Source organism: Styela clava, chromosome 1 (genome assembly GCF_964204865.1).
Source record: "Styela clava chromosome 1, kaStyClav1.hap1.2, whole genome shotgun sequence".
NCBI lineage: Eukaryota > Metazoa > Chordata > Ascidiacea > Stolidobranchia > Styelidae > Styela > Styela clava.
The window spans coordinates 3,593,842-3,842,054 of NC_135250.1; the positions used below are offsets into that span (position 1 = coordinate 3,593,842).

The 248,213-nt window shown below is 36.2% G+C and overlaps 20 protein-coding genes and 1 long non-coding RNA gene across 29 annotated transcripts in view; 12 read left to right on the plus strand and 9 right to left on the minus strand.

Moving 5' to 3' along the window:
• LOC144425072 (uncharacterized) overlaps positions 1-4,557 on the minus strand; it is a 7,199-nt gene extending 2,642 nt beyond the window's left edge. The window contains exon 1 of the mRNA XM_078114337.1: positions 4,506-4,557. Coding sequence (XP_077970463.1) covers positions 4,506-4,557 — 52 coding nt within the window. The remainder of the gene's footprint in view (positions 1-4,505) is intronic.
• An 11,928-nt stretch (positions 4,558-16,485) lies between these two features.
• Positions 16,486-22,433, plus strand: LOC120347758 (uncharacterized). The gene is made up of 4 exons (XM_039417843.2): positions 16,486-16,540; positions 19,553-19,693; positions 21,174-21,275; positions 21,674-22,433. The coding sequence occupies exons 1-4, from the start codon at positions 16,486-16,488 to the stop codon at positions 21,757-21,759; spliced, it is 384 nt and encodes a 127-aa protein (XP_039273777.2). The 3' UTR covers positions 21,760-22,433.
• Positions 22,434-28,134: 5,701 nt separating this feature from the next.
• On the plus strand, positions 28,135-33,646 carry LOC120347753 (uncharacterized). Its single transcript, XM_039417831.2, has 4 exons — positions 28,135-28,243; positions 31,385-31,525; positions 32,185-32,292; positions 32,932-33,646. Exons 1-4 carry the CDS (start codon positions 28,192-28,194, stop codon positions 33,036-33,038), a joined length of 408 nt encoding a protein of 135 aa, XP_039273765.2. The 5' UTR covers positions 28,135-28,191; the 3' UTR covers positions 33,039-33,646.
• An 8,672-nt stretch (positions 33,647-42,318) lies between these two features.
• LOC120344324 (uncharacterized) lies at positions 42,319-47,926 on the plus strand. 2 transcript variants are annotated; one of them, XM_039413476.2, is made up of 5 exons: positions 42,319-42,468; positions 43,944-44,080; positions 45,209-45,337; positions 45,723-45,907; positions 46,630-47,926. In XM_039413476.2, the coding sequence occupies exons 2-4, from the start codon at positions 43,965-43,967 to the stop codon at positions 45,856-45,858; spliced, it is 381 nt and encodes a 126-aa protein (XP_039269410.1). In that variant the 5' UTR covers positions 42,319-42,468; positions 43,944-43,964; the 3' UTR covers positions 45,859-45,907; positions 46,630-47,926. The 2 variants fall into 2 exon arrangements, with proteins under 2 accessions (XP_039269410.1, XP_039269421.1); XM_039413487.2 differs by having other exon boundaries at positions 45,723-45,886.
• A 51-nt stretch (positions 47,927-47,977) lies between these two features.
• Positions 47,978-51,360, minus strand: LOC120341536 (uncharacterized). Its single transcript, XM_039410069.2, has 4 exons — positions 51,226-51,360; positions 50,128-50,259; positions 49,067-49,168; positions 47,978-48,427 (listed from the first exon to the last, which is right to left on the minus strand). Exons 1-4 carry the CDS (start codon positions 51,278-51,280, stop codon positions 48,300-48,302), a joined length of 417 nt encoding a protein of 138 aa, XP_039266003.2. The 5' UTR covers positions 51,281-51,360; the 3' UTR covers positions 47,978-48,299.
• Positions 51,361-55,238: 3,878 nt separating this feature from the next.
• Positions 55,239-56,125, minus strand: LOC120325400 (uncharacterized). Its single transcript, XR_013476729.1, has 2 exons — positions 56,010-56,125; positions 55,239-55,368 (listed from the first exon to the last, which is right to left on the minus strand). It is a non-coding gene; the product is annotated as an uncharacterized LOC120325400 (long non-coding RNA).
• Positions 56,126-59,677: 3,552 nt separating this feature from the next.
• LOC120348331 (uncharacterized) lies at positions 59,678-63,998 on the minus strand. The gene is made up of 4 exons (XM_039418449.2): positions 63,878-63,998; positions 63,181-63,324; positions 62,093-62,206; positions 59,678-60,706 (listed from the first exon to the last, which is right to left on the minus strand). Exons 1-4 carry the CDS (start codon positions 63,927-63,929, stop codon positions 60,618-60,620), a joined length of 399 nt encoding a protein of 132 aa, XP_039274383.2. The 5' UTR covers positions 63,930-63,998; the 3' UTR covers positions 59,678-60,617.
• Positions 63,999-68,182: 4,184 nt separating this feature from the next.
• On the minus strand, positions 68,183-73,306 carry LOC120325380 (uncharacterized). The gene is made up of 4 exons (XM_039391487.2): positions 73,178-73,306; positions 72,685-72,831; positions 70,313-70,426; positions 68,183-69,620 (listed from the first exon to the last, which is right to left on the minus strand). Exons 1-4 carry the CDS (start codon positions 73,227-73,229, stop codon positions 69,532-69,534), a joined length of 402 nt encoding a protein of 133 aa, XP_039247421.1. The 5' UTR covers positions 73,230-73,306; the 3' UTR covers positions 68,183-69,531.
• Positions 73,307-79,902: 6,596 nt separating this feature from the next.
• On the plus strand, positions 79,903-84,206 carry LOC120348224 (uncharacterized). The gene is made up of 5 exons (XM_039418340.2): positions 79,903-79,921; positions 80,157-80,235; positions 81,456-81,593; positions 82,179-82,283; positions 83,229-84,206. The coding sequence occupies exons 2-5, from the start codon at positions 80,178-80,180 to the stop codon at positions 83,318-83,320; spliced, it is 393 nt and encodes a 130-aa protein (XP_039274274.1). The 5' UTR covers positions 79,903-79,921; positions 80,157-80,177; the 3' UTR covers positions 83,321-84,206.
• Positions 84,207-85,256: 1,050 nt separating this feature from the next.
• LOC120348399 (uncharacterized) lies at positions 85,257-200,632 on the minus strand. Its single transcript, XM_039418509.2, has 5 exons — positions 200,622-200,632; positions 90,426-90,521; positions 87,497-87,631; positions 86,578-86,688; positions 85,257-85,787 (listed from the first exon to the last, which is right to left on the minus strand). The coding sequence occupies exons 2-5, from the start codon at positions 90,475-90,477 to the stop codon at positions 85,702-85,704; spliced, it is 384 nt and encodes a 127-aa protein (XP_039274443.2). The 5' UTR covers positions 90,478-90,521; positions 200,622-200,632; the 3' UTR covers positions 85,257-85,701.
• LOC120348427 (uncharacterized) lies at positions 94,338-100,758 on the minus strand. The gene is made up of 4 exons (XM_039418542.2): positions 100,661-100,758; positions 97,656-97,778; positions 96,751-96,870; positions 94,338-95,316 (listed from the first exon to the last, which is right to left on the minus strand). The coding sequence occupies exons 1-4, from the start codon at positions 100,710-100,712 to the stop codon at positions 95,231-95,233; spliced, it is 381 nt and encodes a 126-aa protein (XP_039274476.2). The 5' UTR covers positions 100,713-100,758; the 3' UTR covers positions 94,338-95,230.
• Positions 103,840-111,768, minus strand: LOC120348582 (uncharacterized). The gene is made up of 5 exons (XM_039418739.2): positions 111,631-111,768; positions 110,905-111,014; positions 106,097-106,219; positions 105,507-105,608; positions 103,840-104,328 (listed from the first exon to the last, which is right to left on the minus strand). Exons 2-5 carry the CDS (start codon positions 110,954-110,956, stop codon positions 104,243-104,245), a joined length of 363 nt encoding a protein of 120 aa, XP_039274673.2. The 5' UTR covers positions 110,957-111,014; positions 111,631-111,768; the 3' UTR covers positions 103,840-104,242.
• On the plus strand, positions 121,445-125,619 carry LOC120348401 (uncharacterized). Its single transcript, XM_039418512.2, has 4 exons — positions 121,445-121,556; positions 123,473-123,595; positions 124,449-124,550; positions 125,103-125,619. Exons 1-4 carry the CDS (start codon positions 121,505-121,507, stop codon positions 125,204-125,206), a joined length of 381 nt encoding a protein of 126 aa, XP_039274446.2. The 5' UTR covers positions 121,445-121,504; the 3' UTR covers positions 125,207-125,619.
• Positions 128,508-131,436, plus strand: LOC120348371 (uncharacterized). The gene is made up of 4 exons (XM_039418487.2): positions 128,508-128,616; positions 129,970-130,095; positions 130,285-130,386; positions 131,002-131,436. Exons 1-4 carry the CDS (start codon positions 128,565-128,567, stop codon positions 131,145-131,147), a joined length of 426 nt encoding a protein of 141 aa, XP_039274421.1. The 5' UTR covers positions 128,508-128,564; the 3' UTR covers positions 131,148-131,436.
• LOC120348372 (uncharacterized) lies at positions 132,675-138,944 on the plus strand. Its single transcript, XM_039418488.2, has 5 exons — positions 132,675-132,884; positions 133,778-133,886; positions 136,851-136,973; positions 137,440-137,541; positions 138,757-138,944. The coding sequence occupies exons 1-5, from the start codon at positions 132,792-132,794 to the stop codon at positions 138,840-138,842; spliced, it is 513 nt and encodes a 170-aa protein (XP_039274422.2). The 5' UTR covers positions 132,675-132,791; the 3' UTR covers positions 138,843-138,944.
• Positions 142,235-147,085, plus strand: LOC120348563 (uncharacterized). Its single transcript, XM_078114589.1, has 5 exons — positions 142,235-142,404; positions 143,650-143,705; positions 144,176-144,191; positions 145,373-145,420; positions 145,889-147,085. The coding sequence occupies exons 1-5, from the start codon at positions 142,314-142,316 to the stop codon at positions 146,170-146,172; spliced, it is 495 nt and encodes a 164-aa protein (XP_077970715.1). The 5' UTR covers positions 142,235-142,313; the 3' UTR covers positions 146,173-147,085.
• Positions 150,217-153,402, plus strand: LOC120348628 (uncharacterized). The gene is made up of 4 exons (XM_039418797.2): positions 150,217-150,330; positions 150,750-150,872; positions 152,272-152,373; positions 153,179-153,402. The coding sequence occupies exons 1-4, from the start codon at positions 150,279-150,281 to the stop codon at positions 153,262-153,264; spliced, it is 363 nt and encodes a 120-aa protein (XP_039274731.2). The 5' UTR covers positions 150,217-150,278; the 3' UTR covers positions 153,265-153,402.
• Positions 162,128-203,968, plus strand: LOC120346747 (uncharacterized). Of its 8 annotated transcripts, XM_078116625.1 has the most exons (27): positions 162,128-162,287; positions 163,897-164,025; positions 165,123-165,266; positions 166,466-166,630; positions 167,534-167,622; positions 169,517-169,676; positions 177,965-178,027; positions 179,310-179,378; positions 182,969-183,068; positions 184,033-184,162; positions 185,010-185,190; positions 186,013-186,167; positions 187,418-187,531; positions 188,434-188,517; positions 189,238-189,408; positions 190,253-190,356; positions 191,615-191,635; positions 193,605-193,716; positions 194,145-194,298; positions 194,809-194,875; positions 195,780-195,849; positions 196,145-196,245; positions 197,180-197,348; positions 198,206-198,328; positions 198,963-198,989; positions 199,824-199,868; positions 201,486-201,624. In XM_078116625.1, the coding sequence occupies exons 1-26, from the start codon at positions 162,218-162,220 to the stop codon at positions 199,857-199,859; spliced, it is 2,808 nt and encodes a 935-aa protein (XP_077972751.1). In that variant the 5' UTR covers positions 162,128-162,217; the 3' UTR covers positions 199,860-199,868; positions 201,486-201,624. The 8 variants fall into 8 exon arrangements, with proteins under 8 accessions (XP_077972751.1, XP_077972752.1, XP_039272498.2 ...); XM_078116626.1 differs by lacking the exon at positions 198,963-198,989; XM_078116620.1 differs by lacking the exon at positions 199,824-199,868 and having other exon boundaries at positions 162,129-162,287; positions 201,486-203,968.
• A 7,518-nt stretch (positions 203,969-211,486) lies between these two features.
• On the plus strand, positions 211,487-218,873 carry LOC120342153 (mucolipin-3-like). Its single transcript, XM_039410863.2, has one exon. The coding sequence runs from the start codon at positions 211,588-211,590 to the stop codon at positions 213,451-213,453; it is 1,866 nt and encodes a 621-aa protein (XP_039266797.2). The 5' UTR covers positions 211,487-211,587; the 3' UTR covers positions 213,454-218,873.
• Positions 218,874-218,892: 19 nt separating this feature from the next.
• Positions 218,893-224,513, plus strand: LOC120343970 (uncharacterized). Its single transcript, XM_039413030.2, has 5 exons — positions 218,893-219,310; positions 220,490-220,629; positions 222,364-222,389; positions 223,405-223,548; positions 224,081-224,513. Exons 1-5 carry the CDS (start codon positions 218,907-218,909, stop codon positions 224,192-224,194), a joined length of 828 nt encoding a protein of 275 aa, XP_039268964.2. The 5' UTR covers positions 218,893-218,906; the 3' UTR covers positions 224,195-224,513.
• Positions 224,514-226,434: 1,921 nt separating this feature from the next.
• Positions 226,435-233,994, minus strand: LOC120347439 (uncharacterized). The gene is made up of 4 exons (XM_039417419.2): positions 233,805-233,994; positions 232,395-232,538; positions 231,760-231,879; positions 226,435-227,299 (listed from the first exon to the last, which is right to left on the minus strand). The coding sequence occupies exons 1-4, from the start codon at positions 233,851-233,853 to the stop codon at positions 227,205-227,207; spliced, it is 408 nt and encodes a 135-aa protein (XP_039273353.2). The 5' UTR covers positions 233,854-233,994; the 3' UTR covers positions 226,435-227,204.
• Positions 233,995-248,213: the final 14,219 nt, after the last annotated feature.

The window sequence follows — 248,213 nt, forward strand, 5'->3', positions numbered from 1 at the left end:
CCCTAACCTGGTACACATACTACGTTCCGGTTTCCGCCATTTTGGTCCGCATACTTTAGGAGCGCTGAATTTATAGGTCAAGTCTAAAATACTTTATTTATCATTGTACAATTTAAAGAAAAAAAAATATTAAGATCGACTCCATTGCATTATGCTTTTCGTTGAACGAAGCTATAAAATTACTGTCGTATACAGCAGGAGTGACCAACAGGTCGATCTTCACGTTTCGAGTAGTCGATCACGTCTGATGTTGAGTGAAGTACTTGCCTTGAACGGGTTTTAGGCAGCTCTTGTTGTGTGTTTCAAAACAGTACGAATACAGTACTGTACATGCGCAAAATACAATATACACATACAGTATTTGAGTATGGGCACAAAGCAAAACTTTTATTGATTTGTTATCAAATATTCGCGCTGCTTGGGAATTCGAGTCGCCCAGAAATAAGTATAGAATCTCGAAGCTATAAAAATTACTGTGGCAACGACTGTGCATCGAAGAGCTAAATACACAGACAAATGTTTGCGTTAATAGTAAAATTCCAGGTCCTCACTGAATAATATATTCAAACATCTTTATCGCCAAATAAATAACAGAACGATTAATACGTAAACCCAAGTCGTTATTATACACCCTTAAAATGAAATAAAGACCAAACAAAAAGGGCTATTTGGGCGTTTTATTATACATGGAAGTTTTTTCTTTTATGGATGATATCGACGCATTAACCAAATTACTGTTAAAAAAACATAAGAACCTGAAAGTGGGTGAAATATTTTCATTTTTCTCATTTTTAGGCTTTCAAAATCACGGTGTAATGGGGCTCACGTGCGCCGTTTCACAAAAACCTAAAATTGGTTGCCATACCAATACAATATATGAACTTATTCTAATTTTCAGGATCGAACCAGTTCAATATTGTGTTTTATGTTTATGAATGACTGTACAATATCAATTTTAATTTATTCATATTTAGAATTATGTTTTCTCATTGTAACTTTTTCTGAGGAAAATATTTCTCGAGAATTCAGATACAACTGAAATAGGCAGACAGTAGGCCTACTTGTGTCCTGTATTGTTGTTTAGACATATACTTAGATAATAAAAAAGTGTAAAAAAAAAGAGCAATGTTGAAATATATGGACGCTAATGTCGAATGACTAATTTGTAGTACTGGGCATTTCGAATCGAATATTCGAATCGAGTTGTAAATTATTCGAATCGGTTCAGACGAGAATTTCGAATCGCCGCCCACTTTTTTTGTCCGCCCGCAGATCGAAACGAACACTTATTACTTATCGATCTTTAGTAGGTTGATAGGTATTTGTCTGTTTGTCTGTTAGATGCCGCGATATCTCACGAAGGCGTGGTTGAATCTGCTACAAATTTTGCATGTGCATTCATCATAGCTAGAACCAGAAGCCTATTGATTTTAAATGAATTATGTCGTATAATTAGCGAGGTATTAATTAATTAGTGATGGAACACGCGGTGTCACTATAGAGTCATGGATCGAAACCGCAGTTTCGATCGATAAGTCTTCGGTCTCCGACCGATATTCTCGTTTTTGTATTGATGTCAAATTTTTAAAATGCAATTCAGGCATGTGACTCTGATACAGTTATTGATGAAACATGTTACTCGCTATATGTTAGGACTCAGCAAACTGAGTGGTATATTTCACTAATGTATGCGTCTGAAGGACCCATTTCAAATATTTGATTCGATTTTGAAATTATCAGATATTCGAAAATGCCCAGCACTATTTAAATGGCAACCCCAATGCCATATGAGATTTTATAAGAGTTGTACCGCATGTCATATTTAAATGTGCCCTTGAATTACGAAAAACAGCAGAAGTAGGCGTGAAATATCAAGCCACAAAAAGAAATAAAGCCTAATGGCCACTCCCATCTCAAGTTTCAAAAAATTCGATTTCTCACAACAACAGCAACAAGAATACTAACAACAACGGCAATTTAATAAAACAATGCCTGAGGTACACTTCACGAGCAAGAAATGTGGGTACAATTTTTTAATTTCGTTTAAAAAATAACATTTTAAATATCCAGAATGGCAACGTTTCACTTTTTTATAGCTTCAAGTGTCTTTGCAAGCTGACGTTTTAATATTACACTGTGCGATTTAATGTTCTATGCAGGGGTGTGCAACCTTCGGATACAGAATGGCCGGATTCAATTGACTAGGTGAAACCGCGGGCCACAACTTTATTTAACATAGGCTTTCTAGTAAAATTTTGGTAATTCATCTTATGACATACGTTGTTCGCTGCGCACAAGCTCAGGTATAGGCTTTATAACGCAAAGTGAGTGGAATTACTCGCACGTACTAGATTAAACTGAATCAAAGACTCGTTTTGTGGGCGGCATACTATTCAAAATCGGCACTTCTCCGCGTCCGCACAAATTTTCTCTGTGGGCCGCAATTGTCCCCCCTGTTATCCATAGAAATTAGCCACCAAACTGAAATTGTTGGTATTAATATAAAATTGCTTAGCTTAGTTTTGGAGCTACTTTAGTTTTAAGTTGAAAATTAAGCAGGTTCGTGATTGCAATAGTGATTCCGCATGCTATTCTCCAAATTTTTATTAGTTAGAGTTTAATTAATAGCCTACTGCTTCAAAAATTACGATTTTGTAGCAAGAATCGTATTAGTCTTACACTTATGACATATAATTTGTTGATGAGTAAGCTATTGTATGCGGTGTTTTCCATACACGCGTGCGGCTTATCGGTGGCCAGAGGAGATATCTTATATGGGGGTATGAGTTCCGGTAAATCATTAATTTTACTTTAATTAAAATCTTCTCTCACTTGTTTCGAAACTTTTATCTCGGTATTGTGCAAACAAAATAAAACCGTTACAACCTCTGAATTGGCAATTGTCAAGGTCATATGTAGTAAAATTATGTGTTAGGCCGGGAACGCCCTCCGTAAGGTGCTTCATATAACAGCTGCTGGTCGGTTCTTTTACCATCAAGTCTATGCTGCTGAAACACATGGCTGATTAACGATTCCCATACCCAGGGGCGGATTAAGCCCCTTTGGTGCCCTAAGCACTGAAGACTTTGGTGCCCCCTCATGTGTAATTTAATTATAAAAACTAAAACCACATGTTTGTATTATCCATTACAAATAATCACAACTAACAGTAAATAAAACAACTTTTACAAACATTTTTAGGTTTTTTAACTGTTATACAAAGCCGATATATATATCGGCCGTTTACTGCCGATATGATATATCGGCTAACACGCAATATCGATTGAGCTCTAATCCTGAAAGAGTGTGACAATAAAGATTCATACTTCCAGTCTCAACGTGAATCGAAATACCAAAGGATACAAGTCACAACTCAGAGTGAGGTAGCTAGAGGTTGCTAGATTGAAGGACCGCAAAAACTTTTAAGGAAGTCTCGCGGGCCGCAAGTCGGAGAAAACCCAAAAGTGATCGAATTATCGCGAGTTTACTTTATTTTAAATTTAATAAACTACGAAAGTTTACCGTTCTAATCAGACTATTATTATGTTGCATGGGTGGCGTGGCGTAAAAAAGATATATAAAGCCTTCAGTTATTTTAAAGTTAGTTCCCGAGAATTACCGTTGTATTTTGCGCATCTCGCATTTAATGTCGCTTCAAATTATATTCTTTCGTGACAGATATTACTGGAAATCAAACCAGACACTGTGTGATGTGCAAGGAAATACGTTTCCGCCGTGTTTCCTTATGTCACCTTTCTTGCGACACTCATTTTATCTCGGGATCTCGGGATCCCAAACCCAGTTGGATTAGCTAAAAAAAAACTTTAAAAACGTTCCTTTATTAGATACAAATATACGCTAAAATTGTTCTGTGAACCGCACGGAATGTATCAGCATGACAGGGTTTGGACCACCCTGGCCTACCGTATCAAAAAACTCCCGACTTCGCTGACCACGAGATCGTTGAAATGCGATCGTGGAACCGCCACATAGTGTAAATAGTTCATTGGTCCAATTGTTCGAGAGGAAAGATTTTTTTTATAACAAAAATGCAGCAACAAGGTGAATACTAGAAATTAAAAACAACAATAATTTAAGAAAACGACTCATAGGCCCATTTTGCGTCCAATAAATAAGTTTTAGTGTTTATTTTTAATAAAGAAGGTTAATATGATACTTGAAGACAAAAAATAAGCAATTTGAAGTTGGAGTCGTCTGGTGAACTCGTAATATTTTAATAAACACCGATAAACTATATAAAATTCTGCTTTAAAATTTCTCTGGTGCCCCTCTTTGCTTGGTGCCCTAAGCACGTGCTTATATTGTTTAATGGTTAATCCGGCGCTGCCCATACCCGACTTGTACTGGCAACTGGCCGAGTTTCGCCATATTATTAGGCTTTTTTTCTTTACATTAACTACTATCCTGAAAATCAAAACCCATCTTAACATAAAAAAGAATGGGAGCTTTCACTCTATTTAAACATTCAAAAGCTCTTTTCTTACCTGTGGTGAACACTGCGGCCAGAATAGCACAAACGATAACAAAGTTTCTCATCTTTGCATGTAAAACGTTCGAGATGTACAAAAAATATCTCAGAAATATTATAACTGTATAAGAAAACAAATAATTTTACGAAATTTATACTAAATTGCATGACTCTAACTAGGTGTTTTATCTGGGCATGACTCTGACAAGCTCTTTTTATTTTACGATCTTTTTATTACGTCTCAACCGTCTACAAAAAATGTGGTCTTAAGTTTTTAACTTTATGGGATGGGCATTCATATACGCACTAGAATACAATCGTAATTTTTGTAAAGTATCTTTGCTCAAAAATAAATTTGCCCGTTGAGCGTTTAGAAACTGAGAAATATAATTTAATGGACGACTAGAAAAGTTCTTTTCAGACTTTACGGTTTAAATAACAAGTCAAGATATAATGAAGAAAGGAGATAAAAAGTGTTTTCAAACTTAGTGTAAGTGACTAATTTTCTAGAATCTGACTCAAAATCAGCCAACTTTCTACTTTATCTATATGTCCCACTGTTCGCCTATTATTCAAAACCTAATCCTTTACAACCACGTTATTTTCTGCAAAACAATCCGAGCCTCTTTATGGACTTTTATCTCAATTAAAAAAAAAGGACCGAATAGAATTTTCAGGCGCCCCAACGTTAGGCCGGGAATCACATGTTGGGAAACACTGAAATAAATAACCTCTTCGCCCGGTTGCCCCCGACTTCTGAAATGCTTTACGCCAATGCTTTTCTTTTAGATACCTTGAACGTCACTGAATACACATAAATTGCTACTGCGACTGACACCCAAGGTCACTTCTCCTAATCGGCACTTTGCAAATGAACATTATTCGTGTGCACACGTAATCAAATATTACCGAGACTTTCGACCACGCTCTCACCAAAGCTGTGGAGTTGCAGGAAATTTACAAGTGACTCCGATTAAGAAAAATTTTGACTGGGACTCCGAGCTCTATGGTGGCACATCGTTGTCACTAGTAAACTTTGAAAAATAAAATAAAAAACTGAAAATAAAAAATTTGTTGTAAAAAAAATAAATAAAAACAAAAATAAAATGAAAACGGAATAAAAAAATAAAAATGCATTTTCATTTTTCATTTCGTTTTTATTTTCTTTATTATTTTTTAATTTATTTCTTTAATTTTCAGTTTTTTATTTTACAGTTTTAATTTTTAAAAATTTTTCCTAGTGACAACGATGAGCCACCATGGAGTTTCAAAAAAAAAAATCGAATCTTGTGAACGAGAACTCTGCCGAACGCAAGTCTTTTTCAATAAACCGCTTAGTGAAATTAATGATTTTCAAACGGCTAGGTTCTGTCTACATTAAAATCTCCGTTTTTGTTTTGTCACACAGTGAATGCTAAACTTGCTTGCACAATAGTAAATAACCTTAATGATTCCAAATAAATGCTAAATATATACAAAAAACATTTTCAGATGAACAGTTTGGTTAAATGAGGGCGTCACTGAATACACAAAGTATGGTCGTCACTGGTTTTCACTGACGTAAACCCCCGTCACATGATCAGCGTGAAACCCATCATGGATCTTCAAACTTGGGTCAATAGGGCTCGTGATAAAACCTTTTTGACACTTACTTATATTGAAGCAAAATATCGATCAAATTTGAAATATTTGTACTGCTGAGACCTAGATCAGCGAAATAGAGCCAAGATTCGATCTGTTTTACAAGAATATTATTTATTGGGGGTCGCGAATAAAATTAGCCGTGCGAAATCGATCGCGATGAAAAAAGTTTGAAAGACACTGATAAATGATAAAGGGGTAATTCCGTGAACGGATTATTATATACGAAACACACTGTTAAGTTGTAAAATGGTCAACGTGACTTGATAGGTTAGGCGCAGATACCTGATGGTACAGGTTATCGAAAACGAAGTGTACATATGGATCCAGGAATGTATAGAAGAAGGAAAATTTTTGCGGACTCTTCTGTGAATTCGTTTTTTTTGTGTGTACGATGACGTCATCAAAATTAAAAATTGCGCACCACGAAGAATATGGATACTAGTGGGCAGCCTAGATCTTATGTAAATATTTCTATATTTTATTGAAAAGTATATAAATTTCTTGAAAGGGTACTAAATATTGAAGTCCCGAGTTGAGGTTATTCCATTTACAAAACTCCGCTGTTGGAACATTTTCATCGATTGTTAATATTTTGGATTTTTGTGTTGATCGCTCAAGGAAATTTAAAGCTTTTCCTATGCTTCTTATTTTTCAATATTTCGTGACTCTCTGGATGAGTCCAACTTGAAACCGTGGTGGGACAAAGTGCGCTGCTACTGCATAACGGTTAATATCGATGTAGCTTTGGCGGTTTTGAACAATGTGTTTTCCAGGTCGGAGCTACATTGCTTGCCATCGTATGACGAGTTTCACGAAGAATTGGAACCCATCGATTTCACCGAAGAACAAGTTCAATTTGTAAATAGCTTATGCTCTGGAACAATAAATGTTGTTTTAGGTTGGTGCACTCTGGGAATGTTTGTCTTGGCTAGTTCAGCATTTCAATTGATTCAGATGCTCCAATGCTTTGGTCCGGAAATGCTCATGGCGCGCGTTAATAAAAGCAGAAAATATTATAAAAAAATTATATTTGCCAATAAACAAAGTTACTTCTGGACAGCGGCTCACATGGTACTAGCAAGACTGAGTCTTCGCATCAAGAGGATGAAAGTAACAAAATTGATATGAAAAAGATAAAGGAAGCAAAGCAAATTCTGAAATTCATATGCAAAATATACTGTATAACATGGCGGCAAAAACTATTGTTTGTTTGATCGCTTTTAGTTTTCATTATTTTTATTGTTTCGGGGTCTTTGGCAGCAGATAATAAAGTATTGCTTTGTTCATTCGAATACTCCACTTTCACTAATCAGAATATTTCGGCTTCCGTTCGGTGCTCGTATGACTTTGGACATTTTTCAATCGTTCAAATGGCCGTTATCCATCTCGTTTTGACTATTTTTCATATTGCTTGCGTTGGCATAGGAGCTTGTAAAAGTAAACCTAAAAATGGCACTTGCTCTGCAATATTGATAACGTTACTGGAGAATTCCCGCCCTAGCAGTGCGCACAATTTTTCTGATTTTATTTCGCATGTGTTAGAAGGAAAATAAAAATTGAAGACGAGTTTTATGAGCTGTAAATTTTTCGAAGTCAAATGTGATGGGGAAGCTGCTTTCTCAGTTGTACATAAACTTGAATATTTGTTTAACCCTTGTAACTGCATTATTTTTCACAATTTGTTCCTTTGTACTATATATATCAGGATTTAACTTGTATAATAGAATAGTTGTTTAATATGTTAGTATAAGATTTTTAATTCAAATTGATGAATGACACAAAAGACTACTGATGTTATAAGCGCTATAAAACATAAAACAAACAAACTTGTGTTTTTATTTGGTACAATCATTTTTATCTAAATGTATTGGGCTTGTAATATAAAAAATTTTCAATACTGCGTAACCATTGTTTTTTATTTATTCATTCTGTTTGAATTATATTTGAAAAATTATGTAACCTATCCAAGCGATTGTGCAATAACATTTCCGAATCACTTATTATTGTATTTTACGTGAATGAGTTTATGATTAATCGGATTTATCTATACTTCACAATATTCTTTTTATCTAGATATTAGCTTTAATAATGACAGGCATCGGAAAGGAGAATGGAGTTGATGGTTAAGTACAAAGATTTAAAAATCTGCGACCCTTGCAAGAAAGATTGTTTCATATTTGATTGATCGTCAACACATCAATTGTATTTATTATATTTCTCTTGATATTTCCGCTTTCAATTCCACCTTGACTAAACCCCAAGCTGAATTCATCAACAACATGTGTAGCGGGCGACCCCCTTACATCATCTTACAAAATTCTTTTACAGCTATGGGCGTCATAGGAACTTTTTTGTGGATTTTTTTGAAGGCTGGACTTACCATCCCAAAATCGTTGCTTCGCTAGTAACTTATATGGAAATGGATAATATTATTGGCAAACTAACTCTAAAACCTGAAGAACTGGAGAATATATTATCTCGCGCAACAGAGACTGCGGCCCCACAAAACACGGAAGAAAGAAAGGTGGATATGATAAGGCATTTGTTCCTGGATTATACGAGTTCCATTAATATAGCGTATTGGTATCTCGTTCGAATTGTCTGCATGTCCATGGCTACCGGGATACTTATGAGTATATCACTTTATCTGGCTTTTATTTTCATTCGGGATTATCCAGACAGAGTCAAATGCCCAATTTATGATAAAAACGTTATATTTCGTATCCTCATGTGGAAAAATGTGACGATATGTTGTAACCTTTCTACCATAGTCCAAATCTCGTTATGTAGCGACTATTTGCCTATTGGCCTGACTTGGCAATTTACTATACATATTCATTTACTTGGTAAGCTCAAAAAAGTCTTTTTATCTTTATCGGGAAAGCAACAAATCCAACAAAAGTTTGCTATTTTTATGTTTTCATTGTGGGAATCCTCTGTTTGCATGACTAATGAAAAAAAAGCTTTGCTTGAAGTTTTTAACCGATTTTTGGAAAGATCGACCTTGAAATCACATGAAGTTAATTTACTTACTTCAGCTCGGACACCGGAAGGTAGTATGTGTACCAGGTTAGGCCATAATTTTATTCCAATTGTCCTCATTTTAGTTTTATTACGAGTTCAGGGACTAGCCAAGTGTACCCGAATTTGTACCCGAAATTGTGGCCTAACCCTAACACATAATAAGTTCCGGTGTCCGCCATCTTGGATCACATACTTCGGGAGTACCTTTTTATGTATTCAATGTAGAAATCTTCTGTGTGCATGACTGAAGAAAAAAGATTTGCTCAGTTTTTCACCAGGTTTTGAAAACTTTAATCTTGAATTCACTTCAAGTAAATTTAGTTATTCGAACCCAATAGGTATCAGCGGCAATTAACAGATTTACGATAAAAAAACTGAATATTCTGAATAAAACAATCTTATATGTGAACATTGAATGTACTGAATTCACTGTATCCAAGCAATATCTGAATGAAGGATCTCAAATTTTGATTTTTGTCATTTTTAATACATAATACTTTTATTCACTTCAATTTTTTCTTTATTTGTTTCAAGTTTTTGCTCATTTAAATAGTATATAAAGTTGTGACGTAATTACGCTCGCAATAAAATACTCATGGCATTGTATTTTGTGTCGTATATTTTGCGCTCTAGCCATTTTATAAATTAACAGTGTGTTTAGTATATAATATTCCGTTCACGAATTTACCCCTTTATAATACATCAGTGTGTTTCAAACTTTTTTCACCGCGATCGACTTGGCACGGCTAATTTTATTCGCGACCCCCAATAAATAATATTGTTGTAAAACAGATCGAATCTTGGCCCTATGTCGCTGATGCTAGGTCTCAGCAGTACAAATATTTCAAATTTGATCGATATTTTGCTTCAATATAAGTAAGTGTCAAAAAGGTTTTATCACGAGCCCTATTGACCCCAGTTTGAAGATCCATGATGGGTTTCACGCAGATCATGTGACGGGGGTTTACGTCAGTGAAAACCAGTGACGACCATACTTTGTGTATTCAGTGACGCCCTAATTTAACCAAACTGTTCATCTGAAAACGTTGTTGGTATATATCTAACATTTATTCGGAATCATTAAGGTTATCTACTATTGTGCTTGCAAGTTTAGTATTTACTATGTGACAAAACAAAAACGGAGATTTTAAGGTAGACAGAAACTTAGCCGTTTAAAAATCATTAATTTATTAAGCGTTTTTAACAGTTTATTGAAACAGACTTGCGTTCGGCAGAGTTCTCGTTCACGAGATTCGATTTTTTATGGAACCGTATGGTGGCTCATCGTTGTCATTAGAAAAATTTCATAAAAATTAAAAGAGTGAAATAAAAAATTGAATATTAAGTAATATTAAGTAACATAACAAGTTTTTTTATTTTACTTTTCGAATTTTACTAGTGACAACGATGGGCTACCATAGAGCTCGGAGTCACAGTCAAAAGTTGGATCGCCTAAAAATCCTCTTTGTCGCTTTTTTTGGTGCAATAAATGCTGTGTAAAAAGGATTGTTTTGTATTAGTAATTTAATTTTGCGAACATAAAATCAGTACATGTCGCTTTGAATTTGTGCATGTTTCTGGGTCGTGAGATTTCACAAAGTTTATTTTTTAAATTTTGGTTGCTTGGAAAAAGGTTAGAAACCACTGAATTAGATTGCTTCAGGTACATTTATGTATTTAGTAAAATCGTGTATGAAAAATTAGAGAAGATAGCGTGTCATTTTAAAGAAAGAGTTATTGGGTGATTTTATACGAGATTTTTCCGTCCAAGGTTTCAAATTGAGATAGAACTTTAGAAATAGGTTTAGTTTGTTTTGCAGAGAATAACGTGTGTACAAAAATTATAAATTTGAAAATATAGGCGAACAATGGGACATATATAAGGTACCTCCGTAGTGTGTGTGCCAGGTTAAGCCATAATTTTATTCCGACCTTGATAATTGCCGACCCAGAGGTTGAACCGGTTTATTCTGTTTGCACAGTACCGAGACAAAAGTTGCAGAATAAGCGAGATAAGAGTTCCATTAATAATAAATTAATGATTTATACTTCTACCTCGAGCATTTCTCCGCTAGTTGCCAATAGTTACCGGTCTGTGCGCTGGTGCGGAAAGTACCGCATGAATGGTTTATTCTCTAACAAATTATTTTGATATCATCTATTTAAAAAATTTCGCAACAAGATCGTAGTTTCAAAATCATTGAATAATTTTGTCGCTATGGAATAATCATGTGAAATCATAATTATATTTTCAAACCTGCGTGATTTTTTCTTAGGGCTCGATGTGGGACCGGAATAATCTAGGCAATTTAATAGCATACCGTCTGTAATTGAAGAACATAAAATAGGGAATAAAAAATCCTGAAATCTCTATATATATAATCTTCTGGAAGCGTCAATGGACATTTCTTGGTGCGTAGTGCACTGCCTTAATCGCCAATATATTCTCCCGCGACTTTGCTTGGAGACGAGTCTCCTTTACCTTTAAGTGAGCGGTGGTGAGCTTGCTTGGTTAAAAGTTACGAAGTTATGACGGATAATTATTCCATGTTTATAGATGGCGGTGGTCCCTATGGCAATATCTCATGTCTATTTTGTTATTTGTTTTGTGATAAAGAAAATATTGGTGGGGTAGCATTGTTAACGCAAATATTTGTCTGCATAGTTTGAAATCGTGTATGCTAGGCCATCTCGCAAAATTGCTAAGCAAGTTTACTTAGAGTGCGATCGCAAACAACCAATTAAACTTCGAGTACTGATAAAGGGAGCTATGACAACGAAAGTGCCATAGCTTTGCACCTACGAACATTTAAACCTGCGGGCATTTCCACCCATGGACATTCGCATCTGTGAACTTTGCACACACGGACATTTCCACCCATGGACATTTGCCCCCATGAAATATCGACCCATGAACTTTTGCACCCTCGGACATTTGCACCAAAGGACGATGGTCACAACAGATATTTGCACCCACGGGTTTTAGTACCTTCATACAAATTACACCCAAAAACATTCGCCCCCACGGACATTTGCACCCGTGGACTTTTTCACACACGTACATATTTACCCGCATGTTTAGCACCCCCATGCAGATTGCACCCATGAGCATTTCCACCCACAAATTTTTACACCTCATACAGATTTCACCCATAGAAATTCTGCACCATGAGCATTTGCTTCCATGAGCTCTTGCACCCATGGACATTTTCACCCGCATGTCTTTGCCACCCTTTAAGCAGTACTACTACTAACAGAAGTTGTAAATTATTATTACCTTTCAGGAAACGCCAACATTAAATGGTATTATTGCATTGGCTGGGACACTGTGGACAGCGATACGTCAGTTTTATCTTGTAATCCTCCTTCCCCTGACGATGTTGGAAAGAAGTCTGCTTGCTACAAAGGAACTGGAGTTGTGAACGGTGAGCAAAATGTTTCTTCGTAAATTTAAAAAAAAACAGGACCTATTTGTAATTTGCACAAATCTACTAAAAATCAATTGTTCATTCATTGTTATCTGGTTGTTGAATTAGTTGGATGATTAACATAATTGGCGATGTCAACATAATCGAGTCCAGCGCTTGAACCCACCAGGCTAGGCCATCGTGTGGTATATATACAGTGACCTAACTTCAAAAAATAATTTGAGGAATAAACAATTTATGTATGTTGTTATACATGAGAATAAATGAATAAAGGTCACATAACAATGAAATGTTTGTAATATTTTTATTTAAAACATTATAACCAACAAACTCACCCATACAACGTATTGCCCGGGGCGGCTGCCCCTATGCCCCACAGACACGCCCCTGCATATATTATATAGCAAATGTTATTTTCACAGGCGTTAAAACTACGAATAGAGGATGCGCGTGGTCTACAACAGAATTCTGCCAGCATGAAACACCTGCTATCATGTTGGACGGGGAATATTGCTATTGCAACAAAGGTGATTGGAGTATTTTTTATTATTTATTTTCTTTATTCATTCTGTCGAGAGTAAAGTTGATAAGACGGCTCAATTATATGGTGAAACACTGGTCGAGTATTGAAATCATTACCAATATATTTACATCTTGGAGGGAAATCGGTGCAACTGTTAAATCAACCAGACGGCTAGCAGCAATCGTATTGCACATAATTCCCACCGCATTCGCACCTTCGAATATTGTTCGAGCGTCAAAAATGTAACGAGATATGAGCATTCCCATTACAGGTAATACAACTTCAACTTTCTTTGTTACCACGTTTCCCCGAAAATAAGACCTAGCCTGAATTTTTTCAGCACTGACCTGGTTAAGATGAAATACCAGAAACTTAACCAAAAATATTGACCTCTAATATTAGTATAAAACAACCGCAATTTTTGTTATTATCTCAAACTCCTATAATATGCAGGAGTTGGAACCTATAACCCAGAGTTGGAAATAATTTTTATTCGATTCGCACAACAGCCTGGTTGATAGAATTCAAGATAAAATACCAGAAATCTTGGTCAAAAATATTTACCTCGCCATAAGAGCCAACACGTTCCACTAATGAGTGTCATTCATTACAGATCTCTGCAACGCAGCTTCCATCGTGAAATTGAACGTCGTTCTGATGATATTTGTATCGGGAATTCTTGCAAAAATCTTCGCTTGAAAGCAAACGTACTGTCAACTTGGATAATTAATTTCAATAATTCAGTTTTGTAATAATTTTTGCCCAAGTCTTAGTTCTATTTCATCACACATGAATGAAAGTTTTGCGCACATGAAGGTGCAACAACGTAACTGACTCTTGACTGACAATAAAAACGGACATTATGTTTATATCTCGACAATTCATTCTTCTTTTATGTTTTCAGTCTAAAGTTATTTAATTTAAATTTTAAAGTATCTTCTAAAGTAGCAGACTTATAACTTTAATTGAGTAAAAATTTTGTATACCCAAATTTTGCATATTTTAAATTTAAATAACTTGATTGAAGTAATCAACAATTTAAATTTAATTTATTTAATTATTTAATTAAATTTAAATAACTTGATTGAAATAATCAACAAATGCTAAGTCTAAGTCTCCACGCTGCGGTAAATACACCGTTAGGCGAGGCGGTGTGGTGAATTTTCCTCTTTTGATCCAAATTTTGTTTTTTAATTCAAATTTGGTATATAATTGAAGTTGGTTTTGAAATCAGTGATTTCAAATTTGATGATTTGCAATTGTTTTTTATTCTACATGTTTTTCAAAAATTTTGTATTAGTATAATAGAAGTTAGTTTTGATATTAGTACGATCATGTATTTGGTGATTTTCAATTGTTTTCAATCCACATTTTTTTGAAATTTTGTATTGTTATAATATAGGTTAGTTTTGAAATTGGTGCGATCACGCATTTGGTGATTTGCAATTGTTTTCAATCTACATTTTTTTTTGAAATTTCGAAAAATGAAGACGTTTTGGATAATGGTACGATCATATATTTGGTAAATTAAAATTTTTTTATTCTACATTTTTCGAAATTTTGTATTAATATAATTGAATTTTGTTTTGATACCAGTGCGATCATTACACTTCTAAGTCAAAACAGAATCTGTTAAATATCGTTGTCGCTAGATGGCGTATGTTACCTTCCAAATGCAAAAGTAATAAAATGATATTAGCGATAGTAGTGTGTCTCTGTCGATCTTCTTTAGTAGAGTTTGGTGTTATGAGCAGTTTTATATGTCGTGAGTGAGGGAATCCGCAAATGTTTTGGATAAGGACATGGGTGGGTGATTTCAAGGAAGATTGGCGCGATGAACATTTGGAATCGGAGTCATATATTCCAAGCGAATAATGTCATTTTATCTGAACATTAATTCAATTGTTAAATAAACAATAATCAATGTTAAATAGCAAAGCAAGATATGAGAAAAAGTATTTCAAATTAACTTAATGACTTCCTGAGTCTAAGTGGCTGATTCAATACCGCCTTGTTTGTAATGTGAACATCTTACAAAAACGACGGTGAAACGACTACAATTCTTATCATAAGTGCGCAACCCCGACAGCTATGACCTTACTTCTTTTTTTTGTGAACATTTGACACGTAATAAAATGATAGAAAAAATGCAGCGGTATATACATTGCTCATTTGGCGTTTAGGGTACCACACACGCGATGGAGACCGAGCAGAGAAAACAGATTTTTGCTCAGATAAAGAAGAACTTTTGCAATTTTGAATAAATTTAGTTAACAGTTGATGCCGAAGTAAATGATAGAAATGCGAGAATATCTCGTATATGTAGGTAACCCATTTGACGTTCAAGTCATGACTCCGAGAAGGCTGTAACATATAGAACAGATAATAAGAGTTTTTCTCAGATAAATTTGTTAAATGTCGATGCCGAATTGAATGATAACAAGGCGAGGAGATATATGGATAACCCATTTGACTGTTTAAATCATGACACTGCGAATACTGGAACATAGAGAACATATATTAAATCAACAGTTTCGCTCAGATCATGCAGGCCTAAACAATTTTGTCAACGGGCGATGCACAATAAAATGATACAAAAAGATATATAGATTGCACAATTGAAGTTTAGCGCATGGCACTGTGGATACCGAGCAGAGCAGACAACTATTGAATCAAGCTTACCTTAGATTGTACAGAACTTACGCAATTTTAAACAAATGTACTCATAAGTAGGAGACATTTGAATAACGAATTTACCTCCTATAGAATAGCATCACGCTTCTCAGAGTTGAGCTCAGATCGAACACCTAGTTATACAAGGTGGTCGCTAGAAAAGTAGAAAATTTGAAGGTCAGACGAGATCATGAATAAAATGCGTGCTTACTTATTGGACACGTAGTGGACATAACGATCGTTTCAATATTATGTTGTTGTTGTTGTTGTTCTTTGACACGTTTTTAAAAAGTCGCTTTTCTCTTCGAATACTGGACCAATTGCTTTGAAATTTTCAGTGGTTAAAGATAAAAATTTTCTCCAGAAGGCTATTACTTTTTTTTTCGCTATGACGTCATTAAAAAATTATGTGACTCCACGTGTCCATATATTTGAGCATAGCTCTCTTGTTACTTTTTCGGAACGTTTTAATTTTTTTTAGGTTTTTGCTTGAAACCTTTTAGGTTCTATTTGATTTCTGAAACATTATGTGTAATATAACACATGCCTTCAAAAAACTTTGTTCAAGTTATTCTTTGTAAAAATAAATAGCTTTGACAAATTTTCTGTTTTCCGTGAAATTTTTTTTTTTTTCTTATATGAGGTTACATTATATTTCTAAGATAAATACAATTTGTTGTTTCTTCGAAGTTTTGCTTGTAACAATGAGAAACTTTGGCATCGTTTGCGCCATTCTGGCCGTAGTGTTTACTACTACAGGTAAGAAACCAGCATTTGAATTATATTTAAAGCACGATGAAGGGCTTTGTTCTTCTTTACTACGATGTTCAGTTTTGATTTTCAGAATAAGATTTCCATATTCATCTCAGAAGAGAGTAAGTCGATAAGACGGCTTATCTATATGACGAATCTCGTGGAGTTATCAATCCAAGTCGGGTTTGGGAGTAGTTGACCTGCTATTTGTTTCAGTTACATATACTTGGTGGTTGAGGAAGCCGTAACCAGTCACAGCGGTCATGTGAATCACCCTACGGAGGGCGTGTAGTCTAGTAATTCTCTGGCACATAGCCGTCCCCCATGCGATGCGACCCGCAAAGAGTAATTCAACCGTATGACTAGAGCTTAGAACGATGCGAGAACCGCCAAGCTGACATACTTGATATCAACTTAAAAGCACCAGGAACTGCGGGACCCAATTAGAAATCCCAGCGGCCCCTACTTTTCATAGTAAAATTGATGGGTCTTTATATTTCATAAAAAAACATAAATACAAACCAAAAAAAGACATTTAATACTTTCTATAAAACAAATTTAAGGCACAGTCGATGTTGTTATTGTTTTACTGTTAACATTAAGAAAGGCAAAATAGGCAATTACATTATACTCTTTCAGAAAAAGACTTTTCTAGCCTTTTTATTAGCAAAAGCATTCAAAATGTTTTCAGTCAAAGTCTTTTTTAGAAGACAGTACAAAAACGTTAATCTGGATTTCTGAAATAACGCAGAACAGAAGAATTTAATTGCTAATGGTGACATAACGATAATTTACCACGCATAAGAAATTAATATTATGGGAGAAATTATTTCATTTTACGTTTTCAGTAGTATTTTGAACCTCACAATACAGCGCGCGGCCCCTTCAAGGTGAGGGGCCCAATTTGATAAAATCGGTCAAATCGGCCTTGCTTAAAGGTTGTACGGGGTTAATCATGTTTGCACAATACCGAAACAAAAGTTTCAAAATTAGCGAGAGGAGAGTTTCATTAAAGTAAAATTATTGATTTACTCATACCCCGAGGTAAGATATCTCCATTGGCCCCCGATGGGCCGCACGCATGTGCGGAAAACACCGAATACAATCGCTTACTCATCAACAAAATATGTGTCTTTAGTGTGGGACTAATACAATCAAGTCTCGCGCCACAACTCAAAAATAACTATCTAAAAAAGAGCTAAACATAACAGATAGTAAGGCGATAGTATATTTTATTCAAAAAAAGAAGTTGAAAATACGTGGATGGAACGTAAATGTCCAAAATAAAGAAATGAAATATCCAAAATAAGGCGGGCAAAATCAAATCTAAAAAAGATTTATGTTTTTAATTAGTTCCACACCCCTCAAAAAAATATGTTTACACCCCAATTGTGGAGCGCGCCCCACCGGTTGAGAACCACTGACCTGAACTGTAATATTAATATTTGAATGAAAAGAATGAAACATGTTTTATACACATCCTTATGTTTTATTTCGTTAACGACAGCTTGCTTGCGTCGATATCACCCATAAAAAAAATTTCATGAATTAGTAAAAACGCCTAGATGACCCTCTTTGTTTGGTCTTTATTTCATTTGAGGGATGTATAATGCCGACTAGATCGTTTTGGTATTTATTTTATGATGGAAATGTTTAAATATATTCAGCGAGTACCTGGAATTTTTACCATTAACGCAAACATTTGTCTATGTATTTCGCTCTTCGATGCCCAGCCGTTGCCACAGTATTTTTTATAGCTTCAAGATTTTATACTTTATTACTGGGCGACTCGAATTCCTAAGCAACGCAAATATTTGATAACAAATCGATAAAAGTTTTGCTTTGTGCCCATACTCAAATACTGTATGTGTATATCGTATTTGGTGTATGTACAGTACTGTATTCGTACTGTTTTAAAACACACAACAAGCGCTGCATAAAACCCGTTCAAGGTAAGTAATTCACTCAACATCAGACGTGATCGACTACTCGAGACGTGAAGATCGACTTGTTGGTCACTCCTGCTGTATACGACAGTAATTTTATAGCTTCGTTCAACAAAAAGCATAATACAATGGAGTCGATCTTAATATATTTTGTTCTTCAGATTATACAATGCTAAATAAAGTATTTTAGACTTTATTGAGGAACTCGAATTTCTTGAGAACGTAAATATTTGACCCATAAATTGCGCTCCCGAAGTATGCGTACCAAAATAGCGGACACCGGAACGTAATATGAATTATGCTAACCCGGTCAGCATCGCGCTTATTATCAGCTAACAAAGTTTTATTTATACATAATCGACTCTCGAAAAGCGCGAACCGTTGGTCCGTGTATAAATACCGTTCTTATGGTGGTTCCATGTTGATTTGACACGCGAGATTTTATTACTGGGCAACTCGAATTACCAAGCAACGCAAATATTTGATAACAAATCAATAAAAGTTTTGCTTTGTGCCCATACTCAAATACTGTATGTGTATATCGTATTTGGTGTATGTACAGTACTGTAGTCGTACTGTTTTAAAACACACAACAGGCGCTGCATAAAACCCACATTTTTGGGGGTATGTTGTTAAACTCACTCAACATCAGACGTGATCGACTACTCAAGACTACACCCCTGGTGTATACAAAAAGCATAATACAATGGAGTCGGTCTTAATATTTATTTTTCTCTTTAAATTGTACAATGATAAATAAAGTATTTCAGACGTTACTGAGGAACTCTAATTCCTTGAGAACGTAAATAGTTGAACTATAAATTCAGCGCTCCTGAAGTATGCGTACCAAAATGGCGGACACCGGAACGTAACTGAAGTAGGCACAGATTGCATATCCTCAATATAAAGTAACGTATAATGACTTTGATTTCTTTTCAGAAATACCCCTCAATAGTGTTAACTAGCCCGTCCCAGAAAGCATGCGAGTATGCGTGAAGACGCAACACTCTCATTACCCCTTCCCCCAAAAAGCCATCACTGCCAGAAGTTGTAAATTCTGATTATTTTCTAGGAAACGGCATTAAATGTTACAGCTGCTTTGACTGCGACACCGTGGACAGCAGTACCCCAATCACAACTTGTGCTGAACCTCCTCAAACTGCCCCCAGTAATGCGAAGGGTGCTTGCTCCAAAGGAACGGGAAAAGTGAACGGTGAGGCAAATGCATTTTATAACTTGAAAAAAATAAAATAATCGCCGCACCCGTAGTATGTGAATCAAGATGGCGGACACCGGAACGTAGTATGTGTACCAGGTTAGGACATAATTTTACTCCAATTTTTCTTCTTTTAGTTCTATTAAAAGTTCGGGGACTAGCCAAGTGACTCCCGTAGTATTTGTACCTGAAGTAATGGCCCAACCCTACCCTGGTAAACATACTACGTTCCGGTGTCCGCCATCTTGGTTCACAATTTACATGAGTACCAAATAATCTCAGAGCTGTCGAATCGGGGAAAATTAACAATCGACTCTCGGGTTCAGGAAATTTTGACTCGTACTCAAGTTTCAAACTCGTCAACAAAAACTTTGACGTATGTGCGCTGGATGTTTTGTACAAAGCCCCTGCCGCAGATGAAGAAATGCGAGATTTAAAAAAAAAACGCCACGTTTTAAAATAAGGAATCAGTTATTTTCCAGCTAGGCTTCCGGGTTAGGAATGATTTGAAACTTACATTTCCAAGGAATGTCTGCATTCCCAACCCCAGATACAACCCAACTTGATAATTACTTATCGATTTTAATCGGTAATTATGTTGATAGGTATTTGTCTGTCTGTCTGATGCACGCGATACGCAAGGTGTCACTATGGAGTGAGAGCGCTGTTTTGGACAATTCCCTAACTTGCGATCGATAAGTCTTCGGTCTCTGACCGATATTCTCAATACCAATTTTATTATTTTGAGTGTTGCCGGGGCTTGGTACATAGGATCATGTGCGCCTGCTAAAATAGACTTTAAAAACGCGCTATAGACTAAAGATTCTTATTTAATTTGTGTGCAAAATTCGGATTTTTTTCCTCAATCAAAACAACTCAAACTCCGACACGTTTCAGACAAGGCTCTGTACAACCGGCAATTTTTAGGGGGGAAGGGGCTATGCCAACCCCCAAAAAATCCAACATTTTTTTTAAATGGAATTTTGCGACATTTGCAGTGAGACATGAATTCTTACGTTTTACCCAATACCATTTTACTCTATTGTTTAACGATTTATTGAAAACTGACTTTTCCTGGCTTGCTATCAACAATCCTTTCACAAAATGAACCAACCGAGACAGATGAAACAATTCTCGATTGTATACCTGATAAGTTCGACAGCGAAGTGATTCTGTAGAGAGATTCTTGTTATATATCAGATGTTGTTAGATATCAGCGACTGCTTTTATCTATCCTTGTTCGAAGCAAAAGGCACGATTAAGCGTCATATTACGTCATTATACAAGCAGTCACTTCTAGGTGAGGGGTTTTGGAAAAACCACAATCTCGGTTATCTACCCAATCATTACTTATTGAGTGAGGCGGTGGTCATGGAAATTGAGCACAGATATTTTACCTGTGATAGCAACCCAACCCAAATAATAAGCTATCGTGTCCACTTTTGCTGGTCTAATTAGAAAATATTAACTCTTACAGGCGTTCAAACTATAGCTCGAGGGTGTGGTTGGTCTACAGCTGAATTCTGTCAGCAAGAAACTCATGTCTTTTTGAGCGGAGAATATTGTTATTGCAACAAAGGTAATCAACTTTTTCTTTTGTTTGAAACTTTAATTTAGGATTTTTTGTTTTCTAGTAAACGCCTGTATGTTCCGCTAATACAGTGGTTTTCAAGTTTTTTCTGTCAAGGCCCACTTTTGTTGCACAAAAAAAATTGTTGCCCGTCAACGTTTGCAGCAGAGAAAAACTACAAGAAAAACACACTTCCACTTTAATAATTGAAATGAGAATTACCACGCAGTATCAAGAACCAGGCATCATCATTCATTGCTTTACCATAATCAAACTATAAATCTAAATAACTTATCAATCACTCTAGCAATTTATAATAGGTTTAGAATCCACAGAAAACTTTTGTGTGGCCCAGAAGTGGCCCACTAGTTTAGACCCGGTGCCGTAATACCTGTCATTCATTACAGATCTCTGCAACGAAGCTTCTATCGTGAAATTGAACGTCGTTCTGATGATATTTCTGACGGGAATTCTTGCAAAAATCTACGCTTGAAAGCAACAAACTGTCAACCAACTTATTAATTTTTCTATTAATTCAGTTTTATGGTAATTTTTTACCCGGTCTTATTGCTGTCACATATGAAAACTTTTCACGCATGATTATGCACATTATGTTTAGGTTTTGATATATTGATAATTTCTCATATTGCTTGTATTTTGAACCTGTATTTGTACGCACATGATGGCTGTGTTTGATAACAAGTAAGAAATGCTCAAATTTTTGAACACGAAAATCAAATGACCAAAATTGGATGTCTGGAAATTTCTTCTAATTGTTGAGGTCAGTGGTTCTCAAACTTTCAAAGTTGCGCCCCTTTTTAAAATCTGTCAACTCGAGCCTCGGGCCACCTCAAAAACAACTAGCTAACAATAAGCTACAAATAACAGATAGTATGGCGAAAGTGGAAAACACGTTGAAAATACGTGGATGGAACGTAAATATCCAAAATAAAATAAAAACAAAATATCCAAAATTAGGAGGGCACGACCAAACAAATAATATTTTTCTGTTTAATTAGCTTCGCGTCCCCTAAAAAAGTTATCTAAACCGTAGCCTCTCCTCATCTAGTGGGGCGCGCCCCATCGTTTGAGAACCACTGGTTTAGGTAATTGTACCGAGTGTTAAAGTCCACAAAATTTGGAATACAATATCGGTATTTTTCGAGAATCCAGAAAAAAAAATTGAAAAACAAAAAATAATAGCTTTCTTCTTTATCTTCGAGCGATGAAAATTCGAGATCTATTTTCATTAGATTTATTATACCAACCATATAATGTCTGCAGTTTCGATTCTCCGGATTCGTAATTTTGACTCTTACGAGTTTGAAAATACGACTCCGGCTATCCGATCTGAAAATACGACCCTAGTAAACTTTGACTCCAAAGCTCCGCGGTTACATTGATAATAAATCTAAACTGAATCTGTCGAATATGGTTGTCGCTAGATGGCATACGTTAGCTTGCTAAAATGAAAGCAACAAGAAAGCTATGCTCAAATATATGGACACTTAGAATAAAACAAAATATATATTATTAGCACTTCACCGAAAACCATAGGTTACCCTACGCTTCCAGTACGATATCCTGCACGAATCTGAACAGTGAAACAGCTACATGGCTATGGTAACTGACTTACTAGTACTTGGGTACAAATACCGGTACAGGGGCTGTCATAGCTCTTCCATGTCCTGTGGTAATGATTTATGTTGTTTACATCAGAACTGTAACGAAAAGGTGAGAGCGTAATAATTCACAGAGGTACCGTACCTTACCAGTACCTGTTGCTGTACTGTAGGCCTGCTATTCGATCGTGGAACGGTTTTTCTCTGGCATATAAAAACTCAATTCAATTTGGTCTCATCAAATTTAACATATTAAACACATCAAATTCAACTAAAAAACCTACATTTGACATTACTGCAGTAGCAAGATCGCGAAAGGAATAAGCCAATTTTACTGTGGTACTGTAACTGAGCAGTACCGTACCTGCAGGTTCGATCACGCAACCGCGTGAAATAAGTTTAAAACAGTGTTTCCATAAGTAAATTTTAGAACAGCGAAATTTTAAATAAAATATCAAATCTAATAGGATTCATAGGAAATTTAGGAATAAATAGAAGTAATAGCCTTCTGGAAAAAAATCAAACTTTAACCACTGAAAATTTCAAAACAATTGGTCCAGTATTCGAAGAGAAAAGCGATTTTATAACGAGAGAGCTACGCACAAATATATGGACACGTTAGACCAGAGCGAATCAGTCCCTACCGGTACCTTTGACGCTACCGGTACCCTCAAAAAAGTTCTGAATTTCCAGTAGCAAGAATTTTGCAGAATCAAAACGTACAGCCAGTCATGACACTCACTAAAATCCGTGTTCCCATGGATAAAAAATAATACAGCAAAATTTTAGACGAAATATCAAATTTCATAGAATTCACGCAAAATTTGGAAATAAATAAAAGTAATAGCCTTCTAGCGAAAAAATTAATCTTTAACCACTGAAAATTTCAAAGCAATTGGTCCAGTATTCGAAGAGAAAAGCGACTTTTAAAAAACGTGTCAAAGAACAAGAACAACAACAACATAATATTGAAACGATCGTTATGTCCACTTCGTGTCCAATAATGATGGTGACAAGTAAAATAAAAACAATAACAACAACATAATTTGAAACGTTCGTTATGTCCCTCAAAGTGTCCAATAAAATGATAGTAGAAATAAGGTGTGTGTCTCAATCTGTGTTTATGCTTACTGAGAACTTTATATTATGGGCAGTTTTATATATCTTGGAAGGGGAATTCGCAAATTACGTAGATAAACACGGGGGTGGGTTATTTCAATGAAACAGGTTGAGAGTTTGAAAACTGTGACATATAATTCAATGGAACGCTAGGAATGTTACAATGCCCCTAACTTTAATTGAATAACATGTTAAATAGCTAAGCGAAATATGAAGAAAATATATTAGAGTTTTTAAGTTAAGTTCGAAATTGACTGGAAGACTACTACGTCTAAGTTGATGCTTTACTAGAGTCTTGTTTGGAGTTGGGACATCTTACAGCAACTACAACGCTACATCTCTAATGGCAATGCGTATTATAAGTGCTCAACCACGGGAGTTTTATACCTTACGTCATCTTTTTATAGAAGGCTGAGACGTAATAAAATGATAGAAAAAAGAGGCAGCGGAGAGAATATAGAAGGCACGATTGGGGTTTAGGGCATAACATTTTGGATACCGAAGTTGGATGAAGAGTTAGCTCAGATCGTACAGGCTTAAACAAGAAGGCGGTATTCAGAAAACACGTTTGACGTATGACACTGCGGAAACACAGGAAGACTGAAACATATGAAAGAAATAATGAATCAAGAGTTTTGCTCATATCAAACAAGACTTTACTATTTTGTATGGATTGATGCACAATGAAATTATAGAGAAAAAGAGGAGATTTATAGATCTCATCTCGTTTTCAGTGCCAGGCACGCTTGTCAGAGTCGCGATCAGATCGAACACCTAGTTATAAATATATTAGAACGTATGCAATTTTATATAATTTCGTAAAATTAAATATTTAATTATAAAGTTAATTATATTCCCAAGATAATCACAATTTCGTTAAACTTCAAATTTCGCTTGCAAAAATATGGGAAACTTTGTTATCGTTTGTGCTATTCTGGCCGCAGTGTTCACCACAGGTAAGAAACCATCTTTTGAATTACGTATATTTGAAATGAGATAAAAAATTTACCATTCTTTTTTAACGCCATGTTAGATTAGAAAAAATATATAAATGGAATAATATGGGGTAACTATATCACATTGAATTTGTTTTTGAAATCGTTTTTCGTAATCGTCAATTTGTGACCAGGGACGGGCATTTCGAGTCGGTTCATGCAATAATTTTTAATTTTTTGTCAGTCGAAGGACGAGGTCAATTTTTTTATCGAAGCCATATTTATATAACTGAATTCGGACAGGTGACTCTTTTTTTCGGTACTCCTGTAGTATGTGAAGCAAGATGAAGGACACCGGAACGTAGTATTTGTACCAGGATAGGCCATAATTTCAGCAGCAAATAATACGAGAGTCACTTGGCTAGTCGCCAAACTCGTATTAAGCTAAAATAAGGAAAATTGGAATAAAATTATGGCCTTACCTTTGATATATTGACGTCGTTCTGATGATATTTCTGGCGGGAATTCTTGCAAAAATGTTCGCTTGAAAGCAAAAAACTGTCAACCAACTTGATAATTTTTCTATTAATTCAGTTTTATGGTAATTTTTTACCGAGTCATACGTTATCGCTGTCACACATGAAAACTTTTCACGCATGATTATGCACATTATGTTTACGTTTTGATATATTGATAATTTTTCATATTGCTTGTATTTTGAACCTGTATTTGTACGCAAATGATGACTGTGTTTGATAGCAAGTAAGTAATACTCAAATTTTTGGAAACGGAAAGTCGAATGACCAAAAATATATGTCTGGAAATTCCTTCTCATTGTTGAGGTCAGTGGTTCCAAACTTTAAAAGTTGCGCCTCTTTTTAAAATCTGTCAAGTCTCGGGCCCCACTTCAAAAACAACTAGCTAACAATAAGCTACAAATAACAGATAGTATGGCGAAAGTGAAAAACACGTTGAAAATACGTGGATGGAACGTAAATATCCAAAATAAAAAACAAAATATCCAAAATTAGGAGGGCACGATCAAACAAATAATATTTTTCTGTTTAATTAGCTTCGCGTCCCCTCAAAAAGTTATCTAGACCGTAGCCTCTCCTCATCTAGTGGGGCGCGCCCCATCGTTTGAGAACCACTGGTTTAGGTAATTGTACCGAGTGTTAAAATCCACAAAATTTGGAATACAATATCGGTAATTTTCGAGAATCCAGAAAAAAAAATTGAAAAAAGAAATAATAGCTTTCTTCTTTATCTTCGAGCGATGAAAATTAGAGATACATTTCCATTAGATTTATTATACCAACCATATAATGTCTGCAGTGTCGACTCTCCGGATTCGTAATTTTGACTCTTACGAGTTTGAAAACACGACTCCGGCTATCCGATCTGAAAATACGACCCTAGTAGACTTTGACTCCAAAGCTCCGCGGTTACATGGATAATAAATCTAAACTGAATCTGTCGAGTATGGTTGTAGCTAGATGGCATACGTTAGCTTGCTAAAATGAAAGCAACAAGAAAGCTATGCTCAAATATATGGACACTTAGAATAAAACGAAATATATTATCATCACTTCACCGAAAACCATAGGTTACCCTACGCTTTCGGTACGATATCCTGCACGAATCTGAACAGTGAAACAGCTACATGGCTATGGTAACTGACTTACTAGTACTTGGGTACAAATACCGGTACAGGGGCTGTCATAGCTCTTCCATGTCCTGTGGTAATGATTTATTTTGTTTACATTAGAACTGTAACGAAAAGATGAGAGCGTAATAATTCACAGATGTACAGTAGCCTACGGTACCTTAACAGTACCTGTTGCTGTACTGTAGGCCTGCTATTCGATCGTGGAACGGTTCTTCTCTGGCATATAAAAACTCAATTCAATTTGGTCTCATCAAATTTAACATATTAAACACATCAAATTTAACTGAAAAACCTACATTTGACATTACTGCAGTAGCAAGATCGCGAAAGGAATAAGCCAATTTTACTGTGGTACTGTAACTGAGCGGCACCGTACCTGCAGGCTCTATCACGCAACCGCTTGAAATAAGTTTAAAACAGTGTTTCCATAAGTAAATTTTAGAACAGCGAAATTTTGAATAAAATATCAGATCTCATAGGATTCATAGGAAATTTAGGAATAAATAGAAGTAATAGCCTTCTGGAAAAAAATCAAACTTTAACCACTGAAAATTTCAAAACAATTGGTCCAGTATTCGAAGAGAAAAGCGATTTTATAATAATGATGGTGACGAAGTAAAATAAGAACAATAACAACAACATAATTTGAAACGATCGTTATGTTCCTTAAAGTGTCCAATAAAATGATAGTGGAAATAAGGTGTGTGTCTCAATCTGTGTTTATGCTTACTGAGAACTTTATATTATGGGCAGTTTTATATATCTTGGATGGGGAATTCGCAAATTACGTGTATAAACACGGGGGTGGGCTATTTCAATGAAACAGGTTGAGAGTTTGAAAACTGTGACATATAATTCAATGGAATGCTAGGAATGTTACAATGCCCCTAACTTTAATTCAATCTCATAGCTAAGCAAAATATAGAGAAAATATATTAGAGTTTTTAAGTTAAGTTCGAAATTGACTGGAAGACTACTATGTCCAAGTTGATGTTTACTAGAGTCTTGTTTGGAGTTGGGACATCTTACAGCAACTACAACGCTACATCTCTAATGGCAATGCGTATTATAAGTGCTCAACCACGGGAGTTTTATACCTTACGTCATCTTTTTATAGAAGGCTGAGACGTAATAAAATGATAGAAAAAAGAGTCAGCGGAGAGAATATAGAAGGCACGTTTGGCGTTTAGGGCATAACATTTTGGATACCGAAGTTGGATGAAGAGTTAGCTCAAATCATACAGGCTTACCAAGAAGGAGGTATTCAGATAACTCATTTGACGTTTAAGTCATGACACTGAGGAAAATAGGAAAGAGATAATGAATCAAGAGTTTTGCTCATATCAAACAAGACTTTACTATTTTGTATGGATTGATTTATAGAGATTTATAGATCTCATCTCGTTTTTAGAGCCAGGCACGCTTGTCAGAGTCGTGATCAGATCAAACACCTAGTTATAATTAAATTAGAACTTATGCAATTTTATATAATTTCGTGAAAATATATGTTTTCCTATAGGGTTTTTTATATTCCTAAGATAACCATAATTTCGCTCAACTGCAAATTTTACTTGCAAAATATGGGGAACTTTGGCATCGTTTGCGCTATTCTGGCCGCAGTGTTCACCACAGGTAAGGATCCATCTTTTGAATTGCGTATATTTAGAATGAGTTAAACCTTATCTTTTTTAATGCTATGTTAGATTTCTAATGCTATGTTTGAATTAAGAAAAATATATAAATGGAATAATATGGGGTAAATATACTGCATTGAATTTGGTTTTAAAAGTGTTTTGAGTAATCGTCAATTTGTGACCAGGGCTGGGCATTTCGAGTCGGTTCATGCAATCATTTCTAATCGCCGCCATCTTGTTTAATATTTTGTCAGTCGAAGGACGAGGTCAATTTTTATCGAAGCCATATTTTTATATTTAAATTCGGACAGATGTCTCATTTTTCGGTACTCCCGTAGTATGTAAACTAAGATGGCGGACACCGGAACTCAGTATGTGTACCAGGCTAGGCCATAATTTCAGATAAAAATACTACGAGAATTACTTGGCTAGTCGCCAAACTCTGAATAGAACTAAAATTGGAATGAAATTATGGCCTAATCCTAACCTGGCACAAATACTACTTTCCGATGTCCGCCATCTTGGATCACGTACTACGAGAGCGCCCTTTTTTCTAGTGAGCTATTGATGATAAATTAATTCTGTGTTTTAAGATTATTACAATGAGGTCGCATACAATTACGTTCTTGTAATATTTTAAATATCTTGCAAATGTTCAAGATTTGATTGAAAAATATTCGATTTTGAAATCATCAAGTATTCTAAATACACAGGCCTATTAGTTTAAGGTGAATTTATGTTTGGAAAATGGATAATTTCTACTAGTTAGACGCTGTATGACCAAAAAGACATGGAATATATCCGTAGTCTAGATATATACATACTAAGGGCTGGGTTTTACACCGACACAACATTAGCCTATGCCATAGGTTCTCAAAGTACTCAATACTAGGCCATGGCTTCGTTAGAAAAACTTAAGCGAGCTATTGGTTTACTTATTAAAATACCGACCTGGCTAATTTTTTAAATGCCCAAAGAAGCAATAGCGACATTAATAAAATTTTCCAACGGTAAAAACATCCGAGACATCAAATAATGTAATTTTAATTTACTCAGGAATATTAATCGGCAAGTAACAACGTGTTTTTGTTTTCAAATATTGTGAGGCTAGGTGATGTTATGGAAACAACAACGTTTACCGAAATAATCTGTAGATCAATTATCATTTATTGCTCTGGATTTATTTCAATCACGCTTTAAAGATGCAAAATCGTTTGATGTATAGAACAGTAATTTTTAAAGTTCCGTTTGAAGAAAACTCTTGAAAATCTTAACAAAATGGAGCCAATTGTGAAACTTTTTTTATTGTTTATGACATCATACTTATATATAAAAAAATTTGCATTTCAATGGAAATGTCTAGCAAATATTTGACTTTCAAATCAGCGCACTTAAAAATAAAACTGTTTTGTTCGTCAAAGAATTTACCCCCCGTTAAGAAATTTGCTCATAGCGAGGCCACGCCCACTTGGCTACCGAGACTATAAAGAATCATAGCATAGATTCACAACATTTGTAAATAACAATTGACGTGATACTTTCATGGGCAATTCATGACATGTTTCCCTAAATTTGCTTTTAGGTTTAGGCTCGAATTTTTACGGTGGTTCTAATGGATTTTCGACACACAAACTTTTATATTTTATTGAGTGATCGGTGGAATTCTCGAAGAACAAAAATATTTGACTAATAAAGCTGTGTCTTTGTCTAAAGAATTGACTTAATATTTTGAACCATGGCGAACTAAACTCATAAATTCTTTTGTTCTAAGGGCGATTGTTCCTGCCTAAAAAAAGGCCTTTCCCTGTAACCAATTGACCAAACACTTTCGAATGTTAACACCTGAAGATGGAAAAAGTTCCTAGAAAGCCATTTTTTATTTATTTACTTATTAAAATACTGGGTGCTCCCGAAGTATGCGAACCAAGATGGCGGACATCGGAACGTAACATGGGTAACAGGTTAGGGTTAGGCGATAATTTTTTTCCAGTTTTCCTTATTTTAGTCCTATTATCAGTTCGAAGACTAGCCAAGAGCCTCGCGTAGTATTTATACCTAAAATTATGGCCTAACCCTAACCTAGTACACATATTACATTCCGATGTCCGCCATCTTGGTTCGCATACTTCGGGAGCCCCAAATACTGACCTGGCTAATTTTTTAATTAAATGCCCAAAGAAGCAATAGCGACATTAATAAAATTTCCCAACGGTAAAAACATCCGAGTCATTAAATAATGTAATTTTAATTTACTCAGGAATATTAATTGGCAAGTAACAACGTGTTTTTTGTTTTCAAATATTATGAGGCTAGGTGATGTTATGGAAACAAAAACGTTTTCTAAAATTATCTGTAGAGCAATTATCATTTATTGAATGGGATTTTGTTTCAATCACGCTTTAAAGATGCAAAATCGTTTGATGTATAGGACAGTAATTTTTATAGTTCCGTTTGAAGAAAACTCTTGAAAATCATAACGAAATGGAGCCAATTGTGAAACTTTTTTTTATTGTTTATGACATCATACTAATATATAAAAAAAATTTGCATTTCAATGGACAATTCTAGCACATATTTGACTTTTTAAAGCTGCGAACTTGGAGAATAAAACTGTTGTGTTCGTCAAAGAATTTATCCCTCTTTAAGAAATTTGCTCATAGCGAGGCCACGCCCACTTGGTCACCGAGACGATAAAGAAGCATAGCATAGATTTACTACATTTGTAAATAACGATTGACGTGATACTTTCATGGGCAATTCATGACATGTTTTCTTATATTTGCTTTTAGGTTTAGGCTCGAACTTTTTACGGTGGTTCTAATGGATTTTGGACACTCAAACTTTTATATTTTATTGAGGGATCGGTGGAATTCTCGAACAACAAAAATATTTGACTAATAAAGCTGTGTCTTTGTCCAAAGAATCGACTTAATATTTTGAACTATGGCGAACTAAACTCATAAACTCTTTTGTTCTAAGGGCGATTGTTCTTGCTTAAAAAAGGCCTTCCCCTGTAACCAATAGACCAAACAATTTCAAATGTTAACACCTGAAGATGGAAAAAGTTCCTAGAAAGCCTTTTTTTATTTATTTTCAATGGTACCCGATAATTTACGCAGCATTATTCTTTTTATTCTAGGAGTTATCAGCATTAAATGTTATGACTGCTTTGACTGCAACATCGTGAACCACCGTACTCCAACTACAACTTGTGATGTTCCTCCAGATGCCTCTAATGACACAAGGGCTGCTTGCTACACGGGAACTGGATTTGTGAACGGTGAGGCAAATGTTCCTTCATAAACATACAAAATATGGAATCGATATATTGTTCAAAACGGTAATCGATCCGGATTGAATTCAAGTCTTATCTGTATCGGTATTTCTGTATTCTTCAGTAAACTATTCTGGGGGCGTTTTACACCAGGGGTGTGCAACCTGCGGTCCGCGGGCCAAATGAAGCCCGCGAAGAAAACTTGTGCGGCCCACGGAGAAGCGCCATTTCGAATGGTGTGCGGCATGCGAAACGAGTTTTTAGTTTAATCTGCAAGCAAATCCAATTTCTTTGCATTGCAATGCCTATATCTGAGCTTGTGCAAAGCAAACAACGCATGTCACAAGACCAATAACCAAAATATTTGTGTCTGTAACTACTAGAAAGCCTATGTGGGATAAAGTCGCGGCTCGCGGTTTCAGTCAGTTATTTGTTTCTGGCCCTCGTGTAGTAAAGGTTTCACACAATCTATTCATTCAGCGCTCGCTCTGCCTGCGAGCTTAGATGACCCATATTCGTATGCATCGGCTACAAGAATATTGTGACAGGAACCAAAACGGATATATTGAGCAGATCAAATACCTTTCATAATAATACTACATTATCCTAATACGAGCAGTTCACAACATTTTTGCATGAACAACTTAATACATATACTCTTACAGGCGATGAAGAAGCTACTATAATTCGTGGATGTAGATGGTCTACAAGTTTTCGCTGCTTTCAAGAAAATCATCCCGCATTAAAAGGGGAATATTGCTACTGTAGCAGAGGTAAATGATTCAAGCGTTGCTACTTTGGTATGCGATATTAGTGATTTCAGTATTAATCCTAACCCAACGATGACAGGGTTAGGAACTGATTTCTATGAGAATGTCCTCGTGCGATTGGGATCACGTTAAGCAAGTGGGATCACGTACAACGTAGTTTTGTAATACTGAGATCGCATACCAAAGTGGCAACATTCAAGTTTTCTTTGTTTCAAAGTTGTTATTTATGATCCCTTAAATTGGTGGCTCTCAACCTTTTTCATCAAATTCCTCTCTTCGCCTTTTTACTATTCCCTATGATAAAAACATACACGAAGACCAAAACGAAGTAGTACGGGTATGCAACCTATCACTACCGGTACAGCAATGTTCACGACTGCCGCGATTGCACAACCGTCACATAGTGTGCAATTTTTGGTGACGCAATCGGACAAAATAAACGAATCCCATAGAACCCACAGACATTTTGAAAATAAATAAAAGAAAAAGCCTTCTTCTAGATAAATCTTAAGCCACTAAAAATTTCAAAGAAATTAGTCCCGTAGTTGGTGAGAAAAGCGACTCACACATAACGATGAGAAGAAATACCAACGAGAACAACAATATAATGCTGAGACAGCAAATGCTTATCTTCAATTTCAGATCTCTGCAACGGCGACGGCAGCGGCAACGGCGCATCTTCCATCGTGAAACTGAACGTCGTTCTGATGATGTTTGTGACGGGAATTTTTGTGAAAATTTTTGCTTGAAAGAAACAAACTGCTAATCCTATCATTTATACCGATAATCTAGTTTTATGACAATTTTAATTCTTAGTTTTAGTTCAGTTAGGCTAAGGCATGTTTATATGGCCTTGTTCAGCATTTAAATTGCCCCCACCGTGATGGGCATATAATACTGTCTTATTTTTTTACCGCTCATTTTATTTCACACAATACGAGTACTTTTTTATTTCTTTTTATTCAAAGCGTAATTTTCACCAAATATTTTGCTGTTTTATTCGGTACTCCCGAAGTATGCGAACCATGATGGCGGACACCGGGACGTAGTATGTGTACCAGGTTAGGCCGTAATTTTAGGTACAAGAATATGGGAGTTACTTGGCTAGTCCCCGAACTCGTAATGGAACTAAAATAAGGAAAATTAAGGTCTAACCCCAACCTGGTACACATACCAAGTTCCGGTGTCCGCCATCTTGGCACCTTTTATTCTAATTAAAAAGGAACTATTTTAGCTCGTACGTTCAAATTATCGATGCGCGACCTTCGTGATTCGACCTTGCTCTCTTGTTTAAAAAAATTAATCCTAATTCTTTTATTTCTATCATTAATCAATAGCTTTTATGCTGAATACGAAATCGAAATAAACTTACTTACCAGTGAACAGTATTGTTTCCTCACTTTGTTGCATATGTAGAGTTGCAGCGGCATGGTTTCTTGCTCGCGTAGTCTGCAGACACTCTGGCGGCTCCGTGCGTTGAGATTCCACACATTAGTTCGATGACGCAAATTGAGAACTTTATTTTCCACTAGAAATGCATGAATTGGACAGATAAAACGGAGAGCAACGAACACGCGACCAGACTTAAATGGCAGTCATACAAAAAAGGATGATGCAATCCTCAAACGGCGTTACGTGGACATGTGTGCTCGGAGTCGACGAAGAATAGGTATATCTACTCCGGTGGAAAGCACATGAGTCGAAACCATAGCTCCGACTCCGCATACTTCTGTACACGGCTACACGATAGTAATAAAAAATACAACATCAAAAAGGGAAAAAAAGCAAGTCCCATCACACAATGGGTGTTTCCCGACCCTTGATTTCAGAAAAATTCTCCATATACTTTACTATTTCAAAATTCCTGATGCTTATTTTGAGTGTGTTTAAAAACTGTTATCTCTCATAAACTTATTTATGTGTTCAAAATCATCATTCCAAGAAATATATCAGTACCTATTACAAATTCTGATCCCTGATTTTAGATTACTTTTTGAATATTGCAACTAAACTAAAGCCCCTCGAATGCCATAAAGATAAATATGTTATCCGATTTCCTTTTAATTTTTGAAAACACAACTGAAAACTGACTAATAGCAAGAGAGCTGTGCTCAAATATATGGACACCTTAACCAGAGCGAAGCAGTATTTACCTTTGACGCCACCGGTACCCACAAAAAATTCCGAGTTTCGCGTAGAAATAATTTACAGAATCAAACCGGACAGCCAGTGTCCCCATGGATAAAATAATACAGCGAAATTTTAGACGAAATATCAGATTTTATGCGAAATTTAGAAATAAATAAAAGTAATAGCCTTCTAGCAAAAAAAACATCTGTCTGAGGGAAAGATGTTAAGCGGAACTCATTGCAATTGTTACGTCATTGTTACTTTGTTATTGCTTATTTTTCATTGTTACGAAAATAAACGAGGAAATCGACGCTAGGTTGTCACTGCACTGAGGGGCATCGTCTCTTCGCCTTTCACCGTATTGCTTGTGGCTCACAATTCGAATGTCTAATTGCAAGCAGAATTCACAGCAGCACATAGAGCTCGGTAATGGAAACCACCCTCAACACACCTCCAGACATTTTATAGTCCAATTATAAAAGCAATTGGGTAATCTTAAAGGTAGCGCGTCTTGCTTTGTCTGATTGTCGCTATTCAGGTTTCAAGTTATATTTCTTCAATGAGAAGGCAGTTTTCTATCATAGTCTAATGCTAATCAATTGGTTTCACTTCAAAAGTGAGGTCTTAGTTAGACCTTCTGTTAGTCCAACTGACAAAATAGAGTTAAATTATTTCGGGAGGCTACGCAGAATCGCACATGTAAGTAATGGTTATTTGATAGTATTTTAAGTCTCATTGGTTGCTCCCCTATAGTCTTGAACATAGTGAAGGTGAGAAACGCATCAAATGGTGGTTAGAAAATTTAAAAATTATTAGCATTCTTTGTCAACAACAAGTAGCTCCCTTTAAATGTTTGATTTGGTCTGATGATTCCAACGCAAATATAATAAAGAAAAGGAAAAGACGTCTCTCACTCGTCGTGACAAAAATATCGTACAATAATAGAGATCAAAACAACAGATTGATCTAAACGCGTTATATTTTGAGTCTACGCTTGCGGCAATGTCTGCAAAAAGGGCGGGCACCAGTCTCAGTTATGGATGTATCGCTATTCCCAATGGTTCGCATGGTCCGAATCACCTCACGAATAACTTTGTGTATAGACGATCAACAGGTTAGGAATAGGTATATTTATATGGTCCTAATCGTCGCCATTCGAATGAACTTGCATAGAGGGTTATTAGGCTGCCATATAGACAGCAGGTTGAGAATATGGATGGGTATACAGTTAGTACAATCGTCATTTAAATGACCTCGCGCGGAAGCCAATTGGTGTGCCATATAGACAGCGAGTTAGAAGAAATAAAGATGGATATATGGCCCATATCGCCATATCAATAATTTTCTGTGTATGGCTATAGGGCGGTGATATATACATCAGGTTCGATTTTTTGGGCACGCATCCACAAGGCGTGTGCTGTCGACCAAGCGCAGTCTTTTTTTTATGAAGATTATTCTTTGAATAATTGATGCCATATAGGCAGCAGGTTGAATATGCTATCATTAGACAAATAACTAAGCAAAAGCTGGTCGCCACTCCACGGTCTTATCGTAACCAAAATGTATCAGTTTTATTAGTTTAGTTCAAATGGTTTCGTGGATGGCAATAGCTCAAGTCTCGTTTTGCTTGTATATTCGTTTTACCGGACAAGCAAACGCTAGTGTTGAGTTAAGAACTTTACTAGCAGCAGACAGCAGTCAATTTTGACCATCGATCTATCTCAGATCGATATAATTTACCTAGAACATGTTATTAATTCGCTGGATCAATATTGGTTTGATGTAAAATTGATTGGATCTTATTTGCTCCGATGGGGACTTTTGGGTCTAGTATAGTTTAGTACCACAAGCACTTCCGCTGGGCGTAGCATAATGTTATACCTAGCATATGTTATTCCTAACCCCTACCTGACTATGTCCTCCAAAAATTACGTCACTACGACGTCACAAACACGTCATAGAGCTTGCCAAAATATAGCTACGATCGCCCGAAACGGCATATGCGCCGACGATAACGAACTCACTACCGCCAGCGGTCTCTCTCATATCGCGATCGTTGCGACGAGAAGACAAGAGAAATAGCTTGCTTGATTTCGGGTGATCATCTGCGCATTTTGGACGACCATTCGGGGGTCATGAGTGCTCAAAGCCTCCGGGAAGGTCACACGAGTCATAAAAGGTTGGGGACCACTGTTATAAAGTAAACACAAAAAAACATTATATTACGCCTATGTTAACTTAAACTCAAACTTTACCGCCTCTTTTGTCGAATCTCTAAATTTGCAATTCGAAAAAACACCACACATTATTATGTGTAGGATTAGAACATTGGATTACTGCAAGACGCGGTAAACAACAAGATGCGTAAAGTTCTAGGAGTGAAAATGAAATTGTATCATGAGTGCTCAAAGCTTCTGGGAAGGGCACACGAGTCATAAAAGGTTGGGGACCACTGTTATAAAGTAAACACACAAAAAACATTATATTACGCCTATGTTAACTTAAACTCAAATTTTACCGCCTCTTTTGTCGAATTTCTAAATTTGCAATTCGAAAAAACACCACACATTTTTATGAGTAGGATTAGTACATTGGATTATTGCAAGACGCGGTAAACAACAAGATGCGTAAATTTCTAGGAGTGAAAATGAAATTGTATCCTAATCAACAACGGCCGTGCGATTAGCTGCGCCAAATTAACATCCTGCGATTGTTCCTGCGATCCTGCGATTACAAATTAAAATATTTTGTCGCGAATTGGCTATGAATCATTCATTTACGATTAATTTTATTAATTAAACCAACAATATATTTAGTAGCTGTTTGAACATTGCTATCAATGGGGAGTACAGTTTGGTGATACTGTTAGCATAAGCCTTTTCCATTTACAAATAAAATCGTCATCAGTCAACTTATTTATATATGAAAATATCTATTGCCAAGTAGTACGGTTGCAACTATCGTAATCTATATAGCGTTATTTCTCTGGTTTAGTTAGCTGCGAGAACCTTTCTTTTATATTCAAAATTACTATAAATACAATAACACGGCGTGCAAAATTGTTGAAGGGTGGAAATTTTGCCATGGTCATATTTATTGACGTTCCCGTCCCCATAGTCCTGGTATGGACACTTAGCATTGTGCGTCAAATATTCACACCTGCCTATTTTAGAAGCTATAAATATATATCTAATAAAAAAGAGGCGGAAATACCACTTAACTTGCGCAAACGTCGCTGGCCCATACTTGGCCGCACGAAGCAGCGAATTTTTTTGAGCTAAAAATATAGGGTTGCCGAGAAGTGCTCATTTTCGGATTACATCTTTTATGGCGCCGTTATTTTGTGGCTTAAAAGACGCCAATTGTACCTTGCCGAGATTGCTTTGTTCGTGCTTTTGAACTCGAACATTGTTTGCAAAGATATGAGCTATCATATTATGAAGTCTTTGATAGACTTTAATTCTGGATTTCAAATATTTACTTACCGTATGTCATGCCCAGTCATGTCTAAATAGAAATTCCGGCTCCGGAAATGGCGCACAACCTGATCCCTAACCTTGTACACATACTATGTTCAGGTTGTGCGCCGTCTTGCTGCACATACATCGGGAGCACCGAAATTTCATCATCAAATTCTATGGGAGTTTTGAATGAAAATCGAAAAGTTATATCCTGCAAGATGCTTCATATTCGGTTTTGAATATTTTGTACAAATACCCCACCAAAACATAACCCGCTAACGCTCGCAATAAACAAATTATCGGGTTAGGTTTATGAATGCAGATGCGCTGTAAATTCAATTTTTCTTATTTTATCATTTATTTTATTATCTTATTTTAAAGATGGCAGGGTATTTTTCTCAAATCTCACTTTTTTGTGGTGGGGTCTCGGTTCAAAAGATCATCGTGATTTTACAGTTAACAGTTACAGCGATTTTTCAAGCTCTGGGTCGATTTTACATGAAAAAGTTAAAATGTGGTTAAGAGTACTATTTATCTCTGTTTAAAACTCGTGGGATGCAATGCCATATTTCAGTAACAGTACAAATGATATATGCCTCTGGACTTCTTTGACTTTGAAGTACTTCTATTTTAACGATACCTTCACTAGGAAGCTCCCACACACGTCAAGTCTTGTTGAATTCAAATTTGAGTTACGTTTATGGTAGTCTGAAAGATTTACAATATGACCGTGTTGTCCGCCGATGGTATTTACAACTTGCTTTAGGCTCACGTTTGACTTACAGCCTTATTTACATGTCGTAAATTTATATCGGTCTGTAATGATTTATATATCTTACCGTTCATTTGCGGGACTGCGCTAATTTTCCTAATGGATACTACTTAAGTGCCATAAGAAGGTGTAATAAAGCACTGGACCCATTTGAACCGCGTATTATAAAATGCACGAAGCCGCTGAGGGCTTCATTTCGATCAATCAGCTTTGGAGCAAGTCAGTGGACGTTCCTGCTTAAAGTAAAAATACGTTTAGTGTGAGTGGCCAGGATAAGACCTTTTGTATCTTCTGTACAAAGTTCCCGCCAACGCTCAGAATAAGAAAATTAGTATTTATTCAGTGGTTTAGAAATGCAAATTGCGATGGAAATACAAATTTTCAAATCATTCCTCGCCCTAAGCCTAACCGGAACTGAATAATTACTATTTTTTTCCCGGGTTTTCTTATCATTCCGTTGAGCGGGAGTCTGAAAGCTTATTGATGTAGTGAACAGGTACAGCTGCTCGATAATCCGAATTTTATATTCCGCGTCTCTCATCGCCGCGAAATGTCAGTTTTTTACATTCTATATGTCCAATGTTTATTTTTAGTCTGGTGGAAAAATAAACTACTGATGGCAGCCTTTTAACAGGTTACCATCGCAGTTGGGGTATAAGATTAAGAATATTTAATTTACTAATTAGTTGTTCCAGATGTATGGACTGTTCTATAATTTCGAATTTTTTCCGTGTTCTATTGGATTGTTGTTTTTGAGGTGCGGCTACTTCACAGCATCAGAACGATGTTCCGCCCTTATCAATAGTAATCCCACATCCGATCGATTTATCTGCCATATATGTATTATTTATTTATTTAATTATGTGTTCCCTATACTTGCGTGTTGTCCGTATATTTTGAATCCCACCGCCCTCCAACCAAGGAGAGAGAATCGCAAAACGAGAGAATTGATCATTGGACCCGATTGAACCGTCACAATCGATGATAATAATAATGGCTCCGTTGACGACGACATCGATCGTTTGTTTTGTCGCGTTCACTTAAGGTTGTGTCGAGCGTTTCGTAGGTTATTTTTATATGTCAGCCATTATTTCGATTATAACAGAAGCTCATTGCTCTCGACTGGAGATTTACTTACGATGCAGCCTATTTAAGACAATTTGTGAATATAGTCTACGGCTCTATCTTGTTATTCCTTGCCACTTATTATGATCCGATGCGAGCAGAATCGAATAAAACAGATCAGAAAGTTAATTGCATGGTAATGGCGCGATACTGTACTAGCTATTCTATTGATGTGGTCGGATTCAGAAAACTCCAAAACTTGGCTAAGTCATTGCTCTTCCTTACCAGATCTAAGGTAAACTGAAATAATGAAAGAAATGATTAGAATATTAGCGAAGCAATAAAAAAAAAATGAGGATATTTTGTACAAAGCTAAGGTTCGACTTGAAAATGATAATCACTCATTTATTTTTTTTTAAACGATAGAGGGGTGTTTTGTACAATAGATCCAAAAATGGTAACGCTTTGTGCTATTTTGTGTCACTCGTGCGTGCAATTTAAGTGTTTAACGTTGAAATTACGAATCGAAATATCCCGTCTTATTGAATGCTGTTATGTACTATAATTGCCCAGTATTTCCCTTTTTTGGAGCCGTTATGTACGTATAACCAATATTTCTGGAATTTATCGTTTAGTTATTTGGTGGGTTTAGCCTTTTTTGTATTGTTTGGTATAAATGATGAATTATTTCAGTCTATTCGATAGCTGTGGGTTCGTTGTTGTTCTCGTTACGCACGAGTGGTTAGTGCAAATTGCCTTCTTCGTAAATCTCACATTCTCTCTTTTTCAATACGTTCAATCAAGTTGAATCGATTTCTCTCTAATGTGAAATGTCGTGGAAATTACACCCTCTTCGCAAGTGAATGTCAAGCGCAAAGGTCGAGGATATTTTAACATTTTCAGGCAGTCTGGTTCGTTGATTAACATTCGAAGGGCAGCGCTGATAAATTCATGCAAACGGTAAGGCACAGTGTAACGACGGCGTATATTTAATTAGCATAGATTGCGTAAACTCGCTTTGGGTACGATTTAACCTCGACCCGAATACTGATCAATAGCAGCATTTGTACTTAGCGAGTAAGACGGGACCTTAGAATCATTTGAAGATCCTCATATGATCAACCTGACCTTTCTAACTATTAGGATGTGAGTATGTAATAGTTCTCAAGCAGCCAATTGCAGCGAGGCAAATTAGGTATCCTCCTTACTATTACCGCGAATTTGCGACTAATTAGTGTAATCAATTATAAGATATTAGGATTAATATTATATTGAAAACACGTTCAATTCGATCTAGCCTTAATTACTGTGCACAAGTATCGGTACTCCCCGGTAGTGTGTGTACCAGGTTTGGGTTAGGCCCTAATTTTATTCCTATTTTTCTTATTTTAGTTCTATTGCGAGTTCAGGGACTGTCTATGTTAGCCAATTGAATATATCCCCTGCCTATTGGCTTCCGTCCCTTTACACAATTTAATGTAGAGAAGGCGAACTAAATTAGTTACCTCCATATTGGTACGCACACTTCTGGAGCGCCCAATTATACATACATTTCATACATACAGTAACAGTGACGCGGCGTCACGTAACGCGTAAAGTTATGTAAAAGTTTGACTATGATTCACTGATGTGTGTTTTCTATTTATAATGCAACTTCCGCCTGGCAATACACGCATTTTGTGACCAACAGTGTGAATCTGTCTGCATAAGCGACGATAAAATTTGCAGGTCTAGTTATTATGCAACGGCTTTGAGAAAATTTATTCGCGAAATCTATTTCACCTAATTTGCGTGTAAAATTGGAGCGAACCAACTAAGTATGATTTTCGTTTAGTGTAGGAAGCAAAGGTAGAACGTTTATGTAAATACAAGGTCACCAACTGGTGAATTTATGCGCCTAAAAAGAACCCGTAATTCGAGATAAGACGTGCGACGCGCTTAAATGAACCCGGAAACACGGAAGCATAAAACTAAACTTGCTGCACATTCAAGCGTTTTCCCCGTGAGTCAGGGTACACATTTTTATGCGATAATGAAATCGTTTCACCTCATAATACTTCTGAACGCAATTATAACCTCTTGTTTTCTCTCATCCGGTCATGCTGCGTCATTTCATTGTTCAAATCAGATATTATGCGGTAAAGACTGTAGATTATTGATTGACATCTGGCAGATATGACGTCACCAATAACAGACAGGTGTTAAAATTATGCAAACATTTACAGACAGGTGCCAGGGGAATTACAGCGGGGAAGTGATTTATGCTTATATAAACGAACCTCCGATACATTATGTATTGTCTATTCGTTTTTGAGTGACACTCATACTTATATTGATGTTCGTGTAGTAAGTGCTAATAGAGCTATGACAAGTAGATACTATTTTTCATCGTTGTATAGAGAGAGCGTCTTGCAAACAACTTCAAATGTATATCTGTTGTTGTGTTTCTAGTTTTCTATTGTATTCATTGAGTGTTGGAAATCATTGCTCGCGATCGTTCTCACCGTAAGGGGTAATTAAAGTAGCATTCAACGGTAAGAGAGTTTCAGATGTCAAACTATATTCTACTGGGCCGATAGTAACTTTCGCTATTAACCTTAATCTAACCAATAATTTTTCTTTTTTTCATATACTCTAATTACCGTATGTATGATAACTTTAACATTTGTTGCTTTGTAATGTACTACAATTGTGATATCAGACGATACAACCTTCGTAAAGACAAGTTATTGTTTCACAAACCCTCAACAGGTATATATATTTAATACTTATTGCTCTGATAAAAGCAATTCAGAGTATATAGCAGGATTTTTGATAGATCGAATATTTAAAGTGTTTTATTAGCTGCTATTTGTAGACATATTTCGTTAAGGGGATGAATCTACGTTAGCTTTTTATCCCGTTAGCGGTGCCTTGCTCACTCTCAATTAAGCTGAAGACCCTAACCACACGCGCAAAATGGTATGAAGAATTCTGAATCAAACTAGGCAATGTGGTTTACCGGGAACAATACGCGCTAAATGCTAACTCTCGAGTGAATAGTATGCTGAAGCCCTTTCAGATCAATTACTTGAGTACGGGGTGGAAAATGTAATTAAATGATTGTCATAATGTACAATAATATTCATTTGGTTCAATTAGGCCATTTACTGGCGGTGTTTTTGAAATTTCCAGCTTCGAACGGCGGGAAATCATACTCTCTTGCTGGGGATGAACCGCGAAACGTATACGCTTGTTTAACGTTTGATCTTTACCGTTTTGCAACCATCCCAGCGCAGTGCAATACTTTACTGTAATAGCATTCTTCGATTTTTCAACATAAATAATAAGTAGGATAGGACTGATTATAACCTCTTCATAATCACCGAGTAACGCTGAGATCTATTTAAATTATTTATGACTTTGAAAGACATTTGGATGTCGCGATATTTTGTAAATTGTTCTTCCCGAATACATATACAATATAATAATCCCTTTGAAATAGAATATTATGTAATTTAGTGGTTGCGTATTTCACACATCCGGCTCAGACACGATCAATAAAAAGTTCTCTCTTTCTTCGTGTAAAAATAAATCTGTTATGTGACGTAATGAATCTCCCAATGATTTCACTCTCGCTAGGTCTGGCGTGCTATTGACTTGAAGGTTTACTTAGGACACACACACACATTGCGTTCCCGGTGAGGCTATAAAAGATTGTGCTGGTTTGTTTGAATAGAAATAAAGTTTTCTTCAATTGATCTTCTTGGTATCTGTCTTAATGTCCTCTGGGTAGTTTTATGACGTCACGTCTGATGACGTAATTTGTGAATCAAACTTTCAAAAGTTAGTTGTGGTAGTTTGAACTCCAGTATGTGTAGGTTTGATATTTCACAGATTCAATCGTCCCTCGGAATATGAAATAATAGAAAGTTGATTGGTTGATTTTGTCCTCTGCGGTCTACACACATGCAGTGTTTATTTGTGCCCTGTATTTAATATGCTCCCGGTGAACATTTGAACCCACGTACATTTGAACCCACGACAATTGCACCTGCATACTATTGCACCTATTGTTTTTTTTTGTTTTTGTTTTACGGATATTTGAACCCATACTAACCCTAACCTATGGGTTTTAGCACCCGCATATAGATTGAACCCGCGAATATACACATGTGTTCAAATGTACGGTCACCGCCCCCGGTAACGATACTATCCTTTAAAAATCAATGTATTTCATATTCAAGGTATCCACATAGAACATAAACATGTCCGACTCATCGACACCATCTTCCCCTGACAACATCGGAGAACAAATCGGTTTTCCCGATGTGACCTCACCATCTTCATCCAGATCAGAAAGCCCAAGCACAGTCAATCCGAAGTAAGTATTAGTTCATGTGTTGGCGTTTTGATCGTTGCGCCGTGCTCCACCAGTTGGAGTGTAATTAATCTTATTGTATTTAATTTTTATTGGATAATGCCTTGCTCCCGTGTCGAACACGCATTCAATGACTAGCACCACGCTATTGGCATTGAAAAGCCAATTGCAAACCAAATGGCCACCTGTTTACTACTCCCATTACCAATGCGTAAAGTCAATTTTCATTCATTATTCATTTATGAATGGATCTCTCTCTGTACCAAATAAGTGAAACCAAACCATATACTGAGCTACCGGGTTTCAAACAAACACCGCACGCATGGAGCGAATATTATGGAAATGACCTTTTGTGAAACGAAGATTAGCGCGGCAATTTACGAGTGATGACTAGTGGAGAGCCGAGGTTCACTCTATAGAACCTGTTAGTGTTGGCGAGACAAAAGCCAATTGATGCATTAAAAGTGTTTGATAGATAGCTTGTGATTACGCGAGACTAATCACCTTTTTTACCTTATGCCTTTGCACAAGTAGATGCGTATAACGCAAGGATGCTGGCTGTAGCAGGAATAAACATGCCTATTCTATATACCTGGGGCGCCCAAGCCTTGGGAGAATTCAGTGTCTTGAATATATATATATATGCGTAACTGACTCTATATTCTTCCTCTAAGAATTCGCACGAGATCCATATGCATATAATGCAAGGAGGATGTAGCAAGAATAAAGACGAGAATATCGGTCAGAGACCGAAGACTTGTCGATCGAAAGTTAGGCAATCACCTAAAACAGCGCTCTTACTCCATAGTGACACCTTGTGTCCCATCACTAATTAATTAATAACTCGCTAATTATACAACATATTTCATCCAAAATCAATAGGCTTCTGGTCCGACATGTGATGAATGCACATGCAAAATCTGGAGCAGATTCAATCTCGCTTTCGTGAGATATCGCGTGCATCTAACAGACAGACAGACAAATACCTATCAACATACTTACCGATTAAAATCGATAAGTAATGACTATCCTATATACCTGGGGTGTTCGAAGTCTTGGGGATAATTCTGTGTCATAAATATATATCCACATTTGTTTGAACCTGATTTTCAGTATATTCTGTATTTCCAGAATTCAACGAGGAGAGAGTGCAACTGACGACGCGATCCGGTACTTTGAATCCACCTACTACGATGAATACGATTATTATAATCTCACCCCAGATAACAAATTGTTCAAGCATGCTAGCGGAAAAGGAAGGTTTGGTGATTCGGATACTTTCCGACTTTTATTTATAATTGACGATGTTCTCTTCCGAATACGTGTATGGTTCGTTTTGATTTAGATATCCTTATTAAATAATCAATTCAATTTTATTGAATTTCTCACGTGGGTTATGCTGTCATCCTGGTATTGTGCGTTTCTCCTGAAGTCCGAATTGATATTTGTTTCCGTGGCAGATGCGAAAAAACATCTCGATCGTTTTTTATTTTCTCATAATGTTTGAAATTCCGATAATGTCACCCTCCGCGGAAGAAAATACTCTTTCGAACAATATTCCCCTGCATTGGCGGAGATACATACTGGGACCTACCAGGTTGTTGTAGTATTTGAGATACTCATAATAACTCTTCTCTACTTTTAGAACTAAGCGCGAAGCCAGTCAACACACGTCTCGTCCAAGTCAATGGGGAATGCTTGCAAAATTTGAGAACGAAGCTAATAACAGAAAACGACACACTTTTGTAAAGTCTGGACGGACAAGATCAGTCAGCAAGTAATCACATCAGACTGCAGAGGGCGTAAGGAGTGAGTTTGTTGGGTCTTCGGGTCAGTATTTTAGTAATGCCTTACGATAGTACAGGGGTGCACAACCTCTTTGCTATTGGCGGCCTGATTGGCCCTATTTTTAATCAATACGGCCTCCAGGTGGTCGATGAGCGCGTCTTCGCGCGAAATTTATTTTTCTGTCCCGTTTATGACGTCACAACCGCGTATTTGATCCATGCGAAGTGCAGTCTGACCAATTATGAAGTATGTATGACTACTTGGAAGTAAAATATTCGCATTTTAAACGGATTTTTCTTTCCGTTGGACCTATTCTTGGTTTATAGGATTTTGTATGTGGACGGCCCCATTATTTTTTCACGACGGCCGCATGTTGTGCACCGCTGCGCTAGTACAACCGCAAATTACCGGTACTTTGTTTTCAATATTAAACACCAAGTGGACATAAAATCGTTTGGTTAAATTGTTGTTGATGTTCTAGTTGTTGCAAAAACTCAACTTTTCTTCGCAAATGATGGATTAATCGATTTCAAAATTTTTTAACTTTCATTTTTACCACATTACCATTTCCACAGGCCCGATTTTATTAAAACTAGGTTTAGGGCGAATGGGAACACTGTTCATGGCAGACGGGAACACTTTTTTATGACTTCCGACATCTGTATTTGTAGATTTGAGTACTGGATCCTAATCTAGTGATCTGACTGAAAACATTTTCGAGCAACGATTGTAGATTTATTAACAATTTTTATTTACTTTTTCAGATGTCTGATCCGTATACCCTTGAGTCATCTCTCGCGTCCTCTGCCGGAGTGATTTTATGACGACAATTTGAATATTGAAAACAACATTGAAACTATCCATCGCCTCTCTATTTCTTCGATACCGAACTTTTATGCTTTTGCATTTATTATTTGATTTCTTACTTGACTACTGAAAGATGTGGAAGATTATGCTTTTTTCCACAGGATGGCTTGGCATTGTTACTTTCACTGGGGAATAGCCTATGTTCTGATTAACGGAACTTGGGTCAAAATATAGGGTGTCCATAAAATCTTGAATATTTTAAAATTGAAAAGAGGGAATTTATCGACACCATATATTGGTTTGGACCTTACAGATGTATTAAATGAAGTAAAAATACTTGAACAATTACTGATTATAAAAACAACAAACCTGGTTAGGATATGTTGAGGACTCGCTTCATAACAAAATTTAAATAGTAAATGGACTTTATGGACACTTTGTACTTACCCTGCTGTAGATTTCCAGCCGGGACTCGGTCGCACATTTTTTCTTATTCGACGAACAGGAAAAAAAACGACTATAAAAAAAACAGCTACGGCCCATATTGCAATACTATGGTTCATCAAATTAATATGAAAAGCGCCGTCTGCTCGTGTATATTCTTATTCTTATACACAAGCTGCTGAGATCCATTTGGCGGAAATTTTAATGGTTTTGGCGAAATTAACAATATCTTTCGCCTCTGTGAGTTTGTTTCAGTTATTGGTTCTCGCCATTTATTACGCTTTATTTTTTATCTATTTGCTCGCTAATGTTTCGTAGTGTAGAGGAGCCCAATAGAGAAATTTGGTAGGTTATATCTCTTAACAACTCCCGGCTCGAATTTAACCAGCTTATGGGTTTTAGTTTCTCTACATACCCTCCTATCAAAGATTCCCATACATGTTTGTGTTGCTGTCGCTTACTCTGAAGTCACAGAACTTATTTAAAAAGGTCAAAATTTGGCAGAGAGCTTTTTTTTTGCAAATAAGTATGGCATAAGTACAATCTAAGTGCAGCGAGTTTGAATAGTTGCGACATTTATGCCGTTAACCTCTTGTTTTTCTCTGTAATCCTAAGAGTTTGATGGGAGAAAAGCAAAAATTAAAAGAAGCACTCGTTTTGGGTTCACTTATTCGGAAAGTTGATAAAGTTAGTAGTAGTTTAACGTAGTTGCGCTTTCTGTTTCTTTACTACTGATTTAGTTCTCATTATCGATTTATGACTTATCTTTAATTAACAGTTCTGTTGGTGCAATAAAATCTTTACACCGCAGATTTGTGTTCACTTGTCGGTTAAGAAATTTGAATTTTTGAAAATTTAGCTTTTGTTCGAAAACTGTTTTCAGACGAAGACTTAGTTGTTGGTTGGCTCGTCTCTTGATTGAAACGTTCTATTTACTCCGTGTATATTGCCGCTGTCTACCAATAAAGCATACGTTTTAGTAGGTTATATCAGTCCCGAAAAAGATCGTATCTACCCACATACCAGTGAATGGTTGTTCATAGACTTTCTCGCAGCGGACGCATATACTAGAGTCCGTAATAATTACCCCTCTTTGATTTACTTTGGCCTTATGACGGCCGCTGCTTCTAACACTATAGTGCCGTAACGATAACGGGTATCACTGTTGTAAATAGTTTGTTTTTTATTTCAAAGCATGTAGAACAAACATTATTGCAAATGCAACCAGATTTCTTCTTTTCTTCACAATAAAGCCACTTGCGCCGTTACCAGCAGTTGATGCTCTCGCCTCTGTGTGTCGATTACAAAGATCTAAAACGAAATAGTTAAAGTAGTATTATTCACAATGGACTTCCGTTTTCGAGTTGGAAAAATTTCGACTTTGACTGGGGTTTGAAAAATTTAGAATTTGACTCGTGTTTCAAGGTTGCTGGAAATATCGACTCTATCGTTTGTGCGTCTTGGACAAAGGTCGCAGACTTTGGCGGGCTTTATTACGTCACGGTGAGATCACAGACGTAATTTTTGGATGTCGTAGTCAGGTGGGGATCATGAGTACCATATTAAAAAACCGTTGGGCCACACCCGCTAGAAGTACCTGTAGTGTTAAACTATATCACCCTCAGAAAGAAAGCAGGAAGTTCAAAATTTTGGCTCAGACTCTGAGAATCTGAACATATAATTCCAATGATAACAGCACTGTCAAAAATCGGCGCTCCGGAATTGTGTGTACCAATATGGAGGTAACTAGTTTAGGTCTCCTACTTTATATCAAGTTTCAAGTTGTATAAAGGGAATGAAACCCATGGGCAGCGGGTACATTCACTTGGCTAATACAGACAATCCCCAAACTAGTAATATACCTAAAACAAAGAAAATCAGAATAAAATTAAGGCCTAAACCTAACCTGGTACACACACTACGGCGGTATCCAAAAATAGTTAGTCTAACCTGCATCGCAATGGCAAATCTTCAGTTTCATTTCAAGCAAAGTCATCTCATTGCAGGAATTGGAGGGATAGTGCGAACATCCTCGTTTGACTGTTTTTTCCCCTGTTGGGAAAATTAGAAATATTTTAGAAAGGTTTTAATGCCTTTTTATTTAGAAAATAAATTGGTGCAATCTGATTTGGAGAAATTTTGCACACAATTTCGTTGCCTAGTAGTTGATGCGTTTGATTTAACTAAGATGATATCATAGGTTAATCAGAGGTGGGCAAAGTTTTTGGACCAGGGGCCAAAAAATGTGCCCTTTTATACTGGTGGGCCATGTGAGTGTGACGTAAAAAATGATATTTTATTAACAGTATTATTGACTGAAGTGGAAACAGTGGGCTCTGTGCCAAAACTAAATTCAATTGCAATCTCAACAAATTCCTCACGCTATTTTTTAGCTTAAACATCAAAATTTGGTTTTAATTCGGTTGTGTCCGCATCGGGCGGGCCAAATTGAAGTCCCCAATGGGCCGGATTTGCTCATGTCAGAGTTGAATTCTATGGTTGAGATCCCATTTTAACTCAGGGTGTAATAAGTAGGGTAGGTAATGCATTTTGGGTTCTACTGAAATTAAAATGGAGGTCTTCATATATCAGTGATTGCTCATGCAGAAACTTATTTAGAGCAAAAGACTTATAACTGCCGCGTAGGAATACAAATACCGACTCAAAACCCTTGTTTCGACTCTAGGTTGCGGAAATTTTGAGTCCGAACTCCGAGGATACCAAACATCGGGCCACAACGCCGAGCCGCCAAGCTATTTAGTGTGGCTCTTGTCAACACTCAGATTTTTCCCCGTGAAGCATAAAATTCTAACTCGACAGTTTATGTTTAAAAAGGCGCTCACAAATCTATGTTTGGGGTGTGATAACTAAGCAGACCTCGAACATTATTTTTGTGACCATTTTTTGCTACGTCACATCGACAAACAGGCCATTGGGAAAACGAGCAAAATCGCTGCATTTAGACGACATACGGCGCTCACGCTATAGGAGCCTACGTTTTTGACGTTCACCTGATATTGTCAATGTCTCCTCCGTTGTGTAACATCTTGTCGTAGTTCCGGGGATCATGGTGCAATTACGAACGTCGTTCCCGCTCAAACCGGTTTCGCAATCTTTGCACACGTAGCACTTAAGAGCTATTCCTGCAAAAATGATCATTTCTTCGTTTTATATACACAAAGTTCCCTACGAACAATGCTGTGTACAAGTAGCTAAGGGCGCAGCCAGAAAGGGTGGGGTTCTAAAATTTCTAATTGCTAAATAATCCCGTATCAGTTAGCGAGTCCGGCCGGAGGCTGGAAACGCGCGCTCCAGAAGTATGTGTACCAATATGGAGGTAACTAATTTTTTTTGCCTACTTTACATCAAGTTGTGTAAAGGAACTGAAACCTATGGGCAGGGGATATATTTACTTGGCTAACACAGGCAGTCCCTGAACTCGTAATAGAAGTAAATAGAAAAGATTGGAATAAAATTATGGCCTAACCCTAACCTGGCGGGTCTAAAAAGCGTTTCAAAGTACGACAAATTGCTGTGTATGTTACAGAAAATGCGTTTTCACCAATTCAAAAGGGAAGTGGGGTTCCGACCCTCAAGCTGAAGCTAGCGGTTACCATAAAGCACAATAAAGTAATAGTAAAGTTTTAATAACAGTACATACTTCGAGTATTTGTAATCAAATAAAATAGCAAATTTTTTTTCGGGCTACTTCGGAGCTTTAGATGAGTCAGAGAAACTCCTAAATCCCTTAGAACGGGGGTGTGCAACCTGTTGCCCGCGGAGAAGTGCCAATTCTTAATGATGTGCACGCACGCGAAACTTCTTAATTTTGTAATTCCAATCTCTATTCTTGAGTCAAATGTGTTATTTCTGCCAATGACTTTACAATGCCCTAACAGCAGCTTGTGCGAAACAAACAACGCATTTAATAAGATCAATAACCAAAATTTTTGTGCTGCAACTACTAGAAAGTTTATGTTAAATAAAGATGCGGCCCGCGGTATCACTTAGTTATTTCTATCTGGCCCTCCAGTATGAAACGTTGCACATCCCTGACTTAGAATATATACATAAACATGCCCTATTTTCTATCAACACTACCGACTTACCTGTTGTGAATAGCAATGCAAAAGTGATTAAAGTAATTCCGACGGAACTTCTCATTTTGTTGAGGATAAATTAATACTTTAATTAAGATTTCAAACGAAATATATTACTATATCCTATCCTGTAAAAACTAAACTGATAAAGTAAAATCAAATCTAGTTGAACGAATTCTATTAGATCGGGGGTGGCAACATTTTTTGTCGGTGGGCCATATAGCCTTGCAACTTCAGCTGGCTGGGTCACGCAGAAAAATTAGTTTTTTTATGTACACAACGAATCAAAAAACATCACAATGCAAGATTTAACGCAGCGACAAGAGCAAAAAACATGTATTTCTACCCATGTGAGCTCCTTCTTAAACATAAACTGTCGGATTAGGTTTTTATGCAATTTTGCATATTGAACTCCAAATGTAGACAAAAATTGTTAAAGTTAAAAGAGACCTACAACTAGCGATTTACAAATACATTTTATTTTCAAATATATTTGCTTTTCACGGTCCTTATTCGTATTTAGCGATTCCTGCTTATGGGACTATTTAAAACGTTTACAGAGTTGGTATTTCTCACATGAATATTTAAATAAGATGCTCAAACTAAACTCAAATTCACTCAGAGCCACATTGTACAACCACTGTACTGCCTGCCATTCAGCATAGTCACCCGCGGTCTCAAAATATACAATCCTTCTTATTTCTAATTTTCTTATTTTGACCGTTGGTGGTATATTTGGTGGGGACTTTGTACAAAACATCATCCAAACCCTAGTTGGGCCTATACCTTTACTTCGCTTCTATATTCACTGTCGCCTAGTCGTAGAAACGCTCTGTGCCCCTGTAACAGTACAAGCTTATGAATTAAGAATCGTATCAAAACAAAAGAATATTAAATTACATTCTTTATTGTTAGAGCGGGGTATTTCACTTTTGTTAACAATAGCGACGCAGTTCGAAAATATTGGTAAAATTAGCAAGAATTTAAATGCATTCGTACTCTGATAGGGCCTTTAGGTGGCACATTGTTCTAAGCGTTAGGAATACGCTTGCCACCGCATCTCTGATTGATTACCCTTCGTGGGTTCAAATCCCATGTAGGGTTAGTTATGTGCGAGGGGATTGCTGGTCTCCTCGCCGCCGTAGGGTGGATCACGTGACCGTTTGTCGGTTATGGCTTCCACTATCATCAAGACCATGCGTAAACAAATAACTGGCTAACTAATCACACACCCGACATGGAATGATAACCGGACAAGAGGCCGTGGTGTGCCATATGATTAAGTCGTCTTATCGGCTTGCTTCTCCCCCGGGATAAATATGTAAATCCTATCCTCTCGTTTGGTGTAGTAACCTCACGGTGTTGTGACGACTGTACTTTTCTTTTTGTATTGGAGATCGGTTCCTACTAAACCCAAAATACAAACTGCAAGCTCTAGTCAGAAACATGTTTTGAATATGAATTTCGCTTGTTTATTCAAATCTACCAACCACGGGCTTGTCCTGTTTTCGTTTTCTTACATTAATCAGGGTGACACCTTGATATTGGGTTGCTTAAATGCATCTCGAAGTCCGACATTTGTTAGTATTTTATGTTTGCCCTTTTTCTCAGTATGATTTAATATTGTACTTTCTCATAGGTAACACTGCTAAACAACCATTATTGGTATATCGCATTGATTCACACTGAAATGCATGTATTTTTTTCATCTTTCTTAATTGTGTTTGTTCATTGTGTACTTTCGGCATGTGATAAAATAAACTACTTCTGACGGACTGACCGAAATCGTCTCGAAGAGCTCGGTTCGGCTTTTCAAAATGTCACCCCTGATATACCATCTCGATAACACTGTAGTAAGTTTTGTCGAAGAGAAAAGATTCTAGGCTTTTCGTAGTTAGAACATCTTATTGAAGACTGCTCATATATAGCAGTTGTAAATGGATTCTGTTTTCACGTTACTCCCGCGTCTTTTTTAGTATTAGTGCAATTTTCTGTCAACGATCAAGAAAGAGAAAATTAGTAATTATTCAGTTCGGGTTGGGTTTAAAAATACAGATTGCTCTGAAAACTCAACTGGATGATTGCTAATTTGTTTTGGGGGTTGTTCTGAAAAATCGCTATTCGCACAACCATTGAACCACTTCATTTTCAGTACTCAAGATAGAGAAGTCTACTCCTCAAGTCTTTAGAAGACTATTACTTGTATTTTGTATTTATTCAAATTTCTTCCGAGTCTTGTGGAATCCGATATTTCATTTAAAATTTTGCTGTTTTTTTTAAATTCATTGAAGAACTTTTTATGGCGTATAGGAACACCTTATTATGGCGTATGGGAAGATTTTTCACGCTTAACCTTAAATCTTTAGGCAAACTCAGAAGCCGCTAGAATGCTGTTGCTTTTATTTTTCTTCAACTATTGTACATGGTTGAATAATTGTAAATTTGGTGTTTCTTTAGTATATTAATCACCATATTGCATCACGCACGTCTGTCTGCTCGTATCTGTGCCAACCGACGACGCTCTTGTTCTGCTCGGTATTCTTTTTCAAGCATATAGACCACTGAGAAAATGGAATGTTGTCAACAAATTCGTCTGTACAATATATTTTTCCATGGATAATTGGTCTTGCTATAAATCAAGCTTGATAAGGCTCAGTCGTCATAAAACATAGTATATAAGTCAATTGACTTATATTTAAAGTCTTGCTTCGGGAAACGTATAAAGGTCTTAGAATATTGTATCATGCACGCCCGCTGAATCTGCGACTTTGCTGTTGTCTTCGATATTCTTTCTCAAGCATAGCGACGACTGAAAAAAACGAAATGCTGGTAACAAAAGGTCAGCGTCGTTTGTAGAGTCCCTTTTTATGAAATATCGAAAATTATTAGTATATTGTATTAACTTCACTGCTAACTATTGGTGCCTCACCTCTTTGCAATCGCGTTTGATCACTTCTCAAATCTTCAATTTCATTTTCTTGTGTTCCGTATCTACGCCGGATGTCACTTAACTCTGTCAGAAAACAAGAGAGAAATCTCCAAATAAAAAGTCGGGCACTCCCGTAGTATGTGTACCAGGTTGGGTTAGGTTATAATTTCATTTCAATTTTCCTTATTTTGGTTCTATTACGAGTTCGCGGACTGTCTGTGTTATCGAAGTGCATATACCCCTGCCCATAGGTTTCAGTCCTATTACACAATATAGGCGAACAAAATTAGTTACTTCTATATTGGTACACATACTTCTGGAGCGTCAAAAGTCGCGCCGGCGAGGCCTTAATTATGCACCAAATTTGCTGAAAAGATCGTCAGATAAACGTGAATGAATTCACGAGGTGAGGCTATAGATTAAAATCTAAATAAATTTGGAACTGAATAAATTTAAAATGAAATAAAATTATTAGACTTCTACAATCTGAAAGTAGTGAAAGTTTGAAATCGACTGGTCAAGAAGTAGCAGAAAAAAAGTGATTTTTACCATGAGAATCTAACCCCCCCCCCCCCCAAAAAAAATTTTTACAACTACATAATATTAAACATATTGTAGGCAACTTGAAAGTGGTAGAGCGTCAATTGTGTTGGTATAGTATGGTATGTTGGTTAAATATTCCGGAACGTTTTGCCAAAGTCATACTTCCTCAGAAATACATAATTCAACTAGTCTGATAATTCAACTAGTGTGATTCCATTCGTTTCTGTGTGAAACAATATTCGTGAATTGGAAATAACTTTTGGAATATATCAGCTTTATCATTTCTTTTTAATTTTCATTTATTTTTCATCCCCGTTATAGTCGTTGTCAATTTCTAAAATACAGTTGAAAGTTTTTCACAAAACAGGGGATTTCACGGATTGTAATTTATAACTAGCAATTTAAAATAAGTATTTTTCACCGTGTCCGGAACATTCGCGCAGGGAATTTGGCCGCATAGGAAAAATCGCAAGAGCATTTTGCTGTAAAACAAGTATTTGTGATTAAAACAGTTAGGTTTATAGGGTTAGGGTATGCTCTTAAAAAATGCGAATTTTCCTATGCGGCGAAATTTTCTAGAACCAGTTTTCTCACACCATTTTGTAAATTCGACTGGGTCTCTGTCATGTCAGCGAGTTCGTCTGCCTGTTTCTTGTTTATCTCCAGTACTTCATCCAATTCTGTTAAATGAATTAACGAAATAAATATATATACAATGGACTACGTTCTCTCGATGATTTATAGCAGATATCAGACTTCGATCGTAAGACTCAAGAATGCGATACTCGGAACAGCGGTTTTCAGAAAATTTAAATATTGGAAGGGTTCGCAAGCTTAAAAGTTTGGGATATCTGCATATACAGCACATATACATGGCTTCCTCCACCATTCTGAGAACAAATAACTAACTAATCTCATATCCGACCTGGAGTGGTAACCGGACGAAAGGCCGTTGTTCGTCATATAATCAAACCATCTTATCAATTTTCCTCTACCCCTGGATAAATATGTGAATCATATCCTATATATATATATATACAGGGTAATAAAAAAGTTGGGCAAAATTAAGGTAACATTTTTCGTCATGGCAACGTTAAAAAGTAACTGTTAAAGAGCGTCAGTCGTGAAATGTTCTAATGGCATTTCATCGTAAGCGTATACTGTTCGAAGGTGTCAGTCGTTAAATGTTTAAAGTAGAATTTCATCTTAGCTTCTGTTAATTATGCGTTATCTTTTAACACCCTGTATAACAGCAATTTCGAAACAATATAAAACAAGGATGAGGAATATTAGAAACAATATCACAGGAGTACGTACGTACGTTTTGATAAAGACTCAGATACTGTATCGCTTGTGTTGTTATTCTTCAATTCTTTATTGAGCTCATCAGCTTGTTGTTTGTTCATTTTCAGAATGCCTGTGATTTGTAAAACAAAAATAGATGCCACAAAGTCTACTTAGCAGTAGAGCGTAGGGCATTCCGAATCGAATAGTAAATTATTCGTATCAGTTCAAAGCAAAATTTTGAATCGCCGCCATCTTGTTTTTTTCTTTCCGCCAATGGTCGAGGTGAATTATCCATATGTTTCTTCTTTGAAGCCATATTTTTTCAACGCAAATTCTGACATATAACTTTTTTCTGTAGTCAGTTATTGATAAATACGTGTTTTTTATTGTATGTGAACGCTCAGCAATTTGTCTGAGTGATGTACTCTATGATTTCAATAATTCATGTGTTGACAGGACCACTTATAATAATAAAAAAAAGTTGCATACAATTATACATCTCCCAAGTATTCGAGATTCGATTCGAAAAAAATATTCGATTCGATTCTGAAATCATCAGGTATTCGAAAATGCTCAGCCGTGCGTTAGAAGTGGCCGCTTGTGTTCCTGATCATAAATTATAGCGTTGAACTTAAATGAAATTTTCGGCACTCCAGAAGTATGTGAAGTTGTGAACCAAGAGGGCGGACACTCAAACGTAGTATGTGTACCAGGTTAGGGTTAGGTCATAATTTTATTACATTTTCCTTATTTAAACTCTATTACGAGTTCGGGGACTAGCTAAGTGACTCCCGTAGTATTTTTACCTGAAATTACGGCCTAACCCTAACTTGGTACACATACTATACGTTCCCGTGTCCGCCATCTTGGTTCACATTCTACAGGGGTACCCTTCAATATATGTTACGATTTTCCTTTAATATACAATTTTTTTGCGTCTTTAAAAATTTTAACCCTCACCACACAATTAAAACTTAATTAAAATTGTCATAAGACGGACTTCTGATCAACTTTCGAATTAAAAATAAAATTCCCCCAAACCTTTTTGCAAAGTTGACTGAGTCGCCTTCATATCAACAAGCTCTTTTGCTTGTTTCTTGTTTATCTCGAGGACGTCATCCAATCCTGTTTAATGAGTTTAGTAGAATAACTGGCGCTCCCGTAGTGTGTGCACCAAGATGGCGCACAACCTAATAACCCTAACCTGGTACACATACTATGATCAGAATGTGCGCAATTTTGGTGCACATACTACGGGAGAACCGAATAACTTTATATAAATTTTTACCAGACTTATCATTCATAGTTATACGTGGGTCCTTTTAAAAACTACGAGCCTTCCATAATAGTAGGTCCTTGCATTATGTTGGCTGCTTGAACGGCGCCCCCGTAGTATGTGAATCAAGATGGCGAACACCGGAACGTAGTATCTGTACCAGGTTAGGGATAGGCCGTAATTTTATTCCCATTTACCTTATTTTAGTTCTATTACGACAGGCCTGCCCGACCTTTTTCGTCTCGCGGGCCATTTTCACGTGACGAATTCGGTCGCGGGCCGCAAACGTTTGTACCAAACATTAATACCAGATAAGTCCTGATTTTGGTGTAGGTTTTTACATAATACATAAAAGGCGAGTTTATTAACATGAAATCAATCAAGATAATAATTGATCTCTGGTTACTGGGTAGGGCTGGCAAATTATTCGAATATTAGAATAGCGGTTTACTAGACGAATATCTAGTAAACGGGACGTGGACATAACGGGGACCGAATCAAGAATCAATCATTACACAACACACTTGCGTTTTTTTGGCGACCACGCAAGAAACACACACATCACGTCAAAGTTGAGTGTTATATATGCGTTATAGTGTTTTTATTCATTCATTTTAGTAGCTACGATACTGCTTTAATGTTTAAATGAGCATAATGTGCGTCAATGTTTCAGCAATATCAAGTTTTAGTGGACCATTTCGTAAAATTTGAAACACCAATACAAGTATTCAATGAAGTAACATAACGAAGATTCCTGAACGAATAGTCCATATATACTGATTTGTGACTAATTAGTAGCATTGCCATTACGTCAATTTCATCAGAAATATTGACGAATACGCAGTGACGACATTTCCAAAATCTTATTTAACGCGAACATAACATGAACAAAAGTACAAACCTAAAAAGACAACGAGTTCGAGGACCAGTACCCAAGATATTGTTGACTTTTTATTTCACGTTGGCGATGAAGACGATCAAAGCCGACACGAAAGAAAGCAATCAGAATGAAATTAATTTGCAAACTTAGGCTCCAAGTTCATTCCTATATTTGCGCTCAGCGTTTGTCCTCAATGATTGCACAATATCTTTATAGTTCGTCGAACAGATTGCACAGTTTTGCGAGAAATAAAAATAAATGACATTTATAACCCTAACCTGGCGCCCAACCTGATAACCCTAACCTGGTACACATACTATGATCAGGTTGCCCGCCATCTTGATTCACATACTACGGGAGTAGCCCGCTTGAACAGAACCTTGTTTTGAGTGAATTCGTGAAAAACTCATATATTCATACTTCTTTCTAGTTCTTCAATATCTTGACGATTATCAGCATTTGCTCCATAAAGTTTCAAAATATCTGTAGATGGGGTTCCTTTGCATGTTATAGGGAATTCCTTCCTTTGCAAATATTCATAAATGTTGAACCCTTGATGGTTCAAGGGTGAAGGGTCGCATTGATTGACATTACATCCGGGTTTGAAGCGACAATTTAAATTATCAGCTTGACATGGCACGAAAACCATGCAGTACATTGATACTATAACATTTAGTAATCGATACATAATCAATAATCTTGTGAAAAGTTAAAATAATATTGAAGTCTAACTGTGAGAACGCAGAAAATATTATTTCATAATTTTAGGGCATTTGGACCCTAATTCCATATTTACTATTTACGATGTTCTAAAGGCAACACGGGGAGTTGAGGCAGTGGCGTAGCCATGGGGGGTGGTCGTGTGGGTCGACCCCCCCCCCCCCCTTTGAAATTTCGATCGGACCCGCTAGCTGTTTCGATATAACTTGGCAAAATAAAATTTTCAGAACTCCTCCCCCCCTTTCAAAATTTCTGACTACGCCTCTGAGTTGAGGGTTGTTCAGCTTATTTTATAGATATGCAAGTAACGGATCTTATTTCTCTGACCTTCCTGCCTTTCTTTCCCTCAAAAGAATTTATATATATATATATGTATTGCATGTTGATATGTTTGCTTGCCAGCAAAATTTTCACATTGAATTTCTTCCTCGAAACTTAATTTTCCTAGTGTTATCCGTGCAGTTTCATGTTTAGTATCAACCTATATCGACTCGCATTTTTCTCCCGAGGATTACCTTATTACCTTAGAAGTATACACTTTTAGACTAATATATACTTCGATGAGCCGCATTTTTAACTCTGACGAAATTTCATGTATTGTGAGTTTTTTCTGATGCGAGATTATTAAAACAAACTAACTTTTTGTAAAGTTTAGCTGCAATCAAACATTCACAAGTACTAAAACAAGCTGCAAACTGTTATCTAAATTTCATTACATTGTCACCATACCAGACAATAACAATCTCGGCCTTCCTAATCAATACAATATTTGCTATCTAATATGAACTGTGAACTGTCATACTTATAACTTATCAATAACAAACACTTGAAATTTCCGGATACGGCATTCATTTCTAAGCAGTGCGGCTCGTATTTTTACTAAGTTACGTTTTGCGGAAAAAATATCATAGTTTGTAGTACATCGCCTCGGCAAAAGACTTTACTATTAAAAAGCATTTATTTTTATATATTGCACACAAATTTGGGCGCTCCAAAAGTGTGTGTACCAATAAAGAGGGAACTACTTTTGGTTGCCTACTTTACATCAAGTTGTGTAAAGGGAATGAAACCTATGGGTATATATTCACTTGGCTAACACATATTTGAGCATCACTCTCTTGTTTACTTTTAATAATAAACTTCTGCTTAACTTGTCACTGATTGATTATGATTTCATGCTTGGTGGGGAGAATCTGAGTGTTATTAAGGGCCACCCTAAATGGCTTGGCGTTCGAAGGGTAGACGGCGGTGATATGGTGCGCATCACCATTAAGGGGCACTATTGGTGCATGGTAACAGACTATCAACGACATTTTAACGAATATAATTTTAAAAATTATAGATTACATTTTTTATGAAGTGCTTTCACACTCTAAACGAGGCGCTGTACAAGCAGCCATTCATGCGTTGCGATGTACTATCGGTTGAACAAGAAGCATAATTAATATGAATTTTTCTTGGAGGCAAATGAGACTATGGAAAATAATAAAAGCCACAGTTACAAAGTTGGAAAATAGGCTAATGAAGCAATGTTTTTGTCTGGTAATAAACTTTGTCTTGAAATTGTAGTAAGCAAAATGTACATTATTCAGCAAAAGCGTCTATTAGTAAGCAATAATTGTTCATTGATAGGCAAAAATCTCCGATTAGTAAGCAAAAACTGTCCATTTGTGAGCAAAAAGTGACCATGAGTAGCAAAAACTGTTCATTAGTAAGCAAAATGTACATTCAGCGAAAACTGTCCGTTAGTAAGCAAAAACTGTCCATCAGTAAGCAAAAACTGCTACTAATGTTGAAGTAATCGCAGCCGTTAGAAGGAAGTTGAAACTGAAGGATTCTGCTCCGTTGCACAAATCTTGAAACACAAGAAAATACAAACGTAATAAAAACTATTTGCATCAATAGCGCCACTAGTGGAAGAGGAGTGTGTTTTTGACCATTTTAAATATTTACACATATATCTCCACCAATTAATTGCAAGTTGTTGCGACCCGGTTTGGCTCCGGATTACAAAAAATGTTGTCTCTGACTCACGAATCCGGTTAAAAAATTGACTCCGGTTTTTCATTAACAAACTGAAGATTTGTTGTGTTTAGTAAACAAAATGACAACAGATCTATGCAACTAAAACAAATGGAGGTTAAATATTCTCCATACCCAACATGGACTGGCAACTGGACATTATTCCTTGTTTCACCATATGTTTAACCCGCCTTATCGGCTTTCCTCTCCCTTGAATAAATATAATATTTTTACCATATCCTAAAGAAGATGACAGCATAGTATGAAATGTTACTTCATTTCAAAAATAATGCGCGGGTGGAGAGAGGTGTGTGAATCCCAAATATGACCCATTAGTTTCTAGAACAGAGGTGTGCAACAGGCGGCCCGCGGGCCATAACCCGACTGCCGAGTCATTTAATGTGGCCCTCGTTTTTTTTCCTATCAAGCATGATATCCTAATCCGACAGTTGATATTTAAAAAGGCGCTTGCATGGCTGAAAATACATAACGTTAAATCTTTCGTCGTTTTGCCCAGTGTCTTTATTTTAGAGCTAAGCAAGTCTTTACTGTAAGGCTAAGCAATAGCCGCATTTTTTTTCTTGCCTTTTACACATAGAAAAACTTATGATGTAGCCCAGCTAGATGTATCAAATTGTTTATATGACACACTGACAAAAATGCTGCACACCTCTGTTTTGAAGCGATAGAAACAGACAGCTTGAGGACATCATATATTGTCTATACAGGAGCAGTCTGAAGCTTACTGTGTTATGCCATGAATCGTCAAATTAAATGCATAGAAAAGCTGTTTCCATCCGGGGGCGCGTGGCCCCCAAAGAGGCTACAGAGCATTTGGGGATGGGGTGCCACAGCGCTAGGCGCAGAACTTATTTTGCATTTCTCATTTCAAGGTAACTCTCCGTTCCTCCTAGTTTCATTGTTTGATAAGGTTATTTCACAGAATGTTTTCACTTTGTTTATCATGACTGAACATAATGAGCATTTGGAATCTATCAATCAAAATAACACTCTAAAAATACCACTGGAATGATAAACAAAGGGCAATGAGTTCTAAAAGTCTACGGCAGGAGCATATAGGTTGGGAACCATTGGCATAGAAATCAGTGATATCTATTAGGTATAAACATGCAGCGTTAAACCTTATGATGTAGCATTGGCTTGAAACAACACGCTATATTTAAATTCTGAAATGTGGCAAAGCATGAATGAAGCCTACCTGAACGACAATAGCAAGACTCCCCAGTCAGGTTGGTTTCTGGCGAAGCAATATATTGTTCGATGCAGGTTTCTTTTAAAGCAAAAGAACACGCTCTGCCGACCCAATAGTCTCCTGAAAATATATGGATGGTCAAGATTAAAGGATGAGATAGGAGTTTTACACTGACAAGAATAATCTCAATGATGCATAGTTGAAAATTCTGCTGTTTACTGTGTCCTTCATAAACTAACACTTTTTGGACACGTGAGTGGACCTATGGATCGTTTTAATATTTTTGGGAATCTTGTTCATGTTCGTTTTCTTTATCGTATCGTTTTTAAAAAATCGTCGATTACTGGACCAATTGCTTTGAAATTTTCAGTGAGTGAAGATTATATTTTTCGCTAAAAGGCTATTACTTCTATTTATCGTCTTTTGTGTGCTATGACGCCATCAAAATTTGCCATTATGTGGCGCCACGTGTCTATATATTTGAGCATAGCTCTTTTGTTTTACAAGAGGTCTAGTTTCTCGGCGTGGTGGCTAAATAGTTAAAGCATTAGACAGCGCAGGGTAAAACGTCGGTTTCAACCCCCCGCCTCCGAGACAAGAACAAACCCTGGTTGTGATAAATTGGGTAGACAATTCCAAACCGAAAAAGTTTTGGTAAAGCGCCTCGTTTGGGGCGAAAGTCTGGTAGAAAAATATGGTCGGAGAATCCAATTAAACTGTTGCTAAAATCTACAACAGGCAAAGTAGGGCCCGCGCGCCAAATCCGACCCCTTGTGTAATTCAATCTGACCCGCCTGATGCTGCCACATCTAAACTAAAATCAAATTTTTATGTTAGGTAAAAATAGCTCAAGGAATTTGTTGAGATTGCGGTTAAATTTAGTTTTGGTACGAGGCGTATTGTTTCCCACCTATGCTTTGTAACACTGTAGATATTGTTATCGAAATGTACATTTTTACGTCACAATTACATGGCCCGCCAGACTAGGTGGGAACAATTTTGGCCCCTGGTTCAAAAACCTTGCCCACCACTGATCTACAATCTTACATAACTCGAAACCATATATCACATGAAAACAACTACATTAAACTCACCATTCAAGGCTCCCTCGAATTTTTCACAAGCCGCTGACCATTCTGGTGCCTGGATCGGCGGGACTTCATCACAGGTTACGATGTCTGTGTCGTTAGCGTTAACTGCCGTGCAGTTAAAGCAGTCATAGCATTGGAGACACCAACCTGAAAACCGGGTTTATACAATAATGAGAAACCTGGCTGTGTTAGAATTTTGGGTCGTACATTGAAGATATTTCAGAGGATGGATTTTGTATTCCTGGATAAGAGCAAAATATCACAGGTTTCGGATTAGTTAGGAATCTGACTGTTTCTTCCAGGGAGTCAAAATGCCGATTCCGGTTTTCAATAAATTCAAAAATATGACTTCGGATCAGAGTCCAGACAATATCGACCGACATTTAATATCAAGTTGATTTTCTCAAGATTTCAATCCATGATTCAATATAACTGTGTATACTTCAATGGATACTCCCGTAGTATGTGAACCAAGATGGCGGGCACCGGAACGTAGTATGTGTACCAGGTTAATTTTATACCATCATTTTATGTACAAATACTACGGGAGTCAGTTGGCCAGTCCCTGAACTCGTAATAGAACTAAAATAAAGAAAATTGGAATAAAATTATGGCCTACTCCTAGCCGGATACACGTACTACGTTCCGGTGTCCGCTATATTGGTTCACATATTACGGAGTATCCTTCAATGTAATTTACCTCGCATGAGCAAAGGAGCCAGAAATGCACAAACAATCAAAATCTTTTCCATTGTACGTTTTTATTGCTGATTGTTTTTATCGCAAGTTTGAATGTTTTTTGATATACAAGCTAAATGTAGGTAGACTAGAACAAAAATGTATGAAAGTTTTAGTGTAATTGAATAAAGATTTTATGCCAAATATAAAACTTTTAAAGCTTTCAGCCACTCATTTAAACACAGAACGCTACAATCAACTGTTATAAAGCACTTGATATATGAATTGCCACAGGAGTTCATTTGGCCTGTGAGATCTCACTTTCGGTTTATATATTTTTCATTTTTTGAATGAGTTTTTAATAATAAAGTAGAAATAGGCTAAAATGACCCCAATGAGCTAGCTAATGACTAATCCGACTAAACTTTCCGCATATTCATGTACAACTGCCTATATGCAATGGCGGATTCAACAAACTTTTATAGCGTGTTCCCTTTGTATCGCACTCACTAACAGCCGGTCTCTCATTTCAAAAAACATATGTATGTCATTTCGTAAGCATGATACCCTTTGCCTAAATCAGATACATACTTTTGGAACGCAAATATAGCGCTAATCTAACGTATGAACAAAAAAAAACTGGTTCGTTAGCAGTGTCGTATCTAGGATATGGCAACCATGGCTCGTGGCGCCGTTTAAATTGGGGCACCAAAATCGTGAATTTTTTCAATAAAATAATTTCAAGTTGTAAACAACTGAAATTCATATTTTTTCTTAAATAATAACGTACAAATATCTCAATTCAACAACAGTCGTTAAAATTGTGAGTCAACGATCAGACTTTAATATAGGACATTCATTACGACATTCGGCGAAATTTTCTATAGCAAATTTTTCTAGAACTTGTATGTATACTATTCGAATACTAATCTTAAAATTGTTCTATGGTATGAGATAAGATTATAGTTCAACTTTATCAAATCTTATTTAGGCTTTTAAATGAAACGAGGTGAAAATTCAAATATTTAAGTAGGGTAACTTTTAACAACGCAGCGCTCGACGCAGCAAACTGGTTGGCTATTCTCATCTGAACTAGAAAGCGGATGATTCGTACGTCATGTGATAATCATTAACAACTAACAAAACATCTTATTGTCTTGTCTTCCCACCGAAATAAATTCCAATTCATTATTTGCTAATAATTGTATTAGAAATTATCATCAAATTTGTTTCATGCAATCTCGTTTTAACCTGCTCTAACGAACAATGTAATTTATACAATTAAACACTACACTTTCTAAATGGGGAAAAATTAAATATTCCAATTACGAACTAACAGTACTCGGCACACTATTTTATTACGCCATAAAATGTATTTTTGCCGATTTCACTAGTCTCAACGCATGTCATGATGCTGACAAAAATGTTGATTAAACAGGTATTTGTGAAACAGATAGGTTTATAGGGTTAGGCTATGCTCTTGAATAACAAATCTTTTTTGAATAATAAGGTACTTCAAAGTTTTTATCACAAATACTTGTTTTCGTATGCGCCGAAATGTCGTCATACGGTGAATCCTAAAACTGTTCTATGGCATTAAATAAGGATATAGTTCAATTTAATTAAATCTTATTTTATGAGGTACGAAACGAGATAAAAGTTCAAATATTCAAGTAAGATAAATTTTAACAACGCAGCGCTTGACGCAGCAAACTGGTTAGCTATTCTCATCTAAACTAGAAAGCGGATGATTCGTACGTCATATGATAATCATTGACATCTAACACAGGGGTGCACAATCTCTTCTGTTTAGGCGGCCGCATTACGTTTTTGTAAAAGACCAACGGCCGCCAGTGGGATCGAGATCTTTTATGAGCTATATTTATTTATTATAGAAATGGTATTTATTGATATATGTTATCGACTTGCGTTTATTACTTTGCAGGCATTGGGTGAACATCTTCCCCCAGATTCTCCCTATCTCATGAGCAGTGTTCCCTCTAAGATGTTCGCGTGTGCGCGCGCACGCAGCTGTCAGAGGCTGCGCACACGCATAGATTTACTGCGCACAGACGTATTTCGATGTAATGTAACAATATTTTTTTGTTCTTTTTTCACCCTTTATTTGAGTTCAAATAAAACCATCTGTTACAATCAATTTCATTTACTATTTTCCATGTATGTTCATTGTTATCTACTGATAACATATAGCCTTCACTAAAGCATTTACAATCTATAGAAAAACTTATTGAATAACCAAAATTTTCTTAATAAGCCCACTTATTACCCGGTTAGAACGCCAAAATTTCTTCATTGGTTTTTGCACAAATATTATTCATTTCCAAAAAAGTGCGCACACACCAAACTTTCTGCGCACACATACTACAAACAAAAATTAGAGGGAACATTGCTCATGAGTATGAGTGATCTATTCGCCGCGGCGGACATAGGATTTAAATTTTTTATTTCTTGCGAAACTGTGCGTTTGATCAGACAAACGCGAAAGTTCATAAGCGATCATCGACAACGGGCCTTTTCAGATTAATTGAAGAATTTAGATAATAATAGAGTGAATTTTCCAAAGAGAACTAAATTTTCGACTGAAAATACGAGAGTAAATAAAAAAAAAATGAAAACGGTGTTCGATAATCGCAAAAATTTAACAATTGAATTGAGGTATTGAAAGCCATATCACAATAACCGATGTTGAAATAATTAGTTATGTCCATGCTGTACCTTCTCACCAATTCTTGAAATACTGTCGGGGTCGAATTCGTCTTTTTTATCGGATTATGATGATCGAACAAGTTCACCACGTATTTTAATTTCCGCAGATATTTTACAGTGAAGATGATGCTTTTATTTTATCGTAGGTCGACGCAATCGCGAGTTACGCCCATCACAATTAAATCAATATAGAGAGACATTTTAAATTCTCGTATCGGTCACAAATTAAATATTTTGAGCAACATAAAAAATCTTTAAAGCTTGCTTTTTCCACGAGTGGCGTCATCGCGATCAGGTTTCGAACAATAGTAACTTTTTTACATAAAAGTTTAAAATAATCTAATTTTATCTGGAATTAAAAAAAAAAATTCTCCTCTGCTGATATTCTGCTTTTGATTTACGAAGAATATTCACAACTGTTACCTCATTATGATACTGATATATTATTTCCATTACACACACAAGTTCTGATATGATTTTCCGTAACAGTCAAGCGCCAACATAAATTAATTTGCAGTAACGCACTCAAACACCAGCACGGTCGCACATTTCACCTTCGAAGGCCGCATGCGGCCGTACGGCTGCAGATGTGCACCCCTGATGTAACATAACATCTTATTGTCTTTTTTTTTCGCCGGAATAAATTCCAATTCATCATTTGCTAACATGTGCATTAGAAATTATCATCAAATTCGTTTCATGCAATCTCTTTTTAACCTGCCCTAACGAACAATGTAATTTATACAATTAAACACTTTACACTATCAATTATTCCAATTTCGAACCAACACCGAAACAACGAACGAAAAATACGGTGCGCGACTCAATGGGTGTGGGCTCGCACTAATCACTATTACATCATACAGTACCCGACACACTATTTTATGACGCCATAAAATGCATCTGTGTCGATTCCACAGGTTCAACGCGTATCATAATACTAAGAAAAATAGTAAAATTTAACTTGTTTCATGTATCATTCCAATAATTCAGAAATATTCACAGTCAGAACTAAATTTAGAATTCAGATTTTTAACTTATCTTAATATAACCTATTATATTTATCTATTATAATCATTTGTTTGTCAACACGATATCAACCCATTATGAAAAAGTAAAAATAAAAAAAACTAATTTTAATAGTGTGACAGGAGTCTTCAAGTCTTTAAGTTGCGGCACCTACAACGGGTGGTATGAGGGGGGTATGAGGGGTCTGAAATTCCTAATTGCCGAGTTGGACCATATCCCAGGAATTAAAAAAGTTTCCATAATGCTGAATGTTGGTTATTTAACATTTTAGTGGGATAATTGAAATTTTAAGTTCTTGCATAGTTTGTTAATTAATATAGGCTGTTAACATGAACTGTCTGTCGGATTAGGATTTTATGCTTGTTAGGGAAAAATCTGAGTGTTAATGGGGGCCACAATAAATGACTTAGTGGGCCGGGTCGTGGCCCACGGGCTGCCTGTTGCACACCCCTCGTCTACAATTAGTACAAAATACCCAAAATTCATAAATTATCTATATTTTCACAGAATTACAACGATACACTATTGAAATGATGAATCAATAAAAGACGACAATCAATTTTGAGAAATTTGTGTGTAGACCTTGCTTTTCAACTTTAGAATTTCGAGTTTAAACACTATTTAAATCGTGTATTTTTGTAATATAACAAATAATAATGAGATAGAGTTGAAACTATTTTGGCGTTCCAGAAGTATGCGTACCAATATAGAGATAACGAATTTTGTTCGCCTACTTTACATCAAGTTGTGTAAAGGAACTGAAAGCTATGGGCAGGGAGTATATTCACTTGGCTAACACAGACAGAATCCCCGAACTCGTAATAGAACTAAAAAAAGAAAATCGAAATAAAATTACAGCCTAACCATAACCAGGTCAACACACTACGGGAGTGCCCTTAATTTCTACTCGGTGTGTTACAAAATAAATCTTCGAAGTTTTCGAAAATTTCGAGTAGACGGCGATGATATGGTACGCATCACCGCTAGGAGGCACTATTGGTGCATGGTAACAGACTATCAACTATATTTCAACGAATAATAATTTTTTATCAAGTGCTTTCACACTCCAAACAAGGCGCTGTACAAGAGCTACTGATGGGTTGAGATCTACTATTGGTTGATAGAGAAATACACTCAATGATAATTATTCTTTGAGACAATTGAAATCAGGGGCGTAAGCTACGAGGGGTTGAGAGTCAGAACCCTTCTTTTGAAATGTAAAAAACAACAACTTTTTTTTGCATTTTAAATAGCAATTTTTCGTAGCTTGAAATGCTTTTTAGACCCTCAAGATTTTTCAAAAGCCTCGTTTTCATACCCGTCCGCCCACACCCTCTTGAAAAATTCCTGGTTCATCCCCTAATTAATTAAAACGAGAATTTCGGTCAGAGACCGAAGACTTATCGATCGAAAGTTAGGGGATCCCTAAAACAGCGCTGTTACTCCATAGTGACACCTTGTGTCCCATCACTGATTAATTAATAACTCGCTATTTATACGACATGATTTATCCAGAATCAATAGGCATATGATGAATGCACATGCAAAATCTCGCTTTCGTGAGATATCGCGTGCATCTAACAGACAGACAGACAGACAGACATACAAACAGACAGACAAATACCCATCAACTTACTTACCGATTAAAGTCGATAAGTAATGATTGAGATTAATAAAGGCCACATTTATCAAGAATCATAACTTCTAATAAATTTTGCGGTTGGAAAATCAACTCATAAAGCATCATTTTTGCCTGGTAATTCAGTCTGTCTTAAAATTAACGATTAGTCAGAAAGGAATGTCCCCTTAATAAGCAAACATTGTCTATTAGTAAATAAATATTGTTCATGAATAAGCAAATAATGTCCATGAATAAGCAAGTAATATCTATGAAAAGGCAAAAAGAACAATAACATTCCGTCAGTAAGCAAAAATTGCCACTAATGCTGCAGTAATCACAGCCGTTAAGAGGAAGTTGAAATTGAAGGATTTCGCTCCGTTGCACAAATCTAAAAACATAGATAAATACAATTGCATTATTTGTGTTAGTGTGCAGCAAGACTCTTGAGTCCCATAGAATAGTTATCTCGCTATTGCATCCTTGTATAATATGTATATGAATCTACCGACACAAAGGCGCATAAGTTGTTAGTCCCGCAGAAAACAAGTTATTAGCATTAAAAACTATTCTATAAATAAAGCAACTAGTGGCTAAAGCGAGAGTTGTTTTAACTATTTCGAAGCTTACTATGCAATTTGAGAGTCCTGCTGGGGATCTAAAAAGCCTCTCGAGCTACGAAAAATCGCTAAGAATAATAAAGATTTTTTTTACATTTTGATGGGGCGAAGAGGGCTACGCCTCTGTGTGCATTTGCCAGAACCTTCCCATTTCAGCATTGTTTACTCAATATATTAAACCATGGATAATCTGATTGACATAAGATTTCATCCATTGACGTGTATCCTGCAACGCCTTGCGAATCTCGAAACATTTGTCATACAACTTTTTCAAATTCTTGCAGATAGATGCGTTAAACCCTGACATGGGTAAAATACGACCCGCGGGTGATGATTCAATCTGACCCGCCTGATGCTGCCTCAAACAAAGTAAAACCAAATTTTGATGTTTGAGCTAAAAAATAACTCAAGAAATTACAAGCTCCAGGTCCAAAACCTTGGCCCATCCTTGGTTAAACCTCACCTGAGTGGCAATAACAAGATTCTCCAGTCACGTTGTATTGTTCCGTAACAATCACTTGCTCGATACAGGTGTCACCGTTGCCAAAACCACATTGTCTTACGACATACGGACCACCTAAAAGGATACGGATGGTCAAGCTTAGAAGGCTAGAATATAATTTTCACATTTATAAGTCCATACGACTACTTAATCATATGACGATCACTCGTCCGGTTACCAGTTCATATCAGGTATAAGATTAGATAAACGATATAAAGGGTGTCCATAAACTCTCCTTACAATTTCAATTTTGTTATGAAGTCAGTTCTCAGCATATCTTAACCAGGTTTGTTGTTTTTTAATCAGTAATCGTACAAGTATTTTTACGTCATTTAATACATCTGTGAGGGCCAATACAATAAATTGTATCGATAAATGCCCTTTGCAATGTTAAAAACCTCTTCATTGACAACCTGTACATGGGCGTAATGCTTTATCAATCATCAAGCTTAGTCAACAATTCAAGTAGATTGGAATCATTTTGCTGTCATTGTTTTTTCGGTTGTTGTTGTGAGAAAATCTCTTTTCTCTGCAACAAACGGATTAATTGATTCCAGATGTTCATTACTCAAAAATGGTAAATTTGCTAAAAACCAGGTACTTCAAATTTCCTTTAATTTTTAGGGGGCAATTTCAATCCAAATTTCGATACTTTTATAATTAATAAGCACACCTTCATATGACATTCGGCACAAATATATTAACATTAGATTTGAATTTTTTGCTAGAAACCTATTACTTTACCATGCAATTCAAGAGTCCAACTGTACACTAACACAGATGTAGCAAGGCTTTTGAATTGCGTAGTATGGTCATGCTTATTTCTGCTACAGCATCCTTGCATTATACGCATACTGATCCACTAGCGACAAGGCATTGCAGAATAATTGGGAGTTAGTCTTGCGCAACCTCTACTGATATCCCATACATTGATTTAATTTTTCAAATTTTTTTCGACTCTTACGAGTCAATTTCAATTCAAATTTTATTAGCTTTAATAATCAATGGGTGCACTTTCATATGACATTCGGTACACTCTTTTATTATTGGGTTGGATTTTTTTCCCAAATTACGGTAGTCATGTTACCCATTTGACTTTGGTGTCCATATAGTTGTGAATTGATTTCCTGATTATTTATCAGGTGGCGATACTTATCGAAACAAAAACAGAACATTTTATTCAAAGTAAAAAGAAGTGATGCAAAGTGCTCTTGGTTAATCATCACTGTAGGCGATCACGCGTTTTTGACCATTGCTAGCTGATAAATCATACAAATTCTGCTGTTTTACACGCCAAGTGATTTTCAACCAACTGCCAGGCCACAGAATCATTTTTAGGTTGACTACAAACACATTAAGTATTAATTAAATTTTAATCTTTTTCTGGCTATACGGTGGCGATTTTCATTCTAATTATAGTTATTGAACTGGAAGTATCTGTTTTTGCGAAAAGTTTCTTGTACTTTTCCCTGACATGAAAATGTGAATTAGCCACCAGATTTTTATGCAACAAAAATGGGCTACGAACGAAAAGAATTGAAAACGACTGGTATAAAGCTTCAGACTTCAAATCCTATCATCACGCCACCCAGGGTGTGATAATATGGGCGGTCAGTACAGAACTGGAAGAATTTCTGTTCTTCTAACTAAGCTATAGAAACTCCCTATACTTAGCAGTGGCCTTGTTTTCATCGTAAGACTATAAATATACATTATATATATATATAATAAAAACAATCTCCTAATAATCTAATTCAGGGTTGTGCAACATTTTTGTCGGCGGGTCATATAACCAACTTCAGAAATCGAGCTTGGTCACACAAAAAATTTGGAGCGAAAAGCAAGAAAAGAGAATGCACCTGGTCAAAACGGCGAAAGATTTAACGCAGCGACAAAAGGAAATTTTTCATCCACGTGAGCGCCTTTTCAAACATGCGCCTTTTCAAACTGTCGAAGTAGGATTTTATGCTCGGTGAGAAAAAATCTGAGTGTTGACAAGGGCTGCACTAAACGGCTTCGTGAGCCGGGTTGTTGCCCGCGTCTATTGCACACCCCTGATCTAATTGAACTGTTCCTAGATCACCTTCACATATCACATGAAAACAACGGAATTTCAGAAGTGTGTGTACCAATATGGAGGTAACTAATTTTGTTTGCCTACTTTACATAAAGAGACTGAAACCTATTTGCATGGGGTACCTTCACTTGGCTAACACAGACAGTCCCGCTTTCGTAAAAAAAACTGAAAAATGCGGAAAATCGGAATAAAATTATGGCCTAACCCTAACCTGGTATACACACTACGAACGTACCAAAACAACCAATGAACTTACCGTTAATTGTTCCAACGATTTTCACGCAAGCCGCTGAAATTCCCGGTGCCGTGATTGGCGGGACTTCATCGCAGGTCACGACCTTATCTGTGTCGTTAGCGTTAATTGTGGTGCAGTTCAAGCACTCGTAACATTGGATACACCAACCTGAAAACCAAGTTTATACAATAATACTTGACTATGTTCACGTCGTATGGGAAAATTTCATGCTTTTACAATTTATCGAGAGTGATTACTAATGAATTGGGTAAGCCAGCAGTTCCCAGAGGTAAAAAGCTTAAAAATAATTCCGATTCATGACTTCTGGATACAAAATGGGAAAAACTGAAAATCCGACTTCAATCTCAGGGAGTTCGAAATACCAACTCCGGTTCACGGTAAGTTTGAAAATGATACTTCGAATCTGACTCCAATCAATACCGACAAAATGACAGACCCAGTCTTTTAATCGAGCGCCATAATTGCTAGTTGAGTGCAATTTCATAATATTTACCTTGCATGACCATTGGAGCTAGGAAAACACAAAGAATCAAAATCTTTTCCATTATGTGCTTATTGTTGATCGCTTTCGTCAAAATTTTTTATGAATATATATATCTAAGCTACAAATTATATGTACACTGGAATAAATGAGTAAGTTTTACTGTAAAAGCTATAACTTCTTCATGTCGAATGTAAAAATTTCAAAGCCCTTTTACCACTCAATAAAATACATTCAACTTGACTGTTATAAAGCTTTTTTTTCCAAAATTACCTCGTTAGAGCAATTGAATTATTTGGCGTATGAGGCGTATTTCCAATTTAGGTAAGTCCATTTTACCGCTGAGTGAGTTATTTGTTGGGCATAAACACTAAACGCAAAAAAATGACGTTAACATCCTACTAATAACTACCCTAACTAACTCATAACACCTGACTATAAGCTGATGCATCATATACGCATACTAATCAGGTTCTAATATTCTCAAAATTAGATCATTAGGCAATACAATGGTTAACTTTTATCAAGCCTTATTCTAGTTTTAGTTTGAAACGAGCCTAAAATCCAAATAGGGCAATTCTCCCATATTTTCGCTATCAAGTCCCCACACGCAAAAATCTTCTAGGATTTGAATATTAGGAAAATGTAAACCTCTAACAACGCAGCGCTCTTCGCATCGCAAACTGGCTAACTATTCTCATATCTGAACTAGTAACCAGATGAGAAATCGGTGTTCGTCATATAATTGAATTTTCCCATTGTCTTTTTTCTCCACTGGAATAAATTTCACTCTCTTTTTTGCTAATCTTTATAGCTTATTTCTTCAGAAATAATTATTATAAATTTCGTTATAATGAAAATTCAATTTGTATGCTTAAACACCATATTTCCCAAACGGAAAATTTTTTTTTCAAATTTCGAACCAAAACCACCGTATTGCCACCCCCCAAGAAGTTCCTTCAAACGTTCGACGCGGTTGAGTGGGTGTAAGCTCGCAATGATAACTATTATATCATACGGTACCGGCGCACACTATTTTATGACGCCATAAAATGCATTTTTGTCGATCACAATGGTCGCAATAGATGGTGGGATACTAAGAAATATAGTAAAATTTAACTTGTTTTTATGTATCATTTCAATTATTTCAGAAATACTTATACAGTAAAAAAATTATATATAATGTTGTATTTATAAAACTTTTTGTGCATCACTGGTCACTGCCCATATTTGAAATTTATTGGATGCCAACTCAAAAATGCTCGGCGTCCCACGATTGGTCAGTGGCCCACCGGCCACTGGACTTAACAGTACCAAGATTAAACGAAATCGAATAAAGCAGGCTAAAACAGGTTGTGGCTGGACATTGAAAGGATAGCAAGTAGTAACCGAAATTGGATATCAGATTGTGAAATTTTTTGCGAGTTTTTTTGTTCAGGACACCATTTAACTATATATTTCTTTACAGGGACTTGTCAAACTTTTCTGCTGCCCGGGACGAATTTCCAGGATTTATTTATCATAAATAATTATAACAATATTGCTCTAATATTGTTTTATGACGTCAGATAGTGTACAATTATTCGCAATATATATCTAGTTATACATTAAATACGCTGAGAGTCTTGTAATAATAATCGAGGGTAGGTTGGATCATGGGTTCATGACCGATTGGTTGCGCAAAATGCGTTTCTGCTATAAAAGCAGTTTATATTATTTTTCGATTTAAAACCTCTGCCTGTTTGTTGAACAATTCCAGATGGCAGGATTTATCTGAAAAAATGCATGAAATATTACCGCTTTTTTAATTGCTTTTTTTATTGGCAAATTTCGTCATTTTTCTGTGACAATACAACAGAAATGTACCATTGCATACCTGCCTATAAAATTCACGTGTTCGGTACTCCATTCCACAATTTTTTACGTCACAATGAGAAATCAAAAATTTATTGTTCAATAAAATCCTGGTGTTACTCAATAATACAGATATCACCTTATGCCATCCGTTATCAAATACTACAAAAAATATTCAGAAAATTTGATGGCTTTTATGGGTATTTTAATTCGCTTCTAGCATAGGTTCCCAACTTTTTTCGATTTTTCCCTTTTTTGCAAAATTTAAAGCTTTCCATACCTCCTTACTATACATTAACGCTCTGATGCCGTTTCTTGGTAAATTTTAGTTGGTACGCACTGCGCACTGTGCAGTACGCACTGCGTGTACTTTGGCTTTTGGGGGCTCCCGAAGTATGCGAACCAAGATGGCGGACATCGGAATGTAATATGTGTACTAGGTTAGGGTTAGGCCATAATTTTAGGTATAAATACTACGGGAGGCCCTTGGCTAGTCTTCGAACTGATAATAGGACTGAAATAAGGAAAATTGGAAAAAAATTATCGCCTAACCCTAACCTGTTACCCATGTTACGTTCCGATGTCCGCCATCTTGGTTCGCATACTTCGGGAGCACCGGCTTTTGTACAGTTAGAACGGTTTTTTCCAATGCCATACAGCAAATGTTTTTTATATATAATATCAATAGACCAAAGCTTAATTATACGGACATGAATGTCAAAAATCTAAGATAAATTTTCAATGGATTTTATCAACTACCATAAGTAGGTAAGTGTGAATGAAGTTATTTGAATTACTAATTTCACACAATTTGAATGTCGATACCTTTATGACTCAATTGGTGATCAAAGTTTGTATTTTCACCATATTTAAAAATCATTTTACATACAGAATAGGAGTAAATGTGAAAAAATAAATGCATTTCAAGGTGGAAGCGGACGCGATAAACCTGTATTGGTTATCGAGCAGCGACACCTATACCCAGGAAAAAATAAATGAAAATACCCATCCTTATAGACTTTTTCCATGTGTACGATTCGTTTCAAAAATTTGTACGAAATTGAGTTGGTAAAACAGTAAAATGAATGATATCATAGAGCAGGGGTGGGCAACCCCTAGCACGCGTGCCCATTTATTTGGCACGCGAGGGATTCCTCTGAAACGAAATTATTCGACTTCAGATGAAAAGTTTCTAGACTCTGAATTATCTGATGAAACTCGGTGTTCATTTATTCATTATCGTTTGTTAGCAATTCGATATTTATTTATTAACTCGTTTTGTCTTTTCGTGGCATATGGCTGCAAAGATATACATTATGACGTAACAATTGAGTGAGCTCTTGTGCAATTTTGCCGAGAAAAGCGCAGCATCTCTTTGCCTACATTCTTATGTAATATAGTTTGTCCGTACCACCCTTTTTGTTCATTTCTGCTCCATTTATGAGGTTGTAGACTGTAGAGCATGATGGTTAGAGTTACTTGCTAACTTACTGTTATAATTTGATTTCGAAGAAAATATAAGCGATTAGGGAACGGGAAGCGATACAAGAGAGAAGTGCAGAAAACAAACTATTGCGCGATTGGTATGCCATTCCCGAAATTTTCCGTGTCTTAAAAATTTGCAACTGCATTACTCTCCGTGTTTCCATCTACGTATGCTTGAGAATCTTCGTTCTCAGTTATGATCTTTATTAGGTTATGTAATAGTAGTAGCCTGAAATATAAAACTTATAGTTCGTGTATTTTCTTTCCCAATGTAAAATCTCTATCAGCAGCAGCAGAAGTGATATAGAATAAGAGAGTTAATCAAATTTAGTTGTCGACTGATTTTTCCACGAATAGTGAATCTGTCTGTACATGTTTAAACGGTTTATTATTGTGTATTTTTGCGATGAAAGTAGCAAACAATTTTTTTAAGTTTGGTCGGCACGCACAAGAGTTTTGTTGTTAAATTTAGCCGATGCTGGCACGCGAGCCGAAAAAGGTTGCCCACCCCTGTCATAGAGTGAATTTGTAGCGCCAACTCACGGTTAAACAAGATAAACGTGACAATATAAACGTGACTCGGGGCTCAATCACGAAGCTTAGATCAGCGAAACTGTTGTCTTGTATGTTATTAATGGAAACGTGCAGCATTGAAAATATGATTTATATACTATATCGATTTGTTGATAGACGGTCTATCTTGATATGACCAGAGTAAGAGCGATGATGGCCAGTACTGCTGTAATACATAATACAGGTTAGTCGCTAGAAAAACAGAAAATTTGTCAAACAGCAATTTAATTTTACAAAAGAATACCTTTTATAAAGTTTTTGAAGGCGCATGTTATATTACACTCATAGATGCTCAAAATATCGGCTGTGCACTTTAGAGCAATTGCTTAAAATAGAGGTCGAAGCTCTTTTAGCGTTTGAGGTTAACTTGCGGGATATCGTTCCAATTCCACCCATACCTATACGACACATCTTATTCGTGATCTCATCTTACCATCAAATTTTCCGTTTTTTTAGCGACTACCCTGTATTCATGCATAGGTTGATGATTTCAGATGGGATATAAGTAAACCTAAATGAAAAAGAACACTGTAAACCACATTAAGAAAAGCGATTATTGAGAAGTAGTTAAACGGTTGTGGACTGAGCATCAATACCAGTAGTACCTTTGCTATTATATAAAGTATCCATAAAATCTTAACATTTTTAAAATTGCAAAAGAAATTTATCGTTACCATGTATTGTTTTGGCTATCCCACATGTCTTAGATGAAGTAAAACATACCGAAACAATTACTGATTAAAAAACAACAATCTTGTTTAAAATATATTGAGAAGTGACTCCATAACATAAAAGAAATTGTAAAGGAACTTCATGGACACCCTGGCCTATATGATATTTGATAGGATGTTTGAATCTTGATCCAAGTAAAATTAAATGAACAAGATTCTTGTAGGTATAGTTAGAAAAGTGAATAGAAGTATCCACCGTTTGTACGGCTTTCGGAACTAGTACCAGTACTGTTACTATTATATATATATATATATATATATATATGGAACCTTGCTATAAATAGTTCAAATAAACAATAATATTATAGATCACAATTAGAAAGGTGGATATATGAAAATTAGTTGAAACGACATTTGCCGTAGATGTCGATTAGACAGATGTATAGACAGAAATAAGAATTTAGGACAAGGCATTTATTGATTATTATTAAGAAAGAATGGGTAACAAAAACTGTTAAAACACACGACCATAATCTATTTTGTATTATTAAAAAAAATTACCTTTCCCGCTCCTTATTGGTTATATCCAGGGCTGCCAACGATATGAATCCAAAAATAAGGACATCAGGGAAACTTAATAATAGAATAACAAAGAACGAAATGTAATAAACAAAATGTATTCATGCCAGTGCGACCCGTGTCTAATTATACTTTGCACTAGAAAGGATTTGCTCAAGCAGTTCTTTATTCTTAGAAACTATCTGTTTCATCTCACTTAAAAGTTGTGTTTTGATTCAAGTTACACAAACTGATCTTTGTCGGTAGGCTATTGTTTTGTCATTGTGGCAATTAATTTTCTGTTATTACGTCATTAGTACGCGTAGCAATCAATGAGGTTCTAATATCATTTTTAGCAAATCAATCATTCGAATTTACCATTTTAAATCACGGGTAAAAGAACCCCTACCCCTAAAATAAAACAAAAATGAGGACACATGATAAAATAAGGACAAATCTTAGATATAAGGACGTTATAGCGGCCCTGGTTATATCATATGCGATAGCTTTTTGCTCTTTGAATAAAATGTTCAATGTTTTTGATATACAGCAGGGGTGTGCCAAACGCGGCCCACATGAAAAATCCGTGCGACACGCGGAGAAGTGTCAGTTTTGAATGGTGTGCGGCCAGCGAAACGAGTTTTTGATTTAGTTAGTACCTGCAAGTAATTTCAATCACTTTGCGATGTAAAGCCTTTAGCTGAGTCCAATTTATTATCTATTACTATGGCGTTACAATGCCCTAACAGTTAGCTTGTGCAAAGCGAACAACGCCTGTCATAAGATCAATAACCAATGATCTTATGCTGCAACTATTAGAAAGCCTATGCCAAATAAAAATGCAGTCCGCGGTTCACTCAGTTACTTGTATCTGGCGCTCCTGTATTAAATATTACACACCTATAATAAACCGTATAAAGCATGGTGGTAAAAAAGTTACGCAAAATTAAGGTAGAATTTTTCGTCGTGGCAACGTTAAAAACGTAACTGTTAAAAAGAGTCAGTCGTGGAATGTTTGAATGGCATTTCACTGTGATTCAATACTGTCAAAAGTGTTAGTCGTTAAATTTTAAGTACCATTTCATCTTAGCTTTGGGTAATTTTGGTTACTAACACCCTGTATATTTGAATCGAGTTTTCATTTATTTAGGAAAATATCACCGATAAGCTGTCGGTCTAAGGTTTTTATCGATTGCATTGAAACTTCACGTTTTTGAAAGACAATTATAGCACAGTCAATTTAAAAACAAGCAATCTTACTTTTAAAGAAATCTTTTTTTTTTATGAATTTCATATTAATTGCAATATCGATCAATTTACACATCTTACATCTAAGATTAAAGGCGTCATGCCCAATAAATATGATCAATACAAATATCATTGAGTCATGTATAATAAAATAGTCTGTAGTGTCATTGTAAAGTTCAAACGTTTTCTTATGAATTCACTTTCGAATGTGTTTTATCACTACCGATTGAGTGCTTTGACATTACTAATAGCAAAGATATATATAAGTGGAGAAGAGCGTGTCAGTGTATAGCTCAATGGACATGAATCGAACTTCATTTGCAACTCAGTCGTGTGCAGCCTTAGTATGACACCCGTTATCAGCACGGTACGTCAATCAATTTAGCCATTTTTGGGAAGCCAAGAGATTATTTCTGTTGATTTTGCTTGCAAAATTTACCCCAAGGCGGGTCATATTTACCCCCGGTGGTTCTCAATTACTTAGAACTGACTGCTAATGTTTGTTTACTTACCTTATTACTTACTTATGCTTACTGCATCCTGACGTATAACGAACTGTAGCAAAGCAGGTACTTGTTTCATAAAATGATATTTCGTTTCAGTTTTTTGACTCACATTAAGTTATGGAATTATTAAAATTGTCGATCATTGGATTCGTGGTTTTCATATTTGCAAAAGAAGGTATGCTATATATACATGGAAGATTATTAAATTTTTTGAATTATTTTGTTCACATTTCCGAATACTTTAATCTCAGAATTGTATCGAAAATTCGAATATTTTCATGAACTTTTAAAATCCTGAATGTTGAAATAATTGGAAATTGAAATAACTTTTTTACTTGTAATAGAATAAATTTCGATGCATGCGTTAAATAGTGAATAATAAAGAAGTTTGATTCGTTAAAACGACACCTACGCTTATTCAAATGGCGATTGGAAGTTGGATTCATTTTCACTTTTTAAAAAAAGTATTTTTCTGTATAATACATAACAATAGTTCGTAGCAAGAAACGACTTTCAGACTCACAAGACTCGTTGGACACGCCAGCTGATACCGTCTAACTGGGCAATCATAAATTCCCGAAAAGCCCTTTTGAAAATTCATGGCTTCGCCCCTGTGGCAGACAAAGGAGGGCTATTCCAAGTGACACTACAGGACAATTCCAGAAATTTTGCATGTTGTTGGATTCAATATATTTTCACATTTTCAGTTACATGATTTGTTTCATTGTCCAATCAGTTGCTTTATTGAATATGTAAAAAATTGCACAAAAGTTACACCCAACCTTACTTAGTAGATGAAAAAAAATATAGTAGCGTGACACTACAGGACGGCAAATCCACTATGCACTATGCTACTATGCACAATAATGTGCATATTGTATGTGACACTACAGGACGTGACACCACAGAACATTTTCCATTTCGGAATAGCGGCCTCTATCATCTCTTAAAATTCTGGTAATAAATCGTTAAATGGGTGAAGAAATGTCTTACAGCACTGCAAACATTTAAACTTTATTAACCTAAATCCAGTGCGTCAATTTCATATGAAATAACTGTACCACACAATCAAACACTTTGTGTCAGGAATCATCACAAAATATGTTAATTATACCAAAATTTCTACATTTCAGGCCATTTTTTATAAACCATCTAAAACCTTGGTGAAGTTTTTTTATTGTTCGATGGAAAGAATGCAGTCCAATAAATTTCCAATGTCTTTTGATATCAAAAATAAAAATAAAATTACTTTCACTACACTTTATAAAATATTGATGGAATTCAACTTTTGCTTGGAATGGCGCAGGATCCAAGAGGCCATGGCAGTGGGGATTGGGACCACATAACCACAATGATAAATTTACCTTTTTATGATTTATTTACAATTCCCTTTAGGTTTCGGTTTAATGTGTTACTCGTGTACTTACTGCGACCATCCAGAGTTCTGGCATATTCGTACCTGCTCTAGAGACCCTCTCCCAGCTGGTCGTAACTGGACATGCGAAAAAGATGTGAAGATAGGACCAAACCGGGGTATGTAATTTTTTTTTGTCGATTCGGGTGAAAAATCAATGCATATACCAGTATTAAATAGGACCTAGAAAAGTCTTTATTGCTTGAAAGGCTTCAGCTGTTGTACTGGATTGGATGCCTGGGTACTCCTGTAGTATGTGTACCAGGACAAATACCCTCGTATATTTTATTTGTTGAGTCGTACGATTTATTTTACGTCAAAACATAAGTGATGTTCAGTCATGAGTCATTGGTATTAGCAAGCTGTTATTAACCTTTTATTATATTCCCCTTTCCTTAGTTTAGTAATTTCCTAAGTATCGGTTTTTTACATAATTTAACATATTGTACATGCGCTTCTGCAGCACCGCTGCTTGTTCTCATTACTACTGATTCCCGCCATTCGAGAATGCTCTTTGCTGAGAAAAAAACCCACTTTGTAAAATTCTTTCACACATAGATGTATCCTGTCAGTATTGACTGGAATTGGTTCAAATCTCGTAGTAACTATTTGCATATCTGTCAAGGAATGAAGCAAGTGGTTGAGCAAATTTACAGAAAAAGCAATGCTACTTCTACAAAATAATTTTCTTGCTGTGTTTTTAGGCGTCAGAATTGATCGATCGTGCGGAATAAATTACCATGATCAGCCCTGCCCTCCCGGCGTACATTGGAAAGATAGGAGCATTGACGAATGTTACTGCAATACAGGTATCAAATACTTTAAAACAGTATTGTGCAACCTTTAGCCACATTCAAATAACTGGGGGAAACCATGGGCCGCACCTTCATTTAACATAGGCTTGCAAGTAGTTCCACGCACTAAAAATTTGGTTATTGATTTTATGACATGCGTTGTTCGCTTCACACGAGCTAGCTGTTAGAGCATTGTGACGTCATAAAAATTGGACTTCGGATAGGCTTTGCAGCCCAGAGTGATTGGGATTACACGCAGGTACCGATTAATTTAAATTAAAACTCGTTTTGCGGGTCGCACAGAATTCTAAATTGGCACATTTCCGCGGGCCGCACATTTTTTTCTTGTGGGCTGCACTCGGCCCGCGGGCCCTAGGTTGCACATCCCTGCTTTATAAATTTTTAAACGTTAAACGATTTATAAACGAATGGTTTCTCAAACTGATACTTCGGCCTATTAGTAAGCCACGAAGTGGAGGCCACGTGCTAAGGTCTTCACTGGGTACCATTTGCGATGACTGCATTAATTTAAAGTTAATTAGCTGTGATTTTAACGCAGCGCATAAAATATCAAGTGAATGAAATGAACAAAAGTTAGGCCACTAATGTTGATTTTATGGTGCTCCTGAAGTATGCGCACCAAGTTGTCGCACAACCTGAACCCTAACCTGGTACACAACCTGAGTTCAGATTGTGCACCGTCTTGGTGCGCATACTTCAGGAGGTCCATTTTTATTTAGAAGGATGTCATGGATCATGAAAGTTCGAGAAAATCTGCACTGCTTAATTTTATCGTGAAATGTTAGCCTAGTCAACTTCTATCCGGATTTTTTCTCATTTTTCACTATTCAGCAAGCTTTACAAATGAAAACTTTTCAATATTAACATTGATTCAGACAGTTAATTTTGTTGATATTCAAGAAAAAAAAATTATAATTACTACAAGACTTTTATTTACAGATTTATGCAACAAAGGATTACAGAATACAGCAAATATATTCTTAACGTTGGCGGTTATCATAGTCCTGTATTTGAATTTTCTGTTTTACTGAATCTCGTTGTATTTCATTGCTTTCCCATTCACACCACAAGTAGAAATGGTTCAGAACAGTCCCAAGAACGGCGAATATGGAATACTTTTTTCAAATTACCCTTTTCACTCAACGGCTAAGAGCAGGGGCGTGTCAAACTTTTCTGCTGCCCATGGCGAGTTTCTGATAATGATCCCCGGAGGCTCCCGAAGTATGCGAACCAAGATGGCGGACATCGGAATGTAATATGTGTACTAGGTTAGGGTTAGGCCATAATTTTAGGTATAAATACTACGGGAGGCTCTTGGCTAGTCTTTGAACTGATAATAGGACTAAAATAAGGTAAATTGGAAAAAAATTATCGCCTAACCCTAACCTGTTACCCATGTTACGTTCCGATGTCCGCCATCTTGGTTCGCATACTTCGGGAGCACCGATTCCCGTCATACCTAACTTTTTTTCAGCATTTTAGATCCATTACGACTTCGGGACTGTCTGTGTTAGCCAAGTGAATATACCCCCTGCCCATATGGTTCCGTCCCTTTACACAACTTGATGTAAAGTAGACGAACAAAATTAGTTATCCCCATATTGGTACACACAATCTGGCCCTCCTCTGGACACACCCCTGGCTAAGAAGTAAACATATGATAGATATGTTATGCGCGCAATTGTTGATGTGCTACTGACTGATAAATCGTCAAGAATATACATTTATTGCCGTAAACACATAAATACCTTTTGCAAGTCCTGTTACAATTTCAATTTTGTTACATAGTCAGTTCTCAATATATCTGAACCATGATTTGTTTATTTCAATCCTTGTTCATTTAAGTTCGATTCTTCATTCGATGCAAGTTTATATATGCCATTATTTGTATTATTCACCTCATGTATAGAAATACAATATTTTGCACAACGTATGACACGCTCTAAAAGGTTTTGATGGTTTAAAAAGCGTTTCAAGTAACGAAAATTTGCCACGTATTATACAGAAAAGTGTTTTTTGGTTTACATTCAAAAAGAGAAGGGGGGGGGGGGGGGGGGGGCGATTTAAAAAAAAAGGGTTCCCCCCTGTCAGTCACTGCTAGGCAATGAGCTACTGAATCTCCGAGGAACGGGAATCTTTCTTTCTGTTTCATCATTGCCTACCCAATTGCTTATAGCTTGGGTGAGGTGGTGGCCATGGGATCTGAATCGGAGAATTTAATCTGCGACGCTATCATAGTTAGGTATAAAGCGCTTTATTATCTATTTTCCATCATGCCACCTCGGCCACAAAACCAAATTTCCAACAATTTCAAGGTTTCGCGCAAATAATCCTTTCGCAAATGAGCTTTGTAACAATTTTGTTGTTTCGCACAAATAGTCTTCTCGCAAATGCGCTTTGTAACAATTTCGATGTTTCGTGCAAATAGTTTTCTCGCAAATTTGCTTTGTAACAATTTTGTTGTTTCGCGCAAATAGTCTTCTCGCAAGTGGGTTTTGTAACAATTTCGTTGTTTAGCGCAAATAGTCTTCTCGCAAATGAGCTTCGTATTAATTTTGATGTTTGGCGCAAATAGTGTTCTTGCAAATGAGCATTGTAACAATTTCGATGTTTCGTGCAAATAGTTTTCTCGCAAATGGGCTTTGGAACAATTTCGATGTTTCGTGCAAATAGTTTTCTCGCGAATAGGCTGTGTAACCAATTCGTTGTTTAGCGCAAATAATTTCTCGCAAATGGGCTTTGTAACAATTTCAATGTTTCGTGCATATAGTTTTCTCGCGAATGGGCTGTGTAACAATTTCGTTGTATTGTGCAACTAGTTTTCTCGCAAATTGTCTTTGTAACGATTTAGATGTTTCGCGCAAATAGTTTTCTCGCAAATGAACTGTGTAACAATTTCGATGTCTCGCACAAATTTTCTTCTCGCTAATGAGCTACGACTGCAACAACCCGACAAAAATATTTACAATGAATTTCATTTTACACACTTTATTTATTTAAATTACATGTAAAGTTACTTTCAACTCTATAATAAGTAGGGTTCGGCATTACAAATCGAATAGTAAATTATTCAATTCGTTTCGAACGAAAATTTCGAATCAAAATATAACAGAGCGGTCACATACAATTACTATTCAAAAACCATTCGATTCAATCATCGAAAATGCCCAGCCCTGAAAATAAGCGCATAACGGGCGTTAAATAGACTGCTAAAACGAAAACATACATTGATTACAAAATCAGAATTTTTGATTTGCATCGCAATACTTTTTTGTAAATGTCAACTAATTATGCTACTAATAAAAAGCGATAAATTTTAGTGTAGAAAAATATACATTTTCGAATACGAAAAACTATAGCAAGCATACTTTATTTTTGTTGAAATTACTGTAAATACAAAGCGATCCATATTTTAAGCAAAAAATCTTGCTACAATTCCGGTTAGCATGACCATAAGAACAATGTTGAATTTGAGAGCATCGGAACCATTGCAGAGATCTGAATAAAAATAAAAATTTGAATAAAAAGGTTTCAAGCGAAATATTCAGGGCTGATGCGTTAGTACTCCAGAAGTATGTGAACCAAGATGGCGGACACCGAAACGTAATACGTGTACCAGGTTAGGGTTAGGTCATAATTGTAATTCAATTTCCCTTATTTAAGTTTTATTACAAGTTTGGGGACTAGCCATGTGACCCCCGTAGTATTTGTACCTGGAATTAGGGCGTAACCCTAACCTGGTACGCATACTACGTTCTGATATTCGCCATCTTGGTTCTCCTTCTACAGGAGTACCGATACGTTTACCTCTAGAAATACAGGGTGGTCGCTAGGAAAGCAGAAAATTTGACGGTCAGGTGAGACCACAAATAAAATGCGTGCTTATTCATTTCTTTTGCGATGCGATTTTTTTTTAGGTTCTATGTTGTTTTAGGTTGATACCTTTTAGGTTGTATTTGTAGACAGATCTATGTATAATTTCCCGTACACTCTCAACATATTTTGAGCATCTATGAGCGTAATAGAACATATGCCTTCAAAAAACGTTGTAAATGTTATTATTTGTAAAAATAAATAGCTGTTTGACAGATCTTCTGTTTTTATTAGCTCTGCGTTGGTTACCACTTTTTTCATCATCAAGTTCATGCATCTGAAACAAATAATTGACTTACCAATCCCACACCAAACATAAGCTGGTAACCGGATTAAAGGCCTTGGTGTGCCATATAGTTTGACCGTCGTAACGGCGTTCTTCTCTTCTGGAATATAGATAAAAATCAGATCGTACCTGTATCACAATAACATGCTGTGCCTGTGCCCGAACCTTGAGTTGCTGCAGCGCATACGTTCGGTACACTCGAATCTACGAATTGACATGCTCGTGAAGTTGTAGTTGCACCTAAACATGAAATTGTCGTTAAAAAATAACAAGAGAGCAATGCTCAAATATATCAACACATTCTAGCGGAAAAAACAATCTTCAACCATTGAAATATTCAAAGCAATTGGTCTAGTAGTTAAAAATTAAGGCGCTGTTCTATGGGAGAACAAAAACAGCAAGAACAACAATACCACATATATATATACATTTTGTGTCCAATGAGTGAGCAATTATCAAATATATGGGACGAAAGCCAGACGAAGAAATATCAACTAATTTAACAGAAACGATAGTCTAACTACCATTTTGCTGAAATGCTATCAGCAACGATTTTTAATTTTGTTGACGTCATTAAAAAAAACTTCAAAGTGAAAAACGAATCCCACAAAGCCGATAGAAGTTTTTAAAACATATATTAGTAGTAACCTTCTAGAGTTGACATGGGAAAACTACGACCCGCGGGTCAAATTCGGCCCGTTGGGTAATCCAATCTGGCCCGCCTGGAGCTGCCACAACCAAACTAAAACCAAATTGTGATGTTTTAATTATACAATAGCTGAAGAAGTTTGTTGAGATTGCGATTACATATAGTTTTGGCACGAGGCTTATTGTTCTCCACTTTTGGTTTGTAATACTGCAAATATTATTCATGAAATGTACCTGTTTACGTCACACTTACATGGCCCGCCATTCTAGGTGGGCAACATGTTTGACCTCTGGTCCAAAAACTAGAGATAACAACAATCTTCAACTACTGATAGTTTAGTTAGTTAGAGAAAATTATTTTAGACGACTGTTATTCGAAAATGGAAAAAATATTTTTTACCATTAGCTGTCAAAGTTGTTTTCAAGCACTTGTCCACAAAATTTGCGGTTGCACCGGAACCTTCCGCAGAAGTACAGTTTTGCGAGTTAGATGGCGTGTCACAGTCAGTACACACATAGCATTGTAAAGATAAACCTGAAATAAAATAAAATGTTTTATATATTGATAAGAAATATTGTCACTATAGATTGCATACATAAATGGAAAATTTAAAGATGTATGCACAATAATTTATTATCTTTTATGATGAATTAAGATTGTGTATTTTCTATGATTAGTGATTAATAATGTTGTAGATGTACCGATCAACTGTGTTTTATATATAAATAAAAATAAATAAATAAAAAGATAAACCTAAAATATACAAAAACAGAAGTAAATTTTAACTTTGCTTGTGTTTTCTGATGTATAATATATTAGGTACTCCCGAAGTATGTGTACCAAGATGGCGCACAATCTGAACATAGTATGTGTATGCAACAGGTTAGGGTTTAGGTTGTGCGTCATTTTGGTACGAATACTCCCGGAGTGCCCTATATTAACCCAAATCAGGACTTCCCAACGTGGTCCAGGTGTATGCCGAGGGACCACAGTCCGATTACATGGGATCCACAGATACACTGCTAATTATATTAAACGAGGACATATCATTAAAACTGGTGCTTTTTTCTACGTTGTTGGATGAATTGAAATAAACGGAAGAGCACCTGTTAGATTAGTGCTTGAATTTGTACGGAACATGCATTTGGACTAGTGGTTTTCAACCTGCGGTACGCGTACCACTAGTGGTACGCGAAAGCTTTTCAAGTAGTACGCGAGCAGTTTAAAATATTGCAACAATTACTTTTGAGTTAGTTAAAATATGACGACAACGGGTTCATAGCGTTACCAGTTCTTGTCTTGAGATCGCCCTCGCCCGCTATACTACCCACCTCAAACGAAACGAGACGATGGATAAAGCCTTTCAGCCTTGACTGCAGTCAATGCAAATTATCTCGTGATTTTGCACGCAAATGATACGTTGAAACTTTGCACGAAGAGCTAAAATGGATGTAGTGCCACATAAAATACTATCATAGCGCGTTTCGTGTGTCATTGTTCTCCACCACAAAAAAGGGTTTCGTCGGTATTACGAGGCCAGAGTAAAAATAAAAAAAAGGTGGTACTCGGCCAGCAAAAGGTCGAGAACCGCTGATTTGGAAGGTAATGCAGAAATGAGCTCTATATCAATGACGTGATCCCACGGATCTCGATGCTTGCGAATAACAAGCAACCACAAGGTTCTCACTGAAATATTTCTTAGTCCTTTTACCAATAAATTTTGTTGAAGAATTAAAAAGTTGAATGAAGCTGGAAAGCCCTGCACCAAATCTATTTTAGTAGTCTTGGCGTTCCAGCAATTGACCGTGTCTTTGCTCCAAAATCAATCCTTTACTTAACCTTGCTTTGGGCAAATTCTCTTAAAAATGTTAATGACGTAGAAAAACCCAACGACAAACAACCGGCTCAACTAAGTGTGTTTCATCCGGACCCACTTGTGTCTGTTGAAATTACGATTACGATTACAAACATAAATTTATCGTGAAAATAACGTTATAATGACTCCCGATTGTTACATTATATAAACGGTAGTCTATAGCTGTTGTAAATAAACCTATTTATATTCATTTTTTTCATATCAAGTTTTGTGCCGCCGGCCCAGTGACCAAGTCTATTGTCTGTATGTAATTTCCCACAACTGTTGTGGTAACTATGACACTTTTTTAAATAACAAAGGGCACATTCATCGTTTTTGAGCAAACACATATTATATTATATGTACAAAGGAGGCAAGGTAACTGAAAATTTTCAAACTCAGTTTTAGAAGAAGCACAACACGACGTGACTCATTATTCAATATTATAAATAATATTTGGTTAAACGATTTTTTTTGTTCTTCTATGAATGGTCCAAGACTAGTCGCCACACATTACATTTTTGTCCCAAATTCAGATTGTTTACTCAATTTGTTACATCCCGTTGGTTACCATGGAAACCAAAACAAACTAAGTTGATCTAACAATAGCGTGAATATCGTCTCATCTGCCTGAAATTATAAATATTATAAAATTGTCAAATTATATTATAAATATTGTCAAACTAAGAGCGTTTGCCGAGCGATTTAGCAACCAAAACCGACATGCTATTGTATCGTTCGTTTTTCCATTGCGTCACTGAGGACGATGCTCGGAAGGCAGGTCGTACAGATTGACCCCAAAAAACAGAACCTGGCCTGACTTGACCTGGAAATAGTACATACTAGTGTAAAGGATTTAGATCCTAAACTTGCAATTCTAACTTGGTCAACGCTCTGAAACTCCGTCCATAAGTCTACCCCCCCCCCCCCCCCCCCAAAAAAAAAGACTCCCTCTGCCAATAGGTTTCAGTCCCTTCACACAACTTGATGTAAAGTAGGCGAACAAAATTAGTTACCTCCATATTGGTACATACACTCCTGGAGAGTCAAAAAAATACCAAAAGCCACTTTATTGGGAACATATTCTAGAGCTAACATAATTTTTGGGCAAAGTATCCTAGATTACTGAAACTCCTCATTACCATCATAAACAAGCAGAAATTTAATTAGAGCGGTAAATAAATATTCTTCATTTTTGTACAAGTTACTACCAAATTTATGGGTTATGTTGTTCGGTGAGTCACCCTGTGCCATGGAACTGGTAAAAACACGAATTTTCTGGTTTATTCTTGTTTTAAAATTTGTATCCTCACTAAAGTACATTAAAACGTAGCTTTATTATGAAGTTATGAGAAATATTGGTTTAAATATGGACAATATGTCAAATATGGATATACCTTTAGTTAAATACTTTAACTAAATAAAACTCTAAATAAACTAAAAAAATAACTAAATAAACAAAAAATCAATTACCTTTTGCAAAAACGGCAGCAAGAAATACCCAGATGATAAGTTGTTTATTCATATTGATGTGTGATTTAAATAAAGGTTATAAAGTAACAATACAATCTGAAAATTGGAAAGAAAAAGTCTGGGCCAAAAAAAGTCCAGATAGTTACCCCCCAAATATAGTTATATTTAAGTTTGTAAAGTTTAAAGTGCTACACTGAATTAATTCATTCTGGGTCGGATGGCATACAATTTGGCGCTCCCGAAGTATGTGCACCAAGATTGCGCACAGCCTGAACCCTAACCTGGCACCGTCTTCTTGGTGCACATACTTCTGGAGGTCTTACAATTTGCCAATTTGAATACAAATTTTTTTTATTCTGAAATGCCAGCATACTGAGGCCAACGCGATTGCAAACCTGGCCATAATCACTATTTCAATTGATGTAATAAATATTCCAATTGGTCAACTCTAAACCAATGGTTTCCAAAGATGTTTGACCGTGGGCCAAAATAAGAAGAGGAATGATATTCGCGGACCGGAGGGGACGAACGCCCGCAAGCGGCGACCCGTGTGTAATCCGAATACCGGTATGTAATTAAGATACCCAATGCTGAATAGAATTGAACTGTTGCGAATATACATATATGTCATATAATATACATACAATAATAATATACAATATATTATTACGTGCTTACACTGTGATAATGACGTAACAATTAGCGCTGTCTATAACGCAAAAAAATCATTAAGTGATAAACTACTGCACTTAAGTTTGACGGGCCATGTTAAATAGTTACGCGGGCCGTGGTTGGCCTTCGCCCGCAGTTTGGGAACCACGGGTCTAAACTGAGCAATCAATCAGCACCGCTGAAACAACCCATCTTTTGATAAAATAAATTAATTACAGGGTTAATTTTTCTTATTCTTCTTTGTGTATCATACGCAAGGTAACAAACACACTAGAGTGAGATGACACCATGTGCTATATTCTGAAATAACTAGGGTTATCAGGCATACAATTTTTTTTTTTTGAACTGAACAGAAACTATGGACAACAGAACTCTTCATATATATTTTGTAGTTTGTACAAGTTATGATTCCAACAGGTTTTCACCCTCCACCCAATTTCATTTCTGTTTAAGTTACCTCAAAACCCCGCCCTGTGTGAGATGGGGTCTTATTCAAAATTTATCAATGGCCAGGGTTCTTCATACTTGTGATGCGAATATCAGGCTTATAATAGTATTTTATTATACAAAACGAACTTCAGACTCCAGAATTCTTCATATATACTGTCCAAATCAAAATTTATTATCCATATAATAAGTTGTAGTTCCAAAAATATTGTACTGCCCCTACCCTTTTTATAATATCCACTACCAATCCCCCTAACACCCCGACCCCATCCCCATTTAAAACAAAAATTATAACCAGAAGCGAAATTTCACTTCTATCTTAAGATACCTCAAAAGGTGAAATAAAACTAAAAAGGTTAAAACATTATTATATATAGGGAGCCATGAATGTATCAGGGATTAAATACGTGACAAAGTTGGAAACCGGACAATACAATTAAGCGTGGCGTAATGAGTACTTAATAGGCGTTGGTTGGTTGGACTTTTTGTACAATATGTGTCGCAACTTTTCTCCGAAATATTACTCTACAAACAGTCACCATTGCGATGCTTTCGGGCTCAATGCTATAACAAAGAACATCTCATCGATTTTTTCACTTATATTGCAAGTCACAAGAAGAGATTGTCCGAGTAAGACAGGGATCGGCAACCGTTTTGACGCTTGCGGGCCAAAATTGAGCGGTGCAGAACGTTGCGGGCCGCATATATTTTTCGAAAAAGTAAAAACCGAAGTGATTGCCAATGAATCCGAATTATTTTTTTTACACTAATCAGAAGCTGAAATTTTAAATTTTAAAAAAGCGCGCAAAAACTATGACAACTCGTGAACTCAGCTCAGTCGTCTCACGAAAGAAAAATTTTAAATGACATTTAATGTGACACTTGTTGTTGCATCACTCTTAATAGCTTTTTGACATCAAGCGGCCCACTGGATGGGCATCACTAGTCTGTGTTCTCAGCAACAAATTTCAACAAAACAATTCAGATCTTATATTTTTTTAATATATTTTAGGGAAGTACAAAAAGGTTCGTTTTTACTCGAGCAAAATGTTTAATATCACATACTCGCTTGCTTTCAAGAACCAGGAACAGAACCCTTTGAGATACTTTGACGCAAACTTTTTTAATATCTATTGTTTGACTTTTCTGACTCTTTTATACTAATTATTTTTAGGCTTAATCACAAACTTAGCTTCTCGATAACCAGTATAGGTTTTTCTCGCTTTCCCTTACCCCGAAACGCCGTTTTAACCTCATTTAATACTCGTACAAAGTGAATTTTCAATATGGTGAAAAAAGAAACGAAACTATTGATTACTGAAGTCTGAATTTTTTATATTGCCTAATATTTACGTTTAATGACGTACTATTTAATTATAGACGACTTTCGTTTTCCTTAAATTTATCTTTTCTCTCAAAGACAGGTAAATATTAAAATCTTAAATAAGTTATTGTCCCTATCCCTGAGATATTATTTGAGTATAAATGGGAAATTTCTCATCAAATAGCAACCTTGCATTTTAGCACGTAAAGCGATAAACTATTCGTTCTGAAGGCTGTACTTCATTCATAAAATCCATAAAATGTATTTATATTCGTTAATACTGTATATTATAAAAGTCGATTGTCAGTTTACATCTATCTACCTTTCCTCTAGAAAATTTTTATGGTACCTAGTCCAATTCATTTATCCGGATTTGACTACCCACCATATTGAATAATTCTAAACCTATTTTTATATTTCTTCTCACCCCCTCAACGAAATGCTACTGTCTTCAAATATTTATACAAACCCTATTTCGGGTCCGAACAAGGTCCTACACAAGCACTGATATCTAACGAGCTATTATTAATTGGGAGGACAGAATTTCCCCGTTTCGCCATTACCCAATTTATTACACCTTGGATGAGATGGTGGGCATGGGATCTGAACCAGATATGTATCTGCGATGCTAACACAGATAAGTTTAAGGCTTGGGCAAACTGGCATGGGCCAAACTACGGCCCGCGGGCCAAATCAGGCCCGTTGAGTAATTCGATCTGGTCCGCCTGATGCTTCCACAATCAAACTAAAACCAAATTTTGATGTTTTAGCTAAAAAAAATAACACTCAATGAATTTGTTGAGTTTGAGTTTAGTTTTGGCACGAAGTTTATTGTTTTCCAATTTCGCTTTGTAACGCTGAAAATATTGTTCATAAAATGTAAATTTTCAAGTCACAATTACACGGCCCTTGGTCTATGTGGGCAAAATTATGGCCCTCCGCCTAAAAATCCTGCCAATCTTTGCCTAACCGCTACGCCATTGCGCGGCCCAAATGTTGCAGCTACTCAAACATCCAGAATCGTCCTCTGGTTCCCATCTTATAAACGCCAACCATTTTCACCCCGAATACTACCCCATTGTGTTTAAAGAACCAAACACATTCTTTTCTTTCGAAATTTTATTGCAAGTGTTTATATGTAAATCATAGTGAAAAGTCATTCCGCCCAAATGTTGCGAGTACAACCCACACATCTTAATTTCTTCTCTGGCTCCCAACTTAAAAATTTAACCCTGTTTATACCAAATGCTAACCCTCTGTGTTTAAAGAACCAAACACACTTTCTTTCTAATAAAATTTTGTTGCTAAAGTGTTCAAATGTTACTCATAATCAGAAATTGTGCCGTCCAATGTTGCGAGTCACAATCCACACAGCTTATTTTTTTCTCTGGTTCCCAGCCTAAAACTTTAACACTGTTTCTACCAAATACCATCTCTCTGTCTTTAAATACCCAAACACACAATTTTCTTTAAAAACTTTATTGCAAAAGTGTTCATATGAATCATAATCAGAAATTATTTGTTTAATTAACAATACTCAAGCTTTGGTTAAAGATGGAGCCCACTGCTCTTCAAATTCGTTGGTCAAACTCAACAAAATAATCATCAGTTCAAATATCAACGCCAGGTTGTGCGACCTTTAACAGAGTAGGGTGGGTGAAACCGAGGGTCGCGCTTTTATTTAACACAGGCTTTCTAGTAGGTGCAAGAACAGAAATTTTGGCCATTGATCTTATGACATTGGATTCAGGTATAACCTTTGCAACGCAAAGGGAACGGAATTACTCATACCTACCGGATCACACCATTAAAATTGGCACAGTGAAGCACAAAGTAAATAAAAATTCATTTGCAAAGCTTCGCCCATTGGTTAATCGACAAAATAATTTCTAAATATGATCCTCGCACTTTTTAACAACAGATTCAAAAATTCACAATTGACCAGGAAACGGCCAAGCACAAATTAACGAATAAACAGGTATAAATGGTCTATAAACGTGAAAATTGCAGTCCCAGACTTATGCGAAGTAACACGCACAGGAGAGTTATTTTAAAATAAGCGGGAATCCGCCATAACTATTACAAATTTGCTCAATTTGCTTTTCCTATAACGTATCAGAAGGATATAAACTATAAATTGGCGTTAAAACAAGTATAATTTGACAACAGTTAATACTGTTAAATGCCAGTAATTTACTGAATTTTATATTAGTGCTGTCGTTCAAAAATTCCTTTGTCATCATTCCATATCAGATTACGTTACCTCGAATTACGAGTTTAAGTGGGTCAAGGGTTTGATATGGTGTAAAAAAATATCAATATAAACGGATTCAAAATTAAATCATTAATTTTATTATATCATTCAAGCGAGAAGTTTTGCAACAACTCCGACAATCAAGGCAGTCAGGGCGATGCTGAATTTCACGGTCCTGGATCCATTGCAGAGATCTGAATACAAAATATAATATGGTCAGTTAAGGGTACTCCCGTATTGTGCGTACCAGGTTAGGGTTGGGGCATATTCTGATTTTCCATATTTTAGTCCTATTACGAGTTCTGAGACTGTGTCTGTGTTAGCCAAGTGAATATACACCCAGCCCATAGGCTTCAGTCCCTTTACACAACTTGATGTAAAAAGAGCGAACGAAATTAGTTACCTTCATTTTGGTACACAAACGTCTGGAGCGCCGAAAAATGTGACTTGAATGTATAAGGCTACAGTATTCGGAAATTTGTCAGTGTTATTGGATACCGAAAAAGTTGACGAAACGTATACAGTTTGGTCAACCCCCTACAAATTATACATGCCAATGCAATAGACATTTCTGGTTTTGTTTTCATACAAAAATGAAATACAAGGAAAGCAAATTAACTTAAATTATAACTGTATAACATATTTGCGTAACACAAGTTCACTGTTTTAACATAAGTTTCCACTTTTTATCATGTAAAGCTAATTCGACGCGGTCAATTGTCTATTTTCGCTTCCTCTTACACTTTTAATGAGGTTAACAATTAGGATCTTACTTTGCAGTTTACATCAATACATAAAAAGCGAGTGTGAGTTTGAACAGGACCTCCGTTATAAGTCACAGAGCGGTTATGAGCCGCTAGCAAAGGCCCAAATCTGGCCCGTCGGGTGATTCTGCAAGAGGCTTGTTAGATTGTGATCGTCGTCTGCGTAAGTTGTATTTTAGGTGCCATAGATGGTAACAAAACTTAACGTTTTCTCGCTCTCTCGATTCGGCGTGCTTTTCGCACTCGTACTCTACTCGTACTACGCACCTCGTAAGCTTGTCGAGTGCGTTAATATGTAACTTTTTACATCACACTTCCTTGGTCCACGGTCTAGCTGGCCCTTGGTCTAAAAACCTTTCCCACCGCTGGGTTACATAGTTAATGCACCGCAGATGACGACTAACGTTATGCTTGTATTTTGAAAGTTATTTACTGTATTTACTTAAAGGGTACTCCCGTAGTATGCGAGCCGAGATGGCGGATACCGGAACGTAGAATGTGTAGTATTGAAAAGTTTGGGTTAGGCCATAATTTCAGGTACAAATGTTACGGGAGTCACTTGGCTAGTCCCCGAACTCGCAATAGAACTAAAATAAAAAAATTTGGAAATAAAATTATGGCCTAATCTTAACCTGATACACATACTACGTTCCGGTGTCCGCCATCTTGGTCATCATACTACGAGAGCGCCACCTAAAGGATGTCATGGTAATGTGGCTTACGTAATAAGATACAACTCGTGAAATAAGAAAACTATAGTGGATTTGATACAAAAGAGAACTTGTTTTTAAACGTCTTAATTCCATTACTGGTTGGCAACGCACTGCCATGGTATATAAAATATATATATAATAGTCCACCCACCGGTGTCACAGTAACAAACTTCCGTCGATATGCCAGACACAGTCGCTGATGTGCATCCATTTGCTGTCGTTGAGAGCGACGAGCTTGTGAAAATACAGCTTCTACCGATTACTGATATTCCTGAAATGAAACAAATCAAGTTTATTTTTTTAGCCATTAAAATTTATCGTATACAAATCATCAAAAAAAAAGAACACTGTTTTACTGGAAAAACTGAGAAAACTAAAACTGGTTATTCAGCAGCAATTCTGTTGAGGTTATAGGATAGGACCAGTGGAATTCAGCCGGTTCGCACCGGTTCTATAGAACCGTCTCACGGAATTTTATGAGATCAGCGAACCGGTTAGCATTACTGAAAAAACATGACTTTTTGTAACAGAACCGGCTGAAAAATATGACTTTTGTGATGGAATCGGCTGATAAAAAAATTGAATTCCACCACTGAATAGGATTTACATATTTATCCCATGGAAGGGAATACCGATACCGGTACCGATACCGATACAGAATAACGGCTTAATCATATGACAAACATCGGCCTCTCGCCCGGTAATCAGTCCATGTCCGGGTATGGGATCAGCTAGCCAGTTATTTGTTTCAGACGCATGGACTTCATGGCGGAGAACAGGAACGTAGCCAAAAAGCTACGGAGGATGGTTTCTGAACGTTATAATTTTTAAGCTAGATTGTATCAACCAGGGTCCTGTTCGGTAACGGCTTCCATGTGTCTTGAGAGTCTAAAAAGCGTTTAAATGTTCGAAGAAAATGCTTTGTATGACATGGAAACATGTTATTTTTTTACATCTCAAGAGGAAGGATTCGAAATTTAACCCTCCTGACTACACCTTGGTATGGAGGAAGCCGTAATAAACCAGCGGTTAATACAAGAACAAGAAAAATCTCACCTGCTGTAGTTGTAGTTGTCTTCACACATTTGTCGACGAATCCTGTAGTGTTGCCAGAATTACAGGTGAATTCGTTGGTCGGTGTGTTGCAAGCACCACACACGTAGCAGTTCAATGCCAAGCCTGAGAAAAAAAGTAGTTTGAGAATCTGACGAAAATCATTGAATTATGTTGAATTTACAAATAATTTTTGTCATCTACAACTACATGTTTTTGTGTGGGAGAGGGGGAAGGCGTGGTTGTTAAAGTAAGATAATATTTCATGAGCAAGGCATGATGAGGTCATTGATGAATATCAATTAGCGAAATTTAATTTTCGGAAGGGATGGGGGGGGGGGGGGGGTGTAATACTAAAAGGATGATGTCACATTTCTGTTAACAAGTTTAACTACCTACTACATGTTATGATTTGGATCTTTCAATTTTTTACAGCGCTTATAAACAACGTTCCCTCTAAGCTGCGAGAGAATTCCTGCGCAGTACTTTCGTTCTGTCGCACACTTCATTTGTATTGGCAATTCTGTGTTCGTTTAAAATGTTATGTTCTTTTCTATTTGTTATAATTTATATTTTGGAAGGCGGGGGGATTTCATAGGTAATCCTATACCCGACGACGTCACATTCTGTTTCGCAATTTAATGAATACAATCTATTCTCATAATAATTTTTAAAGTCTATTAGTTATAGAATTCATGTAATTTATTTTTGTGCGATGGACAATGGGTAGTTTTGGGTAGTTTTGTGAACTATGACGTCACACATGAGTCATTGAATTAAATTAATTCAATCAGATAAATATAATTTGAATTCAAATAAAATAGTTACTTTTTTGTATTTATTTATATGTAATAGTTTGACGGAATCGCATCTGACAACTTGAAAAAATTCAATTTTCCAAAAAGTAGTAGACCTTAATAATGGACGTGTCTATAACCTTGTTTAGGGTACTCACGTAGTGTGTGTACCATGTTAGGGTTAGGCCATAATTTTATTCCGATTTTCTTTATTTTAGTTGTATTACAAGTTCTGGGACTGTCTGTGTTAGCCAAGTGAACATATCCCTTGCGCATAGGTTCCAATCCCTTTATACAAATTGGTGTGAAATAGGCGAACAGAATTAGTTACCTCCATATTGGTACACATACTTCTGGAGCGCCTGCCGAATTGCTTGCTTTGTATTGCAGCATCATAGATTGCCGAATCGTCTCACATTTAGTCATGTTCGTTTAAATTTAGCCCTAAAGGTTTACTTTTTATTTTCATTTCGGGTTTCCATAGCGACACACGAGTTTAAATAGCCCAGTTATTTATTCAATTCACCTTAATGATTGAACGGAATCGGGACTCACCGTTGGTCAATAATCGAACAATTGCTAAATAATGAATCCAGACAAACTCATTTTTTGTTCACCATTATTTGCCCAATATCGTCAGTTTCGCGATTACGAGAAAGCCACGCGTCAATTTTCTTTACGAGTGAAAATTTTAGACACGTTAGGCGTCTTATTGTTAGCAACCATTGTAAAAACGTTTCCAAATATTTGTAGTTTTATGTTTGGCAATCAAAAACGAAATCGTGTCGAATGTGATCTATACTTAAATGTTTGTTTTTTATTCAGAAAATACTCTTCTCTTATTTATCATTGAGAATAATAGATAAATTGAAAATGAATTACGTAGAAAAACCTGGTAAATTGCTGGATATAACTAAAACCACTTTGACTGATGGAAACTAAAAGTTGTATAATCTACTCAAATGTTTGTTTTTTAGATCCGGAATAAAATATTCGTTTTTATGTTTATTCCCATGTATATTAAATTAGATTAATCATTTGAAAAAAAAAGGATGATAGTTAGAAATGCCTAAAACCACTTTAATTGACGGACAATTAAAGGTTATATTACCGATTTGTCACTAAACTGACTTCATCTTTCTCACCATTATGATTTGTTTGCTGTGATTGGAAACAAACAAACGTCGGAAACACAATTTGCTCGATTTCTTAATTTGTTTACGGCACTTCGCGATTTGTTTGTTTTGTCCTTGTTTTATATTAGTTTGTAATCAAGCGAGTATAAGTTAGCATATGATAGTATAAAAGCTCATAATATACTTATATTATATATTGTACTATGGCACTTTTAGAAATTTTCGAGTTGTCTATTTTCGTTCTTACGAAACTTCTAGGGACACGAAATCTCAATTTTTTTTAAATCGCGATAAAGGAGTTTTTGTCATTACTTATCGATTTTAATCGTTACTTATCGATTTTAATCGGTAAGTATGTTGATAGGTATTTGTCTGTCTGTCTGTATGTATGTATGTTAGATGCACGCGATATCTCCCGAAAGCGAGATTAAATCTGCTCCAGATTTTGCATGTGCATTCATCATATGTCGGACCAGAAGCCTATTGATTTTGGATGAATTATGTCGTATAATTAGCGAGTCATTATTCAATTAGTAATGGGACACAAGGTGTCACTATGGAGTAAGAGCGCTGTTTTGGGGGATCCCCTAACTTTCGATCGATAAGTCTTCGGTCTCTGACCAATATTCTCGTTTTATATTTTTTCGATTAGACTGCAAAAACTAATCGATTCAAATTGTATTTCTAACTTAAAATGTCAGGGGTGAGTAACCTGCGGCCCGCGGGTTAAATGCGACCCACAAGAAAATATTGTGCGCGAAACTAGTTTTTGATTTAGTTTAATCTTCTACGTGCAAGCAATTCCAATCTCTCACAATCACCTAACAGCTAGCTTGTGCTAATCGAACAACGCATGTCATGAGATCAATAACCAAGATGTTTGAGCCTGCAACTACTAGCAAGCCAATATTAAATAAATGTGCAGGCCCGCGGTTTCACCCAGTTATTTGTATCTGGCCTTCCTGTATGAAAGGTCGCACACTCCAGTGCTAAGTTGTTATTTATTATATCGTTGTTAGCATGATTCAATATTTCTTCGTAACGAAACATTGAAAAAATCAAAAAAAAAAATTACCTTCTGCAAACACTGCAGCAAGAACAACGGATGCGATCAATAACTTGTTCATCTTGTAGTTTTGAGATATTTATATATAACTTTATTTGAAAGATTCTGTAAATTGAAAGTTATTCTTTATATTGTTAAGTTATGTTTGATTTCTAATTTGAATATAGATACACTCAAGTAAATAGACAACTATAGTTTTTGTACTTCACTGAAGGTTGCAACATTCAATACAATCTCCAATCTAATTATGCCTACTACCTTTTTGCTGAAAATTTGCTATCTTCCAGATATTAAAAGATGAACAATGTTTATTAACAAAAAATTTAGGAGTAATCAAGTTGAGGCGTTCTAATATTCTCAGACTGAAAAATGTCACTTTTATATTCGTTTGGACTTCATTATTGCGGGACTAACTACTCATCCATATTCTGTGTGTTTGCGCCTATAAATACGTATGTTTATAATGCCAAAATGATGGAGCAAGAGTTAAGATGACTATTCTTGTCTCGAATCACTTATACTATTCACATATACTAAGCCTAACTAATTAGTCTAGTACAAGAGTAACAAATTCAACAGTCTAGTAACAAATTCAACAGTTTGCAATCAAAAATGATTGCGATAGTAGAATACTTATATGAATGCTGCTTCAAAATATAACTAGATAACAGCTAAAAGCATATTTTATTTTCAGAATTTTGAAGTTAGATCCTTTTTCTGAAACCCTGAAATACATTCAAACTAAAAAAATGTATCACACAATTGCTGACCTGGCAAGAAGGAATACACACTTTGAGAGGGTACGTGGTTTAAATACGACCCGTTAAGTCTAATTAAAACATTTTCATTTTTTCTTCCAAGCGCCGATTCTTTTATTTTATTTTTTATGGGATGCGAATGTCGCGTAATAAAAAGGATTTTTATATGACAACCTGTTTTTGTCGGATCAAGAAATAACGCATAATAGATTTTCGTCAGGTGAGAAAATAATCGGTGAACAATCGTACTTTTTACGTTTATTTACAAAAGGAAAAAAAATTACACGAAATAAGTTAAAAGGGTTTTTCAATATCACGTCACAAAGAACAAAATGAGTTGTTCAAATAATACACGCCTAAATATCATCAATCATTTTTACTTAAAGCTGCATAAAGTAAGATCAAGCGGCTCTATATGAAATTGGAAACTTTTTCGCAATTTTTATTTTATTTGCAGGCAATAGATCTTGGTTTAACCTGAATGCCCAATATGCTACTCATGATGCCCACACAACCAGTGCGAATCTGAAGCTGACATTAGCAAACTACGAGCCGCGAGCCAAATCCGGTCCGTTGGGTAATTCAATCTGGCCCGCCTGATGCTGCCACAACCAAACTAAAACTAAATTTTATTATTGAGAGGGTCCGTGATACGAACAGTTATATCATAATTAAAAAATTTCCATTTCTTTTTCAAAGCGCCGATTTTTTTTTATTTTCTATATTATGGAATGCGTAGGCCACGTAATAAAAAATAACGCATAATAGGTTTTCGTCAGGTAAAAAAAATAATCGTTTAATAATCGTACTTTTTACGTTTATTTACAAAATAAAATAAAATTACGTGGGACGAGAAAAAGAGCTTTATCACGTCACGAAAAACAAAAAGAGTCGTTGACATAATACACGCCCAAACATCATCAATCATACTAAGGCTTCATTAACAGGATCGGGCGGCTCCCATCTAAAACTAAAAAACTTTTTCGCAATTTTTATTTTATTTGCAGGCTATATATCTTGATTTAACCTGAAGTTCACTCATGATGCCAACACAATTGCTACAAATCTGACTCTACAGCTGACATTAGAAAACTACAGCCCGCTGGCCAAATCCAGCCCGTTGAGGTATTCAATCTGGCCCGTATGATGCTGCCACAATCAAACTAAAACCAAATTTCGATGTTTTAGCTGAAAACAGCTCACTGAATTTGTTGAGATTGCGATTAAATTTATTTCGGCACGAGGCTTATTGTTTCCACTTTTGCTTTTGTAACACTGCAAATATTAGCCATTGAATCCTTTTATGAAATTGAAATCAACTCGAGTAATCGCGGAGACAAATATTGGAATCGCAATGCCTCAAAATGATATCAACGTCGCAATACAAATGACCAAATCGCAATTTTTTTCCTATTGACGGGATGTAACCTCGTTATATTTATTTTGCAGGAATTATAACCTCAAAAGCCTACGAACTTATTTCTGTAACGTTTCGTCTTACCGGAGTCAGGCTTCTTCATACGTCATAGTTCAACTGCAAGACTTTTGAATCACACCCCGTAGTGTGGTTCACGTAACCGATGGTCGGTTACGGCGTCCTCCACCGTCAAGTCCATGCATCTGAAAGCAAATAACTGACCAATTAACTAATGCCATACCCGACCCGACTGGTAACCAGATGAGAGGCCGTGGTTCGCCATATTATTATGTCGTCCTATTGATATTCCTCTCCCCTGGGATAAATATGCAAATCCTATCTTATCTACACGGAATACTTATCTTCACTCTTGCTGAATACTTGCAACCGGTACAAAAGCGTAAAAGAAGTTATAGTTAGTCCCGCAGAAACTCAGTCGATATTATAACAGGCTATGCTTTTTACCTTTTGTAACTTGTCTCTACGAGAAAAAAAAACATTCCTGGCTTTGCATCGGTTGTTTGTCAGCCCTTCTCAATTCAATGTCAATGAACCCTCCAAAATGTTTATATATCAGAAGGAATTTATTTCCTAAATTTCCGTTATGTGGAAATCTCGGGTGTGTTTTCCTGACTGTATTGACTTGACTGTTTGCTCCTCCTCTCACATCCTTGGACCGGTAATGCCGTAGTATGTGAACCAAGATGGTAGACGCCGGAACGTAATATGTGTACCAGGTTAGTGTTAGACCATAATTTCAAGTACAAATACTACGGAAGTCACTTGGCTAGTCTCCGAAATCGTAAAAACGGGAAAACCCTTCGACCACCGTGCCCCCACACACCACGCTGTAAGCCTAGCTTAGTCCGCCAACGACAAAAGTAACAAACCTTTTAATTTTTAGTCGGTATTTCTCTGATCTTTCTTCTTTCCATGTATTACATAATAATCAAATTCTTCAAATTTTTTGTTGCGGGTTTAAACCATTGTTTATAATTTATACAAATACTAGGTCTTAGTTTTGTAAAGACTTAGCATTTGGAACCCCTAATAAGTTTTGGGAGTCTAATTAGTTATTTCGATTTGGTGGTGCGCAAATACTTTGTATATGAAATACGCAACTGTAGACACTAGGAGAGCTACAACCAAAAAACTAATACTTCTATTAAAATACTGTATTGTAGACTCAATTAATCTATAGGCGGTCGAAGTTACTAAATTAAAATGCTTCATTGAAAAACTACTTCGCAATTAAAATTTGAGCATAATTATTTTTTTTCAATATTTAGTAAATGCAATCAAATTGCATGTGCATTATATACTGATATTCAGAAAAGTATAACTGGAACCAAAAGCTGTACAAAACTGTTAGAACTAAGAAAAAAAATGAAAATTGATTTAACGAAATCTTCTGAGTTACATCAATATTCTTGCCAAGATTCCAGCAATGAGAGTCCCCATCATGACGCTGATATTGACGGCTTCAGCCCCGTTGCAGAGATCTGAGGAAAAGCATTACAAGAACATATAAAAATTGAGATTTTAGCTAAAAAGACATTGTATTGGACACAAATATCATTAATTTGGCGAGTAAATATAAAAATATTTCACGGCTCTGACGTTGGCGCATTGTGCTGAACGTTAGGATACACGGTTTCTATTGTACCCCTGATTACCCTGCGTGGGTTGCAGGTTCACATCACATCCTATGAAAATAATTTGGTACTCACGAAGTATGTGAACCAAGATGACGGACACCAAAACGTAGTATGTGTACTGAATTATGATTGGGCCATAATTTTATTCCAATTTTTCTCATTTCAATTCCATTAGGAGTTCGGGGGACATGCCAAGTGACTTCCGTAGTATGTGTAGCTGAAATTATGGCCTAACCTTAACCTGGTACACATACTACGTTGCGGTGTCCGCCATCTTGGTTCACATCCTATGGAGATAATTATGTGCAAGAGTAATGCTGGACTTCTTGTTGTCATGGCGAGGTTTACGTAATAGTAGTATGGTATGCTATTATTGATGTAATTTAACACGGAGTGGACCTATGGATCGTTTTGCTATTATGTTGTTTTTCTTGTTGGTTTTTTTCTTCTTGTTGTTATGAAAAAATCGTTTTTCTTATTCACTAATGGACCTATTGCTTTGAAACATTTAGTGCTAAAAGATTGAATTTTTCGCTAGAAGGCTATTACTTTCATTTATGCCTGATTTTCCATGATTTCTTTCAGATCTGATATTTCATTCAAAATTACCCCCCTGGTTTTTTTATTTTTCCTGAAAATACTGTTTTTATTTTGGCAGGCGTGACGGCTGTTTCCGATTTGACGCGACACTACGCGGAAATATGAGATTAATTGATACCGGTATTTACAGTACGAAAAGTAGTTTGTTTTGGATTTCGTGTCCATATATTTGAGCATCGCTCCCTTATTAAATATTTGATTCATTTTGAATATATATTGTACATAAGCCACTTTGATAAAGTCCACCTGTGAGGGTTATTAGACCCCGTCGTAGGGTGGTTTAGGACTTAGGTAACGGCTGGTCGGTTACGGCTTCCACTATGATCGAGTCCATGCTTCTGAATGACTGGATAACTATTCCCACACCGACCATGGACTAATTCCCGGACAAAAGACCTTGGTAAGCCATATAATTGACACACCTGTGTCACAGTAGCAAACGGTTCCAGTAATCCCGAGAAGAGTGGACGAGCTGCAGTTTGTTGATGTTCCGTATCCACACGCCCTCGATATAGTAGTAATGCCTGTGAATGTAAATAATGAATAAAATGGACGCACTGCCATAAAAAAACGTAAAATTAATTAGCTTTTACTATGGGATCAATCATTCTTTACAAGCAGTGGTGTGCAACCTGCGGCCCGCGGGCCAAATGCGACAAGAAAAAATTGAGCAGCTTGCAAAAAGAGTTTATAATTCAGTTTAATCTGGTACGTGCGAGTAATTCCAATCTTTATTTGTTGCAAAGCCTATTCTTAGTCCAATTTATTATCTATGCCTATGACGTCACAATGCCTTAACAGCTAGCTTGGGGGAAGCGAAACCCATGTCATAAGATAAATACCAAAATTCTTATGCCTGTAACTACTAGGGAGCCTATGTTAAATAAAGATACGGCCCGCGGTTTCACCCGTTTATTTTTATTGTTTGGAATCCAAATTTTCTATATCCGAAACCGGAACCAAAATACAATTCATATTTCTCCCTGATTATTCTTTCTTTAAAAACACTTACCCGCCACACTTCCCTCGGATTTGATGCACATTGTGGTGAGTCCAGTGGTGTCAGTGCAAGTCTTCTCGTGACAAGAACTAACTGAGTTGCAGTTGGTACATTCATAACAATTTAAGGCCAGTCCTATAGTGAAAAAGGTAATAAGATATATCTTTATATTACTATCGTTCAAGCATCCGTGTGGCAACAGCAATGGCTAATTATGAAGTTAGACCGCAACAGCTAACGGTTCCGTCTTTCGTCCATGCTCTATTAGTTTTCGCAAAGCGTTTATTAGGTCCAGTTTGTGTCCAATTGACAACAATCTAATTCTTTGGTAATTTAGCTATAATGAATTGTGTTATTGGAAACGAAGTGGGCCTATGTCAGTAGTGGAATTCAGCCGGTTCGCACCGGTTCTATAGAATCGTCTCGCGAAATTTTATGAGATCAGCGAACCGGTTAGCATTACTAAAAAACATATAACAGAACCGGCCGAAAAATATGAATTCTATGATGGAACCGGCTGACAAAAAATTTGTATCCACCGTCCCGGCCTATGGTTCATTTTGTTGTTGTTCATCACCATGTTAATATTTCTTTTCTCCTTATTGTTGTGAGATAATAGTTTTTTTCGTTAACTACTGGTCTAATTGCTTTTCAAATTTCGACTAGAAGGCTATTACTTTTATTTATTTCGAAAAATTTCTGCGGCCTATATCTACACGGAATTCGTTTTTTTGTGCGCGATGACGTCATCAAAATTAAAAATTGCGCTCCTTGTGACGGATCCTCTTTCGCATAAGTTAAAATTTGCGGCTCAGCTGCGATATGGTACCGGTGCTATGATAGATTGCATACCATTTCGTGTCCATATATTTCAGCTTAATTTTCATAGCTTTCTTGGTATTTATATATATGGCCCAGAGAAAGAAAAAGATCAAGCAATACGTTTCGGGCTCGAATATAGATGGCATAAAATACAGTTTGGACGTGAATGAGGGCGTATTTTATTTTATTTTTTCATAAGCTAAAGGACTGAAAAGCGTTTCAAGCTCATTTCAAAGGGGTGGTCCGATACACAGATCCTCTTCCATGGCTACGCCCCTGACTTGTAACCACCGGGCGATATCACAATATAACATTAGAAGCTTATACGTTCAAATTTCTAGTCACGCGCTCTCGCGACTCAATAATATTGATGATATCATAATATTGACTATTACCGATATTCTTTAAATATTCGCATGAACTGAACACAAAAGCCGCATTATATGATCACTATGTGAACACTAACAAATCTTTTTGTGTTGTCGCTACGCAAATATTTATTCATGGGTTTTAATAATTAGAATAGGCAAGTACGTGACATGACAGTTATATAGTCTGGTAACTTTTTTTGAAAAATAAAGTGAGATCGATATAGTAACAGCCTTTAATCATTATAAAGTGATTAAAAACGCAATTGCAACAAAGTAAATTCAATGGACGTACATTTTTGAACTTACGTCTTATATTATTACTTATAATAGTTTATAATGCCCGTGTTATTTTTCTGCGTGGGAACAATTTATAGTACTATGGAACTTCTGCGAACGCAAATTTATGGTGAATTTAAACATATTCTTAAACAGATCAAATACAAATTCGTTTTTGTATTGCTTGTACATAAGTAAATCATGATAAGAGATAGACATTTCAAAGGGAATTTCGAATTGAAGCAGAAACCAAGGGAAGAAATTGTTGAAATTAAAGAAACATTGGCTTTGTGCTAATACATAGAATTGTTCACTGTGCACACGTTATTTTTCTGCGTTGGAATACTTCATAGTCCTATAATATTTTTGTGGCCACAGATATTGAGATAGGTACATGTTATCACATGAATTTCTAATTTTTTTCTTGTATAACTTTTGCATAATGAAATAAACTTTATAAATCTTTGAATATATTTTAATAGAATGTCCTTGTTGAGCTCAATTAAAAAAGACTAAACTAACTAAACTATTTATTTACAGGTATAACGTAACATGAATGATAGTTATATACGAAGTTGGCCAAATCATGTTACAATTTTTTACATTCTGACAATTTTCGAAATGAAGACATTTGTTTGGCCCAACACGTATTAGGAAACACTAATACAATGTATTCAAAACCTCAAGCTTGGTAAGAATGCATTTCTTCAACGCCCGAAACGCCATTTTAATGGGCTTGAAGTAAAACTATCGATATTTCGATTAATTGTTGTTGTTGAGAACAAAAGTTTTTTTTACTTTAACTAATGGACCAATCAAAAAATTAAAATGGATAGTAATATTACGAACGAAAACAATTCAAAAATGTATTACCAAACTTATTGATTTGGGAAAAACATAAACTCCGCTAAACAAAAGTAAGAAAGTATTTGAACTGTGGATTCTCCCGTCATTCGTTGATCTTATGGCTCTTTATTACATTATAATTTCTAGTGATAATCTATCTGTAATAATCGATGTTAGTTGGGTAATTCAACTTCAAGTACATAATGATGAGGTGTTTCCTGAAAGGTTGTTGTGACCTTATTTATTTCAAAAACTCTCTGTGCTCTCGGATATATACTTTTACCCCGAAGTATGCTGCTCTTGGAAGAATTGGGTCCCGATATTTAATTGGCGGTCGGGTGATTACCAAAACGAAGGCATAAATGGCGGATGTTACTGGAGTTACCAAATGATCTATTGTCAAATATTTCCCAGTTTTCGAGGTATATTCCTCACCCTGAATTTTGCAACTGTAGAAACATTGAATCAAGCCAAGCATATTTACCAAGCACTCACAAATCCGACGTATAATTACAACCGCCGTGTCCATATATATTTAAACATATATTTCCATATATATTTATTGTTATCTTGTTTTCATTAGCGCAGACCGCGCGAAGATTAAAAAAAAACGTCATTGTCCAAAATCTGGAGCAAATAATAGTTGTTAATAGGACGCTTTAATTAAATACTGAAAGAAAAATGAATTTAAAAGTTTTCATCGTGCTTTTCATGACAACTATAGCAACGAATTTCCAGTTGACTAATTCAACTTTCAACACCTGAATATGAGGTGTTTCCTGAAAGGCTGTTGGTAACTTATTTATTTTCAAAAACTTGCTGTGCACTTGGGTATATACTTTTACTCCAGTATACTGCTTTTGAAACATTGGGTATTTGGTTGACGGGCGAGTGATTATCAAAAGACATATGGCGGCTGTTATTGGAATTTCCAAAATATTTTATTGTCAAATATTTTTCGATTTTTCGAGGCCTATCCTTTTACACCAAATTATCAAAATTATTTATTGTCAAATATTTTTCGAGTTTCCGAGGTCTATCCTTTTACCCATAATTTTGCAACTGCAAAATCATTGGATCAAGCATATTCAGCGAGCAAGCTCTCACAAAGCCGTATGGCGTATAATTACAACCGCCGTGTCCATACATTTAAACTTAGATATCTTGTTTTCATTAGCGCAGACCGCCGCAAAGATTAAAAAAAAACGCCATTGTCCATAATCTAGATCAAATAATAGTTGTAAATACGACGCTTTAAATACTGAAAAAACAATGAATTCATAGTTTTATCGTGCTTTTCATGACAACTGTAGCAACGAATCTCCAGTTGACTAATTCAAATTACAACATCTAAAGATGAGGTGTTTCCTAAAAGACTGTTGTTAACTTATTGATTTTCATAAACTTTCTGTGCACTTGGGTATATACTTTTACTCCAGTATACTGCTATTGAAACATTAGATATTTGGTTGACGGGCGAGTGATTATCAAATGACATATGGTGGCTGCTATTGCAATTTTCAAGGAAATTTATTGTCAAATATTTTTTCCGAGTTTCCGAGGTCTATCGTTTTACCCATAATTTTGTAATTGTAGAAACATTAGATCAAGGCAAGCTTATTTAGCTAGCAAGCCCTCACAAAGCCGACGCATAATTACAACCGCCGTGTCCATACATTCAAACATTGTTTTCTTGTTTTCATTAGCGCAGACCGCCGCAAAGATTAAAAAAACGCCATTGTCCGAAATCCAGAGCAAATAATAGTTGTTAATACGACGCTTTAAATACTGAAAGAACAATGAATTTTAACAAAAGTTTTCCTCGTGTCTTTCATGACATCTATAGCATCGAATCTTCAGAAAAATACATAAATTTTATTTTTTTAATTTGATTCGTGAGGCAGGGAAACTTATCATAGATTTCAATTCCGATTACAATGAGCAATGTAATATTTAAGAAAGTATTGCGTTTCTATTCAAACAAAATAGATTAAAATTCACATCGATAATTTTATTGTTAAATTGATGTACTTTTTTCATATAATTCAACGTTTTACAGCTGGAAAGGAATTCCTTCCCCGCCGTTTTGGAGAGAGAATTTTTCTTTGTATTTGCTGTGATCTTAGTAATATTCTCCAGTTTTTTTTAAATTAAAGTGTACAAAAACGGAGAACTAGCTAAAGATTTATTTAAAAATTGAGTTAAAAATTGAATAAATTAAAGTATATGCCTATACAAGGTTCTACAATAAACAAAGCAAGGAACTCAACAACAACAAAAAAACATTGATATAATGAATTCACTGTTATCATAAACATTCCATGGATATTCGATTTGATTCGGAAATCATCAGGTATTCAAAAATGCCCAACTCTAACCTTATTAACGGAAGACGCGAACATGTAAAGCGAACACAAACAAACTGAAAAAGTTGGAAAATCACATCAATTTATTTCAGTCTGTTCATTTTAGAACGTTGCATAAAAATGAAACATTTACACTCACCTTGGTGCCATATTGCTGCTACAATGAGAGAAAACAAAAACAATTTTTGCATTTTGCTGATTTGATTTTTGACGAAACAAATGGAACATAAAAGTTTCGTATTGATTTATCTGTCATAATGAAAAAAAACAATTTAAAGAAAAGGTAGCAATACTTAAATATTGCGCAATAATACTGGTGTTTGTAAACATCAAGTTTGCTAAAAAGATTGCCGGACAAGAAATAAGAAGGCATACGGAATAAAAAAGATTCCCTCTCAATTAAGATGAATAGTAAAATGTCAAATGCTGAAATATCAATTCCCATATTATCCGGAAAAGCAATAGTCTTCTACCGACTTCATCTATCCTTAAGTATTAAAATTTTGGACTATTAATCAAAACTATAAATGTTAAAACCCATTTTTAAATTTTGAAAAACTCAGTTTTTTCTTGAAAATATTGCTTAATATGTGATTCCTGTGGCTGATGGTACAGGGCCTTGTTTAGCAATAAGAGAAAAATGTTACTAGTTATTACATTATTTACCAACAAGTGATAACTATTTTGGGATTTTAATCTATTTACTTAAGTTTTAAAAAATGTTACTCGAATATTCAATTTTTGAAACCAAATATGTAATGTTCAATACTAAACAAACTTTTTTATTCATTAAAATACAAATATATTAATTAACCAATAATGAATAATTTAACCTTTGGGAATTAAAATATAAATTAATCCTTACCTTGACCTATTTTTAATTAAATATTCAACTTTCAACCAAATTTCTAATAAAGGGCTTCGTCTCTTAAACGTACTCGTACTCACACACTCTACAAATACGATTCAACATCAATAGCGTACACGCTATATTTACAATAGGTTTCATATATCAAAACAAGGTTTTTAAAAACTTCATTTATCGCTTTGCTATGGCGATAATCAGTGTGGTGGACAACGGTTCCTTGAGTGTTCTATACATTTCGAATAAATCCGTTACAAAGGATAGTTGACTAAAAAAACAATAATTATTATATGCTTATAATAACTTGCGTACGTCTGTTAAGCACGAACGGGTGATGGGGTATGATATAGGGCAGGGATGGGCAACCTTTTTCGACTCGCGTGCAAAAATCGGCTAAATTTGGCGACAAAATTCTTCCGCGTGCCGACCAAAATTAAAAGCAATGCTCAGCTACTTTCGAGGAAAATATACACAATAATAAACCTTTTAAACATGTACAGACAGATTCACTATTCAGGAAAATATCAGTCTGACAAATAGATTAAATTACTTGTCCGCCATCTTGGTTCGCATACAACAGGGATACCCTTTTCTTATTCTATATCAGTGAGGCTTCTGATGCTGCATTACCGCTGATAGAGATTTTACATTGGGTTGATATTTAGTAACTTTCAAAGAAATACACGAACTACTGGTTTCATCTTTCGGGCGCTTCCTGTTACGAAACTTAATAAAGCTCATAACTGAGATACACATCATAGGCTTATATAGATGAAAACAGAGAGAGTAATGCAGTTGCAAAGTTTTTAGGACGCAAAAAATTTCGGGAATGGCAACCTGAGCACGCAATAGTTCGGTTTCTGCACGTCTCTCTTGTATTGCCTTCCCTAATCTCTTATGTTTATTCGAAATCAATTTATGACAGTACGGCAGCAAGTAACTCTAACCAACATGAGTTGTTCAACTTCATAAATCAAGCAGAAATAAAGAAAAAGGGTGGCACAGACGAACTATATATATAACGTAAGAATATAGCCAAATGAGTGCTGCGCTCTTTTCTACGAGAACTCACTCGGTTGTTATCTCATAATATATTTCTTTGATGCCAAACGTCATGGAAGGACAAAAAGAGTTTTAAATAAATAACGGATTGTTAACAAAGATTGGGTAATTCAGATTCTTGAAACTTTTATCCGAATAAGATTAATCACGTTTCCGTGGCCTCGTTCACGTGCCGAATAAATGGGCTCGGGTGCCAAGTTTGGCACGCGTCCCAGGGGTTGCCCCCCCCCCCTGACATAGGGTAACCCCAATACAAAACTCAGGTCGTTCGGAACATATTACAGACTTTAGATCGGTGGTTCTTAAAACGCGGCCCGCGGGCCAATTAAAGCCCGCTTAACGATTTAATGTGGCCCGCCGAACCTAAGTGATATAGTTTAAATACTTTATCATTTTTTTTACGTTTCGAATATCGCCAATCGTTACGTCAATATCACAGTTCACGCACGAGTATATATGTAACAATTTAATCATACTGGTATCTTAATTATATATACCGGTATCGACGACCCCTTGCTGCCCGCAAATATCCTTCCGCTTCTAATTTTGGCCCAGGTCAATAAACTTTGGAAACCACTGCTACAGAGAAAATAGCAAACATAACTTTTGTGCACAGCTTTCTTACGTCTGTACAGCACGGACGCATGTTGACCAAAACATCAGAAGCCAGGTTACTTGGAACATATTCTAGATCAGTGGTTATCAGCGTTCCATGGCTCGTGTCCCCCTTCCGGAGGGTTTTAGCAGGCATGGCCCACATGTTTGTAATTCCAGTGGTATTTATAAAGTTACTTTGATTAGTAGATTCCAAATCCCGTTAATAAGCAATGAAACTATGGGAGAAACGGGGAGTTTTTTTCGTGTAAAGTGAAATGTAAAATCAGTTTTGCGCCCATAGCATTGTAGACCCTTTGGGGTCCCCGGGCCGCCATATGGGAACCGCTGTTTTAGAGAGAACATAAATAATTTTGCAAAGTATCATCGATTACAGAAACTTTGGGAAAAATCATACACAAAAAGAACGTAAAATATGCAATTAGGAAATTAACTTTATTTTCGTAGAATCAAAAAGAAGTTTGAAAACAGAAAAAAAAAGTTTAAATATTCAATTGCGGAATAAATTTTCTTCATTTCCGTAGAATTAATAATAAATTTATGGATTTCGAATTTTGTAGTCGCTCTGTTTACAGAATGTTTTTACGGATGTTTTTTTGAGATTCCTCAATTCGAATATTATAATCCAATACAATTTGAAAATTTTTCCAAAAATGAAAAAATAAAAGTTTGACGATACTCATCATTGGCCAGGGGTCGGCAAGAGGTTTGGATCTGGGGCAAAACATTTTGCCAAATCTAGATTGACAGGCCATGTTAGTGTGACGTAAAAGTTACATTTTATGAACAATATTTACAGTGTTACAAAAGCAAAGGTGGAAAACAAGCCTTGTGCAAAAACTAAATTTAATCGCAATCACATCAAATTCATAAAACATCAAAATTTGGTTTTAGTTGGGTTGTGGCAGCATCAGGCGGGCTAGATTGAATTACCCAACATACCGGATGTGTCAGTTGTGGCCCCGCAACAACGGCTCTATTATTTGTGTTGAATGCTAATATAAAAGAGACACCCTTGTCGGCTGTTTAAAATAACACGGATCAAAGTGAAGTCGTTTTAATATTATCTATTTTGCTTGTAGACTGACGCTGCCTCGACGTCGTTTTTATTTTGATGACTTTACTAAACGGATTACAAATCGTTCAAGATCGCGATGACCGTACCAAGCGAGGCGCTCCAGAAGTGTGTGTACCGATATGAAGGTAACTAATTTTGTTCGCCTATTTTACATCAAGTTGTGTAAAAGGAGTGAAACCTATGGGAAGAAGGTATGTCCACTTGGCTAACACAGACAGTCCCCGAACTCGTAATAGAACTAAAATAGGGAACATCGGAATAAAATTATGGCCATAGAGTTCCCTAAAATCAATGAGAGGAACCCCAGCGGTCCCAAACTTTTTGTTCGTGTGGCGCGAAATTACCAGGGAAAACACTCACGGCACACTCACGCACACTCCTCTTCCTCATCTCTACCTGATTTTTCTTCCGAATAATAAAAAAATCACTCATGCTTTCTAAACTTGGCTCCGCAGATAAAGAAACTGCAGCTCGCAAAATTGCAGCAACAACAATAGCGGCAGACACTACGTAACTGAAATTAAACGACATAGAAAGGCAAATATTTTTTTTGACCCATACAAAGCATTTAAAATAAGAAACAATAAAACATTTATATTAAATGTCATTAGTGCGCTGCAGCGCCACCTTTTTTAGGGACCGCTGTTCTAACCCAACGTTTCCTGAAAGAGGAGAAAATCTTCCCCAGATAGAATTTAAAATTCTTGAAAACTTACTTCGTATTTGTGTGTAGTATTACTAATAGTTTTACTGACTTGGAACTATTGTAATATATATGGGTGTTAAAAAAATAACACAAAATTTGATATTCAAGAGTTAAACGTAACGCAAATTTTTCGTCATTGCAACAAATCACGTCACAGATAGAATCTCCAATTAAACCAGGATTGGGCAATGTTTTTTAAACAGGGGCCAAACATTTTGCCCACTTAGACTGGCGGGCCATGTAAGTGTGACGTAAAATGTTACATTTTATGAATAATATTTACAGTGTTACAAAGCAAAGGTGGAAAACAATATGACTTGTGCCAAAACTAAATTTAATCGCAATCTCAACAAATTTCTTGGGCTATTTTAGCTAGAACATCAAAATTTGATTTCAGTTTGATCGTGGCAGCATCAGGCGGGCCAGATTGAATTATCCGAAGGGCCGTATTTGGCCGGCGGGCCATACTTTGCCCATGTCTAAATTAAACTCTTAACTTACATAGAAATTGAATTTATCATACTTGACTTTCAACACACTCAGTTTGGTACTCTCGAAGTATGTGAACCAAGATGGCGGACACCGGAACGTAGTATGTGTACCAGGTTAGGGTCAGGCCAACGCTTTATTCCAAATTTTCTTATTTTAGTTCTATTACGAGTTTGGGGACTAGCCAAGTGACTCCCGTAGTATTTGTACCTAAAATTATGGCTTAACCGTAACCTGTTACACATACTTCGTTCCGGTGTCCGCCATCTTGTTGCACATACTACGGAAGTACCAAAACAAGATAGCAGTGTTTAAATATATGGCATCAAAAACTAAAAAAAAAAAAATCAATACACAGAAATAGAGTGTTCCCCTTTGAGATACAATGACCCATAGTACACGTACTATGTTCAGGTGTCCGCCATCTTGTTGCACAAACTACGGGAGCGCCCTTGTTTTTCAGAAAATTTATTATTGTTCTTATTGATATTACAGGTAAATAATTACGAAACTCTAATTTTTAATTTGCCTTGTCAATCCCGAATCAGCAAAATGCAAAAAGTGTTTTTGTTTTCTCTCATTGTAGCAGCAATATGGCAAGGTGAGTGTGGGAATAGGAATATGATTTACGTATTTATCTAGGGGGAGAGGAATGCAGATGAGACGGCCTAATCATATGGCGAACCACGACCTCTCGTCCGGTTACCAGTCCATGTCGGGTATGGAATTAGTTGGCCAGGTATTTGTTTTCGGAATCATGGACCTAATGGTGGAGGAAGCCGCAACCGACCAGCGGTTACGTGAACCGTTTTCGTTTTTATGTTTTATCCATGGAAAAATGGAGAGACTGAAAAAATTGATGTACTTTTCATGTTTGTTTGTGTTTGCTTTTTTCGTAAGCTTCTTTCGTTCACACTTTCATTGTCAACGATGTATAAATACGTCATTTGGCACATACCGTTCCGTGCTATTGACGTATCTATACGTCATTAAAAAAGAAGACAAAGGGAAAATATAGAAGAAGTTCAGGTTCGGGTATTCGCGGCCGTTTTTTCTCTCTTTCCTCTCTGTTGTTACGAATGTGGTTCAATGCCATTGACGTATCTATACGTCATTAAAAAAGAAGACAAAGGGAAAATATAGAAGAAGTTCAGGTTCGGGTATTCGCGGCCGTTTTTTCTCCCTTTTCTCTCTGTTGTTACGAATGTGGTTCAGTGCCATTGACGTATCTATACGTCATTAAAAAAGAAGACAAAGGGAAAATATAGAAGAAGTTCAGGTTCGGGTATTCGCGGCCGTTTTTTTTCCTCTTTTCTCTCTCTTGTTACGAATGTAGGAGAAGGTATGACGTAATTCAATGAATCGCATCATTCCAATTTTACTGCGATGGTAGTAGCGTCCCAAACTATCAACTTATTTAGCATGGCTAGTGTACATATTGACCGTAGATAATGGGGGAAATTTTTTCGAGACCGATTGACGTTATCACACCTGGTTTCCACCACCGACGAAATGATTGAAGTAGATACGATGCTACTTTGGAATTCGGTTTTAGCGTTTGTCTGAAGAAGCCCAGGTTTAAAAATCGGCGCTCCCGAAGTATGTGCACCAATATGACGCACAACCTGAACCCTAACCTGGTACACACTATGTTGTGCGCCCTCTTGTTGCACATACTTCGGGAGTACGAAAAAATTTAGTGCTGTCTTTAAATTTAATTTTTTTTAGTTTGTTTTTTAAGTTCTGTTCATGATAAAATGATACGACTGAAAAAACTGTTGTTATTTTTAAATTTGCTACTTTGGTATGCGATATTAGCATTTGTCTGAAAGTGTGAAATACTTTAATGCTAGAAGGCACAGTATGAACAGTACGGTCTATACCGGTCGCGCCGATGAAATTGGTATTGTTCTTTTAAATGTTATCATTTTTATTTATACCCAATTTTCTATGAATTCTATGAGATCTAGTATTTCATAAAAATTCCGATATATATTTTTTCCATGGGAGCACGTTTTTATTCAGCCGTTTCCGATGCGACGCGTCGCTTCTCGAAACTCGGAGATTAATTGATACCGGTAGGTACAGTAATCCGTAATTTATTTTTGCACACACCGAAAATACGAAAGTATACAAACAGTAAGGTAAAATAAAAAAAACAATGTATTTCGGCGTGTAGGGTGACGCAATAAACCAGTCATGGTTATTAAGCAGCGTCACCTTTGAGGGAGTCCAATAGAATTATAAAAAAAAGGAAAAGAAGCTGAATAATAGCGACGCTCATGGTGATTCGAGAGACGACTCCAGGCACCACTGGCCACCTCGGTACGGTACGAAAAGTACTTTGTTTTGGATTTCGTGACCATATATCTGCGCATCACATTCTTGTTATGACTAATTTATGACATATGCGAAAATGGCTATTCAATGCCAACTAGAAGTACTCAACGGCGTTTAGTGAACTAGGGCCCGATAGTACGGTAAGAAAAATACTTTCTATTGTACTTCGTGTCCTGATATCTGAACATCGCTCTCTTGATTTGAATGAGCTAATACAAATTGGCATATATTTCATATTTGCTCCCTTTTTAGGTCTGGCGTTAACTTGTTATGAATGTACCAACTGCCTTACGGTTAGTTCTTCTGACGAGAAAAACTGCACTGACATCGCAGGGCAGACAACAATGTGCATCAAATCCGTTGGACCCGCAGCGTGTAAGTGCATTTCAAGAAAGATATAAGTATATATAAGGTGTCCGTCAGGCCCGCGGCCAAATCTGGCCCGCTAGGTAGTTCAATCTGGCCCGCCCGATGCTGACGCACTCGAACCACATAGAAGTTTTGGTACTCCCGTAGTATGTGACCAAGATGACAAACACCGGAACGTAGTATGTGTACCAGGTTAGGTTTAGGCCATAATTTTAGGTACAAATACTACGGGAGTCACTTGGCTAGTATCTGAACTCGTAATATAACTAAAATAAGTGAAATTGAAATAAAATTATGGCCTAACCCTAACCTGGTACACATACTACGTTCCGGTGTCCGCCATTTTGATTTGCATACTATAGAAGCACCGAAAAAAACATTACACGCCATTTATGGATGCAAATTCAAAGAATTGTTTCTGTTAAACACGAAAAGTGTCGAGTATTTGCTACGTGCTTTGGAGGAAAAGTCATTCAACAACGCAAATATAGTTGTATGAATGTTGGTAGAATTCCCTTAGCACGATAAATGGCAGAGACTATTTCAATATTTTCACGCAAAATTAATGATATTTTTAGCACTCCAGGAGTTTGTGTTATCAATATGGAGGTAAATATTTTGTTCGCCTACATCACATCAAGTTGTGTAAGGGACTAAAACTTATGGGTAGGGGGTATATTCACTTGGCTAACACAAACACTCGCTGAACTCGAGATAAAACTAAAGTAAGGAAAATGAGGAATAAAATTATGGCCTGACCTGGTACACATACTACGGGAGTACCGATATTTGTGTCCAAAACAGTCTTTTCCAAGATAAAACCACCCTTTTATATGAACTTGTAATACTTTACTTCAGATCTATGCAACGGGGCAGGAGTCGTCAGCTTTAGCGTTATTATGGGAACTCTTATTGCTGGAATCTTGGCAAAAATACTGATGTAACTCAGAAGAATTATTTTCATGAATTCAATTTCACTTTATTTATAATATATATAAACTTTTGTGAGATGTGTGTAAAGTATATATTTTGGATACCTTTCGACAAGGGCTTATATCAGGAGTATGCAACCTGTGGCTCGCGGATCAAATGGGAGCCACAAGGAAAAATTGTGCGGAGAAGTACTAATTTCAAATGGTGTTCGCCCCGCGAAACGATTTTTTAATTCAGTTTAACATATGAATCCAGTTTAGTCTAATTGTATCTGGCCTTCGAGCACTTTTTATTGTATTGAGTATAATATAAAATAGGAAATCAGACCAAAGTATGAAAATTTGCCTTATTTCAAAAACAAGAGAGCTATGCTCAAATATATGGACACGTAGCGCCACCCATTGGGAATAATTTTGATGACGTCATAGCGAAAAAAAAGCAATAGCCTTCTGGAAAAAATTTTTATCTTCAACCACTGAAAATTTCAAAGCAATTGGTCCAGTATTCGAAGAGAAAAGCGATTTCTTCAAAACGTGTCAAAGAACAAGGACACTAAGAACAACAACAACATAATATTGAAACGATCGCTATGTCCACTACGTGTCCAACAAGTATCGCCTTGCATATTATTGGCAGCTTGTCCGGTCCTTGTTCAGGTTAAATATGTAAATTAGCTAATAAAATTCACCACAACAGCGTGTTGTTTTTTCATGGATGATTCATGGGTACTCCCGAATTGTGTGTACCAGGTTAGGGTTGGGCCATAATTTTATTCCGATTTCCCTCATTTTAGTTCTATTACGAGTTCGGCGACTGTTTGTGTTAGCCCCCTTCACATAGGTTTCACTCCCTTTACACAACTTGACCTAAAGTAGGCGAACAAAACTCTTAAAGTACTCATTTTATAGTTGTTTGCACTTTTGCTTTATCATCTTTGCCTTATACGCATACGGATCCACCGACACAAAGTACAGAAGAAGGGTAAGTAGTTACTCCCGTCAATAGCAATAGTTTTGTTCGCTCTAGAACATTTGTTATCAACCAGTGGGTCATGGCCCACTGCTGGGCCACAGAAGAATTTTGCGGTGGGCCACAGAATTATTAAATAATGCTAGTTTTGGTTTTATCACCTAATTGTAGTACCAATCATTGGCGATGCTGTTTTCTGCTACTGAATGGTAATTTTTATTCTGGTTAATTAGGGGAAAGAATTCTAGCAGAAAGAACTCTGTGTTTTTCGTGAAGTTTTTCCCCCGCATGAAAAAGATAGTGGGCTACAAAATTTTTGTGCAACAAAAATGGGCCACGATGAAAAAAAGCTTAAAACCACTGCTCTATTATATGTTACAAATGACCTAGTATCTGCTTTTGGGGGAGTTACCTGTATTGAAAGCCGTCTCTCCGTTTTTGACAGACGCGGGAAAGTCGCCAGGGCACATATTCATTACATATCTGTTTATATTTATCCATTCTTTGTAATCTATCCCCATTCAAAATGTATGGATACAGAGGCACCAACCGGACTTTACATTGTTCTAGCAACGAGTTCGGAAACGAAGGTTTTAAAAATGTAGAACGGTTAATGATATCCATTGTTAATTTTATTAAATAGCTCGGATGCTATTAATGTCGAATAGTATTTGTAGAGTGAGTGACTGTGAGTACCGAGATGCGAAGGCAAAGTTGATGAATTCGAATCAGAACATAAATATTTGACTTAACATAAGTTAGACTAGTTAAAAAAGGATTGTTAAAATACCTTTTGCCCACGGCCCGCAATTAGTTGGCTACTGTCTTAAAATAAACTATAACAGCCATAGTTCTTATTACAAAGCCGTATAATTAATACGAAGTGCACTTATGAATCGTTTTGTCAAAGTCAATTTATTTCAGATTTTCAATCTTGAGAATGTCACTAGAATTCTATTATATTTATTTTCGAAATTTTATCTGAGTCCAATTAACCAACGTTTTTGTCATTTTATCCTGAAGGGGAATACTTTAATATTTGCACTACTTATTTGGTTTCTGCGGGACTAACTTCGTTGTTTTTGTGTCGGTGGATCCGTATGCATATAGTGCAAGAGTAGAGATGAATATCCGATTTTTTTATATTAGTTTTTTGGGCAACTTGGTAATCTGGGGCACAGGTATCGATGCCATATATATGAGCAATGCTATCTTGTTTTTCTAAAAAAAAATTTTTTTTTTTTCGATATCACAGTTATATTATTAGGAAACCCTAAATTCTAATTTGCATCGTCAAATCCAAAATCAGCAAAATGCAAAAATTGTATTTGTTTTCTCTTATTGTAGCAGCAATATGGCACCAAGGTAAATATAAATTTTTCAGTTTTCATGCTACATTCTATCCATGATAAAATGATGAGACTAAAAAAATGAAATTATGGCCCAATCCTAACCTGGTACACATACTAAGGGAGCACCAAATAGAATGTTGTTATTTTTAATTTTGGTTTTTTTAGTATGCTTCTTTCGTTATTTAGAGTTTATCTCGAGCAGTGTTTCGCAGCTTAAGGGTCGCGACCTAAAGTTGGTCTCGAATGATGCCAAATTCAGTGCTCTCGAAGTATTTGTGCCAAGATGGCGCACAACCTGAACATAGTATGTGTACCAGATTAGGGTTGTTCAGATTGTGCGTTATCTGGATACAAATACTTTCGGAGCACTGGATTTGGCATCATCATTTTGATTTATTAAAACCACGTTCTATTTTCCAAACTTAGTGGTGGCAAATAAGGGCGGCTTTCTCACTTTGAAGTAATTTTGGTAATTTTTTGGTTTAGTAAGATAATTTAATTTTTTGGTTATAATAGTATTACAATGGTAGTAGTGAGCACATCCTCAGCACGCGAGGATTTACCAAATTTCTTTTTTAAAAAAATTGGGTTCTTTGAAAAAAGGTTGGGAACCACTGAAAGGTAAAACTATTTTAATACCAGAAGGCCCAGTATGTAACATCTATTGAATTTATTATTTTTTAAATTTTTTTAAATTCGTCAACATGGATACTGTGGAAGACGCGAAACTTTTGTTGCAATATTTTCACTGGTTATGGACAAAGACGGTTCACACCGGTCGCGTAAATGGAATGAAGGAAACAATGCTGTTAAATGTACCCCGCCAAGACGGTTGTAATGATACGCCCTACGCCTTTGTAAGCATCTAATCGTCGAATACGATTGTTGTGATATATTTTTTGTAACAGTATCAAAATTCGAGGGAAAAGGAGATGAATTATAATCTTATATATTGAGGTCATATTATTCTCGATCCATTCCAAAAAAGATACCCATAAATTGCAAGTATTCGATCCGATTCTGAAATGATCAAGTATTCAAAAATGCCCAGCCATAGTAGATGCTAACCCAAGGACTGCAGGGTTGTGAACTGAATTTCATGGTAATGTTTTTATGAGATCAAACCAAAGTGGCACCACAGTCGGTATTGTGCTTTAAATGTTCAGCGTTGAAGATGTATTTTTTGCTAAAATGCTATTACTTTCATTTGTTCCTAAATTTTCTATCAATTCTTTTAGATCTGGTATTTTATCAAAAATGTCGCTATATAGTTATTTTTCGTGGACACAGATTTTAATCCGCCAAGCGTGACGACAGTTTCCGATGTGACACGCTACTTCGCAGAACTCGGAGATTAATTGATACCAATAGGGGCGCATGTTCACTGAACGCCGTAAGTACTTCTTGTTGGTGCGGCACAATGCTACATGCAAATTTTTGCGTATTCCTAACCCCCACCCAAAAACGCTATTCAAAAATTAAGTCAATACGGCGTCACAATCACGTCATAGAGCTTACCAAAGAAAAGTTGCGGTCGCCCGAAATGGCATCTCCGGCAACGACCTCTTTCATATAGGGAACGTTATGCCTAGAAAACGAGAAAAATAGCTTACTTGATTCCGGGGGATTGTCTGCGCGTTTTAGACGACACTCCGTATACTTTAACGGGCTTTATTTTGTCACTGTGACGTTGTAGTGACGTAATTTTTGGATGATGAAGTCAAGTGGGGGTTAGAAATGACATATGCAAAAATAGCTATGTAATGCCAACTAGAAGTACTCGACGGCGTTTAGGGAACTAGGCCCCCGGTAGTACGATACAAAAAGTACTTTCTTTTGGATTTCGTGTCCATATATCTGAGCATCACTTTCTTGATATGAATGAGCTAATATCAATTGGCATATATTTTACACATACTCTCTTTTTAGGACTGGCGTTAACTTGTTATGAATGTACCAACTGCAATTCGGTTAGTTCTTCTGACGTGAAAACTTGCCCCGACTCCAATGGGCTGACAACAATGTGCATCACGGCCTCCGGAAACGTATTGGGTAAGTGCTTCTAAAGAAGGAAATAACTATAATTAGGAAAAATATGAATCGTAGTTAAGTTCCGGATATTAAAACATTTGAACTCTAAACTCGGATTCAAACTTGTTTAGGAACTTTTACTCAACAGTGGTAGATATATGGAGTGTCCATAAAGTCTTGAGATTTTTTTTTAAATTGAAAAAGGAATTCAATAATAACATATACTGTTATGGCCCTCACAGGTGTATTAAAAGAAATGAAAATACTTGAACAATTACTGATTAAAAAAAAATGGTTATGGTATATTGATAACTTACTTCATTAAAAAATTGAAATTGTAAAGAACTTTGTGGACATCCTATATGATCAGGGAAAATACGGATCGTTATTTTGATTCCGCATTTAAAAAATTTTGACTCCAAATTCGGAATCAAACTCAGGTGTCGCTGTAAGTGTAGAGAATCATTGAATCCCTAAAAATGCTTATTAATTCTACGTTTTTTATTACAGTGTGTTCATTTTATTCACTAATTACTTATCGATCTTAATCGTGAAGTATGTTGATGGGTATTTGTCTGTTTGTTTGTCTGTCTGTCTGTCTGTCTGTCTGTCTGTCTGTCTGTCTGTCTGTCTGTTAGAAACAGGCGATATCTCACGAAAGCGAGGTCGAAGCGGCATGTGCATTCATCATATATCGGACTAGAAGCCTATTGATTTTGGATGAATTATATCGTATAATTAGCTAGTTTTTAATTAATTAGTGATGAGACACGCGGTGTCGCTATTGAATCAAAGCGAAGGATACACGCCGCTAGATCGATAAGTCGGCGGTCTCTGATCGCTATCTCGTTTTATTTATTATTTACATTCACAGGCATCACTACAGCATCGCGTGGATGCGGATTCGGATCGTTTCCAACATGCAGTTCGTCCACTTTTTTCGGGATTACTGGAACCGTTTGCTACTGTGACACGGGTACGTACAATGTTGGGTACAGGATTCTCAAACTATGGGTTAGGTTGAGTCACGAAGTTTATTTAAAGCTCACTGAGACTCGTACCTGCGAACCCGCGGAAGTTAGTCAAAGGTTCTAAAGCAGGGGTGGGCAGAGGTTTGGACCAGGGGCACAAAATTTCGCCGAATCAGTCTGGCGGGTCATGTAAATGTGACGTAAAAGGTTAAATTTTATGAACAATATTTACGGTGTCACAAGAGGAAAAGTGGAAAATATTCTTAACAAAATCCTCGAGTTATTTTTTTTTAGATAAAACATCAAAATTTGGTTTTAGCTTGGTTGGGGCCGTACCAGGCGGGCCAGATTGATTTACCCAGCAGGTCCGATCTGGTCGATGAACCGTAGTTTGCCAATATCAATTTTATAGCAATTGTATATCTTAACACTAATCACGATGCGCCAACTCCCTAACCGGGCAAGTTTCAGTATATTTCCCCGCAAAATTATTTTCGTTACTGGCCTTTTCTAGCCCAAACTGCTATTTTACAATTACTTGCAATGCCTTTCTCCAGATCTCTGCAACGGGGGTGATGTCAACGGGGCTGAAGCCGTCAAAATCAGCGTCACAATGGGAACTCTCATTGCTGGAATCTTGGCAAAAATACTGATGACCTGAAGAAATATTATGATGAATTCAATTTTTATTCTATTTTTAATATATATAAAATTTTGTGAGATGTATGTAACGTATATTTTTCCTGGATACTTTTAGACAAGGTATTTAATCAGGAGCGTGCAACCTGTGGCCCGCGGGCCAAATGGGACCAAAAAGGAAAAGTTGTGCTAGAAGTGCCGATTTTAAATGGTGTTCGGCCCGCGAAACGTGTTTTTAATCCAGTTTAACATAAAAATCCAATATAGTCTAATTGTATCTGGCCTTCGAGTACTTTTTATTGTATTGAGTATAATATAAAATAGGAAATCAGACCAAAGTATAAAAATTTACCTTATTACAAAAACAAGTATCGCCTTGTATATTACTGGCAGCTTGTCCGGGCCTTGTTCAGGTCGAATATGTGAATTAGCTAATAAAATTCACCACAACGGTGTGTTATTTTTTCATGGATGATTCATGGGTACTCCCGAATTGTGTGTACCAGGTTAGGGTTGGGCCATAATTTTATTCCGATTTCCCTCATTTTAGTTCTATTACGAGTTCGACGACTGTTTGTGTTAGCCCCCTTCACATAGGTTTCACTCCCTTTACACAACTTGACTTAAAGTAGGCGAACAAAATTATTTACCTCCATATTGGTACACACACTGCTGGAGCGCCGATTCAAAAGCAACATTAAGACAAATACATACAGAAATACATTTGTGTTAGTTTGCAGCAAGACTCTTGAATCACTTAGGATGTTCATCTTCACTCTTGCTACAGCATCCTTGCATTATATGGGCCAATCCATCAATTTTTTAAAAAGTGTAGTGAAGGTAATTTTTTTTTATTTTTAATATCAAAAGACATTGGAATTTTATTGGACTGCATTCATTTCATCGAACAATTTAAAATTTCACCCGGGTTTTTGATGGTTTTTAAAAAATTGCCTGAAATGTAGAAATTTTGGTATCATTGACATATTTTGTGATGATTCCTGACACAAAGTGTTTGATTGTGTGGTACAGTTATTTCATATGGAATGACGCACTGGATTTAAGTTAATAAAGTTTAAATGTTTGCAGTGCTGTAGAACAATTCTTCACCCATTTAACGATTTATTACCAGAATTTTAAGAGATGATAGATGCCGCTATTCCGAAGTGGAAAAATGTCCTGTAGTGTCACATACAATATGCACATTATTGACATGGATTTACAGTGTTACATTAAGTAACTTGAGCAACACATAGAGGGGTAGTTCAGCTACTGCACCAGAAAATATTATGGGCTCCTACTGTACCATCGCAAAAATTTACAGCACAACACAACGTTAGTGCATGGTGGATTTGCCGTCCTGTAGTGTCACGCTATATTTTACTATATTTATTTTCATCTACTAAGTAAGGTTGGGTGTAACTTTTGTGCAATTTTTTACATATTCAATAAAGCAACTGATTGGACAATGAAACAAAACATGTAGCTGAAAATGTGAAAATATATTGAATTTAACAACATGCAAAATTTCTGGAATTGTCCCATAGTGTCACTTGGAATAGCCCATATGCATAGGGATCCACCAGCACAAAAGCTTAGAAGAAGGATAAGTAGTTATTCTCGCAGAAATCAAATCGATAGTAAAAGTTAAGTTCTATCTAGACCAGTGGTTCTTGAACTTTCTAGGCCTCACTCTTATTTCAGAATTTTTCAAGTCCCGCGCCCACCTAAAAAACTAGCTAACAATAAGCTACAAATACCAACTAGTGAGGCAAAATTATGTTTATTCAAAAAACACGTTAAAATTCCGTGGATGGAACGTAAATAATGAAATAAATGAGAAGTTTTAAACAAATAAGGCGAGCAAGAACAAATCTAACAAATATTTTTTTTGGCGTCACGCCCCCTTTGTGAGGCGCGCCCCACCGTTTAAGAACCACTGCTCTAAGTCTAGAACATGTTCCAAATGACCAGGGTTCTGTTTTTGGGTGAGTTACCTGTATTGAAAGCCATCTTATCGTTCTTTACAGAAGCGGAAAATTCGGGGCAAGGCAGGGCACATATTCATTACATATCTGTTTTGATTTAAACTATTCTCCCTTTTATGGAGTCCCAGAAGTATGTGCACCAAGATGGCGCACAACCTGAACATAGAAGGTGTACCAGGTTAAGAATGAAGTTGTGCGCCATCTTAGTGTCACATTATATGCATACGGATCGACCGGCCCAAAAGCATAGAAGACGGATAAGTAGTTAGTCCCGTCGATAGCAATAGTTCTGTTCGCTCTAGATGTCTGAAATATGTTACAAATGGGTTTTGCTTTGGGGGGAGTTACCTTTATTGAGAGCCATTTCTCCGTTTTTGACAGACGTGGAAAAGTCGGGGCAAATCAGGACTCATATTCATTACGCATCTGTTTTGATTTAAACCATTCTTTGTAATCTATCTTTTTTATTTGTGTTACTGTGCAGCAAGACTCTTGAATCATTTATTTTAGAGTTATTTGCACTTTTGCTACAACAATGTCACATTATATGCATACGGATCCAACGGCACGAAAGATTAGAAAAAGGATAAGTAGTTAGTCTCGTCGATAGCAATAGTTCTGTTCGCTCAAGAATGCGAAAATATGTTACAAATGGGTTTCGCTTTTGGGGGAGTTACCTGCATTGTGAGCCTTCTCTCCGTTCCGCACGTGGAAAAGACGTGTTTTTATTTAAACTATTTTTTGTAATGTATCTCTATTTAAAATGTTTAGAACACAGAGGGACCGTAATCAACCGCATCATCTTAGAAAAGTGAGATAGTTTAGAAAAAAAGGTTCTTTAAAAATGTAGATTGGCTGTTGAAATATATTGTTAATTTTATTATATAGCTTGTATGCTTCTTAATGTTGAATAGAATTCATACAGTGACGGACTGCAAGTACTCTGAGGCGAAAGCAAGGACGAAGAATTCAGATTGGAAGTTGAATGTTTGATTTTAAGTAGGTTGGAGAAATTTGAAAAAAGGGTACCAAGTATGTGTACCAGGTTGGGGTTAGGCCATAATTTGATTCCGAATTTCCCTATTTTTGCGCCGAAAAAAGATTGTTGTAACAATTGTTGTATACTGTTTGTCTAAGGAAGTATGATTTTGGTCAGACGAAACATTACAAAAATACATTTGTGTTAGTGTGCAGCAGGACTCATGAATTGCATACTCTTGTATTATGCAGTGTTTTTTTCAGCAAACTCAGTAATCTGAGGCACCGGTATCGATACCACATATTTGATCATTGCAATCTTGTTTTTCTAAAAAATATTTTCTTGTGTTGTTACAGATATATCATTACAATACTTTAATTTCTAATTTTCTTCGACAACCACGAATCAACAGAATGCAAAAATTGTTTTTGTATTCTCTCATTGTAGCAGCAATATGGCACCAAGGTAAGTGCCATAAACACAAATAGGGGAAAATCTTTCATTTTTATGCAACGTTCTATCAATAGTAAAATGATAAGAATAAAAGCATTGATATGATTTTTATGTTTATTTGCGTTTTATTTTTCTATACGCTTCTTTCGTTGACGTAGGATAGTTTGCGATCTTACCGTTTGTCTGAGGGTATAAAATACTTGGGTGCTCCCGAAGTATGTAAACCAACATGGCGGACACCGGAATATAGTATGTGTACCAGGTTAGAGTTAGGTCATAATTTCAGGTAAAAATACTACGGGAGTCATTTGGCTAGTCCCGAACCCGTAATGTAACTAAAATAGGGACAATTAGAATAAAATTATGGCCTAACCCTAACCTGGTACACATACTACGCTCCGGTGTCCACCGTCTTTGGTCACATACTTCGTGAGTACGAATACTTCAATACTAGAAGAGCCAGTATGAAAAATCTAGCGCATTTTTCGTATTTTAATTTGTTTTTCCAATTTTTTTTCTTTTTCTGTCCATGATAAAATGATAAGACTGAAGAAACTGATGTTATTTTCAAATTTGCTACTTTTGTATGCGACAATAGCATTTGTTTGAAGGTGTAGAATATTTTTACGCTAGAAGCCCCATTATAAAACACTATTGCATTTAATATATTTCAAATTTTTGTTAAAATTCGTTTCCATAGATGCCATGAACGACGCGAAACTTTTATCCCGCTTCTTTAAAACTATCATTCCAACCCGTTAGGGGAAAAAAAGTTCAATACCTGTCGCGCCGATGAAAAATATAGAATTACGTTGATGTATCGACACGCTCTACGTCTTTGCGGGTACCTCGAATACGTTTGTCGGCTTTCAATTTTTTAACAGTAGTCAAATTCGAGAGAAAGGAATAGACATCGGGAACCCAATTCTGGTAACAGCACCCACACGCTTTTCTTGTCATAATTCGTTTTTTTTAACAGTAGCTGAATTCGAGAGAAAGGGATAGACATCGGAATTTAAAAAATGTTCGAAAATAACTTGTTTTGAGAATTCTGTAACGGTAATAAGCTAGGGTAGGTAAATGTAAAAAGGCTTGCATAAAAATGACAAAAAGTTCCTCAAGTCTCTGATACCACAATTGGTGCGACTTTGGTGTGCGATTGAGATCACGGTAACAAGTGAGATCGCATACCAAAGCGGCACCCAATATTTTATATCTATACTATATCTGGTGCTCCCGAAGTGTTCGTACCAAAATGGCGCACAACCTCAACATAGTATGGGTACTAGGTTAGGGTTGTTTAGGTTGTGCGCCATCTTGGTACGAATACTTTCGGAGCACCCTATATCTTTCTATATTTTTTAGGATTGGCGTTAATTTGTTATGATTGTCTCATCTGCAACTCGGTTAGTTCTTCTGACGTTTCTGAAGTTTGTCCCGACATCTCAGGGCTGAAAACAATGTGCATCAGTGTAGAGGGAACCGTATTGGGTGAGTGCTTTACAGGAAAAATATAAGTTTCATCAATGGAAAATAATAATTGTATTTTGGTTACGAATTTAAAAAATTACATATTTTATTAATTACGTATCTTCCAAGTAATCACTTATTAGAAAATGCTTATTAATTCTACGTTTTCCATAACAGTGTGTTCATTTTATTTGATATTTATATTTACAGGCATTGGCACAACAGCGCGGGGTTGTGGATACGGAACGTCAGAAACATGCAGTACGTCTTCCATTTTCGGGGTTACCGGAACCGTTTGCTACTGTGCCACAGGTACGTACAATGTTGGGGTCCCAGGATGTATGCGCCCACAAATACTTCTAGTCGGCGTAGCATGATGATTTTTGGATATAATATTCCTAACTCACGCCTGACTTCGTCGTTCAAAAATTACGTCACTACGACTATACGTCACTATAGAGCTTGCCAACCTATACCTACGATCGTCCGAAATGGCATCTGTGCCGACTATAATGAATCACTAACGCCAGCGATTTCTCTTTTTTGATAACTTGTTGAACCACGCCAACTAGAAGTACTTGTGAGTGCATATTCCGGGAGACCCCAATGTACAAGCTCCCCAAACCACGAGTTAGGTCTCCCAAGTCTTATACGACCAGCGGTTACATAATCCCCATACTACGACGAGGAACTAAGCAATTCTTTCGTATAAGATAATATACATGGGCTGGTTTGAATTTGCGAATCAACGCAGGGTAATCAGACGTGCAAAAGAAATTGTGTATCATAAGGCTTAGCACGGTGAGCCAAGGACAGAGCCGTGAATATTTTTATATTCACTCGACGAACTAATGATGCTTGTGTCTAATACACGCTCTTTCTAGGTAAAACCTCTATTTTAAATGAACTTGTAATGTTTTTCTTCAGATCTCTGTAACGGGGATGGAGTCAACGGGGCTGGAGTCACCGAGGCTGCAGTCAACGGGGATGGAGTCAACGGGGCTGAAGCCCTCAAAATCAGCGTCATGATGGGAACTCTCATCGCCGGAATCTTGGCAAAAATACTGATGTAACTCAGAAGAGATTTTTTAATGAATTCAATTTTTATTTTATTCATTTTCGTCAGAAGTGTGTAAAGTATACATTTCTGGATACTTTTCGAGAAGTGCACAAATTATAAGTGTCATCTCAAATATGTTGAATATTTTCTCGAGTGTAATATAAAAGAGGAAATCAGGTCAAGGAAAATTATGGAAATTGGCATTATTTTAAAACAAGCATCGCCTTGCATATTAATGACAGCTTGTCCCGGGCCTTGTTCAGGTCGAAAACGTAAATTAGCTAATAAAATTCATCACAACAGTGTGTTCTTTTTTCATGAATGATTCAGGGGTCTTCCCGAAGTGTCTGTACCAAGTCAGGGTTAGGCTATATTTTTCTTATCTTAGTTCTATTGCAAGTTCGGCGACTGTCTGTGTTAGCCAAATGAATATACCACCTGCGAATAGGTTTCATTCCCTTCACACAACTTGATGTGAAGTAGGCGAACAAAATTAGTTACCTCCATATTGGTACACACACTTCTGGAACAACGATTCAAGAGCAACATTAAGACAAATATATACAGAAAATACATTTGTGTTAGTTTGCAGCAAGACTCTTGAATCACTTCAGATAGTTATTTTTATTTTTGCTTTATCATCTTCGCGTTATACACATACGGATACACCGACACGAAAGCATAGAAGAAGGATAAATAGTTGGGCCCGTAGAAACCAAATCGATAGTAAAAGTTTGGTTCTCTCTAGACCAGTGATTCTTGAACTTTTTAAGCCACGCCCTCTTTTTAGAGTTTGTCGAGTCTCGCGCCCACCTCAAAAATAACTAGTTAACAATGAGCTACAAATAACAGATAGTGAGGCAAAATTATGTTTTATTCAAATAACACGTTAAAAATACGTGGATGGAACGTAAATGATGAAATAAATGAAAAGTTTCAAACAAAGGGGATTAATTCTAACGAATATTTTCATTTGGCGTCACGCCCCCTCAGAAAGTTGTCTACGCCCCTTTTGTGAGGCGCGCTCCATCGTTTGAGAATCACTGCTCTAGTCTAGAACATGTTCCAAATGACCAGGATTCTGCTTTTGGGAGAGTTACCTGTATTGAAAACCATGTCTTCATTCCTGACAGAGGTGGTGAAGTCGGGGCAAGGCAGGGCACATACTCATTACGCATCTGTTTTGATTCAAACCATTCTTTGTAATCTATCCCTTTTATTTGTGTTACTGTGCAACAAGACTCTTGAATCATTTATTTTAGAGTTATTTGCACTTTTGCTACAGCAATGTCACATTATATGCATACGGATCCACCGGCACGAAAGCATAGAAGAAGGATAAGTAGTTAGTCTCGTCGATAGCAATAGTTCTGTTCGCTCAAGAAGTCTGAAATATGATACAAATGAGTTTCGCTTTTGGGGGAGTTACCTGTATTGAGAGCCATCTCTCTGTTTTTGACACACGTGGAAAAGACGGTTTTTATTTAAACTCTTTTTGTAATGTATCCCTAATAAAAATGTATAGAACAAAGAGGGAACATTGGCAACCGCATCATCTCAGCAAAGCGACATAGTTTAGATACAAAGTTTTTTTTTTAAATGTAGAGCAGTTATTGAAATCTATTGTTAATTTTATTATATAGCTTGTTTGCTTTCAATGTTAAATAGTATTCGTAGAGTGAGTGACTGCAAGTACCGAGAAGCGAAAGCAAAGACGAAGAATTCAGATTGGAATTCGTATGTGAAGCAGGTTAGGGTTAGGCCATAATTTTATTCCGAATTTTCCTATTTTTGTTCTATTAGGAGTTTGGAGACTGTCTGTGTTAGCCAAGTGAATACCCCCCTGTTCATAGATTTTATTCCCTTTACACAACTTGATGTAAAGTAGGCGAACAAAATTAGGTATTTCCATATTGGTACATTTTGGAGCGCCGAAAGCGAGTTGTTGAAAAAACTTATTTGCGGGCGCAAATGTCTAGACGACCAATGTCTTAAAATAAACTTTAACAGCTATAGCTCTTCTTTCAAAGCAATTGTATAATGTACACGAAGCGCCTCCTGAAGCGTTTTGCTGAAGTCAATCGACTTCAGATTTCCAGTCTTGAGGGATGTCGCTAGAATGCAATTATATTCGACTTTTGAAATTTTATCTGAGTCCTGTTTTGTAATTTTATTTAATTTTATTTTTTTTATTATAATCTTTTGTAATTTTATCATAAAGGAGAACACTTTTGTATTACTCTCTGTAGAGGTTTTGTGAGACTAATTTCCAATTCTTCCTCACTGCTTTTGCGCTAGTGGATTCGTATTCGTATAATGCAGGGATGCCGTAGCAGGAATATAAATACCATGCTATGCGATTCAAGAGTCCGGCTGCACACTAACACAAATGTATTTCTGTAACGTTTCGTTGTTGTAACTATTGTTGTATACTGCTTGTCTGAGGAAGTATAATTTTGGTCAGACGAAACATCACAAAAATACATTTGTGTTAGTGTGCAGCCGGACTCTTGAATTGCATACTCTTGTATTATGCAGTGTTTTTTTCAGCAAACTCAGTTTTCTGAGGCACCGGTATCGATACCATTTATTTGATCATTGCTATCTTGTTTTTCTAAAAAATTGTTTCTTGTGTTGTTACAGATATATCATTACAAAACTCTAATTTCTAATTTGGTTCGACAAACACGAATCAGCGAAATGCAAAAATTGTTTTTGTTTTTTCTCATTGTAGCCGCAATATGGCACCAAGGTAAGTGAGTGTAATTTTTCTATTTTTATGCAACGTTCTATCCATGGTAAAATGATAGGAATAAAAACATTTATATGATTTCTATGTTTATTTACGTTTTATTTTTTCTGTACGCTTCTTTCGTTGACGTAGGATAGTTTGCGATCTCACCGTTTGTATGCGGGTATAAAATACTTGGTTGCTCCCGAAGTATGTAAACCAAGATGGCGGACACCGGAATGTGGTATGTGTAAAAGGTTAGGGTCAGGCTATAATTTCAGGTACAAATACTACGGGAGTCACTTGGCTAGTCCCCGAACAAGTAATAAAACTAAACTGAGGAAAATTAGAATAAAATTATGGCCTAACCCTAACCTGGTACACATACTACGTTCCAGTGTCCGCCGTCTTGGTTCACATACTTCGGGAGAGTTTTTTTTTTTTTTTTTTTTTTAAGTTCTTTTCATGATAAAAAGATAAGACTGAAGAAAATGATGTTATTTTTAAGTTTGCTACTTTCGTATGCGATATTAGCATTTGTTTGAAGGTGTAGAATACTTTTACGCTAGAGATCCTTGTATAAAACAGCTTTTGCATTTAAATTGTTTTGATTTTTTTGAAGATTCGTTTCCATAGATGCCGTGAACGACGCGAAACTTTTATCTCGCTTCTCTACAACTATTATTCCCACCCGTCAGGGGACAAAGACGTTCCATACCTGTCGCGCCGATAAAAACAATAGAAAACTACGTTGATGTATCGACGCGATGGTTGTAATGACACGCCATACGTCTTTGCGGGTACCTCCTCGTCGAATACGTTTGTCGTGTTTCAATTTTTTTTAACAGTAGCCAAATTCGAGAGAAAGGAATAGACATCGGAACCCCAATTTTTTTTTTTTTTTTGAAATTCTGGTAACAGCACGTACACGCTCTTCGATTTTTTTTAAAAATAGCCAAATTCGAGACGAGATAGTCACCGGGAACTTAGAAATGTTTGGAAATAACTTATTTTAGCAATTCTAGTAACAGAATCCATACACCGTACCTTTTTGTCGAATACGCTCATTATGATTCGATTTTTTTTTAACAGTAGCAAAATCCGAACAAAAGGGGTAGCACAGGAAACTGATAAATATTCAAAAATACCTAATTTTGGAAATTCTGGTAACAGCACCCACACGCTTTTCTTGTCATAATTCGATTTTTTTTAACAGTAGCTAAATTCGAGAGAAAGTGATAGACATCGGGAAGTCAAATTTTTTTTCACTGATTTTGAGATCACGGTAACAAGTGAGATCTCATACCAAAGCGGCAACCAATATTTTATATCTATAATATATCTGGTGATTCCGAAGTATTCGTACCAAGATGGCGCACAACCTGAACACAGTATGTGTACTGGGTTAGGGTTGATCAGGTTGTGCGTCATCTTGGTACGTATACCTCCGGAACACCCTATATCGTTCTATATCTTTTAGGATCCCCTATATCAGTAGTTCTTAAACTTTTTCGAGCGCGACCTAAATTTGACCTTTTATGTATTCTCGCGACCAAAACTTTAACATCGCGAAAATTAATTTTTAATTTTAGTACTTTTTGACTCAAATACAGACAAGAATTTATTAAAAACGGTAAATTGACTCAATGCGATTGATGAAACTGAAATTTCCCTTTTCTCTTATCTTCCATTACTCGGCTCTTTTTTACTGAGCGCAATGCGCAATTCATCGCTCGATGGCGAGCCTCAGTTATCAGTGCCGAAAATCGCTGCTCGCCCAGATACGTGGCCGCGAATAATAATTAGAAAAATCATTGCTTCGTTTCCAATTACCGATACCGCAAACATAGCAACTTCACTGGGCCTTCAGTTTCTTTCGTAATGTACAACTTTTCATTCATCAGCTAAAGCCACATTCTCTCTAGATCAGTGTTGTCCATTTTTTTTGGTATCGCAACCACTGAGTCGGCTTACCAAAAGCCCAATTACACCTTGCATAAAAATAAAATTTAAATATATATTTACTTTAACAGCCACAATGACATACTAACCCACAAGCACGAGACCAAGTTCCTTGATTTAATGTCAGGGGTAAGAGTGGAACTCTTTTTGCAATCCAAAACCTAGGCAAAGTGAGCGGCAGGCAGCATTTCATATTGTCGGCTAACCAAGCTCACTCCCTGCGTTGTGCAGTGACAATATTTATCGACAACGTAAAACACTGAACGACCAACAGTAAATATAAAAACACGTTAACAGGGAACGTCTGAGTTACCCCACACTATTGTCCAATTACTTCTTTTAGTGTAATTACCACCAGATCTAAATTTTAAATCAACTAATGTTGAAGTACGATCATCTTTTTCGCTGTAAGATGACATTTTGCGCCGTCAACACGACAAGCGACGTGCGTGGTTACCGAGAATATAAAACAAAAAACATATGTCTGCTATTATATAAACTGTGATGTAACAATGCGCTTAGGCCAGTTCCATCCGCATATAAATTTTGTATTTCATTATTTTTAAATACCAGTCAAGAAGGTAAATTAAGAAATTTGACCAGCTGAGAAATTTGACCTACTCCGCTTGGATCGCCCTTGCTTTAACGACCTTGGCGCGACCCATTTACAGACCTTCCGCGACCCATGTTCGGGTCGTGACCCATACTCCAAGAACCACTGCCCTATATGGAGCTTTCGAAGTATTCGTACTAAGATGGCGCACAACCTGAACATAGTATGTGTGCTAGATTAGGGTTGTTCAAGTTGTGCGTCATCTTGGTACGAATACTTCCGTAGCACCATATATCTTTCTAGAGGGTTTAAAAAAAATACGCAAAATTAAGGTGAAATTTTTCGTCATGACAACGTTACCGTAATTGAATACTGTTAAAAGGTGTCGGTCGTTAAATGTTTTAAGTAGCATTTCATCTTAACTTTTGTTAATTTTGCGTTACTTTTTACCACCCTGTATATCTTTTTAGGATTGGCGTTAACTTGTTATGAATGTCTCAACTGCAACACGGTTAGTTCTTCTGACGCGAAAGTTTGTCCCGACACCTCAGGGCTGACAACAATGTGCATCAAAGTTGAGGGAAACGTATTGGGTGAGTGCTTCACAAGAAAAATATAAGTATAATCAAGGAAAAATATGGATAAATTGTAGAATCTCCACCCCAACTAAGACCACCTGACCCTAACCCTAAACTTAACACCAGGTCAAATAAAGGATCAACTGGTATTATCGGCTTAGATGGGTTGGGGGAGGGAAGATATTCTTCAGTTGGGAAAGTGGATCAGCTGAAGAATCTCTACCCCAACTAAGACCAACTGAAGAATCCCCCCTCAGGCGGATCTCCTACCCAGGCGGATCCTGGGGGGGGGGGGGGGTCTCATTGGGGATTCTTCAGTTGATCCGAAAATATTAATCGAATTTTATTTTGGTTCCCTAATTGAAAAATTAAATATTTCATTAATTACATATCTTCAAAGTAATCACTTATTAGGAAATGCTCATTAATTTTACGTTTTTTATAAGATTTTGTTCATTTTATTCGATATTTATGTTCACAGGCATTGGCACAACATCGCGGAGTTGTGGATACGGAACGTCAGAAACATGCAGTACGTCCACCGTATTGGGGATTACTGGAACCGTTTGCTACTGTGCCACAGGTACGTACAATGTTGATGTCTCCCGAAGTATGCGCCCACAAATACTCCTAGTCGGCGTAGCATAATTATTTTTGAATTTAATAATCCTAACTTACACCTGACTACTTCGTTCAAAAATTACGTCACTACGACGTCACGCGTTATAGAGCTTGGCAACGTATAGCTACGATTGTCCAAAATGGCATCTGTGCTGACTCTGATGGACTCACTAACGCCAGCAATCTCTCTCTTATTGATAACTTGTTGAACCACGCCAACTAGAAGTACTTGTGGGTGCCTATTCCGGGAGACCCCAATGTACAAGATCCAAACCCAAGCAGGGTAATCAGATGTGTAAATGAAATTGTGTATACTAACTAGGGCTGGGAATTTCGAAACGAATATTCGAATATAATCGAATAGTGAAATATTCGAATCGGTTTAGAGCAAATATTCGAATCGCCGCCATCTTGTTTTACTCTTCCTCCAAGGGTCGAGGTAAATTTCTCAATTGTTTTTTCAATGAAGCTATATTTTTTCAACACAATTCTGTCATATTACTTTTTTCTGTATTGAGGTATCGATGAAAATGTTTTTTTATTGTCACTGATGTATTCTATGTTTTCAGTAATTTATGTGTCTAGAAGACCTAAAATAATAGGAAAGTTACATACAATTTCATACCTTCCAAGAATTCGAGATTCGATTTGATTCGAAAAAATTATTCGATTCGATTGTGAAATCATCAGGTATTCGAAAATGTCCAGCCCTATAGCTTAGCACAGGGGTGGGTAACTTCTCTAGTCGGCGGGCCAGATGTGGAAAAGAATAAAGTTCTCGGCGGGCCGGATTATAACATGAATTGTTTTCAATATCTTAATCACATATTATTTATTCGCTAATGCAAGGTAGAAAATTATAAATCGCGTTTAAAGTAAAGTTTAAATTACCAAAAAATAGAGACCAAAAAACACATAATGAATTTATCATAATGTACTAAAAGTGTGATAATGTGATAACATTATGTACTGATGTACATAATGTATGTCAGCGGGCCGGTCAAAATCTCGTCGCGGGCCGTATGTTGCCCACTCCTGGCTTAGAGCACGATGAGCCAAGGGAAGAGCCGTGAAATATTTCTACATTTACTCGCCGAATTCATGATATTTGTGTTCAATATAGTCTCTTTCTAGGTAAAACCTCTATTTTATATGTATTTTTAATACTCTTTTTCAGATTTCTGCAACGGAGCTGAAACCGTCAAAATCAGCGTCATGATCGGAACTCTCATTGCTGGGATCTTAGCAAAAATACTGATGTAGCCTAGAAGAAATATTTTGATGAATTTTTATCTCAGTTATTTTCGTCAGAAGTGTGTAAAGTGTGATTTTCTCGATAATTACAATTTAAATTACAAGTGTCTTATCAAATATGTTGTTTTATTGAGTGTGTATATAATAGTCAATCAGACCAATTTAAAGTAGGGAAATTTGCCCTAATTCAAAAACAAGTATCGCCTTGCATATGAAATCTGATGAAAATTCACCACAACAGTGTGTTCTTTCGGCGACTCATTCAGTGATATTACTTTTAGATTGCGAGTTCTGTATTATAGTGGTTCCAAACTTTTTTCAAACGACCGAAATTTAAAAAAATAAATTTTGTAAAATGTCGCGACTCGATATTATGCTCAAATATTAAACGGCATGTAGTGTGTTCGTGTCCGCGAAATGAAATTTCTCATACAAAACTATCTTTTTTACATAATTTTCAATTTTCTCAAAAATTATCTCAACGTTCGAAAGCTGCGCTTGTCAGGCATTAGTGAGTTTTCGTGGCATGGCTTCATGTAGAAAAATACATGCCGCCAGGTTTTTGTGCCGACATACTTCCCATATATATATATTGAGTAATGCATCAACAGCAAATAAATATAATTGGCAAAAGAAAATTACTAGAAAAAAAATCAATAACTCTGAGGATTTCACGAATTTTCAGGTTACGTTGTTTTGGGTCGCAAGACGTAGGTCAGGAAACACCGCTCTATTATTATTTTTAGTTCTCAATTCTAGTTGGAGCCCCGTGGTCTTACTCTAAGTCGCATTTCATAGAAATGGCTCGAACGCGAGATGTGTAACATGCTAGCACAGTACTCTAGTTTTTTATTTATTTTGGGATTGGGGGGCGGGGGTGTTTCCAAATTTAGGGGTGGATATTTTGTTATCGATGATAAAACTATTTGTCACTAAAAATGTGTTATGTATTTGACTGATCATCTTCACCGGAATATGAGCCACTTTCTGGATATTCAAATACAATTTTATTTATTTTATTTTTTATGAATGAAAGTATGATGTCACAACCGAAAAAAGGGGGGAAGGGGCTTGATATTTTAGGGGAGTAGTTTCCAACCCTTTATTTGTTAAATCACCCCCTTTATCATTTTGAAAGTTTTTATTACTCCCTCATCATGCACTAAAACTACTGTACAATCTTTAATGGTCCGATTGCTACTTTCATGCGTAAGTTGCATTCCTGTTGTTGTAAAGTTTGAGTAGTGCGTTATACGTGTTCTTGAATAAGTGTTATTAATATGATGAAAAGCTGAAGAATAGTAGTATCACAATAAAGCATACAACCCAAAATCATTCTAAGTTGGGACCTGTTGTGCAAGCACAGTCAATAAGTGTTGTTGTTATAATACAAAAAACTGAAGAATAATAAAGCGCTACATCCCCCCCTCAAAAAATACAAAATTACTCCCTGACGAGAAATTCTTCCCGGTTGGAAACTGTCACAGAATCACAGAAGAATCACAGAAGGCCTAAAGCTATAAGAAAGTTTTGAATACCCAAACAAGAGCGGTCAATTCTGTTGTTTAATGAGAAAAAAATCCGAACCGACCAGTTTACTTACTCCACAGCGCATCTTGTGGTGGTCACTAGATGAGGCAGTCACTAGATTAGGTACTGCTGATCTAATATGTTCTTAAAAATACTGGAATGTTTAATGTTAGCCATTAGCATCCCAAAATGCAATTAGGTGCTGGGCATGGGATTTGAACCTTATAATAATGAAGAATATCCACGTTAGATGAAACCGCACAGTAACAACGCATTTTTAGTGTATGAGTATAAGTTTATTTCGACTTCATAATCAGCAATAGACGATAAAATAATTGATAAGAACAAAATAAATAAAACTGATTATAGAATCGGGAGAGCAAACAAAACCTTAAGTAAGGTTTAAAACATACAGATTTTAGAATGAAAGGTGTTGTTTATAGAAGTAGTACGTGTTCGCTTAATTTGAATCTCTGTTAATTCGTCAATAAACTCGCAGTTTAATTACAATTTTGTCTTATCTATGAAAAACTCCACTTGCAGATTATCTTGGCTTACCATATATATGGAACAAAAACGGGACTCGGCAGATTGGACAAACCTTAGTACGAACCTTGGTAAGCAATATTCAACTCGTATGAATATTCAAATCACTCGAAGACCTGTACTTTTTTTGGTATTTTGAATAATTCATTGACATTACACCCAACGTTAAATGTTAAATTGACCTATCAAACATTTAGAGTGTTTATAAAGTCTTAAATTTTAAAATTTTAAAAGGAATTTATCGATACCATATATACTGTATTGGCCCTCACAGATGTATTAAATACAGTAAAAATACTTGAACAATTGCTTATTAAAAACAACAAACCTTGAGATGTATTAAGAACTGACTTCATTGCAAAATTGAAATTGTAAAGAACTTTGTGGACGCCCAGCATAACGTTAATAATTATGAAATAACAATACGGTAGTCAGGGAGTATGGTAATACTAAGATTATCTGAAGAAGCTCTTAATCCGATTACCTGATCAGAATGTGTATTGCATTTCTATATTATTTACCTGTATCGCGTCACCTTATATTACTAATATGCATCCTGCGTGATTCCAAGTATCAACAAAGCTGACTCATCGTGTGTGTGTACACTTACCATTTTGGATTTCATAACTATTACTTATGTTTTGTTGAGGCTTAAAGGTGGTTGTAAATAATGAATCGAGGAATGCACAACGCCTCCATTTGAAATTGTAATTATCTTTAGTTTAGTATGGCATTCGGAAATTCGCAGTATTGCGGCTCGGTTAGAGCAGGGGTTGGCAAGGTTTTTGGACCAGGAGCCAAACATTTTGCTCACCTAGACTGGCGGGCAATGCGAGTGTGTTGTGAAATGTTACATTTCATGAACAATATCTACAGTGTTACAAAAGCAAAAGTGAAAGGTTAGAATCAGGCGCCTCAAGTTAACATTGTAATAACATAGTCGATAAAGAACTATAAGCCTGTTACGCATATGTGTTTTGTAAAGGGTAACACGATAATCAACAGAATCCAGACTATTCAAAACATATCCTAAATAAAAAATTACTTTTGTGCAGAGCGTCCTAGATTACGAAACTTTTTGGTTATTATGCACGCACACAAGTAATTAAGAAATGTAATAGTTATCATTTATTATTTTCAATTTTTTGTTTTAGGGGGAGGGGGAGGGGGGGAGGTCAATCTTTGTAAGTCCGGCACTCCTAGTTAACATTTATTTTTGACATTTATTCAAACCTTCTGAGGCTTAGAAGGTTTGAAATAATATTAACTAGGAGCTTAGAATCTAAGCTTTCATTGCAATTTTCTTTAGTCTAAACGTGTTCAATTTGTCCAAGGTATCATTTAATATTGAGTACAAATAGGCAGTTCATCCTATAAATAAGATAAACAAATTCAGAAGTCGCAATGCAGCTAATAAAAATGCGATTCTATAGCTTTGTTGTGATGATGTTCATCGTTATTCTGGGCAGTGAAGTTGCGACAAGATTTGCAAACGGTAAGATATATTTCCTGGTGACGTTGTTTCCCGATTTTTTGAACTTGGGATGGGAATTTTCAAATACCCGATGATTTCAGAATCGGATCGAATATTTTTTTCGAATCGAATAGAATGTTGAATACTTGGAACATATAAAATTGTATGTAAATTTTTCATTGTATTAGGCCTATGTCCTCCAGACACATACATTACTGAAACTATTGAGCAGGCGTGTGCAAACTGTGGCCCGCGGGCCAAATGCGGCCCGCAAGAAGAAGTTGTGCGTCCCGCAGAGAAATAACAATTTCGAATGGTTTACCCGCAAAACGAGTATTCATTCTTTTTCGTCGCAAAGCCCATACCAGTCATATTAGCAAAACAAGCTAGCAAAATTCTGTTGCAAAATACACGATTTATATTACAAAAACGTGTTTCTCACTGCATTCGTTTGAAGTCGGTGTGACAAAAAATTTAAATAGCAGTTTCTTCAGAAGTTCGAGCGTTTTAAATCTACTATTTCTGCAAGAACCCCCTAATAATGCCGTAAGATCAATAGCAAATATAGGCAATTTTTGTGCTTGCAACTACCAGAAAGCCTAAATTAAATAAAGGTGCGGCCCGCGGCTTCACCCAGTTACTTGTATTTGGCCCGCCAATAAAAAAAGGTTGCACACCCCTGCTATAGAGTATATCACACAGGCAGATTGCATTGCTGAGCGTTCATACACAATAAAAAAGATACCTATTCATCAATAACTCACTACAGAAAAAAGTCGTATGTTAAATTTGCGTTGAAAAAATATGGCTTCAATAAAAAAAATTGAGAAAAATTACCTCGACCATTGGCGAAAAAAAAACAAGATGGCGGCGATTCAAAATTTTGATATTAACCGATTCGAATAATTCACTATTCGTTTCGAACATTCGATTCGAAATGCCCAGCCCTACAGTTGGTAATCACGAAGTAGCTATAAAGTCGCGCATAAAAAAAACAAAACAATTTCCAATGACACAAAAGCATCGAACTCGTTCGATTTAAATTCCTGATTCGCAATTTTGTCTGATTCATCGTGTTAACGTTCCAAAAATAAAATGAATCACATATTGACGTACATCGACGGATTAGTAATAGATAATAGATAGACAATTTCAAATAATGCTTCTATTCACATAATATTACAAAATTTCAATATGAATATTCACATCCAATCGATGGAAATTTTCATTGTCAAGTAATTTTTTTCATTCTTTTTCTCGTTTTAGGAATTTGTGTCACCAAGATTATGGAAGGGAAAATAGTGACCCAAGGTGACTGCGAGGTGAAACATGCTTTTAATTTATTCTTAGATTTTACATGTTCAACAGCCTTGCAAGGGAAAACAAATATTTGCGTCGCAGGCGGAATAGCGATTAATAAATCGGACTCAAGTCGACTGAAAATAAACTCATAACTCATGTTTCATTCATTTTTCAAGCAAAAGAAATTGTCCTGTTGGCAGAAGCAAAGCCAGCCCAGTCGAAATTATCCAAGTGCATAAGCGCGTATGTTTACCATCTCGATTGGTTAAATTATTATTGACAGTAAGCCATGAAAAAGTCTGATATTCAGCAAATTGTTCGAAAATAAAGCAAAATAGTGTTGAAAATGAGAACGAGTTCAGGCGTCACTGCAAATGTCGCAAAATTGCATTAAAAAAAATATTGAAAGAGGGGTGGGAGAATCAATGAGGATCGATGCTGTGTGATATCATAATTATCTTCAATAAACTTTTTTCCTCTATTTGTATAGGTTGACAACGAACATGGCAAGTGATTTCTTATCATTGTTGTAAACTGCTTGTCTGAAAAAGTCTGTTTTTAATCAGACGAAACGTTACAGAAATACATTTGATGCAGTGTGTATTAGGACTTCTGTATTGCACGCTTTGAACAAGAAGAATACTAACAAAACCAAGTTGACAAAACGATTCATAGGTCCACTTTGTGCCTAAAAAACAACGAACGTTTGGTTCAAATATGAACAAATAAAAAAAAAAGAGAGCTATGCTCAAATATATGGACGCCACCCAGTGGCAATAATTTTGATGACGTCATAGCAACAAAAAAAAGTAATAACCTTCTGGAGAAAAATTTTATCTTTAACCACTGAAAATATCAAAGCAATTGGTCCAGTATTCGAAGAGAAAAGCGATTTTTGAAAAATGGAGACGGAGACAAATAACAACAATAACGATAACAACAAAATTTTGAAACGATCGTTATGGCCACTAAACGTGTCCAATAAACGTGTCCAATAACAATTTAACAAAACGATTCATAGGTCCACTTTGTGACTAAAAAACAACGAACGTTTGGTTCAAATATTAACAAATAAAAAAATAATGAAAATCAATAGCTTTGTTTGCGACCACTTTCATCTTTAAGGACTGAAAATTTTTGAAATAGATTAAAATAATTAGTTACAAACAAAAGCGATATTTTGCACCAAATATGTCGGCACAACAAAAACAACAACGGTGAATAAGCAAATGATATATTTTGTATTCAATAACGTTTGTAAAGTTTGTTTTAGGAAATGGATAAAGTTTGTTTTAGGAACGCTGAAAGACAACACAACACCACTTTAACTTCAAAATTTTTTTTTCAATTTGATCATTTTTGGACAAAGTAGCAATCTGACAGGCCTGATATAAATTATAAATTGATGAATTGAATTTCAAATAATATACAGGGTGTCCATAAAGACCCTTTACAATTTCAAATTTGTAATGAAGTCAATTCTCAATATATCTTATCCAGGTTTGTTGGTTTTTTAATCAGTAATTGTTCAAGTATTTTTAGTTCATTTAATACATCTGTGAGCAAAAAACAATATATGATATCGATAAATATCCTTTGCAATTTTAAAAAATTTTGAGACTTTATGGACACCCTATGTTTATATATACAAGATTTGTCAAAATTTATTTTCAATATTTGCTTTTAGACATTTTGCAAGAAATAAGAAATAATATCGCAAAGAAACAACATGGCGGTATGAAACTTTTAATTCATTTTTATGTAGTCCCGTGGTATGGGTACCAAGTAAGGGCTAGGGCATAAGACGAAGAAGAAAGCCGCTAGGACGGCGTATCCATATGGCGAACGACATCCTCTCGTCCGGTTACCATTCCATGTTGAATATGGGATTAGTTAGTTACTTGTTTTCGGAAGCATGGACTTGATGGTGGGGGAAGCCGTAACCGACCTGTGATTCCGTGAACAACCCTACGGGGGCGAGGAGTCCCGCAATCCTCTCGCACATAACTTTCCCCGCACGAGATTCGAACCCGCGTACCCACACAGAGTAAGTTGGTGCGGTACTACGCGTATTCCTAACGCTTAGCACAATGAGCCACACCGCCGGCGGTCAATAAATTTAGCAACCGAATATACCGGTCAAACGATTTACATTTCGATACTTCATAAATGTTGTCACGAGACCCTTATGTATTTTATTTAGAAAATTGTCACTTCGTGTACAATTCAAAGTGCTTCCGGGAAATATTTCAAGATATTTCGATCAACTTCAATCAAGCCCAGACCACTTGTGAATCAATTGGGGGAAAGCCAGCCAACATTCATGATATGGAACACTACAACATGATAATAAACTACCTCCGTCCTAGAATTGTCCCTTCGGGTCGTCGAATCGTCGATATATATTGCTGCACACTAACACAAATATATTTCAGTTATGTATTTCTGTCATATGAGATTTTTAATAAAGTCATAAATTGTTTGTAAAGTTATATATTAAGATAACCAGGCGTATCCATGAGACATGTTGTTCCGTTCCGTTCCACCCCATATCAATTTATGCCTGTCCCATCCTATCTCATGGGGCCTTTGTGAAGCTGCTTGAGAGCGAATACGAATTTAATAAAATATTTTTTTATGCTCTTTCCGATGAAATTGATCGGTATGTAAATATTAGGCCGAAAAAGCTACAAATATAACTTTGAAATTTTTCATGTATCCAGTATCCCTGTCGGAAAGGACGCAATTAGAATAAAATTTGTGATTGATTTTTTTAATCAAAAAGTGCAGAAACAGACAAGAACGCTAAATGATATTGCAGATCACCTCTCTCGTCCGGTTTAAAGTCCAAATAGAAAATGGAAATGGCCTCCATATTTAATCTATAAATTGCTTTTCGTTTTTCTTTTTCATCCACCGACGTACGGTGTTAGTGCTTTTTTGACAGTGTGATTATCAGATGGTCAGAGTACTCTTGATTACCCCCTTGCTGCAGTATTGCATACTTTACTGTTTATGTGTTACTGTGTTGTTTACAGTCGTTACAGTTTGTTGTATTGTGGAAATGGTATACTTAATGGACACACGGTGTACACATGAATTGTTCTTTTATTATGTTGTCGGTATTCTTCTTATCGTTATAAAAAAAAATCGCTTTTCTCATTATCTACTGGACCAATTGCTTTGAAACTTTCGTTGGTCAAATATTGTATTTATCGCTAAAGGGTTATTACTATTGTTTATTTCAAACACTTCTGTGGCCTATATGGGATTCGTTTTTTAGTGTGCGGTGACGTCATCGAAATTCCACCCTTGGTGTTGCCGTACTGCATACTTTACTGTTTACGTGTCATTTATTATTGAGTGTTGTTTTTAAGTTCTAATAATAGTGTTCTTATCTTCAATAAAGCCTGGGGTCGGTATCCTTTTATCTTTCATATCAAGACGAAACGTTTCAAGTCTGTTTCTTTTGTACTTTCGTAGTGTGAATGCCAGGTTAGGGTTTGGCCATAATTTTATTCAGATTTTCTATTTTTTAGTTCTTTTACGAGTTCGGGGACTGTCTGTGTTAGCCAAGTAAATAAATACCCCCTGCTCACAGGTTTCAGTCCCTTTAGACAACTTGATGTAAAGTTGGCGAACCAAATTAGTTACCTCCATATTGGTACACACACTATTGGAACGCCGTTTCTCTTCCGATTCAGATTATGAAACAGTTACGAATCCAGATGCATTCCGAACGGGTTGAGTGTATAAATTGTGGTAATGTCATTTTTCAAAAGAATTTATCAAAGCAAGGGTTATGACTCTTATTGCGAAGTAATCCATCTCCGACCAATAAAATGCGAATGTCTTCTGAAACAATATAAAAGTATGGTGGGACATTAGGGAAAGCCTCTATCCCATAGGCATAGCCAGCTCTGAGGGGCCAATTTTCAACATTTTTTTCAATGCAATTTTGCGTCATTTGCAGTAAGACATTATTTCCTACGGCTTTTACAGCACCATTTCACTCTATCCTTGAACGATTTACTGAAAAACCAACTTTTCCTACCTTGCTGTCAATAATCCTTTCACCAAATGAGAGAACCGAATTAGATGAAAATGCGCGATATATAATACAATTGACCTGGTTGCTTCTAGCTAGCCTTGATCGGGGCAAAAGATACCGGTAGGCGACATAATACGTCATTATACTAAAGAAATCTGCTTCACCCCCAAACATTTTGGGTTGGCCACGTTTTTGCGCGGTTCCACAATAATTCGATTCATTAGAAAGTCAATAGCCGATCAGCCACTGATAACTGAGAATCCATTATTTCTCTTTTTCTTTTCACTTTTTATATTCATCACACTTCGAAACAGGTTGTAGGACGTTTTTCGAATAGAGATATTTAACCTGCGTCGACATTGTTAGACCAGATACTTTAGCTACAGGTCTGAGAACCCAAGCGGTGTGAAGTTAGTCCATGACTGGTACATGTATCATTAAGATCAGTGGTTGTCAAACTTTTTAAGACGCGGCCCTTTTTACTTATCGATTTCAATCCGTGAGCATCCGTAAGCATAGGTATTTGTCTGTCTGTATGTCTGTCTGTCTGTCTGTTAGATGCACGCGATATCTCACACAGATTTTGCATGTGCATTCATCATATCTCGGACCAGAAGCCTATTGATTTTGGGCGAATTATGTCGTATAATTAGCGAGGTGTTAATTAATTAGTGATGGGACGCAAGGTGTCACTATGGAGTAAGAGCGCTGTTTATGGGAATCCCCTAACTTTCGATCGATAAGTCTTCGGTCTCCGAACGATATTCTCGTTTAGAATTTGTCAAGTCTCGTTTACCACCTCAAAAATAACTAGCTAACAATAAGGTAGTAAAGCAAAAGTATGTTTTGTTAACAAAAAAAAACATTGAAATTACGTGGATGGAACGTGAATATCCAAAAGAAATTCAAATATCCAAAAATTTGGTGGACAAGATCGAATCTAACAAATATTTTTGATATTTTTAATTAGCTTAGCTTCACTTTGATTATCAGAAACTCGTCCTGGGCAGCAGAAAAGTTTGAACCGTGGGGTCACCCTGTATTATACGTCAGTGATGAACAACCTGCTTTCGACCGCGATCGACTAAAATGTTCAAAATAGCTCGCGATCGACTGATCGGTAATAAAGTCATACGCAGAAACAAATGAGCCTACTGAAGATGTAGAAAACTGCACACACGCATACAAAAAATTCCATCGCTGCTAATAAGATCGGCTTTGTGGGCGCATTTTTAATGAAATCGCCAATAAAATTTGAAATTTTTATGCCATATTTAATTTGATTATTTAATTGCACTTCTAGTAAATTTCCCTCGTTCATTCAGGATTTATTCGAATCATACAATTCAGATCCAAGGCCTACCTAATTTTTGGTCGTAAGTGTTCAACATTCCCCAAGAGACCTTGCCACATATCCATGGGTTACAGCAAAAAATAAATATTCTCGAACCATAGATGTTGCTCAAACTTCAGTATGTATTTTTGAGGTACTCACCCAACATCAGACGCGATCGACCACTCAAGACGTGGCGATCGACATGTTGGCAACCCCGGTTATACACACGCCATCACTCGCCCGTGCTTGGCATACGTAATAAAGTTGGCAGGGCATATCTTCATTATGTTACTGTTTTTCTTTTCAGCTATCTATTGTAAGTTGTAACAGATCCTTATATAAATTGTAGAGCACAAAGGACCGGTGTCCACCACATATTGTTATATGAACGAGATTGGATACGATGGTTTGTTTATAAACAATGTAGAACGGTAAATAAAAGGTAATCCTTTAGTATGTGTACCAGTTTAGGGGTAGGTCAAAATTTTATTCTGATTTTTCTTATTTTAGTTGTTAGCCAAGTGGATTACCCCCCCCCCCCTGTCTGTCCATATGTTTCAGATGTTTCAGTCACTTTACACAATTTGATGTAAGATAGGCGAACAAAATTAGTTACCTCCATATTTTTAATCTTAGATAGTATTTGTAGAGTGAGTGAGTATGAGGGACAAAGACGATTTTCTTTGGAATTTGTGTTGAAAATTAGTCGCTAAAATGCTATTACTTTTATTTTATAAAATGTTGGTACTCTCGTAGTATGTGAACCAAGATGGCGGACACCGGAACGTAGTATGTGTACCAAGTTAACATAATTTCAGGTACAAATACTACGGGAGTCACTTGGCTAGTCCCCAAACTCGTAATATATCCAAAATAAGGAAAATTGAAATAAAATTGTGGCCAATCCTAACCTGGTACACATACTACGTTATGGTGTCCGCCATCTTGGTTCACAAACTACGGGAGTACCAATTTTTTATCCGAGTTCAATGGGACCTAATGTTTTTGTCATTATATCTTATAAGGGAAACTTTTTTAATTCCGTAGTGGTTTCCCGGCGGTTTTTTCAGCAAATCGATGCTCTCGACATTGATGCCATATATTTTAGCACTGCAATCTTTTTTTTTAATGTCCTGATTGTTATTAGAGATATATCATTACGAAAGTATAATTTCTAATTTTTCTCGTCAAACCAGAGTTGATAAAATGCAAAAATTGTTTGCGTTTTCTCTTATTGTGGCAGCAATATGTCATCTGGGTGAGTTTAAATCATTCATTATTTGTGACTCTGTATCCTTGGTTAAATGAAGAAATGTAATGTAATGAAATGCTATTTTGAATACCTGATGATTTATGAATCGAATCGAATAGAATTTCGAATCAATAATAGGAAGATACCTAGTTGGGACCATGTTCACAACACGACGTAAATACTTCTAGTTGGCGTAGCATAAACATTTTTACATATGTTATTCTTAACTACAATCTGACTACGTCATTTAAAAATTACGTCACTACGACGCCACAGTAACATAATAAGGCCATCCCAACTATACTGACTGTCATCCAAGACGCGCAGACGATGACCCGAAATCCAGCAAACTATTTCTCTCGTTTTCTCGTCGCTCTTTGACGTGATTGTGAGTTTGTAGTGACGTAACCTTTAAATTTTTTCAGGACTGGGATTGACTTGTTATTCATGCTTTAACTGCCAATCAGTTGATTCTTCACACGAGGAAGTTTGTCTCGACATTACCGGATTAACAACAATGTGTATTAAGTCCGAGAATAGCGCACTGGGTAAGTCGTTTGAAAAATATATATGCAAGTATATATTATAATATCGCCCATTATATTATTTTATTCCCCAGACTAATTCTGGTAACAGCACTTATAGCGACTCCGTTGAAATGGGGAATTCTCCACCCATCTGTTGTTCTTATGGTCCTAATCTATATGGTCCCATAATGCTATATATTCTCTGGTTTAATTTGTTATTTCATACGGTACTCGCCGTAAATATAAGGTATAGTAGTTTCAAAACTCTTGGATTCATACTTTTTATTTAGATACTAGGGAGCTCCAGAAGTATGTTCACCAAGATGTCACACAACCTGAATCCTAACCGATACACACATACTATGTTCAGATTGTTCGTAATCTTGGTGCACATACTTCTGGAGGTCCGATATTAGAATCTTGAGTGTCGCTGCTGGATAACCAGTTTGGTTTCCCGCGGCTTCCCTTCTTCAGTAAAACTGTGTAAATTAAATTTTTGTCGTAATTTATGATTGTGATATTTTCTATTGGTTGGAAAAAATTAACTTGACTTGACTATCGATTGGGATTCTACAAGTTTAACTACCTCTCCTTCTTCTATGCTTTTGCGTCGGTGGATCCGTATGTATATAATGCAAGAATGCTGTAGCAAGACAAAGATAATTATTATCCTATGTGATTCAAGATTCTTGCTGCACACTGACATCATTATATTTGTGTTAGTGTGCAGTAAGACTGTCGAATAACGTAGGATATATATTATAATCAGGTAAAATTCTAAATCGTAATTTGGTTTCAGTTTTAAATCATTTACCGGACCGGACTTTTTACCGTAATGTTTTTTGGAGTTACGTACTTAAGAATAGTTTTGTTAAATTGTTGCTGTTGTTGTTATTGTTGAGACAAAGACGTATTGGTTTGGAATTGGAATACCAAAGTGGCTTCGAGAAGGATAAGTAGTTAGTCTCGCAGAACACAACACATGCTACTGTAAAGAATGATTAAATCACTAGCAAATTCTTATTAATTTTACGGTTTTCGTAACAGTTGATGCTATTCAAGAGTCCTGCTGCACACTGACAGAAATGTATTTATTATTTTTATTTAATTTTTAATTTAATTCTATTTATATTTATTCGTCTGGCCGAAATCAAATTGTTCTTTCCTGCCGTTGTTGCAAACTACTTGTCTGAAGAGGTCTGATTTTGGTCAGACGAAACATTACAAAAGTACATTTGTGTTTGTGCAGCAGGACTCTTAAATCGCATATTATGGTATTTAAATTCCTGCTACAGCATCATTGCATTATACGCATACGAATTCACTAGCGCAAAGGCACTGAGGAAGAATTGGGGGTTGGTCTCGCGCAACCTTTACCGATAGTTTTCGTAACAGTGTTCCATTTTATTCCCTTTCCCAGGCATCACTGCAGTAAATCGGGCCTGTGGATACGGAACATCAACAAACTGCAGCTCTGGCACTCTTCTTGGGATTACTGGAACCGTTTGTTATTGTGAAACAGGTGGGTCAATCGGTTCTAGGAAAATTCGCCGCAAGTAATTTCGTTGCACAGAAAAAATCGCCGCAAGAGCATTTTACTGTAAAACAAGCATATCCTAACTCAGGGGTCGGCAAACCACAACCCGCCGGCCGGATCCAAATACTTGTTTTACAGCAAAATGCTCTTGCGGCAATTTGTTATGCGGCGAATTTCCTGCGGTGATTTTTCAGGACACGTGGTCAATCATATGGCGTACCAAGGCCTCTTGTCCGATTATTAGTTCATGTCGGGTATGGGAACAGTTACCCAGTAATTTGTTTTAGAAGCATGAACTCGATCATGGAGGAAGCCGTTACCGATCAGCCGTTACCTAAGTCCTAAACCACCCTACGGCGGCGTCTAATTACCCTCAACGAGATTCGAACCTGTTAACCCAAGCAGCGTAATTAAAGGTGCGATAGCAATTGTGTACCCTAACGCTTAGCACCATGTGTCAACTGCCAAGTCGGCGCTCCAGAAGTATGTGTACCAATATGGACGTAACTAATTTTGTTTGCCCATTTTACAAGTTGTGTAAACGGACTGTAATCTTTGGACAGGGGGATATTCAATTGGGTAAAACAGACAGTTCCCGAACTTGTGACAGAACTAAAATAAAAAAAAATCGGAATAAAATTATGGCCTAACCATAACCTGGTACACAGAGTGCGGGAGGACCGCCAAGTTGGGCTTTTATTCACCCACGAAAATAATGATATATAAATCTATTACTGTCTTTCTCTGACTAAACCGCCATTTTATATGTACTTTTAATGATTTTTTTCAGATCTCTGCAACGGGGCTGGAGTCGTCAGAATCAGCGTTATTATGGGAACTCTCATTGCTGGAATCTTGGCAAGAATACTGATGTAGACCTGGAGAAATATTTTCATAAATTCAATTTTTAAATTTATTTATGACTTCTAACATTTCTAGCGTGTGTGAAGTAGTGTGAAGCGTGTATGTCGTTTCGAATGCCATTAAAGTTATCTAATAATATTCAAAATTTTTGTCACTTTCTATGAAACGCACATTACCAGGGTGGCAGGATAAACCACATAAGGAATTTCATCCAGATTGGGCCAGTCGTTTAGACGCTACAGCTAAACGTACAGACAGACAGACAGACAGACAGACAGACAGACAGACAGGCGGACGGGCAGACAGAAGAAATGAGAATAAGGTTCTTCTAGAGCGGATATCCAATATTTAAATTTTTTTGCGCTTATAATACGTTCATAACGTGGAGGTCAGATTCCACCGTTATATGCAGGCCAATCAACTATAAAGATTAGAATTCGTAGAGCACAGAGCTATTTATACTGTTGTTTTGATTGGTAGATTCCAAATCCTATTATGATAACACAATCCATGCACAAGAAAGTGAAAAGGCTGTGACACTGGAAAAAAACTTTTTTGTATAATGAAACTAGAGTGGGATAAATATGCAAACGAAATTATTATAAAATTAATTTTGGGTACTACCGTAGTATGTGTACCAGGTTAAGGTTGGGCCATAATTTTGTGCCGATTTTCCCTATTTTAGTTCAATTACGAGTTCGCGGATTGTCTGTGTCGCCAAGTAAATGCCCATAGGTTTCAGTTTTTTTACACAACTTGATGTAAAATAGGCGAACAAAATTAGTTACCTCCATATTGGTACACACACTTCTCGAGTGCCGTTGGTAAACTATAATTTCAGGTCTTACGCTTGAAGCACTTGTTAAATTAAATCTGGTCTTCTTACAAAATTTATATTACTGAAATGTTGGTGTTTTATTTTGCAATATTTCACGAATTGACGGACCACCCTAAAATACACTGCGGATTGGTGCTTTACCATCTCTGTTCCGTGTTCGAGCGACCAAGCGTTGCACACCTGTTCACACACGGTACATCCATGCCAAGAATATCCGATTAAGGAATTGTCGATCTAGTCGTAAAATTAAAGGCTTGGCGACATAAACCAGTAATGTTTGGGGCTTTTAGACGCGCTTGAGCGGTGACGTATGAAGCATATCGACTTTATAAAAACTTATCTGGCTTAGGTAATTTTTATGCCCAAAATTACGATGTTCCCAATTATAATTTGAATAATCAAATCGTAGAATTTTATTATTTTTAAATCTAATTAAGATTTAATCAAATGAGAGTATAAACTGACTTAAACCTTTGTATTTTTTAAAATTTGTGCGCAAATTTCTTGTTATTTCCGACCACAAAATTCGATAATTTTGTAGGGAGCACGGATTCTTTTTAAGCGATCCATCACACTAACAAAATAAACGTCGCTTGGGAAACAGCTTTTGGGGTTTGTACGATTAGTTTATCTAATGGGAGGTGTTTGCAAGTCAGAATATTTGAAGAATTTGGATATAATTTAAGAATTTCTTTGATTGAAAAATGTTTGCTATATTCCAAGAAAGTTTATGGTTACTCCTGTAGTATGCGAACCAAGATGGCGGACACTGGAACGTAATGTGTGTACCAGGTTAGGGTTGGGGCATAATTTTATTACAATTTTTCCTAATTTAGTTCTTTTACGATTTCGGGGACTATCTAAGTGACTCCCGTAATATTTGTGCCTGAAATTATGGCCTGACCTTAACCTGGTACGCGTACTACTTTACGGTGTCCGCCATCTTGGTTAACATACTACGGCACTACCAGTTTAGGGTTTCATGTACATATCTAATGCATAAGAGTTTATTTGTCATAAGTCACAGAAATGTAGCGGAATTATAATTGTGTATATATTCTTACGAGGTGTCTTCACTCCAAATTTTGAGACCAGAAGCCAATAATGAAGTTTATATTGTATTCATGAATAAGTTTTAAACTAATAATGAAGAACTGAAGAATATTAATAATTCTACAGCAATAGTTAGCAAAATTCCTCCTCGAGAAAGCATTTCTCCCTGATTGGGAGAGGTTGATCCGCAGTGGTTTCCAAAGTTGATTTATCCGGGGCGGAGAGGGGTGAGCCTTCAAAAAGCCGGTATGGGTACTTATAATTAAGGGTGACTGTACATTTGAACCCACGCACATTTAAACCCATGTGTATATCCGCGGGTTCAATCTATATGCGGGTGCTAAAACCCATGGGTTAGGGTTAGTATGGGTTCCAATATCCGTAAAAAATGTTTTTTTTCCTAGGTGCAATAATATGCAGGTGCAATTGTCGAAGAAGCTCTCGAATAGGCAGTGTTACACTGTGACCGTACATTTGAACATACGTACATTTGAATCCATGTGTATATCCGCGGGTTTAATCTATATGCGGTTGCTAAAACTCATGGGTTAGGGTTAGTATTTGTTCAAATATCCGCAAAACGAATTTTTTTTCATAGGTGCCATAGTATTCAGGTGCAATTGTCGTGGGTTCAAATGTACGGGAACCATAGTTACGATACCGGTATAATGGAATTGTTACCAATATACACGTTCTTAAACTGTGATAATGAGGTAACAATTGGCGGCATCTAGTACGTATTACGTAACTGTTTGACTCAAGTTTGGCGGGCCATATTAAACCGTTACGATGGCCGTATTTGGCCCACGGGTTACTCGGGTCGCGGGTCGCGGTTTTAGAACCATTTTAGATTTTTAAGTATTAGCGAAACATCTAATATTAATTGTGTATGGGTAAAAATACGCTGTAAAGTAGCAGAATTGTATTAGTGTCATTGTATGTTTTTATAAAGCGTCACTATTTCGGTCCAAAAATAATTCTGGCACAGGAACGCAACGAAATTATATTTTCTACATTGTATATAGTAATGTATAAGGCAGCCTACGGAGTAATATAATCTGGCCCGCAACGTTCCACTGTATTATAGTAACAAAACAGCTGTTTTGACAAATATATATTCTTTACGTAACCGAATTTATTGTGAGACACGTGTGAGCTAAATTATATTATAATCTAACAAGTATGGAATTCACAATTACTCGTTTGGTGAGCCTCTAATTGAATTATAATTGGACGAATGGCAACAAAACGCAGAAAAATTGATGCTAAGTGCAAAGGGTTAAATGGCGCAGAAAATATTTAAATGGGATTTTTTGAGATGCAATGCAAAGAGGAAATAAATCTATATTCTATTCGAGAGATGTATCACTGCTTGGTTTTTATTATAAAAAGTATCATACGTTCGATTTTCAAATTCTAAAAATATGTGAGGCCCGCCAATGACTTGCAACACGTAATTTTGGCCCGCGAGCGACAAAAGGTTGCCGACACCTAGCGTAGGTTCTCGAAGCGCTGTATATGGATCCTCAGGGTTCCGTTGGAGAAACCTAGGGGCTCTGCCAGCTATTCGTATACCAATTGAAATACTGAATATTTTTAACAACAGATCAGCGAATACATCTGGGTCACGAAATGAAGTAATTTTAGTTTACTCACGGACAATATTCAAAAATAACAATGTTTTTTTTTTTATTAATTGTAGGCTCTGTAAATGATAGTCAACCCTTTCAATGGTAAAACCAAAAGTTTCAGAACCCTGGTATAAGGTGTTCTTCACCGAAGATGGTTTGGTACTTCGTACTACGTAGTATGTGTATCAGGTTAGGGTTAGGCCATAGTTTCAGGTACAAATACTATGGGAGTCATCATAAAACTAAAATAAGGAAAATTGGAATAAAATTATGGCCTAACCCTAACCTGGTACACATACTATGTTCAGGTGTCCGCCATCTTGTTGCACATACCAGAATCGCCGATGGTTCAACACAACAAGCTACTAATTATACGATATGATATAAATATAATATAACGGAGGCGTAGCCAGGATTCTTCTCTCAGGATCATATGAATGTTATTTTTGTTTATTGTTAACTGTTCGTCCTTGGAAGTCTGATTTTGGTCAGACGAAACGTTCAGATTCAAATTCATGAAACTGTGAATGCAATACTGAATGAAATATTCAATGTAAATTAGTGATTCTCGAACTTGTTTAGGCCGCGTCCCTTTTTTAAAATTTCTCAAGTCTCGCGCTCCACCTTAAAAATACCTAGCTGACAATAATCTACAAATAACAAATAGTACGACGAAATTATTTTTTTTTTAAGAATAACGTTGAAAATACGTGTATGGAACGTGAATATCCGTCTCACAGTTTGAGAACCACTATTGTAGAGGTTTCCATGACGTTGCATTCTTTTTGAAGTATAAGGTTCTCGCGTAGAGATACCACAACCAACATTTAATGACAGATAGCCGTACTACTTTCCTAATAGTATGCTGAAATAAAATTTCAACAAAACACATTTTGTCTCTTTTATAATCTTCTACAGATCCGGGTATTAGTTGGATAAGTCTGATACTATAAAGACAAATCAGTAAATATAATGATAATTTACAGTAATTATATTAAGTTAACAAATCGAAATAATAACCACCCATGACGTTATTGAGCCAGATGCCTGACGAATATCAATTTTTATCGAAAATTCTATAAATCGTCAGTGTATCAAATACATTGAAAAGCATATAATTTTGCTGTTATTTCATTAGTATGTTATATTTGCTTGGGTTTATAAGAGATAGGAATCATCTTTATCCAAATGTTAGATTTTTGTTTGGTGGACGAGCCCTGTGACTTGAGATGAGTTACTATTGTGGCAAAGTGGTTTTAATACATTTTGTTAAGGAAGTGACTTATCTCACCAGATACTCAACTAGACTTCATTAGGTAAAGAAAGACGCATGTTTTAGAAGGTTATGTTTAATACGGGTAATATAATGAATTATATTTTTATACAAGTGTGTAGTTTGGATTGTTTTTTTAAATTGTTGTAAGGTCGAAAATCACTCATTTCTGAACCTGCAGATTTCTCATAAATATTGATAGTTAATAAGATAAAAATTTTCCAAAATTCGAAAATTGAACTTTATGGAAAGAAGTAAAACAAGACCAGCACAGAAATTAAAGATATAGCTGTGAAGACTTTTTGAGAGAGAGTTTGTTGAAAGTTGATATTGAATTAGAAATTGTGTAAATTTGCCTCGATCTCTGATAAATTTGCCAATGTGAATTTGCTCGAAACACGAAAGGTGCCCTCAACTGAAAGTAAAAAAATTATTGATAGATTATTTTTAGGTAGCAAGTGATGACCTCAAAGTTTTATTGATTTAATTTGCATCAAAAATGGTAGTATTACTAGTATGTCTTTTGTTTGTTGAAATATTTATTATAAAACGTTGCGCACAAAATAATTGGGATCTTTTGTACATAGCCCGGGCCACTAATGCAAAATGTGAGATTTGAGAAAAACACCATCGCCACGTTTTAGAACAACGAATTATTAATTATCCAGTTAAAGGTAGGAATAGGAAGGATTTTGAAATTCTAATTTTTAGCGTAATCTGTATTCCTAATCTTCACCCAAGCCCTAACTGGATAAATACTAATTTACTTATTTTGAGCAATGACGGTTTTTTTTTTGGCGGGAGCTTTGTGCAAAATATCCAATACCTGATGAAAAAACGTTAAAATCAAAAATAGGTATTTATGTATGCAAGCGTTAGGATCTGTAGGATGAGATCCACGTATCATGAAAGTTTGAGAACGGCCCAGTGGATCCCCAACGGTGGAGCGCAATAAATTAAAATAATAAATAAAAATATTTGTTAGATTTGATCTTGTCCGCCCTGTTTTGGATATTCACATTTCTTTATTTTGGATATTTACGTTCCATCCACGTATTTTTAATGTATTTTTGAATAAATCATATTTTCGCCTTACTATATGTTGTAGCTCATTGGTAGAGTTATTTTTGAGGTGGCGCGAGACTTGACAAATTCTAAAAAAGTGGCGCGGCTTAAAAAGTTAGAGAACCACTGCTGGGTCTAGTCCAGGGGTGAACAAGGTTTTTGGACCTGGTGCTAAAACTTTTGCTTATCTAGGCTTGCGGGCCGTGTGAGTGTGACGTAGTTCCATTTTATGAATATATTTACAGTGTTACAAAAGCGAAAGTGTAATAAAACAATAGGCCTCGTCTCAAAACTAAAATCAATCGCCATCTTAACAAATCCCATGTGTCATTTTTAGCTTAAACATCAAAATTTGGTTTTAGTTTGATTGTGACAGCATTGGGCGGGCCTGATTGAATTACCCAACAAGCCGGACCTGGCCCGCGGGCCTTAGTTTGTCCACGTCTGGTCTAGTCTATACTAGACGATATAAATACTTTATTACGCAGACACAAAATAGTAACAATGTATCCAGGACAATACTGTCTGAGCCATGACATACAATAGAAAACAAATAGGACCTATGATAATTATACTCATTTTGTTATATTACATGAAATATTAATGATATACGTGATGTTTTACATACTGACTAGAAAAGCCAGAACCCAGGGTATTTGGAACAAATTCTGGAGAGAAAGTAACTTTGTGAAAAGCGTTCACGATTACTGAAACTTCTGTGTGAAGTCACACACAAACACTTGAGTATTAAATAAATCATCTTCATTTTCGTAATTAAGTAATTTATAAATTTATATTTTTTGTTGGGAGTCATTTTGAATATACTATATTTGTAGCTTTAAAGACATATTTTAGTATTTTTTATTAGTTGTCAACGCGGAGGTCTAACTATGTGTTGTTGTAGGTTAGATATTTTGGACTCAAAACTCGATCCTAATACTTTAACCAGGATGTAATGAATAAATAGGTCCGGAAGATAATATGTCAATATTTGTATATCAGTGGGTGTGTATTCAGAGAATTAGTTCCTTGACACGAGTCAAGTCGCCAAAAAACACTCAAAGTAGCTGTCAAATCAATTTCAAGATAAAAGACATTTCGTGGGCACATTTGCCTTTGCCAGTATTTGCCAATAGGATGGATCTATCTAGATTCTAGAACCATATATAGCTGAGTTTGTTGTTTTATGAAAGTGATATCACTACATCAGACCACCGTGTGTTTGTCGAAAAGTTTGGCGAAGGGCGTGAAGGTGGTTGTAATCACACAACGTTTAGTCGAACTCTTGTTATGGGGAAAACATGAATGTATAAAAGAGAATGAGGGAGAAGATGAGAGAGAGATAGAGAGAGTGGGAGAGAGATAAAGTTGGACAAGTATTCAGTGGGTGGGAGAGTGCATTTTGCTTATGTCAAGTATTTATAAATCCGGTGGGTACGTGATTTCTACGCCATATAACAAGAAATTCTGTGAGTAAAACAAAGAAATATATCCACGTTATATCCGCATTCAGTAGCTAAATTTTTCCAAGAGATTAGTTCAAAATATAAATATAACTTGATAGATAGTGCACATATTTTGTGCTTGTCCCAAAATTGTGTCCGTTGTCTAGATATCAGCCCAACCTGATAAAGCTACCAAGGATAACTTGGGTTATTTGTTCACTCCTCCCAGCTCTCCCACATTCTTGATAATAACATTTGGTATCATTTTTTGTTTTGTTTTGATGTGTTATGTAATTTTAGTGTGAAACTGCAAATACCTGGGTTTGTTGTTTTATGCTAGTGATATCGCTATTTCGGATCACGATGAAAAACAAAACAATATTAGACTAAATTCAACGACGTTCAGTTGACCTTCAGATATGAGAAGAATAGAGAGAGAGAAAGAAGAATGGGAGAGTAAGGGGGAGTAGAGAAAACAGCCTAGAAGCACTTAATCTATGCCCATCTCGACACTTATCTGAAGAGCAAATATAACTTTAACTTCATCTATTAAACCTACGAATTGTTTGAAACAGAAAGAGAGAGGAAAAGTGTGAATGACAGAAGAGGAGAAAAATCCTTTGCCCATCTCTACAGATAAAGCTTATCTAAAGAACAAATATAACTCCATTATCTAATCCCTAGAATTGTTTATCTCGGAATACTTGAATCTTTTGAGGAACACAACACAACACTAAATAAGCCATCTATTTAGAATAATAAAACTTCAAAGCTCATGTCGTGTGTTTATCAGTTTAATCTCGTCTCAAGTTGCCGTTCTACTTTGGATTAAAACATTCCTGTTGGTTTAGGGTTGCTAGATGAAAGCGCAAATACAATTTATTTTCTTTGTGGGGGCATCGCGTTCAAGAAATTTTTCAATTGTTGTAAAACGGAGCGAATTTCCGAATATAATGTGTTACAATCATAGATAAGATTTTTGTGTTTATGCTGTGCGAGAGATAAGCCGATAAGACGTTTGTCATATGTTAGTGTTTATTTGAAGTCCCTAAAACTCGAGTCATAAGTCCAGTCAAGTCCGAAGTCGAGTCAATCACTGAAGTCTCTGACTCGTGTATCCTCATACATTGTCGCATGGCGAAGCCCGGTCTCTCGTTACCAATCCGTTTCGGTTGTGTGGACTTGATGTGGAGAAGTCAGTAACCAACCAGTGGTTGTCCCCCTCCATTTCCTGCAACTACGAGTCACAAGACGAGAGTCATCATTGGGCATCTGAGTCGCGGATTCAGTCGAGTCATAGGTTTCACATGACGAACTAAGGTCTCATAGTTACCAGTCCATTTCGGGTATTGGAATAGTTAACTAAGTATTTGTTTGAAGTGTATGAGCTTGATGATCGAGTAAGCCATATATCACTATCGGATCCCCTTCCGATTGTGAAGAGAGTTTTTTCTCTTTTTTGTGGATTTATTCTTTTTTATTTTGAACGCACCGGATGCGGACTTTTTCATTTGCTATTTGTCAAGAGTATGTGTATTTGCTTTCAGGTCAAAATTACCACATGTATATACATGTATTCCAGTTATTCTAACCAAATACGTAAACTTATTGACTTTTATATAGCGAATTTTCTAATTTCTTTATGACGAGGGGCTAATAAATGTGGAATATGGAGATTTATCTGATGCGTTTCATCGTCTTTCTTGTATTTGTTGAATTTACAACTTCAGGTTAGTACTATACAGGGTGTCTATAAAGTCTTTTTACAATTTTGATTTTGTAATAAAGCCAGTTCTCAATATATCTTAACCAGGTTTGTTGTTTTTCAATCATTAAATGTTCAAATATTTTTACTTCACTTAATACGTCCGTGAGGACCAAAACAATATATGGTATCAGTAAATTCCCTTCTTTCGATTGGGTAAATAAAGTGATTTAGGATTTAAACTCTATATGGTTTTCTTCGTATCTTTTCTTTTTTAGTTCCAGCCTTTAGAGACTTTTCGTGATTATGACAAATATTTTGTAATGATATTTACTCGAAAAATTAACCGGTTGTAGACCAGTGGTTCTCAACCTTTTAAGGCCCGCCCGTTTTTCAGAATTAATCAATTCTCGCGCCTCATCTCAAAAATAACTAGCTAACAATAAGCTACAAATAACAGATAGTAAAACGAAAGTATGCTTGATTCAAAAACACGTTAAAAATACGTTGATGGAACGTAAACATACACAATAAGGCGGACAAGATCAAATCGAACAAGCATTTTAATTTGTAATTAGCTTCACACCTCCTCAAGAAATTGTATACGCCTTCTTTCAAGTAGCAGGTAGTGTTTCAATTACAACTTTAATTACTTTGAAATTCGGGAAACTTTACCTCTAATCCATCTTCCACGTATCAAATGTGTTTGTTTAAAGCACATCTGTGCAAATTTACTTTTCCGATCAACAAAAGAATATTTAATGTTACAACACCTGTCCCCAGTATGCAGTGAATTACTCAATGTATATGGGCCGGGCTATGGTTAGAATTGCACAGAATTTACACAAAATAGATTCCCTCAAAAATTTTTGAGCTTACTACCTAGAAAAAATATACAGACAATATATTTCACAATATTCACAGCTATTTATTGTACCAAGTGATGATTTGAAAATAAGCTTGGAACGATATCCCACCAGTTAACCTTGAAAACGCTACTCTAGTTTGGACTTCCAGCTTGAGACACTGCTATGAAGTACACGGACGACATTTTGAGCATCTATTAGTGTAATATAACATATGCCTTTAAAACACTTAAAAGTTATTCTTTGTAAAAATAAATAGCTAAGAAAATAGCTTCTAGCGGCCACACTGTATATATATATATGATATACAGAGTGTATACGAAATATATTAATGCAATGGTGGTTCCTTACAATGTCTACTTGTAGAGAAACTTTTTCAGAGTGAATATAAATTTGTCAAATATTTCATTTATTTCTCAAACAGTTGGGGAGTGTTGACATGGGCCAAACTAAATGACTTGACGGGTCGAGTTGTGGCCCGCGGGCCATCTGTTGCACACCCATGTACTGCACACTAATATTAATTCTAGCGCTCCAGAAGTGTGTGTACCAATATGGGGATAACTAATTTTGTTCGCCTACTTTGCATCAAGTTGTGTTAAAAGACTGAAACTCACTTGGCCAACACAGACAGTCCCCGAAATCGTAATATAACTAAAATAAGGAAAATCGGAACAAAATCATGATCTGACCCCAACCTGGTACACACACTAAGACACTACCCTAATTCTAATACTAACTCTAACGAAATCATTTATTATTCAACAGTTGTAGACCCGGATGTCTACTATTCTTTTGATACCGGCTGTACTCCATGTTCGTTATGTGCTGAAGCAGACATACCGGAGAATAATGATGACTACAAGCTGACTGGAGGATGCACTGTCACGAATGGAAGTAAGTTTTTTGGACTATGCGATGTCCTATTGCAGTGGCTCTCAACCTTTTTTTCGTGACCCCGTTTCGTTCCTTAAAAATTATGTGGCTCACTAACTTTCTCACGCAAGGGAAAAACTACAAAAAAATCGGGAATCTTTCTGCAAAAGTAAATACTTTCACTTCAATAATTAGAATAAAAAGCGGCAGCATCAATCATTGCTACTACAATGAAAATTTTACTATAGTTACACAAAAAAAACTAAACTTTTCAATTACTATAGTAATTTTTAATAGGCTCGTGGCCCACTCGAAAATGTCTCTATGGCTCAGCATTGGGCCATGGCTCACTGGTTGAAAACCAGTGTCCTATTGCGTAGAATCTCAAAGTGCTCAATACGGGAGATAGAATAGGATTTACATATTTATCCCCGGGGAGCGGAAAACCGATAAGACGGCTTATCCATATGGCGAAATACAGCCTCTCGTCCGGTTACCATTCCAAGTCGGGTATGGGATTAGTTAGCCAGTTAGTTGTTTTCGGGAACATGGACTTGATGGTAGATGAAGGTAGGGCTCTGAGAGCTATTCGTTTACATATTATAATCCGAATATTTTTTTAATACAAAGCAGCAAATACGTCAGAGTCATTAAAAAAAGTAATTTTAGTCACGGGCTTCGTAACACAAATAGTTTGAGAATCCTTGGCAAGTGGTGTAAAGCGATAGACTTAACTGAGTTGGCTTCAGAGAATACACATCTCAGGTTCGAATCCCATTCCCCCCAATTCACCAAACCAAAACTTCCGGTCTTTTAAACAATAGTAGCTCCCTACATATCGTATGATATCAGTATTTTCTTGTACATGGCCTTGTTCGATAAGAAAGACATGGACAATTTTGTTTTATGATAATAAATGGGTTACGGAGTCGGAATTCACTTTAAGAGTCTTTCCTCGAATCTAAGCCATCAAATATCCCGCTAAAAAAATGAATTTGTTATTCAACACGAGCAAAATCCATTAGAATTTGTCTTATCACGGGGTAACACCATAATCGTTCAATTCCAACTTCAAAACTTGAATTCGAAATTTTTTAATTTTAATTTTTAATTTTTAGAGGATTACAGGACGGAAGGGATGGTCGGTAAAGCTTTAATAATAGAATATGAACAGATGGACATCACTTTGGGATTAGAAACTTGTATAACCAAGTTGGATACAGCTGAAGACATTGGCGGATTGCCAATAAAAGAATGTGTAGGTAGGTGAATTCTGATGAAGTGAATTCTGCTAACTGTCACAATTGGACACGGAATGGACGTAGTTTACAGAAGAAAACGACTCTTTCCATAACAAATGGGCAATCGATTTCCAATTTTTGTTAGTTGAAGATGGCTGAAGCCGCTCGAAAGATGTAACTCCAGTTTTGTTTTAAACGAGATTCCATCCCAAAATTTGCAATTTTCTTTTAATTTATTCAATTTATTCGCCACTCTTTTCTGCCTACACCACGCTTGTCTGCAGATTTTTCCAGCAAACTGAGTGCTTAGATAGGGCCTAAATATTTTGATAAAATAAATTTAAACAAAAAGATATTTATATGAAAATCAATCTACATTTTTTACAATTATGGTACAAAATTAAAATTCCCGGAAATTAGTAGCAATATCTTTTTATGTTGGGGATGCAACTCACTAATCGCTAAAGTAGCTGCTGTAATCAAGCTCAAACCTATTTATGACACTCATAAGATAGGATACGGATATAATAGTTATCTTAAGAAAAATAAATCTGATAATACTGTTCCACTGTTTATCTATTGTCCAATTAAGAATGCAATTCAAGAGTTCCGCTGCACACTAACATAAATGTATTTCTGTAACTTTTCTTCAAAGTCAGACGAAACGTTACAGAAGTACATGTGTGAGAGATGTGCAGGACTTTGACGAGACGGTACAGAAATATTTGTGTAAGTTTGCAGCAAGACTCTTGTATTTTATAGTATATAGCAAGAGTGGGAAAGATTTTTGAACCAGGGGCCAAAAATTTTGCCCATCTAGCCATGTAAATGTGATGTAAAAAGTAATATTTTATGAACAATATTTACAGTGTTACAAAGCAAAGGTGGAAATAAACATGCCTCGTGCCAAAGCCGCAAAGTTAACTGCAATCTCAACAAAATCTTTGGGCTATTTTTAGCTAAAACATTAAAATTCGATTTTGGTTTGCTTGTGGCAGCATCAGGCAGACCAGATTGAATAACTTAACGGGCAGGATTTGGCCCTCGGGCCGTACTTTGCTCAATGTCTGATATATAGTCATGTTTGTTCATGCTATAGCATCAATGCATTATACGCATTCGGATTCACTGGCATAACGACATAGGGAAGGATCGGGAGTTAGTCTCGCGCAACCCAATTAATAATTAAGTCTAATGAAGTCATTTTTTCATTTTTCCAGGGTTCACACTTAGTTTCTGGATCAAACTTTCATCTTTCAAAGACGGAGAAACCGAAGAATTTATTTTTCAAACAGCGCGTGATAACAAGGGACCTACTACAATAGGTGTCCTAATCTCCGTTGATAATTCAGGAAAGCTAACGGTGCAGGTACAGACTCGTGGAGGTAAGATTATGTTTTTTTATTTTTTTATGCGATGTTTCTTCGCTGCGTAATGGACTCTGTACAATTAGCAACTGATATGTAGTAAAGTGCTACTATTTTGTGACCGGAAGACCGTAATCTTTTAGTTCAGCATTGCTTCTACTATTGAATATACCCTGGGTGAAGTGTAGGTATTGGCAAGGCGTGTCTGCGTACAATGGCGCCCATGTCAAAGTTTGTAAAAGACGCCTTCTTGATCGTTGATTGACAATTTTTACCGACTGTTGTTGAATTGAGATATTGTACGTTACCTTTCAAATGAAAATACGAATTCAACTTATTTCTAATTTGAAATAACCTTATTGAAATATTTTACGATTAAAACTTTTCTCCGTTTTTGCGCCCCTTTCCAAACGGCACCCGTGGCAAAAACCCTGCTGCTATTTTATACCGGCCATGGTTTTCCTTTTGACATTTTCTGTCTAATTTATAACACCTGTGGTGAAGTAGGTGCCGAGCTTAGGTACAAACAAAACAATCCAGCAGCTCAACATATTTGTGCATACCTTATTTGGTATTACCGTAGTTTGTGTACCAGGTTAGGGTTTGGCCATAATTTTATTTCAATTTTTCCTATTTATGTTCTATTACGAGTTCGGGGACTGTCTGTGATAGCCAAGTGAATATCCCCCCGCCCATAGGTTTCAGTACATTTACACAACTTGATGTAAAATAGGCGAACAAAATTAGTCACCTTTTGTACACATACTTCTGGAGCGCCCCGTATTCCATTGTCATCTGATAATTCTTCGAACGTAGGCCACAATGTTTTTCATGCTGTATTACACTCTCACTATAACTCACTCACTGATTGAGAATTATCTACGCAATGTTACCTCGTTTTCACACCCCGTTTATTTCCAGTATTTCACGAACTTGAAGTGGAAAACAAATTAAACTTCGAAGAATGGACTCATTTGATTTTGGTTTGGGAAGAGAACGAACTCTTGGAGGTAAGTGATATGTAAAACTGGTCTCTTCGAATAGTAAATTATTCGAATCGGTTTGGACGAAAATTTCGAATCGCCGCCGCCGAATCTTTTTTTTTTAATTTTTCCTATCAGGCAAAGGTCGAGGTAAATTCCACATTTTTTTTTATTGAAGCTATATTTTTACGATTTATGCAAATGGGACAGATTCTATTTTTAAAGTAATTTATGTGTCTGAAGTACCCATTACAATAAAACGTCACATATACTTGATCTTTCCTAAGTATTTGATATTCAATTCGATTCTGAAATCATCAGGTATTCGGAAATTCCCAGCAATAGTGATGTGTATTAAGCGGTTCACAAGCGCGTGGAGGGTCGAATCATTCACTCGATTCGAGTTGTATTCTACTCATCGAAGGTTCGAAGAAATACGAGTAATTTGAATGGAATAACTTGGGTTAGTTAACAGCTGACTTTCGCGGGGTTCAAAGGCCTGAATAATTGTATTCCCGTAGTATGTGTACAAGTTAGGGTTAGGCCATACTTTTATTCCGATTTACCTCATTTTAGTTCTATTACAAGTTCGGGGACTGTCTGTGTTAGCAAATTCAATACACCCTCTGCCCACGGGTTTCAGTCCTTTTACACACTTTGGTGTAAAGTAGGCGAGCAAAAATAGTTACCGTAATATTGGTACACATACTTCTGGAGCGTCAAATAATTTATATACGATAAAAAAGATTCAGGTATAAAACGTAGGGGCTTCTGTGAACCATAACAATTAGTTATGCCAAGCGCTCCAGGGTCCATCAAAATTGAGAAAAAAACCTACATTTTCAGAACTTACTATCAATAAGTGATGCCACGATTGCAAATCTTTTGTGACTGATTAAAACCAGTCCAAGACGGCAAGGTAAACGTCATACCAATTGCAATTGCCACAGAAAGATTCTGTTCGTTGTACGTAGATAAATCAGAAAACCAAAGATTCCGGTCGGAATGGTTGTTTATTGTACGGCAACTGTACATTTCAACCCTTATAACAGCAAACACAACTAATAAGCAGCCGATGTGCAGTCTTTCTGACGAGAAGAGAGCGAAAACTATTTTATTCCGCATGACGTCCGTTGTCGGAGTCCAGATCCGGCCAAAACTGTCTAAACCAGTGGTTCTCTGTTTTTTTCTGACCGCGTACCACTTCTGTGTTTTTACCATGGCCGCGTACCACCGACAAAACCGCTTTTGTGGCGGGAAACAATGGCACAAGAAACGCTCTATGGTAGTATTTTATGTGGCACTACATTCATTTTTAGAGCTTCGTGCAAAGTTTCAACGTATTAATTATATGCAATAACAACGTAATAATTGCGTGCAAAATCACGAGAGAATTTGCGTCGTCTACCGTAAGAGCTGAAAGGCTCTAATCATCGCCACCACTGAATTATCGCAAAACTCGGGACAAATACACTTTGGTCGACGCTAGGCGCTATCCGGAACTGCCTAACCGAGTCTTCAAATTATTTGGCCTCAAAATTCAAAATTATGCCGATCAAACAACACATGCATCGGGTAATAATAGTAACATCCTTATGCTGTATCTATCAGGGTATCTCGACACGCGTCGACCACCCCTCCCGAAGTCCAAACGCTTCCTTCGTTGCTGATAATCTCAATGCAAATGCATTGTGGACGTAACACGTAAAACGGGCGAAAAGATGCCCGTCTCGTTTCTTTTTGGGTGGGCAGTAGCGGGCGAGAGCGCTATATAAAGAGATGGACTGGTAACGCTATGAACTGTTCAGCGAATACAAAATCTTGTGAATAAAATCACGACGTTAGGACATCAAAGTCACAAGACTAGATTCAATCCTCAATTGAAGAAATCTAAAAATCGTTCTCACTAATTTTTTTTCAGCTTTATTTCAATGCTACTAAGGAAACTGGGGTTGACAAGAAATATGACGTTCCAAAAAGCAGTTTACGACATGATATTGTGATCGGTGGAGAATCCTTGAACATGACAATCGATGAGTTGAAGATTTGGAATAACCAATTTTCTTACGCTAAAGTAATTGGTGAGTATTAAGTAATATATTTGTTTACTGGCTTGGTTGTTTTTATAACTGTCCAAAGAAGCAATTTATAAAATTTGCCAAGCACCAAATACGTCAAAGTTATTGACTAAAATAATTTAATTTTACTCAGAAACATTAATCGGTGGGTAACAAGGTGTTTTTCATTTTTATCACACGGTCGGTCACTATATACTTTTACCTGTATTTTTGATTTTTTTTTGGGTAAGAATGCGGCGAAGCTTTCAATTCGCTTAATCTTTGGTTTAGTGTTTTCTGGTGATCTAACCTTCTACTAGAAAAGTATTTATTGTTACGCATGAAAAGCAATTGTGTTGTAAATTCAACACTGAACGCGTATTCTCGAAAATGCACTTTAAAAGGAGAAGCGTGTTTGGCTGTTGACCGGACAAAAGTACCGACATCGCCGTCGCAAGATTATGCTTATAAATTGCTGGTATCGATCAGTAGTTGTCGTTCGCTATCAATGAATTTTTCACTTTTAGTTGCGGGCTCTGTTTTAATCAGACTTTTAAAATAGAAGAAAAAGGACATCTCTTCAGTGAGATATACTACGCTAAAATTAAAAATGACATAGTTTTGATACAGAGGTGTGCAACCTTTAATACAGGAGGTTCAGATACAAATAACTGGATGAAACCGCGGGTCGCACCTTTATTTAACATAGGCTTTCTAGTACTTGCAGGCACAAAAACACATACCACAATAAACTAAATTACTCGTTACGCGGGCGCACGTCATTCAAAATTGTTACTTCTCCGCGTCCCGAACAATTTTTCCTCGTGCCCGCATTTGACCCCTGTGCCACAGGTTGTACACTCTTGATTTAATACATCAAAATGCAATTATATTCAACATGTTTTCTATTAGTATATTGGATACCTTTAATATGGAAATATGAAATCTGACATACGACTTCCTTTCAATCTATTGTTCTGCGTTTGCTTTAGCCGGCTGATTATTTGCATTAGCTTACGTGGGTACTTCCTAATTATAGGTAATGCAAATACACGACATATTTTCGGTGCTGGGAATCATTTTTTTTCAAACTGAGACCAAAATGTATTAAAATAATAGTTTAGTTATAAAACAGTTAAAAAATGCCACACGACAATAAGCATTATGCAATATTCAAATAGAAATTGCATAAAAACAGTCAGTATTTGAAAAGCAAGATGTAGCATGTAATATCAATTTTTTTTTAGATTGCGTATTTTAAATACACAATTTCGTATAATTCAGCTATTTTTTCTATTTTTTTTCACAGTGCATTTTTAGCGTTTGAGTCCTAATTGATTGTGCGTGGAGCACATATATATCGTAGCTTTTGAGTTAGATATAAAGTATATGTCCATACTTGAAACAGCCTTGATCGTTCTGTTACACACGCACAAAAGATTTGGATTTTTCGCGGATGTACCTCGTCGTTAAAACAAATTACAGATCATTGTCTGTATGGAAGCAGTGTCTGAATATTGACAGTTTCGTGTTGTGCAGCGTCAGATGTGGGTATTACTAAGACACTCTCGTGAAAGGAAGATTAGTCGGTTTCTCTTGTGACTAGAAAATTATGGTTTACGTGAATTGGAGTTTCCTGTATGTTTGTCCTCACTGTTCGCAATGCAATTTGAAATGGAGAGATAGATAGATAGTTACCAGGGTGTCCATAAAGTCCCTTTACAATTTCAATTTTTTTATGAAGTCAGTTCTCAATATATCTTAACCAGGTTTGTTGTTTGTCAATCAGTATTCTAATTTCATATAATATATCTGTGATGGCAAAAACAATATATGGTATTGATAAATTTTCTTTGCAATTTTAATTTTTTTAGGATTTTTATGGACACCCCATATATTTATAGATCGAGGATAGAACGTAGTCAGGTGAACTCACGGAGAAATTTCGTAGTTATTTGGGAGGAAATTTTACTTTTGCATTTGCGTGTAGCATTACCAATATTTTATAGTTATGAAGTATTATTGTAATACATACTTTTGACATACAAGGTGACCCAAAAACGGAACCCATAAATTTATTTGGTGAAAATGGAGTAAATTATTTGATTTTGTTCATACTTGAACTTCTGCTTATGTATGATTGTACCCAGGAATTTATGCAATCTCGAACGTTTTGCACAAAAGTAATCTCTAAAAAATGTTCTAAATCACCTCTTAGGGATGAGAAAAAGACTTGTATCCGCTGCGCAAAATTGTCATTCCCCAGCATTGAAATTTGGTAATGTGAGAACTAGTATGGCGAAAATCGATGACATATTGTTTAGCTGTTAGTTATTCAATAAATAGATGAAAGGAACTACGGCGTGCGCCAATAGATAAAAACACACGAGACAGAAACTCAAACGACGAAATAAGCTGGACTTATTCAAATGCATATTTGCATAAATGCATAATTTGTGTTTAGAAACGCATCATAAAACAAATTAGCGCTATAGCATTTCCGTCCATGTAAATATATGACTAAGCAAGTAATTAGCAAATAGGAAAATGTGCGTTTTAGGAACTTTGTTATCGTGAAATTTTTTAGCTCTGTAAATATACAAGACATTAATGAGCATTTGCAATAAATTTATTGCATGGTATAACACTGACATAGGCAAACAAAGTACGGCCCGCGGGCCAAATCAGCCCGTTGGTAATTCAATCTGGCCCACCTAATGCTACCACAACCAAAATAAAATCAAATTTTGATGTTTTCGGCACGAGGCCTATTGTTTTCCACTTTTTGCTTTTGTAACACTGTAAATATGGTTCACAAAATTCATAAACCGCCAGTGAACCCCTGGATAACATGTTCAAAGAACCCAGCGATATTTGTTTCAATAACATTTCGAATGTATGTTTATGAATTCACATCTCATCACATATATTGTGTCTGTCTATTTAGTAGACGCCTTAATGAAGTTGGCGAAAATTTGCTGTCGTTTGCTTCTCATGTACTGCATGTTTTACATTGAATAAGTCTGTTAGCAGCAAGCACTCGCAAAAACCAATCCTGAAAACAGAAATCTAATCATGTGCAATGTCAAATTTTCCAAGGTAATGGAATTTGTTTATTTCCAATATTCTGGTGATTTAATTCAAACGCAAACAACGACCTCAGAACTGAACGTTTTTTGGGCATTTCACCAAAATAATTGGATGCTCCGGAAATGTGTTTATCAATATGGCGCTAACTAATTTTGTTCGCCTACTTTACATCAAGTTGTGTGAATGGACTGAAACCTATGGGCAGGAGGTATATTCACTTGGCTAGCACAGACAGTCCCCGAACTCGTAATAGAATTAAAATAAGGAAAATCGGAATAAAATCATGGCCTATACCAAAAGAAATGGCGAATCTATCCAAAGCAAACGACAAGCATAACTGTGGTGAATTCCGACCGATTCTCGGAATCGTGTGAAATCATTCGTAGCAAATGTTGTTGTTGAGATGAAATTTTATGTCTAATGACGCGATACAATGGTTTGAATAAAAACAACAGCGTTTCATTACGAATGAGTTACTCATACGCATTGCGCGCTCCAGAAGTATGTGTATGGAAGTAACTAACTTTGTTCGCCTATTTTAAATCAAGTTGTGTAAAGGGACTGAATCCTTTGGGCGCTTCATATTGGATATTCACATTCCATCAACGTATTTTAACGTGTTTTTCTGGATAAGGCATACTTTCGCCTTACTATCTGTTATTTGTAACTTATTTTCAGCTAGTTATTTTAGAGGTGGGCGCGAGACTTTATGAAATCTAAAGAGGGGGGGGGGGGAATAAAAAGTTTGAGAAACAATGATCTAATGCAAACCAACGTGATTGTCCGGAGAGGATTCTTTTTGATGAGAAAATACAGGAATATTACTTTCTATTCGATCAAGTGTTACTAACATTGTTTAGTTATTTAGTGTTATCAGGGGCCAGGAATATCCAACGAGCGGTTCTGAAATTTCTAATTGCCAAATCAGACCGACTTGTAAAAAATTACTATGTATAATACAAAAAAATGTTTTCTTTTTATTTCAATTTTAAAGTAGGCAGGGGGGATCCGACCCCATTGCCTACGCTACTGGAGTGCTATTGTTATACGTATATAGGAATTATTCAAACTATGCAAAAGCCAGAGTGTACGTAGTGCTTAACACTAAAGATGAGGATAGCTAATAACAGAAATATACATAGTGATGTAGGAATAAAGAGATCTATCTAAAGAGGTCTATTCAGGGACTTTGTGAATAGTCCAATATACCTATAACAGTAGTTCCGTAACTGAAGTTCCCAATCTTTTAAATAGATCGGCTCGGCGATGTGGCGTATATTGCCAAGCGTTAGGAATACGCTCGCCACCGCACTTCTCATTACCCCGCTGTTCGCAGGTTCGAATCCTATTTGAGATAATTACGGGCGGGAAGATTGCTGGACTTCTCGCCAACGTAGGGTGGTCCGCGTAACCGCTGGTCGGTAACGGTTTCCTCCGCTACCAAGTCCATACCCATGAAACCAGTAAATGGCTACACTAATCCCATACCAGACATGGACTGGCAACCGGACGAGAAGCCGTGGTTCGCCATATGATTAAGCCGTCTTATCGGCTTTCCTCCCCCTCGGGATAAATATGTAATTTTTTGTTTTATCTCATCCTTAGATATTAGAACTTTGAGTGTCGTTTCTCGATAACCAGTTTTGGCTCCCCGCGACTTCCTTTCCCCAAAATGGAATTGTCTCTTTTCTCGTAATTTGTATATGAATAAATTTTTACTGGTTGGTAACATAGACTTGACAGTATTATATAGTCAAGCGTGGCACCAGCGGAGAGAGTTTGAGTGCTCTATCCTTACCATAGTTCCAGTCCAGTGATTGTTTATATACGCCAAGTATGTTAATGGATTTTGCACAATTCAAACCTTTTTACAACGGTCGTGTTCCGAGTTATGTTTGCATATGCGACTCAAAGACATATTTTAGAAGCGTGCAGACCATTTATTTGTAATAAATTTAATGTATATTTGATCGTCTTTGCGGGATAATAAGAAGAATGTCGAAGTGTTTATAAAGAATTTGATGGTTTACTACGATGTGAGCTTTTGGCTATAAATGTTCATATTTAAGGTGGAAGATTTTTATGGAATTAGTCAATACAATAGATGTAGATATATAGTAGGCAGGGGTGTAGCTAGGAATTATTTAATGGGGGGAGGAGGGGGGTGTTCTGAAATTTGTAATTGCCACGTTAACCCCTAACAGATAGCGAGGTCGGAAACGTGTTTTTTCGTGAGTCATGAGGGCCCTAAAAGCCTTTCAAAAGACGAAAAATTGCCATGTACGAGAAAGACCTTTTTTACATTCCAAATGGGGGGAGAGGGGGGGGGGGGGGGGGGACACCCAACCCTATGGCTACGCCCCTGATAGTGGGTTCTACGACGGTGTTTACGATGTTTTCAAGTTGCGATAGAAAGACAGAAGGTGCGACTGGGAAATTATGGGGTCTTGTATGAGCTATTCAAGCGTAATGTAAAACAAAAAAGAATTTTCGTTACTTTTTCTTGAGGTCTATAGTGCGTAAGGCGACAAATCAAAGCAACTCGTAGTACTGTTATAAGCTGTTTTGTTGGTTTGTGAATTGCTTTTCGATCATGTTGTCAACTTGCCAACGAAATTGCTGTATATATAAATGTCAAACCATTTTTTTCAATAAATTCACTTGCTGGAAAACCGTTTCTCTTAACCGTTCCCTTGATTGCGTTGACTTGCTTCACTTTGCTCTCATAGCACAAAGGCGGGTTCTCGCTTGGTATTTATTGGCATCAGTAGGTGGTTCTTGGCATCAGTATTTGTTGGCATCGCTGCGTCTCTTTAAAATCAGTGATCGTGACTTTGTTTGTTGCCGATTTCCTATCACTTCGTAGTGGGTCGTTGTTACCTTGTTAAGTGAATATCAAGCTTGAATTTGCTTAAATTCTTGTATCTTAAACTGAAAGTATATGTACACACTGTAGATCTAAAAATACTATCATGAAAATCGGAATATTTATTCTTTTTGTGACATTTGGAAATATTCATGCCTGGCAAGCTTGTAGTTCGAAACAATGCTTTGAAAAAACAGGATTCTGTGCTAAAAATGCAACAACTAAATCGAATTACTGTAATGTCGATGTGGAATGGAAAACCAGTTGTCGATTCAACGATTGTGGATACGTTTTCGATTTTTCTGTGTCACAAAATAGCTCAAACTCTGACCTTTTCTCCGGAAGTATTACAGCATTAAAGGAATTACAATTAGTTGTGGATAATTCTGCCAAACCGTCTCTCTATTCAGGCACAATTTGCTGGTCTTATATGGTATTTCCAACGACATTCAAACATGTATACTTTAAGCTTACCGAATCAAGCGCAGGCAACTCAGTTTCCAATGATATTGAAATGGAGTTCGATACAACCGGTAACGGTGCGGATAAATACGCTTTATCGGTACCGTGTGAACGAAAAAATGAATCCTACCCTACATTGGAAGAAAAAGATGTTATCTTGTACGTTATTGAGCCGAGCCAAAGCACTGGTAAAAAACCGAAGAAATACAGACTACAATGGCGGGCTGCTGTAAACGAGCAAAACTTAGGAAACAATTGGAAGCATTTAGGTATTTTTCTGTTAAGTGTTGGTCGTTTTTGCTTTGCTCGCAACAAGGCTCTCTAGACAAGTGCCTTGAACTGCGAGGCTACTATATTGAAAAGATCTGAATGCTTTTCAACGGCCTGACTTGCTCTCAATCCAGTTTATTAGGTCTTGATTGAACAGAGCCTAATTAATTTAGATTTATATTTATTACCTGCAATGTCAACATGGTTGGTCTTTCGTGCTAAACATGGCTTCCGACCAGGGGCGGAGACAGGTATTTTCAAAGGGGGGTTTCTGAAATTTCTAATTGCCAAGTTAGAACCATAAAAGCTAGCTGGTCCGACTGGAGGTCGGTAAACGTGAATTTTCACGAGTCTTGCTCTTGAAGTTCCAAAAATCATTTCAAGCTACAAAAATTGCTATGTATGATAAAGAAAAATGTTTTTTTACGTTTTAGAAGGGGAGGGGTCCGACCCTCAAATGGCTACGTCATTGGGTCCCACGATAAGGTCAACATTGGCAAAAAATTGTAATTGTGTGAGAGGTGTCAGCTGAATTAATACGCGACTCTTAGGCTTGTTCATGGGACATACTTTACTGTCCATCCCATAGTAATTTATGCTTGAGTTCAGGTTGTGCACCATCTTGGTGCGCATACTTCAGGAGGTCCCAATTTTTTCTAAGTGGATTTCAAGTATTCGTACCAAGATGACGCACATCCTGAACCCTAACCCGGTACACATACAATGTTCAGGTTGTGCGACATCTTGGTACGAATACTTCGGGAGCACCTTTTTGTTGTAGGCTTCTCTGAGGCCGGTATAGTAATGTCAGCCTCGCAAGTTGAGGTGATGCTCCGTATAATCCGAGTTGTGAGAGCCCCCTCATCTAGGTTATACAGACGAGTGTGCACGCGAAATATCATTTGAATGTAATATACCCAAATAATATAAAGCCCCCGGAATGAAAATTATTTTGTGAAATAAATTGTTGTATTAAAGTGATTTTTACAAAATAAAATCATGTATCTTAAAGAGTTTATTAACTTTTTTTTTTAATCAAATTTTGAACATCGGTGGATTTATCGGCTTCTACCGATACATGTTATCTTAAGCGCGGCAGAATGCGGCAATTCAAATCGGATCTAAAAAATATCAGAGAATTCAATCCGATCAAGAATCTCTTGATGATGTCGTTTGCATTCGGCTTGTTCTTTCAAACGCCACTCATTTTTGTTCAACCCTCTGGTCGAGAGGGCAGCCAGGATTTTTTCAAAGTTAGACAGTAACAGCTAGCGAGTCCGGCCGGAAAACTAGAGATTTCGAAATTCTTGAGGGTCTAAAAAGCGTTACGTTGCTAGGTATGACACAGAAGATGCCCTTTCTACATTTCAAAAGTGGTGAGGGGTGTGAGAGGGGTGTCTTGGGGGAAGGGTCTTTGTTTGAATTCTAGCAAGATAAATGGCGAACCTGTCAAACGTTACTTGTGTTACTGTACTCTTGAATCACTTAGAATATAGTTGTCTCCAATATCGCTATAGCATCCTTGTATTATATGCACAAGGATCCATGACCTGGAAGCATAGAAGAAAACTAAATGCATAGTATTGCAGAAATTTAAACTTACAGCTCATTTTTTATCTTACAGAAATCTTCAGAGAAGCGAGTATTGATCCATCTGACTTCACCACACCTCAAGCAACCACGCAAGGTAATTTATTCTTTGGTAAAAGTTTCACATTTTATAGTGTCGCAAAGATTGAATAGAATATTGTTTTTATTACCCTACGTTTGCCCCCCCCCCCCCCCCCCCCCACGGACCCCCCGTTTAAAACTACGAGGTGACAATAACAGTGCATACATATGCGTTTATATCCTACATTTCAAGTTAAATTGTCCATTTTACTGTATAAGTAAGCGTGTTGTTTTCGCAACAATATCCGTGCGGTTACGATACATTTTATCGGACCTCCAGAGGTACGTGCATCAAGATGGCGCACAGCCTGAACATAGTAGTTGTACCAGGTTAGGGTTCAGGTTGTGCGCCATCTTGGTGCACATACTTCGGGGGCGCCTTTTTTTCAGCAATCAATTAAACAGCCGTCACATCTAATAAAATCTTATATGGTCCGCTATAGCGCAACCCCGAGATTTTAATTTCTGTTTGAAATGTCATAAATCGATAAAATCACAATATCGTCATTTACAGGAATGTACTGTTAAATATATAAATTTTCATTCAAGACAATAAAACTACTTAATCATATGGAGAACCACGGCCTCTCGCCCTGTTATCAGTTCGTGTTGGATATGAGATTTTTTATTTCACAAACATAAGTTACAAATAAGTTTATGTTAAATGATTAAAATGAAGTCGATTTTATTTAAATCTGTACCATCGTTCTTTTGATCTTCTTCCTCGCCTACTTTTCTATCTTAATTACTATTATATTCATTGTAGTATTTTAGAGTAGTTTACATAAATCATTGACTGTAGATCCATCAACAAACTTAACGATTATCTCGAGATTTTAATATCTGAAAAGAATTTAAAAGGAGTAATTAGTATATAAACATAGTCATAGAGATAGCCATTTGGTAACTTTCACAGATAAAAAGTAAAATGAAAAAATGGGGAAAATCTAAATTTATTGCACATATATACAGTTATAGTGGCGCTCCAGAAGTGTGTGTACCAATATGGATGTACTAATTTTGTTCGCCTATTTCATATCAATTTGTACAAAATGACTGAAAGCTATGAACAGGGGGTATATTCATTTGGCTAACACAGACAGTCAATCGTAATAGAAATAAAATAAGGAAATTGGAAGAAAATTATGGCCTAATCCTAACCTGGTAAACACACAACGGGAGTACCGTTATAGTAGATTACAGTGCATGCCATTTCATGTAGAATACTTCATTCATTTTTCTAAATTATCATCATAGCTTAGGTTAACTAACATCATTTTTCTAATCAAATCAAACAGTGGATACGACTACAGATACAGTCACTCAGGCAGTAACTACGATGATGTCATCAACAACTACGTCACGTGGTAAATGATATCATTTGCTTGCTTGGAAACAGATCCTCACCATTATATTTGCATGTCTAACCCGATTTACCGTGACATGAATCAGTTTATCTTTATACAGAATGTTGCGCATGTCAGGATATTCTTTATGTTAAAAATTGTTTTTTAAAAATACAGCTTTGTGGTATGGCGACCATTTTCATTTAGCTGTATTCCATACAGTGCCTGGTTTCATTATTTCGAGTTTTGATTAAATGTACAGCTTTCGGCATCTTGGTCATATTACCAAAATTCAGATATACTTTTTGTTCGCTTCTGGGATTGCTTGCAACTTTTTTTATTAGTACTGTCTCCACTTTTAGTTGAGTGCTCGATATATTGCTTGAGCAAACTGCATACTTTTATGAAAAAAAACTCGGACCTCCTGAAGTATGCCCACCAAGATGGCGCACAACCTGAAATCAGGGTGTGTGTACCAGGTAAGGGTTCAGGTTGTGCCGTGGTGCGCATACTTCAGGAGCACCAATAACTCAGTATACTATCACAGAAAAAACGTGCTAGCCAAGTTTATTTTTTTCAACCAGTAAAAAGACGAATATTATGCAAAAAAATTAGAAAAAGTGATATTTATATTATTGGGGAAGGGAAGTCGCGGGAAACCAAAACTGGTTATCGAGCAGAGACACCCAATATTCTAACTTCTAATTCAACAAATTGGGGAGAGAAGAGAATTTTAAAATTACTGATATTAATGGTAAATGCTATATGGATTTTGCAAATAAACCAACTGATATCAATTATTAGAGATTATTACTAGAAATTACCGTGTATTGAATGAGTCATAACACCAACGAATACTCAGGAAAATATAAATTTATCTTCGTAATCGATAATGTAACTCAAAGGATTTTTGAAATATATTGATATTAACCGAACTAAACGCGTCGATTTGCGTAGACGTGATTGAATGTTACCTTTATGGCGTGACTTGTACTTAGGGTCTCTAACCCTTGCAAATAAATTCGCATAAGTTGTTTTCAGTGTACAAGTCGTCGCTTGTAGCTTTCCTTCTAGTGCTTTCGCCTTAGTCTAGGATTCGGTTTGTACTATGACGCATAAACGGTGTGCCTTTTATGAGTTTCTGAGTTTTTTGGCTTGTATTTGTTTCCAAACAATTCCCCGAATGGTTTTCAAAGAATTTGATTAATAATAATTTATTGGTAATGTAGGATAGGATAGGATTTCATTTTTTTTTTCGGGAAGATGAAAGCCGATAATCATATGGCAAACCACGCCTCTCCTCCGGTTCCTAGTCGGGAATGGGATTAGTTAGCCAGTTATTGGTTTTGGGAAGTTGATATGACTTCTAAGGTTCATGAGCTTTGAGAAAAGCAAGGAATCTGACAATTGCCATGTCAATTTTTCTATATTTTCCTGTTATACGTTCTCATCAACACTGTGTATTCTATATTGGTTTGCTTTTTTAATAACAAAACGCATTTCCTAACACCGCGTTGCTTGTATCATATTGCGCTATAACCCAACATGGATGTAGTTTATTTTCTCACTAAGGGATACTTTAAATAACACAGGACGTCCTGCAAGTGGGAGTGTTCCACCATGTTGTTTTATGAGATCGAATGTTTGTTCAACAGCTAATTCAAAGCACTGGCTGATATTTATTTTCGCATGGCCTGTGATGCATCACATCGCGCTCATTTTGTACTTGCATTGCATTCTCGTATGTTTAATATAGCCGGCAAGTAAATGCACCGAACTAAATTGTATTTGAATTTCTAATTTGAGCATTTGAAAAACCGCTCGGCGGTTTATATTGAAAGTATAAGTTGTTCTTGAATGTTTCAAAATTGCAAAGAGAAATCATCGATGCCATATATTGTTTTGGCCCTCACAGATGTATTGAATGAAGTAAAAATATTTGAACAATTACTGATTAAAAAACAACAAACCCGGTTATGATATATTGAGAACTGACTTCATAACAAAATTGAAATTGTAAAGGGAATTTATGGACACCCTCTATAATAAATTTATCTGTTGTTAAAGTTTATATTTCTCTTTAGAACCGTGATAGCATTGGCGTATTTCCAGTTGCCAGTAATTTTAAGGGAAATATTCAAACAGCCAAAACGTCATGGTAATTTCATTCGTCAATGTCAAAACAAAAAATGTAACTTCTCCATGGGCATTTCCACGAAAGTGTCGAATTCAAACGCAAATAGTTAATGACGTCGGTAGTTCCTGGTACATTAATTGTTATCATTCAACGTTGCATTATTTTGTGACTTGCAACCACTTTTGCGTAAAACTTCCTACATTTTTGAAACTTTTGGATACAATTATACACAAATAGAAGTATTGAATAAAATTTCTACATTTCGTAGAAGTTAATAGGAAATTCGTAGGTTCTGACTTTGAACGCGAGGTAAACCCTTTTGATGACCAAACGGCCAAAAATAGCAAGCTTTGATAAAGCATTGTTCTGAGTGAAATTGGAAACACTACATAGAACCGCATAGCATGGAATATCAGAATAAACCCCTATAATACGTATCTACACACAGCTAAATAGCAAAAATTTTATATTAGACAGTGTGGAAACTTGACGTTGTCACGAAAGTGATGACTCTTAAAATTACGCCGCCAAATTTCCGGGCATTATTAGATTGAATGATGTTAAAAAATTTTGTCTGGGAAAGTACGATGATAGAAACCCTATAAAAAAAAAAATATAGAAATACCCAAATATGCGTAAACACATTATTCCAATGACTAATATACCCAATGTCAGCAAATTTGCAGCCAACTTTCAAAAGAATGTTCCGAGTTTCATATGAAGGTGTACCGAAAGTCATATAAAAGCGTGGTCTTCGGTAGAAAAATCTGAAAATTTAACGATGTTTCCCGCCTTTAGTTATTGGAAATTTGCAATTGTTTGTTCCTTTAGCTAAACATTCACTCAGTTCACTTATTGTCAAATAAAATTACACGTGAAGAGAATTGAAGGAGAAAAAACCGTAGATTCTCTTTATTTTAGCAGTCTAACCCAGGGGTGGGCATGGTTTTCGAACCAGGAGCCAAACATTTTTGCCTACAAAGACTGGCGTGCCATGTAAGTGTGACGTAAAAAGTTACGTTTTATAAACATTAGTTACAGTGTCACAAAGCATAGATGGAAAACAATAAGCCTCGTGCCAAAAACTAAATTTAAGCGCAATCTCAACGAATTTCTTGAGCTATTTTTTTGATAAAACATCAAATTTTGGTTTTAGTTGTTGGATTTGGCCCGCAGGCTGTAGTTTGACCATGTCAGGTTTGCCATATTACACTTTGTGTGATATATCACTGATGGCATGATTTTTACCGTTTACTCTGTAACTACTCATACATTACTAGGATAATGCACGTGTAACCCGGGTTTTGCGTTGTTGTTTTTTGCATGGAAGTAATCAACATGATATTATAATTATTTGGGATTGATTTTGAATAACATTATCTATTTCTGTATTTGGTGCATATTTGGGTCGCCTCCATTTGTGTTTTTGTTGCTTTCTATTATAATTTTTAATATATTTTCCTCTTAATTCTAGTGAAAATAACAACACCGCCGCTTTACCTTGAAAGCCCGATACCAAGTTTAGAAGAAGTTTCAGAAGAGTTATACAGAACTCAAATAGAGAATGAACAAAAGTGAGTAAAGGAGTAAAAAACGTGTTGATATCGCGGGTTCGAATCCTATGGTCACCACATCATTGAAGACAGTAGTGAACAGTTATGTATTGGATCAGCGGTTTCCAACCTTTTCACTAGAGCGGAACCCAAAAGAACATTCCAGAGGATTAAAGAACTCCTGTGCAATAGTTTAATTGTATTTTATTGTCTGAATTACAGTATATGAAAACGAATATACCTTAATTAAAGCAAACCGAACACTTGCAAAACAGAATGATCTTAAGAGTACACAATTTGGGTTCGCAGGTTCGATAATTATCTGCGAGACGATTGCTGGACTCCTCGTCACCGTAGGATGATTCACGTAACGGACCTCCTGAAGTATGCGCAACAAGATGGCGCACAACCTAAACCCAGGTTGTGCACCAGGTTAGGGTTCAGGTTATGCGACATATTGGTGCGCATACTTCAGACGCACCCACGTAACCACAGGTCGGATACGGCTTCCTCACCACCAAGTCCATGCAACTGAAGCAACTGACTAACTAATCCCATACCCGGCATGGACTGGTAACCGGACGAGAGTCACGGTTTTCTTCTCCCCGGGATAAATATGTAAATCAGGGGTCGTCAACCTTTTGTCGTTCGCGGGCCAAAATTAAGGGTTGCAAGTCATTGAACACATTGCACTTGGCATCAACTTTTCTGCGTTTTGTTACGTATACCTGATTATGATTAAATTATAGGCTCACTAAACGAGTAATTGTGAATTATATACGTATTAATTTATAATGTGATTTAGTCTACACGTGCCTCACAATAAATTCTGTTACATAAAGAATATAATCGTCAAAACAGATGTTTTGTTACTATAATTCAGTGAAGCGTCGCGGGCCGGATTATATTACTACGGGCCGTAGGTTGCCGACCCCTGATGTAAATCTATCTTATATATCAATAAAATATGTTTGTTTTTTTACAGAGACTTCACAGACCAAGAGACTTTGGAAGAAAGTTCCGAAAAAGTCATTCAGATTAGTTCGGAACTGGCTGAAAAGATTGAAGAGGATGACGTCAAGATGGAGTCGGAAATCGCGGCCTCTTATATCTCGGTAAGCTATAGTGGCGCTTCAGAAGTGTGTGTCCCAATATGGAGGTAACTAATTTTGTTCGCCTACGTTACATCAAGTTGTATAAAGAGACTGAAACCTATGGGCAGGGGGTATATTCACTTGGCTAACCCAGACAGTACCTGAATTCGTAATAGAAGTGAAATAAGTAAAATTGGAATAAAATTATGGCCTAACTCTGACCTGGTACACATACTACGGGAGTACCGAAAATTAATCTCGAATTTTTTTTTTGAATTTTGATTTTTTGGAATGTTTTTCAAATTTTTGATTTTGACCATCAAGATTTGCTTGTAGAAAAGTGTTTTGAAAAGTTTGCTCCTACCAAGTCACTTCATAAGCACCCTCTACCAAAACTTGACAACTTGAACGTTTTTACGCTCAAAAAAAAATTTTCACTAAAATATTCAAAATTGAAAAAAAGGAGCATATTTTATATTTGCTCATTAGTTGAAATAAAACTAGAAAAACAGATCATTTGTCAAACAGTTATTTATTTTTACAAAAAATAACTTTTACAAAGATTTTAAAGGCATATGTCATTTTACACTAATAGATGCTCAAAATGTCGTCCGCGCACTTCAGAGCAGTGTCTCAACCTAAAAGTCCAAGCTCTCGCAGCGTTTCGATGGTGAACATACGGGATATCGTTCCAGTCACTTGCCAAGCTTGTTTTTAAATCATCATTTGTAAAAATAAATAGAAGTTCGACAAATTTTCTAGCGAAAATTAAATCCCTTTTCTCTAGGTTAATTCAGTTTTTTTTTTTCAAATTTACCTATTTGTAGATTATGTAATACAATATTAAAATGATTCTTTTTGTCTCTAGGCCGTTTCAGAGACAACAAACACGTTAGTTGCGACAAAGAACGCGGAAACCTGGAAGGAAGTCCCAGAGAACACAAAGAAATTAAATGAAATCATAGAGAATGCCGATTCAGCTACAGAAGTCATTGTAAGATCGTTCACGCCCGCGAATGTCACATCTATACAAGTTATTCAGACCTTGAGTAAGTGGTGCTCCTCTGGTATGTGCACCAAGATGGCGTACAGCCTGAACATAGTATGTTTACCAGGTTAGGGTCCAGGTTGTGTGCCATTTTTGTGCATATGTTAAGGGAGCGCCGAGTAAGTTTGTAATCATTTTTAAATCTTGTTAACTCATAAGTCTCTACTTCAGAAATTATAAGTTTCGTACCAGCTGTTTTGGTGGAGAGGAAGCCCAAAGAAACCCACCGCTGTTCATCAGTTTAATCACTGCTATTGTCTGATTTGTATGAACTATAAATATAGGGTTTCCATGAAGTCCTAAGAAATTGGAGTTTCTGGAGTGGTAATGTGGAATCACCTCATAAAATGTCCAAAATATCCCTGCTTCAATGAATTACTGAAAGCGTAACAGGACTGAATTATCGCAACCGATTATACGAATCTCATGAGTAATATTACATTAAAAATTTGACGAAAAAGGCTACAATAGAGAGTATTCATCTCACTAGCGCCTACCCTGGAAAGAAGTCGTGAGAGTTAGAGACGTACTAATTCTATTGCGATTTTTGTTTGTTTTATTGACTAATATTCGTTGTTGATAATTTGTATGAGGAAAAGATATCATTTTTATCCTGATAGAGAGTAAAACCAATAAGACGTCTTAACTCTTAATCATATACCGTACCACGACCTCTCTTATGGTTACCAGTCCACGTCGAACTGGACTGGGATTAATTAGCCACGCAGTTATTTTTTTCAAATGTTTGTACTTGATGGTGGAGAAAATTGTCAGGAATGAAATTATGTCTAAAAGGGAATCTTTTATATATTTTTTATTTTAGGTATGTCTATCATCGTCGTTCCTTCAAAAACAGAGACACCCGTGTCCGTATCGCCTACTCAGAATGTCGAAGTCGGTCTTTCAGAATCAACTGTGACGTCACTATCCCAGAACACACCTGTAGTTGTTGCAGCCACTGTACATTCCGGCGCCAGTGTGAGTTTACTATTGTTGTATACGAAGCGGACTAAATTGTTGTTGTTGCCTGATGTCTGAGATGTCAGGACGTTTAGAAAAATAGCAGTCAGTTTTTTGTATTATTCCCTAAATAATATTTAAGATATAAATAAAATAATTTACTGGCCTTGGTTTTGACTAAAAAACACAGTGTTAGATATCGCAGCCTCACGCTTTTGGGGGATTTTTCCATCAGACAAGATAAATCGCTTTTTTCCAGAACTAATAGGCTACCGTAATGAGCTTCAAATCTTCAGTACTTGTATTGAAGAAGTCGTTTGAATGATTCTACTTTTTTCTTCTATTTTTTTAAAATGTTATTATTGCGTATCGGAGTTCTCAGAGTGGGACTGTGGAATTACCTCATAAAATAATACTGAAGGGAAAAATCAATTGTGAAGTCAGAAAAACACTTATAAAATCATATATAAAAAAATTAAACTAAAATATCCAAAATATGGCAATGGGTTATGTACAGCGAAACGAAGCTGAATTATCGCAACTGATTATACGATACTCAATAGTAATATCACATTAAAAATTCGACGTAAAGAGCTACAATAGAGAGTATTCACCTCACTAGCGCCTCCGCTGGGAAGAAGTCATGAGAGCACGGGAACTTAAAACACGCACTCGTTATATTACGCCTTTAGTCTTCATTTTTTCACATTAGAGACCAATGCGACTCGATGTTTCAGCGAAAATTTGCCTTTTCTTTTTAATTGGAGAGGAACACTTTCATTCTGTATTTTATTCTGTCTTGAGTGTATAGCAATAATAACTTAAATCAAATATCTAATTCTATTGTATTGCTTGCTAGTGTTTCGCCAAAAAGTCTCGTGCCCCACCTAATAAATAACTAACTAACAATAAGCTGCAAATAACCGATAGTAAGGCGGAAGTATGTTTTATCCAATAAACACGTTGAAATACGTGGATGAAACGCAAAAATATCGAAAATAAGGAAATTTTAATATCCAAAACAGGGCAGGCAGGATAAAATCTAACAAATATTTTTATTTTAATTAATTTCACGACCCCTCAAAAATCGTCCACGCGCTCCATCGTTTGAAAACTACTGCTATAGAGTGTTACACGGCGGGCAAGATCTAATCTAACCAATATTTTTATTTTTAATTATCTTCACGTCCCATTAAAAGAATTGTCTATCCCCCACCGTTAAGGAACCACTAGACGAGTTGATTGCAAAAACCTATGATATTTTTCAGGATTGCTACAATGATATTCCTCCTACTGATGTTGACATCATCGATCAAGAAGATCCGGTTGAAAATCCTGAATTCGGATTACGTCCTACATTCGATAGTACAAAGCCTTTGCAGGTAAATAGTACATTTTTAATTTTGGGGCAAGAAAACAATCGCAATCGAAACAATTGAGGAGAAGGGTTGAGTGTCGGACAATTTTTTGTGACTTGAAACGCTTTTTAGACATTTAAGATTCTTGGAAATCCATTTGAAATCCGCTAGCTGATACGGGCTAACTTGAACATTAGAAATTTCAGAACCTTCTTCACCTCTGGAGAATTTTTTGCTACGACCCTGGTCAGTCTCTTTTTGTGATTAACAACTCGAAACATATCCTAGCAAATAATGTAGCTTACGAGAATGGTGCAACATTGTTTTAATAACGTGAGGAATGTTGGTGATAAATCGAATAAAGATTACAAGGTTAAAGTAAATAACTCAAACAAACTGAGAACAAGTAAAACATGTCACCACGGACAGACTCACCTTTTACAGCTGAATGAACACTATTTATACTATTGGCCAATGAGGCATACAATATAATAGTGACATGACAGTAATGATTACCTACAAAAAAAAATCTTGGAAAACTATTGAACTATCAGTTAGAATTCCCTGAAATTAGCATTGGTAACATTTGTTGGGCTTCAGATATTTTTACGATGGTTGTTCGTAAAATACTTTCACAAAAATAACAAGAGAGCTATGCTCAAATATATGGACACGTAGCGCCACCCAATGGCAATAATTTTGATAACGCCATAGCGAAAAAAAAAAGTAATAGCCTTCTGGAGAAAAATTTTATCTTTAACCACTGAAAATTTCAAAGCAATTGGTCCAGTATTCGAAAAGAAAAGCGATTTTTTAAATATGATGGAGACAAATATTAACAATAACAACATAATATTGAAACGATCGTTATGTCCACTAAACGTGTCCAATAATAAATCGATGCTAAATACCTTTTTATTTTACAGATTATCACTGAGATTGTCAGCGTCAACATTAAACCGAAGTTAAAGACTGGAGAACTTATTACACTGAGCTTCGTGCATATAATGGTATTGATCTATATCAGGGTTGTGCAACATTTAATACAGAAGGGCCCAGATACGAATAACTGCGTGAAACCGCAGGCCGCACCTTTATTTAACATAAACTTTCTAGTAGTTGCCTAGTAGTTTCCTATAGGATTTATAACGCGAAGTGATTGGAATTACTCGCACGTGCTACTGAATTAAAAACTCGTTTTGTGGGCGGCATACTATTCAAAATTTTCACTTTTCCACGGGCCGCACAAATTTTCCCTGTGGGCCGCATTTGGCCTGCGGGTCGTAGGTTGTACATCCCTGATCTATATAATGGAATATAGTGTAGAAATAGATAGCATATGTACTTGGCTCAATGGCTGATGGTGAAAGCGTTTAACCTATAGTAATGTTGGCGAAACAAGATAAATATCTCAAATTCAAGGCTTGAACGTCCTTTTAAAAGCCTTTTTCTGTATCGTAAATAGCTTTTTAAATTCAAGGCTTGAACGTACTTTTAAAAGCCTTTTTCTGTATTGTAAATAGCTTTTTTCGTAGCTTGAAACACATTTTAGAACCTCAAGAGCGGTCTAACTTGGCAATTAGATATTTCAGACCACTATCGAGAATAACTGACTACACCCCTGAAGCTAACAACCACAATTCAGAGTTACGATTCATGTGTGCGCCTCGTGATCCAATAATTAATATTCATTGAACTTCTGTGACATTAAAACTTTTCTATATTTTCAGAATATAAGTCTCGAGAACGAGTTTAACCTATTCTGCGCTTACATCAATAAAACGACTGCAAAATGGACGAATCACGACTGCAAGATTATAGAAACGAACAACACCCACACCACATTCGTGTCTCCCCATCTCACCAACTTTGCTATACTTATGCAAGTGGTCGATTTTGAGGTATGGTTAATATGTTGATTATTGCCTCTCTCTTTCTCCTTTTCTCTCTCTCTTCTTCCAACTCTTTTCTCCTCATTCATTGCTCTCTTACCCTCCCTCACTATGTTTCTCTTTTTTCTGTAATCTCATTTGCTTTGTATTCCGTTCAAATAATGTCTTATCACACGTTTGCTATCTCTCTCTTTCCATCTCTTTCTTCGACATTCTTCTACTCACTCTCTCTTTCTTTATTTTTCCCCGTAATTTTTGACGATTCGTGCATAGCGTTTTGTTTTTATCGCCTTTGAATTATATCGCCTTGGCTTGTTGCACATTTGTAAATCACCAACAACCCCCCTCTCTCTCTCCAACTCTTTTCACTTCATTTCTCGATTTCATACTCCCTCACACGTTTGCTCTTTATCCCTCTTTTTTGGTCTTCTCCCACTCGCACTGTCTTGCACTCTCTCTCTTTCTCTCTCTCTCCCGCTCTCGCTCTCTCTCTTCGCTCAGTAGCAAATGTGTCTGATCTCTGAGCAAAGCCATGGGCGACCATTGATATGCTAAGGTTTACTGAAATTGTGTCGGAATATGGTGGTGCATTGCGTTCTAGTAAATGTCGGTTGACGCGTGACTTGAAGCAATTTGATTCAGTATGACCAGAATGTTTTGACTGAGACAAAAACCAATATAGTTTTCACTTTGCCCATTTGGTGCAGATATCAATACCTCATTTGTCATTTATTTCAAGTCCAATTTCAACTAGAAAACTGATTTTATCATACTCTCAAAATATAAATAATCAATACCTTTCTGTTTTAATTTTATTATATTTTAATATTTTTTATTTATTTTTGCTTCAAAGATTCCGGAAAACCATTTGAAAAATCTGAGTTTGATAACTTACATCGGATGTTCCATTTCAATATTCTGTCTCGTATTATCGCTGTGTGTATTTGCTCTCGTCAAGTAAGTACTTTTCATCACACTTTATCTTAATATACATGGGGATCAGACCAAGTGTAGACAAATGTTTATTAAAGTATCTACAATATAAATGTAAGTGAGAAAATTTTTTTTGCAGAAAATATCAGTATAAAGATAAATAATAGAATTCTTTGTTATTTTTCAAAATATCCTCCCTTTGCCTTCAACTGCACTGATTGGAATCGATCTGATTGGAACTTGACTGCACGAGGCATGTATGGGTTCTTCTGAAATTTTTGTCCCAACGGTTATGCCCATTAACAATCTAGGCATAAGAGCAGTTGTTCTCAACCTCAATAATTTTTTTCTCCCGTACATTTATATTGTAGATATTTTGATAAACATTTGTCTACACTTGGTCTGATCACCCAGTACTTAAACGTGATAAATTTTAGCCACTTTGTATCAAGAGGGCATCAAAACATTTTGCTATTTTCGACCTAACCTACACTAGGAGTCTTTAGTTCTCAATTGGCGTAAAGCTAATTAAAAATGAAGTTATTTGTTAGATTTCCATACACGTATTCTCAACATGTTTATCGAATAAATCAGGGGTTCCCAAACCAGGGGTCGCGACTCCAAATTGGGTCGGAGTGATAAGTAGGTAGGGTCGCAACCAGGTCATGGGGTTGGTGGGGTCGCTGAGGTATGGTAGAGGATGGATGTACAAAACATCTAAGATTTGACAAACCATGGTAAATTTAGCAGTTTGCATCATGGCTTACTGTAAAACAGGCCCATAGGCATCGCTCTATGCTTATGCTATAGAAAATATAGGTGATTATTGTGACATCACCGTTTGGTTTTAGCTTATTTTACTTGATACCACCACATGACCAATCTGAAAAGCCCAGGAAAAAAAGCTCTAAAATTCCATGAAAATATATATATATTGACCTGGGTCGCACTGGACACTTGGAAGTTGTCTTTGTGGTCGTCCTGAAAAAAGCTTGAGAACCCCTGGAATAAATCATACTTTCACCTTATTATCTGTTATTTGTAACTTATTGTTAGCTAGTTATTTTTGGCGGGTAGGGCGCGAGATTTGACAAATTCTAAAAAAGGAGCGCGGCTTAAAAAGCTTGAGAACCACGGCCATATAGGGAAGTAAATTCCGCTGATTGCCATTGTCAATATAAAATTAAATTCAATGAATGAATAAAATAAATGTTACCTTAACTTCGAAGTTCTGTTATCACGAACCTCTCAGAATTCATTGTTTTCTATTTTGTTTATGTAGAAATGCATTCGAAGAATCAGGGTAAGGATCCCGAGTAGTGTGGAGTATTGTGTTGTGTGTATTGAAACAGGGGTGTGCAGCCTTTAATACAGAAGGGCATGATAAAAAAATTAGTGAAAGTACGGGGTCGAACCTTTATTTAACATAGTATTTGCAAGCACAAAAATTTTGTTGTTATCGATCTTATAGAATGCATTGTTCACTTCGCAAAAGCCAGCTGTTAGGGCATTTTAACGTCATAGGCATCAGTGGTTCCTAAACCGCGGTCCGAGGGCAAATTACGGCCCACCTAACAATTTATTATGGCCCGCCGAGATTGGATGAAACAGTAAAACACTTTATGTTTCTACTTTTTGGCGTTCTAGATACTTCCGATTGTTACGCCATTATCACAGTTCAATCATGTTATATATTCGTTACAATTCAGTTATATCGGTATTAGGATTACATACGGGACGCGCCCTTGCGGAAGCACCCCTCTTCCGACCCGCGAATGTCCTTCCGCTTCTAATTTTGGCCCCGGGTGAATCAACTTTGAAAGCCACTGGCATAGATAATAAATTTTATCCAGGTATGGGCTTTGCAACGCAAACGGATTGGAATTACTAGCACATACCAGATTGAACTAAACTAAAAACTTTCGCGGGCCGCACATCATTCAAAATTGGCACTTAACCGCGGGCCACACAGTTTTTCATTGTGGGCCGCGTTTGGCCCGCGGTCCGCAGGTTGCACACTCCTGAATTAGAACATGTTAATATTATTTATGATGATTTGTAGTCATAGTGTTTGCACGAACTTTTATTTTGTTGACAACCCTTAAAGGCAACTTAGTTGACCAATCAAATTTAACAATCAGATCAGACTAGCCGTTCCCGCTCTTTTCAAACTCACAGCGTTTTAAAATTCACGCATATTTAGTCAAGGCAAAACTTGGCAAAACTATACTAAATACGAGAAATATTTTCAGGAAATGGATTGCTATTTTGCGACGCACTCGAAATTATTTTTCGACTCATTCAACAAACAGTTTGGTAACCACAGAGCCATGAGATTATTAAATACAATACTGACATAAAATCGTTCTTGTTCAAATTCGCTTATCTTCTATGTAACCATAATACCGCGCTTTGAACAACAAAATATTATTACTTTATAGGAATAAGTATTGATACAGATGATAGATAGATAGATTTGTTTCTTCTAAAATTGAGTCGTTATTGTAATTGCATGGTGTGTTGATTTTTTTGTGGGTCAAGTGTTGAATGTTCGCGCACATGAATATTCGGAGCTCCCAAAGTATGTGCACCAAAATGGCGCACAACCTGAACATAGTATGTGTACCAGGTTAGGGTTCAGGTTGTGCTGAACCCTAACCTGGTACACATACTATGTTCAGGTTGCGCGTCCTCTTGGTGCACATACTTCGGGAGCACCGAACATTCTTATATTGTGAAGTGCTTTGTGACCGATTATTTTATTTATGTGGTATTTCTAGTAGTGGGAATATTTATAACCAAGTCAAGTTTATTTTTTCCAACCAGTAAATAAAAAATAAAAAACAGTAGAACACGGAAAATACGAAAAAAATAAAAAATACGCATAAACCTATCCAGCAAAGCTTGAATAAATTTCAACACGATCAAGTAGCATGTCTGAAATACATATCTGATGAACTATTCCCATATCCGACATAGACTGGTAACCTGGGGAAATGTGTCGCAATTTTATTGAGTCGTTTTGTCGGCATTGAGAGCATATTAGGCTGCGATATACACAGCGGTTCTGATGTACACACAAATTTGTAGTATGTATACAAGTTCTTTGAATCAGGTATTTTATCTTAAATGAAAAATGGCACTGGACCCAATTATATGACGGAAAATAGGGAAAAACGGGAGAAAATGAGAAAACTAAACAAAACGAGAGAGCCTCACCAAATTCGCTCGTATTCATTCTCTCGAAATAAAACTACATCCTTCTTTTACAGTAATATTCGAGGACACAGGACAGAGCGCTACCATCTCCATGCAAACCTTGCTCTCTCGATGTTGCTCGGTCAAGTGACTTTCTTGGTTGGCGCTGATAATCCTCCAGGAACGGTATGTATGAAATCATCGAATTTGGTTGTTATCGAATGACAACCCATTTATATATATTAAGTGATTTAAAGGTTGTATCACGCTTTAACCTTTGTTATTCTGCATCGTTTTGTCTGACCAAAGGCATTTTCACCACCTAATTTATTCATTTAAAATCTTGCTACAGTATCTAAAAAGTTAGTGCTCAGGAATCCCCCAACACAAATGTATACAGAAAGAAGCAGTTTTACAGATACTCTGAACCATCCAAAATTGTCATTGTCAATTAGAAGTTTATTTACAACTTATATATATTTGTCTATCAGTAGAGGTTGCGCGGGCTTTTCTATTTCTAGCAAATTATGTACAATTTAATATAAATAAATAATCTTGACTTGACTCCATAATTAGCGAAACAAGGTCTAATCTTTCTTTATATTATATTCCAGGATTCCTGCAAAGCTACAGCAATACTTTTACATTTCTTCTATATGAGTGCGTTTAGCTGGATGTTGGTGGAAGGACTTCATTTATACAATCTTGTCGTGAAGGTTTTCAGAAGCGCACAGAGTAGATTGGGATATTATTACATGATAGGATGGGGTAATTTATATAACTTAATATATTGATGCAACTTTTGGTCTACACTACACTTCCACTAAGAGCGAAGGTATTAGTAAATGAATTAAAATCTCAGTTAAATTAATATAAAAACTAGGGCAAATACCCTCACATTATTTTCCGTCACGTCACGAGTGAGGTTTAGTCCATGAGTCATTAGTATTAGCAAGCTGTTATTACCCTTTTCGGAGCTCCGGAAGTATGTGCACCAAGATGGCGCACGACCTTAAACCGAACCTGGTACCCAGACTGTGTTCAGGTTGTGCGCCATCTTGGTGCACATACTTCGGGAGCACCCCCTTTTCTCACATTCCCCTTTACTTAGTTTAGTAATTTCACCATTTCCCAGGGTATCGATGGATACACTTTTGGAGCGCCGTCATTTTTTTTGCCTAACAAGTGTAGTTCTTCGTCTTGTTCAGAGTTTCTTATTATTATCTAGATTTGAATTTAATCCTAATACAATCAATACATTTGATTTCTGTTTTACAGGGACGCCTCTACTTATATGTACAATTTCAGTAGCTGCGGCATTCAGCGGATACGGAGAAAATAAAAAGTATGTTCCAACAATAGAACCGAGAAAATGTTAATAATTCAGTCGCACTAAAAAAGTCTCAACACTGGGGTCCTGACAAGTCAGTTGAGCGATTCAAGAAACCGTTTGCTACTCGTTACATCATTTTACACAGTGTTCATGAGCTACATTTTACAAACTAAATACGAGGCCTAAGCTTTGCGCCACAAACTGCCATTACAACAGAAACGAGTTGCGCTTTAGTTTCCCAGTATCGCAGGAAATAGTACAGGTCATAATATAATTTTCCACTTTGATACATGGGCGCTCCAGAAGTATTTGTACCGATATAGAGATGACTAATGTTCGCCTACTTCACATCAGGTTGTGTAAAGGGACTGAAACCTATGAGCAGGGGGTATATTCACTTGGCTAACACAGTCAGTCCCCGAACTCGTGAGTCGTGATGAACTAAAATGAGTAAAATCGGAATAAAACCTAACCTGGTACACACACTACGGGAGTAATTAAAACATTCCCAGTCATAGTATAAATTTCCGCCTTGATAGTTGTACACTTCTTTACGCACAGGCGTTATTTATTTTGAACGAAAGAAATGAAATTTTTGGTACTACCGTAGTATACATGTGTACCAGGTTAGAGTTAGGGCATAATTTTATTTCGATTTTCTTTATTTTAGTTTTATTACGAGTTCGGTGACTGACTGTGTCAGTCAAGTGAATATAACCCCTGCTCACGGGTTTCAGTCTATTTAGACAACTTGATGTAAAATAGGCGGACAAAATTAGTTACCTCTATATTGGTACACATACTTCTAGAGCACCAAATTTGTTAGTAAAAAGGTAGACTTGTCGTTGTTTCGAGATCGCTTCATTATCATGCTTGAAATATTTATGATGATAGTAACACCCTTATTTTATTTTAGTTGCTGGTTGGACATCAACAATACAATGGTTATTTGGGCGTTTGCTGGACCTGCATTATTTGTCATACTGGTAAGTTGAAACACTCCCCAAAACTGCTTTTCTTCGCAACTATTGGAACAATCGATTTTGAGACTTTAGTATATATTTGAAGAGAGAAAATTCTTTAGAAGCAAGGCCTTTTTCGTTTTTTTACTTCAAGATCCTCTATTTAAATTGATTCAATACCATACCTACCATTACGTTAGCTTGAGAATTTATATTTGTCTATATTCCAATCAATTAGCAACTAACTTTTACCTTTGATTTGATCACGCAAATTCGTCCCAAATGTTTAGTTCAATTTAAGATTTTTCAACAATTTCAGGTCAACACAATCATTCTCATTAAAGTTACTCGAGTTATTACAACACTCGCAAAATCAAAAGATAATTGTCTCAGCTGCATGACAGATAAAGCAACAGTGGTGTAAGTAGATCAGGAAAAATATTTTTGTAGACAATCTTGTGTTCTTTTCTGTTTTTTTTTTCAATATTTATCTGAAACAGCAACCATTAGCATTGATTCTACTAAATAATAACATAGTTATTTATGATTACTTAAAAAAGATCGAAATAATAAATCAAACATACAAGACTTAGAACAGTAGTTCTCAAACAGTGGGGAGCGCCCCACAAGGAGGGCGTAGACAATTTTTTGAGGGGGGTGAATCTAATTAAAAAAAAAAATACTTGTTAAATTTGATCTTGCCCGCCTTGTTTGTTTTTAAAACTTTTCATTTATCTCATTATTCACGTTCCATTCACGTATTTTGTGAATAAAACATACTTTTTCCTGCCCTATTATGGATATTTACATTTCTTCATTGTTTACGTTTCTTTTTTATGTACACGTATTTTCAACGTGCTTTTGGATAACGCATACTTTCGCTTTTCTATCCATTATTTGTAGCTTATTGTTAACTAGTTATTTTTGAGGTGGGCGCGAGACTTGACAAATTCTAAAAAGGGGGCGCCTTTAAAAAGTTTGAGGACCACTGATTTGGAATGATTGCGTTCGTTGTGCGTTCTTGCAGCTAAAATGGTTCCATGAAAAATGATTTATTTCTAGGAGTGTTTCTACCTTATTTAAAGCAGTGCAATGAGACTTGCATCATTGTTTAGAAAATCTGAAATTTAGTAGTAAGTTTTTGCTGGATAAAACGGGTATACCTATTATCAAAATAGATAATGATTGTTCATCCTGCAACGATTTTGGTTGTTTTCACAACTTTTTACTGATTACCCACGTTTTTGCAAAGTTTTTGGAGGTTTTCGTTATTTATTCTGAATTTTATGAGTCAAATTATTGTAACAAAAACGCAATTTCTTTTTCTTTACACCATATTTTTTCACATTTTCAGTGTCTGTGCAAAGGGAATCGCAGTCTTAATGCCAATTCTGGGAGTTACTTGGGTGTTTGGAGTCTTTGCTGTCAACGAAGATACGATCATATTTCAATACTTATTTGCAATCTTCAATTCTCTTCAAGGATTTTTCTTATTCATGTTTCATTGCATCTTTAATTCAGAGGTTTGTTTTTTCATGGTTGCTCATGGACCCCAGAGTACCGTTCCTTGGGCCCATGGGTCTAGGGCCCAGTTCAAAGTGCCCAGTTCATAGTAGGGCCCAGTTCATAAGTGCTTTAACATATCAATTTGCAATCATATTTTGGTACTCCCGTAGTGTAAGTCCCTATTTTAGTTCTAGCACGAGTTCTGGGACTGTCTGTGTTAGCCAAGAGAAAATCCCCCCCCCCCCCCATAGTTTTCAGTCTCTTTACACAACTTGATGTAAAATAGGCGAACAAAATTAGTTACCTTCATATTGGTACACACACTTCTGGAGCGCCCACCTTTATAAATTCAGAGGTATATCGTGATACTTTATTCTTGGAAGCTTGCATAATATGAATTTTTAGTTGCACTAGCTTAATTAGTATAGAGAAAAAATAGATCAGAATCATAGCTGAAGCGCTATGATGTCACAATTTTAAAACCATAATTTCACAAAATCCAAACGAAAGAAAACTTTAAAGTGATTTAAAATAAATTAAACTCTGGCGAAATATCGGCTTTGTTGGTCCATTAGTTGATGTCACAAAAACGCCAATTTGTGCAATTGGCGAAATACCGTATTGCAAACAGTCGTTTCTAGTTTGAACTCTATTTTCATTGTGGAGAAATTGAAAGTAAACAAGAGTGAAAGTAAACAATAAATTAAATAAAACAGCGAAAGTTTGGGTAAAATATTTGATCTATTAGTTACGAATAAAGACAATTTCCACCCATTGTAACAATAATATAGCATAACAAGTCTATAAGTCTACTTCGTCTCCAGTTAAATGAAACAATCTGTTACCCATCGTAACGTCATTTCTTTTTTTCCAGACTAGGGCATCATTGAAATATCGGACAAAATCTTTCCGTAGTGACTTACAAAGTCGCTCAGCTTCTCATTCAAGGAGTCGCCGACAAACAAAGGTGGAATTAGTGAGGAATGCAGAACAAGTAGTACGTAGTTTAGTAGTTTGCACTTGGTTTTGTAGCCGTATGGTATATTCTAAATATCCTATAGAACAGTGGTTCTCAACCTATTATAGCTCACGGCTTCCTTTCAGCGGCTTTTAGCACTCATGGCCCTGTTCACCATTTCGGTGGTATTTATAGTGTTCTTTTGATTGGTGTATCTAAAATCCCATTATGTTCAAACAATTCATGCTTAACAAAGTCAAAACATCCTGCGAAATATCCTTATCAAGCAACAAAACTTGGAAAAAGGGGGAGTTTTCTTGTAAAGTGAAATGTAAAATCAGTTTTGCGCTTAGCATTGTAGCCTCCCTCCAATTGCTCTGTGCCCCCATTACGGGGCTGTGGACCTCCGGCTGGTAAACGCTTCTATAGAACACGTTTACATCTCATTTTCAAGCCGTAAGTTGTGCATACATATCTGGTGTTAACACAATTGCTTGAACAAGGTTCCGGACAAACGGTTAAAACATGTTACAGATCTAGTTTATTCTAAGATCTTATACGAAAAATCTTTATCAATATCGTTTGATTTGGTACTCAAACATAAGATTAATTAAAAGATTTTTTTTGTGTTAAACATAAATCTTGGTATTTAATACACATTTTAACAATTTAGCCGACGCAAGAAGAAGCACGAATATTAGTGAGTCCTGCCTTGCAAAAACTGTTTTGTTTAAATTTTATTTCTACAATTAATACTCAGCAAACTTAACTTTATACTAATGCACAAGAAAAACTTATGAAATCTATGAATTGATATTGTGAACCGAACTTAATACATATGCCGGCGTGCAGTGGCCAGCAGCACCTTGGAAAAGTTTGAGTTCATGTAGTTCTTTATTAATTATTTAACTATGAGCTCGTCCGGGTTGCGGCCACACATATTTATTTCACTTGAAATCAGACACGTATAACAATGTTCGAAGCACTTATTTTAGATTAAATAATCAAACTATTAAAAATAAAACAAATAAGGAACCGAAAATTGAAAATTTACGGAAAAATAGCAAGTGCCTAGGGCATACGGCCCGCGGGCCAAATCCGACACGTTGGGTAATTTTATTTGGCCCGCCCGATGCTGCCACAACCAAACTAAAACCAAGCTTTGATGTTTAAGCTAAAAAAATAGCTCACGGAATTTGTTGAGATTGCGATTAAATTTAGTCTTGGCATGAGGCTTATTGTTTCCCACATTTGCTTCTGTAAAACTGTAAATATTGTTCATAAAATGTAACTTTTACGTCACACCTATATGGCCCGCCAGTCTAGAAGGGCAAAATTTTTAGCCCCTGGTCAAAAACCCGGGTTGGGCCGGATGAAACATTTCGGCAAGCAGGGTCCGGCCCGCGGACCGTAATTTGCTTACTGATCCTGATTTTGCCTCTGATTCTGAGAGTACAAAATTTCCCCGAATTAACAAATTGGAAAAATATTGAGTAATATGCAGTCAATAATGAGTTTATCAACTGTATCACAGGAATTGAACAATTATATACTTTTCTACAACAACTAAGAGATATTTGTAAGTTGTTCATGATAGTAATCGTTAGTCGATCATTTTTAATATTTTCATTTTATTCATTTAGTTTAATAAACAACCAGATCCGTCGTTCATTTATCGGAATTTCGTTTATTATTTTTCATTTTTCTTCTTCCGAAGTATAGAGTATCATATACTTTCTTATTGAAACACCCTAGTCCTCTCGGAAATTTGCTACGTTCAAACCGACTTTTCTTTTCTATTATACAAATCTGTCTTTGAGTAATTCTATTTTAGCCTCTGTTTTGAATTATCCTCTTGAATTAATCTAATCTAATTAATCTAAAAATGCATTTTCATCCCAAATTTACAAATAATTACCTTTCATAAGAGTTCATCTTCCAGTAAAAAGCATCAGCATCAACTTAGGAATGGATTCATTTTGTCAGTACGCTTCATTTACCGTGTTATATATATTTGAATCGAATAATTGGCGACATATTTACAGCTGCATATGTAGCTGTGATCAAATAAATAGTTGGATATTAGTTACAAACTAGGAGCAAAATTCAAAGAATGTGTTTAAATGTACAACATTTTTCTGGGCATGTAGGCAGCGGAAATCAGCAAATTTGAACTTTTTCATTCTTTAGACATTTTCCGGTACTCCAGTAGTATGTGTACCAGGTTAGGGTTAGGTCATAATTTTATTCCGATTTTACTTATTTTCGATCTATTACGAGGACTGTTTGTGTTAGCCAAGTGAATATACCCCCTGCCCATAGGTTTCAGTCCCTTAATACAACTTGATGTAAAACAGGCGAACAAAATTAGTTACCTCCATATTTGTACACATACTTCTGGAGCGCCCATATTCCACATTCTGCTCACCTGCATGAATTCACTAACACTTAACGCAAAATTTTCTGCATGGAGAACATTACCTAACACTTAACACAATATTTTCATTATCTATTTGAAAAAAAAGAGAAGAAGTTGTGCTTATTGGTTTAATTTTGAGTATATTTCGGCTGTCCATGAAGAAAAATCGAAAAAATTAGAATTTTTATTTAAATGGTCAAAAACAAAGTAAAATGGTTGCCAATAGGCGGGCGATTTGAATCAATTTTTTTTTTACAATAACAATTTAGCTAATCGATTCATAGGCCCATTTCATGTCCGAGTCATAGACCAACTTTGTGTCTAATAAATAACTCAAATTCTTGATGAGAGCCAATGAGTTTCTAATAATGCTTCTTGGTTTATATACGACACATACACATGTAAATATTTCCAATTAATATTTTGGCTCAGTTTGATTTTATAAAATATCGTTGAAGTTATTACCGATTTACGCGATTTACTTTCGATGGTAATGTTATTAAGAAATATTCTTTATTCCGAATAAGGGAATTTATCGATACCACACATTGTCTTGGCCCTCACGGATGTATTAAATGAAGTAGAATACTTGAACAATTTCTGATTAAACAAAACAACAAACTTGGTTAAGATATATTGAGAACTGACTTTATGACAAAATTGAAACTGCAAAGGGACTTTATGGATACCCTGTATATATCAGGCATATCGAAAATTTCAACGTTGAAAAATATTCTAATGTCTTTTTTAATCCATACTTTATTGTTTGGTCTTCAGAATCCGGCTAAAGGAGGCGAAGGCAACTCGAACAGCTTTCGAAACCCAGCACACACCCAAGTCACACCTCTTGGTTCACCGACATCTAATCGACAAGCTTCTACTTCCAGCAATAACACATCCACCAGATCTGCCAAAAGAAACGGGTTTAAACAGTTTAATAATACTGAAAGAGGAAACGTTGGTTCAAGACCAGCCAGTGGCAACTCTGACAATTTCCCTAGTAGAAGAGTCACAAAAGCTTGGTGAAAATTTACCGCTATCATCATTCTCCCTGCACTCTCGGTTTTATGGCCCAGAATAGGGTTGTGCAATCTTTAATACAGGCGGCCCAGATATAAAGAACTAGGCAAACCCGCGGGCTTTCTAGTAGTTACAGGCACAAATGTTTTCAAGCCAGCTGTTAGGGCAATATAACGTCCTATGCCTCAGGTATAGGCTTTGCAACTCAAAGGTATTGGAATTACTCGCGCGTACAAGATTGAACAAAATCAAAAACTCGTTTTCCTGCCCGCACACCATTCAAAATTGGCACCTCTCTGTGGGCTTCACAACTTTTCCTTGTGGGTCGCATTTGGCCTGCAGCCGCAAGTTGCACACCCCTGGCCTAGAAGGTTGTTTAGAGACGTAAACGTCTGCTTATATGGGAAGCTGACATATATTGAAAAACAAGCAAAACATTTAAAAGTATCGCACTTACTAACGAACGCAAAATGTTACCCTTTTTATGCACTGGTCTATGTCGAAGGATTTGGAATCTTCGCACCTTGGATGATATATATATATATATAGGGTGTCCGTGAAGTCTTAAAAAATTTGTGAAAAAAAAATGAAGCAGTGATACATCTCCCGTATAGAATATGTATTTATTTCCTTATTCCCTTTTCATTTTTGGCGCCATTGAACCCTTTGCACTTAGCATCAACTTTTCTGCGTTTTGTTGGCATTTGTCTAATTATAATTGAATTATAGGTTCATTGAACGAGTAATTGTGAATTTTATACTTGTTGGGTTATAATATAAGTTAGTCTAAACGCGTCTCACAATGAATTGTGTAACGTGAAAAATATCGTCAAAACAGCTGTTTTGTTACTATAATTCAGTGAAGCGTCGTGGGCCGGATTATGTTACTCCGCGGGCCGGAGGTTGCCGACTTCTGCCATATATTGTGTTGGCCCTCACAGATTTATTAAATGAAGCAAAAATACTTAAACAATTACTGATTAGAAAACAGCAAACCAGGTTAAGATATATTGAGAACTGACTTCATAACAAAATTGAAATTGTAAAGGGAATTTATGGACTATATTTCCACACATCATGTTTCTCAAAGTCAACGATTCTTCTCATATTTCCGAATAATGTCTACAAATGAAGAAATTTTATATAAATCTGCACCAGTATTTCTTACATTTTTTTTTATTCTCTTTTATATTGATAGTTTTATATTTTGATTCTCATGACTTTTCACTGCACATTTTTGATGAAATTATAAAATTTTCTGTCACATTAACACAGTCCAAGTTAATTTAAGCGGCCATTTTTGTAACTGCAGTACTTTTGTAGACTTAAAATGAACTACCAAATATGAAGAATTGGCAATTTCGATCTTCAATACTACCTAATACTGTCTAAACCAGTGGTTCTCAAACTTAACGCGCCCTCTTATTAGAATTTGTCAAGTCTCGCGCCCCACCTCAGAAAAAACTAGCTAACAATAAGCTACAAATAACGGATAGTAAGGCGAAAGTAAAGTTTTACTCAGTAAACACGTTGAAAATACGTGGATAAAACGTAGATATCCAAAATAATGCGGGCAAGATCAAATCTAACAAATATTTTTGTTTTTAATTAGCTTCACGCCCCCTTAAAATATTGTCTACGCCCTCCTTGTGGGGCGAGCCCCACGTTTGAGAACCACTGGTGTAGTATTATATGGGAATATTAAATTCTCGGAACATTACAATTCGTTGATATAAAAGGTAACCCAATTGTTTTTCTACAAAGTAACACCATATGCCAAGTCAATCTAGTCCAAGGGTTCCCAAACTGGGTGACGTCAGAGGTATTTATTTGTCATTTGAATGAAAAAGTTTCAACATTGAAGTTCTTGAGTTTTTGGAAATGAAATTGAAAGACGATGTGAAGGACGCATCGCTCCGCCATCGGGTCTACAACACCTTTGAACATATAACCTTCGAACTACGTTTCAAGGGTACAGTTGATTGGGCATAATGTTTTGTTTTGCATAACTTTTAATCTGCCCGTTATTTCGGAAAAAATGCGATATCCGAGTTTCAAAGTAATAGGACACCATAGCAAAAATTAAACCGATGTGCCTTAAATTTATTTTTAATATTCTTATGTGTGATTTTCTTTTTATGTGTGCTTTTTATTTTCCACTGTACTTTCACATATCATGACGATAGTTGCTTTAGAAGTTGCACTTGATTTTGTGCAAAATATATATACTCCTTATAAAATCTTTTGTACTTTGTCAATTTTACCGATGGTTTATGTAGTAACTGATCCTGTGCGCAATAGGTGTTAAGATAGCATTTACATATTTATCCCGGGAGAGAAGAAAGCCGATAAAACACCTTAAACATATGATGAACCACGGCCTCTCGTCAGGTTACCAGTTTATGTCCAGTATGGAGTTATTTAGTCAGTCATCCGTTCCAGATGCATAGACTTGACGGTGGAGGAAAATCGATATGCACAAGCCGACGAATTATTTGTGAAACGACAAAACAATGTGCATTTTTATAACAAAATGGCAAATGGGTGTAGCAAAAAAAGAAATATAAATCATGTGTAATCAATTCGCTGGTGAAGAATATAGAAAGTGAATTGTCAAAAAGTGAGGAGAACTAGTAACGGAAAACACAGTAAAGAAAGCGAGTATGGCGGTCATGACATCAAGCTTGATGAAGGCACTAAAACAAATACTAATCACACAGTGCATGAGAGAAAAAAATCCTTTCACATTAGTGAAAAAAGTTGTGGAAACTAATTACTAGGGCTGGGCATTTTCGAATACCTGATGTTTCAGAATCGAATATTTTTTTCGAATCCAATCGAATCTCGAATACTTGGAAGATATAAAATTGTATGTAACTTTCTTATTATATTAGGTTACTAAAAACATAGTATATATACATCACTCAGGCAGATTGCTGAGCGTTCACATACAATAAAAAACGCGTTTTCGTCAATAACTCACTACAGAAAAGAGTTATATATATGTCAGAATTGCATTGAAAAATATGGCTTCAATAAAAAAAATTGAGAAATTTACCTCGACCATTGGTGGAAGGGAAAAAAACAAGATGGCGGCGATTCGAAATTTTGCTTTGAACCGATTCGAATATTTTACTATTCGATTCAAAATTCCCAGCCCTACTAATTACTCAAGCTGGGTGTAACAAAACGCATAACTATAGGGAATGAATGATTCTTGCGTAGCATGAAAGAGCAATAACTGTTTTTATGATAACGAAATGTGTTCATTAGAACAGAAAATATGCATGATTCAACACCATCAGCACTTGAAGTTCAATTAGTGTGAGAAAGTGACAAATAAACAAACAAAAAAACTGAACAATATTGTACATAAATGAAGTCAAATTTGTGAAAGTCCAAAATCTGAATTATCAAATATTTGTTTTTACTGAACTTTTTCGACAACCTCCAGTAAAAGTGTTATGGCGAAAACATGAAATAAATAGCTCAGATTCAAAATTAGATATTTTAATTTGTATACCCGTCAACCAAAAGAATGTGCGTCAGATAGTTTTAAAGATAGGAGTATAATATATTTAAAGAAAATGTAGGAAAGATGAGCTTACTTCCGAAACACTTACGTCGTTTGGAGTAGTACGATTGTAATCCAGTCAAGTCGAGTTCATTTTTTCCAACCAGAAAAAAGTATATCACACGAGCACAAATTTCGAAGTAACGGGGAACCAAAGCCGGTTATCGAGCAGCGATTCCCGAAATATATAATTATTTTCAAGGAATATTACGTACAAGTTTAAGGCTACGACGTGCAATTGCTCACTCATTCATAAACAGTATTTTATTATAAAGACTTTGCAAACGACTACTGAGGTATCAAAATACACATAGAAATACGCGGAGATGTCAGGAATCTGTTAGGCACGGCAGCTAATCCGCCTCAAAGTAACACTTTTGTGTAAAGATGAGCTTGGTGCATAAAAAATACAGGTAAGGAGTGTAAGTGTGCGCGCTAAAATGCAAAATGGGATGGTCCTGCATTCTTCAACTTCAATAGTGATGCACTTGAAGAAGTTTTGTCGGCGTCTTATATTATTTTAATTACCGGTACAATAAAATATAAACTAAATCGCTGCATGCACTATTGACTATAGCAATAATGTTATTATCATAAAATAAGCAAGGAATGAGTTTAAAATCCATGCACCCGAAACAAATAACTGAAATAACTAGCTAACTAATCTCATACACGACATCGGCCAAAAATTACTATGACGACATGGACTGGTACCCGGACTCGAGGCTGCGGTACACCATATGATTGAGCCATCTATCGGCTTCTCTCTCTTCAAGAAATGTTCGAAAATCCAATCCTATCCTAAAACGCCTACTTCGTTGCTACTCAGTACTCTGACCCAGTGTTGTTCAACCTTTTTTTACCGTGGTATACCATTTACATTTTTTCAAGAACTTTGTATACCTTACAAATATTCTGAGAACTGACTTCATAACAAAATTGAAATTGTAAAGGGAATTTATGGACTATATTTCCACACATCATGTTTCTCAAAGTCAACGATTCTTCTCATATTTCCGAATAATGTCTACAAATGAAGAAATTTCATATACCTAAATACGCACCAGTATTTCTTACATTTTTTTTAATCTTTTTGATATTGATAGTTTTAGATTTTGATTCTCATGACTTTTCTCTGCACATTTTTGATGAAATCATAAATATTTCTGTCACATTAAAATAGTTTAAGTTAATTTATGCGGTCGTTTTTGTAACTGCAGTACTTTTGTAGACTTAAAATGAACTACCAAATGAAGAATTGGCAATTTCGATCTTCAATACTACCTAATACTGTCTAAACCAGTGGTTCTCAAACTTAACGCGCCCTCTTATTAGAATTTGTCAAGTCTCGCACCCCACCTCAAAAAAACTAGCTAACAATAAGCTATAAATAATGGATAGTAAGGCGAACGTATGTTTTACTCAGTAAACACGTTGAAAATACGTGGATGGAACGTAAATATCCAAAATAATGCGGGCAAGGTCAAATCTAACAAATATTTTTGTTTTTAATTAGCTTCACGCTCCCTCAAAATATTGTCTACGCCCCCCTTGTGGGGCGCGCCCCACGTTTGAGATCACTGGTATAGTATTATATGGAAATACTAAATTCTCGGAACATTACAATTCGTTGATATAAAAGGTAACCCAATTGTTTTTCTACAAAGTAACACCATATGCCAAGTCAATCTAGTCCAAGGGTTCCCAAACTGGGTGACGTCAGAGGTATTTATTTGTCATTTGAATGAAAAAGTTTCAACATTGAAGTTCTTGAGTTCTTGGAAATGAAATTGAAAGACGATGTGAAGAACGCATTGCTCCGCCATCGGGTCTACAACACCTTCGAACATATAACCTTCGAACTACGTTTCAAGGGGTACAGTTGATTGGGCATAATGTTTTTTTTTTTTTGCATAACTTTTAATCTGCCCGTTATTTCGGAAAAAATGCGATATCCGAGTTTCAAAGTAATAGGACACCATAGCAAAAATTAAACCGATGTGCCTTAAATTTATTTTTAATATTCTTATGTGTGATTTTCTTTTTATGTGTGCTTTTTTTTCCACTGTACTTTCACGTATCATGACGATAGTTGCTTTAGAAGTTGCACTTGATTTTGTGCAAAATATATATACTCCTTATAAAATCTTTTGTACTTTGTCAATTTTACCGATGGTTTATGTTGTAACTGATCCTGTGCGCAATAGGTGTTAAGATAGCATTTACATATTTATCCCGGGAGAGAGGAAAGCCGATAAGACATCTTAAACATATGATGAACCACGGCCTCTCGTCAGGTTACCAGTTTATGTCCAGTATGGAGTTATTTAGTCAGTCATCCGTTCCAGATGCATAGACTTGACGGTGGAGGAAAATCGATATGCACAAGCCGACGAATTATTTGTGAAACGACAAAACAATGTGCATTTTTATAACAAAATGGCAAATGGGTGTAGCAAAAAAAGAAATATAAATCATGTGTAATCATTTCGCTGGTGAAGAATATAGAAAGTGAATTGTCAAAATGTGAAAAGAAACAGCAACGGAAAACACAGTAAAGGAAGCTAGTATGGCGGTCATGACATCAAGCTTGATGAAGGCACCAAAACAAAAACTAATCACACAGTGCATGGGGGAGAAAAGTCCTTTCACAATAGTGAAAAAGTTGTGGAAACTAATTACTAGGGCTGGGCATTTTCGAATACCTGATGATTTCAGAATCAAATCGAATATTATTTTCGAATCGAATCTCGAAAGATACAAAATTGTATGTAACTTTCTTATTATATTAGGTTACTGAAAACATAGTATACATCACTCAGGCGGATTGCTGAGCGTTCACATACAATAAAAAACGCGTTTTCATCAATAACTCACTACAGAAAAGAGTTATATATATGTCAGAATTGCATTGAAAAATATGGCTTCAATAAAAAAAATTGAAAAATTTATCTCGACCATTGGCTGAAAGAGAAAAAAAAAGATGGCGGCGATTTGAAATTATGCTCCGAACCGATTCGAATAATTTACTATTCGATTTGATTCAAAATTCCCAGCCCTACTAATTACTTAAGCTGAGTGTAACAAAACGCATAACTATAGGGAATGAATGATTCTTGCGTAGCATGAAAGAGCAATACCTGTTTTTATGATAACAAAATGTGTTCATTAGAACAGAAAATATGCATGATTCAACACCATCAGCACTTGAAGTTCTATTAGTGTGAGAAAGTGACAAATAAACAAACAAAAAAACTGAACAATATTGTACATAAATGAAGTCAAATTTGTGAAAGTCCAAAATCTAAATTATCAAATATTTGTTTTTACTGGACTTTTTCGACAACCTCCAGTAAAAGTGTTATGGCGAAAACATGAAATAAATAGCTCAGATTTAAAATTAGATATTTTAATTTGTTTACCTGTCAACCATAAGAATGTGCGTCAGATAGTTTTAAAGATGTATAATAAGGAGTATAATATATTTAAAGAAAATGTAGGAAAGATGAGCTTACTTCCGAAACATGTCGTTGGGAGTAGTACGGTTGTAATCCAGTCAATTCGAGTTTATTTTTTCCAACCAGGAAAAAAAATATCACACGAGCACAAATTCGAGAAAATGATTATTTGAATTTTTACTGGGGAAGGGAAGTAACGGGGAACCAAAGCCGGTTATCGAGCAGCGATACCCGAAATATATAATCATTTTCAATAAATATTACGTGCAAGTTCAAGGCTACGACTTGCGATTGCTCACCCATCAATTTTTTTCTTATAATGATTTTGCAAACGACTACTGAGGTATCAAAAGGCACATAGGAATATGCGAGATGTCAGGAATCTGTTAAGCACGGCAGCTAAACCGCCTCAAAGTAAAACTTTCGTGTAAAGATGAGCTTGGTGCAGAAAAAATTTAGGTAAAAATTGAGAGTGTAAGTGTGCGAGCTAAAATGCAAAATGGGCTGATCCTGCATTCTTCAACTTCAATAGTGATGCACTTGAAGAAGTTTTGTCGGCGTCTTATATTATTTTAATTACCGGCACAAAAAATATGAACCAAATCGCTGCTTGCACTATAGCAATAATGTGATTATTATAAAATAAGCAAGGAATAAGTTCAAAAGACCATGCACCCGAAACAAATAGGCCTACTGAAATAACTAGCTAACTATAGTTATAATCAGATACAGTTCCAATACATTTGAACCCACGACAATTGCACCTGCATACTATTGCACTTATGGATTTTTTTGTTTTGTTTTACGGGTATTTGAACCCATACTAGCCCTAACCCATGGGTTTTAGCATATAGATTGAACCCGCGGTTATACTCATGGGTTCAAATGTACGTGGGTTCAAATGTATGGTCACCGTAAAAAATACTTACTGTATTGTACTGTATCAAGGTCATTTATTTATCTTGGTTGACCGTATCCACTATGTGGCGTTGTTTAATGTGTTTTTGTTGTTTTCCATCGGATGAGAGTTTTAATTTCAGGCGCATTATTGCAATTTCGTTAAGGTAGATAAGATAGGAAGATATATTTTAAGCTATGTGCAAAAACAAAAATGATAGTTAGTAACTGCGGCACTAGACAAACACACAAGAATACACGACGCAATAAATTCATGATCAAACTTCAATTACGGTTTTTTCGTTATTGGGTTTGGAACTGCAGACCTGAGATAAAAAAGTCCCGAAATCTTAAACTTTGGTGTCATTGGCAATTCAACAACTTTTCCAACCACAAGACGTTTGACTTATGATTTTGTTTAAATTTGCTTCCAGCAGTTGGGAGTTGTTTAGCAATATTAATACTGTAGAGTAGGGTTGCCAACTATGAAAAGTCTAGGACATAGATTACCGTCATCATTTATTATGTACCTTGCAGGAAAGAGCAATATAAAACAATGAAATACAAATTATATACAAGCTAAAAAAATATTAAAAAAATATTCATGTGTTTTTCATTCATGTTTTATTTTTTCCGAAAGTTCACGACACGTGTCTTTCAAGTTGAAGTATATTAAAAGCTCACTTTTCATTTATTTTCAGTCCAGGTCTTATTTTCGAGAAAACACGGTATGGTAGTTTTGCGATTTTTAACCATTGCTGTGTTATGTCATAAAAAAAGTTAAGTCAGTAAGTGGGTCGCCATAATCTGTGGTAATAAATAGTGGGTCCCAACTCTAAAAAGTTTGGGAACCACTGTTCTAGATAATTCGATAACATACTACGGTTACACAAGCATTTACAAAAACAGCATTATTGGATTGTGGACGTCATAGAGACCAATTATACATAGAATTTTCAGTTATTGAACTAGAATTTACTCAAATCTTGTAGTGTTGCCATTTGCCATCTTCGGAAAATTAATGTAAAATATTTGAAATGTTGATAAAGTTGGTGTTTCTTCGGCTATTTGAGAGTCAAAGGGAAATTAAAAAGAATAATTAAAAGCTTGCAAATACATAAACTGAGGCGATTTTTTAAGAACGGAACAATATCAAACACAGTACTATTATAACTCTCGGGCAAAACGACGTTGGAAAAAATAAAGGACAATTATCATCTTAAAAAGGACAAGGACAAAAATCTCAATTAAAGGATTGTCCTTTGAAATAAAGGACGGTTGGCAACCCTACTGTAGAGTCCCTTCCCCGTAATGCGATCATTTTCGCCGAAATGCTTCGAATATGTGTAATATGCTTTGTAATCACAGCAAACACTTCATTTTTCATTAACATACTCTACAAACCGGAAAACTGTTTGGCTTCAATTAAGCAGCCTCATCATTTTTTTTTGACATCAAATTCTTGTTTGGCGTTATTTCTGTATTCAAGCGAATGCGGCATGTACTTTGTTAGATCCCATTTGGATACAGTAGGCCTTATAACAGTATTTGCTAGTTGTAGTTGAAAGGTAACACGACCGGGCGGGGGTAGGTTATGCTTAAACCAAAACTGCAGATTTACCAGCTTACTGTGGCTTCTTAGTTGCTGTAGTTGTGTGCAGAGCTGTATGAGAGATCTGTGCTAAGGATGGTAGGGCTGAAGGTGTCCAGTTTGAACTGTAGAACCAAAATTCAATGTACCTCATTTTTGCTCTATTTATTACACCTCATAAAAATGTCCTTATGCATTGTTTTAAAATAACCTAATTCTGTAATTCCTGCATTTCAGAAATGATGTAGAAATAAGCAAATTATAATCTGTGTTCAGATTTGTTAATTAAGATTCGTTACTCTTGTTAATGGTATAATATTTTTAACTCTTCTCTTCAACATGTCCGCAAGGTGCCAACCCAGATTCTCAACTGATGATGATTGTGCACTATTACCAGCGGACCCTGCTCTTGACAGCCCTATGGAGGCGAGCCAGAGTTCCTATAATGGCTATTTTCGACACCGGATGTCTCAGGCTCAAATCCCACACATGACACGACTCGAGTCGAGTATTTCGATTCAGTCTCTCAGTGCAGGAACTCCTCATCTTGAAGAGAGAATGCGACGTAGGCTGAAATATTTTTTCATGAACCCATGTCAAAAGTACCAGGCGAAAAGGAGGAAGCCCTACAAACTATTTTTACAGATTTTGAAAATTGTCATTGTCACAGCACAATTGACCTTATTTGGAGAATCAAATCTTGCGCTTTCAAACTTCAAATTAGAAAACAATGAAGTTTTTCAAGCCTCGTTTCTGGGACATAATCGGACATACTATACAAAATCATCTGTATATTCGCAAGTGAATGAGATTCGGAAACAATATGCAATTTGGAAAAACAATACTGTTGGTATATTCAGTTATCCTCCCACACCCCCTGGCAACATTTCAGCGGATATAGCACCTCCAGTGGTCATGTGTGTAACAAGTTACGACAGTATCAGCGAAAAATCACCCTCCACCTCGTTGGATTTTGACCTCGATAAACGCAGCACTGAATGCTTTAACTTGGAAAAATGGGTGAAAATGAACGATACAGAGGTTGAAATCGCTAAAAAAATTGTCAGAGATGATTACATACCTTTAAGCAATGGAACTTCATACTACATTGACTTCCCTCGTTTGATAACGCTGGATGTTGCCATCGGATTTCTTGTTGTTCAAATAAATACACCGAGGGGTTTTACTCCCCCCATTTGCTTCAATACTACAATCCTAATCACTTTAGATAATGCTGCACATAATGGAGTGCTATTCCCAAATCTTGTTTCGCAATATCATATGATTCCCTGCAGCAAGGATGAAACACCCTCTATAAATACAATGAAGATATTTTTGAATTTGTTTGATTCAATAATTGTCCTAGTCTGCGCTGTCTCGATGGTTTTGTGCTTACGATCGCTCTGGAAGGCGCAGATTTTAAGAATGCGATTCGAGACGTTTTTTAAAGCGCAATATAACAAAAAACTGAACATGTCGGATAAACTTGAATTTTTCAATATGTGGTATTTGCTTATTATCATCAGCGATGTCTTGACAATCCTGGGATCTTTGTCAAAAATCGTTTTGCAAAACAAATACCTAGGACTGGTGGATTACAACGTTTGCAGTGTGTTTTTAGGTGTTGGTTGCTTATGTGTATGGATTGGCGTTTTAAGATATGCAGGATTTTTCCATCAGTACAATGTTCTTGTACTAACACTCAAAAAATCATTACCACACGTTTGCCGTTTTATGGTCTGTGCTTCGTTATTGTATCTTGGATTTATGTTCTGTGGTTGGGTGGTGCTTGGACCTCATCATCATAAATTTCGAAGTCTGGTTGTGACGTCTGAAGCACTTTTCTCTCTTATTAACGGAGACGATATGTACATGACTTTTGAAGAAATGTCGAAGACGAGTACAGCTATGGTCGTGTTTTCTCAGATTTATTTATACGTATTCATTGCATTATTTATTTACGTTGTTTTGAGTTTATTCATCGCTGTAATCATGGACACTTATGAAACTATAAAGGACTGGCAAGACCAAACCCAGCAAGACCAGTCAGAACTCGAAAAATTTGTTGCCCCTTGCACAGCAGATGCAAGCGTTGAAAATTATGGATTTGACACTTTAAATTCCGCCACTATGTGTTGTTGGTGTTGCTTCGGCAATAATGGAGAAGATTTAGGCGCAGATGATGAACTACTATTGGATGACTAAAAATGGCCTTTGACATTTGGATCGCTGGACCTGTGCTATGCATAGCATTTGAGTTTGCAACTTGAAATATTGATATATTATAAGTTGTAACTTCCATCTAAATTTCACATTTAGTTTGATATTTAATTGAATTATAAAGTCCATCATGTATCTGAAACTAGTAACAGGATACGTTTCCAGGGCTTCCCCAACCTTTTAAGGTTGCGATCCCTTTTCAATATATTAAAATTTACTGTGACCTCTGTTAAGAAGGCATTGTTATGCCAGCGCGTTGCTTCACTGATCTAATGAATTCTATCAAAACTGTGTTTTTAAAGTTTTGCACTAATTTTAATAATTGAGTTTCAAAGCAAGAGCCTGAAAAAGTACAGTAGATATTTGTTCGAATTGCTGTACCCTTTGAGACCCCTAAAAATGGTTACGTCCAGTTTGGAAAGCCCTGTAATATTTGAACATACTGGACAGGACATAAACTGGTAACCGAGCGAGAGATCATGGTCCGCCATAATATGATTAAGCTCTTACTGATGATATAGTGCTGTATAATCAAGTACCGGTAATTGCGATTGGGAAAATAGGGTGTCCATAGCCTTAAAAAAAATTTCAATTTGCAAAGGGGATTTATTGATATTGTATATTGTTTTGTCCCTCACAGATGTATTGGATGAAGTAAAAATACTTGAACAATTACTGACTAAAAACAACAAACTGGTTAATATATATTGAGAACTGATTTCATATCAAAATTGAAATTGTGAAGGGATATTACGGACACCCTGTATAGTAAAGTAGGCCTATTCGGTTTAACAACTTCCAAGTATATTCAGGAAATGATTAATAGCTTATCTATATGAGTAAGTCTTAGGCTTACTTGTAGCAAGGAATGAACAAAACTGAATTGAATTCAAATGTGTGCATTCAACATAGCTTATTAAGTCCACATTATCGCTTTTCGTAAATTCGATACATACTTTCTAGAGGTCGAATATACAGCTAGTCGTCAAACAAGAACGAATTTTGATTATCACGATATTCCAAGAGCTTTTTGTGCTAACCTCTCTGATTTTCACTGAATATATTCCATAATTAGAATGTGTTTTCAGTGGTAAATTATTCCATATTGACTCCTATTCGTTATTAATACCTCAATTCCATCTCATCCATTTAGTACGTTTTCGTGCTAATCCCCTGATTCTCACTGAATATATTTCATCGATAGAATGTTGGTTTTAAAATTATTCAGGGGTAAATCATTCCATTTTGACTCTTATTTGTGATTAATACCTCAATCCCATCTAATCATCTATTTAGTAAAGTGATTATCTGCTTAATATAATACTATACATTTAATTATTAATACATTGTCTATTTTTAAATTCACACTGAATTCTTGTAATTTCAAAATGAATTACAGTAAGAAACAGAGATTTCTTCACCATAAATGAAACGAAGTGCTATCTTTTTATTGCTCTTTTATTATTTTTCCGATTTATTTCCTCGCATTCTGCGGTTGTTTGTTGGCCACCATTTATTTTCTGCCAGGCCAGGTTACTTCCTGATGGAACATATTCAAATAAAAGTCTAGGCTCTTTTGTACCACTGAAGGAAATAATGGGAAATTTGAGATAAACACCCCTGTTTTAAATTAACAAATTAGTAGTTATTGGGGTTAAGGTTAGAAATTATTTAAAAATATGAATTTTCAGTGCAATCTGCATTCGTAATCCTAACTGGATATTTACTGATTTTCTTATTTTGATCGTTGACGGGGCCTTTGTACAAAAGATTCAAATCATATGAGCGAACATTCTCACTATTTTTACCCTGATTCCCAATTGAAGGGCATTCGATTCACGAGTTTAGTCAATGGCTGTTAATGAGTATCAAGCAGTAAACTAACTTACTGATAATATGTTTTCTTGGATTGTGATTGACTTATCCTAGGTTGCGAGAATTTAAGTTAAGTGAAGGTAATATATACTGTTATGCCCAGCCACAAATTTTTTGATCTATCAAATTTTAGCATATAAAATAATTGTAACATATTAATTTTCTGTTTTTTTATTATTAGTACATATATTCAAGTTGTATGTGATTGGTTATTATCAGCAAATATTTCACTTGTGTCAGCGTCACAAGACTTGTAAAATATTTCTTATTGATTTGTTAATTTGCTGCTTACATGACGATTCTGACAGTCCTATGCAACATTTATAGTTGTTTATAAAGTTTCTATTCTTGCTATGTCTTGCTATTGTATATTGGAAGTTTGTTATACTTTCTAATATTCCATTTGTTTATGAAATGCATCAGGGTGGTCCAAATTGGAAAAAGCGAGGGATAAAAAAAGTTCTCATCAATTATGTATTTGGTAGGGAATTGATATGTTGGATGAATGGGTTTCAGCTTATTTTTGATATAATAAACTGTCTGTTCCCTCTTATACAGGGTGATCCAAAAAAAAAAAAATTCAAGTCATCTGGAGCATATTCTAGAGATAACACAACTTTTGTGCAAAGCTTCCCAGATTACTGAAACTCATCGGGTACAATCATACAAATTTTTTACATGGGTTCTCTTTTATCAAGTCACCTGTTTGTAATATCCGTCCATCATTTTGATGGATGCAAAAAGACAACACTTGTGGGTGAATGCATGTGGCCCGCATATTGAATTTGGACTACTCTGGCATTTATTACCAATATCTTCTTTTTGTGAGCTATTTCTGCCATTTTGCAACCTGTTCACAGAGTTCATTTTTTTTTGTTTATTCATATCAAAGCTGAACATATCTTACTTTTTGAACTTAATCAAATTTTCCCCTATATCAGTATCTGTGCACTGTCCTGATATCATACTTCATGGAACTCATAGCATTTTAGTTGCAACTTGCAAGGGTTTACAAAGAAATATATTCTAGTCCAGGAGTGTGCAACAGGCGGCCCAGCTCGCCAGCGACCACAAAGCGATAGACGCATTCTCTTCTTTAGCCTTGCTCGTTAAATATTTTATGTTGCCCAGCTAAATTTCTGGAGTTGGTTATATGCCCACCAACAAAAAATGTTGCACACCCTCGTTCTAGTCAAATTTGAGATAGGCCTACTGCTATTTAAAAAATATTGAGAAAAATTTTTTTTTGAATTTCTAGATATTGAAATTAATAATTATGCAAAATTTATCGTTTTTGCCTTGATGAATTGATTGATTATTTGAGATAAAAATTTCTCACTATATATCAATACAGGTTTTACATTTTTCATATTACTGCTGACCGAAAGCCTGTATTATTAGTATGAAATTCCTCTATTTATGTACGACAGTTTTGCTTTTGTGATTTTACTGAACTAAAAAAATGTGTTGTGGGTACCTGTTGCAATGGTCGAGATTTTTGTATTATCAGTATGAAATTCCCCCTTTTTTGTACCAAAGTTTTGCTTTTGAATTTTCGCAGAACTAAAAGTGTTGTAGTGTAGGGTCCTGTTTCAAATATCGGGATTTATGTATTATCAGTTAAATTTCCCCATTTGTGTACCAAAGTTTTGCTTTTGTAATTTTACAGAACTAAAAAATTGTTGTGGGGTCCTGTAACAATGATCAAGATTTCTGTATTATGAGCATGAAATTCTCCCCATTTGTGTACCAAAGTTTCGCTTTTGAAAATTTTTACAAAACTAAAAACAAATGTTGTGGGGTTCTGTGTGACACTGATAGAGATTTCTGTATTATCAGTTAAAATTCCCCAATTGTGAACCTAAAGTTTTGCTTTTAAAATTTTTTGTAGAACAGAAAAATGATTTGTTGTGTCCTGTGACGAACTACTCATCCTATGTTCCACCTATTTGTATTGCAATTGCATTCATGTGCAACCTGATCTTCAATACGAATACCCCTTTTTCAAGTGGGCACTTTAAACCCAGGCTTTGATTTTTGTGACTTTTTTTTGAGAATTGGACAATTTTGCTTTAATTTTGCAGCAGACTCATTTTTTGTTTACACTTACTAATGTATTTCAATATAGCTGTAAACCCCAGTTTAGATGCTAATTTTTCAGTATATGCATAACAAGAATGATGGCAATTTATTATTTTTTTTCCCTACTATTTATCGTTCCCTAATGAAACTTAGGACTGAAGATATACCGTTCCTTTCTAAAATATTAGCTTTTCAGCATTCATTGGTTGCTTATACAAAGCCTAGTTCAGAATGAAGGTGTAAAATGCCTCCAAAATGAATAAAAAATGCAAAGAAACTCGGAAAACCAGAAATCATATTATTTATTCTTGAAATTTTCGTTTGATGAAATAATTTATCGAGTATTTTAAAGTATGAAGCACGCTGAAATCTATAAAAAAAATACTTTATTTGACAGTTAAATTTGGTATTTTACATTTATGTGTTATCTATTACATCGCATATGTTTTCACCAATTTATAATGCATTGTTCATAAAACCTTGTGACAAAGATCCTTCCATGTTGCATAAAATATGCCTGTCCTGCTGTTACACAGGAAATTACTTAACTTATGGGTTCAGGAAGATAAAACAATAGCACTGCTTTTTGTATTACCTGTGTTTCCTTTTCGGTTATGTTTCAAACAATAGGACGTTGATAAAGTTAACTGCTTTGACCATTAAAATCATAAACACATGGCATATTTTACTTCATGAAATATGAAAAAACATTTTTTTTTTATCCTGGTATTTACCGTATGCTTTGGAGAATGAAGATATTACGACAGATTATTAATGATATCATTGACCCATGGTCTCTAATCTGGTTTGCTATCAGGGATGGCGATAGCTCAAAAATTCCATTATTATGCTATTTCATTTGTTCAAATTTTTTGCTGCTCTGGGCCCTGGGGAAAATTACTTTCTATTATCCCAATTGTCAAGAATCCATTTTATGCGTATTTCCAGCTCAAAAATGCACTTGTATTTGAATTGAAAATATCCAGTAATTCAATATTATTGTTGACGTTAATATTTCTAAATGTATCTCATTCTATATCTCAATATTGAATGATATTCTTGTAGTGTGTGTACCAGGTTAGGGTTGGGCCATAATTTTATTCCAATTTTCCTTATTTTAGTTACGAGTTCGGGGACTGCCTGTGTTAGCCAAGTGAATATACCCCCTGCTCATGGGCTTCCGTCCCTTTCTACAACTTGATGTAAAGTAGGCGAACAAAATTAGTTACCTCCATATTGGTACACACACTTCTGGAGCGCCAGACTTGAAGAAACTCTAGTCAATACGCTTAGAAAACAATCCAATTCATTTGTTTAAATCAGCAATTTTTATTATTAATTTTTTTAATAATTGTTTGTATTCAACTTGCCACTGATCAGTTCAATTCATTAATTTCATTCATACTTTATTTATTTTAAATAATTTGTTGTATTTACTTTTTTTCAGATTTATTTGACTCAATAAAAGCATTTTCAACATTATGTTGAAAGCATTACATCCCTTATGCAGAAATCTTACCTGCTCAAGAGTCTCACAGCAAACTTCTAATTTTTCATCGTTTTCACAATGGACACTTCTGAATAAAACTTATAATGGACAATTATCGGAAAAAAATATATTTTCTATGAATAATATCGGACAAGTATCGAAAATACACACTTTACAATTCCAGAAAAAGTGTTGTAACATTTTGAACTTAAACACGCAAAGTGTATCTGCAATTTATGATTTGAAAAACGTTGCGTTCATCTCCGGACGATTTTTAGAATTAGAAGAAGTACAAACAGAACCAGAACAAGACAGATTTAATTTTGATAAGCATTATGAAGAAGTTCGGCAACAAAACTTTGGGCCGGTACCAGTATCAGAATGTGATTTTCCGAGGTATACTTTTTATTCGATTTACATGAATTTTTGGATTTGAAGTCTATGTTTTTGATTTGAACCTATGCTTCCCTAGGGCATAGGTTCCCAAAGTGCTCCATGCAGAGCACTGGGGCTCTGTGAGAAATACCTAGGAGCTCCGCAAACTATTCATTTACCTATTAAAATACTGACTTGACTAATTGTGTAACCGTCCAAAGAAGCTATAATGGAATTAATAATATATGACAACGGTAAGAAGTAATTCTACCTCTTCATGGGATCCATAACACCAAAAATTGAGGACCCCTGTCCTAGGAAAAGACCCAAGTTTGAGAACCACTGTTCTGATTAATTTAGTTTCGAGAATATTTTTGGAAATCATATTTTAATACTGAAGAAATTTGCTCTCGATATGATGACAATTGACAAGTGTTTCACACCTTACCTAAGTTATAATGAATTGGGTATGCAGTGCTGAAAGAATGAGCGTTCCTTTGAAAATAAGCTTCTTATGTATTAGCCTTAATTCATAAAAAAATCGTTTGTCTGATAAAAACTATGATCTGACGAAGCTCACAATGTACTGGCTATTTCTTGGGAAGAGATTAATGTTTTTCCTCCTTCTTCATTTGCTTGTTAAATTGGACTTATCATTACGTAACATACATGATGAGAGCAGCAGTGTTTGAATAAATACATCACATATTTGATTAACTCATTTTCAACGACCTATCATATGACTGTTTAATATTTAAACAGTACAAAATCAATTAAATTACCGGTAATTCATATATTTAATACACTATATGGCCATTTGTGTGTTCATAATTTACTTCTGTGCAGTAGGATACAAATTATGGTAATTTATTAAAGAATATTTTAAATCTATGCTGTTTAAAATCGAACATACTATCGGCAATCTGTTATTTGGCAGACTATTTTCCCGCTAATAAGCCAGAACTGCAATATGTGCCATCAAACCGGATAAGAGGCCGTGGTTCTTCATATGATTAATTCGTCTTATTGGCTTTCCTTCCCTCAGAATAAATATTTAAATCCTATCCTAAGTCTGAGTCTTGAGTCAATTGTGAATTTTCCTCAATTCCACTCTACTTCCACTCTGTTTGTGGGCATGCATGCTCATCTTAAGCCTTGCTCTAGTCTGACAACTCTTATAAATATCATTTATTCTTTTAGTGGAGATGCTGCATTAACAACATGGGAATATGCCAAGCGAGATCATCTGGTATACGACGGAATAAAATACAGCGAACTTCCTATCGCCTCCATTCAAGCTAAATATAACAACACTTTCATAAGCATACATTCAACTGACGGTAAGTTAATGTGTCGTATCATTCTTGGACATCTATGTCTATATGGTCATCTATGTAGATCTGTATTTTTGGAATATATAGCTGAGTTGCAAAAAACATTTTTAAATAGTTCGAGGACTAGCCGAATTACTCCCATAGAATTTTTACCTGAAATTATAGCCTAACCTGGCACACATACTACTTTCCAGTGTTTGTCATCTTGGTTCACATACTACGGTACCCAATTACATGTGTAGTAGTATTTGTTGTTTTGTGAGAATGTTTTTATGTAATAGCCTATAATATGGTTGCTAGTGAGTGTTTGTGCTTTTAGATCTTTCATGTTGATAAATATGCGATAAAAACATATATTCAGAGCTGTAGAGTTATAGTTGACGAAAGTTTTAATTTTGACTCTAGAATTAGTAAAATTTTGATTCTAGTCCAATTCTGCGGAGTTCGAAAATTTGACACCAATATCAATAAAAACATGTCATCAGCGTATTTCTAACGCTAAGCACGAGGCTCCACAACACATCACTAGAATGATATTTTAGAAAATATACCTTAATTGCAACAAATTAGATAATTTCAACCAGTTATCATTATCTGATTATGAGTATAAAAATTTAGTGTTTGTGCTTTTAGCATTTCCATCCTGTTGATGAGGATTTTGGTGGATAAAAGTTTAAATTCACTCCAGGATGAATAAAATTTTGACTTCCAAATGTCCGATTTCAAAAATTTGACTCCAATATCATCAAATACATGTCTACAGTGTTCACTCTAAAGCAGTGGGCGGCAACCTTTTTCAGGTGACGGACCGGTAAAGTCTGACCAAAACTTTGGCAGACCACCTTTACACAAATGAACTAAGCTTTTGTGATAAACTAAATAAACTGTGTTCCTAATTCGGAGGTATGGTCGACAGTGATACACGTAACGTGTTTCTTACATCCAGTCTACTTCGATATTTCGTTTTGTAGTTGTCAATTTTGAAAACCCGGCCTCACACAAATAGGATGTCGGGAAAGGTAACAATGCCTGTAAAGCTTCTGTAGCTATGTCTGGGTATTATTTTAAGAGTTTTGACCAAACGACCGCAAGGTATATATTGCAAAGATGCTTTTCAACTCATTACCTTTTAAATTTTGGATCAACTGTCCTGTATAAGACAATCTCATCGTTGATTCGTTAGGTTTATTTACGAAGGGATTTCATATCCATTCCTTTAAAATCCTTGGGTCGTTTGCGCTAGGATAGTGCCATTCAAACGCCTTTATAACGAAATCCAAGCTGCGAGCCATAAGGGAGATCTTATTCGGACTGATCTAAGACTTTCTTATACTGACGCAATTGACGCATCATTATTGCGACATACTGGCATGACAATTGTTTGGGAAGTCAGACATGCTGTTGCGATGTGTTTCTCTGGTTTGCTGCTTTCAAGTCGTAGAGTTTGTGGTTGTTAGATTGTAAAGGTATTATTAAGACCTTCTTTGTTTTAGGTTACCTTTCTGCGGACCGGCGATGGGCCGCGGCCCGGTGGTTGCCGACCACTGCTCTAAAGAACTTACGAATGCGAAGGTGACTCGCAATTGAAAAAAAGCGTGCCAATAGTGAAAAATGCGTGTCATACTCCAACTGTACAGCTTGCTAAGATTAAATGTTAAGAGGGAATACTCTCAATTTCTATTGTAAAATACCACATTTGCATTTATTTTTATGATGAATATTCTTCTTTTTGTTTTTCAGGTAAACCGTACGCATTCATGACATGTGTGAGTATAATTTTGTCATTTAGTTTCTGATGAGTATTTTTAATTCAAGTTGATAAACGGCCCTTTGGAAGTATGTGTACCAGTATGGAGGTAACTATTTTTGTTTGCCTACCTCACTTCAAGTTGCGTAAAGGGACTGAAACTACACTATGGACAGGTGGTGTATTCACTTGGCCAACTTAGAGAGTCTCCGAACTCGTAATAGAAGTAAAATAAGGAAAATCAGAATAAAACGTTGGCCCAACCCTAACCTGGTACACACACTACAGAAGCACCAATAAATGAACCATGGCTGTGATATACTTTAGCTCTGAAGTCATTAATATTGGCATTTTCTTTTTCGCCCATTTCACTGTATTTCTGACCTAAAAGTCAGTCACATCACATTCATTGTATATGGTACTACCGTAGTGTACACTACCAGGTTAGGTTTAGGCCATAATTTTATTCTGATTTTTCTTAAGATTTCCGGTTGAACTGAGAGTTCGGGGACTGTCTGTGTTAGGCAAGTGAATATACCCCCAGCGCATAGGTTTCAGCCCCTTCACACAACTTGATGTAAAGTAGGCAATTAAAAATTAGTTACCGGTACCTCCAAATTGGTACACACACCCATTGTACTGTATAGTAGTCTTCGCTAAGGGTGGCAAGTGAAAGTTTTAGCTTGTGGCCACCTGAGGATAGTTGCATTACCCCCAAGGGGCATTGAGGGCCCAGAGACCTTAATCTAGTATGTCAGACTTATAACCATTTTAGGCGCTCCAGAAGTGTGTATATCAATATGGAGGTAACTAATTTTGTTTGCCTACTTTACATCAAGTTGTGTAAAGGGTTTGAATCCTATGCGCAAGGGCTATATTCACTTGGCTAACACAGGCAGTCCCCGAATTTGAAATAGAACTAAAATGCGAAAAATCAGAATAAAATTATGACCTAACTCTAACCAGGTACACACACTACGGGAGTACTGAATTTTGAGCTTTCCACTCATTTAACATTTTCATTCCAATTACAGGGAAGAGTCGGCTTCAAAAATTCTAAAAAAAAGACAATCCACGCCGCGGAAAGCGTCGGAAAACGCGCAGCTGAAACCTCTATTCTACGAGGTTGTCACAAACATGTCAGAGTTGTTATCAAAGGTCCGGGATATGGACGAGTTGTAAGTTGTTTATTTTCTGTCAAGAATTGTGTTGAATTAGATGTCATTGGATGTCATGAGCGGAGGAAACTGATATAGAATTGCTACATTTACATGCTAGTAAATTCCTCATACTCAAGATGTGTCACGCCAATGGGAAACTTAGCAGTTGGCTCATTGTGCCAATTCATGGGTTCTCGACCAGTTGGCAACAGCAATAAATGATGATGCGGTCATCGAACCACTCGAAACAGGGGTGTGATTGTATTATTGTTAAAAAGGCAATACCAACCGGGAAGATTCCTGTCCCTATAAAATAGTAATAGTGGCTTCTTACCTAGCAGTGTATTCTTGTATAAAGCCGCTGGTTAAAAATAATTGGTTCCTTGCGCATCACTGCACTCTGGAAGTAATAAATTGGGAAGGAATTGGAATGTGGAATCTTGCACAAAGCCTTGTCAAGATGGAAAGCATATAATTTTCGTACAAAGAGATTCCCAAGAATGTCCCTTTACCCGAGCAGTGCTTCAAAATAATGTGGAATTTTTTTCAGGCTGCAATTCGAGGGCTTGTGCAAGGAGGATTGAATGTTGTTTCTATATCAGACATCACCCCTCTTCATGTTGATGGTTTGCCGCAGAGACCAAGAAAAATAAGAAGAATATAACTTATTTAAGGTCAAAAAAGCTTGGTCATTATATTTGAAAAAAAAATGAATACAATGGTACTGTTGATATCAAAAAAATTAGGGCGTCACCAGGGGCGCTGCAAGAACGGGGTTTAATCCTCATTTGACCCTCTTTCTGAAATTTTGAAATGACTGAAACAGTCGGTAATAATGTGCTAATGTTCAAAGAGCGAATGTTGTTATTTCGTCTGCTTGTAGTTATTACTTAGTATGTGAATATCTTTATATCAGTTCTGCTGCCCTTATCGGTCAAAATTGATGGCATGGCTAACTTATTAATAAAATTTCTATCAAATTGTTCACTGTATTTGGTTATACACCAATGTAGATTTAGTTTGTGTCTCGATTGTGTGAAACCTGAATAAATTTGCATATTTTGATCCTGGTTAAACTGGAACACACAGGATAAGACAGCAAAGTATATTATTCGAAAAATTGCACGTATCTGTTAGATCTTTCTAATAAGATCGCAATTCTTGAGGTAGAGTTTTGTAGAAGTAGGTTTAGACAAGGGGTGGGCAACCTTTTTCGGCTCGCGTGCCAAAATCGGCTAAATTTAACGCCGAAATTCTTCCGCGTGCCGACCAAAATTAAAAACAATGTTTTGTTACTTTCAAAGCAAAATACTCAATACAACACCTTTTAAACATGTACAGACTAATATACTATTCGAGAATTTAACAGCCCGACAAATAGACTTGATTACTTTTTTTATTCTATATCAGTGAGACTTCTGCTGTTGCATTACCGGTGATAGAGATTTTACATCGGGTTTATATTTTGTAACTTTCAAAAAACTACTGGTTTAATCTTTCGGGCTACTTCTATTACTCGACCTGATAAAGTTTATATCTGAGAACAGAGATTCACAAGCATATGTAGATAAAAACATGGAGAGTAATGCAGTCGCAAAGTTTTCAAGACAAGGAAATTTTTTGGGAATGGCATCCCGGGCACGCAATAGTTCGTTTTCTGCACATCTCTCTTGTATTGTCTCCCTCATCCCTTATAATTTTTTTCGAAATCAATTTATAACAGTAAGTTAGTAGGTAACTATGACAAACGTGAGCTGTACAACTTCATAAATCAAGCAGAAATGACGAAAAAGGGTGGCGCAGACGAATTATATTACGTACGAATGTAGTCAAATGAGTGCTGCTGCGCTCTTCGCGAGAGCTAACTCATTTGTTACATCATAATATATTTCTTTGTAGCCATAAGGACAAAAAGAGTTCCAATGAATAACGGATTGTCAACAAATAATAATGAATAAACGAACACCTAGTTTCATCAGGTCATTTAGAGTCTGGAAACTTTTTATCTGAAGAAAAATGATTTCGTTTCCGAGGCCTCGCTCGCGTGCCGAATAAATGGGCTCGCGTGCCAGGATTGGCACGCGTGCCAGGGGTTGCCCACCCCTAGTTTAGACAATTTTCTATTTGCCAAGTTAGACCTAGACCATAACAGCTATGGAATACGGCCGGAAAACTGGTTTTAAGATTACTGACTCGAGAATCTTGAGGGTCCAAAAAGTGTTTCAACACACCAAAAACTTACTTGTGTTATATAGAAAAAATGGGTACTCCCGGAGTATGCGTACCAAGATGTCGCACAACAGGAAACGAAACCTGGTACACAACCCGAGTTCAGCTTGTGCGCCATCTTGGTGCGCACACTTCAGGAGGTCCGAAAAATGCCTTTTTTACATTTCAAAAGGGGAGGGAGGGTTCTGACAAACCGTGGCTACGCCTCTGAGACAAGAGAAAACTCGTTCATAAGATTTGGTTAATCCCATCACTGAGTACAACGTAAAAAGAGGTTGTTTTCTCATTAGAACAAATATTCCCCAGTCATGTTCGGTGGTGTGGCGCATCGTGCTAAGCGTCAGGAACACCCTCGCCACCGCACCTCTAATTACCCTGCGTGGGTTCGCAGGTTGGAATCCCGCGCGGGGTGAATGATATACGAGATAATTGCTGGACTCCTCTCCGCCGTGGGATGGTTCACGTGACGCTGGTCAGTTATGGCTTCCTCCACCACCAACTACATGCTTCCGAAAACAAATAACTGTCTAACTAACCCCACCATGGACTGGTAAGCGGACGCGGGTATGATTAAGCCGTCTTGTTTACTTTTCTCTCTCCCGGAAAAAATATGTAAATCAGATCCTATGTTCGCTTATTATTTAATTCAAGACTGCATAAAAGAAACTCTTTGAAATGCTTTTGCAGTAATTTTATTTCAGTCATTTCGATAAAGGTTCTGGGTTAAACAACTTAGTTAGCAAACAGGGTTCTGAGACTTACAAAATTAATGATAAACTAGAAAGAACGTCCGTTAGGTATAAATAAAATATGATAATAATATTAAAAATTCAAATATTAGATAATTAAAAACAAATGAAAATAAAATAGAAACAATTCTCGTTTAACCATACGATAATGGTTCTTAAAAATAATTAAATAATTCCAGGCACTATTTAATTTCCAATAAATTATTTTTCAAGAAGGCTATTCCATCAGTCTTTCTCTTATACAGATAAACTATCAAGGTCATAAATTTTGAGCGCTCCAGAAGCATGTGTACAAATATGGAGGTAACTAATTTTGTTCGCCTACTTCACATCAATTGTGTAAAGGGACTGAAACCTATTGGCAGGGGGTATATTCACTTGGCAATCACAGACAGTCCCGAACTTGTAATAGAATTAGATAAAGAAAATCGGACCCTAACCTTGTACACACACTACTTGAGTACCAAATCGTCCATTCTCAAGTTAGTTCCATCATTAGTTTGGTCATTGGAGGTTCCCAGCAAATCAAAAGTGCACAATTTCAATGTTTATCACAATTGAACTTCTCAATAATAAAGCTGTTGAAGCTTGTTTTTCAACAAGCCAATGGCTTATGAGTTTTCTTGACTTTCTCGTTCATATACACTTGCATAAAGTAGAAATAATTTGTTCCTGCGGACATCTGGTTGAAGACTTTCACCACCGCGAGATGACGCTAGCAATCAAACATGTGAGCATTAGTAAAATGCACGGGAATATCGTCTTCGCATTGTTGCCCTTGTTGCAAGCATCTGAATGTAAATTTAAAAAGATTGAAAATATGAACTGGGCGATTCAAAAAACACTGAATGGAAGCTAGAAAAAAGCGTCATCAGGTCCTATGATGTTACTGTGTCAATTATTCAATTTCTGTTCAGTTATTATAGTTCATCTGGCACTACCGTGTTTCCCTGAAAATAAGACCTAGCCTGAATTTTTAAAATGGTTTTAATATAATCCGTCCCCTTAAAATAAGACCTAGTCGATAGCGCGATTTTTTTTTTTGACCGAGTGGATAGCAAGAAATCTCTTCTACTCGTTTAAAATGATTGGTCATTGTTTAGCACTTTTTTTTTTTGAATAAAAACGCGTTATTTATAGGTAAATGGATATCGGTTTTCGTGATTTGTATGTATATTTGAAAATCTCCTAATTCTCTACTTTGTAATTTTGTTTTTGATAAATGAATGGCATTGAAATAAGACCGTCTTATTTTCAGGGAAAAACGACCGGCAATGCTCAAACATACTGCGACTAGGGTTGGGCATTTTCGAATACCTTGTGATTTCAGAATCGAATCGAATAAATTTGTCGAATCTCGAATACTTGAAAATATATAATTGTAAGCGACTTTATTATAGTAATTGGCCCTCTCAACAAATGAATTACTGAAGACATGGAATAAATCACTCAGATAGATTACTGAGCGTTCACACAGAATAACAAACACGTTTCATCAACTCACTACAGATAGTCAGTCATATGTTAGAATTTCGTTGAAAAATTATGACTTCAATGAAAAAAAAATGGGGAATTCACCTCGACCATTAGCGGAAAGATAAAAACAATATGGCGGCGATTCGAAATTTAGCTCTGAACCGATTCGAATAATTTACTATCTGATTCGATTCGAATATTCGATTCGAAATGCCCAGCTCTGACCGCGACCCTGTGTTGTTAAGTTCAGTTATCATTTATCAACAACCCCCGATGCTCTGTGTAATCTTGGCAAGTTAAGAGGATTTATCTGATGGCTGTCAATCATCCAGTATCCTGAGATGACCTCTATATGTCATGGTATATAAAGGAGATAGTCTTCACCATGAAATGCGATTTTAGGAGCACAAGGGTTCTCAACTTAAAATGCGGTAAATTAAAACGAATATTTAAACACCGTCACTTCGAAAACTCACTTTCTGTAAGTAGCTGGCATGCTATGTAAAAACTGAAATTTATTCGTTCGTTTCCCTACTCAATTTTTCTTTCAGTTTTGGTGGAGTATATAACCTGGATTTCGAGCTCAAGAATTCAAGAGCGTTCCGGTTCTCAATGAAAAATTTGATAAAATGAGGGCTCAGCCTCCTTATATATCGTTACATTATATATAAACAAATCCTATTTAGATTACATAGACGGTTTTGGAGCAGATGACGTGACTGAGCGCGGTATAAAAAGTACCTTCGACATTGCCGGATAAATGTATTATCATAATAAGTATGTGCTTTTGCAATGATATCACGCTCCCTTTACAAGCGAGTAAACATGATATACAGTTTCGTATTTTGCTTTCGAAACTAAAAAGTTGTGTTAGACTGGCCGCCGTCAATAGATGTAATAAATGAATAAGATTATATGCTTGAAAGATTACAACGATTAGATTAGAGCTCGGAGCGACGATGTGGAAGTTCCCCATCTCTCGAACTATCTTAGGACCTTTTCCCAGTTATCTCGAGCCCCCTCCCCCTTAATATTACCCCGTCGCATTTTAAAATAACAAATTAGTAATCATCCAGTGGGGGTTGGGGTTAAGGTTAGCAATTTATTGAATTTGGATATCCAGCGCAATCTGCATTCCTAACCCCAATTCTAACTGCATAACGTATGTATTCATATATTAGTGAGGGAAGAGGATAACTGGAAAGACCCTATGTTTATTATAAGGCGTTTTCCTTTGTAAACAAATGCTCATAAAACTATTTAGGTAAAGATGTAAAAACCTCATTAATGTTTTATCAAATTTATGTGCTCTTGCAGTGATATTGCGCTCCCATTTCAAGCGAGAAAACTAGATCCCAATTTGGTATTACGGCCCCAAAACACTTTTCATTGTAAACCCAAACGCTCCTGAAGCCACGAATGTGGGGACGCAAAAACCTCATAAAAGTATTATTATTTTTATGTTCTTTTGCAACAATATTACTTACCTATTTCAAGGGGGAAAACGTGGTACCCATTTACCCAGTTTGGTATTCCGCCCCCAAAAACTAAAAAATTGTATCAGATTGGCCCGCCGTCTCTAGATGTACTAACATGGATAAGATTATATGTCGAAATTGAAAGATCAGAACGATTAGATTAAAAATCAGAGCGATGATGTGAAAGTTCACTTCTCGAACTATCTTTCATTTACAGCGTTTTTCATTGTAAACTCGAATGCTCCTAAAACAATTCAGCTGAAGATTCAAAAAACATCGCAAATATATTACCATGTTTATGCACTTTTGATAGGGTATAACGCTCCCATTTTAAACGAGAAAACTCGATTCATTTTACTTCAATTTTTAACAGTAATCCGTGGAAGATATTTCCGATATAGAACAACATATTATACATAATTTATCCCCCTGATGAATTGAGCGCGCATAAATTGGACACTCTGCGTAATACGGACGGACATAAATCTGACGCTGTTAAGCTAACGTTTATACTTTTAAATTACGTTGTATTCACTGATATTTTCCAGTAAAACCTCCTTAAAATGGCCATATTAGAGACAGATTTTTATACAAAGAATAAAATACTGCCCGTCTTTGAGATAGCCTCATATATAGCTAGGTTATGATTGGGAATGTATATAGCAAATGCTTCAAAATACTTTAAAAGTTCAATTTACGGAAAAATCCCAGTTATTTTTCTACATTTTCTCGTCTCTACTATAAGGATTAATATAGAACCGCCCCCTTGAGACACGCCCTCTTTTCACCGCATGTCATGTATTGACGTACATCTATAACGTGCGTGCTTGTTTATTTAAAATAACGTGGCATAGCGTATAAAGCCTTTCGACTAATTCGCCAATAAACAAAAATCACATCGACTTATACGCCGCGTCCTCTGGAGACCATACCACGTACTTTGGATACTGAAAGGCTATTCTGATAAGACGTTTCCGTTCGCAATAAAGCCTTTGATGTCTGATAATAAACAAACATGAGCATTTAGATTTTTTTTTTTTTTTTAATTTAGAGAGTAGTCATTTATTTATTACAGTGCACCTGTTTGACCCTCTGAATTTGGAAAAGGTAATTTTGCGAGAAACTCATTTGCGCGAAAATCTGACTTTCACAAGCACATTCAATTCGACGATATGTTCTGTGTTAGGATATATATTCACACTTTGAAAAAAGAAGAAGATGGAATATACAGCGTGTTGCGTTTATTTTGTAGTGTACCTGATTGCCTCTCTGTGAATTTGGAAAAGTTACTTTAACGCTAAACCCATATGCGCGAAAATCTGACTTTCTTAACCCTTTTCGGGGGAGGTCATTCAAATGGAGATTGGGACCATATATTCATCCTTATCCGTTTTTGAAAGACCAAATTTCTTTTCAAGAAGCGACCGCAGATTACCTCGACGAAGCCCTGAAAACGCACATTCAAGACGTCTTGTCAGATCTTAAATTTTCTTTAGTAAAATATTTTATAACGTCTTGCTATTTTGGGCTTTTCTAGATGTTTCTGACTAGATTTAAAATAACTGTAATATTTTCTTAACTTTCACAAAAATAAACTTTGTAAAAAACAACAACCTCAAGTTTCCGGAAATATTAATAATGAATCGCTTTCAAAACATTCGCATTTGAAATTTTCCTAAAGTTTTTGTCACAACTTTAAAATAAGCAGTAATTAGAGAACGCAGACATAAATACTGATTAATAATATATATCAGGGATGCTCAACTATTTTTACCAAAGATCCTTATAAAAAAACTTCAAAATTACTGGGGTCCGGTCTTTCCAGGGTGCTAAATATTGGTACCAAGATGGCGCACATCCTGAACATAGTACGTGTACCAGGTCAGGGTTGTTCAGTTTGTGCGTCATCTTGGTGCGGATACTTCCGGAGCGCCCTTTCCAGAAATAATATTTCGACAATGATAAAAGCGTACTCCCTTAGCAGGCTAATGATTATTTGCTAATCAAGTAGCGCTATCAGCATTGTTTATTACGGCGTTACAGTTCGTTCCATATATTTGTCAAGTGCAAATATGAGCAAGTTATATAATAAGCTTTAGAACAATAAAAGCCATTTAAATGAGTACATTTCATTAAAGTTGTTGCACTTTCCATATGTTGTTGAATAAACTGAAATAAACCTTGGATATCTCCAATAAACACTTTGGGGTCCATAGAACTTTGAATGAAAACTTAGGAGTTCAAAGCAAAAAAGGTTGGGGAGCTCTGATTTACGTCGTGAATAAACATCAACTGACCTGTTTTACAAGTACTGAAACAAGTTATAGTGTCCATCCGTCTTGTATAAACACAATCTTCTCTGTATACTGGAGTCGCGCTGCATTCTCGAATTGTTAGTGTCGATCGATACGTCAGTACTGAAAAAGAAATTGTTGTTTGTGTGAACTTGGGTACTCCCGTAGTGCGCGTACCAGGTTAGGCCATAATTTTATTCCGATTTCGTTATTTTAGTTCTATTACGAGTTCGGGGACTGTCTGTGTTAGCCACGTGAATATACCCCTTGCCCATAGGTTTCAGTCCCTTTGCACAATTTGATGTAAAGTAGGCGAACTAAATTAGTTACTTCAATTTTGGTACACACACTTTTCCAGAACTTGTTGTGTGTATATGTGGACATGGCCAAATCAAAATTTTAAGATATTCCATTTCATCTATTGTACAACATTTTAGTATTTTGGCAAAGGTCACTAGTTTTTTTTATTTTTTCATACACGTAATACTCCGTAATACACACCAATCAAAAATTGATAATTCTGGAGAGCGAGCATAATCTTTGAACCCTTGCGTGCGTCAGACTTCCTCTTTGACTTAGTTACATACTTTTCTATGGACGAAACTATCTTCAACCAAACACAGGAAAAAAACACTCACTCGTAGCAGTAGTTCTTTGCACTCTACAGTACTTCATATGAGGAGGACACTCAGATAGATAATTATTGCTCAAATGCTTTCCCATGCATTGCGGATCAGGATTGAGAGAATTTGAAGTGCAGTTATAACAAAAAAGAGCGTAACCTGAAGTAAAAATATTAGATTTGATAATAAATTCGGCGGTTGGTGTATCGTGCTAAGCGTTAGAAATACAATTTCCATTGCACCCTTTATGGGTCCGCATGTTCGAATCACGCTTGGAATAATTATGTGCAAGAGGATTGTTGGACTTATCGCAGCCGTAGGGTGGTCCTTGCAATCGCTAGTCGGTTACGGCTTTCTCCACCATGAAGTGCATGCATCTTAATAAATCACTTATCCATTTCCATACCCGACACTGAACTAGTTACCGCTCGAGAGGCTCTGGTTCGCCATATGATTAAATCGTCTTATCGATTTCCCCCTCCCCCGAAATAAATATGTAAATCCTATCATTTATAATATATACAATGCATTTAATTGCTTTAGATTTGGGTTGGTTTCTTCGTCGACAGTTTAACCAATGGAGCGTATCTTTTATACACAGTTAATTCATTATTTATATAAACTGAAGTGACAACTACTCTCCGCGTGTTATATTCAAAAATTTTAAAATAATTATTGGTTGAAATTTATGGCTCCATCCGTAAGTTAACCGATGTAATATACCGGTATCGGTATTCACTATAAGTGTAAGGGATTAGAGTGTCTTGCTTCACACTAACACCCAAGTATTACTGTACAGACTTCTGCAGACAATTATATTTTAACAATGTTATCCAATTGATATTTTATTTACAAAGTGGAATTGCTAAACAGTGTCGGTGTTGTACTATACGGTTTATATCAAATCCACAATAAATGGAAAATTAAACAATGCTTGTTTGTAGAATTCTGACGTCGGCCAGACGAAATATTACAGAAACGCATTTGTGTTAGTGCAGTGGTTTCCCCCAACCTATGGGTCGCGACCCAAAAGATAGTTTTTCCAGAAAAAAAAACTTGAAGTTTCTCATTTTATTTTCTAGTAAATTTTATTTTATATTTTATTGAAGTGTTGCTCAATAATAATTGTATATGTGGTAAGTATTACAGCGTAAAAACTTTGTAGCATTTATTCTGTTTTGCTCAAGTAAAGCAGCGCCACGATTTTGAAACCTCGCTGAGTGCAGACTAGCGTAGCTTTCTCACTTTTTTTTTGTTGGTTGTTCTTTAGTATTTGAGCATATCTTGGATCGCCAGATTTTACAAATTAATTCTTTTAAAAAATTTGGGTCGCTCGATAAAAAAATGCTTGAGGACCACTGTGTTAGTGTTCAGCGAGACTCTTAAATCTTAATAAATTTAATCACTTTCTAAGACAAATCTTACCTTGGCGAAGGAGACAATATGAAATGAATAAGATTAGCATCGACTTCATTCTGTCGGCGTTGGGAGTTGTGCGTCACGTGCGTGAGAAAATACGTCAATACGTCTTCACAGAAGAATTCTTTAATTGCAAAAGGCTTTAATGAAACTCTAATTATTTATGATTATGGTGATAATAATGTAATAATATAATTGACCTGAAAAATAAATCTTTTTTTAATGTAGTCACACGGTTAGTTCCAATCAGTTCCAAAAGTTCAAACGCAATTCGAATAGATTTTTTAAAGCGTAATTACAATTTCATGTTGCTATGGAATCAGATCTCAATATATCTCAACCATTTTTGGGTACTCCTGAAGTATGCGCACCAAGATATCGTACAACCTGAACCCTAACCTGGTACACAACCTGAGTTCAGGTTGTGCCCCATCTTGTTGCGCATACTTCAGTAGGTCCCATTTTTGTTTTATTGTAATCAGTGTTCATTAAATATTTATTTAATAAACCTGTAGAAGCCAACTACCTATATATAGTATTGACGAAGTTTCTTTGCAATTTAAAAAAATACAGTATTTTATGGAGACCTGTGTTATATATAAATCAGTGGCCCTCAAACGGTGGGATGTATAGAATTTATTGAGGGGACGTGGAGCTGATTAAAAATAAAAATATTTATTAGATCAGATCTTGCCCGTCTTGTTTCGGATTATTTACATTTCTGTATTTTGTATATTTACGTTCCATCCACGTATTTTCAAAGTGTTTTTTAAATAAAACATACTTTTGCATTACTATCTGGTATTTGTAGCTTATTGTTAGCTTGTTTTTTTTAGGGTGCGAGACTTGACAAATTCCAAAAAGGGGGCGCGGCTTAAAAGCCACTGATCTAAATCCTTTGCTACAGCTTTGAAACAGCAGTCGATATTAGGAAACTACATGTTCTAACTGATGTTACAAGAAACCTGACGCTGTTTATTGATTAGATTCTAAAATTACAACTTTAATTGGATTTACACAAGGTGGTTTTGTGTAGTAGAGTCTAAAAAAGTTGTTATCGAACACTTAGCTAAATCTGACTTTCCTGTGACAATATCGGTCGGAGACCGAAAACGTATCGATCGAAACTTGGGTTTCGATTCATGACTCTATAGTGACACCGCGTGTCCCATCACTAATTAATTATAACTCGCTAATTATACGACATAATTCATCCAAAAGCAATAGGCTTCTGGTCGGAGATATGATGAATGCATAGGCAAAATTTGGAGCAGATGCAACCTCGTCTTCTTGAGATATCGCGTTCATCTAACAGACAAACAAACAGACGAACAGACATACAGACAGGTAAATACCTATCAACATACTTACCGATCTTAAGATCAATAAGTAAGTATCGTTCGCTAGCATTGGCTTCCTAGGCCGTGGCGGGTCAAACTTTTCTGCTGCCCGAGGCGAGTTTCTGATAATGCTGCCCCTTATACCTAACTTTAAAAATAATTTGGGGGATAAACAAATAATAACTATCAGTGGAGGTTGCGCGAGACTCCCAATCCTTTCTCTATGCCGCCTTTGCGCTAGTAAATTCGAATGCATGTAATGCAATAATGCTGTAGCAGGAATGAAATACCATAATATGCAATTCAAGAGTACTGCTGCACAGCTAGTGTAGACTCTTGAATTGCATATTAAGGGAATATAGATGTTGTTAAACATATAAATTAAAAATTATAAAGGTCAAGTAAAAGTAAAATGTTTGTAATATTAATTTAAATCATCAAACTAAGCAACAAACCCACCCCTATAACGTGCTGCTCGGGGTGGTTGCCCCTTTGACCCCCTCTAGACACGCAACTGTTTCCGGGTTAGGCAGACACGGAAAAAAGAAATATATTAACAAAGTTCAAGTAATGTTACTGTAAATTATTAGTACATTTTCCAGCAAGCACGACTGAACAAATCAAGAAAAGTGTATTCAATCTATTTTAAATCTATGTATAATTTCCCGTACACTCTTAACATGTTTTGAGCATCTACGAGTGTAATATAACATATGCCTTTAAAAAACTTTTTTAAATTATTATTTGTAAAAATAATTACCTGTTTGACGAATTTTTTGTTTTCTATCGACCACCCTGAATTGACTGGCAGAATAAATTACAGGTAACTGTGCTTATTATACATTGGCATATAATTCAATAGAAGTTGTACCGAAATCGTACAATGACAGAAATAAAGCCACAGTACATTACCGGTAACCGTATTATACTTTTAACTTATAGTTTGAAAGACTCTCCGAGCGATGAACAAAAGAAACTCAAACAACAAACTATGTAACTGTATTTTGCATATACAGGGTGGTCACTAGAAGAACAGAAAATTTGGAAATAGCTATTTATTTTTACGAAGTTTTATAAGGCATATGTTTCCTTCCAAAGTCTAAAAGCTGTTTCCTGCTTTATTCCATGATGTGGGTGTCAAAATAGAAACTAAATAGAACCTAGAAGGTATCAATCTAAAACAACCTAAAACATAAAAGAAATAAAAACATATCGAAAAAAAATGGGGGAGCATTCATTTTATTCGTGATCTCATCTGACTTTCAAATTTCTACTTTTCTAGCGACTACACTGTAGTTCAATATAGCGTTTTTATAGAAATCGCACAATTGAAGAAACTGAGACACCAGATAGTCACGGATTGAACATGTAGCTTAATCACACTGGAACATTCACGAGATAACACTGAACCAATGGCTTTTAAACTTTTTAAGCCGCGCCCCCTTTTTAGAATTTGTCAAGTCTCGCGCCCAACCTCAATAATAACTAGCTAACAATGGGGTACAAATAACAGATAGTGAGACGAAAGTATGTTTTATTCCAAAAACACGTTGAAAATACGTGGATGGAACGTAAATATTAAAAATAAAGAAATGTGAATATATATCCGAAATAAGGCGGGCAATATTAAATCTGACAAATATTTTTATTTTTAATTAGCTTCACGCCCTCTCAAAAAAGTCTACGCCCCCCTTGTGGGTCGCGCCCATCATTTGAGAACCACTGTACACCAAACATAATTTCTATAACACATCCAACAAAAACAACTGATCAGCCTGCAATAATATAACTAACAGTTGGGGTTACGTGAAACTAACTACCTTTTCTTGCTCTATGCCTTTGCCTGCTTTGTTGTACTTTTTGACGAAAATATACACTAAAAAAACTCCAGTAATATTACAGTAATTTTCAGTGAATTAACCAGCAGACACAAATGAATATACGATCAAAAGGTGTATTTGGCGTATTCAAAAGTTAAATACAGTATCATGAGATAAAAGAGATGAAAAGTCGACATTGATAAAAACCTTCGGCACAGCAAATCACAGGCGGTATTATAATCGTAATATACTTTATATCAGTTTTTCTCAATTTTTTTTGCCCTCGAACACCTATGCTTTTTATCTCATCTCGCGGAACAACAGTAAATTAGAAGGTAAAATTAATGGGCGGAGTTTGCTGTAAACTCGATAATTAAAAAATTAGGCCGACGGTTAACGATAATGAACGGTTAACAAAAACTCCATGCGTAATTCTAATCGTAATATATATCCATCAAATAGTTCAATAGCGTTCGACCGACATAGTAAATTACAGGTAAATATGTTTTATATTCAACGTAAAGACTTGCCGAACGAAAGTATATACACAAACTAATATGCTCCATCATGCGTCGACGATTCGTCACGAAGAACGCTACAAGAGACGCAATAACATCCGATGCTATGTTAACTCTTTTTTACCTGGCACGTATTTTCTCTTCACTACTTGATTCTGTAACGTCCGCCTGAAGTGTACTGTATGGGCTTATTGAAATTTTTTTTAAATTTTCTGGCGCAAACGACTTAAATTGTTAAGATCGCCATATACTTTCATATTACACACAAGTACACATGACAAATAAGTCTTGTTGAGTGCTTCCAAATGCCAATTATGATAGCAGAAAAACTTTCTTTATTTGTTCAACCTTGTTTGAGTTTGGAACCAGTGCTACACACAACTTGCAATATTGGTTTTGCACAGTTCGAACAATTTTTAGTAATGTTTTAATAATGTTAAATAACTAATCAATATTTTAGAAACGACACCAAATACGAAATAATATTTCCTCCCTAGGAACATCAAAACTCACCCTGAGGTGGAATTCCCGCCTAGTTAGTAAACGTTACAGTAACTCATTATTTTATATCTTATCCCGAGAGATACTGAATCCTGACGTGAAACCCACTATCAACAATTAAAATAGCGTCCACGGTTAATATTTAATCCAGTATTTTGGAAAATATTATCAAGTAGAATACTTTCAAATTGAAATCAAATTAAAATCTAACAATTGCATCACAAAATACCTCTAAGATTGGTCTAAGATTAGGGGGAAATAATAAACAAATATCTACAACATCGCCTTTGAGCGAAGTCATCCTATTAAAGACTAACTTTGTCTTATTAAAGACTAACTTAAAGACTAACAAGTGTCTTTTATATTCTTACTCTGTAATGCTTTTTTTCTACTCTAAACCGTAAGAAATCACCAAAATCAAATTCGTAATTGTCTTGGGCTAGACTGTAGAACCTTGTTTGGGGGTACAGCGTGAAAACACCCTATCAAAAATACCACTATGCACTATGAATCAATACAACTACACGCACAAACTGACTCGTTCTTGAATGTCTCATACTTGAAATCCCCAGAACTTTCCGCGGGTCGCGTAAGGGTCAATATATTAAGTCGATATAAATGATATAATACGTCGCCGTAATATTTTGATTGGATGAAAATGTCATCATCGAGTCTTTTGCAATGTTTATGAGTCATAATAGAATGATAAATTTTTTTCTATCATGCAGCTGCGTCCTCTATGATGTAATAATGTTATGAAAAAAATCACCGTTTAATTTTACTGTTAGAAAAATACATCTGAAAACTTGGAATTTCACGTTAATGAACATGAAATAGTTTACAATGCAAATATTCTTACTTTCGAATGTATATATTATTAAGTCATTCATGGAAACGGAAGTTCTTGAGAAACCGTAATTTGACATATCTTTTGATTCATTTGAAGTTTTGGGACGACAAAGAATTATTGATTTTCTTTTTTACTAAACATTGGTCATTCTGCTTCCAGCACCTAAGTAGCTGACATCAACTCTTCCAATAATTCTTACCACTTTTAGATTTTATTATTGCGATATAGATGCTATATCGCCATATGCTATTCCAATTCCTTAAACTTCTTTCGATATTCCCAAAGTATGTGAACCAAGATGGCTGACTACGGAACGTAGTAAGTGTACCGGGTTAGGGTTAGGCCATAATTTCAGGTATTAATACTACGGGAGTCACTTGGCTAGTCTCCGAACTCGTAATAGAACTAAAATAAGAAAAATTGGAATAAAATTATAGTCTAACTCTAACCTGGTACACATATTACGTTCCGGTGTCCGCCATCTTGGTTCACATACTTCGGTAGTATTCTTATTTCAATTCTTAAGACGACTCGAAATAAATCATACCACCTATCTTATTTGAATATTCTATGTAGCTTTCGACACCCCATCCCCCGGAATATTTAATGTCAACACGCAAATAGTCTCAACAACTACCTGTCTTCTGCAATGTGCGTTCATACCATCGATAAATTGATTTTTGGATCGCAATCCGAAACTAATTATCATTTTATCTGATTCCTGGTCACATCTTTATTATACTGTTGTTGCTTAAAGAATTTTTGACATTTCAGAAGTATGTGAACCGATATGCAGGTGAGTAATTTTGTTCGACTACTTCACATGAATTTGTATAATTTACTGAAACATTTGGGCAGGGGGTATATTCATTTGACCACCACAGACAGTCCCCTAACTCGTAATAAAACTAAAATAAGGAAAATCGGAATGAAAGTATGTCCTAACCGTAATCTGGTACACACACTACGGGACTACCGAATTACTTAGTCTTGTTATACCACTTCTTTTGGATCAATATCTCTCTTTACTTATATTAAAACTTTTCATATCTTCCTCACTATGCACAAAAACTCTGTTCCGATATTTTTCATTCTTTTATTGTACTTCAGCTAGTTTAAACGTAACTCTCATTGCGGCTTTTGCAGCGTTTAAACACGTACATACATATGTATCTAACAGTTGAGGTTCCCTGAAACTAACTACCTTTCCTTGCTCTCTATGCCTTTGCGCAGAGTCTTGAAGACTCTTGAATTGAATAGAATACACATATGTATTACAATAATTGGTCATATTTGTGTTATTATATTTTAGCATTGTCTATTTTGTCAATTTAGGAATTCTACGTGGACAAAGGATTTGGGTTTCAGATCGGATTCAATTTTAAAGCATAAATGTGAATCTGACAGTCAGTGTTGACGAAACATCACTACAGCTTACAGAGTAATTATTCTCCAACAGCTTTCAATGCAAGGTGTGCATAAAGTCCCTTTACAATTTAAATTTTGTTATAAAGTCAGTTTGTTAATATATCTTAACCAGGTTTGTTGTTTTCAATCAGTAATTTTTAGGTATTTTTACTTCATTTAATACATATGTGACGACCAAAAAGATATATGGTAGCAATAAATTTAAAAAAGTTTAAGACTTTATGGACAACTTATATATAACAATCATGGTATAAATTCAAAGCCACTTTTAAATGTCTATTCCATTCTCTCGTATTCGAAATGATTCTTTTTTCATATTCGGGTTCAATTCTATAGTATTACTAACGACACAGCAATAATACAGAACGACGATACAATTTCAAGGTATTGTTTCTTAGCTTTATTGATTCACCTTTAAATTAAATTATGGGGCGACGATCCACACTCGCATTACATAATTGGAATTTTATTATTAGACGCGAAGCAGGCAGTATTGACTGAGCTAGAACGTGACACATCACAGAAAATAATCGAAATAAAACTACTCTCTCTTTTGTATAAGCTTTAGTAATCGTTGAAACTGATGAAACATCAAAATAAAATTACCGAAACGACGCACTAATCGGAATTTATGCCACGAAACTACCCAGGGGGTGGGGAAGGTGATTTGAGGGTCGAAATCCGCCCCCTTTGAAATGTGAAAAAAAATTGTATCATACATAGCTGGGAAAGGCTATTCAGACCCTCACGACTCTAGCCCGGACCTGCTAGCTGTTACGGTCTAACGTTTCAAATTAGAAATTACAGACCAAGACTGAAAGTTCCTGGCTATGCCTCTGCTACTACTTGTCTGAAACACGATGGCATTTCAGACATACCCTTGTTTTGTAATCAATCTCATCATTTTATATAATTGATAACTTGCGTTTAATCGAAGATAATTTTTATCAAGATTACTTGTTGTCGAATACTATACCCAAAACCATAATGCGGTTAGATCAGGGGAGTGACAAACTTTCCTGCTGCCCATGGCGAGTTTCTGATAATGATGCCCTTACACTTAACTTCAAAAATAATTTTGGAGCATAAACAAATTATATATAGATGTTGTCATACATAAGCATAAATAAATGTATGTTTGTATTATTTTCATTTACATCATCATACTAAGCACAGGCTCACCTCTAAAACGTGCTGCCCCTACGACCCCCTCTAGACACGCTCCTTGGTAAGTTTGGAGATAATTGCCCGTTAAAAGTTGTTGAGATTCAAAAATGTTGAAACAAATTATTAAAATCTATGATGTAACTTGTTTCTGCGGAAGGGAACGAATGTGAGCATCTGACATACCGTCATGTTACAGCATGTTTTCATGCCAGCAAACATTAAAATATCCACCCCCGACGGACAATCACGCATGCCTAGTTTTCTGTACCACAAGTTTTCAATGTGCTACTCAGAGAGTGAAACCTGAGAGATCTTTGAAATACTCGTTTACTTATCAAAATACTGAATTCTACAAGCAATAACGGCATAAAATTTGACAACAGTAACGTCGAAATATGACAACAAGGCGGTAATTCAAACATGACGTTATCTCTAAGTTCCAATAGATAATGTCCCATTTTGATCACCACCCCGTTGCCACATTTCGACAATGCTTTATTAATAGGTTTTTCACGGGTCAAATTGATGGTGCAAAATGGTACTCCCGAAGTATGTGAACCAAGATGGCGGACACTGTAACGTACTATGTGTACCAGGTTAGGCCATAATTTTATTCCAATTTCCTTATTTTTGTTCTATTACGAGTTACGGGGACTAGCCAAGTGACTCCCGTAGTATTTGCATCTGAAATCGTGGCCTAACCCTAACCTGGTACACATACTACGTTCCGGTATCCGCCATCTGGGTTCACATACTTCGGGAGTACCCGCAAATTTATTGTGGTCTCCGTAAATAATAGTCAACCTCTTCATGGGCTCCAAAACACCAAAAGTTTGAAAACCCCTGTTCTAAACTACAATCTCCTGCTACCAACGCGAATTCTTCTACGCAATTATAAGAAATAAGATCGGACAATATGAATGAATTTAATCGTTCACAAAAAATCAATTAATTCTATTATTATTGATTAGGTCGCTCCGTGTAAAAAGAGCAGTATCACTAGTTTGTTGTATTTGCATAGTGGGATGTTTGTCCCAACACAAACAGAATTTTATTTCATTTTCAACTACGGGCCATTGATGTAACGTATATAACCGGTGGTTTATTACCAGTAGGCCATATTTGATTGGTAGATACATAAAATTGATTTATTTGATGCCGCAGCGTTACGGAAGCAGCAGTCAACTAGAGAAGTTCTCATCGGGAATGAATGCTCTTCCGATCAGAATAAATTGTCGTTACTCACGTGCCTCAAAACTATAGTATCGCGTCCCATTTTTATCACCCCCTTTTTTTACATATGAATCTGAGCAATGATACCTATTCTAATGAGCTAATCGGATAATTGCTTTATGGTTTACTGTCAAGTTTACATTTATTGCAGAAATAAAATTGTAATACAAAAATACCGAACCGTTTAGAGTTTCAGCATTTCTTAATTGTCGTTTACTAAGTTCAGATTTGGACTAGTCTCCAGTTTCCATTTTCTAAACTGAATTTTAGCATCTTCTCTATTCTATGCTTTTAAAAGCGACTACAACACACATATACAAAATATACTAATATGCAAGGCATATCGGACAAACATGTTCCATCACATATTTTTCAGCCGGTTCTGTTATAAAATGTCAGGTTTTTTCAGTAATGCTAACCGGTTCGCTGATCTCATGAAATTCCGTGAGACGGTTCTATAGAACCGGTGCGAACCGGCTGAATCCCACCACTGTTAGTATCCCGTAACCTCAACTAATACTCATGTTTTAACTACTTTTATTTCTACTGAATACTGTATAACTCAAGCTCAAGATACTCACTCGCCTGTTTATGGCATCAAACCACGCAGAATCTAGAAATTTCGTCAATGTTTGTATCTGGTGCAATAAACGATTAATTTCTCAAATCTGGAGTCGAAACTCATCTGATATAGCGATGTTCAAGTCATAGAAAGCAACGACTTGTGAAACATCTGAGGGTTCCATTACGTTTGAACCCACGACAATTGCACCTGCATACTATTGACCTATGAATTTTTTTTTGTTTTACGGATATTTGAACCCATACTGACCCTAACCCATGGGTTTTAGAACCCGCATATAGATTGAACCCGCGGATATACACATGGGTTCAAATGTACGCTCACCCCATCTGAGAGACGTACGACAGTCGGTCATCCGAGCGACGAGTCCAACAAGCCGGTCACGCGCGCAGATACCTATCGAGCTCGACGTCTCGAATCCTGTACACAGCCCTCGCAAAAAACCACCTTGCGTTTTCCCGCGTCTTTATTCGGTATTAGTGCAACTTTCTGTATTTTCCGCCAACGCTAAAAACCAGAAACGTAGTATGTATACCAGGTTAGGGTTAGGCCATAATTTTATTCCAATTTTTCTTATTTTAGTTATATTACGAGTTCGGGGACTAGCCAAGTGACTCCCGTAGTATCTGTACCTGAAATTATGACCTCACTCTAACCTGGTACACATACTACGTTCCGGTGTCCGCCATCTTGGTTCACATACTACGTGAGTACCCTAATTTGTTATTTCAAAACGGGAGTTTTTTCTCCAATTTCACATTTCTGCATTAGTGGCTTTGTACAAAAGATCCGGCGAGACCGAGCCGACCACGCTACATCGCTTGTACAATTAGACCAATCCAACCTGATCATGATTTAATCACATCTTTCTACAATACCATTCGCCTTTATCTGTCTATATACTTCTTTAAATCGCTAAAAATAATAGGCGTAGAAAACTGACAACGTTCTCATTGTTTATGAAATGAATTTCCAAATATTCTAAGTTTTCAAACGCTTTTATTCATACTTCTTCCTCAATATCACTGATAATAACACCCCTAACCACCTTACCGTGATCCCAACGACCTCTTACATATCCAATAACCTTACGAATCCACTACCAGTTTTTTTTATTCCCGATGAACATAATTACAGTAGAACGGCTTCAATCGCAAATCGGAACCACCGATAATGTCCATACTATCCATCCTAATCGTAGTCTCAACGACCTCTCATATATCCAATAAGTATATCTAACCTCCCGAAGTCATCGCTTACGACAATGTCCTTTTATACCACATGACACGATGCGTATTTAAAACGACGAGGTCAGAAGACTTATAACATTGCTGTAAATTAAATCGATTTTCTAGTAATCGAAGCAAGTAACGGTTATTACGGCTCCCGCCATTTATGCAAAATGTGAGATTTTGAGAAAAAACCACCCTGCTGCGTTTTAAAATAATAAATAGGTAATTGGTCAGTTAGGTTTAGAAATGATTTGAAACGTTGAATTTTCAGCACAATCATGTTCAATCCCTAACTGGGTAATTACTTTTTTTGAGCGATGGCTTAGTTACACCTCTGTGGGTAAAAAAATCCAATTTATTTACTCTCAAATACTAGTGAAATTATTGTTTTTTTTTCATTTCGTCAAACCCTCGAATAGCGATATCTAGAAAATGCGTTTCGTTTATGTTGGCCAGGCCTGAACCACCAATATAGCGCGGGCCTGAGTATCCTAAGTACAAGCGTGGAGATTGATCGTCAGTTTGTAAATTAAACCACAAGTCTATATTAATCGAAATAGGTAATACACAATGTACGGTTTCATTCCGTCAATCATGAGGGACAAAAATACATAGAACACGCTGAATGATGGGAACGATGTCTCGTCTATGCTGTTAAAAGAAACCGTAGTTCTTATGAAATTTCGAAGTAATCTACACGAGTCTCTTAACAAACAGTCTGATATGTTATGAAGCAACGTTAAAGATCTAACACACTGCATAATCCTATTTTGCTTATTTCTTTTATAATATTCTAAAACATATAACAGCTAAATTAAATCATTCATCAAACTCGCTATAAGAAGAGAAATAGTTTCATTATTTGGATGTGTGTCTCATTTTGAAACTACAGTTGTGATGTAATGTGATTAATAATGAAACATGACATAGCTCCCCATAAGAGAATGTTCGAGATGGTATTAGGTTTTAATTTTATACCGGCGATAACTTTCCGCAGCTTTCCTCTTCAGTAGTATTTGAAAAAAGGATAAAAATAACAATAAACTGTGTATGTCATGAGGTTTTAATTTTATTCCGCGATGACTGCAAAAATACATTTTTATCTTTCCGCCTCCATCTTTGGAGTAGATGAAAATAACAATAAATTGTGTGAAGGGCGTTTCACAGTTCGTTCTGAGCAAAGTTTTAGTAATAAAAAGCCACTGGGCATGCAAGGCGCTACCGCGCAGTTGGAAAGTACAGTTTTTATTTTCGTCCTGAGATAATGCAATTATCTTCTCTCAACTTTCCACCTCGGCAAATTTTGGAGAACTATAAAAATAACAATAAATTGTGTGTTGGGCTCACTTACATGGCCTGTCAGTCTAAGTGGGCAACATTTTTGGGCCCTGGTTCACAGTTCGTTTTGAGCAAGATTCTCGATAATGAGCCACTGGCACTTAGAGCGCTACCGCGCAGTTGAAAAGTACTATTTTAATTAAAAGAAAAAGGGTTTAAATATCAATAAGTGTTAGAAGAGAATCGTTTTGAAACTAATGTACAAGGTTTTACACAAGCAGCCGATGAAGTACTCCCGTAGTATGTGTACCAGGTTAGGGTTAGGCCATAATTTTATTCCGATTTTCCTTATTTTTGTTCTATCACGAGTTCGGGGAGTGTCTGTGATAGCCAAGTGAATATACCCCCTGTCCATAGGCTTCCGTCCTTTTATATAACTTGATGTAAAGTGGTCGAACAAAATTAGTTACCTCCATATTGGTACACACACTCCTCGTGCGCCCATTTCTCGTCCATCACTGGGACACGTTTCTGACCTTCAAAAGACCTTGCCATTTCACGAGTTTAACTCGTAAATACACATGATGTAATCGCTCTTGCGTCAGCAAACTTAATTCTATCAATCAAGAGCTACTTTGAACGCCATTTTCTTCCAATCTAATTAAATTACGAGTTTGGGTACTAGCCAAGTGACTCCTGTAGTCTTTGTACCTAAAATTATGGCCTAATCCTAACCTGGTACACATACTACGCCCCGGTGTCCGCCATCTTGGTACTCATACTTCAGAAGTACCGCATCTGAAGCTAAATTAAATGACATCTCTTACGTAATTCGTGACTTTACTAACCCCAGATAATCACACCACGAAAAATTCGATTTCGGCATTTGTTTGCTAGCTGTTATTGAAATACTACACGTACATTAGCAGCTCGTGTGACTGACTTCTCAAAACACCAATCTCCTGACTCCCTCGATTTGATTTGTATTTGCCAAATTGTATTTTCAATTTTGTTGAAAAATAATTAGTTCATTTTATTTTACGTTTGTTTGACGTCATCTGCTGCTGAACTCAGTAAACACGGTGTCGCTGACACGACGACTCTAATAGTTTTTCGCGCCCCGCGTCAATTGCGAATATATTGTACGTCTCTTTATTTTAATTGATATTATTGTTACCCTTTTTTATTAATTGTGTCGGTACAATATTTTATTCACGATGGAAATGAAATATCTGAATCTGAAGCTGATATATAAAACATGTAATGTTTGGACTTAGTATAGTGACTGTCCCCATCTATGTTTGGTATATTTTGACGAGCCCAATGATGTGACCTCGTAATGACGTAATTGTTGAATGACGTAGTCAGATGGTGATCAAAAATGACATATTTAAAAATTGTTGAGCCACTACAACTAAAGTACTGCTGGTTATTTACTAAATTCGACTCAGTTATTATGATATATATACTGTAACGATACTTTGCGTGCTTCACTTTCGCGGTTGGCAATATTACCTGCAAATTGAAAATACTTAAACTCAAAAATTTAACTATAAAACACCGGCCGTGTCCTATCAATCAAACTATCTTGATGTACTCTTACGAGATCCCAAGGTACCTTGACTAACAAGCGTCTTATTTGTGTGACGTCTCTAGGGAGAGTTGTGGCATGTGTTGTCTGCCTTAATTGCCTCGTATGAAACCATCAACGACCTGTCGCGCTTTTTTCACAAAATTAAAAGCGAGAAAAATATTTAATTTTATTTTATTCAATATAAATTTTCATTTTCGGTTACGCGTTTCGCTGAATAAGACATAATGGTTTCGTTTCAAAGTAAATATGGATGTAACATAAAAAAAATGAAATAAAAAATTCAGATTTACGTGTACAGTGCTATATATTTTTATAAAATAATGATAGAGAAAATACTTCGCTGTTTTCTTTCAATATTATTCTTCCGCGAGATGGCGTTGTGGTGTAAATTTGTAAAATTGATTGGTAGTTAGCGACATATAGCGGAAACGGGTTGGGATTTTTAAGAGAAATAATGGGATTTCAATAAGAATAATCAACTAGGTTGTAAACCACGACCGCTCGTCTAGTAATCAATACAGTACCTCACCCCATGAACTCTCGTAGGTACTCCCGTAGTATGTGAACCAATATGGCGGACACCGGAACGTAGTAGGCCTATGGGTACCAGGTTAGGCCATAATTTTATTCCGATTTTCCTTATTTTAATTCTATTACGAGTTCGGGGACTAGCCAAGAGATTTCCGTAGTATTTGTACCTGAAACTATGGCCTAACCATAACCTGGTACACATACTACGTTCCGGTGTCCGCCATCTTGGTTCACATACTACGGAAGTACCACTTGGATATATCACGGACCTTAGAGCCTGTGTTTATGGTGTGTATATATTTTTTATGTTTATATGATCACACCCTCATTCAATGCTGTT

Excerpts from the sequence above, each read along its gene's own strand:
- LOC120347758 (XM_039417843.2), top strand. The coding sequence starts at position 16,486 with ATGAGAAACTTTGGCATCGTTTGCGCCATTCTGGCCGTAGTGTTTACT. Across the intron at positions 16,541-19,552 it reads CGTAGTGTTTACTACTACAG|GAAACGGCATTAAATGTTAC; the intron begins GTAAGAAACCAG and ends ATTATTTTCTAG. Across the intron at positions 21,276-21,673 it reads ATATTGTTATTGCAACAAAG|ATCTCTGCAACGAAGCTTCT; the intron begins GTAATCAACTTT and ends CATTCATTACAG.
- LOC120341536 (XM_039410069.2), bottom strand. The coding sequence starts at position 51,280 with ATGAGAAGTTCCGTCGGAATTACTTTAATCACTTTTGCATTGCTATTC. Across the intron at positions 50,260-51,225 it reads TGCATTGCTATTCACAACAG|GAATAGCTCTTAAGTGCTAC; the intron begins GTAAGTCGGTAG and ends TCATTTTTGCAG. Across the intron at positions 49,169-50,127 it reads GGAGACATTGACAATATCAG|GGGAAAAAACAGTCAAACGA; the intron begins GTGAACGTCAAA and ends TTTTCCCAACAG.
- LOC120348628 (XM_039418797.2), top strand. The coding sequence starts at position 150,279 with ATGCAAAAATTGTTTGCGTTTTCTCTTATTGTGGCAGCAATATGTCAT. Across the intron at positions 150,873-152,271 it reads GTCCGAGAATAGCGCACTGG|GCATCACTGCAGTAAATCGG; the intron begins GTAAGTCGTTTG and ends TCCCTTTCCCAG. Across the intron at positions 152,374-153,178 it reads CGTTTGTTATTGTGAAACAG|ATCTCTGCAACGGGGCTGGA; the intron begins GTGGGTCAATCG and ends GATTTTTTTCAG.
- LOC120343970 (XM_039413030.2), top strand. The coding sequence starts at position 218,907 with ATGTTGAAAGCATTACATCCCTTATGCAGAAATCTTACCTGCTCAAGA. Across the intron at positions 220,630-222,363 it reads AAGCATACATTCAACTGACG|GTAAACCGTACGCATTCATG; the intron begins GTAAGTTAATGT and ends TTTGTTTTTCAG. Across the intron at positions 222,390-223,404 it reads CGTACGCATTCATGACATGT|GGAAGAGTCGGCTTCAAAAA; the intron begins GTGAGTATAATT and ends TTCCAATTACAG.
- LOC120348582 (XM_039418739.2), bottom strand. The coding sequence starts at position 110,956 with ATGCAAAAATTGTTTTTGTTTTCTCTCATTGTAGCAGCAATATGGCAC. Across the intron at positions 106,220-110,904 it reads AGCAGCAATATGGCACCAAG|GACTGGCCTTAAATTGTTAT; the intron begins GTGAGTGTAAAT and ends TTTTCACTATAG. Across the intron at positions 105,609-106,096 it reads ATCCGAGGGAAGTGTGGCGG|GCATTACTACTATATCGAGG; the intron begins GTAAGTGTTTTT and ends TTACATTCACAG.
- LOC120348371 (XM_039418487.2), top strand. The coding sequence starts at position 128,565 with ATGCAAAAATTGTTTTTGTATTCTCTCATTGTAGCAGCAATATGGCAC. Across the intron at positions 128,617-129,969 it reads AGCAGCAATATGGCACCAAG|GATTGGCGTTAATTTGTTAT; the intron begins GTAAGTGCCATA and ends TATATTTTTTAG. Across the intron at positions 130,096-130,284 it reads TGTAGAGGGAACCGTATTGG|GCATTGGCACAACAGCGCGG; the intron begins GTGAGTGCTTTA and ends TTATATTTACAG.
- LOC120348224 (XM_039418340.2), top strand. The coding sequence starts at position 80,178 with ATGGAATTATTAAAATTGTCGATCATTGGATTCGTGGTTTTCATATTT. Across the intron at positions 80,236-81,455 it reads TTTCATATTTGCAAAAGAAG|GTTTCGGTTTAATGTGTTAC; the intron begins GTATGCTATATA and ends AATTCCCTTTAG. Across the intron at positions 82,284-83,228 it reads CGAATGTTACTGCAATACAG|ATTTATGCAACAAAGGATTA; the intron begins GTATCAAATACT and ends TTTTATTTACAG.
- LOC120342153 (XM_039410863.2), top strand. The coding sequence starts at position 211,588 with ATGTCCGCAAGGTGCCAACCCAGATTCTCAACTGATGATGATTGTGCA.
- LOC120348427 (XM_039418542.2), bottom strand. The coding sequence starts at position 100,712 with ATGAACAAGTTATTGATCGCATCCGTTGTTCTTGCTGCAGTGTTTGCA. Across the intron at positions 97,779-100,660 it reads TGCTGCAGTGTTTGCAGAAG|GCTTGGCATTGAACTGCTAC; the intron begins GTAATTTTTTTT and ends TTTTTTTCTCAG. Across the intron at positions 96,871-97,655 it reads GACAACTACAACTACAGCAG|GAATATCAGTAATCGGTAGA; the intron begins GTGAGATTTTTC and ends GTTTCATTTCAG.
- LOC120325380 (XM_039391487.2), bottom strand. The coding sequence starts at position 73,229 with ATGGAAAAGATTTTGATTCTTTGTGTTTTCCTAGCTCCAATGGTCATG. Across the intron at positions 72,832-73,177 it reads AGCTCCAATGGTCATGCAAG|GTTGGTGTATCCAATGTTAC; the intron begins GTAAATATTATG and ends CTTGGTTTTCAG. Across the intron at positions 70,427-72,684 it reads AATCGTTGGAACAATTAACG|GTGGTCCGTATGTCGTAAGA; the intron begins GTAAGTTCATTG and ends GTATCCTTTTAG.
- LOC120348401 (XM_039418512.2), top strand. The coding sequence starts at position 121,505 with ATGCAAAAATTGTATTTGTTTTCTCTTATTGTAGCAGCAATATGGCAC. Across the intron at positions 123,596-124,448 it reads GGCCTCCGGAAACGTATTGG|GCATCACTACAGCATCGCGT; the intron begins GTAAGTGCTTCT and ends TTACATTCACAG. Across the intron at positions 124,551-125,102 it reads CGTTTGCTACTGTGACACGG|ATCTCTGCAACGGGGGTGAT; the intron begins GTACGTACAATG and ends GCCTTTCTCCAG.
- LOC120347753 (XM_039417831.2), top strand. The coding sequence starts at position 28,192 with ATGGGGAACTTTGGCATCGTTTGCGCTATTCTGGCCGCAGTGTTCACC. Across the intron at positions 28,244-31,384 it reads GGCCGCAGTGTTCACCACAG|GAGTTATCAGCATTAAATGT; the intron begins GTAAGGATCCAT and ends TTTTTATTCTAG. Across the intron at positions 32,293-32,931 it reads ATATTGCTACTGTAGCAGAG|ATCTCTGCAACGGCGACGGC; the intron begins GTAAATGATTCA and ends CTTCAATTTCAG.
- LOC120347439 (XM_039417419.2), bottom strand. The coding sequence starts at position 233,853 with ATGAAGTCGATGCTAATCTTATTCATTTCATATTGTCTCCTTCGCCAA. Across the intron at positions 232,539-233,804 it reads ATATTGTCTCCTTCGCCAAG|GTTACGCTCTTTTTTGTTAT; the intron begins GTAAGATTTGTC and ends TTTTTACTTCAG. Across the intron at positions 231,880-232,394 it reads GCAAAGAACTACTGCTACGA|TACTGACGTATCGATCGACA; the intron begins GTGAGTGTTTTT and ends TTTCTTTTTCAG.
- LOC120348563 (XM_078114589.1), top strand. The coding sequence starts at position 142,314 with ATGCAGCTAATAAAAATGCGATTCTATAGCTTTGTTGTGATGATGTTC. Across the intron at positions 142,405-143,649 it reads TGCGACAAGATTTGCAAACG|GAATTTGTGTCACCAAGATT; the intron begins GTAAGATATATT and ends TTCTCGTTTTAG. Across the intron at positions 145,421-145,888 it reads CGCAAAGAAACAACATGGCG|AAAATTGTCACTTCGTGTAC; the intron begins GTATGAAACTTT and ends TATTTTATTTAG.
- LOC120348399 (XM_039418509.2), bottom strand. The coding sequence starts at position 90,477 with ATGAATAAACAACTTATCATCTGGGTATTTCTTGCTGCCGTTTTTGCA. Across the intron at positions 87,632-90,425 it reads TGCTGCCGTTTTTGCAAAAG|GTTTATCTTTACAATGCTAT; the intron begins GTAATTGATTTT and ends ATTTTATTTCAG. Across the intron at positions 86,689-87,496 it reads AACAACTTTGACAGCTAATG|GTGCAACTACAACTTCACGA; the intron begins GTAAAAAATATT and ends TTTCATGTTTAG.
- LOC120346747 (XM_078116620.1), top strand. The coding sequence starts at position 162,218 with ATGTGGAATATGGAGATTTATCTGATGCGTTTCATCGTCTTTCTTGTA. Across the intron at positions 166,631-167,533 it reads GCAGGTACAGACTCGTGGAG|TATTTCACGAACTTGAAGTG; the intron begins GTAAGATTATGT and ends GTTTATTTCCAG. Across the intron at positions 189,409-190,252 it reads TGCAAGTGGTCGATTTTGAG|ATTCCGGAAAACCATTTGAA; the intron begins GTATGGTTAATA and ends TTTGCTTCAAAG.
- LOC120348331 (XM_039418449.2), bottom strand. The coding sequence starts at position 63,929 with ATGGAAAAGATTTTGATTGTTTGTGCATTTCTGGCTCCTTTGCTCATG. Across the intron at positions 63,325-63,877 it reads GGCTCCTTTGCTCATGCGAG|GTTGGTGTCTCCAATGCTAT; the intron begins GTAAATTACATT and ends CCCGGTTTTCAG. Across the intron at positions 60,707-62,092 it reads GTCTTGCTATTGTCGTTCAG|ATTTGTGCAACGGAGCAGAA; the intron begins GTAGGCTTCATT and ends TTGTGTTTCAAG.
- LOC120348372 (XM_039418488.2), top strand. The coding sequence starts at position 132,792 with ATGTTAAATAGTATTCGTAGAGTGAGTGACTGCAAGTACCGAGAAGCG. Across the intron at positions 136,974-137,439 it reads AGTTGAGGGAAACGTATTGG|GCATTGGCACAACATCGCGG; the intron begins GTGAGTGCTTCA and ends TTATGTTCACAG. Across the intron at positions 137,542-138,756 it reads CGTTTGCTACTGTGCCACAG|ATTTCTGCAACGGAGCTGAA; the intron begins GTACGTACAATG and ends ACTCTTTTTCAG.
- LOC120344324 (XM_039413476.2), top strand. The coding sequence starts at position 43,965 with ATGTCCGACTCATCGACACCATCTTCCCCTGACAACATCGGAGAACAA. Across the intron at positions 44,081-45,208 it reads CCAAGCACAGTCAATCCGAA|AATTCAACGAGGAGAGAGTG; the intron begins GTAAGTATTAGT and ends CTGTATTTCCAG. Across the intron at positions 45,338-45,722 it reads CATGCTAGCGGAAAAGGAAG|AACTAAGCGCGAAGCCAGTC; the intron begins GTTTGGTGATTC and ends CTCTACTTTTAG.